General features: G+C 33.7%; 23 protein-coding genes, 2 long non-coding RNA genes and 1 pseudogene across 57 annotated transcripts; 11 read left to right on the top strand and 15 right to left on the bottom strand.

Annotated features, from left to right (window-relative positions):
• Positions 1 to 10121: 10121 nt before the first annotated feature.
• On the top strand, positions 10122 to 13461 carry LOC141720092 (disease resistance protein Roq1-like; annotated as a pseudogene).
• Positions 13462 to 19419: 5958 nt separating this feature from the next.
• Positions 19420 to 21052, top strand: LOC141720093 (uncharacterized). The gene is made up of 2 exons (XM_074522449.1): positions 19420 to 20481; positions 20597 to 21052. The coding sequence occupies exons 1-2, from the start codon at positions 19420 to 19422 to the stop codon at positions 21050 to 21052; spliced, it is 1518 nt and encodes a 505-aa protein (XP_074378550.1).
• An 8273-nt stretch (positions 21053 to 29325) lies between these two features.
• LOC141721649 (uncharacterized) lies at positions 29326 to 42057 on the top strand. Of its 3 annotated transcripts, none has more exons than XM_074524648.1 (11): positions 29326 to 29646; positions 30379 to 30541; positions 31046 to 31246; positions 31344 to 31466; positions 32527 to 32564; positions 32637 to 32766; positions 33864 to 39317; positions 39624 to 39752; positions 39909 to 40004; positions 40092 to 40234; positions 41468 to 42057. In XM_074524648.1, exons 2-11 carry the CDS (start codon positions 30464 to 30466, stop codon positions 41742 to 41744), a joined length of 6669 nt encoding a protein of 2222 aa, XP_074380749.1. In that variant the 5' UTR covers positions 29326 to 29646; positions 30379 to 30463; the 3' UTR covers positions 41745 to 42057. The 3 variants fall into 3 exon arrangements, with proteins under 3 accessions (XP_074380749.1, XP_074380750.1, XP_074380751.1); XM_074524649.1 differs by lacking the exon at positions 29326 to 29646 and adding an exon at positions 29837 to 30060; XM_074524650.1 differs by lacking the exons at positions 29326 to 29646; positions 32527 to 32564 and having other exon boundaries at positions 30384 to 30541.
• A 1138-nt stretch (positions 42058 to 43195) lies between these two features.
• LOC141721650 (uncharacterized) lies at positions 43196 to 48562 on the top strand. Its single transcript, XM_074524651.1, has 10 exons — positions 43196 to 43426; positions 43723 to 44012; positions 44342 to 44480; positions 44867 to 44988; positions 45082 to 45285; positions 45851 to 45910; positions 46372 to 46510; positions 46627 to 46745; positions 47187 to 47411; positions 48250 to 48562. The coding sequence occupies exons 1-10, from the start codon at positions 43234 to 43236 to the stop codon at positions 48442 to 48444; spliced, it is 1686 nt and encodes a 561-aa protein (XP_074380752.1). The 5' UTR covers positions 43196 to 43233; the 3' UTR covers positions 48445 to 48562.
• A 54-nt stretch (positions 48563 to 48616) lies between these two features.
• Positions 48617 to 50341, bottom strand: LOC141721651 (non-specific lipid transfer protein-like 1). The gene is made up of 3 exons (XM_074524652.1): positions 49862 to 50341; positions 49594 to 49632; positions 48617 to 48980 (listed from the first exon to the last, which is right to left on the bottom strand). Exons 1-3 carry the CDS (start codon positions 50247 to 50249, stop codon positions 48814 to 48816), a joined length of 594 nt encoding a protein of 197 aa, XP_074380753.1. The 5' UTR covers positions 50250 to 50341; the 3' UTR covers positions 48617 to 48813.
• Positions 50342 to 59034: 8693 nt separating this feature from the next.
• On the bottom strand, positions 59035 to 63811 carry LOC141721652 (disease resistance protein RPV1-like). Its single transcript, XM_074524653.1, has 5 exons — positions 63254 to 63811; positions 61398 to 62493; positions 61037 to 61315; positions 59806 to 60942; positions 59035 to 59675 (listed from the first exon to the last, which is right to left on the bottom strand). The coding sequence occupies exons 1-5, from the start codon at positions 63754 to 63756 to the stop codon at positions 59214 to 59216; spliced, it is 3477 nt and encodes a 1158-aa protein (XP_074380754.1). The 5' UTR covers positions 63757 to 63811; the 3' UTR covers positions 59035 to 59213.
• Positions 63812 to 66136: 2325 nt separating this feature from the next.
• LOC141720094 (uncharacterized) lies at positions 66137 to 77669 on the bottom strand. Its single transcript, XM_074522450.1, has 10 exons — positions 77127 to 77669; positions 75475 to 76567; positions 74881 to 75165; positions 73372 to 74769; positions 72661 to 73140; positions 71211 to 71623; positions 69944 to 71045; positions 69326 to 69604; positions 67679 to 69094; positions 66137 to 67480 (listed from the first exon to the last, which is right to left on the bottom strand). The coding sequence occupies exons 1-10, from the start codon at positions 77636 to 77638 to the stop codon at positions 67031 to 67033; spliced, it is 7428 nt and encodes a 2475-aa protein (XP_074378551.1). The 5' UTR covers positions 77639 to 77669; the 3' UTR covers positions 66137 to 67030.
• Positions 77670 to 81164: 3495 nt separating this feature from the next.
• Positions 81165 to 90255, bottom strand: LOC141721653 (cellulose synthase A catalytic subunit 3 [UDP-forming]-like). Its single transcript, XM_074524654.1, has 15 exons — positions 90185 to 90255; positions 89984 to 90047; positions 88915 to 89110; positions 88562 to 88782; positions 88364 to 88478; positions 86907 to 87102; positions 86366 to 86632; positions 85930 to 86275; positions 85712 to 85849; positions 85204 to 85329; positions 84913 to 85125; positions 84445 to 84709; positions 83376 to 83578; positions 82629 to 82979; positions 81165 to 82055 (listed from the first exon to the last, which is right to left on the bottom strand). Exons 2-15 carry the CDS (start codon positions 90011 to 90013, stop codon positions 81471 to 81473), a joined length of 3252 nt encoding a protein of 1083 aa, XP_074380755.1. The 5' UTR covers positions 90014 to 90047; positions 90185 to 90255; the 3' UTR covers positions 81165 to 81470.
• Positions 82925 to 85332, top strand: LOC141721655 (uncharacterized). Its single transcript, XR_012574807.1, has 3 exons — positions 82925 to 83055; positions 85067 to 85154; positions 85240 to 85332. It is a non-coding gene; the product is annotated as an uncharacterized LOC141721655 (long non-coding RNA).
• A 2818-nt stretch (positions 90256 to 93073) lies between the features above and the next one.
• On the top strand, positions 93074 to 102721 carry LOC141721657 (uncharacterized). 4 transcript variants are annotated; one of them, XR_012574810.1, is made up of 7 exons: positions 93074 to 93284; positions 99513 to 99697; positions 100053 to 100173; positions 101063 to 101363; positions 101514 to 101719; positions 101908 to 101993; positions 102528 to 102721. It is a non-coding gene; the product is annotated as an uncharacterized LOC141721657 (long non-coding RNA). The 4 variants fall into 4 exon arrangements; XR_012574811.1 differs by having other exon boundaries at positions 99781 to 100173; positions 101063 to 101719; XR_012574809.1 differs by having other exon boundaries at positions 100053 to 100189; positions 101063 to 101719.
• LOC141721656 (disease resistance protein Roq1-like) lies at positions 96234 to 101683 on the bottom strand. Of its 2 annotated transcripts, XM_074524655.1 has the most exons (5): positions 101163 to 101683; positions 99164 to 100259; positions 98451 to 98729; positions 96839 to 98206; positions 96234 to 96757 (listed from the first exon to the last, which is right to left on the bottom strand). In XM_074524655.1, the coding sequence occupies exons 1-5, from the start codon at positions 101681 to 101683 to the stop codon at positions 96269 to 96271; spliced, it is 3753 nt and encodes a 1250-aa protein (XP_074380756.1). In that variant the 3' UTR covers positions 96234 to 96268. The 2 variants fall into 2 exon arrangements, with proteins under 2 accessions (XP_074380756.1, XP_074380757.1); XM_074524656.1 differs by lacking the exon at positions 98451 to 98729.
• A 2117-nt stretch (positions 102722 to 104838) lies between the features above and the next one.
• Positions 104839 to 108424, top strand: LOC141721658 (2,3-bisphosphoglycerate-dependent phosphoglycerate mutase 1-like). 2 transcript variants are annotated; one of them, XM_074524659.1, is made up of 8 exons: positions 104839 to 105205; positions 105980 to 106257; positions 106500 to 106723; positions 106961 to 107079; positions 107161 to 107317; positions 107434 to 107535; positions 107621 to 107740; positions 108131 to 108424. In XM_074524659.1, exons 2-8 carry the CDS (start codon positions 105987 to 105989, stop codon positions 108173 to 108175), a joined length of 1038 nt encoding a protein of 345 aa, XP_074380760.1. In that variant the 5' UTR covers positions 104839 to 105205; positions 105980 to 105986; the 3' UTR covers positions 108176 to 108424. The 2 variants fall into 2 exon arrangements, with proteins under 2 accessions (XP_074380760.1, XP_074380759.1); XM_074524658.1 differs by having other exon boundaries at positions 104839 to 105146.
• A 470-nt stretch (positions 108425 to 108894) lies between these two features.
• On the bottom strand, positions 108895 to 112496 carry LOC141721659 (uncharacterized). 6 transcript variants are annotated; one of them, XM_074524663.1, is made up of 6 exons: positions 112295 to 112493; positions 111379 to 111471; positions 111092 to 111268; positions 110675 to 110773; positions 110166 to 110408; positions 108895 to 109584 (listed from the first exon to the last, which is right to left on the bottom strand). In XM_074524663.1, exons 2-6 carry the CDS (start codon positions 111451 to 111453, stop codon positions 109180 to 109182), a joined length of 999 nt encoding a protein of 332 aa, XP_074380764.1. In that variant the 5' UTR covers positions 111454 to 111471; positions 112295 to 112493; the 3' UTR covers positions 108895 to 109179. The 6 variants fall into 6 exon arrangements, with proteins under 6 accessions (XP_074380764.1, XP_074380763.1, XP_074380762.1 ...); XM_074524662.1 differs by having other exon boundaries at positions 111379 to 111496; positions 112295 to 112492; XM_074524661.1 differs by having other exon boundaries at positions 111379 to 111573; positions 112295 to 112492.
• A 1739-nt stretch (positions 112497 to 114235) lies between these two features.
• On the top strand, positions 114236 to 117225 carry LOC141721661 (uncharacterized). 2 transcript variants are annotated; one of them, XM_074524668.1, is made up of 4 exons: positions 114236 to 114617; positions 115462 to 116048; positions 116136 to 116222; positions 116928 to 117225. In XM_074524668.1, exons 1-4 carry the CDS (start codon positions 114366 to 114368, stop codon positions 117199 to 117201), a joined length of 1200 nt encoding a protein of 399 aa, XP_074380769.1. In that variant the 5' UTR covers positions 114236 to 114365; the 3' UTR covers positions 117202 to 117225. The 2 variants fall into 2 exon arrangements, with proteins under 2 accessions (XP_074380769.1, XP_074380770.1); XM_074524669.1 differs by having other exon boundaries at positions 116136 to 116238; positions 116928 to 117150.
• Positions 117226 to 117523: 298 nt separating this feature from the next.
• Positions 117524 to 123141, bottom strand: LOC141721660 (putative beta-D-xylosidase 7). Its single transcript, XM_074524667.1, has 6 exons — positions 122713 to 123141; positions 121517 to 121822; positions 120543 to 120712; positions 119956 to 120053; positions 118556 to 119320; positions 117524 to 118406 (listed from the first exon to the last, which is right to left on the bottom strand). Exons 1-6 carry the CDS (start codon positions 123109 to 123111, stop codon positions 117814 to 117816), a joined length of 2331 nt encoding a protein of 776 aa, XP_074380768.1. The 5' UTR covers positions 123112 to 123141; the 3' UTR covers positions 117524 to 117813.
• A 7971-nt stretch (positions 123142 to 131112) lies between these two features.
• LOC141721662 (putative WD repeat-containing protein C2A9.03) lies at positions 131113 to 138093 on the top strand. Of its 7 annotated transcripts, none has more exons than XM_074524670.1 (9): positions 131113 to 131453; positions 132272 to 132439; positions 133109 to 133195; positions 136322 to 136456; positions 136540 to 136650; positions 136745 to 136836; positions 136933 to 137038; positions 137136 to 137222; positions 137306 to 138093. In XM_074524670.1, the coding sequence occupies exons 1-9, from the start codon at positions 131301 to 131303 to the stop codon at positions 137717 to 137719; spliced, it is 1353 nt and encodes a 450-aa protein (XP_074380771.1). In that variant the 5' UTR covers positions 131113 to 131300; the 3' UTR covers positions 137720 to 138093. The 7 variants fall into 7 exon arrangements, with proteins under 7 accessions (XP_074380771.1, XP_074380778.1, XP_074380772.1 ...); XM_074524677.1 differs by lacking the exon at positions 131113 to 131453 and adding an exon at positions 134822 to 134871 and having other exon boundaries at positions 132378 to 132439; positions 133109 to 134365; positions 134966 to 136456; XM_074524671.1 differs by lacking the exon at positions 131113 to 131453 and adding an exon at positions 134226 to 134365 and having other exon boundaries at positions 132378 to 132439; positions 133109 to 133951.
• Positions 138094 to 138765: 672 nt separating this feature from the next.
• Positions 138766 to 149243, bottom strand: LOC141721663 (uncharacterized). The gene is made up of 13 exons (XM_074524678.1): positions 148913 to 149243; positions 146953 to 147026; positions 146622 to 146705; positions 145690 to 145770; positions 144966 to 145046; positions 142561 to 142653; positions 141714 to 141893; positions 141510 to 141577; positions 141344 to 141395; positions 140435 to 140488; positions 140258 to 140350; positions 139686 to 139752; positions 138766 to 139142 (listed from the first exon to the last, which is right to left on the bottom strand). The coding sequence occupies exons 1-13, from the start codon at positions 149052 to 149054 to the stop codon at positions 139051 to 139053; spliced, it is 1161 nt and encodes a 386-aa protein (XP_074380779.1). The 5' UTR covers positions 149055 to 149243; the 3' UTR covers positions 138766 to 139050.
• A 9904-nt stretch (positions 149244 to 159147) lies between these two features.
• On the top strand, positions 159148 to 161967 carry LOC141717314 (putative trehalose-phosphate phosphatase D). The gene is made up of 11 exons (XM_074519398.1): positions 159148 to 159554; positions 159700 to 159840; positions 159946 to 160017; positions 160150 to 160242; positions 160555 to 160611; positions 160733 to 160834; positions 160925 to 161002; positions 161132 to 161201; positions 161329 to 161399; positions 161498 to 161590; positions 161703 to 161967. Exons 1-11 carry the CDS (start codon positions 159255 to 159257, stop codon positions 161754 to 161756), a joined length of 1131 nt encoding a protein of 376 aa, XP_074375499.1. The 5' UTR covers positions 159148 to 159254; the 3' UTR covers positions 161757 to 161967.
• Positions 161968 to 163482: 1515 nt separating this feature from the next.
• LOC141721665 (TMV resistance protein N-like) lies at positions 163483 to 227506 on the bottom strand. Of its 11 annotated transcripts, none has more exons than XM_074524685.1 (7): positions 186749 to 186883; positions 184883 to 185547; positions 183525 to 184611; positions 183106 to 183384; positions 180046 to 181188; positions 179611 to 179972; positions 178913 to 179070 (listed from the first exon to the last, which is right to left on the bottom strand). In XM_074524685.1, exons 1-7 carry the CDS (start codon positions 186767 to 186769, stop codon positions 179055 to 179057), a joined length of 3573 nt encoding a protein of 1190 aa, XP_074380786.1. In that variant the 5' UTR covers positions 186770 to 186883; the 3' UTR covers positions 178913 to 179054. The 11 variants fall into 11 exon arrangements, with proteins under 11 accessions (XP_074380784.1, XP_074380785.1, XP_074380788.1 ...); XM_074524681.1 differs by lacking the exons at positions 178913 to 179070; positions 179611 to 179972; positions 180046 to 181188; ... (2 more) ...; positions 184883 to 185547; positions 186749 to 186883 and adding exons at positions 221626 to 222107; positions 222181 to 222603; positions 222677 to 223813; ... (2 more) ...; positions 225866 to 226606; positions 227403 to 227506; XM_074524683.1 differs by lacking the exons at positions 178913 to 179070; positions 179611 to 179972; positions 180046 to 181188; ... (2 more) ...; positions 184883 to 185547; positions 186749 to 186883 and adding exons at positions 163483 to 163969; positions 165055 to 165387; positions 165461 to 166744; ... (1 more) ...; positions 224542 to 225628; positions 225866 to 226646.
• Positions 186615 to 191538, bottom strand: LOC141721669 (disease resistance protein Roq1-like). Of its 3 annotated transcripts, none has more exons than XR_012574813.1 (5): positions 190809 to 191538; positions 189482 to 190568; positions 188720 to 188989; positions 187452 to 188419; positions 186615 to 187037 (listed from the first exon to the last, which is right to left on the bottom strand). XR_012574813.1 is itself a non-coding variant. In XM_074524694.1 (5 exons), exons 1-5 carry the CDS (start codon positions 191435 to 191437, stop codon positions 187006 to 187008), a joined length of 2523 nt encoding a protein of 840 aa, XP_074380795.1. In that variant the 5' UTR covers positions 191438 to 191534; the 3' UTR covers positions 186615 to 187005. The 3 variants fall into 3 exon arrangements, 2 of the variants coding, with proteins under 2 accessions (XP_074380795.1, XP_074380794.1); XM_074524694.1 differs by having other exon boundaries at positions 187915 to 188419; positions 190809 to 191534; XM_074524693.1 differs by having other exon boundaries at positions 186615 to 188419.
• LOC141721671 (disease resistance protein RUN1-like) lies at positions 199656 to 201624 on the bottom strand. Of its 2 annotated transcripts, XM_074524697.1 has the most exons (3): positions 201539 to 201624; positions 200338 to 201427; positions 199656 to 200181 (listed from the first exon to the last, which is right to left on the bottom strand). In XM_074524697.1, exons 1-3 carry the CDS (start codon positions 201583 to 201585, stop codon positions 199996 to 199998), a joined length of 1323 nt encoding a protein of 440 aa, XP_074380798.1. In that variant the 5' UTR covers positions 201586 to 201624; the 3' UTR covers positions 199656 to 199995. The 2 variants fall into 2 exon arrangements, with proteins under 2 accessions (XP_074380798.1, XP_074380797.1); XM_074524696.1 differs by lacking the exon at positions 201539 to 201624 and having other exon boundaries at positions 199732 to 200181; positions 200338 to 201532.
• On the bottom strand, positions 215764 to 217942 carry LOC141716823 (uncharacterized). The gene is made up of 3 exons (XM_074519001.1): positions 217800 to 217942; positions 217028 to 217297; positions 215764 to 216726 (listed from the first exon to the last, which is right to left on the bottom strand). Exons 1-3 carry the CDS (start codon positions 217923 to 217925, stop codon positions 215764 to 215766), a joined length of 1359 nt encoding a protein of 452 aa, XP_074375102.1. The 5' UTR covers positions 217926 to 217942.
• Positions 227507 to 227953: 447 nt separating the features above from the next.
• Positions 227954 to 229714, bottom strand: LOC141720095 (glutathione S-transferase T3-like). The gene is made up of 2 exons (XM_074522451.1): positions 229667 to 229714; positions 227954 to 228871 (listed from the first exon to the last, which is right to left on the bottom strand). Exons 1-2 carry the CDS (start codon positions 229712 to 229714, stop codon positions 227954 to 227956), a joined length of 966 nt encoding a protein of 321 aa, XP_074378552.1.
• A 4020-nt stretch (positions 229715 to 233734) lies between these two features.
• LOC141721667 (TMV resistance protein N-like) lies at positions 233735 to 245774 on the bottom strand. The gene is made up of 9 exons (XM_074524691.1): positions 245658 to 245774; positions 242975 to 243220; positions 242773 to 242898; positions 241038 to 241326; positions 239172 to 239836; positions 237814 to 238900; positions 237395 to 237673; positions 234335 to 235477; positions 233735 to 234261 (listed from the first exon to the last, which is right to left on the bottom strand). The coding sequence occupies exons 4-9, from the start codon at positions 241056 to 241058 to the stop codon at positions 233839 to 233841; spliced, it is 3618 nt and encodes a 1205-aa protein (XP_074380792.1). The 5' UTR covers positions 241059 to 241326; positions 242773 to 242898; positions 242975 to 243220; positions 245658 to 245774; the 3' UTR covers positions 233735 to 233838.
• Positions 245775 to 248872: 3098 nt separating this feature from the next.
• Positions 248873 to 250598, top strand: LOC141721674 (uncharacterized). Its single transcript, XM_074524700.1, has 2 exons — positions 248873 to 249253; positions 249502 to 250598. The coding sequence occupies exon 2, from the start codon at positions 249513 to 249515 to the stop codon at positions 250443 to 250445; it is 933 nt and encodes a 310-aa protein (XP_074380801.1). The 5' UTR covers positions 248873 to 249253; positions 249502 to 249512; the 3' UTR covers positions 250446 to 250598.
• A 414-nt stretch (positions 250599 to 251012) lies between these two features.
• On the bottom strand, positions 251013 to 259947 carry LOC141721672 (putative methyltransferase At1g78140, chloroplastic). Its single transcript, XM_074524698.1, has 8 exons — positions 259714 to 259947; positions 258568 to 258671; positions 258230 to 258370; positions 256907 to 256991; positions 256523 to 256716; positions 256303 to 256414; positions 252439 to 252546; positions 251013 to 251532 (listed from the first exon to the last, which is right to left on the bottom strand). The coding sequence occupies exons 1-8, from the start codon at positions 259849 to 259851 to the stop codon at positions 251392 to 251394; spliced, it is 1023 nt and encodes a 340-aa protein (XP_074380799.1). The 5' UTR covers positions 259852 to 259947; the 3' UTR covers positions 251013 to 251391.
• Between the last annotated feature and the right edge of the window lie 1672 nt (positions 259948 to 261619).

The following is a 261619-nucleotide window of genomic DNA, read 5'->3' on the forward strand; positions in this document are numbered from 1 at the left end:
ATATGATGTATATGTTATATTGCCCTGCTATTTGTCTTGTCTGAATATTAATCTGTGTTATCTTGTATGTTGTTAAAATCAGCACCTATAAATATCAGTCACTCAAACAACCTGATATCCACCAACAACCTTAGAGATTCATTATTGGTTGAAAAATTAATTGTTCGAGATTGCAAAAGCCTGCTAAAATTCCACCAATCAAATGGGAAATTGATTAATTTGAGTCACCTGAATTTGAGAGGATGCAACAATGTGAAACGATTGCCAGAGCAATTGGGTGATATCAAAGGCTTAAAAATGCTTGATGCAAGTTATACCGCAATTGATCTACTGCCAGATTCAATTGTTCACCTGAAAAAATAGTGAAGTTAAAATTGAGTGGTTGCAAGAAGCTTAGAAAATTACCTCGTGAATATGGAATGCTTGAAAATGTTTGATGGAGGTTCTAGTGCAATTGAGCAATGACCTTATTCATTTGGATGCTTGATCAATTTGGTAGAACTGTGTATTTTCGACTACAAAAACCTCAAAAGTCTTCAAAAAAACATATGCAAGTTGAAGTTTCTTCGAGTACTAGATTTGCACTACTGTTTTAAGCTGAAGCTACTGCCCGAAGAATTGGGGAAGATGCAATGCTTAGAAACTCTTAATGCATCTTTTACAGCAATTAATAGATTACCAGATTCTACGCGACAATTGAGTAGGCTACGAGTTATTAATGCATCTTTTACAGCAAAAGAAGGATTATTGGTTGTATTGGACTGCTGAGTAGGTTACAATCCCTAAAATTAAAGTCTTGTGAGAAACTTAGAAATCTGCCAAATAGCATTGGAAATCTTACATCAATTATAAGCTTAAATCTTTACCGCAAGAACTTCTGCAGAAATCTGCCATGCCCATAAATAACATGACGAAGTTAGAATTTTTGGAGTTGAGTTGTAATGTAAGATTATGGTTGCCTATGATTTAAAATTTATCTTCTTTGATAATGTTACATCTTACCGATGATGGTATGAGTCCCCCCATAATAATGCCATTTAGCCTTTCTAAGCTTTCCAGCCCAGAAGATCTTATGTTGGAACTACCCTTGAATCTAACTTCATTAAGGCTAAATAACCATACAAGACTTGAAAACTACCCGATTTAACTAGCTTCAAAAGCTTTAGTCTGTGAAACATATGATCCTATTAGGACCTTCCTCTAACACCTTAAGATTTTAGATGAGATGGTTACTCAACAGAGTCCCCTCCTTCTCTCCGTCCCTCTCTCTGGCACACTATTACAGTAATACCGATCTTTCCATATTTTTGTCCCTTAATTACGAGTTTTGTATACTTTTGTCTCTTAATTATTTTTTTTTGACTAATATTGGCTTATAGCCTTACAAATGAGTATCTGTTCTCAACAATTCTCGGGGTGAGCCAGGATCGAACCCAGGATCTGGGACGACAGAGGATAAGCCCTTTACCACTTGAGCTATCCAACCGTGCTCTTGTCTCTTAATTATTAGTTTTGTACACTTTAACCCTTTAATAAATAATATAGTTTATCATATTAATTAGTTCATATAATAAATTAATTTATATATTTATCATATTCTAAAATTTTATTTTATAAGTAGTAATTTATATTTCTAATATGATTAATTGAAAGTAAAATAAATATAATAATTATTTATAAAAAAAATTAAGAAAACGGTTAAAATATACAAATCTCATAGTTGAAGGGTTAAAATGTACTCCCTCTGTCCCTCCCATTTGTTTACACTTTCCTTTTTTGGATGTCCCTTCCAATTATTTACATTTCAAAACTTTCCAAAAATGGTAAGGTTTTTATAATTTTTAAAATAACTACATCCACTATTTCTCTCCACTATACCCACTTTATACATATAATATTAATCGGTCCCACTACTTTACTCACTTTTTTAACTTTTTTCCACTATTTTATCATTTTTTTAAACTCCGCGCCCCACCCAAATGTAAACATTTGGGAGGGACAGAGGGGGTATTTTTTTTGTTCAGGTGTTTATGTGTATATTGTGTAATACTTTAAGAATTAAGTTATAATTAAGCCTATTTTTAGAGTTATTTCAAAATGTTATGGGGGTTTTCTTGCTTCTTGCTCTAAATATGGATTTGTATCAAGTCTTTGGGGGATCAGTTATAGTACACAATAGGATTGATCTAAATTATATGTGTTTGATTTTGTTTAGTGTATTCTTTCCTTCCGGATATTAATTCTCGTACTTAATTAGGTGCCTTCAAACTTCCGATTAAACTTAAGTAGCTCTCAATATCTGTAAGCTATCTTTCAATTTTCTTGCACTCGCTGTTATATTGGTGTACTATTTCTATATATCTATTGGTGGTAGTAGAGTTTGGCAGCCTGATAGTCCCGCATTTCAAATGTACAGTAAAACCTCTGTAAATTAATACTCGATTAATTAATAATCTCTCTAAATTAATAATTTTGTCCGATCCCGACTTGGACCAGTTCAAAAAATGATCAATTTCGATAAGATAATAAGATAATAATTTTTTTGAAAACCCTGTATAAAAATATGGTTCCAATAAAATTATAAATTAATAATTTCCTTATATTCATAAAAATATAGCTATTACATCTTTGTAAAATATGATTCAATTGTAGTTTGTTTTTTCATATAATTTAAATCAACATGAAGCTCATCCCTAATATACATTGAATATTTTCTATGTAAAATACAATGAATTAAATTAATTCATGTACTTTGAATTTTCTTAATATACATTGAATATTTTCTATGTAAAATACAATGAATTTAACTTATACACTACATGGATTTTGAATCTAATATATTGTACATTACATTGACTTTCTAAATTCATATACATTGAATTAATTGAATTAAGTATAAAATATAAATTATACAATTCATTTTATTTAAATTTATGTGAATAAAAATTTAATCAAAAGTTAATTTTGTTTGCTACCGAAAATTCTCTATAAATTAATAATTATTAATTTATCGATTAATTAATATCTCTCTAAATTAATAGAATTCTCCGGTCCCAACTATATTAATTTATAGAGGTTTTACTGTAATTACCACTGTCACGAGCATGTTGATAGAGTACTTGCGATCTAAAGAGCATGCTATGATAGGTCTGTCAATGGATCGTATCAGCCGTGATTCATATCCTGGTTCATTTAATTTTACCTGATTCGGATTCAGATTAGATTTTAGTTAGATTTTTCATAACCCGGTCTATATCTGGATCTGTTAGGATCAAGGAATTTCGGATCGGTGCTCCGATCCACTTAAATTTTAAAAAAAAACTGAAATGCCAATACAATTATTTAAAATACGTTTAATATTTTATAAAATTTAAAAGCAAACAAAACACTTATATAAGTTACTCATCATCCGATTCTGACTCAGCAACAACTAGTTTTCTCTTTTTAGATTCTGGAAGTTGAGAACCAACACAAAGATTTAATGTGAAAATGACAAAAATGATGAGAGTGTGTGTGTGATGATTTTGATGACTAGATTTGTCCTCAAGCTATAATGGACATAGTTTGACTGATACAAATTATTTTTAAGAGAAGTCCACAAGAACCCGCAACCCTTTTATTTAGACGTAATTTAAAAAAAACCCGATTTTTAATAAATTTCTTTATAAAACAAATACAAATAGAATTTTTAATTAATTATAACTCTAAATTGATAATCCTTAGTCGTTAGTCCTTACAATACGACAACCCCAAATAATTCTTACATGCTCAGTACATTGCGGCAAGACTTATGTTCATGTACTGGAACAAAGAGACGAGACATAAGAAAGATATCAAACTCGTATTATTCTTATAAACGTGACAGAGAAGCATACTTATGAATGATAAACTTCGTTTATATGGTTTGCCCAATTAGGTAGTTAATACACACTCCGCCTAAACACTAATAAGAGTATATGGTACGTTCCAATTAAGAATTAAAACAAAACTTAATATATGCTTCACATAATTTTTATAAAATTTATTGTAATATATATAATATATATATGTAAAATAAATAGTCGGATCGGATCGTTGATGGATCGGATCGACTTAAATCAATATCCATTACTTATCGGATCAAATTTTTTGCGGATCAGATTTTTTTCAATAATCCATATCCGCTCCATTAACCTTCGGATCAGACCGAATTTTCGATTCATTGACAACCCACCATTCAACACCATTCATTATAGAAACACGAGGAATCGGAGAGGCTCATATTTTGAAGGCCAAAACTCTCTGTTCCATATGGACGAGGCTGTTAATTGAACTATCCTCCAAACAATTTTAAAAAAGAAAGTTCCAAAGATTTACATAACCAAATGGGGAAAAATCTACAGCGTTTCTGCTTGAACTAAATGAGCACAAATTTAATATCTGAGATGATATCATAAGAGAATGAGGTTCGAGTGGTTAACCAGTGTAAACTTCTAGATCAAATAGTGAAATACAGATAAATCAATGAACAAGAAATACTAAGCAATGATTCAATAATAATTCATTCTCATCTGAATGAGTGGACTTCATACAACTATATAGAGTAGTGCATTTGGAAAATGCCTTAAGGCCAAAACACTAGTAACAAACTAAAGAGTCCAAACATAAAACATAAATGTAAAGCAACATAATTGATATAGAAGGTAATAATGATAAACTGGGTGGTCGATGCAGCTAGCATTGAGATGGCAACATGTGTAAATTGAGGTGGCTGCTGACATGGAACATATACATCATTACTCCCCTGCAAGCTGAGCAGCTGATATAGAGGTTGCTCCAAGCTTGTGTAGCCGATGATAGTGTTGCTTGACTGATAAAGGTTTGGTTCAGAGGTCTGCAACCTGCTTAGTGGATGGTACATATGAAGTAGTCATAATGCATGTCCCGAGTTTCTCTCAAATGAGGTGACAATCGACTTCGACGTGCTTAATTAGTCCTTTCATGTAGAACGGGGTTAGCAGTTATCGACAATGCAGCCAGGTTATCACATTTCAGCACAGTAGGTGGCAGATTAATCAAGCCCATGTCTCTAAGGAGAGCATGTAGCCAAGACACTTCGCACACAGTGAGGGCCATTGCCCTATATTCGGCTTCAGTCGTGGATCGAGCAACAACATTCTGTTTTTTGGCTTTCCAGCTAATTGGATAATTCCCAAGGAAAATGCAAAACATGAGGTTGAGCGACTAGTAACAATGTAGTTTTCCCAATCACTGTCGTTGTATGCATTAAGAGAAGCTGCAGAAGATGTTGCTAGCATAATACCCTGACCAGGATTAGATACTAGGTACCTCAAGAGACGTTTTGCAGTCTGTATATAAATGTTTGTTGGCTGATGCATATATTGGCTAAGGACATGAATTGGAAAAGTTATATACGGCCTCGTGACAATCAAATAGATGAGTTTTATAATAAGACACTGATAAGGGTGAGGGCTTGGAAGTAGAGTACCTTTGGTTAGAGTGAGTTTTAGGTATGTGTCCATGGGCACTTTCAAGGGTGCAACATTGGATAATCCATATTGTTGAATCATGTCCACTTCTTTTCCAAGATGAAAAAACCAGTTGGAGAACGTGAGATTTCCAATCCCAGAAAGTAGTTGACTGGACCTAAGTCATTCATGTGAAACTACTGAGATGACATTTCTTTGATATCTTTAATTTCAGTAGCGAAATTACCACTTACAAGTATATCGTCAACATAAACAAGGATGAGAGTAATGATATTTTCCGTGTGTTTAACAAATAGGCTATAGTCAGTTTGAGATTGAACATATCCCAAGCCCAACAAAACAGATGATAATTTACTAAACCATTGGCGTGAGGCTTGCTTAAGCCCGTAGAGAGACTTCAACCGAAGACAGACAAAGGATGTGACAACAACTCCAATTGAATCAGCTTTAGTTCTTGAACCAAGACCGGTATAACCAAAAGGAAATTTTATGTAAACCTGCTCATTGAGATCGCCATTTAAGAAGGCATTACTTACATCCATTTGCATCGATTGCCATCCCTGAATTGTCGTAACTGCTAACAAGGCTCGAAGGGTGATAAGTTTGGCAACAGGAGCGAAGGTCTCAGAGTAGTCGATCCCATACACTTGTTTGCATCCAAGAATAACAAGCCTCGATTTATATCTTTCGATGGAACCATTAGGGTTGTATTTTTTTTTTCACCCGATAGCCTTTTTTGTACAAGGAAAAGTGGTAATCAGCTAAGTGTTATTATCCTCAAAGGCCTCTAGTTCTTGGTTCATGGCTTGTATCCAGTGAGGGTGTTGGAGAGTTTGAGTAAAGGATGTTGGATCAGGTTGAGTTGTGAGGGTAGCCAAAAAGCAGTGGAAAGTTGGTGGTATATTGCAATCCACTACAGTAACGACATTGACATAAGTAGGGTTCGTGACATAGTCATCAAGCCACAATGGTGGTTTATATGGTCGAATGGACTTTCTCACAGGTGGCGGGGAAGTCAATTGTCGAATGGAGGATCGTCAGGGGTTGTTGGGGAGGCTTCTGGAGATGTGATAACCTTGAAGAGTTCATCATCATATACAGAGGATTGTGGGAGATGAATAAGTGTAGGGTGCATGTAATGTGTGTGGTTTGAGGTGTTGTATTGAAATATATTTTTTGTAAATGTCACATCTCATGAGACAAATTCATGCCTGGTTGTTAAATCTAGGAGTTTAGGGGCCCTCTTTGGCTTAAACTTGTCACTTGTATGTTCAGGATTGGAGGCAAAGGCTAAACAACCAAAAAATTTGAGTGCATCATAATCAGGTTCTTTATGAAATAAGACTGCATAAGGAGAGTGATTACACAGGACAGGAGTAGGCAGCCTATTCAGCAAATATACTGCAGTCATGACACAATATCCCCATAGATATAGAGGTAATCTCGTTTGAAATCTGAGGCACCTTGCAATTTTAAGTATACACTTGTGACGCCTTTCAGCCCTGGCGTTTTGTCGTGGCCTTGCTACACATGAAGTTTGATGGAGTGTTCCCTTAACTACATAAAGTGCTTTGCAATTCACATCTGAGAATTTGGGTGCGTTGTCTGTCATGAGATGCAGAATTTTCTTGTTAAAATGGGTCTCCACATAGTTGTAGAACATCTTCAAGGTTGCTAGATAGTCTGATTTTTTAACCATGAGAAAAATCCAAGTGAAACGAGTGTAGTTATCAACTACAATAAAAAAGTATTTGTATTTTCCTCTTGTGTGCACCCGATAAGGTCCCCATGTGTCAATGTGTACAAGTTCAAATGGCACAGCAGCATGGATGGTACTGAGATCATAGGGTAGCTTTGAGAATTTTGATATTGGGCAGGTGATATATACTTGAGAGGTAGGTTAAACTTTGGATTATAGGATGGATATGTGTTTGAGTTTAGATATAGGAGCATGTCCCAATCTGTGATGCCATAGGGAATAAAGAACATTTGAGGTTGTACTGGAATTGGCAGAGGCATGAGGTTTTAGGGAGTTATTAGACATATCTTTGATGTAGTAGATGCCATTGTATAGGTGCCCAATAGCTTTGACTTCTTTGGTGCAACAATCCAGGATTTTACAAGAGTTAGGTCTGAAATTGACAATACAATTGTTGTCTTTTGACAACTTATGAATATATAGCAGGTTGTGTTTAAATTATGGGACGTACAAAAATTTATGCAGAACCAGGCCATTCGAGAGTTTGACATCCCCAGTGTGAGTTATCTTTGTCGTATCACCAGTTGGTAACTTGATAATAAGTTCAGTTTTAGCAGGTTGAACATTCATCAAATTATCAAGACTTGATGTCATATATATGGTCACTTGTTCTGAAGTCTAAAATTTAGGTGTCCTTATCTACATTCAACCTATTACAAGGTATCATTCCCGAGAAACGATTTTCTAGTTCATCCTCAGTTTCATAACCTTTAACTTGGGACGTACCTTCACTTGGCAGTAACTTTAGTAATTGTTGTAGTAGTTGTGTTGTAAAAATAATTTCACTTTTATCAGCTTGTGAATTAACTTGGGCATTGTTGGCCATTTTGTGATGATCAGCTCTATAATTTGACCATCGATTTGGTGTAGATGACTTTCTCAAAATAGACTTATGAGCCTTTGGGTGCCACTTGGGGTAACCTACTATAGTCCAACATCTCTCACTGTTGTGCCCCTTCCCCCCACATGCAGCGCAATTTGTGTGCCTATTTTCTGTATTGGTTTTACTAAACATGGTCGACAACTCAAATTCGTTGTGGTGTAGGACATCAGTTTGGGTTTCTTCTTGCTAGACAACAACAAATGCCATTTCCGCACTAGGTACGGGAATCTGCATTAAAAGTTGACAACGAACAGTAGAGTAACACTCATCTAAACCATTTAAAAATTGAAACAATTTTAACTCGGCCTTTTGGGTTTCAATAACGGTTAAAAGAGGGGTAACATCAATGACTATAGTGGTCACAGTGGGCAAGGTATTCATAAAGTCAAGCTCTTCCCATAAGCTACCGAGGGTAGTAAAATAATCATTAATTTTTAGCTTATTTTGTTTAAGCCCCAAAAGGTCTTTACTGAACTTATACTTTCTAGACCCATTGCTTAACATAAAACGCTTTTCAAGCTGAAGCCATATATCATGAGCAGTATTAATGAACAAAATAGACTGCCTTATATTATCATAGACGTTACTGTGAAGCCACGAAATTACCAGGTCATTGCACGTATCTCATTGTGTAGCCTGTGTTGCATCATCTGTGTTTCTTTTGACTGTACCATTCAAGAACCCCAGTTTTTTTTGGATGATAGCTGAATTTCAAAGGATTTCTTCCAGGACCTATAGTCACCAGCTCCTTGCAACTTTGTCACACTAATTGAGAGTGGACCATCAGACGGGTGTAAAAACAAAGGGTTTTACATATTTGCAAAGGTAAGACGTCCTCCAGTTGCCATGATACAGAGATGTTTCAAAGAAAAAGACTTGTCTCTTTGTGAATCTGGAAGGGTCAAATCAAGGATTGAGGAGAATGAAATAAAAGAAGAGTGCTTTGATGTGATGAGTGTAAAGGGATGAAACAAAATTTGCAGTGCTAGCTCTGATACCATGTAAACTTCTAGATCAAATAGTGAAATGTAGATAAAACAATGAACAAGAAATACTAAGCAATGCTTCAATAATAATTCATTCTCATCCGAATGAGTGGACTTTATACAGCTATAAGGAGTAGTACATTTGGAATATGCCTTAAGACCAAAATACTAATAATAAACTAGAGAGTCTAAACATAAAACATAAATGCAAAGCAACAAAATTGATACAAAAGGTAATAACAATAAACTGGATGGTCCATGCAGCTAGCATTGAGATGACAACAGGTGTAAATTGAGGTGGCAGCTAACATGGAACATATAATCATTAACGAGTCACATATAGAGCTGGCAATTCGTTCGTTTCGTGTACTTTCGTGTCGTGTACTTTCGTGTTTCGTGTTATGAATACCTAACCCAAACCCAAACCGTTAAGGATTCGTTTCGTTTCGTGTTTGTGTACCTTCATTTCGTGTACATTTCGTGTAATTAAAAATTAATAATAAAAATAAAGATAAATAAAATATATATTTAAATATTAAATTTTTACTAGTCGGGTCTTAAGTCAATAAATTATAAAGACTCGAGTGCAGTCAATCTTATGAAATAGAAATTTAAATCTATTTTGTATCTATTTTCTGTAAATATTATATGTAAAACATTATTATAAGATATATGTATTCATATAATTTTGATAAATTTATTTAAATATGTATTTATTTCGTATATTTTCGTTTCGTGTCGTGTACACCGACAATAAATTTATCCGTGTACTTTCGTGTTCGTGTACCAAAAATGTTAAACCAAACCCGTTATTTCGTGACAAATAGGCGAGCAGCCGTTGACGTTTGTCCATGACTCAACACATTAGGCACCGGTGACATTACACAAGGAACTTTTTTATTTTTTTATATAAAAACACGCGGGTCTCATTTTATTACGAGGATAATTATCATTTATAAAATATTTGAAAAAAAATTGTGACCATATTCGGGCCAATCACATTTGCCGGAAAATAAAGTAGCAGAAAGAAAAAGTTGACTTTGCAGACCACCGGGAACTAGCAAGTTCTCTGCCCAGCTTACAAACATTCGTTGAGTTTTGCTAAAAAAGCAATATCCTTCTTCCATGGATACCACAAATAATCAATCATCTGGCTCCTATTGGTCACGAGAAGTAATTCTAATCTGGGCTCTGCTAATATTCACCCTACTCGCCATACTCAAAATCATTCGTTCAGTTTCCTCTAAGAATTTGCCTGCTCCTCATTGTTCTTCCTCTTCTTCATCGTCTCCATGTAGCAGCTGGGATGTGTTCTTGAGCTTTCATGGTGAAGACACTCGCAGAAACTTCACTTCACATCTTTACTCTGCGTTAGTTCAAGCTGGATTTCATATCTTTAACGATGATCCTGCACTTAAAAAGGGTGAAGAAATTTCATCTGGATTATTTGATGCAATCAGAAGTTCGAAGATGTTTGTCGTTATTCTCTCAGAGAACTATGCTCGTTCGCCATGGTGCCTTGATGAGCTCGTAGAGATCGTTCGATGCAATAAAACAGTAAACCGGGTTGTTCCTGTTTTTTATTATGTTGAACCATCAGATATACGTTACCAGAAAGGGAGCTTTGGGAAGGCTCTTGAGTATCACAAGATGCGTTACTCTGTTAATATGATAGCCAAGTGGAAATCTGCTCTTAAGGATATTGCGGGGATATCAGGATACCATCTCAAAAAAGACGCGAATGAGTAAGTTTGTAAAACCTTAAGGTGTTAGAGAAAGGCCTAGATATGATCGTATATTTAACACTCCCCCTCACTTGAAGTCCATTGATAGGATCGTATATTTAACACTCCCCTCACTCGAAGTCCATTGATAGGATCGTATATTTAACACTCTCCCTCACTCGAAGTCCATTTATGGGTCGAAGAGTGGAACACCGGTGCCCATCTTTGGGGCATTAATTGCCTGTAGTATCCACAATAAATTGTGAGAAGGTTGAGGATGACTGGGAATCGAACCTTAGTCCTCCCGCCAACTTATACGAAGTTAAGATAATGGATGCAGTTTAAAACTTTCTGCCTATTGGAATCAGAACATATTATCTGATTTTTATTTTTTTTCTGAAATCTTCTGTATAATGTTTCTACACTTAGAGATACAATAGGTTTATAGCTTACTTGATTGAATTAGAATTCTGTATGTTTACTTGGTCAAGATATATTGTCCAAGCAGGAAAGAATCTGACATTGTCCGAGAAATTGTGAAAAATGTGGAACAACAAGCATCTACAGAAGTATTACACCTTGAGGAACATCTAGTTGGAATGGATTTTTCTGTTGAGGAGATATTTAAAAAGCTAAACATCGAGGCAAATTATGTCGGTGTCACTGGGATCTGCGGGATGGGAGGAATTGGGAAAACTACAACCGCTAAAGCTTTCTACAACAATTATTCCCAAAAATTTGGTATCAGCTGCTTTATTGAGAATGAGAAACAAACTTCACCAGCAGGAGGTAGTCCTCTACTTTGTTTACTTGAGCAGATGTTGATTGAACTTCTCAGGATAAAGAATTACAAGGTCCCTGATGTTAAAAGTGGAATTAGACAATTAAAGAGAATCCTTGGTCCTAAGAAAGCTCTCATTGTTCTTGATGATTTGCAACAAGCAAGTAATCTGGAATTTCTTGTAATGCTTTACAGCTTTTTATCTGCTGGAAGTAGGATTATGATTACGACAAGAGATGTAAACCTTCTAAATCAATTAAAAGTAGAGATATCAGAAGTAGATATATACATGGTGAAGGAATTGGGACAAAAAGAATCATTAGAACTTTTTAGCTATCATGCCTTCAGAAAAACTTCCCCGCCTGAAAATTTCTCAGAGCTCTCAGCAAAGTTTGTAGATTATGTTGGAGGTCTTCCATTGGCTCTTAAGGTTTTCTGTGCGAGGTAGAACTCATGTGGCATTCTGGGAAGCTCAGCTTGAAAAAGTTCGAGTAAATCCAGAGATAAATAAAATCCTAAGAATGAGCTACGATGGATTGGGTGATAAGACGGAGAAGGCAATTTTTCTAGATATTGTATTTTTCTTCATTGGAAAGGATAAGGATGAGGCTGCTCATGTATTCGAATCTTGTGATTTCTATCCAGATGCTGGAATACCAATTCTAGTGGAAAGATGTCTACTAAGAATTGACGAGGATAACAAATTTCAGATGCATAATCTTATCCAAGAAATGGGAAGGCAAATTATTCTTAAAGAATCCAAACATGGGAAGTGCAGACGTTTGCACTTGTGCCAAGAAAATGCATGCAAGGTTCTGCAAAATATAGAGGTAATCATACAGCAAAATGCTTAACTTCATCTTTTTGAGAAAGAAATGCATTTTTTCCTATTAGCGACTGAATATTAATTTAGTTTCCCTTATAACTATTTTTCTGTTGGCTTTGTCTTATTATTTTCGCAATTTCTAACGTTCACTCAGGGAAAGGATAAAATTGAAGGTCTCATCTTAGACCTATCAATATCGCAGGAAAAGCGAATAAGTGCCAGAATATTTGAAAGGCTGCCCAACTTGAGGTTACTTCACATAATTGATGCACAGAACTTCAGTGGAAATTTTAAAAATTCATTTCACGAGCTAAGGTGCATTCGCTGGCATAATTATCCATGGGCGTGTTTACCTTTGGATTTTAGTCCAACAAAACTTGTCTTCCTTGACATGCCATTCAGCCAATTCAAGACATTGTGGAAGGGTCTCATGGTATAAAACACAAATCAAGGAATACTCTCTCTTGTCTGCTATTTACCAGTTTTTTGCCAACATTAAAATACATATAAAAATTTAGCCCTACTTATATTTCAGACTACAACTTATTTGTTTTAATTTATAGAATTGTATAAAAATGTTGTTCTGCGCTAATTTTTTTTAATGTGCCAACTTTTGCTTGAAACAGCCTATCACACACCTGGCTAATTTGAGAAGTTTGAATCTGGCCTATTGCCGCAATTTGAAAGAATTGCCGGAGCAATTGGGAGATATACATGGCTTAAAGATGATTGATGCAAGTTACACTGCAATCGAGAACTTGCCGGATTCAATTGCTCACCTGAAAGGATTGGTTGAGTTAAAAGTGATCAGTTGTAAGAAGCTTAGAAAGTTACCTGCACGATTTGGAAATATGAGATGCTTAAGGACATTCGATGCAAGTCATACGGCAATAGAGAATCTGCCGGATTCAATTGTCCATGCGAAGCAATTGGTTCGCTTAAGATTGTACGATAAAGACATTGTTATATATATATATATTGAATATATAACTACTTCACAAAAACATTGTTAATTCTTAAATCACATAAGCATATGAGAATTAACAATTAAATTAGGAGAAGGGTTTGAGAAAACAAACAGAGATTGGATTTAATCTCGAGTCCAGAAAACTGTCTCCTTAAAGCAGTTTCGCCCCGCACCATCCGTGTTTAGCGACCTGCTTCCCAGGATAAAACGAGATACTAGTATAATCGATAAATCGAATATACTCTCAGCGAACTTGAACTGAGCCCGAGAACTATCACCGGAATATTGGAAAAATTTAATACTAAAGAGACCGAGAATGAAAGAGATGACTCTTATTTCCTCGACTTAATAAAACTGGTGCCCTAAGACTCTATTTATAAAGAGAGGCTTGAAAGGACTTGTTTTTCTTTTCGATGTGGTACATGGTATTTATAAGAAAAACTAAGGAATAGGTTTGTGCTACTCTCGATGTGGTACAAAACCACTTTTCATATTAAAAGGTAAAACTTTGGAACATCAGTTCTCATTCACCTTTTACTCATTTTGAGCGTGTTAATATGCGTTGGAATCCCCTCGAAGAGAAGAATACGTTCCAATAAATACACACCACTAACACATAATGTGTCTCACTCATATAGAGTCTCAAAATGATTCACAACTTAGTCTAAAATACTAAGTTTGTCCAACAATCCCCCACAAATGAGATTGATGGTCCAGTAGCACGCACCACATAGACACCACATAGACAGACAGATGCGGAGCTTGACTTGGTGATAGTTCCGGCGGTCGGATATAGCATACGATAGGTAGAGAATGCTCCTTGAACCTTCGCTCGAATAAGTATATCGACTTTACTGGTAGACAGTATGACGCGATGTCCTTGAACTGTTCGACCGTTTGTGTAAACGATGACATACTCATCACTATATCTTTCCTGATTCATTCAGTTCTCATGATTATGTCCATTTTGGCCCTGGAACATCGTCCTGGTTCTGCAAGAGTTTCTAAAGAATTGTGCCTCGCAATTCTCCTTTGAAGCGGCCATACTTCTCTCTTACATAGGTGATCTTTATCTTATAGAGTAACCCGCGTTTACTTAACCGAATATTATGTATTCAAACTTGAAATCCCTGTATTCGTCAAAGATCATTAAAAGCATAAAGCTTAGCCTCGTACCTTACGGGTCTCACTGTTTCATCATCATAGAAATAGGCCAGGGGTTACCCCCACAGTGATTTGGTCATCATGATTTAGTTGTCCCATTGAACCAAGTTCTTGGGATCTCCAGTCAGCAAGGTTGGGTGTCCACCATGACGCCGTTAAGCAATAGGCAAGGCCCATTCCTCTCAATGATTTGACAACTATCTCTCGGTCTAACTAGATTCCCTTGACTTAAACAGATTCGCTCAGTTTAACCATCTGGTTAGTGGATCCAAACATTATCATTTAACTTTACATAGTCAATCATGATAATTCTCGTTGAGAATGGTTGTTTAATGGTATTATGTCCTCATCATAGATGTGAGACATACCATTTCATACACAATAATGTGATCTCCCAATTTGCATATTGATTACACGATATATGCATATTGAAGACACATTTTCCTTGTCATTTAGGAATATCCTTACAAAGTGGCTACTCGGCCTTTTAACTGCATTTATTTTATGCACCAGACTCGTATTCCATCATGAATCGAGCTAAGTTTAGGATTTCCATGACACGACTGCTAAGTATGAAATGTATTCTCGAATGACTTTTAAGTTCTTAAAGTCAAATATCTAATTTACATACTATATTCACATAGTACAATTAGATATCTTTCGTATTGAAGTCCAAGCTCACGAGCACATATCATACACCTTAAATCTCATTGCAATCACTTCCAAGTGACCAATTTCCATTGTACTCGTGCATCTACCCAGTTTACCAACTGTGTAGCCTATGTCTAATTTTGTACAATTTTAAAAAGTACAACAGACTTGCAATCCTTCTTGAGAGATCCTTGTTCATCTACGCTTGGATATATATAAATCCATTCCAGCTATGACAACTTTAGCTTCGTTGACCTCTTCAAAATTCACATCACCAACATGTGACATGTATCATCTAAAACTTTTAAAGTCACGAAGATTGTAATCTTCAAATCAAAACTTTTCAATCTCATCAAGATTTTCAGAGATGATCCTCTTGTCATTACTTCTCGTAATGATCAGATCACTCACATGCAATCAATTATGACTTGCATATCATGTGTAAATAACACATGCACACTTGTCAATTCTCTGATTTTGAATCAGTTTGACATCTCATATTGACATATTTCATATTTATGAAATAACTTTACTAGTTATTACTTAAGGCTTCACTTGTTATTGATATTACCAGCTTTTAGCGTCCCAAAAAACCAGCAATTTTAGTTTGCATCATTACCGAGTTTAAGCGTCCTTAAACTGGCAATCCTTATTCACATAACAACCAATATTGAGCGTCCTCAAAATGGCAACCATGTCATTTATTTGAAGCCATTGCTTATCATAGCAATATCAAATTTAATATGCCATTATTTCGTGTCAATGTTGTTTCACTCAACATGATCACCGAAAATACAGATTTTCTACTCTTGCTTTATCTAGAGCAACCCTCGGGTTCATGTAAATAGATATTTCTCCAAATATCTATTTAGAAAGACCATCTCAATGTTCATTGATGCACTTTTAAATTTCACTATACGATAATTTTAGTATCATCTTAATGAACCTTATTCTCAAAACTCGAGAATATTTCATAAATTATATAAGGTCATCACTTTCGACTGTAATATTTTTTTGTATCAGTCTGACCTTATACTTCCTTCAGACCCAGATATATTTTCCCAATTTAAAAATTCATCTGGGTCCTAATGCTTCTATCTCGTAAGAAGATCTATATATTTTTTTTTAAACAAGATTCTGTCAAACAGAACCACTCTCTCTATTTCTTAACATCCTTTCCCCCACAAAGGACATAGAGAGAACATGCACAATCCATTTTCTAGTACACGTGCTAGAAAATCTTGATTTATTGACTCTCAGTAATAGTCAAATTTTCTCTTGATATATTCACTTATCAAGAAATTATACGTGAAGCGCATTGCTTCTATTAAATTTACGAGTTCACCTTCAAGCAAATTATCAAGACATTCGGGACTAGCAATTATCCAAGTCTTTTGCTCTCTGCAGGTTCATCCTCACATTCATCCAATAACTCGTAAGTTCATTTAGATGACTTTTAATTACAGATCTACTAGGATCTACTAGCTTATCGCATAAGCATTCCTAAACTCTGTAATAGTATTCTTACGAATCTCAAAAATTAGATTCATATATCGGATATTATTAGACTCAACCATTGTCTATGTATCCATCCAAAATATCTCAATTGATTTTGGATCTCATGCTACCAACAGAGGTATTGGTATCAAGTTTCGAGATACCCCCACATTTCAATTATTTTCAAGAATGTTTCATTACATTCCGCTATTCATAGAAAATTCAATAATTTTCTATTTTAGATACCCCCACAATTTTAATATTTTACAGAATGTCAGAAAATATTCCAAAACTAATAGGAAATTTAATTATTTCCTTCTGTGGTATCATGTTTAAGGAACGATTAGCCCTTCGTAACTAATATCCTCAAATTCAGTGATAGTCTGAGCTGATCACAATCGTTTTGCATCTCTCTCAAAGCGCAACTCAAGCCTGCATCTACTCCATTTATATAATGCGAGTAAGGTGCAACGACCTCATGAATATTCACGTTGCAAACAGAATTTGCCCGGTGATTATTCATCATCAAATTTATTCACAACCATCTTAATTATCTGTATTAAGTTGGATTTACCCTTGAGTTTATAGAGCACACATCTCTCTATTTAGCTTCAATATTGACTCGACTACGAGTACGAGTGACAAATGTTTTACTATCAAACTAGACAGTAAACACGTATCGTGTCACTACCTCTCATCTGAGCAGGTTTTACGTTATTCATTAAAACCTATAAGATTTTAATATCATGTTAAAAGAACTTCCCGTAGTTCTTATCATTAAAAATTCAATTACCGAATTTCTCGAAAATATTTACATGGTTCACACGAACCTACATTTATGGCTCACCTACTGGTACAACCAGAAAAGGCCCAAGGAAGAACATAAATCTTCAATAAACCCACATTCAGTGATCCTTGATCAACTGATGCGTTAGGGTTAACAACTTTTCGGATTCTCTCCGAAGTTCAGCATAAATACTGATATCAATATTCGCCGTATTAAGTATCACATGGATCACTATAATAGGCTCGTGTGTCACTGCCGCAGCAGACCGACACCAACACGTGAAATTACTATTTAACTGGAGGAAAAATCCAACCAGAAAAATATAATTTATGTGCCGACCCATAACCTGTACTCCAGGCCCATTAGGTTTTTTAATGTGGAGAATCCTGAGCAATTGTAAATCTGGTTCACTTCAGCTGCCCACCTCGTCACATTATTTAACAACAAACATGTTACTGCATTCTATCCAGTATTACAAGTTTGTGATATAACTCCATTATTAAAGATTAAACAATAATAATTGATGCCTTATCATCACTCAACAATGATTAAAAAATTAATCACCAAATAATCAAGTTCCATCATGAAGAGTCACATTTATGTAGCCATATCATTTAATTGCATAGCAATATCATGTTATGAACTTGCAAACATGCATGTAAACTATAGCATATATGATTCTTGTATCAGTGTACTAATAATTCCAAAATCAATTCAGAATTAAGAAATCAATCACCATGTTAACAAAACATAATAAGCTATCCATTAATAGCAAAAACATGGACGAATTATAAATTTGGATTTAATCTACCAATTTATAATGATCAACCCGAAAGAGATGTCACCAAATATGTCCACTTGAATATAAGTTGATCATAAATCAATAACCATTAAAGCATCAATAGCCTTATAAGAAACCAATTATCCAACAACTTTGTGCTTACTTTTGCCTCGTACCTGTTATGCTTAAACAAAGCACCACTTAAAATCAAATTTATATTAATTTCAAGCACATGGCAACAAGTGATCAAAGAAATTAACGCACTAAATTTAATTTAATTAATGAGGCAAATAATGGCCACTCATATACCCATAAATAAATCCAATTTAAACAATCAAATTGACTTTTGCGTCTACTCACAAGAAAGTATGAAAATTGAAGATAACTGCTTTAAGATTGTTATCAATCTTGTACGATAAAGACATTGTTATATATATATATATTGAATATATAACTACTTCACAAAAACATTGTTAATTCTTAAATCACATAAGCATATGAGAATTAACAATTAAATTAGGAGAAGGGTTTGAGAAAACAAACAGAGATTGGATTTAATCTCGAGTCCAGAAAACTGTCTCCTTAAAGCAGTTTCGCCCCGCACCATCCGTGTTTAGCGACCTGCTTCCCAGGATAAAACGAGATACTAGTATAATCGATAGATCGAATATACTCTCAGCGAACTTGAACTGAGCCCGAGAACTATCACCGGAATATTGGAAAAATTTAATACTAAAGAGACCGAGAATGAAAGAGATGACTCTTATTTCCTCGACTTAATAAAACTGGTGCCCTAAGACTCTATTTATAAAGAGAGGCTTGAAAGGACTTGTTTTTCTTTTCGATGTGGTACATGGTATTTATAAGAAAAACTAAGGAATAGGTTTGTGCTACTCTCGATGTGGTACAAAACCACTTTTCATATTAAAAGGTAAAACTTTGGAACATCAGTTCTCATTCACCTTTTACTCATTTTGAGCGTGTTAATATGCGTTGGAATCCCCTCGAAGAGAAGAATACGTTCCAATAAATACACACCACTAACACATAATGTGTCTCACTCATATAGAGTCTCAAAATGATTCACAACTTAGTCTAAAATACTAAGTTTGTCCAACAGAAATATGAGATGCTTAAGGACATTCGATGCAAGTCATACGGCAATAGAGAATCTGCCGGATTCAATTGTCCATGCGAAGCAATTGGTTCGCTTAAGATTGTACAGTTGCAAGAAGCTTGTAAAGTTACCTATGCATTTTGGGTACGTGGAAGGCTTAAGGACGTTTATTGCACGTTCTACTGCAATCGAAGAACTGCCACACTCATTTTCAGGCCTGGTTAATTTGGTTGAGCTAGATTTGATGTATAGCAGAAACCTTAGGAATCTTCCAAATAACATATGGATGCTGAAGTCGCTTAAAGTTCTAAATCTGGCTTTCTGTTCGAAGCTTGAGCAATTGCCTGAGCAATTGGGGATGATGCAATGCTTAGAAGAGCTTAGAGCATCTGATACAACAATTGAAGGATTACCAGATTCTATTGGACTATTGAGTAGGTTAAAAGTGTTGGATTTGCGTTCCTGCAAGAATCTTAAATATCTGCCCAATAGCATGAGGAACCTTACATCACTTGTGACCTTCATCATTCACCACAAAGATATTATCAGAAATGGGTCTGAGTTACTAAAAAATATGAACAGGTTGGAATGTTTGGCTCTGAGATGTGATATAAGATTATGTCTTCCTGTCATACTGAATATCTCTTCTTTGAAACAATTGATTCTTACTGATGAAGGCAAAAGTTTCTCTTCTACAAAACCTCTTTGTAACTTAAGTCTGTCTAAGCTTCCCAACCTACATTATCTTCAACTGGAAAACTGTACAGGTCTTGGGGCCTCCTTTCCAGACCTTCCTCCAAATCTAACACACTTAACCCTACATAACCACGCGTTACTGCAACAAATGCCCAATTTATCGATGAAACAGTTGACCAGTTTGTGTATAGAGAGCTGCATCAGCCTCCAATCACTTCCGCCACTTCCTCCTCATCTTTTGTCTCTTAGAGTTCATAATTGCACAAGCCTGCAAGATCTACCAGATTTATTAATGATCAAGAAATTGATTTATTTAAGTATTACTGAGTGCAACAATCTGAAAGTGATTAGTTTAGAACAGGGCTCTCTTCAGGTCTCTCTCTCTCTCCCTCTCTCTCCCTCTCTCTCTCTCCCTCTCTCCCCCTCTCTCTCCCTCTCTCTCCCCCTTCTCTCTCTCAAAATGACAATACATACTTAATTTTTTACAGGTAGGAAAAGACAACTTTCCTTCATTTAGAGCTACACTACCAAACATGGAAATTGCGGGATGGTTCAGCCACAAAAGAACAGGGCGTGCAGTGTCTTTAGATATTCCACCGAACTCGGGAGATAACTTCTTAGGTGTTGCACTCTGGGTTGTTTACAAATGCAAAACCACTGTTCCTTTGTCCTACATTAGAGCTGTTATCATCAATGAAACAGAAGGCACTAAAAAAAATCATGACATCCTCATACATACCGATACAGTGAGTGTACAGTCCAATGTAGAATGCATAAGGGGAGATAGAATCTCATTAAGAAGCGGAAATAGACTTCATGTTTCATTCCAGAAGTCATTATATTCCAGTAAAGGATATTTAAAAGTTCCGACCGGGGTAGTAGAGGTAGAGATGTGCGGGGCTCATGTGATACAAAATTCACGAGTCCAACTTAAGTTTCATTGATGGGATTCTTTGGTAAGCCAACGAATCCCCGTATCACCACGAACTCCCGTATCGGATACTCGGATTCTTGAAGATACTTAATTACTCATAATATCTCACCTGAATTTTTTCTTTTACAAAATTTGAACAACAAAACTAAATGATTTGACATAAATTGTTGTGATTTTGATGCTTACATCATATATCTGTATCAATTTGTACAAAATTATTAGTTTTTTGCTACTAGATTGTATCATTCTTACCATCAAATATTTATTTATAATATTATTATGTTTGACGTATCCCGCCGCACCCGAATCCCCATAATTTTGAATTTACCGAATTTCTGTATCCTCTTACTACGCACCCCCGAACCCGCACCCGCACCCGCACTCATGCTTCTTAGTTGACAACTATTCTGGTTCAAGTCAATGTGATGTCTGTCATTGTTTAGAATGAGGTATTAACCTTCATGTGACCATCCTCTCTGATGTATACAGACCCCTTGGCCTGGTTTATCATTTTATTCCAAACTTGACTTGCATCTGGTGTATATTGTTGTCTACACAGTACATTTATTCATTTTGCCATTTGTTGTAACTTTTCATATTCAGATTGTTGGAATCTTACTTTTATATTGTATAACATTATGTGTGTGTGATCCTTAGAATATGATGATGTTATGTGATGTGGTTTGCAGTATAAAGAGGTTCTTGGCAAGGGGGCTTTCAAAAAGGTGTATCCTTTATTTTTTATTTTCATATTTTAGGTAGTTTTGAGTATCAATTCTACTTTCAGGCATTCTTTACTGTTCTGGTAAAAAGTGTTGTAGAAAGGGGTGAATTCAGAGTCCTTACTGAGGGTACTGAGGGTGTGCGAGTGGTGCCAACTTTGATGAACACATTTTTCCAAATACAAATATATAAATATGTATATTAAAGTAGAAAAAGAATGTTTAGTTAAAAAATATAACTTTTTAAAATTTGTAAATGAAAAATAATTGAAAATTTTTAATATATACATTATTATGTCATTCAAATAATGATTCAAAATTCAAATATATTATTCATCTTAAATATATCCATTTTTAATGTATAGATTATATAAAACAAGTATATTTAATATAAAAATAAATAAATAATAGGTTGAACAAATCTAAATTACAAGTTTATGTATAAGTTTTTATTTGACTATTTATTTTTATCAATATTACATCTTACTTATTTATAAAATAATATATCATAGGTCACATGTATAACTTATTTTTTTAAGATAAATATTTAATTTCTAAAATATAGCATAACATATAAAAATTTAAATGTATAATTGTTTTATAGTTAATTTTGATTATGTCATAAAATTATTTTTTGTACTTTAATTATTATATTTTGTTTATAAATTTTAGTTTTTTATTATTTTATATAACAAATTAAAAAATTAAGTAGAGCATTTTTTTTTAGATTTTGAATAGGGCACATAAAGTTTCAGGCAGGGCCCGTGTGAATTAGGCTGGTTTTGAAATGTAGGATGTAATGTTACTTTGATCTTTGATTTCCTTTATGGCCCGTTTGAGATACCGGAATTCATTTGAAATTCTGGATTTGATCAAATAATCTGTTTGGTAATTTTGATTTGGATTTTATTTGAAATATAAGATAATCAAATATTAGTATAAAAATGAGAATTTGAAATGACAACTCAAATCCTGTCATTTGAAATTTCTCATTTAAAATGAAATGTAAATTTTCATACGCCCTTTACAGAGTTTTGGGAAATTTAGATGTAGAGCATTTGATGAATTAGAAGGGATTGAAGTAGCTTGGAATGAAGTTAAGGTTGCAGATTTGTTAAAGAATTCGGTAGACGTGGAACGTCTATATTCAAAAGTTCATTTGATTAAAACGCTTAAGCATAAGAATATTATCAAGTTTAATGGCATTAGTATCTGCAATTTTCCCACACTCTCCTTTTTTGCCCCTTTTTTAGAATTACAAAATTACAAACCTTTTGCCTTAAAATAATATATAATTTAAAATAATTACTATTTTTTAGTAGTTTAAGAGCAACTACAATAGTATTCTTATGTGTTTCTTAAAAATAATATAAATTAATAAGATCCTAATTGTTTAAGACATTGGGCCTGTTTGGCACGCTACTTATAAGCCACTTATGGCTTATAAGCCCTTAACAGCTTATCGACGAGTGTTTGTCGACCCAACTTATAAGCTAAATTTACAACTTATAAGCTGATAAGTTGAAAGTTGGCAGTGACGTACTTTTTTTCAACTTTTTTTCATTTTTTCACTTTTTTCTAAAGTTTTGATTTTAAAATATAAATTTTTAAATATTTTCTAATTTAAGATTCATGAACAAAGATAATTATATTTAATAATTATTTGTTTTAATTCATTTAAGTAAAAAAAATTCTGACTTATAAGTAATTTATCCAAACACTTATAGAACTTATAAGTATTTATCAACTTATCACTTATTTCGCACTTAATCATTTTAAGTCATAAGTTACTTATTTTAAGATTTCCCAAACGGACACATTATAAGGTAGCTCACTCCAACAACAATCCTTATTTTGGTTCCTTACTATTATTATAATATTAAATTCAAATTACATTCATATTTTTTAAAGAAGAGAGAGAAAGGAGTGTAAAAAAAGAAGGGAAATGAATATTTAATTAACAAAAGTAAAATAGGGAATGTTTAGAGAAAGTCCAACAGCTCCCTTATATGAGCTCTTAAATTCAATTATAAGGATTTTGACAAAAAAAACACTCCAACAGTGTCTTAGTACTTCATTATATTAGTAAGACATGAGCTTAATTCTTTATCTTTAAGGAACTTCTAGTGATCCCTTAAAACATTTTTAGCAATAAAAAGTTCATTTCGCTCTTTTTTTTACATTTCTCTCTCTCTCTCTTTGTTCCACTTTTGGTCCATATTTTTTCAAATTTATTTAATATAATAATGATAAGGAAGGAAGATAAGGATCATTATTGGAGTTGAAATTCAAAATTATGTCTTAAATCACTAAAAGTTAATATTTTATAATATTTATAAGAACCCACTAGAACACTGTTTGACTTCTCTTAGACATCTCTTGTTTTAAGAAAACAAATAAGGATATTAACTTTTTAGAGAACTACTAGGATGCTGTTGGAGTTCCAATTTTGATTAAATTCTTATAATTTTAGATAAAGATCCTTGTAAACTGTTGGTAGAGCTGTAAAACGGATAATTCGGATACAGATCTGCCTATATCCGGATCCGAATTCGAAAATTCGTATCCGTATCCGGAAATATTTAAAGAATAATATATGAATCTGGATCCGACGGATACTATCCGGATACGGATAATATCCGAATCCAATCCGATTTTCAGTCAGATTTTTTATTTTTATATTAAAAATTCAAAAAAATGGAAAAAATAGTGAAAATTAAAATTTCATTTTAAAAAATTAAAATAAGAGTTAAAGCAATTTAATCCTATTTTAATTAAAAATTTATTTTTATTTATCTTTTCAATATATTTGTTATCTTTAAATTGTTAAACTCAAATAATTTTTTTATATATATCATTATTGTTTTTACAATTATATAAAATTTGTATAAACATAATATTTAAATATAAACATACACACACTCAAAAGTTAATATAATAAAATTTAAATTATATAAATATTTCAATATAATATATTTTTTCGAATACGGATAATATTCGCTTTATTTCGGATATGAATGCGGATTTTTCGACGAATATCGAATTTTTTGAATTTTTTGACAATCCTAGCTACAGGAGTTGCTCTAAGGGTAAGAAAAAAAAATTAGTAAAGTTAATTTTAATAAAATTATTATTTTTCTTGAGTCAGAACCTGTAAATTAAATGCGGTTTAACTTGGTTAATCTAGGGCTGTAGCTTACAAGGAGTTGAAGGACGTGAGGGTAAGGAATTTCAGGAGCTGAAGTCTGGGCTTACTGAGAAAGAAAGTTCCTGTCCAGATTAATACGCATCTCGATGTAGTGACGACCCGGGCTGACAACGCTGAGAAGGAAGCCGACGAGCTGAGGACTGAAGTTTGTTCCCTTAAAAGAGAAGCTAGCTGATTAGAAGCCTGAAGCAGGTGTTATTGAAGCTTTCAAAAAATTTGAAGAGTACGATAAAGCTATTGCTAATGTCGGAGCTCCCGAGATTGCCCGTTGCTGGACGAGTAATTGAACCAATTAAACCTTGCATTCCTGTCACTAAAAATAAAAAGCTTACACTTCATTTAAGTTCAGTTTGACTTTAACGAAGATCCGTTAAATATTTTTTTTTATCAGCTCTGCGTCACTTGCCACGTAAGCAATGATGTGCGAACTAGAGATGCACAAAAATTGGATCGGGCCGGATTCGAGCCGGGCTTTATAAAATCCAAATTTTTTGAACGGGTCGGATCGTTTTTTTTTAAATTGGGTCGGGTTGGGCCGGGAAGGATTTCGTTAAAAATAACTAGGTTCGTTTAGGCCAACAGATTGGGCTGGGCCGCGAGATTTTTTTAAATAATTTTAATATTAATTTTTTTAATTTTTTTAGTAATAATATATGATTTTCGTATTTTTTTATTTTATTTGTAAGTTTAAACTTTTATTTATATGTACGCACTCTTGATTAGAATTTAGAACAAATTATTCATATTATATCTTAGAATAATTTAGAAATTCAAATTTAAATCTCGGTAATTCGATCTTAATATTAATAAAAGGTGCTCATATATAAGTAAAAATTATGTAGCTATCAATTTACTAAAAAGTTTATTAGAAATTTAGGGTTTTTATTTAAAATTATATTCAATTATAAAATAAATTTGGACAAGGCATAATTTTTCAAATGGTCAATTCAATTTTTTTAAAAAAATAAAATCCGGGCTTTTAACGGGTCCGATCGGGCCAGGCCGTGCTTTTATCCGGATCGAGTCGTATTTTGTCCGGATCGGGCCTAAATTCGATTCGGGTTTAAATCCGGACTTTTACCGAATCGGGCAGGACTGAATTTTTATGAAAAATATGTGGTTTGTTAAGGCCCGCGAGTTGGATTTGACCGGGCTGGACTTTTTTCGGATCAGATTTTTACCGGATTTTTTTCTAATTAGATTGAACGGGCTTTTCAGATTCAGATTTTTTGTGTATATCTAGTGTGAACTAAAAGGCTAAAAAAAAATCATTAAACTTATGTCCGACTTGCAAATAGGTTATCCAACTCGAAAAACTTACAATTTAGTTATTCGGCATAAAAAATATATTTCATAATCATTTAACAAAGTTAAAAATAAACTATAATTTATATATAAAATCATAGTCTTAATTTTAATTTAATAATACTAAATCAAATTTTATAAAAAAAATAATATTTTTTTAGAGTTTATCTTTTATTAAAACAAATTAAAAAAATAGATAAAATAATAATGATAAAATTATTATTAATTTTTAATAATTTATAGTGATTAATCGGATAATTAAAAAAATTATTTCCGAGTAGATAACCTACAATTTATTTCTACCCATAAAATAACGTAAATTTTACTTTTTTCTTTCTCAAGTGCAATTATTGCGTAGTTGATAACTTGCAATTTAATTCCAGCCACAAAATTCATGTATATGATCTTAATTCTCTTAACAATTTTACCGCCGTAAATTATTATTAGTAAAATTTATCTTTTAATTATTTATGTCAAATATATTATTATTCTCATAATATTAATTAATAATATTATCTTATAACTGAAACAAGTTATTAATTGAAAAAAATATAATAAACAGATAATTTAATAACTTGATTACAAATTTTTTGAGTTAAATGACCCATTTACAAGTGGGATCTATGTTGATAATATTTTAACTCTCGATGAGTCATATCAACATTACATATCATTTTTACGTTTTCTAGCGGCGGATTAATCCGACTGAAAGTTTTAATTAGTTTAGTCATTTAATTATAATTATTTTAAATTTAATAACCCACTTGTAAATTGAGCTTGAGATAAGTGACATTTACGTCATTTAATCCTATGTTAAAGTAATAACATCAACTTCTTTTTAATAAAATTGTGATATTTGGAATATTTCGTCCAAATTATAAAATTTGGTGTCTTTTCTCAATAATTTTGTATTATCTTCTTTTAATTAAAATCAAGGACTGAGAAAGAAGATCAGCAGAAAACAAAATTCATGATTAAATATTTTGAATTTTTCCCGTACACCAATAATAACAATGTAAATTATGTAATTAAAGGAAGGAAAAACAATTAATTATTAGTAAAATTTATCTGTTAATTATTTATGTCAAATATATTATTATTCTCATAATATTAATTAATAATATTATCTTATAACTGAAACAAGTTATTAATTGAAAAAATATAATAAACAAATAATTTAATAACTTGATTACAAATTTTTTGAGTTAAATGACCCATTTACGAGTTGGATCTATGTGGGATAATATTTTAGCTCTTGACAAGTCATATCAGCATTACATACCATTTTTACGTTTTCTAGCGGCAGTAATCCGACTGTAAATTTTAATTAGTTTAGTCATTTAATTACAATTAGTTTAAATTTAATAACCCACTTGTAAATTGAGCTTGAGATAAGTGACCTTTACGTCATTTAATCCCATGTTAAAGTAATAACATCAACTGTCTTTTAATAAAATTGTGATATTTACCGAGCGTAAGAAAGTAACTTAGGCGCCGCCTCCCTCCTCTCTCCCCTCTCCTAGGATTTGTTTATTTTCAAGTAAATCGAGAAAATCGGTGAAAAACCCCAATCTCTTCATTTTTTTTTATTCCCGTTGATCTATTTTCAATAAAACCCATTTTTTTTGGGTATTTGTGTGTCTCTCCTCTTGGAGTGTGTGTTTGTCTCTACTTTTGGAGTGTTTGTTATGTTTTTGCTTAGTCGGGTTAATCTGGTATTGGATCGATTGAGGATGAAGTTGCTGATATTTTTGGTGATCTGCAAAACTTGTATCGAATCTGGGATGGTGGTGATTATTGCAAGAGCTCACCTTTCACAACCAAAGATTGTTATCTTTTATGGCTTTACACTTTCAGCATGTCTATAGCTGTTATCCGGCATGTAGATAACTGGGGTGCCTTCGGCATGTCTATAGCTGGTGTTCGGCATGTGGATAGCTGGGGTGCCGCTTCCCCAATTTTATTTTATGCGATTGTTGTTTCTGAACATTGAGCTAACCATAATTTTTACGTGATATAGTCATTTGTGATGTTATTTTCAGAAATGTCGGTGCAATTTGGATCGCTTGGGATGTTTTTGATTTCGTTTTTAGCTTCATGAATTTTTAAATTCTATGTGTTAAACGATCAGGAAACAAATCATCTAATTGATTTTAGTATGTTATTTGTTTTATCATCTGGTTGTATCGACAGTTGGGGGTTTGTTCCGGCTGTATTATATTCAATTTAATGAAAATTTTCTCTATTTGTAAAAAAAAATTGTGATATTTGGAACATTTCGTCCAAATTATAAAATTTGGTGCCTTTTCTCAATAATTTTGAATAATCTTCTTTTAATTAAAATCAAGGACCGAGAAACAAGATCAGCAGAAAACAAAAGAAAAAATGACCAAAATACCTCTTTTTAGATGTCCTTTTGCCCAAAATACCCATTCTGGAAAAAGGTGCCTAAAATACCCACTAGATACTCCACCGATACTGGAGTATCAGGATAATACGCCAATTTCAATGGAGTATCAGGATGATACTCCTTTATCAGTAGAGTATCATGGCAGATACTCCTCTGTCAGTGGAGTATCAGTCCGGATACTCCTTTACCAGTGGAGTATCAGTCTTGATACTCCTTTCCCAGTGGAGTATCACTTTTAATTTTTTTAATAAAATATTTTTAAAAAATAAAATTAAAATTTTAAAATTTTAGATGATACTCCACTGGCAAAGGAGTATATGGGTGGATACTCCATTGACAAAGGAGTATATGGGTGGATACTCCACTGACAAAGGAGTATCATCCTGATACTCCCATGTCACTGGAGTATCCACCGGATACTCCACTGAAAATGGAGTATATGATGGGTATTTTGGACAGCTTAAAATTTTGGTGAGTATTTTGGGCGATTATTATTTAAAAATGGTTATTTTGGTTTTTCACCCAAAACAAAATTTATGATTAAATATTTTGAATTTTTCCCGTACACAAATAATAACAATGTAATTAAAGGAAGGAAAAACAATTAATTAAGCGGACAATACAAAACAATCACAGGATTTGGCGGCATGTCTCATCTTTCTCACCTAAGCACACACACACAATCACTTTCCCACTCGATCTGTGCCAGTAGAGTAACAGTGTGTATGCATATTAATTTCAAACCAAACCCCTAATTAATCTCTTAATCTTACTCCCTTTCTACGCTACACCTTCTCTCTCTCTCTCTCTCTCTCTCTCTCTCTCTCTCTCTCTCTCTCTCTCTCTATTTCTCTCTCACACACATTTCCCCCCAATTCTGGTCTCTCTCTCTCTCTCTCTCTCTCTCTCTCTCTCTCTCTCTCTCTCTCTCTCTCTCCCTCTCTCAGATCCACAATTAGGTAAGTGATTACTCCACATCTCCCTTCATTACACGCACACATTGTATATAGCTCAGTACTGTTTGCATCTGATTTTAATTGAGACCTCTCTTCACTTGGTCTTACATTGTAAAATAATTGCCTACCTTATTATATACTAATATTTATGTTTATTTAATTTTGACGTTTTAAACAAGCAAAAAAAACAATAAACAGAAAACACTACTTTAGTGTCTCAACGTTTTGGTCTCCTTTTACTTTTGGGGACTACATTCCCCTCTAGTTTTGAGTTTCAGATTCGCATTTTTCGATTTATTCTCATTTTTCGATTGTTACTTTTCGATTGCTTTAGTGTTGTATTACTACTTTAGGGATTGGAATTCTTGCGTTTTGTTCGGGTTTTGTTTCTGATCTGATAGCTTAATTTCAGTAAAGGTATGTTATGCAACGAATTTGGGTTGAATGTCCGTATTTCTCGCAACACTAATGTTGCTGAGTTTTCGTATTTGATTCGCTCTTCTGTTACTACTGATGAAGTATATGCAAATATTTGGGGGTGTATTTTTTGCGTTATTTAATCAAATCTGAATTAGTTTACACAATGTGCTCTGGTTTAGAAATTGCTTTGGTTGCGGTTGTTTAAGATTACAATTAAGAATGCTAGTTTCTACTTTTACTCATTATCTCTGAGTTTGCTGAGCTGTTTGGATCGTGATGAAGGAACCATGTTAATTCTAAGTTTTAATGTTGAAGATCGGATTGCTGAGTTTTATGTATGGGCTAGGACGTAACGGAAGCTTAAAGACTACCAGCCAATGTTAGATTTGGTTCTGCAGTAATGTCGAGGATCAGCAAGTGGAAGCCGGAGACGACGAAAGTAAAAGTGGTCTTTAGGCTACAATTTAATGCTACACATGTATGTTTGCTCTTCCTAATGCTAAGTTTGGCTCCTCCATGAACATGTTAATGCTGACACATGTATATTATATGTTAAAAAACATATACTTCATGAAAATTTGTAATGTAGTTAAAAAAGATCTACAAATGAGGTCTTCATACTGATAATTATATCTGCTTTCATTTTGATGCATAAACGTATACCAAACCAAGATATATCATAAATGCTTAAGAATATTGGAAGACCTTGAGACTGGTATACTGAGAAATTTAGGTAAAGATTGCAATCGAGCATTTCAAACTGAAAACGTTGATATCCACCCATGTAAATTGACTATATATATTGCTTCTGACTCTGTCACATTTGGATAAAAAAATGTAATACACAAAGCGGACAATATGAATGTAGCATGATATGAGTGTGCATACGTGTAATCCTTCGTATGTGTGTTATTGAGCATATACACACTCATGAAGTGATTTATTTTCTTGATGTTTATATTAAGAAGTCTGTGCTTTGCAGATTCCATTAAGTGGATGGGATAAGTTGTTCATATCTTTTGTTCCCACTGAATCGGGGAAGACATCTGCGAAGACGAGCAAAGCAAATGTGAGAAATGGAGCATGCAAATGGGGAGATCCAATCTATGAAACTACAAGGCTTATTCAGGACACAAAAACCAAAAAATATGATGAGAAGCTTTACAAACTTATTGTCTCCATGGTGCAGTGACTCTGTACTTTTTTTTGTTTGTTATGATTATATTGATGAATCCTAAGTACTCGAGGCTAGTTATTCATCATAAGTAGTTTGACCTCAGGGTTCATCACGGGCTAGCATCTTTGGCGAGGCTACTATCAACCTTGCTGATTATGCAGATGCATCAAAACCTTCTTCTGTTGCAATGCCTCTTAATGGATGCAACTCTGGAGCCATATTGCATGTGAGTGACAAGTTTTGATGGGTAATTCTGGATTAGTTAATTTCTTAGCAATTATAAGCAAAGCAGGCTCTCTTGTCATACTATTAAGTTACAACTCTATTCAGATTGCTACTTTAAGTTGCATTGTACTTGTTTATCAGAAAATATGTCAATGCAACATGTGCAATAGCGATTTGCAGGAAAATAATTAAGAGATTTATTGTTAGTGCCCCAACAGCTTTCTGGTCAAGTCTGCATGTGTCTACCATTTGATACATACAAAAGTATATGTATTTAGGTGGTAATTAACTGGAATCATTCAGACACAGATAAGCTATGCGTGCGCACATACATAAATGTCAACGTAAAAAGGGCCCTTTCATGTAGCTGATGTAAATAACCAATTCAGCTAACTAGGCCAGTTTATAGGCTGCTTTAGGTAATCCAATTTTCAAATTCATAGAACATATTAGAGATGTGTGTATTAGATTCTGTAGAGCTTCATTATATGCCGAGTTATACCTTTTAGTTTTTTAATAAAAGAGAAAGAATAAAGTTACAACCAAGATTCTTATAATCAGTTCAGTTTATGCTATATAACCGTCCGCAGTTTTCAGTAAGCTTTTCAGCCAATTGATTCGTCATCTAGTTTTGGAATGGTTTAAAACCCAATTCCGTTTCTATGTTCACAATGTTATTTTAAATCTTGATTTTAGTCTCTATAGTAAGAATAGAATGTCCCACGAAAATTGCAACCTACCTAAGGTTATATGTGGCTCCAAGACCTCAGATTGCATGCTGTTATTTGTTTTTGTTAATTTTATTCATTTAATCACTATTTTTGTTTATTATTATTGTTAATAATACTTGGGTTGGGTTTGAGTTATAGAATTGCTCTCATTATATACACCTGAAAATATACTTAACCGACATGGAAGAAGTTCTTTTCAAATATAGTATGTTGATTTACTTTAAAATTGGGTTCATCCTTTTTGAATGGCTAGTTATAGTAATTTACCAATTTCTTAGTGATGAACTAGTGTTCGTAGTTCCTTAGTTGATTATCACTATTTGGTGCCAGGTAACAGTCCAGCTGCTAACATCAAAAACTGGGTTCAGGTATTACATGGTTATTTTAAGCTGCATACTTTACTCATGACAGGAATTAAATTAATAGTTATTTGCTGGCAGAGAATTTGAGCAGCAGAGGGAACACCGCGAGAGGGGTTTGCAGATGGGATCTGACTCAAATATGATTGATGATTCTGGTGCTAATAGTGTATCGTCTTTAGATGCAACTACCAGTGATCAGATGGACAAGGTTTGATTATTTATTTCTGTGTGTAATTTCTTTTCATTTGTAATTAAACAGTAAGCAGAATTTTAAAAACATGTAATGCAAAATTACAGGTTGATGACTTTGTTTTCCTGAACAACATCGAAATTCCAGAGTTTAGGAGTAACTGCTGAATTGCTCTGTATATACTGAATGCTAAGATAAATAAATTTAATGAATGCCTTTAATATTTGTATGTACTCTGACAAAAGTGATTATCACAACTGCGCGTAATCTGATTGACCTGGATCTCATGTAGTTGTGGTGCTGGACTGAGTATAGTACTACACAGCTTAGTAGCTTACAATGGAACACTTGTCCAGAATTTCTAGAATAATAATTTGCGAATTTCTTTAGTCAAGTATTAACACAGCGTTTAAAATTTAAGCATGTCCAACTACAATTTTTTGAAAATGTGTGTGTGTGTGTATACATTATATTTGCGATATGATTTGTTCATCTATTCTTGTACTTCCTGTATATAGATAAATGTACGCAGATGATCACACAAATTCGTCCATTTGACTTTTCACGCATTTATGGCAAACAAAAACATGCAGACATAAATTTTATTCTGAATTAAGATTTAATTTTTTACTAATTAAATAGAATTATACAAACAATGATTTCAGAGCCATGTCTTTGATTCGCCTAAAATGCTCGAAAAAAGTTAATAGACAAGTAATAAGAACAGAGGTAGTAAGAATAATCGTAAAGCATGGAATACAAGCATATAGGACATCTGTAGAAGAACTGAGCTATGTATTTTATTCTGGATGTTGAAATGCAGCACATTTTCTGATGTCTATGTACTTCAAATATACGTCTCTAATGACTCTAAAGATTCACAACTCTTTAGACATTTTCATCTTTGCTGCAGTTGCACTTCTGACAGATATCTGTAGAGTGCAGCTGAGAATACGTGCCAGCTGAGAAATATACAATCTTCAGTGACCAAATGTGCCTCAGCATTGTTATAGTTTTTGTTCAATGTTTTTGATTGAATTTGCTCATATTATATACCCTCATTCACTGATGCTCAGTATAATTCTTCATTCTTTCTTTGGCTTTATTTGTATCAGGCACATACAAAAGCGAAAGCCAGACCACAATCTATCGAGTTTCCGTCACATGGACAAGGTTTACGTGAAGAATCTGCAGACTCTGGTGCTGGTTATGATGGCTCATCCAATACTTCAGAAAGTTTTTATGCTGAAAAGAATGATTGCTCAAGCACACATGAAATTGATAGTCTTAAGAGTACTGTATCTGGTGATATAAATGGACTTCCCCATTATCAAAGCCCTAAGAAGGAGAAAGGTGATACATCTGATCATCAATTTCTAGCCCAAGGTAGGAGTGATTGGGTCCAAAGATGGGGTTCTGACTATTCCATGGACCACGGCTTAGCAATTGCATACGAGGAGAACAGTAAGCTTAGAGGGAGTTTGGAGGTGGCTGAATCTTCTGTTCAAGAGCTTAAGATGGAAGTAAGCTCTTTGCGGTGTTATGCTGATGCATTGGGTAAAGAAACACAAAAGTTTGCTTCTAATCTTGTGGCTGAGATTGCTTCTGGTGAAGAGCTGGCAAAAGAGGTTATTCTGCTGAAATCAGAGTGTTCAAAATTTAAAAATGACGTGGAACGACTTAAAAGCCAGAATTTGACCTCTTCATTTGCTAGTAAGGAATCAAGTCAATGTGAGCAGCAGGATCATATTTTGCAAGATAAGCAGGTCAAATGGGTAAAGGGACTTTCAGTTTTGGAGGATAAGATGAAAGACGTCCAAAGAAAAGCATACCTTGGTTTTGATGAAAGGGATTTTAGCTTCCTTCACTCAGATTTGCAGGAGCTTTTTATTATTTTACAGGATATCAGACATGGTACAGGAGCTGTATCTTCAGTATCATCAAATCATGCTGCTATTGATAATTTTGGAACAATGAATTTACATAATAATAAACAGTTCGTATCAGGAACTGGGTTTGATGTTGAGCTGTATCATCCAGAAAATGTGCTTCAATATGTAAGTTTACCCAACCTAGTATCTCAAGACTCTGAATCACGAGTTGCTACTGATGCAATAGAACTTAAAGTTTTGGAGCTTGTACGGGAGTTGGACGAGTCCAAAATTGAAAAAGAAAGTCTTGCAAGAAAAATGGACCAGATGGAGTGCTACTACGAATCTCTTGTCCAGGAGCTTGAGGAAAATCAAAAGCAACTTTTAGGAGAATTACAGAACCTTAGAGGTGAGCATTCGATCTGTATGTACACTATTTCAACTAATAATGCTGAAATGGAGTCAATGCAGAAAGACATGACCGAAAAGATCATTAAATTTTCCGAGGAAAGACAGGAGCTGGATTCTCTTAATAACGAACTTCAAAGAAGGGTTGTAGCATCAGAAGCCGCACTTAAAAGAACACGCTTGAATTACTCAATAGCAGTGGATCAACTGCAGAAGGACCTTGAACTGCTTTCCTTCCAGGTTTTGTCAATGTTTGAAACTAATGAGAACCTCATGAAGCAAGCTTTCTGTGAAACATCACAGCAATGCTTTGATGGATACACAGATATATTGCAGAATGTTGAGGAATCTGGTGTAGCCAAACTCTCGAAGTGTATAAATCAAAGTCCTAGATTAGAGAAACAATTCCTGGGTGGTGATATTCTTGTAGGGGACATGAAAAAATCATTGATTTTGCAAGAAGACATTTACCAAAAGGTTGAAGAAGAGCGCTGTGAAATACATTCGACAAATGTATACCTGGATATCTTCTCAAAAACTCTTAAAGAAACGTTGTTTGAAGCCATTAGTAAAATAAGGTTAATGAAGGAGGAAATGGATGGAATTGCACAGAAATTAGAAGTTAGAATTGAGTCTGAAGATATTTTGATGGGAAAGTTGCAAATGGCAATGGATGAAATTCATGCACTGAACAACTACAAAGCTATCAGCATTTCCAAAAGTAGTGACATGCTTCTACGAAGTCAAATTACAGAAGCGAAGTTAGAGAGTCTTTCGATGGAAAATTGTCATCTCAGAGAGCAGATTATGGAGTGTGAATTACTGATAAAGGAATATAAAAGTTATCAGAGTAAATATGTGACTTGTTCGGCTGAAAAATCAGAGCTTGAAAATTTATTAAAACAGGAAGCAACTGAAAATGAAAAGCTTCGAAGTGAGGTATCCTCCTTGAACTTACAGTTGAAAACTCTCAATGATAGATATAGTGAGTCTGTTGTTTTGAAGAAAAATCTAAAAAGTAATATCATGTCTCTGCAAGATAAGTTGGCTAGTTTGTTGGCATCCTCTGAGCTGCAATCAAGTGGACAATCGCTGTCTTGTGATCTTTCTTTTCAGGATTCTGAGTTGAAAGACTTTTATGACATCATCATGAAATTGGAAGTGACCCAGCTTAATGCATGTAAAAGGATAATTCAACTCACAGAAGAAAAGAAAGATCTGCAGGATGAAAGGCAAATGGCTAACATGTCTGTAAACAATGTCAGATCAGAAATTATTGGCATGAAACAGAAGTTCAAGCATGACATAGAGGACATAGAGGCTAAACTAGATGTGTCTAACACACTGGTCGGAAAGCTTCAGGTGAAATTTGAATCTGTTGCTAGCAAATTTCATTCCAGTGCGGAGGCTGAACAAAATAATGCTCAGCAAAATGAAGAGCTTTTTGCAGATCTTGCTCATGTTGAACTTCAGTTGCAAGAACTTGCTTTTAAACACCAAGAATTTAGTCAAGAAATCTTGGGTTTGGGAAGTACTGCTGAGGAACTTGAAAGGTGTAAGATGATTGTTGCGGAGTTAACACGGGAAAATCAAGAACTTGAAATTTTGTTACAGGCTAAAATTGAGGAATCTTTTAAGCTTGCATCTGATCTTGATAGTGCAAAAGACAGTCTAAGATGTGTGCAGGATGATTTGCACGCTGAAAAAGGCATCAGACACAAGCTAGAAGGTACAGTTGCAGAATATGATATTTGCAAGATGACCATAGCCGGGATAGTACAGGAGAGGACTGATCTTACAGATTTGTTAGAAAAGAAGACCAAAGAATCTGTCGATCTCGCTTCTGACCTTGATAATGTAAAGCAAAGTTACAAATTTCTGCAAGATGATTTTCTTGTTCATGAAGGCGTAAAAGACAAACTGGAAAGTACAATTGGAGATCTTGAGAGGAGCAAGATGACAATTGGTGAATTGAAACAGGAGAAGCAAGATCTTACAATGTTGTTAGAAAGTACGTCCAAGGAATCTGTTAAGCTTAAATGTGATCTTAATAGCCTGAAAGAAAGTTTGAAATCTCTGGAAGACGATTTGATTGTTGAAAAGGGTTTCAGAGACAAGCTGGAAGGTACAGTTGCTGATCTTGAGAGGAGTAAGATAACTATTGACGAGTTATTACAAGAGAAGCAAGATCTCACAGTTCTGTTAGATAGTAAAACTAGGGAGTCACTCAACCTTGCAGCTGATCTTGACATTATGAAAAAAAGTTTAAGATGTTTGCAAGATGAATTGCAGGTTGAAAAAGGCTTCCGGGACAAACTAGAAGATACAGTCACAGAAATTGAAAGAAGCAAAGCAATCATTGATGAGTTAATGCAAGACAAGAAGGGCCTTGTGATGTTGCTGGAGGCTGAAACTGAGAAATCTGCTAAGCAATCATCTGAGCTTAATAGTTTGAATGAAGTAGTGAGTTGTTTGAAAAATGAACTGAATGTTGAAAAGGGCTTCCGGGATGAATTAGAGGTTGCGGTTTTCGAACTTAAAAGTAGCAAGACGACCATTTCGGAGCTGAAACAGGAGAAGCAAGATCTTAAATTGTCTTTAGAGGAAAAGATTGAGGACTCTGTGAAGCTTGAATCTTATGTTGCTAGGGTGAAAGAAAGTTTAAAGTGTCTGCAGGACAATTTGCTTGTTGAAACAGGTCTGAAGGAGAAACTGGAGTGTACAGTTGTGGAAATTACTTCTCAATTAGATGAGGCACAGGACAAGTTGCGTTGCTTTGAGAGTCTGGATGCCAAAATGGTAAACTTGCGGCAATTGCCTTCTAACCTTGATATCAAAAGGTCCCAAAATAATCTTTCAGTGCAGCATAAGGATTTTCAAGAGGAGTCTTCTCATCCTACAGGCCTGAGTTGTCAGTTAGCAGAAATTCATGAGCATGTATTAGCGGCAGAAGTTACACTCACTTTCGTCAAAACCCAGTATGAAAGCCTGATTGAGGACCTTGTGCTGCAACTTGAACAGTCCAAGGGGCAGCATGTAGAGCTTCAAAAAACAAATTTTGATATAGAGTCACAGTTAAAGCATAGTCTTACAAGTGAAACTCATCTAAGTAATGAAAATGCAGAGTTGATGGCATCTGTCCACTGCCTAAGATCTGAGTTAGAAGCATCTGTTACTGAAAACCGGGTCCTGTCGGAGTCTATTAGTGTTTTAATGCCTCAGCTTGAGGAATTCAAAAGAAAGTCGGTTACTTTGGAGGCTGAACTTAATCAGGATGCAAGAGTGCACAAAGAACTCAAAGACAAGCTGCAGACAGCTGAGGAGGAGATTTGTGAATTGATATTCTGTAATGCTGAAAAAGAAATTGAAATGATTGTTTTCAGAGAGATATTAGATGAACAGAAAGGTCACATAGCCCTGATGGAAAAATCTAATATTGAATCCTTCAAGTTGCAGAATCAGATTGATGACATTACCAGAAAGCTGTCTGAACAGATCCTTAGAACAGAAGAATTCAAAAACTTGTCTGTTCATTTGAAGGAGCTTAAAGACAAAGCTGAAGCTGAATGTCTCTTGGCTCGTGAGAAAAAAGGACCTGAAGGGCCATCTTTTGCTGTACAAGAGTCCCTGCGTATTGCTTTCATTAAAGAACAATATGAAACCAAGCTTCAAGAGCTAAGGCAGCAGATTTCAATTTCTAAAAAGCACGGGGAGGAGATGCTATGGAAATTACAAGATGTTGTTAATGAACTTGAAGACAGGAAGAAAACTGAAGCCTCTCACTTGAAGAGAAACGAAGAGCTGTCAATTAAGGTCTTGGAGTTGGAGGCCCAATTACAATCAGTATTCTCTGATAAGCGTGAAAAAACTAATGCTTATGATAGAATACAGACTGAATTGGACTGTGCAATATTAAGCCTTGAATGCTGCAAGGAAGAAAAAGAAAAACTTGAATTATCTTTGCGTGAATGTGTGGAGGAGAAATCTATAATAACAGCTGAACTTGCATTGAGAAAAGAACATCTGGAGAATTCTGTAAGTTCCATTGATATCCAAGACGAAGTTGCTGTGGACACAATCAAGAGCATATCTAGCAATGTAAGTAATGGTAAGTCAAGCTCTGTATCATCCACTACTGATGTTTCAAATGGAGATTCATCTTTAAAGCTTTCCTCTGAGTACTTTGACCGCAATAGCCACATGGATAGTGAACAAATTCTTGATACAAGCTTGGTTCAAGTTAAGAAAGCTAAAAATTCAGTTTCACCTAATAATGGGCAAGCCATCCAGGTAATAACCTTTTGATTGCCGTTTTCTGAGTGTTTAAAGTGATATTTGATGATATAATAATTTGGAACTGGTTAATATGTTTAGTGTTAACTATTATGCATGTGATTTGTGAATAAACAATTTATACTGTGTTTATCACTTAAAATGCTAGGATACCGAAACCATATTGCTGTGAATCAAAATTACTGCAGAATACTGCAGTGAGAAATATTTATCTTAGTTCATCCCTGAATTTGGTTCTTCCTTTCTACATGCATTGCAACTTCTCTGTCTACAGATTTTTTTATACATTTTACAACACTGCAGGTTCTAGAATCCAAAGGTCTTCTTTCAGAAGAAGGAAAGTTGTCACCCAGTATATCCAAGGATATTGCTGTTAATCAGAATTTCCGAGCTGAAACTTTGAAGTCTAGCATAGACCACCTTCACGAAGAGGTACTTATCTTGCATTATGAGGGGAAGGAGGCAACTGGTTAATTTCCTTTAAAGTATATATTAGTTTAATGCATGTGCAAAAATGAGATACAAGCTGTTGTTGGATAACGTGTGACATTTCAGGAGTCCACTACATTAATCAATGTTTTCTTGCAGTTAGAGAGGATGAAGAATGAAAACTCCCATATTTCACAGGCTAATCATGACCCATACGTTCAAGATTTACAAAGTGAACTCATGCATTTACACAAGGTATTTTGTGCCAAAACTCTTTTTATAATGTTGTACCGCATAAGTCTAGAATCTCTACTTTATATTTCTCACAACTTTTGGTCATAGGCAAATCAAGATCTGGAAAGCATGTTTCCTTGGTTTCATAATTGTTTGGAAAGCGGTAATGCTCTAGAACGGGTACTTGCCTTAGAAATTGAGCTCGCAGAGGCACTAAGGGCAAAGAAGACATCAAGCTTGCATATCCAGAGGTAGGTCGACCACTCTTCCTCACAAACTTGATCTTTGTTCTTGCAATACTCATGTGTATGCTGCCACATTTCATATGTTTGTTTTAGAGTTATTTGCAAAATGCATCCCCTGATTTGGCCAAAATGCGTTTTTTACCTATTCTTTATATAACTGCACTTTGCATCCCCTAATTATTTTTAGCGCGACAAATTGCACCCTTTTCGTTAAATTTGTTAAAATTCTCAGGGGTATTTTAGGAAATTAAAATATTTAACTATAATTATATTATTATTTAAGCTTTTTGACCCTCTAAATGATACTTTTCAAAAAAATTTAAAGAACGGAAGTTGTAGAGAACGAAAAAATCTTTTCAAAATAATAACATTAAAAAATTATCAAAAATTTTACAAAGCCAAAATTAAATTAAATCTATACTTAATGAATTTATTAAAAAGAATTATAAAAAAGAATATTTCAGTTTTGAACCTTTTTATTTCAGGAAGATCTTTTCATTCCCTACAACTTTCATTCTTTAATTTTTTTTCAGAATGTATCGTTTAGAGGGTTAAAAACCTTAATTAAAGATTTAAAAATAATTAAATATTTTAATTTCCTAAAATACCCCTGAGAATTTTAACAAAATTAACGAAAAGGGTGCAATTTGTCGCGCCAAAAATAGTTAGGGGATGCAAAGTGTAGTTATATAAAGTATAGGTAAAAAACGAATTTGGGCCAAATCATGGGGATGCATTTTGCAAATAACTCTTTGTTTTACAGCAACTTATAATATTTTGAATGACTAGAAACTTAACATTACGGGGGAATGGAACAGTATAAATCACTTCTGTAGTTTGATCGATTTGTGTTGGTTTTGTGCATTCATGCTTTTTGAGCTAGTCATTAGCCTTTCATAAGCTCAGTGGTGTAAACTGAATTTGGAGGTTCAACAAAGATAAAAGAACTTGGTATGGCAGAATATTATTTTCATGGAATTTGAGTTTGAATTTGACCTTCCACAGAAATTTTAAGCATCTGTTACTATTTAGCAAACTCTGGTAACTTTCCGTTCAAATTTATACTATTTGGAGCTCATGTACGAAGTGCTTGTTGTACTCAATCACCCCAAAAATTAATCAAACTATAGAGTGATAGACTAAGCTATTTAGCAAACTCCCAAGTTCTGCATAGAAATCTTTGTTATTGATTCCAACTGCTTGTAAAATTTAATGGTTTTTTTTCTGCCTGGCTTTTAGTTCATTCCTCAAGCAACACAGTGATGAAGAAGCGGTCCTTAAAAGCTTTAAAGACATTAACGAACTGATCAAGGAGATGCTGGAACTCAAGGCCAAGTATGCAAGTGTAGAGACGGAACTGAAAGAGATGCATGACCGTTACTCTGACCTAAGCCTTCAATTTGCTGAGGTAGAAGGCGAGAGACAAAAACTCACCATGACACTGAGAAATATTCGCACACCCAAGAAACCTGGCTACTTGAATCGCTCATCCTCCGACACCCTCTGGGACCAATAAGTCCGCTTCACAACCTCATCGGTCTGTTTCTTCTGTTACATAGTGTTAATGCTCTCCCTCCTAGATGTATATTATCTCTGTAAATCAACATCACTTCATCTGCTGGTAATCTCCTGATAAACCAGTCTTGAAGCTCTGACGCGAGACACCATAGACCAAGACAGTATTCCTATCTTTCTGGCCGGAATGTTGTATCCTTCCGGACATGTACTTTTGTAGATTCCGATATCTTTAATTTATCTTTTTCCCTACTCAAAATTCAGATGTATAGATACTGTTTATTATTATTATTATTATATTATATGTTTATCAATTGTGTCCTCGTTGCTCCTCGATCTTTTTTTTTAATTATTATTGTAGTGAACCCGTAGCCGCTACTTTTGGGTCCGCAACCTCACGGGCTCACGCAATAATTTGCAAATCATGTGAACCAATATAAACAACACTTAAGCGACATGCTTTAGTTCAGGAGGTATAAGAGCATATGCACCGGGGAGATCAAAACTTTGATTCATGAAATGAATCAATGGAGTTTAACATAATCTTTATGCATCGGGAGTAAATCGACTCCATCAATTCATCAAGCTCTCCTTTGATTTTTGATGGAGTCATCAACGGACTTCAATTACTATTTACACCAAAACTAACCTATTTTTAGTAGTATTTTAAGATTTTGTCTATCTCTTTCTTCCATTCTCTCTTCTGAAAATCCTTTTTTAAGTCCAGCAAATAGTAATTCATGAATTGATTGAGCCATATGGCTGCATAAAATTTAAGTTAAAAAGTTGATTTATTATGAACAGTAATTGACTCCATCAATTTTATCAATGAATTGATTAATCAAAACTTTTCATGGGTGTATATGCTCTAAAAGCAGTCACAATGGTGGCCATTTCACTGCCTCATTTCACTGCCTCGGTCCACTTAAATGACATGGGTAAATGATATGGGCAACACTTTTATCATTGTATTGAACGAGGGAAAAGAGGTTGTGATCGGGGTGGTGGCCTTACCCACTTGACATGCTTTTTCATTTTTTATTAACTGAATTAACAAGTCAGTAAAACAGTGTTACTTTATCGGTTCTATTTTTCACTTTATCACCATCGGATTAACCGGGCCATTTGCTTTTCATACCCATTTCAACTCACGTGACATAGAGGTGGTTGGGAGAAAAAATGGAAAACGTTCTAACCATTGTGGATGCTCTAATCATAAATTCTCCACCCATTCGAACCTCGTTGCTCTTACATTTTACAAAATAATGAGTAGGCTTGTTTTTTTCAAATAAAAGATTAAAAAGCCGGAATATCCAATTTATAAATACAGACTCTTTTTTTTTGCAAATTGAAATATAGTCATTTAATAATAAATCCTTTTTTATTGGTTTGTATATTTTTGAGCTTCAACCCATGGTTATATAATTTTTCGTAAACCCAGCCGTTGTTTATTTGATCAAGAAAGAAAGAAACATACTCACAATTAATCAATGGTTCTTGTTGTTGTTTCTCCAACACTTCGTTCACTACTATCAAATTTATACTCCCTTTCTTCAAGAACAAGACCATGTTTATTACACTCAAGAACAACAATCTCTCTCCTCTTCTCTCTCTACACTAAACCCACCCATTTCTCCCCTCTTCATCTCTCTCCTAAACCCCCCAGTCTCTTCTGCTCAAAAGGTCTCTCTCTCTCTCTCTCTCTCTCTCTCTCTCTCTCTCTCTCTCTCTCTCTCTCTCTCTCTCTCTCTCCCTCTCTCTCTCTCTCTCTCTCGCTCTCTCCCTCTCTCTCTCTCTCTCTCCCTCTCTCCCTCCCTCTCCCTCTCTCCCTCCCTCTCTCTCTCTCCCTCCCTCTCTCTCCCTCGCGCTCTCTCTCTCTCTCTCTCCCTCGCGCTCTCTCTCTCTCTCTCTCTCTCTCTCTCCCTCTCCCTCTCTTTATCTCTCTGTATATATTTTAATAAAGTTTGCTGCTTTTTCAGCTGCAGAGAGAACAGTGGTGCTGAACCATGATGCAAGAGTGACTATAAATTCAGACCCAGTTGCAGATTCAAGTGCTACTATTGCTGCTATTGTTACTTCAATTGGTGGACCACCTGGGGCTGTGGGGATTGTCAGATTATCGGGTCCTACTGCGGTTGCAATTGTTTCGAAAGTGTTTAGTCCTGGAGTTAGGAAGAAGAAGAGGAGAGATGATTATAATTGGAAACCCACTAGCCATTTTGTTGAATATGGTCTTGTTTTCGACTCCGATGATAATGTTGTTGATGAGGTACATTTTGCTTCATTCTTTTTTTTTTTGCTATTATGGGAAACTCACCAGCCATTTTGTTGAATATGTGCATATGTTTTTGTGTTGGATCCTGATGATATGTTGTTGATGAGGTACATTTGGGCCATTCATATGTTTGTAATTGTGCATATTTATTGTAGTTCCTGTTAATTGGGAACAATTTGAGAGCATACTTTTAGTTTTTATACTAATATTGTGTATTTGTTAATTAATTGTGTAATTGGGACTTGAAATGCTAAAAGAATGCCGTGAAACTGTAAAATTAGTATTTTTTTTAATTAATGGTGGGGAATTTCATGTTTTATAAGGTTTTGGCTGTACCCATGTTGGCCCCTAGATCATATACACGAGAAGATATAGTTGAGCTTCAGTGTCATGGCAGTGAGGTATGTCTGCAGCGTGTACTGAGAGTATGCCTAGAAGCTGGAGCAAGGCTTGCAGAGCCAGGTTACTTCCTATGATTTTCTGAAATTTATTAATCTTGGTGTGAAGTTGTATGGATTTATAAAATTTTAATGTCGTTGCTAAAATCAGCAGTTTTCTTCTGAAATCAAGGTGCAGTTTTCATTGTCCATGCGTCTATTTTTAGGTTGTCTTTTGAATGAATCATCTCTCGTAGATGGTCGTATTGACTATTGAGTCTTGATCAATTCCGCATCTTTCAGGAGCTACTGTTTGCCAAATTTCACAAAGATTAACACTTTTTTATGTATGATTACTGATATGACGCAGAAGACTGGTTAACATTAGGTTTCATGTACATGGACATGAATTGTGTGGTTACTGTAGTAGAGAAATGTATGTTTAACTCATTTTTTTTTCTTTGTCACCAGGTGAGTTCACCCTCCGTGCTTTCCTAAATGGTCGTTTAGATCTTTCCCAAGCTGAAAATGTGGGAGCACTTATATCGGCCAAGTCTGTGGCTGCTGTAGATGCTGCATTGGCGGGAATCCAGGCATGAGATGTTTAACATTCAAAATTATCATTCATCTGTTATACTAAAGTTCGATAGGCATATGGTGAATTTCCCGAAATATTCTCTATGCAGGGTGGTTTCTCTTCTTTGGTAAAATCACTGAGAATTCAGTGCATTGAGTTACTTACTGAGATTGAAGCTCGTTTAGATTTTGAGGATGAAATGCCACCGCTAGATGTGGATCTAGCTATGAATAAGATACGTGCAATGTCTGATAATGTGAAGGATGCACTTGAAACTGCTAATTATGACAAACTTCTGCAGTCTGGATTGCAGGTATTATTTAGATCAGAATGGATAGCAATTCATTTATTAAGTGAACTCTCCCTTGCTTTAAGTTGTTGATCTAGAAATTTGCTTTCCAGTATCCTTTGTTGCCATGCTAATGATGTATAATTGGCTATACTACTTTAACAGCACTACCATAAACCCTACAACCTATACTGCTGATGCATCTGTTCCATACAAGTAGTTTCAATCTTGTTAATTTGCTTACTTATTTCAGATATGTTTTTGTTTCGAGGAATATCAGTACAAAACTAGTAGAATGATTTACAAGCACAAATCAGGCTTGCATACAATCATAAACAAATCCAAGCAGAAATCAGACTATATTACCTCTTGAATATGTATTAGAAATACATTTTATCGAAAAATATACCGAGCATATGATTTTCCGATATGAGCCGGATGAAGAGGTACAGAGGTGCTGCTGTGATGATTCATTTTATTAGTTCTTTACCTTTTAACAGCATACCGCCATAATCATTTCCTTCTTCTAGGTATGCAAATACCTTATGGTAAATATATAATACCCTCATCCCTATTTATACTCCGGCAGATAGCAATCATTGGCAGGCCTAATGTTGGGAAATCTAGCCTTCTCAATGCATGGAGCAAGGTATGTTCCATATAGTTTTGTCACTTAAGTTCATATTTTGCTTTACATATAATCAGTAACTGTTGAACTTTCAAGGGAATCTCACATGTCTAATTTGTAAAATTGGTGGAGTGAGCCCTACAAAATTTACTAAATGTTCTAGAGCAATAACTATATAATTCTACTCCAGAAAATTAACTTTGTCATTTTACAATATTTTCTCCTAATACTTATCTTTATGCAAAGAGAACCTACATATTATCCTTATAATCTGTTGTACACTGATATACTGCTCTAGTGCTCTTCATAATATATTCTCCCTCTCCTTTTTAATATAATAAGATTTCAACTGTAGGACTTCTGCTCTCAACTGAGAAACTTCTCTTGCTATTACTAAGTCTTCATTTTCTCCTGTATCGTGTCCTCCACTTATTTTTCACTTTTTCTCTTATTGCATGTCATATTTACTCTTTAGTATGCAGACTGAGAGGGCAATAGTGACAAACGTTGCTGGAACCACAAGGGATATTTTAGAAGCTGATATTAATGTTCATGGTATACCTGTCACCCTCCTTGACACTGCTGGTATAAGGGAAACCGAGGATGTTGTAGAAAAAATTGGTAAGCCTTGTTTTATGGAATATCTTTATGGAAATAATTTATTGAAGCAGATACTGTGGTTTCTGTATTTCTGACCACTTTGTTCCCTGATAGTATATTGATCTTTGTTGTCACAGGAGTAGAGAGATCTAGAGCAGCTGCTATGAGTGCTGATGTGGTTATAATGGCAATAAATGCACTTGAGGGCTGGACTTCCGAAGACAAAGAACTTCTTGATAGAATTAATTGCAATAAGGTTCTGTCTTATCTATCTTTTTATCTCCCCTTAATTCATTGATTTATCAGTATTAGTCAAGACTTTTTATAAATTGGAATACTCGTAGTTCTGATTTTAGCACATATGTGAATTCTCAATATTGCTGCTTTTTGTTTGATAAAATTTGTGCGAATTGATTATGGACATCTATTCTAGAATGGTAGAAATGTAGGTAAGACATGGTGGGAGGGAAGTAAATATCTTCATGTAGGAGTACTTGGTTAGTTTTATGCTCTGTGATATTTTTTGCTTATTGCTAAGTTGGAAACTTTAGTTTCTTAAGAGACTTGGCTGGAGAGGGAAGTGTATATCATACAAATTGCTTCAATATACAACAGTTAATGTCACATAACTTGTTTAGGTTAATACCATCATTTTTTTCTCTAAGGCCTTTATAATTTTGGCTGTTCGTATCTACAGAGTGCATATGAATCTGCTTCTCCAGTGATCCTTGTAATCAATAAAATTGACTGTGTTCCAAATGCTTGCTCCAAATGGGTCAACAACAGTGACTACACGTTTGCAAAGTGCATTTTTACTTGTGCTGTCACTGGTCAAGGCATACAGGATCTCGAGGCGGCAATACTAGAAATTATTGGTCTTGACAGGATTCCTAGAGGGGGGCGCAAGTGGGCTGTGAACCAGGTCAACTTTTTTTTGTTGTATCTACCTTGCATATCACATTAGCTTCTATTCTATTGTTGATACTAGCGAAAATTGACTTGGAAAGATTATATAAATACGCTATGCCAAAACTCATTGATGAGAAAACAAACTTTGGGTTCAAATAAAGTTGCATACAGTTAGATGTGTAGTATTATATGCTTAGGTAGTGATCCTTAGATATCCGTCTAACTTGCACCAACCTGTCAGAGATCCCTTACATAACATACGACCTAATACATGAACCTATAACTTTACTAATCTCACTATATATGGTTCAAAAGATTATAACTTTACATTTTAACATCTCTAACTATATTTAATCCCTTAAATAATCGCATGAAACAACTTTTGGACACTTTTCAATTTAATATAGGATACTATATTACCATCTCTTACAGACGTGAAGCCCGATGTGGTTGTTTGTCTGTTGATTGTAAGATGAAAAAACAATATTTTGTTCTAGTCACAGTTTATTCTTACGGTACTTTCAATAATATATCTGTATGCGTAGTTAAACAATAATCATCATTGTAGTTTTTAAGCAGCTTGCAATAACTATTAAAGCCGAAAGAACTGAATTTTCAAAACTTCAAATTGTTAATTTTTGGTGTTTTTATTTTGTCGAGAAGAGCCACTGTTTGTTGTCCTTGTCTATTTATGTCATTTTTTCCCAGAGATAGTGCATAAGCTGAGCTAGTTACTCACCCTAATGCCTAATGTCATCATGATATCTTTATCTCAAATGTCGTTTACTTCAGTTAATTAAGATTTAATATGGATTTCTGAGGCCTTTAGTTTTGTTTTGATGAAATATCAGAGGCATTGTGAGCAACTTCTTCGGACCAAGGATGCCCTTATTAGGTTAATGTCAACAATCGAGGATGAAATGCCTTTAGACTTTTGGACAATTGATCTGAGGGATGCTGCTATGGCTCTTGCTCAAATTAGTGGAGAGGACATATCTGAAGAAGTTTTATCTAGCATCTTCAGCAAATTTTGTATCGGTAAATAGTCGAGTTGAGAGGACATACAATATAGATAGCCAAAGAACAGAATTTAGATTGCCAAAGATGTTTATGGTCACATTTTGTGTTGCTAATTTTTTGATTTATAGCAAAGTGATTGCTTTCCGGTCACTTCTCTAAGATATTTTCACTTGAATATCATCAATTACACAAACTGAGGGGAACAAAGGACATACAATTTATTCCTACTTAAAAGATTTGCAATGTACTTGCATACTACCACAGCAGACTAAAGTACCATTACAGATTCATCCTACAATACTACCAAATGATAAAAACCAGAGGAAAAAAGAGCAGTAATTCGCTACAGACCGAATAAACCCCTCCACACGACTTAAAAACGCGTAACGCTATGATCACAGAGATTCATAGAGTACGAAAATGAAACAACTTATCAGCGTGGAAAGAACTGCAATCGAAGTTGATGAAGAAGACGAAGCTTTTGATGGAGCTGGTGCAGGTGCTGATTCTGGAGATTTTGACTTTTTAGGTGTTTGGACTTGATGTTTTGGTGTCGGATTAGCTTCAATTCAAAAATGAAAATAGTAATAATAAGGCCAAGACTGCATTATGTATCAAATCTGAAAGTAAATCTACACATATCAATTACTACTATATTACTAAACTAAACACATCTAGTCATTCAGTAACCTTGAATTTCAAGAGCTCATAGTCGAAATCAGTCTAGGGAGCTCTGTTATGTATACAAGCAACATTTTATACTTTTTTTTCACACGAGATTTGAAAATTTCGGGCCTTATTACTAAACTAAACACATCTAGTCATTTAGTGATCTTAAATTTCAAGAGCTCATAGTCGAAACCAGAGTCTAAGGAGCTCTGTTATACATACAAACAACATTTTATATTTTTTTCACATGAGATTTGAAAATTTCGGACCTTATTACTAAACTAAACACATCTAGTCATTTAGTGACCTTGAATTTTAAGTGCTCATAGTCGAAATCAGTCTAGTGAGCTCTGTTATACATACAAACAACATTTTATACATTTTTTCATATGAAATTTGAAAATTTCTCGGGCAGTGTAAGACGTAGGTGCAAGACTCATTCGCCTATAACCAGGGTCACCCCTATTGTGCGTGTGTGTGTTGGTCATGATATCTAGTACCAGTACCTGGAGCTGGAGAAGGTTGATGAGAGTCATTGGAATCGACTGCAATCACGAAAAAATTAAGAATTATTACCATTTATCAAACCAACACAGACACACAGTAATTTTTAGTGTGTGTTCGTGTGCATAAACAGTTGACAAATTTGTGTGCGTGTCATGTGTTGGTGTAGTGGTACGAGCTCTTGGCTTCCCTAAGGGATGTCACCAGTTCCAAAGGTGTGCGTGTGTTGTAATTATAAAAAGAATAATCGATAAATTTACAATAACTCACTATCACATTTCGGAAGATCATACGAAACACCACAAGCATTTGCCAAACTCTTAGCCCTTGTAATATTCAAACTCACACCCAAATCAGCAGTGCTCTTCAGAGCTGCACAAATGCAAGTTTTGTTCTTGTTCACAATCTTCTTAAATCCAGAACAGCACATAGACTCAGGCTTCATTTCCTTGGCTCCGTTCGCCAAATACGGCGCACAGTCCATCATCTGATACACCATAGCACCGCAGTCGGATCCAGAAGGACTCGAATGCGGTGCCGGGATCGGAGACTGACGTGGAGATGGCTCTGGAGACTTGAGTTTCTCACCACATTCCACTGTTGCTACCAAGTTCCACGTACAAAGCATGCATGCAATTAGCCACATGACCTTTGTCATATTTGTTTGTGCAAAACAAAGTTTCAAGTGAAGAGATTGAGTTGGTTTGATGAAATGAGAGATTGAAAATGAGAATGTTGGCTTAAACTTGTATTAATAAAGTATAAGATTTGAAAAGCTGTTAGATTATCTCCTGTTTTAACTAAACAAGATGAATTAACGTTAAACCCTATCCAGTTTGTTACGGTTGAAAAAGTTGAAAGTTGCAGATTAGAAAAGGTCTTCCCTAAAATTAGGCATTCAAATTTTTTTTTATGAGAGAAATAATCATTTTTTGAGTTGCTGATACAAGTAACTATTAAATTGGTGGAGTCTTTCTCAAACGGAGTAGTTATTTTTAAAAAATAGGGTTTATCATTTAAAAGATTTGATAAATAAAAAGCAGACAAACCCAACCATATTGAAATAAGGACAAATATCGAACTGATCATCCATTTCATACAAATATATCAAATAGATCATTATTTTTCAGTTTGACTTAATTTTGTTATTAATTTGAAAATTTGTATCAAGTTAGTTATTAAAAAGTTAAAATATTGTATCGATTTAGTCATTGACAAATGATTTCTTTGATACAAATTTTAAAATAATGATCAAATTGAGTCAAACTGGAAAATAATGACATACTTGATGTATTTGAATAAAACGAGTGATCGATTTGATATTTTTCTCGGTTGACAAACTAATTGCTGCATACGCATTTAAAGGATTCGTATTCAACCTTCTAAAATTTACAAAGAATACGCATGTTTAACATGCGTATTCACAAAAAAAACATGCGTAATCAAAAAAAATAAAATGTGAATACGCATATTGAACATGCGTATTCTTTGTTAAATTTTTAAAAACTAATATGCATCCCCATATGCGTATTTGGTGAATATTTTGGACATAATATCTCGCTAATAAATATTTTGGACAAATTTTCCCAAATATTGGATATTTTATTTTTCCATCTGGTGGATAACTTATATAAAGTGTGGACAATATATGTTTCTACACTATTAAAGATATTAGGCAACTCTAGACAAAAAAAAAGATACTAGGCAACTTATCCAGTTTATATAAAGTGTGGACAATATATGTTCATTGTGAATGATGTCTTAAAATGGGAATAAGTTTTTAATATATTTTTGTATCGAAAACTTATTCTCATTTTCATTAATTGAGTTGTAATCCTATGATCCCGACGACTCTTAATTCTCAAGTTTACTTTTCATTTTACATATTAATGACATTACATAAATGATAGAAATGACTGATAGTGAATTTACTGCTAAAATTTTGTCAATAGACATCGGTATTTAAATATCGGACATCAATTAGTTTTAAAATGATGTTACCGTATATATCAGACATCAATTGATAAAATAATCATTGTCGATAATTATTTTTAAAAAATGAGAAAAGTGTATCAAATTTTGGCTATAACACACCGCTCATCGGAGCTCTTCTCTAATTCTTAATGTCCAAAGAATGAATTTAATTTAGAGATATAAGGTTGTATATACACAAATCTTTGGCCTTTTGCATATGTTAAACTACATGACCATGGATTCAAAAGTGTGACCCAGAAACAAAAGAAAGCCCAAGAACTTAAATCTGCTACTTGTTAAATATTCACTGCATACGGACTGAGATCAATCTACGAAACGGGATGAGTTAAATGATAATTTGGAGATAAATTTTAATTATTTAATAATATTTAACATGTTAATCTTATTTATAAATTAAGGCCCCATTTGTTAACAGGTGAACGAGTGATTATAAATTGAACCATTCTTTTTTCCTCTGTTCAGATTATTTGATAAAAATTTCATGCATGTGGATGACTGGATTTCTTCTCAACAAATGAGTGAGTTTCTAAATTTCCACTGGACCAGTCAAATTATATTTATGTGACATTCTTTCAATTCTCATGTAGTAATTTAAATTCTATCATTTTACTTAATATTATTCATCTTTTATTAAAAAACAATCTTCTTGTCCTCTTAGTAGTATGCAAACACATGTAGTGAATTTTGTGATTAAAAAAGTTTGTAAATTTATAAATTTCATGTTTTGTATTTAGAAAATAAAAATTTAATTTAAATTACTTATGAATGAATCAACAATAATTAAATGTATAATTATTTGAATTAAAATAGAAAAATACGTAGACTTTCTTTGAAGCTTATATATATTGGGGATGTCAATACATGAAGTACTTTTTATATAGAGATGAACTATTATTTAAAAATATAAATACATAATTTATTTCATTTTTCATCATATATAGTTATAAATTTTAATTACCAAATTAATGATAAATTGCACAATTTTTTATTTAAAAATTATTGTAATTTGATGAAATTGTTTAAAATGGTTTTGTAGTAAAATCACAGTTATCCAAAATTATTGCACAATAGAATCAAATTTAAAATCATTTTTTTTTCAAATTTAAATTGTTAAATTTTTTATTATATTTAAATATATAATTATCATTCTACGTTAGCAATAAATTTGATGAAATTTTATAATATAATCAAGGTATAAAAAGGGTTCTTTCTTGAATATATATATATATATATATATTTAAAAAAATATTTTCATTTTTAATATGTTGTATTATCTTAAAATTATTAGTGATTGTACTTATTTACGGTCTAGTTTTTAAAGTTGCCTAATTATTACAAAATGATAAAATTTTAACTTATCAAAAAAATATTTTAATTATATATATATATTTTAATTTAAACAACTTTCAACAAAAAGAATTATCGAATATTATCAACCACCCAATCACAAACAGGTTAATATTATCGTTCAGAAATTTAAATAATTTTATCAAACAATCTTATTCATTACTGTTCAGATTATTACTCATTCAAAAATTTTAATTATTCAGAAAATTCTGTTCAGATTTAACAAATGAACCCTAAGTTTATACTATCAAAACTAATTCATAAAAATTAATCGGAGAGGAGAGTCAAGCCGAGCTGAATATTCACTAAACGAGTTCGAGTAGTCTAATAAACAGGTTGAGCCAAGCCGCTCATTAAAGTCAAACGAGTCTAAATCTGACAAACACGACTCGTTTAATTAATAAGTCGAGTTTACTCCCGACCCAAAAGAGTCAAGTTTAAATTAGTCAAGTCGGGTGTTCTTGTAAGCTCAACAATTAGAAATATAAAAAAATATAAAAAAACTAATATTTAAATAAAAAATAAAATTTAGTAATTATTTATTTAAAATTATAAACGGGCTCGGGTTCAAACTTGAGTGAAGTTGAGTTATTAAATTTCGAATTTAGTCTAGTTCAACAAATACTCAAATAACTAAGCTCATGTCAATTAACTAAACAAGCCCCAACTTATGTCAAGACTTATAAAAGCTCGGCTCGCGAGAGCCACATTTAGCTTAGTTAAACGAGCTCGAACTCGCGAGACTCGAATTACAAACTCTTATAGAGAGTAAACAAAGATTTGAAAATCAATAATATATCGGGTGAAAAATCAAAATACCCATCATTTGAATAAAAATGTCCAAAATGGTGATTGACAGGATGTTCCGTCCAGAATACCTAATAAATACGCATTTGGAAGATGCGTGTACAAAATTTTCAAAATTAACAAAGAATACGAATTCTAAAAATGCATATTCAAATTCGGCAGTTAGTTAACACGCATTCCCAGAATGCGTATTCCTTTAAACAAAATAAAGTAATGTGTATTCTCAGGATACGTGTTCTTTGTTTTTTATAAAAGTTGAATACGCACGTGTACAATGCGTATTGAGTGGTTTTTTTGGGCGAAATGTACCGTCAATCAACATTTTAGACAGTTAAAATTGGAAAGTATTTTGGGCATTTTTTCGATATATCCATGTATAAATTAAATATACTAACAAGTTGACAGAACAAATGAATCCAAGAAATCTTTCGACTCAGCAACACGCTATACCTCAATTTCTTACTCACTTAAATAATTGCTGTATATTTTAATATATTCTTTTTAAATATATTCTTCAACCAATTATTTGCCTACTCGTCACAAGAAATAGACACCAAAAGCCCACTTGCCAACCTGTTTTTTATTTTAAGCAATGATGATGCTTTTTTAACGCATTTCGTTTTCCTTATGTTTACACCAACTTCACTTAATGTCATTTTTGTTCATTAAACTAATCTTTGATTAGTGCTTCAAAGATTGAGATTAAGTGACTTATAATCAAGTACAGCTCCATCTCCTTAAATAATGTTTCCTTATGTTTCCTAATCTACAGCACCAAGCATGGCACAAGTTGTTTGATACTCCCTCCGTCCCTAAAAACGTATCTCTTCGTGTCGAACACGTTTGCCCATGCACAGTTTTGATTGTTAATATCTTTAATTTCGTATTAGTATTAAATATAAAAACTTTATTATATTAAAGTACTCATAAATACGAATTCAACAAAATAACTCATGACTATTTTTGATCTTATAGATTAGACATAAATTAGTAATCAATCGCTTACCATAAACAGTACAAAAGATCAATATAGAAAATACGTCTCGGGACAGAGGGAGTAGGAGTTAGAGTGTGTTATAATCATAAATTTAAGACATGTTGATATGCTAATCACAACTTTGAGTATGTAGTAATTGGATTGTAGTTCACAGTTAATCATGTTTTAAGGAGCAAGATTGTTTAACTTTACCCCTCCATTGAGGTGTGATTAGCCTAGTTGTAAAAATCGGTAATCGGTATTAATCAGTTTAGGTACCGATTAGGGATTAATCGGCAAATCGGAGATTAATCGAAACAAAAATCAGATATATTTAAATATTTTAATAATATTTAATATATTTACTCTATTTATTATCAAATGTATAATTTATAAATATTAATTAGATTTCAAAAACTAAATCAGCCAAATAATTTTTAAGAATTAATCAGGGATTTTTCAAAAAATCGGAAATTTTTAGAAAAGTGATGCTCAATAATAAGGGTGTATGAAACCAAGAAAGACCGAATTCGGGGACGAATCTAAGCTAAAGTCGCAGTTATTTTTTCGAATCTTCATTTTTAATCGAAAAATAGATTTTTTTAATTATTTCTCGATTAATATCAAAATACTAAAAATAATTTATCTGATCTCAGCTATTTTAATTATTTTTTGCTATTTTGAAATTCTGGTTCCGCCCCTACTTCACGAGAAAAAATCTTGTGGTTGCCTTTATATAATTAATTCCCACATGCATGGTTGGTTAAAAACAACATCAATACAATGCAAGTTGAGAAAAAGCACAACCACACAACACCCTTTGATGCATCCACATCTATAACAAATGCCCTCCAATACTTGCTCAAAAACAGGTCCCCGGAATAATAACACTTGCAGAATCAATTTTAGCCTTTTCCGTTCCGTTCCGGTCCCGACTGACCCGAAAAAATTAATACAAATTTTACCCGAAAAAATCAGTACAAATTTTACTTTAACACTCGGATAATCAAAATCAATCAAGAAAAATATAATTTAAGATATTCTGACCCCATATCATCTTAAATCTTAGTTCCGTCACCGCAACAAAATATAGGAAGATCGCATATATTCATATATTTAACTTCAACAAGAACACACAAGATATAATACATCTTTGACATGCATGCACTTCATCTCTTCCTTTAGTTAAAGATTACATAACGGCGGTGGCAACAGCCTCGGTTATTTCCGATCCGGTGGCTATTGATACCGGGATCGATGCAGCCGCAGCAGCAGCAGCTTCGTGATTCTGTGATGCTAATAGCTTTTCTTTTCTCTCGTCTTGAATTATTTGTTGCTGCCGACACTCCGAACTACAAAACCCACTGTCTCCCCTGAGCAGTGGCGGAATCAGGAATTAGCTTCATCAGACTACACGAAATTAGTGAACTAATCTCGAACAATAAGTAAAAATCTTGCATGAATAGGTTTAATCAGACTACTTGAAATTAGTGAACTAATCTCGAAAGATAAGTGAAAATCTTGCACGATATGTTTAATCAGACTGCGCGAAATTAGTGAAATAATCTCGAAAAATAAGTAAAAATCTTGTTATAAAACATTTCACTCCGGCCTCTTTCGAAATCTTGATTCTGGCCAGTGCCGAGAATCAATTAGCAAAAATTTGAACGTAATTTCAATTAGTTTAATTTTGATAAGATCAGGCTGATCAGCCTTCTTTTCACAATAAAATGTTTAATTTGTACTTCTTCGTCTATTTTATTAAAGAAATTTACAAAAAATACCATTTTTTATGAAAAAATTTCCCAAAATACAGGCACGGATTGCCGAGGTTGAAACAATTGCATCTGTGGTTTCTTTATGAGATTAATCCATATTTTTGCAAGTATTTTCTGTAACTGGGGTATTTATGCAAAAATTCCTTTTATCGCAACCACTTCCCTTATCGCAACCACTTCCCTGGTTGCGATCCTAACAAACTCTTCAACGGTGTTTCGAAAACTATGAAGAAACAAGATATAAAAAGTACCTATACATGAAGATGTCGCGGCCCGGAGCCAAACGGACCTTGCAAAGAGAGCAAGATCGCAAAAAATGAGCAGAGTCAGTAAAATCGACGGAGTTTCGACGATGGTTTCGAGCTGCAGGCAGCGGAGGAGGAGCTGCAGTGAAGCTGAGATCAAGCGTAAACTCCGTCATGCTTGTTGTCCTTTTCATCGGTGGACGACGTTGCCTCTTCCCCAGCATCATCTTTCTTCTTGTATTATTTTCAATGTTATGCTGTGAAAAGATGTTGCAGAGGGGAGTGAAATGTTAGGAATGATGTTGTAACTTATAAGGGCCAGGGCCAAAAAGTAAGGAGTGAATCTGCACCGTTGGTTATTGGTTTCAGTGGAAATCTTAAGTCACCATTTCTTTAGTGTGTTGGATTGGTTTGTGTCATCTCCACTTATTGTAGTTTGTTTGAGACCTTTTGGTGGGCCCTCTTTCCAACATTTTGTTTTGGGCTCATCATGGCATTTGTCTCTTCGCTGATAATAAGCGCGATAAAGAGAAAATAGTACGTTAGAGTCATCGTAAGATTCGAATCCTCGACATCTTGTGAAGTGAGCGGAGGTACCAATACTATTGCATTAAGAGGTGTTAGTTCTCATTTATTTTCATGTAAAAACTACTCCCTTAGTGTTTACATTTGTGAGAAAGTGTCCGACACGCATTTTAAGGTGCATAAAAAGTATAGTTATGTAACTTATTTTTTAAATTTTTTTTTTTCCGAATAAAAGTTAAATATTTTAATTTTTATTCAGAAAAACAAAATTGTAAAAAAAAATTACAGAACTATACGTAATATGCACCTTAAAATACGTGTCGAACACTCTCTAAAAAATGTAAACAATTGAAAGGTACGGAGGGAGTACTTGTTAGCTCTGTTATAGAATTCGGCCGATTTTTCAAAAATCGCCGATAAATCGCTCAAAAATCGATCAAATATATTTATCTGATTCGACCGATTTCCGATAAATCGCCGATAAATCATCCGATTTTTAAAAAATCGTTCGATAAATCGTAAATCAGTACCTCAACCGAATTATTCCGATTTCCAAAATCTGTAACGGTGCTTATTAGTTCTTAATAAAGCAAAATAGATAAGTACGATGAAACAAAATAGTACATTAACCCTCAACATCTTGTAAAAAGAGCGGTAGATATTGGTTCTCGTTTATCTTTGTATAGAAAAAATAACTGTGAGTTCTTAATAAGCACGATGAGTATGTTGAAACAATTACGAACTATGATTCTTAAACGAATGAACACCGGACCAAATTAGTTAACCAATCAACAATGACAGGAATGCATTCTCCAATCTTTTTGTCTGGTAAGTTTTCCGCACTATCTAACGATATGAAAGGACGAAAAAGGGTGAGTGGTAAAGATTAAAGAGTGATGATTCCACATTTCCATTATTGCTTAATAGTCCAGGAGATTAACAGTTACAGCTCTTTCTGAAAATCATTATTTACTGCTCTGCAGCTCAAGCTCTTCCTTTATTTACTACCCTGCTGAGCATTGACTCATTGCTGAAGCTCTTTCAACTAGCGTCGAACTTACTAGCTGGAAATCTAACCATTATCGAAGACTCTCAACGAGGAAAACCTTATCACAGCGAAGAAATGACCAGAATTTTCCTTGTGGGAAATCTTCTCCACAAGGAACTTTTTCACCTTCACTAGAATAAGAGTATAATAGGCTTTGAATTGAAACCTTAACTCTATCTCCGCTTTTTTCTGATCTCGATCTTCTGCATACTATCTTGGACTGTGCTTCTCCTACTATGTGATAAGGTTCATAGATGCCATAGTGCAATTGTTTTAAGCTGGATAAATGAAGTAGCTGTTCCAGTGTAGAGTGATTGTATACTTTCAAGAATACAACTGTTTAAGATTCAGAGGTAGTTTGAGAAAGGAGAGCTTGAAACTTGTACAGTTCCTTAATGTATGATCTCGTAGGTTGAACAGCTCAGAAAGGCTAAGAGTTTAGGTTGAGGATAACCTATTGCCAACATCAGTATAAAATGTAAACTAACCAAAGAAGATAAGTTCAAAATAATGGGCTTGCATTATGCTGCATTTCAGGTTTAAATCTTCCAACATTAAGAGAGGGAGAGAGAGGGGGGGCGAGAGAGAGAGAGAGAGAGAGAGGGAGAGAGGGAGAGAGAGAGAGAGGGAGAGAGAGGGAGAGAGAGACAGAGAGAGGGAGAGAGAGAGGGAGGGGGGGAGAGAGAGAGAGAGAGAGAGAGAGAGAGAGAGAGAGAAAGAGAGCAATTCTTTAAAAAGTGTGCAAATCCAAGTAGAACATAAACATACATAAGGATCAAAACATATGAACTTAGCAAAAGAAGGATCAAAACCTATGGGTTCAATTAATAAGTCAAAAATGAGTAGATAACATCATTAGATTAACCGAGTGAGAAATCAGTAGGTATAAAGGGATTTCAAGTTACAAGCATGTCTTTTGTATAAGATGAGCTCCACACCTCTCTACCTTCACTTCTCCAGAAGCAAATGCTACAGGATCTTCATGTGAATATGGATATAGTGAGCTTTGAAACATAACCTCAATTGTGTCACCTTTTTTCGCTAAAATCTTATTTACCGTTGTGCATACTATGCTGGACTGTATCACATCTTTTGTCCGCGCATGTACAAATATATCGCAATCCACTGTCAAGCCTTCTGCCTTATTTGTAATAGCAACTGTTATGTATGAATCATCAACAATGTCTATGCATGTATAAACAACCCAGAGCGCCAAACCTAAAAATTTATCTTCCAGTACTGGTGGGAAATCAAATGAGACTGCAGACCCTCTGCTTTTATAGTCGAACCATTCAGCAATCTCCCTGTTTGGTAGTGTGGCTTTAAATGGACAAGACATGAATTGCCCTCCTATGAGTCCTTTCTGCAACATAAAAAAATGTGTGGGTGGGAGAGGGAGAGGGAGAGAGAGAGGGAGAGAGAGAGAGAGAGAGAGAGAGAGAGAGAGGGAGAGGGAGGAAGAGAGAGAGAGAGAGAGAGAGAGAGAGAGAGACCTGAAGGAACATCTGATTCAAATCAACTGATATTAGATTACTGCACATAACGAATCTTAAAATTTCCAATTCCTTCAACATTGACAGATCTGGTTGATTTTTTAGGCCTGTGCATTCACAAACTTCAAGTGATCTAAGACAAGGAGGAAGTAGCGGAAGTGATTGAAGGTTGATGCATCTCGACAATGTCAAATACTTCAACTGTTGCAAGCTCACCAAATTTGGTAGCTGTTCTAGTGAAGCGTTGTTACATACTACTAATATTCGTAAATTTGTAGGAAGTTCGGGGAAGGAGGATCCAAGACTTGCACAATTATCCAATAATAAATCCTGTAGGTTGGAAAGCGTTGAAAGGCTTAGCAGTTTGGTTAGGGAGAGACTCCCGCCCTCATCAGTAAGATGTAACCGTTTCAAAGAAGACAAGCCTGCAATTACAGGCATCCATAACCTCACATTACATCTCAAACCTAAACCTTCCAACTTCATATCTTTTACCGTATCAGGCAGATTATGGATGTCGTTTTGGAAAAGATAAATTTGTTTAAGTGAAGTAAGATTCCAGATGCTTTTGGGCACATATTTAAGCTTTTTGCAGGAACCTACGTTCAAATCCTGTAACACGCTTAGTTGTCCAATGGAATCAGGTAATTCTTCAATCGCAGAAAAAGATGCATCAAGAACTTTTAAGCATTGCATGTCGCCTAACTGGTCAGACAGTCTCTTCAGCTTGGAACAGTACTGCAGATTCAGGTATTCAAGCGAGTTCAGATTCCATGTGCTGCCATTTGGAAGACTTGTAAGGTTTTTGCAACAATACAAAGTCAGATTCACCAAATTAGACAGACTTATAAACGAATCAGGCAGTAGTTCAATTGCACTATAACTTGCATCAAATTCTCTCAGGCCTTCCATATTTCCAAAATTCTCAGGTAACTTCCTAAGCTTTTTACATTGGTACAAGTCCAATTTAACCAATTTCTTAAGGTGAGCAATTGAATCTGGCAGTTCTTCTATTGCAGTATAACTTGCATCAAGTATCTTTAAGCGTTTCAGTTCACCCATTTGCTCTGGAAATCGTTTAAAATTGCAGCAATGTTTCAAATCCAAGCAGCCTAAATTTGTCAGTTGCTTGATAGGCTATTTCAAACAGCTAAAAATGAGAAGCATAAATGATGAATGTCCATTTCAACTCATAAGTAACTCATAAGTAATTTCAGTTGGGATCTATTACCTTAATACTCTTCCACAATTTCTTGAGCTTGCTGAATGGCAAATGAAGGGAGACAAGCTTCTGTGGTCCGAAACTAGAAGGCAAACGTGTCCACGGACAATTAATCCAACGGAAGCACCTTAATTCACAAAATGAATTATTGAAACTTCCCTTGATGTCAGAAGCATTAACAATTTCAAGCAACCTCAAACTAGGCATCTTTTTAAATATTTTAGCTCTCACTTCTCTTTCGTTGGACGTACTAAGGTCTAAGATGAGACCTTCAATGTTATCTTTTCCCTGAGTAGACATACAGAAAAACAGTTACTTATCTAAGCAGTTCAACAATTTACAACTTCATTTTTAGTTTTGTGTTAAAAACCTCTAGATTTTGCAAATCCTCCCATGCATCACCTCGGCATAACAAATGTCTGTTTTTTGCAAGTTCCCTTCCCATATCCTGGATAAGGCTATGCATCCGAAACTTATTATCTTCATCAATTGTTAGTAGACATCTTTCAGCTAGAATTGGTATACCGATGTCTGGAAAGAATTTGCAAGATTTAAATACAGGAACAGCCTCATCTTTCTTTCTTCCGACAAAGAAGAATGCAATATCAAGAAAGAGTGCCTTATATGTCTCATCATCTAATTCTTCATAACTCAGTTTTAGGATTTCATGTATCCCACTCTCTGGAATTTTCCGAACTTTTTTAAGTTTAGCCTTCCAGAACGACATGTCAGTCGACTTAGTCCTGCCACGTAATGATGAACCCAACACCTTAAGAGCTAATGGAAGGCCTTTAGCATAGGCTACAAAGCCTACTGAGAGCTCTCTAAAACTTTCTGGCAACATTTGTTTTCCAAAAGCATAGTAGCTAAAGAGCTTTAGAGAATCAAGTTGCCCCAATTCCTTCACCATGTATACATCTACTTCAGCCATATCTATTTTCAGTTGATTTAGCAGGTTTGCATCTCTTGTCGTAATAATAATTCTACTTCCAACAGAAAATGAGTTGCTTAACCTTACTAGCAGTTCCCAGTAACTTGATTGGTCCAAATCATCCAAAACAATCAGAGCTTTCCTAGAAGAAAGAATTTGTTTCAATTGTCTTATTCCACTTTCAACACTTAGGACTACATAATCTTTCCTTCTCACCAGCTCCATCGAAAGTTGCTTGAGTATCAGAAGCAGGGGACTAAGTCCTTGTGAATTTTGTTTTATATCTTCAATAAAACAACTGACATCAAATTTCTTATAGTATTTATTGTAAAAAGCTTTAGCTGTTGTAGTTTTTCCAATTCCGCCCATCCCACAAATCCCAATAGCACGTACATCATTCGACTCCAGCCTTAGTTTTTCATATATCTCTTCCATAGCAGAATCTATCCCAAATAATTCATCAAGGTGTAACAAGTTCTTAGATGCATGTCTTGACACATTCTCAAGAATTTCTTGAATAGTGTCTGATTCATTTCTGATGTCCATCAAAAAGAAAGATTTATAAATATAGAAAGCCAAAGCAATTAATTGCCTTACTATATGCATTAAACTTGATAATAATATACGAAAGTATAAGAAACTAAAGAAACTCATAAGTAGCATGAACCAACAAAGAAGAAGAGTAACCACAATTTGTCAGATTAAAAACTAATATTTTCTTTTATTCCAGTATGCAGAGAGTTTCAAGTTCTAGAGTTTGTTGGTTATTTTTAAGGTATATAGATAAGCAAATGGAAAGGCAAAGCATAAGAAGACATGTGAGAGAAAAACCAATCAACTGATATATGGGTTTTTTTCGGACATTAAAGTTTTATTCTCTAAACGTCCTGATTCAACTTAGGTCTTTCGGTTAGATGATAAACTTTCTAAAGAAACTCGTGAAAAAGTTATTCTTGTAAAGAAAAGAGAACAAGGCCTTTATGAAAGTTTACAAAATAAAACTGAAAAAAAACATATTTGTCCTAACATAATTAGCAAACAATCAGTTTCTGACATTTATTTTTTCATCGATTGTTGACCCCAAATCAGACTCCAATAATATTAATTCCAACAGAGTTCTGTATTGAGTTGTAAATTGTAATACAGTAATGGAATTACTTATTAGTTAACAAACACTACTAGAAATAGTGCCTACGACATCACCCCTTTAACATCGGTTGGAAATTTCACTGATGTTAAAAGTAAATTTAACATGGAACATCCAAGTAGGGATCTTAATGTAGTAAGGATCTTACTCATTTGTATCTTTTCTGAGATGGTATCCGGAGATCCCAGCGATTGTGGCAAGAGCAGATTTCCACTTGTCTATCATATCATCTGAGTAGCGTTTCTTATGATAATCAAGAGCGTCTCGAAAACTCCCTGTCTGGTGCCGCAAATCTGATGGATCAGTATAGTAAAATACAGGAATGACCTGATTTTTTGTAGTCTGGCAATCAAGGATCTCTACGAGCTCAGTAAGGCACCATGACGAACGAGCATAGTTCTCAGAGATAACCACAACGAACTTCTTTGAACTTTTGATTGCATTACGTAGTCCTAATGAAATTTGCTCACCTTTTCGTAGTGCAGGATCATCTCTGAAGGTTTGAACTCCTGCTTGATCCAGAGCATAATAAAGATTGGCAATGAAGTTTCCGCGAGTGTCCTTGCCATAAAAGCTCAAGAACACATCCCAAGCAAGCGGAGACGAAGAAGAAGAATGTGTAGCTAACTGAGAACTAGTTGTAGTAGCCATGAAACGAGAGAGAGAGAGAGAGAGGGAGGGAGAGAGATGAATATGGACACTGATAAAGTAGGTCAGAAACTCATAATGTAAATGACTTCTCTTCTTTTAGGTGTGGAATTTATACTAGTGGGTAGGGCTGTTCACCAACCGAGCCGAGTCGAGTTTTGATCGAACAGAGCCGAGCTTTAATTTTTTTTCTGACGAACCGAGCCGAGCCGAGCTTTCTTATCGAACAAAAATCGTGTTCGAGCTCGAGCTCGTTAACTAACGAGCCGAACACGAGCTTGTTCGCGAACATAAACGAGCCGAGCCGAGCCAGAAAAAATTCCGGTCAACCGATGTTTGACTGTGAAAATAACTTATCAAATAAATTTATTTTTTTTTGAAAATTTGGTTATATCACTAAAATATATATATATCTTGACATCCATACGGTTGGATCGAGGAAAAATATTTTTAAAAAAATCGAAACACCAATTAATGACTAAACACTAGTTAGTGGTAATAGTCAAACTACTACTTGACTGTTAAAATAACAAACCAAATAAAATTATTTTGGTCTGAAAATTTGGTTATATCATTAAAATATATTTATTTTGACATCCATACGGTTGGATCAATTAAAAATAATTTTAAACAAGTCGAGATACTAATACAGGACTAAACACTAGTTACTAGTACTAGTCAAACTAATTTTTGACTGTTAAAATAGCAAACCAAATAAAATTATTTTGATCTGTAACTTTGGTTATATCAATAAAATGTATGTATTATGACATCCATACGGTTGGATCAATATAAAATATTTTTAAAATAATCAAAACAACAAATCAGGACTAACCACTAGTTAACGGTAATAGTCAAACTAATACTTGACTGTTAATATAACAAACCAAATAAAATTATTTTGATCTGAAAATTTGGTTATATCATTAAAATATATTTATTTTGACATCCATACGGTTGGATCGATTAGAAATAATTTTAAATAAATCGAGACACCAATACAAGACTAAACATTAGTTACCAAGACTAGTCAAACTAATGTTTGACTATTAAAATAGCAAACCAAATAAAATTATTTTGATCTAAAACTTTGGTTATATCAGTAAAATATATATTTTATGACATCCATACGGTTGGATCGATATAAAATATTTTTAAAATAATCGAAACAACAAATCCGGATTAAACACTAGTTAGCGTTAATAGTCAAACTAATGCTTGACCATAAAATAGAAAATCAAATAAAATTGTTTTTGATGTGAAACATTGGTTATATCATTAAAATATATATTTTATGATATCCATACGGTTGGATCGATGAAAAATATTTTAAAAAAAATCTTAACTAAAATATAATTATGAAGCTACATTTTAAAATTAGAAACTAAAATATAAAATTTCTAAATCACGTCAAAATATATCACATATGGTATGCAAAATGATCGTTGGAAGATAAAAAAAATACAGTGAAGTCGGATTTAAAAAAAAATCATACCTATATAAAAATATTTAGGATATATTCGAATTTTTTTGAATTTTAACGAACGAGTTCGAGCCGAGCCGAGCTCGAGCCGAGCTCGAGCCGAACAACCCAAAGCTCGGCTCGAGCTCGATTTGCTTAACGAACATATTTTTCTGTTCGAGCTCGAGCTCGAGTTCGTTAACGAGCCGAGCCGAACGAGCTCTTAACGAGCCGAGCTCGAGCTTGTTCACGAACAGCTCGGTTCGTGAACAACCCTACTACTGGGCCATTTGAATACTAAAGAGTTTTAGATGACATACTATGTTAGTTCCCAGCGGACCTAGCAATTTTGATATACGACACATATTCGTATTAAATTTAATGAATATTAGTATTTATATTCAAAAATTTGATACACGGATAAAAAAAATCGGAATATAATTATTGTCGGATTTAGCTTTCCGAAATAGATACACGCACGAAATGAAAATACACGTAATAAATAAATAAAAAAATTTCAAAATAATTAATATTTATAATATAATTATATATCATATTTTCATATAAAATAATAAATATGAATATTTTATTTTTATATGACTTCGTACAATTAATTTTGATGATAAACACTTTATGTTTCACTGTACTTCAAGAACATTTCCACTTGTTATAATTATTTTGTATTCTAAACATGTTATATTTTATATTATTTTTGGAATTTGGTACGTTTTATATTCGAAATTTAGTTGTATTCGGAACTTGGTACATTTTTATGACATGAAAAAATCAAATAAACCATTAATTTGGAGACGGAAGAAAATAATAGGACAATGATCCATTTTAAATTTTAATAAGTAAAGAGTGTACATTTAAGATATAACTTTTAAAATTGTCATCAAAGTAAACTCCTATCCCATTCAATGAGGTGAGCGTGAGAGGTCTATTTTTGAAATTGAAAATATAATATTACAAGATGTAACAAGTTGAAAGAGTGAACATACAAATAACAATTGTCTAAATTGGTATGAGGTCTACAACCACATTCGTAATACCGATTTCCTGTGGTGTGTGATAATCCCAATCGCCCCGGACCTTCTCCTCGCCGAGCCCCGGATTCAAACTCCGTTTGGACAGAAATGGTGGCGGCGAGCGGTGTAACTGTAGGGTGGGAACCTACAAAACAGAACCGGGGGAGGTGGCGTCCCCGCGGCACCTTCGGCGTGAGAATAAGAAAGGGTTTTAAGGAGAAAAGGGGCAAAACATGGATTATACGAGTATATCTATGATGTGTACGTGTGTGTATGTAAGTATATGTGAGGGAGAGAGTGTGTAATCTGTAAACTTCCTTCTGCCCTGCCTTTTATAGGCTCCCTACTGGGGTTTAGGGGTTTGTACCTTTTAATCTGAACCGTAGGTGTGTCTTTTGGACTGTAGGGGACGTGGACGTCTGGGATGCGTTAGGGTACTATCAGATCCAGAACGTAGCTGGCCCTTCAAGATTATAGATGAGTACTTTCTGGGCTCTTGTAATTGAGTCCCGAGCCTCTGTTATTGGGCCTGAATTATTATAGGCTATCAGTGTGCCTATATGCACACAATAAGAAGTGATGTTCTACCGACGCTGGCCAATTATAAGGCTCCTTCTCTAATCAACTAATCAACAATGAGAGATCTGCATTCTCTAATCCTTATGTCCTTGTAATTTTTCAGCACTATCTTGTGAAATGGAAGGACGTAAAAGGTTCGGGAACTTCCTCTAACACCTTAACATAAACCGATGGATCACTTGTTGGATCTCTAGCTTTCGAAGATATTTCAGACAGAGGGCATTCTTTGTATGACATGAGCCCCGCACATTTTCACCTTCACTTCTCCACAAGGAACTTTCAGACCTTCACTAGAATAACAGTATAATAGGCTTTGAATTGAAACCTTAACCCTATCTCCGCTTTTTACTGAGATTTTATCTCCTCTGATACATTCTATCTTGGACTGTACTTCACCTACTACATGATATGGCTCATAGATATCGTAGTTCTTTCTCGTGCCCTCTGTTTTGTTAGTAAATACAGCTCTAATGTGAGAATGTGATTCGGTTTTTTTGCATGTATAAACTATCCAAATCGCGATACCTAAGAAGTCATCTTCTGACATTGGTGGAATATCGAAAGAGAGTGTGCCCCCGCTGCTTTTATAGCTGAACCATTCTGCAATTTCCTGGTTTGATAGATGAGCTTTAAATGAAGAGAAGTAGTTTAGTCCTACCTGTAAAATGAAAAAAAAAGTGAAGATTTATAGTGATATGATTCTGTGTAGTTGAGAGTGTTATAACGGAAGCAAGAAAGATTATAATAAACGTAAAGAAAGAAAACAAATAGGCAGCGAGAACCCCCCAAGTCCCAGAGTTGGGGCATTTACCGATTCAAGGCATGTTCTAACAGAGAGAGAAGGAATCACACGAACCTGAAGCAAACTATCAATCATACTGACTTTTAAATTGCTGCTACATCCGATAATATCCAAATGTTTCAGGTCTTTCAAGATAGACAAATCTGGTAGATTTTGTAGGCTGGTGCAACCAAAAACATCAAGTTTCTCAAGATGTGGAGGAAGAAAAGTGAGTGATTGAAGGCTGATGCATCTCTCTAAACACAAGCTTTTCAGCTGTTTCACGCTGGATAAATCAGGTAGCTGTTTTAGGGAAGCATGCTTAAATACCTTCAACTCTTTTAGATTCCGAGGAAGTTCTGGAAAGGAGAGCCCTAAACTTGTACAGTCATTTAATGTAAGATCTTGCAGGTTGATCAGCTTAGAAAGGCTAAGCGGATTGGTTGAGGAGAACGCCTCGCCATCATCAGTAAGATGTAACCTTACCAAGGAAGACAAATTTGAAATAACAGTCTCGCATAATCTTAGATTACATTTCAGACTTAATTCTTCCGGATTCAAATTTTTCACCATATCAGGTAAATCAGTTCTAATCATGCTCACTTCATCGAGAGATAACATGGCCACTGATGTGAGATTCCCGATACTATTGGGCAGATTTTTGAGCTTCCTGCACAAACTCAAATCCAAAACTTGTAACCTACTCAGTTGTCCAATAGAATCAGGTAACTCTTCAATTGCTGTACCATATGCACTAAGCACTTCTAAGCTTTGCATTTTTCCCATTTCCTCGGGCAATTGCTCTAGCTTTGAACAGCAGTACAGATTTAACTTTTTAAGCAACTTTAGGTTCTGCATGCTATTTGGGAGACTAATAAGGTATTTGCAGTTAAACAAATCCAGTTCAACTAATTTACTCAGGCATCCGATTGAATCGGGTAGTTCTTGAATTGCAGTACAACTTGCATCAAACGCCCTTAAGCATTCCATATTCCCCAGTTGCTCAGGTAACTTTCTAAGCTTCTTGCAACTGACCAATTTTAATTCAGCCAGTTTCGTCAGGTAAACAATTGAATCTGGAAGTTGCTCAATTGCCGTATGACTTGCATTTAACATCTTTAAACCTTTCATATCACCCAACTGATCTGGAAGCTGATTCAAATTTCTGCAATTACCCAAATCTAAACATCCCAAGTTCTTCAGCTGTTTGATAGGCTCTGGCAGTCTTGCCAGGCTATGGCAATCGCGCAAATCCAAATGGCTTAATTTAAATAATTGTCCAATTGGATGAGGCAGTTCTGTCAATTGGCTACATTCAGACAAATCCAAATGACTCAAATTAGTCAAATGTACAATTGATGGGTGCACTTTTTGTAGACTTCTGCAACCACGAAAGTTTAACTTTTCAATCAATTTTAAATCTCTGAAGTCAGGGGTTGATTTCAGATTCTTTGAGTAGTTGACATTGATAATCTTCAAGCTCTTTAGAGGCTGTATTAAAGAGAACAAAAGTCAGCACAGCGAGAATGCTTGAGGTACACACCTGAATCTTACTACTATTCGATATATCAGAAAAAATTTATAATGCTCTCCATAATATAGGCCTTGCAACTTTTATTTCAATGTCAATACATTCTTGTTAGTGCTTTTTTTTCATTTAAAAAGATCAAATTTATACGAAAATATAACAGACACGAGTGAGTATTTGTGTCGGTTTCATACCATAGCATCCTTCCACAATGTCTTGAATCCGCTGCATGGCATGTTTAAGGATATGAGTTTTTGAGGACAAAAACTGGAAGGTAAATGTGTCCAGCTACAATAAGACCATCTGATGCACCTTAACTCTCGAAATGAGTTTTTCAAGTCTCCCTTGATATCACTTGCATCAATTATTTCAAGCAACCTCAAGTTGGGCAGCCTATCAAAGAAATTGGCTGTCATTTGTTTTTTTACAGACATTGTTAAGTCTATGACAAGACCTTCAATTTCTTCGATTCCCTGTTTGGATCATGGAGGAAAAGAAAGATGAGACTAAAATAAAAATCTTCTACTTAGACACTGAGAGATCCTGACATCAGACAAGCTTTGTTTGAATATTGCCTCAGTAATCGCAAAAACTGATCTTATGGCATAAATCGTTCCCAGAATAAATTGCAGCACTGATTTTATGACGAGCATTATCTTTTCCATAAAAGTTTGCATTTCAGTTTTTGATTTATAGCCTATATACAGGCCTGATTCTGTAAGAACCAGCTTCTTTATTTAGATAACTAATTAGGTTTTTATGACATGCTGCAAAAATGAAAACTGCAGTTGACTGTAAAAGTTTTCTGTTACCTTTCGATTTTGCAGAAGGTCACTTGCATTTGCAGGACACAAGTACAAATGCTTGGATTCTTCGCGCATAACTTTCTTTCCCACGTCTTGTATAAGATTATGCATCTGAAACTTATTATTATCATCAACTGTTAATAGACATCTTTCTAATAAGATAGGTATTCCTACATCTGGAAAAAAATTACAAGATTTGAATATATGAACCGCCTCATCTTTATCCTTCCCAATGAAGAAGAATACAATATCAAGGAATATTGCTTTCTCGATTTCATCTAGTTCATCGTAGCTCAGTTGAAGGATTTTCAATATCTCTTTCTCAGGAATAATTCGGACTTTTTCAAGCTTTTCTTTCCAGAATGACACTTGAGTCCTACCACGCAAAGATGAGCCCAACACCTTAAGAGCTAAAGGAAGACCTCCGGCATAAGTTACAAAGCTTACTGAGAGCTCTCTATAAAACTCAGGTGGCGTTGATCTTCCAAAGGCATGATAGCAGAAGAGCTGTAATGAATCAATTGATCCCAATTTCTTCACCATGTAAATATCTACATGAGATAAATCTATTTTTCTTTTAATAGGAAGGTTTGCATCTCTCGTTGTAATCATAATTCTACTTCCAGCTGATAACAAGCTGCAAAGCTTTGCTAAAAAAATGGAAGAGCTTGATTGGTCTAAATCATCGAGAACAATGAGAGCTTTCTTAGAACTAAGAACTTGTGTCAATTTTGTGATTCCAGTTGCAACATCATAGACCTTATACTCCTTCTTTCTGAGAAGCACGGTCAATAGTTGCTTGAGTAGAGGAAGTGCAGAAGGAGGACGATCTCCATTTGAAAACTGCTTAAGATTTTCAAGAAAGCAGCTGACATCAAACATATTGGAATACTTGTTGTAGAAAGCTTTGGCAACTGTAGTTTTCCCGATGCCCCCAATCCCACATATACCAAGGGCACGAACATCGTCTGATTGCAGGCTTAGTTTCTGATATATATCTTCAACAGCAGAATCTATTCCAAATAGATATTCTTCAAGGTACAATACCTTTTTACAAGCTTGTCGTGCCACATTCTCCACAATTTTTTGAATAGTGTCTGATTCATTCCTGTTTCAATAAAAAATACAGAACTGAAATTTGAATTGCAGAAGTAATCTTCACCAGCATTCATGTCTCCAAGAAATCAATGAGAATGCATGTTATATTTGCAAGAGATATTTCATTAATGATAACAAGAAAACAAGTAGCAATCTATGGGATAAAAGGACTTACTCATTAGCATTTTCTTTCAGATGGTATCCTGATAGCTCCGCGATCTTAGCAAGAGCAGATTTCCATTTCTCAATCATATCAACAGAGTAATACTTCTTATGTCTTTCAAGAGCTTCTCCGAAACTCCCTTTCTGGTAACGTACAGATGACGGATCAACATAGTAAAAAACAGGAACAATCTGATTCTCTGTTCTTTTGCTATTAAGGATGGCTAGGAGCTCATTAAGACACCATGAAGAATAAGCATAGTTCTTCGAGAGAACAACTAAAAACATCTTTGAATCATGAATTGCTTTAAGCAGTCCTTTTGAAATTTCTTCACCCTTCTCAAGTTCAGGATCATCCATGAAGGTTATAACTTCTGCTTGAACCAAATCTGAATAAAGACGTGCAGTAAAGTTTTCTCGAGTGTCCTTACCATAAAAGCTTAGAAAGACATCCCAACACGATGGAGACGAAGAAGAGGGAGAAGAACAAGGGGTAGTTAATTGATTACTTGTGGAAGCCATAGAAGAAGGTTAGTTAGAAAAAATGTGAGAATGATTGTATATGCAGCACTCAGAATTACTAGCAATTTCAAAAGTCAATGTTTTTCGGAAGAAAATACAAAAATTCTATGTGTTTTTTTTCTGAAAATAGTATAAGATGAAAGTTGGAAGTCAAAAGAACACAAATGACAAAACAAGTATAGCCTAAATCATCTAATATTCCACCAGCACTTGCATAAAACTTTAAACGGAAATGAAGTAGAGGAAGAACGACAACGAGCAGTTAATCGATTACTTGAGGGAAGCCATGGAAGAAGGATAGTAGGTTAAACCAATGAAGGATGCATTCTTTTGTTAATACTGAAGTTATCTGCAGATGAAGTCAATAGATGAACACTATATTTCTACAACTTGTTCTAATTTTCTACAACTTGTATATTTCTAAAACGTTGAACTTCGACACCAACATTAATCATAGTATAGAGTACACTTTGAAACGAAATCTTAATTTTGTCTCCACTTCTTATTTGTGCTGTGAAAAGAACTGTCTAAATTTCATTTCAGTGGGCATTTTAGTCCCGACTGTTTTGTGATCCTGATTCCGCTTATCTGCAGTGGAGAGGGTCAACATTATATTTGTGCTACTTGTTCCACTTCTCCATTAAAAATTCATCCAAATTTCATTGAACATGCCCTGATTAAAACTGTTCATCTTGACAAATGTATGTGACAAGAAACACACTGCAATCAGTTATAATATTATCAAAACTGAAATGAGGTCTACGTCTGACATCAATATCTTAACACATGATGATGCCTAGCTGAAACAGCAGATAAGCACAAATGAAGTACATAAATACTGTAAAGTAACTGATCCCACTAAAACCTTAAGGTATGAGAGGAAGGCCCGAACAGGATCTTATACTATTCAACAAATACAACCAAAACTACAGTTCCTAAGCTCTATCAATCAAGCTTTTCAAAACAGAGGGGAAATCAGGGGTGATGGTTGTTTTTTGTATCACATTGGCCGCACACATCTCCACCATTACTTCTTCAAAAGGAAGTTCTTTTTCGCCACTGAAACCATATAACTTCCTTGAAAATGAAACCTCGATTCTATCTCCACTTGTTATTGAGAATTTATCTATACTAATGCACTTTACTAGACAAAATACCTCTTCCCATCCGATACAAAACACAGGGATCCAATAGTACTTTGTTAGACCACTTGTTTTGTTAGTAACAACAGCTTTTATGTTAAAACGATTATAGTTTTTGGATTTGAAAAGAACCCAGATTGCAAGACCTAAGAAGCTATCTCCCAAGAGGGGTGGGATATCAAAAGAGAGTGTACGTGCACCGCTTTGGTAGCTGAACCATTCTGGCCTCTCAAAGTTTGTTAGACGATCTTTAAATAATGAGAAGAACTGTCGTTTCACCTGTGATAAATAAGATGTTGTCAAATTTATAAAGTGTGATTGTGGATCATTGAGAGAGAGAGAGAGAGCGAGAGGGGGAGAGAGGGAGAGAGAGAGAGAGAGAGAGGGGGGGGGACAGAGGGAGAGAGAGAGGGAGAGAGGGAGGGAGAGAGAGAGAGAGAGAGAGAGAGAGAGAGAGAGAGAGAGAGAGAGAGAGAGAGAGAGAGAGAGAGAGATCAAACAGAAACAAACCTGAACGAAAAACTGTTCCAGCCCATCCAATTGGCAGCTCCTACCAAAACTCAAGCCTACCAATTCCTTCAACATTGACATATCTGGTAATTCTTGTAGCCTTCTGCAATCATTAACGGTAAGTGATTGAAGATGAGGAGGAAGTAGAGGAAGTGATTCAAGGCTGACAAAATCTAATATAACCAGACTCTTCAACTGTCTCAAGCAGGATAAATCGGGAAGATGCACCAATGTTGCATGGTGCCATAGGCATAATTGTGTAAGATTAAGAGGAAGTTCTGGAAACGATGATCCAAAACTTGGACAGTAATAAAGTTCGAGAGACTGCAGCTTGTCAAGCTTGGACAGACTAAATGGTTTGGTTGAAGATATACTCCCACCTTCATCGCGAAGAAGTAACTGTTCCAGACAAGGGAAACTAAGAATTGTAGGCAACCATAATCTTATATCACAACTCAGAGTTAAACCAACCAATTTCATATTCTTCACCGTATTGGGCAAACAAATCATACAGTTGTCCGCTTGGGCAATATATAAGTGTGTAAGTGATGCAAGATTCCATACACTGTCTGGAACATATTTAAGATTCCTGCAGAAACCCAAACCCAACACTCGTAACCTACTCAGTAGGCCAACTGAAGATGGTACTTCTTCAATAGCTGAACGAGATGCATCAAGCTCTTCTAAGCATTGCATCTTCCCCAATTCCTCAGGCAACCGTTCCAGCTTCAAACAGTCTTGCAGATTTAGCACTTGAAGCATCTGGAGCTTCCATAAGCTACTCGGAAGATTTCTAAGGTTTATGCAGCAACTCAGATCCAGTATTTCCAGATTAATAAGGTGTACAAATGAATCAGGGAGTTCTTCAATTGCACTCCCACTTACATGAATTGTCCTTAAGCCTTCCATATTCCCAATCTGTTCAGGCAACTTTCTAAGCTTCTTGCAACACTCCAATTTCAAATCAATCAATTCCTTTAGCTGAGTAACAGAATCAGGTAGTTCTTCAATTGCAGTGAAACCTGCCTCGAGCAACTTTAACCGTTTCATATCACCCAATTGCTTAGGCAATCGTCTTAGATTGCTACAAAGACCCAACCATAAATAGCCCATATGATCCCATTGTATTGTTGGTTGCGGTGATCGTTTCACAAAGCTATACAAATGATCCAATATAGTAATTTGTTCAACTGATTCAGGCAACTCTTTCAACTGGAAGCAATCCTCCAAATTTAAAACATACAAACCAGATAATTTTCTAATCGACGGATGGACTTTTAGCAGATTTCCACAACCATTAAAGTATAACTCCTCAACAAATTTTGAATTTTCGAAGTTGGGTGTTTCTTTCAAGTTCACAGAGTAACTGACATCTATAACCTTCAGCCTCTTGAAAGACTATTTTAAAGAACACACAAGACACAAGTTAGCCAATCCAATTTTTTTCTAAAATGAACAGCATTTTATGTAAATATACTTCTTATACGAGTTTCACTTTCTTATTCGTACCTTCCTATCATTCCACAATAAGTTGAAACCGCTGAATTGCATTTGAAGACAGACAAGGTTTGGTGGCCGAAAACTAGAAGGTAACTGTGTCCACGTACAATGATTCCAATAAATGCATCGTAATTCTTGAAATGAATTCTTGAAACGTCCCTTAATGTTAATGCCAGGAGCGCCAAATATCTCAAGTAACCTTAATTTGGGAAAATTTTCAAATATTTGAGAATTGATATTTTTCTCTGTTGATTGAGTTAAATCTATAACAAGACCTTCAATTTCGTCTGATTTCTGTATTCAAAGAAAATTAAACATAAGAATTTAATAATTAGGATGATGACTACTTTTTTAACCAACCGACCTATGTTACTCGGACTCTTCATTTTACCTTCGAGTAGCCGTGTTGGACACTCGACACTTGGACATGGACAACCGGACTCGGACACTTATTTTAGGCAAAAAACATGTATATTTTTCAAAAACTTGTCGAGTCCGATACTTGGACACGTGTCCATGTCGGACACTTCTAGCCGAGTCCGAGTAACATCTATGAGTACACAAATTTGGGTAAACTAAACTCAGTATATGCATTTTAATTACCTCTTGATTTTGCAATTCTTCCCATGCATTTTCTCGCAAGAACAAATGCTTGCTTTTGGCAAGTTTCCTTCCCATCTCTTGTAGAAGGTCATGCATCTGAAACTTACTGCTGTCATCAATTGTTAGTAGACATCTTTCTAATAAAATTTGTATTCCAACTTCTGGATGGAAATCGCAAGATCTGAAAATCTCAACAGCATCACGCTTGTGCTTTCCCACGAAGAAGAATGCAATATCAAGAAAAATTGATTTCATTGTCTCATCACCTAACTCATTGTAACTCAGTTGAAGAATTTCCAGTATCTCGTTCTCTGGTATTCTTCGAACTTTTTCAAGTTTGGCTTTCCAGAATGACTCATCTTGAGTTCTTCCGCACAAAGATGAACCCAACACTTTGAGAGCTAATGGAATCCCTCCGGCATAAGTTACAAAGTTTACTGAGAGCTCTCTTAAACTAGGAGGAGGCGTTGATTTTCTAAAGGCATGATTACTAAAGAGTTCCAACGAATCAACTAATCCTAATTTCTTCACCATGTACATATCTACTTCTGATATATCCATTTTTAACTGATTTAGCATGTTTAGATCTCTTGTTGTAATTATAATTCTACTTCCTGCTGAAAAAAAGCTGCAAAGCCTTAATAGAAATTCTGAATAGCTTGGTTGGTCCAAATCATCCAGAACAATTAAAGCTTTCTTGGTGGAAAGAATTCGTTTCAATTTTTTAAAACCGCTCTCAGCATCAATGACCTTATAATCTTTGTTTCTGAGAAACCCATTTAGAACTTGATTAAGTAAAGGAATCAAAGGACTACTTCCAAGTGAATGTTGTTTAACATTTTCAACAAAGCAGCTAATATCAAATATGTTGTAATATTTGTTATAGAAAGTTTTAGCCGTTGTTGTTTTCCCAATTCCGCCCATCCCACATATCCCAATGGCACGAACATCATTGGATTCAATTCTTAGTTTCTGATATATCTCTTCAACAGCATAATCTATCCCAAACAGATTTTCTTCGAGGTGTAATACCCTTGTAGAGACTCGTTGTGCCACGTTTTCTACAATTTTTTTAATGGTTTCCGCTTCATTCCTGTTTTTAATAAGAAAATGCATACTATAAAATTGTAATAACAATATTGAATTGTAAGTTTATGCATATGGCTTACTTATCATTGCTCTAGAATTCATGTCCCCTAGAAACTAAAAAATTTGGATCAGATACTAATAACTATAACGAACAGAAGTAATGAGCAAAGCCAGACATTTTTATTCCAACTTGCCTCAGATTGTAGTATACGATCCAGTTGGGGCCTGGTTCTAAAACCTTTTAGAGGAAAGCCAGACGAAGACCCCAGCTGAACTGGATCTTATATTATATTCTAACACCTAGTTTTAATACTGCAACTACTGTTATATAACCCATTTGGGAAACTGGATTTCATTTGAAATTCTGTATTTCATCAAATAAGCTGTTTGAGAATTTGGATTTGGATTTCATTTGAAATTCAGTACATTCAAATATTAGTATAAACATGAGAATTTGAAACGACAACTCAAATCCTGTCATTTGAAATCCCTCATTTGAAATAAAATGCAAGTTTTAAAACGCCCTCTAAGTTAAACGTAGGCAACAAACAGAGTGAACTTACTCATTTGCATGTTTCTTCAGATGGTATCCAGATATCTCTGCAATTTGAGCCAGAGCAGATTTCCACTTGTCGATCATATCATTATCATCATAGTAACGCGTCTTATGAACTTGAAAAGCTTCTCCAAAGCTTCCTTTCTGGTGCCGTAATTCTAATGGATCAACATAGTAGAATACAGGAACAACATGGTTCTGTTGTCCCATGCATTTAAGAATCTCTACGAGCTCGTTAAGGCACCAACTTGAACGAGCATAGTTCTCCGATATAACTACCACAAACATTTTTGAACGTTGAATTGCTTCAAGTAGTCCTGATGAAATTTCTCGACCCTTTTCAAGTTGAGGATCATCCATGAAAGTTCGAATATCAGCTTGATCCAAAGCAGAGTAAAGATGTGAAATGAAGTTTCGACGAGTGTCCTTACCGTAAAAGCTCAAGAACACGTCCCAACTAGACGGAGAAGAAAAAGAAGAAGAAGAGACAGTTAATTCAAGATTACTAGTTGTAGCCATGGAATTAAAAATGATAGCTAGAAAAATTCAAGTAATGGTTTTAGTTTTAGCTTGTGAAGTTTCTTTTGATAAATATCTTATTTTTAACATTCGGAGTTAAAGGTTTGACTTTTATACTGCTGTCCGAACGACGAATTTGCCTAAATCAAACGTGTTTGACTTTTCCTTCCTTCTTTTTCATCAGTCACAAAGTACGGTTTCTTTATTTTTTAATACATGACGCACATATTTATTTAAATTTGGTTGACTACATAGCTAAAATTATTTTTTTTTAAAATTATTTTTTTATTAAAAATATGATAACAAAAATTTTATTCACAAAAAAAAAATCGGAAAAAATTATTTTAACTATATAATCAAACCTCCTAAATATGTGTGTCAGAAAGTAATACGTCATATATTAAAAAAGCAGAGGGGTAGTGGTTTGTACGTATTTATATTATGATTTTTCTGTCGTGGGCACAAATAAATGCAGAAATTTATAAATTTTGACCATTTTAATTGGTACAGTTTTTTGTGTATGCAGTGGATCCACCACTATTAAAAAGAAGGAACCAATAAAAATGAGTTAAAATTATGAATTTTCGCATTTATTGTATGAACATGAGAATATGTTAGAAAATTGGTTTAAATTTTTGAGAAACTTAAAATTTTCAGTTTGATTTATTTTTAGTCTTACATAGAAGTCAGAGATCAAATAATTCAAATTTAAACAAGTATTCTTAAAATTTAGTAGAGTAGGACGTCATATTTATGAATCTCGGAGTGAAGTACATAATGAAAATTAGAAACTCCAAAAATTACTCAATTACTCAATTTTAAAGATGTAACAAGAGGGGTCTTGCACCAAAATGCCCATCATTTTGAAAACTCTGCCCAAAATACCCATTGGCGGGATGTTCCGCCTTTTTTACCCACTGAATACGCATGTGGGGGATGCGGATTTAGTTTTTAAAATTTTAACAAAGACTACGCATGTTCAACATGCGTATTCTTTGTTAAAATTTAAAAGGCTGAATACGCATCCCTGAAATGCGTATTTCGTGGCTATTTTGGGCGGTTCATACGCATCTGGGCATTTTGGGCAGTTGAAGGTGGAAAGTGGTGTATTTTGGGCATTCTTTCTAACGGGGTATGATAAAAATTAGAAACTCCAAAAATTACTCAATTTTAAAGATGCAGCATAATAGAACCCATTTCTCAGTTTAGAAAAATGTTAGATTACCAAAAACGATTCCCAAAATCGTTCCCGAATAATGAGTTGTCAACCTGCTATTAGATATACACTCATAAATGAAATGGGTTTCTCGTGTATTAATATGAATTTCATAAATTAAAAAATGACGCGTGTAATTTTGGGAACGTTTTTGAAAAACTCTTTCGAAACCTAGCATTTCTCGTAAGTTTATAACCTCCAACAAAACACATGCATACCAAAAGAAATGATAAAACATGCAAGAACATAATCAGAGATTACATGAAAAGATGCATCAAAGATTGTAAACTTAATCCATTAAATCTGACAGAAAGCAATCCTCTAATCAACATCAATGCAAACATAACTACAATATTACCATAATAAGTAAACAAACTAGCGTTCCTCTGCATATCAGATGTTACTGAGGGACATAAGAAATTGCCAGAAGTATGCAAAGATAATCTTCAAATTCATGAACTGCTGCTGTGAGTTGTGGTGGTGCACCTGGTGTATCTTCTAAACATTCACGAATAACGGTACCAGCTGCTGAGGCCATGGCATTAGCGCTACTTAGGGGTGTAATCGAGCCGAGCCGATCCGAATACTGTCAGCTCAGGCTCGGCTCGAGCTCGATTAAAATAGTTCAGGTTTGAGCTCGAACTCGATCGAACCTTTAATTTCAAGTTCGAAACTCGGCTCGTAAAAAGTTCGGGAGGCTCGAGTTCGGCTCGAAATCTCGAATTAATTCACTGAATATTAACAAAAAATTCGAAATATGATCGGTTCGGCTCGATAAAAATAAATAATATATAACAAATATTAAATATTTACATAAAAATATATTTATAATAAAAAAATTTAAAAATAATAGAAGTTCGATAAGGCTCGCGAACCTTACGAGCCGAATAATTTGAAGCTCGAGCTCGCCTCGGTTAAAAATTCGAAAAGCTCGAGCTCGAGTTCGGCTCGATTATTTTCAAGCCGAATTCGAATTTTTTACAAACCGAGCTCAAATATCTCACGAACAGTTTGACTCGTTTACACCATTAGCGCTACTAAAGTCGTGTACACCGAAATATAACTTGCAGTTTTTAAGGCTAGACAATGCAGAATGATAATCCTCCAAGCATGCATCATACTGATACTTTGTTTTATTATTGGCTTTGTCGTGATCAAGCTTTCTGATGAGATTCAGCGATTTATAGATCTTTTGTAATGCTGCATCTGTCGCGATTTTCCCCAGGCCAGTACGATCAGCATTGACGGAGTGGTTGAGAACTTGTTGACAGAGAGTCTGGTTGGTTGCGGCTGGGGGAGCAAATAAAATTGATTAAGGCCCCGTTTGGTATTGCTGTTGCAGACAGCTGCAACCATTTTTTGCTAAATTTTAAAAACTGTTGTATGGAGAAGCGCTTTTGGTCTAAAAGCTGCTGTTAACAAAAACATGTCCCCCGTGCTTTTGGAAAAGCTGTTTTCAGCTTTTGCAGGAAGTAGCTATCAATTTAACCATCAAACCTTCTCAAAAACATTATTTTTACATATTATATTTCAAAATATACATAAATTAAAAAAATTACCTAACAAGAATATTTCTAGGGAACACCTTTCACAATCCCTGGAGAGATGGTTCACTAATAGACCGACATCTAATTTTCCTGACAGCGTACCAACACTTTTTCTGACAGCACAACAGTTTTCAACAACACTCGTAAACGGAGCCTAAGGCTTGATCAGCTGATGCAGTTGTGATTAGTGATGCAGCAGCTAGTAGTAACAGAGGTAGCAACTTGAAAGTATAAGAAAAGGCCATTTCTGTTTCTCTTTTTTTTAGAATAATTGTTTTGATTTGTTTACAGTAGCAGTAGTATCATTATATTATAATATAGTGTATCAGAGGCAAATTTTTAGGTCATTAGGACAGAGATATGTGATTTCCGATCAATCTGGGATACTTTCTGTTCTTTCCGGAGATAAATAAATTTTAAATTTTATATTTAACCTCCAATTATAAATTATTTTACCATAATTATCAATATATGTTATGCATTTCCTAATACATATTATGTAATTTACATGTCTTGGAAGTAGGAAGCTTAGCTTAGAGAGCAAAACATGGATTTTATTACATAAATCTAGTAAATTTCGGCATTGACGTAATAGAATAATTTAGAGGTATCAAATTGGTACCCAAAATGGTTATCAAATGATCAAGTACAACTCAATTAATAATAGTGGATCCTTGCATTCACATAAATTCTCTCGATTACATTCTCCCCGGTTGTCAAGTCACCATTGTCACGTCATTTGATACTAAATTTTGGTACCCAATTTGGTATCTCTAGCACTACTCGACTTTAATATATTATTAAGTTAATAGCGAATTGGAATCGTATGGAAATATGGATTTGGTTTCGTATTGACTTAATAATCGTATGGAAATAACCGACTGCGGATGTTTTTAGTACAGTGAACATTATACGATGTTCATGTCAAAAAACACAGAAGAACACGATGTTCCACTTTCCTCGTGAAAGTGCGATTTTTCAAGTTGAGAAGATTCTGAAGCCAAATGAAACAACGTACGATGACCATAAAACACATCCAACCAAACTCAGGCATGAAGGATTACGAACCTTAACAGTTAATTCCACATAACCTAGTATCTGGGCCAGTTACTCTAGTAGTAAAGGGATCAATACGTACCCATAACAGCGAAAAGATGGAAGCAAGAAGGAGTGACCAGACGACGACGATAGTTGGCATCCGGTTTTGGCGTCCCATTAGACCCTTTAGAAACGGATAAAGATGAACAATCACCCAAAAGGCAAAGAACAGTTTGCCAAAGAGAGGTCCCCATGACTGGTAACCACTGTTGACTGCATACGAAATTCCTGCAACTGAACCACCTATGTTGATTATCAGGAGGGTCATGGGTACAATCAGTAGAGTTGTCCATTTGAACATATAGAGTTCCGCAAAATCTCCATCTTCATCAGATGCCTTAGAGGTGACGGTGAAATTTGTATCAATTCCAGCAAGCACTTTCAGCAAGCCTTGGAAAACAGCAAAAAGATGGGCAGAAACACCACCGATAACCCAAAATTGTTCATTTCTCCACCATTCGTCTATTCCTACCCCGCTCCACCTCATCTCCAATATACCAGTAGCAAAGATGGAAAGAAAGAGGGATATAAACCAGATACTCGCAAGGTTACTGATCTGCAGCAGCAATTGACAATGGATAAACATGGTGGTCATAAGACTTATCTATGTAAAAAGTTTCAAAAACAAAACATAAAAGACATTTAGCCTTTCACAAAATAAGCTTTAAAATGTTTTTAGGTTAACAAAACCATGAAACGACTTAACTAAAAACATATAATAGCTTATAACCCGTGCTATGCACGGATTAATTTTAACAATTTGCAACTTATTAATAGTATAGTAAAGTTTAGATATCAAAATAAAGAATATTATATTGCACCAATGGTTCTGATTTATCTGCTTTAAAATCTAACGGTGGTTATTTACTGTACCAAACTGCCGACAACCAACCAAATATACCCTACTTTGCTTATACTAATAAGAGTATAGGATGGATGGATGCATGGATGAGCAGTTTAGGTTTTTTTCTGTTAATCAACAAAGAAGAGGACCAAAAAAATGTGCATCTGTTGGCACCAGAAATATAAAGGTGAAAACTGAAAAGAAATCATGAGCTATATATATGTTCATTAGTATAACTGATTTAACTATTGTGCTTGAAACAAGGACCAAGGTGATATAACAAACCTTTGGTATGATGAACTTTCCGGTGAGTAAACAGATAGCTGGTAATGTACAGTAAATGACAAGAGGCAGAGAAGTGATTGGATATATAGTTGTATTGATATACGCAAATCTCTCAAGCCATTTTAGCCTTCCACCATAACCATACCATATTGGGCAATGCCGACTAAAAAGAATTTCTACAGATCCCAAAGCCCATCGAAGCACTTGATTTAGACGATCTGAAAGATTAATAGGAGCAGAACCTTTGAAGGCTGGGCGATGTGGCATACAGTATATTGATCGCCAACCACGGGCATGCATCTTGAATCCAGTAAGAATATCTTCTGTGACAGAACCATAGATCCATCCAATCTGCAGATCAGGAGACAAACAAGTGAAGAATTGTCACTTGTATAATAATGCACAGCACCTTTACAACTATTGAAAGGTAATCTTAGTTGCCAGTGTATCATTCATTTGTTTGGAAGTATTTGGTTGCATATGTACTGGATTTAAATTTTAAAATAATCATGACATGAGCCATCTTCAACAGGAAACCTGAATATCTTTATATGAATTCCTTTTTAATATTAAAATAGTAAGTTCTAATTGCTACTGCATTCATCGTAAATCCTAAAAGGGTGTATAAGGAGATACACCAGACCACGGCCTTCAAAGTTCAAACTTCTTCTTTTCTTGCAAATCCAAATGAAAGCACGTATAACTAATCAAAGCTAAGCTAAGAAGATTAAGAGTAATACAGCATACCTCCTGTCCCCAATCTGACTTATCCTCGTATCCACAACTGATGACATGAATAGCTTCTTTAAGAAGTGTCTCTGGTGTTGCAGACTCAGGAACACCACCATTCTCCATGAGTGTAGATGCTACGAAAACAGTAGATTGGCCAAATCTTTTCTCAAGGCTCACTTGTGACATGAGCAATGACTTCTCATCATCAAATCCAGCACCTGAACAAATATATAAAAGTTGATGGTAAAATATTGAGGAAAATGAGTAAACAAGGAATTTTGCATACTCAAGATTTATCTTGTTGAATTTCTTGTACTCATAAATTGCATAGTACACTGGGCACCATGACAATGTACTCTGAACAAGAACATAACTGAGAAGTTGTTAGGCCGGATATCAAAATATCTTTTTGGTTGCCAACCTTCCACAACATATCAGCTAAAGAATCAGAGACCAACATCATGTTACAACCACTAAAGAAGATTCTTTTTAATGGTGTATAATATTATGGCTGCATATAGCATTCATAGCCACATCTATAGAAACTTCTTTGGAATCGGGAGATTTTTTAAAGTCATTAGAATGATTATTCGTCTCAGAAGTCAGAATATATGTTTATACTTGGGAGCTGGGACATAACCATTAACTAGTACAAGTCAGCCACCAGACCAAAAAGATACATGTATCTACCCATATTGATAAACAATGTCTATGTCTGAATAGCGAGCGAAAGCTACTCATGCAGTAAATTGCAATTCAAAACCTATTTTTATTAGTCTAACAGTATTTTTTGATAATTTATTTATCTAATAGTAACTGTAACTTAATGCATTCATCACACATAGATCATGGTTAAAGATATAAACATCGGAATCAAGCCTACTACTTATCAAGTACTGTTAAGCACTATAATTTAAAATTTACGACCACTTAATCATAAAGGATTAAACAATGCAGAAAATATAGAGAGAAAGACCATCTCTACCGCTTTACGTGTTGAAAACAGTATGCCAGTTAAAATGTCCACAAATTAGAAAGCAAATAGCACCGATTCTTCAGATTCTTCAGAATTAATTTGAATTACCTTCCATTCCTTCTTCGATGTCTTCTAAGCTGAACATAGGCACAGTGGAATCAGCGTGCTTGTTAGATTTCTTTTCTTCTGGCCCATTCTTACTTGATTTAGATTTTCTCCCTCGGGATCCACCACAAAAGGAAGAGAGAAACCCAGATTTTTTATTCTTAGGTTTAAAAGGTGGCTCATAGCCATATAATGCTGTCCTATTGAATACACATCCAGTACCCACATATACTGGTCCCTGAATGCCATCCAAACCTCTCAAATTTATCTGGTTCAGCAGAAATATGTGGCAGGTCAAAAAGTATTTTTAAAAGACAAATTAAGTATGGTTTACCCGGACAAATGAACAACAAATGGCCATAAAGGTACTAATTATCGAGACACAAAAAGTATAAGCTGCCCAACAGTTAGATATGATGTCTACATAATACATAGATAAATAGGATGAGGGAGACAAATAGAAGTGCTTACATCAAAGAAAACAGTATTTCTATTGGCATATCTATCGTTTCGATCAATACCATCGAATCTCTGAGGAAACTGAACGTAGCATACATATTTTCCGAGATTGGGATCCATCATAAAGCACATTGCTTCTCTAATAGCCTTGCTGTTGTTTATGTAGTGATCACAATCGAGGTTCAACAAGAAGGGCCCGTTAGTGAGGACTGCTGATACACGAACCTGCAAGGGGAGTCGCATTACAGTAATAGGTAACATATGCAAAATAAAACAGATGATCATATATTTCTGACAACTTACAAGTGCATTCATAGCACCAGCTTTCTTGTGATGCAGGAAGCCTGGACGCTTTTCACGAGAAACATAAACCAGGCGAGGAAGCTCATTGCCCTCGCTGTCCAGACCTCCATTTTGGCCCAAGAAAACCTGTAATTACTGAATTAAGTCAGCTCTTTATTATTTTTCTTTTTTAATATTATCAGTGTGCCACAAAAAAAACAACCAACTGCTGCCCAAATAATTCTATTTTTACTTTTGGTGTAAGTAATGTAACTACAAAGGTTTCCCCAGTGCAAATGGAAAATAAGAGATAGAAGAGAAAAAATTACTGCAAAATTAATTAAATGAATATTAACTTTGGTAGTAGACAGACAGTTATTTAGTAGAAAAGAATGTGCAATTGAAGTTGGCAAGGAAAATAGCAATCCAAGTAGTTTGTAGCAAAAAAGATCTAACAACCAGTGACTTGGAATGAAGGGGCAACAAAGGAGACTCATTTCAAATTTGAATGAAGGCTGACTATATTTACCTGAATCATTCCAGGATGATCCCTGGTATTGTTACCAGGCCATGGCGTACCATCTTGCATTATCCAACCTTCTTCGGGGACTTTCTGGCCTTTGGCAACAAGTCCATTTATACGGACTTTAAACTCCTCGTATTCTCTCTAAAGAACAAATAGATTCATAAAGAGATTGCGCAGATGTACAAAACGACGACCAAATTTTTGTAAACAAACATATCTACCTTCATTGCTCTGCGGTCTTTGACAAAAGATGTCTGAATTTTATCCTTCAGGTAATCAATCTTCTGAGAAAAATACCATTCTGGAGCACGGGGCTCAATCTTATATTTCTTGGAAAAAGGTACCCACTTCCTAGCAAACTCTGATGTTTCAGATAGAGCTTCAAAGGTCAACATTGCAGCTCCGTCATCAGAGACGTAGCATGAAACCTTGTCGACTGGATAATCAACTGCAAGAATTGATAGAACTGTATTGGCTGTAACAAGAGGAGGCTCCTTCAGAGGGTCAACTGTACTGACAAATATATCAACTGCAGCTAACTGGGATGGCTCGCCTTCTCGGTCATATCTATACATATAATTACATCATTTAAATTTCAAGTAAAAAAGGCCTGACATTATTTAGTTTATTGGAGCTAAAGGGTTTTATTAAAAGAACCTCAATGCAAGCCTGTCAAGATATGTTTCGCGGTTGATTGGGAGCCACTTAGGGAACTGATCCAATATCCATGATATAGCAAACCAGATCTCACATACCACAGATAACAGCCACAATGGATAGGCATTTTTCACAGGATTTGTTATCCGGTAATGCAAGAATGTGCAGAGCACAAGAAGTCGAACGACGATAACCATTCTGTAAGGGTTTATCCTAGATGATGGTATGGAAACTTTTCTTGAAAGAGGTTGCCTAGCTTCATCATTTCTGCATCATAATCACAACAATTCAATACCAAGGAATGGAATATAACTCCAGAAAACTTATCCACAATTGAATAAAATTCATCAGCTACAAAAATTAAAGGCAGGCCGTGTTGCTTATATGTCTGTAAAACTGAAATACAAAATGATAAACGAAGAGTTGCACTAGTTTTAAGCTAATACAATGACAAATCATAAAAAAGAACTTGTAACGACTAACTAAATAGATTGACCAATTAGATAGAAAAACTAATAGGTGATATGATTTTGGAACTAACAATAAAGATTCATCAACTGGCACATGAGTGCTGGCATCAATATCACCCCCTCTTTCGGAAGCAGCACGACTAGTAGTTGTTGGAGCAACATTTTTATCCTGCTTCATTTTCCAGCCATCGACTCTTTCTTTCCAAGCTACATTGCCTAAACCAGGGGATCCAAACTCCCTTACTGGACCTACAATCCTGATATTAGCTGCAGAAAAGTGCCTTTAAAGGGGAAGTATAGAATAATTACAAAAGAAAACTAAATATAGTAAGTTGGATTTATTGCATCGGGCTAAAATAACATAATAAATACTACTTACGCAGTTAAAAGAAAATTATACTATTGAATTGGGCTTAAATAAAATTAAAAATTGACAGAAAAATCGTTGGTCGATATTATGACATCGAGCTAAAACAAAATAATATATACTACTCATTCGGCCTAAACAAAATAATATATAAACTTGAGCTAATATAAAATTATAAACAAATTAAATATAATTACTTGAATTTGGTTGATATAACGGACTTATATAATTACAGATTTTCTTCTATATCTATAATATCCATATTATTTTATTAAAACAAAAGTAGAGATAATTCGTTAGTTTGTATAATAGCGTTGGACTAAAACAAAACAATGTCAAAACAAAATAGTATAAACTACTCACCCGAAAAAAAATATAAACTATTAAACCGATCTAAAAAAAATTAAAATCAAAAGATAATTCGTTAGCGGGTATAATGGTCCCGGAATAGAAAATAATAATATAAACTATTCATTTAGGCTTAAACAAAATTATTGTACTGAATAAGGATAAAATAATAATAAAAGAATAAAATGTACTTTGTTGGATTTGTTAAATCGAGCTAAAATAAAATATTAAATACTAATGATATAGTCAAAAAAATTATATTATTGAACTGGGTTAAAAATTAAATTTTTTAAGATAATTCGTTGGTCGATATAATAACATCGAACTAAAACAAAATTATATATACTACTCGTCCGAGCTAAAACAAAATAGTGTTCGACCCGAACTAAAATAAAATTAAAAATAAACTAACGATAATTACCGGTTTTTTCTATGCCTATAATATCCATATTGTTAATGGAATCCCATTAACCACATAATTAATTCCAAATTAAAATATTCTTATTTAAACACGTGACCTATTTACTTGGACCTGGTTAATATTTTCAGAACGGCCATGATATGAACTTATTTATTTTAAAACTTAATTTAATAGTTCTAATTGTTCAAAAAATTATTAACCTATTTTCACGTGCCTAATTATTGTAAATAGCTATTTTAATTAAAAAAATATTCGGGTATACTTATTTAAGTATAAACAAATTTAATTAATAAATTTTTTTTATAAAATAAAAATTATTTAAAACAAAAATGCATCGCACGGGTTATGGGCTAGTAATAAATAGAAAGAGATGCAAAGAAAAGAGCACTTACGTGACTGATTCACATATGATGCAGAACGGTGGTGATGAACTCTTTTTCCGCCACTTGGTCCAGGAGATGCCATGGATAGATGATCTGATGATGCTACAGACATCTCTCCTGAAACCTATGATATAAGTAACAAGAATTTTATTCGACTATTAAGTACATGTGTTTTAAGGACCTGGCTCTAGAAACTGATTATCATACCTCAGTCCCATTTGTGAGTAAAGGAATGTAGTTGTGAGAAACCTCTTTATCATAAATTGGAGCCCTAACATCTTCACCCCGTCCATAAGTGGCATGCCAGCTTAGCATGTGCTCTGCAACCTTCTGCTTTCCGCTTGCATCTTCTGAAGGGTATTGGAAGCTACTAGCAGGGTCATCAGCACTTGCATCCTTTTCTCCATCCCCTCGAATAGCAGGACATCCTAGGGAAAAAAAAAGATAAATAATAAAGTGCATCCAAGCGTAAAATCTTTGGTCTATAATCTCAGTAGGTTAATCAAGAAAATATGCCAACAGAAGCTTAATTAAAAAACACTTCTTGAGCACAAACGGACCTTTATGTTTCTTGTATCTGGTTTTGCATTGGGGACAGGACTGATTCCCTTCCTTACGCTCATACTCATAGCAAGGCCTGCAAACCGGAAATGCACATACATCGCAAGCAACAAAGATTTCACCGTCCACAGTCACGCCAACATTATCACTGCAGATCTGGCAGGTATGAGCACTTAAGCTCTTCAAGGACTTGCCCTAACAATGAAAATAAAAATAAAGTCACAATCTTAAATACTTGCACATCCGTGAACATTAAGGAAAAACAAAGAAAATTATTTCCTTAAAATTGCACCTCAGGCGAAAGTACAACATAAAATCCATCATGGAGTATACGATATAGCTCTACCCTTTCGTTTAGACTTATCTAAATCACCAAAACTATCTAACTTTCTATAGATACCAGGATTACAAAATCTATGGAACGAAAACCACATTAAAGATGTATATCACCTAATACGCATCACTATAATCTACAACACACCCCACACAAAGCACTGGAAGCCCAGAAACTTTACGAAAGATTCCCATGTCTCAGATGTGTATCACCCTCATGAATGTTGTATTTTGGCCAAAACCCTAAAACTTACCACTTCAGATCACACTAAAAAATTACCATATAAAATATTACACACACATTAAAAATCTAAACTTCATAAATTCCTATCTTCATTTCTAAACAAACCCTTAAATATCAATCACACGAATCAAACGCAAACAAAGTAAAATCATAGAACTACAAGACTATATAACTACACACACATATATAGGCACATGATCAAATAGAAACTAAAATTAAAATTTAAACTAGAAACTAATCTAAATCATTAAATCAATGGCCCCTTAAAAGCACCACACACAACTAATCTGCACCATCTCACACACAATCTCATTTTTTCCTCTCCGTTTTTAATTTGATTTTTCCCGTCAAACGGTAAGTTTTTTTTAAATCCGACTTCACTATATTTTTCTCCATCTCTCGACGACCATGATATATTTCGAAATAATTTTAAAAAAAAATATTTGGTTTCTAGTTTCTATTCTAAAATTGGTTTCTATTAGAGAACTAACCCCCGGTTCTCCTTCTGATTCTGATTCCATAGCTGCAAATTCTCAAAAACGCAACCAATTTCTGCTGAAAAAATTGCCACAACACACACGTGAGTTATCACATATGACAATACACCTCAACCAGTAGTAGTATAATATTGATGCACGTAAAATAAAATAATTACGTATGAATATGGATCAGTTAAGTTCGAGGACATGTACCTTTTGTTCATGACTTAAGCCACGCTCGCTCTCTACTTCTTTCCTTCCGGTTCTTGTTATTACACGACTGATTTTAGGGTTGCTTTAATATGATTAAGAGAAGACATGAATATATATAGGCACCGGTATTGGCCCTTTCTATCACAATTTTAGGAGAAATGGCCCAAAATTTCACAATCAAGAAGAATGGCCATTTTTATAACTTAAAGACGTATTTTTATTTTCGTTTATACAGAACGCATTTTTTATCTACGTTCATATTAATTTCAGAATATAAAATAAATTTAATAAAAAAAGTTAAAATTAAAATTTTGAAAATGCATTTAAATGATGCGTTTATGGGTAAACGCATTATGAATATGCGTTTTTTTAACCTAGAGCGCAAGAGAAAAATGAGTTTTCTTAAAAGTTTGCAGGTCCAACTTCAAAGTTCAATAAGAAAAGCAATCATGTTTGAGCTGAATTATAAACGTAAGTAAAACTTGTGTTTATTAGCGATGATAAGGGCCATTTCCTTTAACTTGTGATATTTTGGACCACTTGCTACCAAATTATGAGATTAAGAGTCATTATTCAATAGGCGGATGGTACTTGAATCAGTAATCACTTATTATTATTATTATTATTATTATTATTATTATTATTATTATTATTATTATTATTATTATTATTATTATTATTATTTACCCCTTTAAAAAGATTTCGTCCCCGGATTTGAATAATCGAATTACTAAATTAGTATTTACGTAAATAAATGTGGGTATTGCTCGAGTAGAGTAGACATTCAAAGAACTTTTTAACATTAAAAGTAACTAGCATAATAACCTGTATCTGGGCCATTTTCTAGAAATATTTCGTAATGCAGAGGGTATGATTTTTAAATTTCAGTTTGCACAAGTTTTGTTGTGTTATAGTCGGCCGGTATTATTATTATTATTATTGTTATTATTATTATTTACTCCTTAAAAAGGATTATGTCCCCGAAATCGAATAATCGAATAACTAAAATAGTATTTACGTAAAATAAATGTGGATATTGCTCGAGTAGAGTAGACATTCAAATAACTTTTCTAAAATTATAAATAAGTAACATAATAGCCTTTGCACGGGACATTTTCTATAAATATTTCGTAATGCAGAGGGTATAATTTTTAAATTTCAATTTGCGTGAGTTTTGTTTTAATAAAATGGATAATCCTCTATAATTTATTTGAATTGTACAAAAAGTATCACTCGAAGTGTATTACACTCAATGATTTTTTAGATCATTGAGTGATTGTAATCTCTGTGTTAAAGATACATCGATACTAATTTGTGTAAGTCCGATATTTGTGGGTGTAAGATAAATGAACTTATTTTATTTGAAATCGTTAATGTCTATCCAACCCTAGTAATCTCGTCTTAAAGTGTTAGTCAATGTTGTTATATTTATGGCATCGGTTTGTCAAATGAGATTTATGTATTTTAAAATATGTTAAAATGTTGGTTGTGTTGATATAGGTCTGGATTGTTTTCTATTACTGGGATTAATATAACGTTATTTAATCGTTGTCGACTTTTATTCGTTAATTATTTCTATCTTTTTCCTTATACTAATACAATAATAATATTTATATATTTTCTGCCAGAGTCTTTTATCTTATCAGATTGGTAAAAGACCACATCAAATCAATTGAATTCATAACTTCTACCGGCAAGCACACATTTTAAAAGTCTGGGTGATTCACAGATTTTGTGACGACGTGTGTAATGTCAAATCCAAAAAATAATAACTTATCTTTGGTCAAATTAGATACATATTGGTTGTTGAATTAAACTTAGAAAAATTAAACACATTTTATTGATATAAGACATTACAAATATTTTTCTTATTATCTTTGTCAAACTCATAACTTAAATTAACTAAATCTATGTAGTGAATCGGTTTACAAAGTCAATAGACAACTATTTTTCAAAAAATGGATCAAATTTCGAATTGAAAATAAGCCGGAGTATTTTAAGTATTTTTTTATAAAAAAATCGGGTGAAATTATGATTTCGAATTTAACTAAAATACGCAGTTTTTTTATAGTTGTAATACATACGTATATACATACATATATAAATATATACATATATATAATGATCAATTAAACATGGGAGTTTCTTGATTGCAATATGACTTGCATCAATCACCTTTAGCCCTTTCATATAACCCAATTGCTTTGGCAATTCTATAATCTTATTACAGTAACCCAATTGCAAATAGCCCATATTAGCCCATTCTTTCACACATTCCGACAATTGTTTGAAATTATTATCTATTGGACCATTTCAAATGGGTGCATTCTCGTAGATCCAAAACATACAAATTAGTTAAATTTATTATCGGTGGATGGACTTTTAGCAAGTTTTCACAACCGCGAAAGATTAACCGCTCAACCAATTTTGATCTTCCAAAGTCGGGAGTCATTTTCAAGTTCAGAGAGTAATTGACATCCATAATCTTCAGTCTCGTGAAAAACTTTTCAAAAAAAAAAAAAATACACAACACACAAGTTAGCAAATTTTAAGTATAAGTATATTGATACTTCCGGCCCCTTAAAATCCACCACGAGCCAACTCCACCAAAGTCGAATCATAATCCTAGATAGGTTACGGACATGCAAAATAAGCCCCATGGACCTTTGTAGGCCTCACCCTTACCCAGTAGGCCCCTCCCGACCCCAACTTATTCCTCTCAAGGCCCATATTTGAGACTATCCTCGGATCCCACAAGCATTTATATCATCCTAAAAATAAAATTTCTATTTAATTTTTATTTTAGTAATTTCTATTGTAATAGTCCCTATATATACACGGGCGTCTCATTTTATTATTAAAATTATAATTTATCCATGGTACAAGTAAAAATTTAGAAATTATTTTGGAAGACAATTAGATATTGTAGGCAGAATGGGAAAACTCCGAGCAAACAAATGTGCAGAGACACGGTAACAGTGACAAGGCCCAATTGAAGTAGCAAACATAAGTATCAGGTTTTCACTTAATACGGGCGGCCCATTACCGTTGTCGTCTCCGCTGATCTCCACCTCCGACTCTTTCACCATGATATCATCAGGTGCTTTACTACTATTCCTTTTTCAATTAAAGTTTTATTCCTCATTTTCAGTATATTTTTCTGCTCTCTCTTTTGATTGGAAGTATGTGTATGTATGTGATCATCAGAGTTATGTGTTTTTATATTTTTGGGAGTCTCTTAAACCTACGATTTGTGACTGATATGATATTGATATTGATGCTATGTGTGCATTGAAAACTTTTATCATTTGTTTAAGAGTAATTCCAGAGGTACCAAAAAAAAATTCCAAAATTTTCCCAAAAAGTGAATTGTTGATGTGTGATTGGTTGATTACTCATCAATGGACTCCACGTGCGTTAATACGAGTCCCACCATGAGTCCCACCAATTAAAAAACATGCCACGTGTATTTTGAGAGTTATTTTGGGAGTTATTTTTTACCTCTAGCATTGCTCTTTGTTTAATACATAAAGATTTTTGGTAGTGTTTTTGAATAATTTGATTATTGCTGATGTTACAATCGTCCTTGGTTAAAATTGTTAGCTAAAATATGGTTACTTAAAATTTGGTTGAACCTGTAAGCAATTATACTCCGGTGCACGGTATTAGCTATATTCATTAGCTATATTCAAAATCTCATTTTTTATTAATTTCAAATATATGTATATATATTAGAGAAAATAAAATATTAATATTTAATGAAAATAAATTTAATAATAATATTATTACATTTTTATATTTATATCAATATTTTTAACTAAACATTAAAAAATAAAATAAATAATTTTTATGATTAACCGAAAGTCTAATAACATATTTAAAAATAAATTAACAAACATTACTTACATATAAAATAAAATATATAAATAAAAACATATCTTATATTAGAATTTTTATATATAATTTAGTTAACAATAAAATAATATTTTTACACTTATATTATCTTAAATATTTTAAGTTAAGTATTGAAAAAAATAATTTAATGTAGTATGCTCATGTTATAAATAAATAACATGATTAAGAATGAGCTAAAATTAAGGTTAGTGGATAATTATAGACGATGACAAATGATCGATAGCTAAAATTATACCTAACATGACTTAGCGCTGGAGTTTACATGTTAGGACTTAGCTAATTAGACCTGGACACTTGTGCGGTCCGTGCCGGGCCGGGCCGCACACGGGTTGAACACTCGAAACATCGACCCTGAACCGGCATGTTAATGAACGAACCGGGCTCGGGCCGGGCTTGAACCGAGGAAATTAAACTCGTACTCGGTTATGCGTGTTATTCGCGGGTTTCTGTGCGGGTTACTCGCGGGCTTCTGTGCGGGTTACTCGCCGTTTCCCCTCATTTTGCAGGCTGAACTACTATTGAACTACTAATCTGCGAATATTATAAATATTTTATAATATTGTTATTTGTTAGTGCGCAAGTGGGGGCCTAACCTAGTCCCCTCCATTCTTAAAAAACAGAGGCGCCTATATAAATAAATGAATTAGGTAGTTTGGTAGTGTTGTTATGAATGAATAAAATATAAAAACATCACAACTTCACAAGTGTTTTGCTTTTATTATCTTTCTTGGTATTAGAGCTGCTTTTATTAATTTATTACTATTCATTTTTATTTACTATAACACACAAGAATAATTATTAAGACGAAAGTAAAAAAAAAATACATTTATGGATTTAGTGTGATCTTGTAATTCTTGAAATTATGGTTTTGCAGAAAAAGATTAATCTAATTTGTTCTTTTTTTGGATTTGATGTGATTTATGTATACCCTCTAGTTGATTATTGATTAGTAAATTAGTGAACTTTAAAATAATTAAAAGTGAGTATATAAGTTTTTGATTGGTTATTGGTTATTAGGCTTGCATGGATTGTGGGTTTTTTTATGTTGTCAATCGTGGAATCAGGCAAGAATTTATGGATGAGATTTTTGCACAAAGCAAGAAAGTCGCGGGCCGTGCGGTTCCTATGCGGTTCGTGCGGGCTCGGTCATGGTTTTTTGTTAATCGATTCGTAATCGGCTCGTTACTTCGACTGACTTGTGCGGTTTTGAACCGGACCGAACCGGGCCGAATAAATTCGGGTTTTAGACTGAGCCGGTCCCGGACGGGCGGTTCGAACCCGCACAAGTGGTCACCTCTAGCTATAATAGACTGACACGTAGATATTATACCTAATAGGTGATTAGGTTGGAGATGCTCTTAGCTGTTACGGTGTCTACATAGTTTTCAGAGGTTAGAGTGTTTTTTACCGTGATGCAAGTAGGCAACACGCGGATTATAGCGAAAAAATATTAATAAAAGCGGAAGGAAAACCAACTAGACATTAGCACTGCGTTCCATATATATTTTTTGAAAGAAAGGAAAAGAAAGAGAAATTTTAAATTTCTTTAACTTGTTCCCGAGTAATTTTGTAAGAAGGAAAGGAAAAGAAATTTAAAATTTTGGGAAGAAATTCCTTTAATATTTGTCACAAAAATTTTCTTACCACTTTTCAAAAGATTTAGAAAGGAAAAAAAAAACTCATTGTCCATCCTTTTCTTTTTTTTAAACTCGGGAACACAGCGTAGGTGATTCCACCAAATAAGACCATAATTCTAGGATTTCTAATAATTTAAACACCAGAACCTCGAGGTGTCGTATTAGTGTACTTTTTATGTTAATTGTCAAACTTGAATATAATAATAGTCGAACTTTAAAACAGTGAGAATGAGTGTGAGTATATGCAGCCGCAGAGCATTACCAGATATTTCGAAATTGTCAGTCAACTTCTAAACCATCTATTGAATTTGAGGGGTATGAAAGTGGGAAAAGAACACATATGACAACACAACTTTAGCTTAAACAATCTGATATTTTTACCTACAAGCATGAAACTTTGAATGATAATGAACAAGAGGAAAAACTCAACGAGCAATTAATAAATTAATTATAATATAAAGGATGGCTTAGCAAAAAAAGAAGGTAAAACATGCAGATACAACAAAGTAAAAAACATGAAAACATTTATAAATCACAAATTATTAGCTACATGTATCAGGTTGTTCAGAACAGATGGAAAATTGGGAGTGATGGGCGTTTTTTGTATCACATGAGCACCACACATCTCCAACTTAACTTCTTCATAATTAACTGCTCCTCGTCCATTATAGGTGTATAATTGCCTTTTAAATGCAATCCTAATACTATCCCCACTTCTTACCAAGTTTTCATCCCCACTTATGCATCCTACAAGAGAATAAGCTTCAGCCCCACTGTCGCAAACTACAGGGATCCCACATTCCTTTGTTATACCATTTGTTTTATTAGTAATAATAGCTCTTATGTTAAAACGGTTATTGTTTTTAGATGTAAAAAATACCCAGAGAGCAAGACCTAAGTATTCATCTCCCGGGAGTGGTGGAATATCAAAACGGAGTGTACGCCCACTGCTTTTGTAGCTGAACCATTTTGCAATCTTTGGTACATTAACTTTAAATAAAGAAAGGATGTTGCGTCTTACCTGTAACATTAAAAATAAGGTGTTTAGATTATATAATTGTGGTTGTGTGTACTGAAAAGGAGAGAAACAACAGCAACAAACCTGAAGGTAACTACCGTAATTTATTTCTACCAATTCCTTCAACGTTGACATATCTGATAGATCTTGTAGGCTTCTGCAATCATATACCGTAAGTGATTGGAGATGAGGAGGAAGTGGAGGAAGTGATTCAAGGCTGTTGCAATTGCATATATCCAGCTTCTTTAACTGTATCAGGCTGGATAAATCGGGTAGATGAACCAGGGTTCCATGCGATAGGTTTAAGTGTGTTAGACTGAGAGGAAGTTCCGGAAAAGATAGCCCTAAACTTGCACACCTGTTCAATTCGAGAAATTGTAGTTTGCAAAGCGTAGAGAGACTAAGTGGCATGGTTGAAGCTAAACTCTCACCCTCATCACGGAGAATTAACTGTCTCAATGCAGGGAAACTTAGAACTCTAGGCAGCCATAAGCTCATATTGCAGTTCAGAGTTAAACTAATCAAATTTAACTTTTCCACTGTATTGGGCAAATCAATTACACCGGTGTCTGCTCGGAGAAGATATAAGTGTTTTAGAGATGCTAGATTACCAATGCTATTCGGCACATATTCAAGATTCTCGCAACAACTCAAGTCCAATAGTTGTAACCTACTCAATTTTCCAATTGAATCTGGTACTTTTTTAATTGCCGTGTCAGATGCATACAGCTCTTCTAAGCATTGCATCTTCCCCAATACCCCAGGCAATTTCTCCAGCTTTGAACAGAAATCCAGATGCAGTACTCTAAGCAACCTGAGGTTCCATATGTCATCTGGAAGACTTCTAAGGTTTTTGCAGTATCTCAAATCCAGTCTCTCCAGATTAATCAGGCATGCAAACGAAACTGGAAGTTGTTCAATTGCACAACAACTTGCACTAAATACCTCTAAGCCTTCCATATTCCCAATTTGCTCAGGTAGCTTTCTAAGCTTCTTGCAATTGGACAGGTCTAATTCAAACAATTCCTTGAGTCCAGTAATTGAGTCTGGAAGTTCCTCAATTGCGGTGTAACTTGCATCAAGCAATTTTAACCTTTTCATAGCACCCAATTGCTCTGGCAATCGTCTTAGATTGCTACAATGACCTAACCACAAATAGGCCATATTAGTCCATTGCATAGGCTCCAGAAATCGTTTCAGACCACTATATATATGAAATTGGCCCCATATAGGTAATTGTCCAACTGGTTCGGGAAATTCTTTTAAAAGAGCGCATTCCCTTAAATCTAAAACATATAAAGCACTCAAATCTCTAATCGACGAATGGACTTTCATCAGGCTTTCACAACCACAAAAGCCTAACCGCTCAATAAGTTTTGAATCTCTAAAGTCAGGAGTCGTGTTCAAGTTCAGAGAGTATTTGACATTTAGAGTCTTCAGATTCTTAAAAGGCTGTTCAAAACAAGACATGAGAAACAAGTTAACAAATTCAAGATAATTTGAAAAGTAGCTATATTACCAGTATGGCAGTATGGCTCTTTCAAATAAACATAAAAATAAAATTATTCCATACTAACAGAGACATATTACATGTAGTATTTTCTAGTTTTGAATCATAGATTTTTAATGAAATATTAAGGAACAACATCCTATACTAATAAACTTCTTTACCAGAGTACTACTTTCTTATTCATACCATGACACCTTTCTGCAATATGTTGAAATTGCTGAATGGCATATGAAGAGAGACAAGTTTAGGTGCTCGAAAAGTAGATGGTAGCTGCGTCCAAGTACAATAACTCCAGTAAATGCACCTTAGCTCATGAAAAGAATTTTTGAAATCTCCCTCAATGTCACAAACATCAATTATCTCGAGTAACCTTAATTGGGACAGTTCTTCAAATATGTGGGAACTGATTTGTTTTTCAGTTGATTGAGTTAAATCTAGAATGAGACCTTCAATTGCATGCGATTCCTGTAGTTTGAAAATAGTTGTTTAAATTTTTCCCTGACATAGTTCAAACATAAAATTTGTGCATAGTGTACATTTTTTGTTTTGTTTATTTTAAGTTGAAACAAATTGATATCATGCTCCTTGCAAGAGGCAATACAGTGTCCACATTACTTGATTAACAGATTCTGAGGTTCTTCATAACTCGATAGGCCAATTTTCCATGTAATCGCGATGCAATGTGTTAAATAAATTGAAAAAAAACATAAAAACAATTTAGTTAGTTTTTAAATCAACTTAATAATTTGTTATTGATGAAATATTTTAGTTGATGAAGTTTCTAGTCCTGGCTATTAACTCTCCCTAATCATCTTTTTAGTTTTTAACCTACTCTTATAAGCCTGTAAATTTTAAGGCAACTATAAAATTCTACAATTCAGTATATAAGTTTTAATTACCTTTAGATTTTGTAGATCTTCCCAAGCATTTCCTCTCAAAATTAAGTGTGTGTTCTTGGCAAGTTCCATTCCCATCTCTTGTATTAGATCATGCATCTGCAACTTATCATATTCATCAACTGTTAGCAGACATTTATCCACTAAAATTGGTATTCCAACTTCTGGAAAGAAACCACAAGACTCAAATATCTGAACAGCATCATCTTTGTACTTTCCGACGAAGAAAAATGCAATATCAAGAAAAATTGCCTTCACTGTCTCATCATCCAACTCATTGTAGCTCAGTTGAAGAATTTCCTGTATCTCTTTCTCTTGAAATTCTCTAACCTTTTTAAGTTTGGCTTTCCAGAATGACTCATCTTGATTTCTACCACACAAAGATGAACCTAACACTTTGAGAGCTAATGGAAGTCCTCCAGCATACCTTACAAAGCTTTCCGAGAGCACTCGTAAATTTGCAGGTGGCTTTGGTGTTCTGAAGGCATGATAACTAAAGAGCTCCATTGAATCAACTTCTCCTAACTTCTTCATCATGTATACATCTACCTCTGTTATATCAATCCTTAATTGACTTAGCAGGTTTAAATCCCTTGTCGTAACAATAATTCTACTTCCAGCTGTAAACCAATTGCAAAGCGGTACTAAAAATTCTGAATAGCTTGATTGGTCCAAATCATCCAGAACAATGAGAGCTTTCTTAAAACGAAGAATTTGTTTCAATTGTCTAAAACCACTTTCAACGTCATCATTATCCTTATAATTCTTCTTTTTGAGAATCCGGGTCAGGACTTGGTTAAGTAAAGGAAGTAAAGGACTACCTTCTTGTGAATATTGTTTAACTTTATCAATGAAACAGCTAATACCAAATCTGTTGGAATATTTGTTGTAGAAAGCTTTGGCGGTTGTTGTTTTCCCAGTTCCGCCCATCCCACAGATCCCAATGGCCCGGACATCATTCGATTCCATCCTTAGTTTCTGATGTATATCTTCTACAGCAGAATCTACCCCAGGTAGATAGTTTTCAAGGTGCAATACCTTTTTAGATACTTGCCATGCAACATTCTCTACAATGTCTTGGATAGTTAGGGATTCGTTCCTGTTTAAGATCCAAGATACAGAATTGTATTTCAAAAGTATACATACATCTATATAAGCATGGTTGTCATGTCGGTCGACTAGTCGCGACTAGTCGACTAAGCGGCGATTAGATGTCGACTCAAAATATTGACTAGCTGAATGTCGATATTTCGGTCGCCTGGTCGACTAAGTAGTCGACTAGTCAACTAGTTGAGCTGCTCAATTTATATATTTTTTCTGCACAATTTTTTTTGCATGATGCACTTCCACATCACATCACAGTTGTATCAGACAATTGTTATCGATCAATTGTTACATATTTCACTTGATTGTAAGTACTTTTCTTTGTTGTACTAAATTGTTAGATGATTGCAAGTACTTTTTTTGTTTTTATTTGTTATCTCTTCTAGCTTTTTCATCATTCTCTCGAAGTGTCGGATTCTTAATTCCTTAGAATCTGAAATAAAACATTGTGGAAGGAGTTGGAACTTAGAATCTAGAACTTAGAAATCTAAAATACATAATATATATACATTTGTGTGTATATATATATTGTATTTTTAATTTATAATAATATATTATTTTTTTATCGACTTGTCTACGACTAGTCAACGACTAGTCGACTAGCGGGAGGTCCGTCGACTCGCCTCGACTCATCGACGTGACAACCATGTATATAAGCATTCACAACAACTAGATGCATTAAACCTAACGAACTGAGGAACAGACAAAATTTGTTGACTTAATTAATCACACTTTTTATTCCAACATGCTGATTGCAGAGTGTTTTAAGTTTTGTTACTAAATCCAATGTTATGACAGGTTTCTCGTGTAACTTGTTATGGCATCATCTTCGGTCGCATGAAAGATGACTGATGCAATTCATTATACTAATATGTGGACGTCAAAAAAGATGACATACTCATTTGCATTTCTTCTGAGATGGTATCCTGATAGCTCCGCAACTTGAGAAAGAGCAGATTTCCACTCGTCTATCAAATTAATAGAGTAACGTTTCTTGTGATAATCAAGAGCTTCTCCAAAACACCCTTTCTGCTGACGCAGGTCTGATGGATCGACGTAGTAAAACACTGGAACAACCGGATTATCTCTACTCTTGCAAGTAAGTATCTGTACTAGCTCATCAAGGCACCAACTTGAGCGAGCATAGTTCTCCGAGATAACAACCACAAACATCTTTGACTGTTTGATTGCACTGAGTAGCCCATACGAAATTTCTTCACCCTTTTCAAGTGCAAAATCATCTTTGAAGGTTGCAAATCCAGCTTCAAACAAAGCTCTGTAAAGATGTGAAGTGAAGTTTCCGCGAGTGTCCTTGCCATAAAAGCTTAGGAAAACATCCCAGTTGCTTGGTTCATACGAAGAAGAAGGGGAAGTTATTTCGAGATTGCTAGTTATTTCAAGATTACTAGTGGTAGCCATGGAATAGAGAAAGTATAGCTAGAAATCTGAGGAATGGTTAGGACTTGAGAGTAGTATTATGAGGATAGCTTTACTGTGTTTTTTTAATTTTTTGTGGAACTGAAGTCAGTCAACGTTTATTTCACCTTAACATTGTATTTCTGCTACTTGTTCTACTTAATACATTCATATAAATTAATCTTGTCTTGTTATTAATTAATCTTGTTTTTTCTTAATGACTACAGGCAGACTACCAAAGTTGAAGAAGGTAGATAAGCAGAGCAACAAATTCAACTCTCACTTAGAAAGGCCAGCTACATCAAAGAAATTGGTATGGTCATTTACGGCCTCTCCAATATTCTCTTAACTTGGCGAATTTGAGGAGAGATGATTTTTTTTCTCCAAAAGACTCTTAGTGGCTCTTAAATTCACTAAGAGTCTTTTCTCACTCCTCACTTTTAAGAGTTTTTTTCTCACTCTTAAACAAATTATATATTAATGAAAACGATTTTTTTTCTCTCTCCATTATCTTTTGACCTCTATGAATTCAACTTCCATTTAATTATAATAAATTAATTAAGAGTTCATATAAAAAGTATTATTGGATAAAAACACACATTAACTTACTAGGAGCTAATATTATATATTATATTTAGAGTAGAGATGAGCAGTCTCTCGGAGATGCTTTTAGATAATTAGATTACAGAAATCGAATTTTATAAATATAATAACATGTGTACCTCTAAGGGCGGAAACAAAAATTGGTTAAGGGGTAACCGAACTAAATTATTTTATATTTTTTCAAATTTTACACTAAAATTTCTGTGAATTTTGACCGAGACTCACTATAATCCTCTTTTGACAGGTGATGGTGAACGGGGCTCACTATAATTCCCCATTGCTTGCCTTTAACAATGATCATCCAACGATTCAATATAAAGTCGCTTAAAATACAGTTTACCGAAACAAGTATTTATTTGTAAGACGTACAAAAATACTAAACAAATTAAGGATGCCTTTGTTTCGGTGAATATATTAATGTATAATGCCAGGTTGATTGACTAAACAACACTACTTAAATATGACATTATATATATAGTGGACCCTTGCATGATTACAAATATCTCATTAATCAAGCTATAGAAATTTCTCATTGTTTATCTTGTTTTTTTTATTATAAAATTGGGCTAGTGCATGCATTTAAAAAGGACTGCAGATAGAGTACAGCCTGTTGTCAATCAAAGCCCATTCATTGGAAGGACCAAAAAGGCCCATTATGTAATGTAATGATATAAAATCAGTGAACTGTGAGTAAGGGCTTGTTGGGCCTCAAATATCTGAACTCTCAGCAAAGCCCAATTATCGAAAGGGCCAATGGCCCAATAGGCAATAAGGACTCGTTATGTAAGGATAAAAAGCAGCATTCAAAAGTTGGGAAAGTGAGAATACTTGCAATTTTGCAAATATTTGGGTATGAACGTCAAGATGTGGAAACGAGAACCTCGAATCGAAAAAAGACGAAAAAAGACCGTGTCGGTATTAAGAAAAAATATTATTTTAGAAAATTTATTATTTTATTGAAATTAAGAATACACTAGTATATAACCCGTGCGATGCACGGTTGTTTTTATTATTATATATTGTAAATTCTAATTTTAATATGTTGTTGTCAGGATTTGAACCTTATACCTCTAGAGAATACTAACTTCTTTTATAATTTTATTATATGTTGCGGGTAAGATTCGAACCTTATACCTCTTAAATAATACTAATTTTCAAGAATAAATCTAAAGGTTATTGTCGATTTGATCTGACGATTCTGTATTGAGTGATCACTGACCAATAACCAAACTTTTAATGTTCGTCTTTAATATAAATTGGGTATATTATAGTAGGGATTAGAAAAAAATTAATATTTTAGAAAGATTATTATTTTATCGATTATTATTGACCCATTTCCAAATAGTTCTTTTAGTTAATTTCCCATTTTTGTAAAATCTGAAGAATACAAACTTAAATTAGTTCTTATTTACAACCCATTTTAAATAATAACAAATTTGACATAATTTACATTCACGATGTCACTTAAACATGGTTACGGAATTCGGAAATCATAACTATTCAATGCATGTACCAATTTACGAATATATATATTCAGTGTAATGCGTTTCATACAGTTAAATCTCGATAAATGAATACGTTCGAGACCAAAAAAAATTATTCATATAACGAAATTATTTATTTATCAAGTTTAAAAATATATTATATTTATTATGTTAGAACCGGAAAAAATTATTAATCTGATCACGAAATTATTCGTTTATCGAATATTCATTTAACGATTATGTTGGAGGGTTAGGTGGATTTCGGCCGTTTGGTAGATCAGGGAAGTAAAGACTAAAGATGTTATTTGGTGAGTTTGAAGAGCTGCATTGTTTGTTGCCCGCTTCTTCAAGCATTTCATTAGTCATTAATACAAGCATATCATAAGCATATTCCATTATATGCATATTCTAATTAAAACTTTGTTACAATATTTTTAAAAATAAGTTTAATAATGTACATCTTTTCAATAAATTTCTCAAATTTCCTTTTCAGGATTTTATATTATTTTAACACAGTTACTCTAAAACATGAACTCAAGGTATTAGAGAATGACGCGCTCATCTTTGGAGCATTAATGAGTCATCTGTCATTCTGAGCTATGATACCATGTCAATGAAACAGTTACTATAAGATCTCGATGTGTCAGAGAATGACTTTTTTCGGAATATTATATTATTTTGACATTTACATAATTAAAAATTACAATTCTAGTAAAAATAAAAATTATGAGTTATACATATTTTAATATTATTTTTATTATTTTGAAGTCATTGATCTCTTCAATCCATTTCAACCGAAACTGATCCTACTTTACTCCAATAAATATATGATAAATTTCAATTATTCACTTGATTCAGAGAATACGTATTCACTTAATCACGTGAATGTTACGGGAGAGAATTTATAATTACGTCTGGTATGATTTGTAGGCTATCACATGAACTCGTAAAGTTTATCCAGTATGCAGTTACGCACCCGAAAGCTAACTGCTACCCAAAACAGGGAGCATTATAAATTGACACATGCTCAATGATATTTTAGTTGTTGACAACAAATAGTTAGAGACGCCACATTTGGTTGTCAACAACTGCGGGGGCCGAAAAAGACCAAAAACATTTGACGTTTCTCTGTTATTCCCTTTAACCCCTTTCTGTAACACTCCGATATTTTCCAAGCGTATCTTTTATACACAGTAGAGTTTATTAAGTTTGATTTTTAGGTTGCTTTGGTGGGACATCTTCTTCTCCGTCATCTTCTCTTGTTATAAACACAAAACCAAACCAAACACAAACTAAACTAAACTGAAACACCCCTTTTGTTTCCTCGGTTTCTTCGCCAACCCCATTTGTCCAAATTTACGATTTTCTTATATAAACTTGTAAGATCTCTCTCCCACATTTATATTGCTTTATCTTTTTTCTCATCCTGCTTGTTGAGGTAAATTTTTATCAAGATCATTTTTTTCTTTATATATAGTAATTGTTGGGTTTGATTTTAATTTTTTTTATGTGTGTAGAGGACTTGCTAGAACTACCCTTTTGATATTCTATTAATTTATCGTGTTTTTTTTTAATTTTTTTAGTTTTTTTTTTTTTTTGTTTCTTGGATTGTTACATTGGTGTACCTACATTTGTAATTACATTAGATAGGGCAGCTATATCTGATTTGTAGTTGTTGGTTTTGGGGTTGGTAGTTAGTGGTTGGTGCTGTTTAATTTGATTGCTATAGTTTTTAGACATTTAGTTTGATTGGGATTATGATGAATTTTATTGTTTTCTGTTTTCGTGAATTTCGGATTGTGGTTTATGTTGTGCCTGGACTAAAAAGAATAATGGTTAGGTTTGTTTTATTTACGATGATGTGGTTTAAATTTGATATGGCATGGTTGTTGCTGTTTAATTTGTGATGGCTATCTATTCGACATTTAGGTTGGTGCAATTGTGTTTGTGATAACAGTTGTGATTGTATGGTTCTGGTTTTACAAGGGTCAAGGGATAATATAATGAGATTGTTTAGAAAAAAGTTCGATTCTTTTTAAGAAATTGATCATTGAGCTGAACTGAGTTCGTAGATAGCATCCTTGGATTTTTATGAACTTTTGTTGTTACATATTTTGGTAAAAACTATGGTTTACTTATTTCTTCGTGCCTTGTTTATAAGTTGAACCATTTGCGGAATGCACTTGTCTTATTTGCTTTGGGTTTTATATAGTTTCAGAATGGCAGCAACTGCATTTCACCAGGCTTCTGGAACTCTTCCTTCACATGGTTATTTCAACAAGTCTAGCTTGCATCACGAGGGTAAGAATGCTTCCGTAAGGTTGATCACTAATGCATTTAGGGTTGATTTTGGACTTTCGAGAAGTGAAACTAATTACTCCAAGAAGAGGAACTTCAGTGTAATTGAAGCCACGTCTTCTCAGACTACTGTGGTCAACCCTGTTTCAACTCCATCAAGTAAAAACAACAATGGTTCCAGTAAGAAATCAAGTAAGATATTTCACTCTAATTTGAAGCTGATTTAAATATATCTAAGCTGTAAACAAAGATATATAGTTTCAGTTACTGGGTTCAATCAAACTTATTTTTTATTTTTATTTTACATTGCTTTACATTTTATAAACTCTTCTGATATGTAATTATCTAAAAGTCAGCTTTGCCAATTTATAATTTGGCATATGAAAAAGCTATCTTTTGGGAGATAATTAATTACATTGGTTTTCCCCTTCTAGATGAAGCTGCTTTGATCTTAATTAGGCATGGTGAATCTCTATGGAATGAGAAGAATTTGTTTACTGGTTGTGTTGATGTACCTTTGACCGAGAAGGGTGTGGAAGAGGCAATAGCAGCTGGTAAGAGAATCAGCAACATACCAGTTGATATGATCTATACATCTGCACTGATTCGTGCTCAGATGACTGCGATGCTTGCCATGACCGAACACCGACGCAAGAAGGTATCATTTTTAGCTGTTTTTCTCATTCTTCTGGGTATTCTTTAGTTTTGACAAGTATTCTTGTTTTAACTACATATATTCTGACATCTAAAAAATGGCCCATTCTTTCCGCAAGTGGTTGGGTGCCCGTAACATATCTTACTATGGAGCTAAAATTTAAATTAAAGAATATTTTTTTAAGGAGAGGTAGACATTGTTCTTACTAACTTGGATTTTATCCCTTACATTAATTTGCAGGTACCTATTATTATGCATAACGAAAGTGAACAAGCTAAAGCTTGGAGTCAGATATTTAGCGAGGAGACAAAAAAGCAATGCATTCCGGTTGTGACAGCTTGGCAACTGAATGAAAGAATGTGTGTTACTTTTTTATTCTTCTATATATCATTATTAACCGCTTGTTATTTAATTTGTGCTGACATGTATCACTTTCCTAGGTATGGAGAACTGCAGGGTCTGAATAAGCAAGAAACAGCAGATAGATATGGAAAAGAACAAGTTCATGTGTGGCGTCGTAGCTATGATACACCTCCACCAAATGGTGAGAGCTTGGAAATGTGTGCTGAGAGAGCAGTTGCTTACTTTAAGGAGCAGGTAGGCTTGATAAGTCTGTAGTATTAATTACCTGTGTACGTTCTCCTCTATTATTGTGCATAATTAAAATCCCCTGATTCGCCTTTAAATATAACCTTGAAAATCAATTTAATCAGATTGAGCCTCAACTTCAATCTGGAAAGAATGTGATGATTGCTGCACATGGGAACTCATTGAGGTCTATCATTATGTATCTTGACAAATTAACTTCCGAGGAGGTACTTTTCTTGTATTACAAAGAGCTTTTTCACCTTGTTGTTTAAATTTGCGATTTACATGATACAGAAATTCCATATATTTCAGGTTATTAGCTTGGAATTATCCACCGGGATACCTATGCTTTACATATCCAAGGAAGGAGAGTTTATCAGGAGGGGCAGTCCTGCTGCACCTACGGAGGCAGGAGTTTATGCTTATACTAAGGTATGCTACTTTGCTGATCCCTATAATCATACTTAAAGTTAAGCTAGTGAATACGTCTTCTCAATGAAAACAATCAGAAATGAATCGACTTCTAGGTTTAGTTTAAGAGAAATCATAAATAGGTTTACAAATCAAGACATCTTAATCCAATTCAGCTTTCAAGGCATCATCCTTAATTTTTCCTTGTTTACAGACTACAGTGGTCTGCATGAATTGAATATATGGTATTTACATATTCTGGGAAAACATGTATACTAAGCAGATACTTTGTGATGTAATTACGTAAACCTATAATCGGTAACCAAACCCTGTGCATCCTTCCACATCCTTATAATCAAATCTAAAAGAATTTATCATTGACAAGATTACTTTCTGTTTCCTCTATTGCAGAGTTTGGCCAAGTACAGACAGAAGCTAGATGAGATGGTATACTGATGTTGAAAGCATGGGCTGCGGGAGAATAAGTCGTTCAAACTCAGGCACCTTGTATCAATGTAGTTCTCAAACTTACAGCAAAAATATTTTACATATACTTGTATTTTAACCTAATGTGGTTTTATTAGTGCAAGGGTAATTGTACAAGAGAATTAAACTTGATAATAGAGATTGAGATAAGAACAGTGTAATATTGGACTTTCTTCAGTTTCCTTATTATTTGTCAACCATTTATGATTTTCTGTGTAATATCTTCAGAAATAAGCCATTTACATTCTTTTTGGTTGGCTAGTGCCTCACTGTCTCCATTTCTCATGTCCAACTAGTTCACAGATATAATTTTTTTCTGAAGTACAGTTACTTACAAGAAGTAACTCTGTAAATTTGTCAAATGTATAGGTAGTTAAAACCATGACTTTTACATAGCATGTTATGGTGTAGATTCTGGCTATTTGGAAAACATGTCTTTCGAATTGAAGTTTTGAAAGATGAAGACATTTCCGTGTGATTCGTTAAACCACTTTCACTAACGTTGTGCTCCCGAGTTAAAATCTGGAGAGAAAACAAGAGAACAGTGAGTTTCCTCTTCTACTCTTCTCTTACATTCTTTTCATTAACAAGAAACTTGGGAGCACTCTGGAACTGTGCAAGGGCAAATCAGTTGATGCATACATAATAGTGTGCGCGAACACACAGCTTAAGACTATGTACTTGGTTCATGAAAGAAAAATAGCAAGGGCCATATGATTTACATGAAACAGAGGATATAGTTCTGCTAATGGTGGCTCACTTATAGAATAGCTATAACTCATAGACATGGCATATGTCAAAGTAATCTCAACACCACTGTGAAAAGCACAACTGCTGATCACATATACATATATAAAGCTTTCAAAGCATAGAATGTGTCTCAACTATTGTTATTTCACAGTTCACATTTACTTGACTCTTAGAAAATTTTGAAGTTATTCAGCTGATTTCGGCTTTTCATTGCGATCTACGGGTCAGGTTGAAACTGTAATGCCTGGCAATTTAGTAGGAGGTAATTCATGCTCATCGACGGTATGAACTGACAATTCCTCTCCAGTTTCATCATTATCATCCATATCAGCATTACCTGAGGATGATTCTTCCACAACTTTATCTTCAGAGGTTTCTAGATTAGATTCCATGATCACAGGATCTGAATTGACGACATTTAGCAAGGAAGCAGATATTTTTTTATCATCTTCCTTCATTCTTTCAGCATACTTGTTAATATCAAAATCTGCATCACCTTTTCCACCAAATGCAGACTCAACAAGCTCCATATCAAATAAATCCTCCATCGCTTTCCTAGAAATGGGATCTTCTGGGTAAAAGAATTTGACTTTATTGACTGTCTTGGGCTCCAGAAAGGGTTTTGCTAGCTGTACATACAACTTGCTTTAGAAAGAAAATTATGACCAGAGGTTCAGGACTGAATAACTTGTAAAAGAGCGCAGCGATTGATCATTACTTTCTCTTAAGAGCTATCTATACAAGTTAAGAGGAGTGGGTACAATATTACTGTAGGAGCTTACATTAAGAACTAGCCTTAGAGGCATAATCAAGATTTAAAATTACTATAGGCCAAAACAACTTAAAATTATATTCAGATTCTGAAAATCAGAAAGTGAGCATGATCTGCATAACAATGTTTATCTTGTATGTGTCCTATCTAATTTTGTCACTTATTCTTTCTCTATTCCTATAAAAGGTAGTTGAAGCTCATCCCATTAGTTATAACTAGGTGGCAGTGACCAGTTTCAGGTAATTACATCAGCATGTATCGCCATGTACTATAAATCAGTTGAAAGTTAATTCTTTATGTTGAGAACTTACATCTCAGTTTGCATAACACGGTTAGTTAAACAGACTCTAAAAAGATGCCAAAATTCAAAACTTCAAAGCCAAGTTCGATTATATCTTGTACACTACCAAAAGGTAATAGGAGTTACTTAAGGAGTACCTTCCAGAATGGTTCAAAGAACTTTGGTGCATTGTATAGAATTGCGATACCAAGTCTCTCTGGATAACGTTCTTGCAGAACAATAGCCGTTTCTCTTGTGACCTTGAATGATATATGTGACATATTAAAGCCATGAAAATCAATCAGCCAGACCATTTGCCCCTGTTCCGCTGGAAGACTGGAAATAGCATTCTCCATGCAATATACTAAATATTTAATCTGTCCTTTCGTAGACTTTGTGTTCTGTAGTCATTCACAAAAGGTTATACACCATGAATAAGTTATTAGCAAGAAGTCGATATGCCTTTCCTGGTAACCATTTTTTAAGAGAGATACTTAGACTTGTAATAGAACGTTAGAACTAACGAAATTAAACTGATAAGCCAGCATTTTAATTAAGAAAATAGTCAAGTTATTGTGGAATCGTGTATAAGTGTGTTGATAGGTGTTTTAATAAGAAAACAGGTAATCTAATCCAAAAAAAAAAATCATGAAGGCAAGTAAAAAACCTGGCATCTAGGTCGCATGACAAGAACTGTTCTCCCATGCTTATCCTTGTAATTAGCTTTGTAGATCTTCCCTGTTTCTGCTTCATGAGCAATATCATCCTACAACAGAGATACAAAACCAAATTAACGACCAACATGTATTATTATATCAAACATCGTAGTTCAAGCACAGACTATCCTATTTATTTCTTCAATTTGTAGACTTGAAAAAACCATTTTCCAATCGTAGCCCTCATGTAATCTTTTCTTTCACTGTAAATTAGCATTTTTGCGCTGTCCTTAGAGGGTTTAAGGTCAGACTTCTTCCTTTATCTACCAGCAGAAATGAAAACTATATAGTCCAAAACCAAATCGTGCATATATTATTATCACTTGGATATGTAAATTAATATAAATATTTTGCAGGTAAAAAGTTACCCAGCGAATCTCATCTGGTTTGTATTCCAATCTCCATTTCAAAGATTCTTTGAGCATTTTTGTTGCCTTCTTCACATTCCAGTTCCGTGCTATTAAATATCTTGAAATTGTTTGATTAGAACAATATGTTGACAACCTATCCGGAATTGGCTCGATTAAACTTCTCACCTCATTGATCTGTAATTCACAATTAATTATTTTTGGGAACATTTATGCCTTCTCTTCTTCAATTCAATCACCAAATTTACAGATTGCCCACGTAGAATCAGAAATAGGAGATAACACACCTTCTTCTGCTGCTCTTCAGATGTCAAACTATTTTCCCGTCCACTTGATGTGGATTTCTTCAAGTCTGTAGCCATATCGTCTAAGAAGCCAACCTGCAGGTCACGATTGATATACAGACTACAGAGACTTCACAACTTTGATCTAAGTGGGAATGCAAACTGTAGAAAGAAGACAATGCGGCCATCAAGTTTTGTCTGAGGAGTATAACAAACACCGCAAAATACTTAGTGGTCGAAATCACTTGGTCTCAATTGTAATAACATTGTACTTGCTGCAAGCTTTGTGAAATTTCATCAACCAGTAAGGTGAACCGGTGAAGTCTTACTAACCAGTACTATGCAAAAGAACTCAATTCTAACCATTATTTCTTCTATACGCAGCAAAAGCATTATGTAATTATTCAAACAAAACTTTCCAATCCCCAAAAAACAATTAGAATACATCACAACAATATCAACATTGAGATTCTAATTCCCGGACTACTTAGCTTACACCCTCTAATTTTCTATTCCATTTTGTTCGATAAATTAACTTTAGGGGATTAAGTATTTGACGAAATGAGTATGAATCTTAATACTGAAGAGACTATAGTCCATGCGTTTTTAGATCAGTACTACGACAACAAAATTCAATTATAATCAGTACTTAATCTACATAGCAACAAATTTCTGTGATCATTGAAACCAAACTCTCGAAACACGAAAAACAACATTAATTCATACAGTTCAAAATCAAAATATACAGAACACACAAACACAGCTGATCATGTCTTGTTACATGATCATCTGATCAACAAGATCAACAACACAAATCAATTATAAACCATGATAATTCATTTACTTCAAACACACATACAATCAAACACTAAACATAAGCAAATAACACACTTAATGGACCAAAATCTTGCAAAACTACCTTCTCAAGTTCAGAGGCTTAGCTGATCAATGTAGAGATCTCAGAAAATGAAACAGGGTCAACCATCAAAAGGGTATCTAGAAAAAGAAAAGGATTAAAATGGGTCCTTAACAATTTGGACAATAGTAAAATAGATTTTGGCGGTTGGATTTATTCGTATTTGGTGGGCAAAGCCATGTGAGATTAAAATTGACTGACCATTTTTTTCAAATTTCAACCATTTTTGTTTGCTGTCAACATGGACTATATGAAAGTTATTTAGTTGATAGAAAAAACATAAATTACTGTACATGATATGGACATCATTTTGTGATTACCAATGCTAGTTTGTAAATGTGGTAAGTACTATCATCAAACACAAACTTGGTTTGGATTAGTTGACTAATGGATCACATGTTTTAGTTATTTTATCTTATCCAGTTTTGTAAAAATCGGGAATAGGATAATATAAGTAGACGCAGCGATTTAGGATTAATAAAAAATCGGAAATTAAATAAATATATATTTTTATATTATAATTATTTTTTAATAAATATATATATATATTTATATTATAATTTCTATAATTATTCATATTTAAATGAATATAATATTTTAATTTCAATACATAATTATATATAATCCGATAAAGAGAAAATTGTAAAAAAATAATCGAAATTTAAAAATCAAATCGGTCAAATACCTTATACGAGATTAATGCTTAGTTTGGTATTAATATTGCAAACAGTTTTAGCTGAAAAACTGTCAGAGAGCTGTTTGGTAAATTCTAAAAACTGTCGTCTACAAAAACTGTCGTCTACAAAAGCGCTTTTGGTCTAAAAGTTGTTGTTAACAAAAGTATGTCTCCCATACTTTTGAAAAAAACTGTTTTCAGCTTTTGCAGCAACTAGCTATCAGTTTCACTATCTAACCTTCTCAAAAATATTATTTTTATATATTATATCTCAAAATATGCATAAATTAAAAAAATTTACTAAACAGTCATCTAATTTTCTAACACTTTTTTTAACAACATTTTTTATTACACCACGACAGTTTTCGACGACACTTCCGAACGGAGCCTAAATCATCAATTTTTTGAAGACTAATCTTATCCTTGTACATACATACTCATAAATAAACACTCAAGTTTAACGAGGTTTTAGCTTTTAGGTACACTTTTTAACACCATTAAATGAGGGGAGATTTGATGTTAACTTCCTTAATTTCGAAATTAGAGACGATACTTCGTTATTGTTATCATAATTCACTAAAATTTATAAATATGAATTTGGAAAATGTTAGGAACCTGAATTGGTTCCCAAATTAATTTTAAAATTTTTAGTGCAACATTTTTAATTTGATTAAAAAAATGAGATATCATATAGATACAAATACTTTAAACGATAATAAATACATGTTAATTGTTGTGCTAAGTCGGTTAAATTTATAACCCTACTCTATAGTTTAGCATAACACAAAATTTTCAAACGGGTTATAATAAATTTTTAATTGCATTCGAGCAAATCCAATACATAATTATATTTAGTCCTACAACTATATTATAGAACTAAAATTATAAAATTTAACCTCAATACATATCTACATATGAATGGATAAACGTATCATAAAAAAAATTATGTTAAATTATATGAATAGTAATAGCTATTTTCCATCTTATCCTTCGTTCGTCCATAATTACATATTCATTTTATTTTTTTCTGAGTCAAATTGATTAATTTTTGATTTAATATTAAAAATTATTTGTTAATTATTTTTAAAATCTGAAAAGTTAAATTTAAAAATAGATTAAATATAATTTTTAATGAAATATTTTCAATTATTCTTTTGATTATATAGATATAAATTTTAATTAAGATTTGATAAGTTGACAAGTCAAAATCGAAATAAACATATATTTAGGGACGAATGGAGTATTCGACTTGCTCGGAGGGAGCAACCGGCCAGAACTTGACCCGTTTTTATGAAATTGGGTTGTTTTCTCGTGACCCGAATCTGTTAAAAACATTTTCAACAACAATTCAAAACCCTAGATTTTAGGGCTAATGTTACAAACTCAAAATTAACATCAATGGCACTAATAAAAATCATGCCTTTCATCATTATATTCATCCTCATCATCTACGAAGACCAAATTTCAACCCCATCTTGCAAATTAGTCCCCGGTGCAAATTCGCCGGAAAAAATCGCCGGCGAAAATGGTCAGAACTCCGGTGAGGATGACTTGAAGGTTATGATTGTTGCTAATTTGCTGTTATTGGGCTCTGAAGCTGGAAGTTTCAACTTTTTCTTTAGGGATTATTACTTGTCTAAGTTCTTCAAGGTAATGTTTTCGAGTTTTCGGCTTTGTTTTCGAGTTTTCGAGATGTGAATTTTGTATTTAAGTTTGTTTTTGCTTGAAATGTGAGGTATGTTTGATATTATATGTTGTGTTAGTTTGTTATTTGGGTTGAAATGTTGTGAAGGACTAGATTGTTGATGTTCATTTTGAGGCATTTTGCGAACTTTGAGCTATACGTGATTAAAGAATATGAATTTAAGCGGATACTGATTAAATCGAATCAACGTATTTGGTCATTTGGAACTTGAAGGTTGAATATGAGGCCAAGTTAAGTTTATTAGGTTTGTGGTCTAGGTGAGTTGAATTTTTACGATCTTTTAGGATTGAACCGAATCAGCTAAAGTCTTATTTATGGACCGAGGAGAGTCTGATGTAGTAGGTATTGATGTCTATTATAGAAGCATAATGGGATGAGATGTTCCGAAAATGATCAGGTTAAATGGACTTAAAAAGATTAGTAACCAATGGTCAAAAAGTCGTCTGCATCAGTGGAAAATTTGATTTCGGTTTCCTGATTATACCGTCATATTTTTTGGTTAAGCTGGGAGTATTGTTGATTCTTGTGATGTATATCTTACCCACCATGGAAGGTCATAGATGTCTGTCGTTATAGTTTCTATCAAAGGATTAATAGTCTTACTTGAAATAAATAACATAATAGGTTCTTCAGGTGAAACGGAGTATAGGACTGCGTTTGTAGAAGAAAATCTTAAATTCCTTGCTTATGTGATTCCCTAACCTTGTAAAAATGCGTTTCTTTTCCGAGGCTATGTTTATTTAGATTCCACATTCTGACCACATTTCATGTGTGCTAATTATGAACCAGAAATCTTTTCAACTTTTGAAGCCTGATATGCTGCTTGTATTAGGAGATGTTTCTGCTAGAGGTGCAGAATTGACAAGAAGTAATTGGTCATCTGTAATTCAGCAGTTTCACAAAATGTTAGGGCCCTTTCTTGATCTACCATATCATGTCCTTCTTGGAGATAGGGATATTGGAGGCTGCAGTGATTTAAATTCTAGATCTGTGAGTTGGATATCTAGCAATTTTCCGGGATTGGATTCTTCTGGTTGTTCTGCATTCGGTATCAGCAACACTAGCTTTGTCTCACTTAATTCTGTAGCATTATTATGTGGAGATAACAGTCTCCGTTTTGGTGTCGAGAGAACTGTTGAAATTGAAAGTACAGAACTACAAATGGAAACCGAGAAAACCGAACAACTATTGCAGGTACCCAAAGATATTACATTTAAGGATTTTAGCTGGAGGGAAAATGTCTTGTCATCGGGATCTGGTCCTGTTCTGTTACTGCACATGCCATTGCACTTGAGGCCAAATTACCGTCAAGAAAGCAACATGTATGATGAATATCCTGAATCTATGCACTGGGATGCAACAAGTACTGAGAGCAGGTAATTCAGTTTTCGGTAGTTTTAATAATTAAAATGAATAACAGCTTTGATAAAGACAAAGCTTAGACCAATAAACTTCATCTTCAGGGGCCTTTCCGGTGTAGGCCCGTACGAGTTGTGGCATACTCTTCCACCAAATGCAACTGAGTACATCTTTCAAGCTCTAAAGCCAAGGTACATCTATGACTGGGTAATCCCCTTGTTTACTAGTCATTGGTACATTTCTCTTTTTCATTTTCACAATCAGGGATTCAATACTAATTTTACTTGCACAAATTTCTAATGCGTCAATACATATTTCACTTGAACCTGACTTTTAGAACTACCAACTCTCCTGTTCATTTAAAAAAAATGCTAGGCCTTTATGTTCACCGCTTGTGAATAATGTATCCCTGGTATTGCACCGCAGAGTATCTTTACTTAATTTTATCGTCTCATGTTAGTTGCATCTTTCATTATCATCATTCACTGATAAGATTAGATGTACAATATAACAAATAAATAAAAAAGGAACATTTAGTCAAAAGCTTACCCTGTATGTTGACAAGCGCTTATAGTTTAGGCAGCTTATGCAACCTAATTCTCTCTGATCCTTGCATCTGTTTCTTCTATTTAACAGACATATAAAATGTTGGTGACCTGGTAGGGAATAAATAAATTAATTAAAGAATGAGGAATCTTTCTTTTTTGCTCATGTTATATACTTACACTCCCTCCGTCCCATTGGATTGTTAACATTGTTCAAATTATGTGAGGGAGAATTTGAACTAACAATCCAATGGGACGGAGGGAGTATAAATTAACAAAGCAGATAATAAATCGGATCAAGAGGTAAAAGTGTTTTATTTGGTATATCCTTTTCTTATCATTATCATGTAGGATCATCTTCAGTGCGCACACACATAAGTTCTGTGATCGAACTCATTATGATGGAACGCGTGAGATAACTGTTCCAGCCATGTCATGGGAGGCCATTGATGATCCTGGTTTTGTTGTTGCATCTTTTAAAAGTGATAGAAAATCGGTATCTGTAAGCCATTGTTTACTTGCTAAGGAATCTAGTGTAATATTTACTTGTACTTCTATTCTAGTCTTGACTATATTGTCTCTGTTTGTAACACACTCACCCTCTCAAACAAATTCATTAAGTTAATGACATCATTTTGGACTCCGCTAATTAATGTGCATGACAAAGCTATTATATTTTTATAAATATTTTCAAAAAACAATTATTAATCCTATAATCCAATTTCTCTTGATCACACAGTAATACTACTTACTAGCTATGAAAATATAACATAATCTTCAAGTCAAGGTACATAGTCATACTAGTTTTGCTTGGTTTACTCGAAACATTTCAAGTATTATGCAAATGCTGCAGAATATATTACCATGGTGATCTATGCCTCTGACTTCTGAGTCTGTTTTTCTGTAAAGCTATTAGTAGTACTTGCTATTGCCTATGAGCAAAGATTAAAGTGATAATTTTCACTGGAATGCATAGTCTTGTGTGCGTCCATATATTCATCAACATAAATATTACAGCATTTTACAATAAACCATGCCGTTGAAGTGGCAAACCCTGATGCAAGATCGTAATGCAAGTAGTTGGGCAAATGTAACTGGGGAGAAATGTGATTACGAAAACTGTTAGTAAAATCCGTTTCAGGTATCCTCTTATTTGAGTGGAACGTTTCTCAACAAAAATCACCACCAAAAAGAACAAGATACTGCCGTTGATCTTAAAACGTAATACTTTTACCCTTTAGTTTAGGATTATCGAGATTGGATATTCAGCATCTCCTACGACAAGATGTTGAGATCCAGCATTAATTAACATCTGACCATTTTCATCCGCTACACTTAGATGCTTGCAAGGATTAAGCGTAAACTCAACAGCTGCTTTCTGCCCTCCATCCAAAGCAACACTCTGAAATCCTACCAACTGCTTCATCGGCATTCCTTCACTGTGCTTGGCCTGTTTAACGAATAATAGAACAGGATGCTTGCCAGCCATTTCCCCGTGATTTTGAACTTCAACAGTGGCAGAGAATCTAGCTTTCTCACATGACTCTGTCCCTAATTCTGAAACCAGCATGTACTGAGCTGAACTTGAATTTGCCAGCCCTTGCTTTACTGATAATGGATTCAAATAATGTTGGCTTTCTGTAACAGAAACGATGTTGTACGAATATCTTGAGTAGCTCAGGCCAAATCCAAATGGATAAACCTTTTTGCCTGTGTAGAATCTGTAAGTGCGTCCTGGATAGCTTTTTGATGGCTGAGGCCGCATTCTCATGTCTGTCATAGGTACTTTGACGAAATCTTTTGGATACCACGTTAAAGGCAACTTTCCTCCTGCAAGACATATATATTGACATATTTACGGTGCAAATTCTCAGGCAGGTACTTTCTCTAACTTTGTAGCTTGGACAGACAAGTTCTCAGATAGTCATCTAAACTATGTATAATGCACGAGATTAACAAACAAAATGTGTGACATTTACCTGGGTTGTGGTCACCGAAGATGATTTCTGCCAGTGCAGTTCCTCCTGCTTCACCTGGGTAGCCTGCCCATAAGATGCCTCCTATCTTGGGATTGTATTTGGCAAATGAAACGTCGACCGGACCTCCACAAAGCAGCACTAGTATCACAGGCTTCTTCGCAGCCTTAGCAACACTGGTGATAAGACTCTGTTGCAACCCAGGAAGCACCAAGTCTACACGGTCGAAGTCCTCCCTCTCTTCATTTTGGTCCAAACCCATGACAAGAATCACATGATCAGCCTTAGTGGCAATATCTACTGCCTCACTGATTGATGCAGATGTACATTTGACAGCATTGCACCCCTTGTTGTAGACTGTGTTTTTCACATAACTCTGAATTGCTGCAAGCACCGTGATTGATCTGCAAGGCGGCCCTGCATAATTTCCAATAAGCGTGTTTGCAGAGTTTGCATTAGGCCCTATCACTGCTAAAGATGAGGTTCTGGTCTTTGACAGTGGAAGTAGCTTTGCCGAGTTTTTCAGCAGGACAATGCCATTTCGAGCTGCTTCAAGGGCCAGAGTCAAGTGCTCCTTTGTACATACTAAATTTGGACCAATATTTCCGTAAATCAGATTCTTGGGGTTGCCATTGAACAGCCCTAGCCTCATTCGAACAACGAAAAGGTTGCGAAGGGCTCTGTCAATCTGCGATACAGGTAATTTTTTCTTCATAACTGCTGATTTGGTGTGGTTCTGTAGGTAAGAACCACAGTTTACATCCATGCCTGTAAATTTTCATATTTGAAATCATTTAAGTGACAATTAAGCTTGAATTACATTAAGTTAAACAAGTTATAAGGTATTTCTGACTTCTAAGTAACTTATAAGTGTTCCACAACATATCCAAAGCTCATTAAAAATGACAAGTGCTGTAGACTTTAGTAGTGAGGCTCCATCTCTGTTATGGACCATGGACCAACTTTAGGTTCATAAACATTTTATATTCCATTCACATGGACACTACTTTTTGATGGTCCAGTTTTGCAGCATTTTCCTTCCTTGGACCATAACAGAATGTTATATGATTATATGAATATTGTAAGTTCAGTTTTTTATATATAATCTGCTGCCTCGCTCCCAGCCAATTGTTATCATTTATGAGAGAGTGTTCGACACGTATTTTAAGATGAATATAAAATATAGTTATATAATAAAAAATTTCTTTTTTGAATAAAAATAAAATATTTAAACTTTTATTCAGAAAAAGAATTTTTTTATTATAGAACTATACTTTCTATTTATCTTAAAATGCGTATCGGACTATCTTAGAAACGATAACAATTAGGAGGGACGGAGGGATTAATAAATAACAATTTTGATTATTGGAGGGGAAAATGATAATTGGCCAAAGAAAAGGTACCAGCTTTGAGAACATCAGCAACTGCATCTTCTGGTTCTTTAGCATATCCTTGAGCATCATGAATTATACTTACTGCATCACAGTCTGATGTTATGTACCTGCTCATTTCATTTCAACCCAGCTTCAGAAGATAAAATATAAAAAAAAAAAAACGAAAATGGACGAAATTTTCACTTTGTTTTTCTATGTACTTTAGTGTCGTGATTTCGTAAATTTTGTTACGTGTAATGTTCTTGTGTTTTTAAGATTCTCGTTCGAATCAAAATCCGTACATATAAACATACCCGCAAAAATTAGTGTCGTGGTTTCGTAAATTTTGTTTTGTGAACTATTCTCACGTTTTTAAGATTCTCGTTTGAATCAAAATCCGTGCATATAAACATACCCGCAAAAATTAGTGTCGTGGTTTCGTAAATTTTGTTTTGTGAACTATTCTCACGTTTTTAAGATTCTCGTTTGAATCAAAATCCGTATATAAAAACATAACCGCTAAAGTTAGTGTTGTGATTTTGTAAATTTTGTTCTGTGAAATGTTCTTACGTTTTGAAGGTTCTAGATCGAATCAAAATCCGTATATATAAACATACCCGTTAAAATTCCACTGGCCGCGAGCAATATTAGTGAGGAGATTATAATCAGCACAATTTGGGACACCATTAACACGATTGTAAGCACACATTATTCCACTAGCTTTGGCTTGTTGGATGCAGCTTTGAAATGGTGGTTGATATGTATCTGCCAAGTCTTGCTTTGTTACCTATATGAAATTTTCGAGAATAAAAAAATAAATACGAATATATTTGAAAACTTAACCACATTTTCAACTAGTCAATGAATAAAAGCAAATGACAAAGAGAATGGAGACACTCAACTTCACTTTACAGTACAAAGAACGCAGCTGCACAATTCTCTGTATTTTAAAGATTAAAGCTTAACCCTAATATACTGTTATTTTTTAAAAAAATTACAAAAACACTTTTTAATTTGCAAAACTACTGTTTTTCAATTTTTTTTGCAAAAATACGGTTTAGGCCACTCTAATCAACTGCATACAACCTTTGACGAGTTTCTACAATTACATGCAGCTCCATTCAGGTAGTTGTATATCTGTTTGATTTTGGTTGATTTCGTATTTTTGTAAAAAAATAATCAGAAAATAGTAAAATTGCAAAAAAAAATTTAGAAAAGTTTATATTTTTGCAAATTTCTCTAAATTTTAATTCAGAAAAAAATTGAAAAATAATAATTCTAACTATATTTTCAAAACTTATAAAAATACGCAAAAAAGGTCAAACATTTAACTAAATATACATTTACTCGTAAATTGGACCAATCTAAAGACACGGCAAAAAAACACGAAGCGCAAATATAGCATGCCTACTGACTTCATAATTAAAATACTGCTGTTAACAAAACCAAGAAGTCAATAACCATAATCACATTTTCCGCAAAACCAATCACACTTTAAAACAAAACAAAAATACAGTTGTAATTTGAACCGACTCGACTCGAACTCGACTCGATACGGAAATAACAATAAGAGAGTAGTGAGGTGACTTACAATAGCATCAAAAGCATAACGAGTGACCCCATGCCACCGATCCAAATCATAAGCAGTAAAATGCTTACAACAAGCTGATGCTTGAAGATGATCACCATCTTTTAGCTTCCCACCTCCGAAACTATCTCCTTGGATTCCTCTAACAAACGAAACTGCGTATTTACCAGTTACTAATGGATCTTCTCCGGGTGTTTCTTGTCCTCTTCCCCATCTTGGGTCTCTAAATATGTTTATGTTTGGTGCCCAGAATGTCATTCCCGTTGCTTCTCCTTCATTGTACACCGCTCTTGCCTCCGTTCCGATTGCCTAAAATGTGATAAAATCTCGATAAATAAATATTTGATAAAAGAATATTTGATAAATAAATATCCCAAATTTTTTTCCAAATCTAATGTGTTATATTAATATTTGACAACCTTCAAATACGAGATCCCGTGTGTATTTATATGCGCCCACGAATCAAAATCAGCCATGTGTCAGCCCCGTCATTTGATAAATTTTTTGGTGGAGATATTTGGAGTAACTCGCAATACTCAATCGTATAATTTCCTTGAATGACTAAATTTTTGTCGGTTCCATTATAATATAAGCACGTGTGATATCGTTTTATTCTCGAAAAATAAATAAAATTTTCGGAAATATTTATTTATTTTATAGAATAAAATAATAATAAATGAAGTAATTTTTAATTTGCGGGGCCCACGAAAGGGTATTGGCCAAGAACTAGAAAATAGGTCTTCAACCACTATATATTCTAAAGCAATGCTACTGAGTCAGCTCGGTACATTATCCGACAACACAGTACTGACTCAACTCGGACTCACTTTATTTTCATATTTCTAAACAAGGGCACTGAATACTCGAGCAACATTAAAATGCTACTGAGTCAACTCGGTACATTATCCTAAAAACAGCAGTCAACTATGACTCACTTAAATTTCATACTGTATTTCTAAAGAAGGGCACTGAATACTCAAGAAACACTCTTAAAATGCTACTGAGTCAACTCGAAGTTAAGTTTAATTTTATACTATTTCTATCACATTGGCATTGAATCAACTTGGAAACACTAGCATTAAGCCAATGTCACTGAGTCAACTCGGTGCAACCTGAACTCATCGCCAATGGCAGTGAGCCAACACGGAGACCCTAACATTATGCTAATACAACTGAGTCAACTCGGTAAAACGACTCACCTGACCAATGCGATACCACAAGTTTGCATCAAAAGAAGCAGCAGTGAGAATAACTTGAGGGAAGCTAGTGGCCCCCACAATCCCGCCAGTAAACTCAACACCTTTCCCCGCATTAGTAATCCCATGCAAAGCCTCAGACCACCACTCATAAGCAGGGATACCGAGTCGAGGTATCCCAGGAGCCGAGTTAACGAGTTGACTCACCTTCTCATCCAATGTAAGCCTTGAAACAAGGTCATTAGCTCGTTGGGTGAATGATAATGAGGTTTTACAAAACGGGTAGGACTTAGTTAGAGGATTGGACGAGTCACATGCATAAGGAGGCTGAGTTGACTCGGTTGAGATGTGAAGAGTCGTGCAGAAAGTGATAGTGAGTAAAAGAGAGAGATGGAAGCTCATTATTGGTTGGTTTAGTGAAGAAAAGTGAATTGAGAATGTTTTGAAAAGTGGAATATATAGAGGACTAGACCAACAGATTTTATCTTTGTTTTTATTTTTGCGAATATAAACAAAAATCTTATGTAGATGGAAATATATAATGCCCACATGCTTTATCTTGTGCGGAGGTGATATCCGAGTCGAATCGGCTCGGCTCGAGTTCCTGAATCGTGTATAAATTTTTACAATATTATTGCCGATCAATATATGTTAATTTTTTTAATATATATCAAGTGTTTATTATTACGAGTGTGGATTATTATTTAGAAATTACATATCAAATATAACTCATACACGTATGATATTATACACGATATTCAAACCTGTAACGGGAACATGTGTTCAACCTGCACCAACCTTTTATTAGTAATATCTAGCAATAGTACAAAGTCTAATGGGATGGTTTTGCAAACGCGGCATGTATATGATCTTGTGAAAAAATGATAAAAATAACTTCAAATATGGACCTATGGACCTGGTGAGGTTTCGGTGACAATTGAGCCGAACTCGAACTCAAATTATATATTCGAATTTTTTTAACGAATCATACTCGAGCTTCGAATTACTCTTGACTTGTAACATCTGCGAGCCCTATCACGTCTTTATTGATTTTAAATTTTATCCATTATAAACACAATTATATATAAGCATTTTTATGTATATTTAATCATATCGATTTCGAGTCGAATCCATATTTTTTTAGCTTTTGTCAGTATTTATTTAAATCAATTTGAGCTTTTCAAGCTGAACATGAATATATCATACATTTTTTAGCTGAGCTCAAAAATATCGAAATTTTTACGAATCGAGTTTCGAATTTGAAATTGAAACCTCACTCGAACCCAAATCTCACATGTGGAGCAATTTTTTTGTTGTTTATCGCTAAGCATGTTGAGAAATTTTTTGCCCTACTAATTCCACATTTGCTAAATAAAGTTATGAAATAGCAAAATTTATGAACAAAGGACCCTCCTTCCGATAGAGGCCCTAGATAATAAACACATACTACAATGACGGCTCACTTGTAAATCTAACAGTGCAAGTCTGCAATCGGCCCATTCATGCATTATTAGATTTGTCACTGAACAGTAAACAACACAAACCGGGTACAGCTTCGTTTCGTGTATTCGAGGATAAATTGGAAATCATTACTAAATTTAGTCGTATAATTTTATATTTGTGTATCGAAAAGGTCAACTAAAATCCATAATTTTTGTATCGTGTACAAAATTAATGGCTCTAACAATTACTCCCTCCGTCCCAGTTGGTTCTTAACATTTGAAATGCGGTGTTCGACACGTATTTTAAGTTTCTTATCTAATATAGTTGCATAATTTATTTTTAGGATTTTTCTTTTCTGAATAAAAATTGGAACATTTAAGTTTTATTTAAAAGAATTTTTTTTAAGCAACTATGGTAAATAAAAGTTTTAAAATATGTGTTAAATACTCTATTTTAAACTAGCTTATAATCCGTGAGATACACAGTTTTTAAAATTTACTTGTTTTATTTTTTTTAATTTTATAAATTTAGTATTGAATTTTTTAATGTACAGAACTTGTTACTAAAGTTATGATGCTTTTATTTATATTGTTATTATTTTTTTATAGTTTGTTACAATATTGTTTGAACAAATATGCAGATATTGAGATATACATATATTGAAATTAATTATTTTTTATCATGTATATTATATAGCTATATATAGTAAAATATTTAATCATATTACAGTTATATTATTGGATCATATTTTAATATTTGCGGATTAGTAGAACTATCATTTTATATTTATGATTGGTTGAACTTTTAATCATTAACTATCTAGGATCGTATTCGGAAATTGTGTCGTATCGTGTTTGAATAGTATTAGAATGATGTGATCATTTTCTATTCATGATTGTATTAATAATTTTTTTAAGGGGGTTTTAGAGGTTTTATATTTTATAATAAGATATAAAAAGAGATATTTTATTACTATTTTATTTAGTTTAGGATGCCTATTTATTTTTGGTTTAAATCTTGTGTTCTATTCAATTTAGAATATCGTAAGATATAATAAAAGTATTTTATTATTACTCTATTTAATTTAAAATGTCTACTTCTTTTTGGTTTAAAACTAATATTCTATTCAATTTAGAATACCTCGTTGATTATAGAAGGCTTTATAAGGGATTAGGAGTCATAAAGTATTTACACTTTTATTATTATATCTATTTTATAATCTAACGGTTAGGATGTTATCTTTTATGATTCAACGGTTGAGATTTGAGATTGTTTTGGTTGTACAAGATCATAACTACTAAATATTTAGATAGGATCCCCTTATGTATATTATATAATAAGGATATATCTAGGATCGAATTCGGAAATTGTGTACTATCGTGTTTGAATAGTATTATAATGATGTGATTATTTTTTATTCATGATTGTATTAATAATTTTTTTAATGGGTTTTAGAGGTTTTATATTTTCTAATAAGATATAAAAAGAGATATTTTATTACTATTCTATTTAGTCTAGGATGCCTATTTATTTTTGGTTTAAATCTTGTGTTCTATTCAATTTAGAATATCATAAGATATAATAAAATATTTTATTATTACTCTATTTAATTTAGAATGTCTACTTCTTTTTTGTTTAAATCTTATATTCTATTTAGTTTAGAATACCTCATTAATTATAGAAGGCTTTGTAAGGGATTAGGAGTCAGAAAATATTTACACTTTTATTATTATATCTATTTTATAATCTAACGGCTAGGATGTTATCTTTTATGATTCAACGGTTGAGATTTGAGATTGTTTTGGTTGTACAAGATCATAAGTACTAAATATTTACATAGGATCCCCTTATGTATATTATATAATAAAGATATAATGTTAAAAATACATTCTAACGGAAAGAATATTTATCTAATTATATGGCCTATTTTAGCTCATATGCGCATGTACCAAAGTGAACTACGATTTCATCTCTCTTTAAAAACACCTGCCGATTTTCATTTTGGGCCCTGGTCCAGATTTCGGCCCATGATGATTTCAAAAGGGCTTCATTGTTTGAAGTGCAGAACTTTGAAGGGCATCAACAATAGAGCCTGTAGCCCAAAATATCACATTATCAGGCCTGGAGCAAAGAATAAGCCCCTTAACATTTATGTTTCTCAATTACGTGGCCACATGAAATGGCCTCCAAGATATTCTCTATTTGTTATGATAATTCTCAAAGAATAAGCCCCTTAACATTTATGATAATTCTTATATCTTCTTTATAATTTGTACGGTCCTAGAGCAACTCCAAGATATTCTCTATTTGTTATCATAAGATGTAATTTAAGGAATGGAGCTAAAAAATGTGCTCCAACAGAGAGTCCTTATTTCACTAATATCTTTCTTCCATTACTTATAAATAACTAATCTACCCCTTCTTCTTAGCAAATGCTAACTTTCATTTAATAATATAATATTATAACACTTTTTTTCGCTCTCTATAATGTATTATGTAGTGTATTAAAAGTATTTTTAGTAATATAATATCAAATAAGGAATATTGTTGGAACTCAAAATCCTTATCAATGTTCTAAATTACTAAGATTTAATATTTTATATTATATATAAAGAATGAACTATCACTCTATTGGAGTTGCTCTTATAGATCATTTACGTCAAAATCTACAAAGAACATTTTTCTTGATGAATTTGTCAAAAAATTCAAACTTAAGAAAACAATTTTACTAATTTTGAATATCTTTTGTAAGCATAAATGTATCTATATAGATAAATTTTGATCGTCTAACAATTGTATTATTGAAAATTAGATATATTCGGTTGCTCGATAGATTATTCTTCTCCTTCTGTTTTTTAATATATGAAGTTTAATTTTTCGGCACATACATTTAGAAGGTTTGACCACATAACTAAAATCTTTATATATTTTTTAAAAAAATTTATATAAAAATACTATATTAAAATTTATTCACAAGGAAATTATTTGAGAAAAACAATTTTAATTATATGGTCAAATCTCTAAACATCTATGTCAAAAAAGTGAAATATTTTGCAGGATATTACGTGAGTCCGTAGGACACACCCGAAGGTAACGGCTGCGAGTTACCTCCGATATTATAAGTCAAATATTTTATACTATATTATAATAAATGAATAAAATTTCGGCAGCTCGAATTTGCTAAAAATATTTGACCCTTACTATAAATTATATTTTAATTCAAACTCTATTTAAGTCATTAAAAAGTATATTGTAAGCCAAATTATAGAATGTGACTTCTGATTTTCATTTTCTGATTGATATTAATATTGATATTGATATTGATATTGACTATCGATCTTAATTCTTAATGCACACATACCCAATTTGGACACACCCATCCGTTTTTCCCAATTAGCCTAGACCAAATCCTGTCAATTTACAAAATCGTCGATGCTCCTTAATTTTACGGATTCGCGGTGGGCCCCGCGAGCCTTAGGCATTAAATTCCAATGATTTATTAATTATGTTTGATATTTTTACTTCATTATTTTTAGCATCTATTTGGTTTTAAAATCAAATACCATTTTGAATTAAAATATTTTTTTTTTTATAATTTTCCAACTAAAGCACCCATGTTTTCAAATATACCAAGGGCGTTTTTATTTAATAAAATATTTAATAACATATGATCAATCGACTCTTTCAACTAAAATATGTTTTTTTGTTAGTTAAAACATCTCCTTTTCAAAAATATCACGGACAATTCGATTTAATAAAATAATATAATTATTAATTTTTCATTAAAATAACAAATTTGCTAATTTTTCGAAATAACACATGTAACTCTATTTAATTCCATTCCAAATCAATTTAAAAATAAAGTAATATTAAAAAGATCTTGTATCACAAAGGATAAAAACATAAAGTTTACTTAGAGCATCTCCAATGTTTGTTGGCTAAAATGATTGACTAAATAGTGTGAAATACTAATTATCTAAAATTTACTGAGTCTCTAAAAAATTTTTGTTCATTGGATTTGCCTATAATAATTAGTTATATTTTAAAAATAATATGTTATCATTATTTCAAGTTGTTATAAATGGGATATTTTATTTTGATATATTAATATATACAGGTTTGTAGAGATTACAAAAATATGGCTAAGTCAGGAGGTAACTATGTTCTTAGCTAAGGGTTTTTATATATATTTTTTTGATTAAAATATAAAAAGTTAAATGTTTGATTGTCGATTGATCGGTACTTACTAAATTTACTTAATTATCTTTATTTTATAATTATATATTATACAATGATAAAATAAACGTGTATCGTTTGGGTTATATATCTGGTCAGTGTGAGGTTTTTTCAGGGCAGGGATTAGTGTCATTAATTAATTTTAATATTAACACGTATGGGTAGTAGGTGCCCTACTGTCCAACAACCAAGATTACAAATCCTGATCCACTATATTTATTGAAAGTTAATGTAAAGTATAACGGGTTTTATAATGTGTGCCAAATGACACACAATAAGCAATAACTCGCATGAGTTTGGTGCAGTTTGATTGGTTTTCTAATTATAAATATTGATGGACCCCTACATTTATAACAACCCCATCAATAAAAATGCACCAAATTCATAAAATTTAGGGTGAAGGACAAATTTAGCCTATTTTTATATAAAATTAACAAAAATGACCAATTTTTAAAAAGTTAGCCAACTTTGGCAGATAAGATACCCAACTGTCAGTGGAATATTCACTCTTATCGTATACAAACTGCCATGGAGTGTATCGTATACAAATTGGAATACCCAACTGACAGTGGAGTATTCAATCGGCTAAACTTGACCACTTTTTTCGGAATTACTATTTTTGTTAAATATTTTTATAAATCAGCTATTTTTGTCATTTTTTCTAAAATTTAGTATTTATGCACATTAGAAAGAGTATAATTATGCACTCACCTGATATGCAACAGTAGTTCATCATTCTATCTCTATGTGATCCCTCTGGTTTGTATTTTTTTTTAATTTTTTCTTGTTCTGAATTAATATATATATATAAATTTTAGTTCAGAAATTTTTTTGAAATATGTTAAATTTAACTATAGTCTCTTGATTCTGTGTCCTCAGCCACTATAATGAATAATTTTTATTCATTATAATGAATTTAAGAGCAATGTGCATGTGGTGGGAAGCTATTTATAAGCTGAACCACTAAATTAGATATTTTCTTGATTCTGTGTCCTCAGCCACTAACAAAGCATATACAACTTAAAAGCTTGAAAGTAATGTATTTATAAAAAAAAAATAGTACCAAACCTGCACTGTTTTTACGTATTTCGAGATTTCTATAAAATGTAGTTTCATAATATTTTTTTATTTTTTTTAATAAAAATTTAAACATGAAACTTTTATTCAGAATTTCTTTTTTAAAAAAGATCGTGAAATTATATTTTAAAGTAATATTAAAAAACGTGTCAAAAAATGTATAAAATTCAATAGCACGGTGGAGCAGCAACTAGTAATATCAGTTTATTCCAACACATGTATCACATAATTATCTAAGAATATAATAATAGCAACGTATGGTCAAAATGATTAAATTAAATAATTAAAAGATAGTGATAAGTAGGCCCTACCATCCAAGTGGTCGGTACGTAAGGTAAGCTTGCCGTGAACCTCCGTAACGCCGTCAAATAAATTTTATTATTTTATCTTTCCCAACCATTTCTTTACACTTTTTTTTTTGAGGTGTCCCATCCAATTCTTTACGTTTCCCACCACTTTCCCAATTTTTTCTCCCTTTTCACACTACTTTTACTCCACTGTCTTTCTTTTATATATTAAAAATCAATGAATCCCACCACTTCACTCATTTTTCTTTCTCTTTTTCACCACTTTATACACATTTCTTAGTTTCTGTGCCCAAACCAAATGTAAAGAATTGGTCGGGACGGAGGGAGTATAATTTAAATTTTGAGTAATATCTGAGTCATAGTTTATTCCGGTTTTGTGGTCTGAGACGCCTGCATGTATCTAGAATATATCCACGTGTGAGGATAGTCTGCTGCCACGTTTTATATAACTATTTAAATATTATTAGGTGTCACTTTGATGTTTGGATTTGCATCTTTTAATGAAAAATAGGATCATCGCGGCCGATGTTACGATTACCGACTTTACTAATTAATCACCCGATTAGTTTTTTTAATATATTTTTTTTAATTAATAAAAATATCCAAATTCATGTTTTAAATAAAGTTGTATTAGTACTTTTTTATTTGAAAATAATACTATTTTTTAACATTTATTTGTGAAAATACAGTATCATGCAACTCGATTTAACTGGATACAAACCAGCGCAACTCTATATAATACTCCATCCGTCCATGAAAACGTTTCATATTTATATTGAACACGTTTGTTAATGTACACTTTTAATTGTTAATATTTTTAATTTCGTATTAATATTAAATATAAAATTTTATTGTATTAAATTATTCATAAATACGAATCCAAAAAAATCAGACATGACTATGTTTGATCTTATAAATTCGACGTAAATTAGTAGTCAATAGCTTATCATGAATACTACGAAAAGTCAAAACGAGAAGATCATTTTGGGACGGAGGGAGTATAATGCAACCTGAAAGTCAATTAAAAAAAATTAGATTGAACTAATTGCATATATGTTTGATTATAATTACATATCTATTTGATTATAGTTGCATCGTACTTTTATAAATATTTTCATAATATAGTAAAATTACAAAAAAACATAGAAAATTAAGTACTTTCATTAATTTCTCTTAAATTAATCATACATTATTTCTTAAAAAAGTTCCTAAGAATGCCACAAAAATCAGACATACTCTAGAATAGGAAGCGGGACCCACAGTTAGACGGGAAATTTAACAGAGCTGGAATCGAGGAAAGAAAAAGGAAAGATAAACAGATAACGTACAGCAGGTGATGTGGAACCCACACGGGGCCGACATCACTATAGTTGTAATGGTCTTCATCATAACCATGGCTAACGAAGCAGCCCTCTCAATTTGCACATCAATTTCCAGAGAGAACGAGAGACAGGAGAGAGATTTATATACTAGGAGAGAGAGAGATAGGAGAGAGACATACAGGAGAGAGAGAGAGAGAGGAGAGAGATGGCAGGGGAGTACGTGAACAATGAGCTGGACAACATGGTATCTAGCTACTACAACTCTGCTACTGCTGATTTTGAGTTTGATTCATCTTCAGACAGTGAAGATTCACTTGTTCATCATGATGACGATGATGACTTTTTCTCTTTTGACCAAGTACTCCTCTCTCTCTCTCTCTCTCTCCCCCTCCCTCCCTCCCCCCCCCCTCTCTCTCTCTCTCTCTCTCTCTCTCTTCTTTTTAACTGATTATTTGTATGCTAAAATGATTTGCAAGAACATGATATGATACTGTTACATACATGATATGATACTGTTACATAGAATTGTGAATTATGATTAAACTAAAAACTGACAGCTTATTCAGCCCTTATTATTGATAATCCAGTGGTTTATGTAAATTATAGCACTGCAATTGAAATTAGTGATTTGTAAATTAACATTATCGCAACTATAAATTTACGGTTTTTAGTGACTATATAAATAGGAATGATAGTTTTTTTGCTAATTAACTACACACGCATATGCAAGGGATCGAACTACTGACCTCTCGCAGGGGTACAAGAGCTCAACCACTGCACGAACACTTCGTTGGCAGGAATGATAGTTTTTTGTTCTTACAATTAGTTTGGTGATTATATGACTAAAAGTTTTACAAGTCAACCTCCTTTTTTAGGGGTTGTGTAGTTCAGGGAGAAAATGGTGTAGTATTATAACCTATAGTATAGTGACTTCTGACTATACTATAGTCTTAATTTTCGGCTTTTAGTTTAGATTTCTTCATTTGATTCTGACTTGGCTTGCTGAGTGTAGTAGCTAGGAACAAGATACTGTTTTATAACAAACTGATTTCAAAATACATGAAGTTGTGTTCTTTTGTTAATTGAAAGTAGTTTGTCTTTTTACTTGGCAAAAAAAAAGAGAGTAGTTTGTCCTTTAATAATTAGTGGTCTGATCAATATGATGGATATTTACAGAGCAAGCAAAAGACGGATACGTCTGCTATGGAAGCTAGAAATGGCAAAGATATTCAGGGGATTCCGTGGGAGAGGCTTAATTTCTCCAGAGACAATTACCGCGAAACAAGACTTAGTCAGTATAGAAATTATGAGAGCCTCTCTCTCCCTCGCGGAGAGCTTGAAAAGGTTCTACTCTATCAACATTCTATAAAGATCAATTATCTTTAAAATTGCTTATTTAGTGCATGGTTTTTCATCATTTTAGATGAGTTAGTAGAGTTTAAAGAATATGTGATTCTAGCAATGAACTTCAACTAGGGAATGCTATGTTATTACTCAAAACTAAGTGATATTCAAGTTGAAAATTGGACTTGAAAGAATGTTATAGCTGTCTATATTTACCTATTAACCAAGTTGTAAATTTCAAAAAAAGCTAATTAATTTGCTTTCAATACCGAATATTTTTTATCCCTAGAAGTATAGGGCTCTCTCTAAGTTAAATGATTTGCTTACATGTATGTTTACCTGTTCTTTTTGTGCTACATGGTTGAACCAGAATACACCTACTCCTTTTCGACTCTCAAATAAAAAATTTGAAGTTGCCAATAGCATAGTGTTATAGTAATAATTCAGAAGAAAAAGTTGCATAAATTATGGCCCCTCTCTGGAGATAACCTTGTTGCTGATCAAAATAACAGTTAATCAAGTTGTAATCTTCTTGTATAAGAAATTCCTGTGAGTATAAATTAATGAGTTATGCTAAATTTAATTTTTCTGAAGCAGGTGTTGTAGAGCTTTTGACGAAATCCACCAATAGAAATCCTAATGCTCTTATTTGTAAATCTTTTTTTACAGGACTTTAATAAAGTAGAGAAGGGCCATCATTTCTACGACTTCCAGTTCAACACAAGGCTTGTGAAGTCTACCATTGTACATTTTCAGGTAGCGTGATCTCCATAATATTCCATATAGAACTGTACTTTTGACCAAGTTGCATCATATCTTGTGTTCTCAGAGTCATATTATTTAGCAACCTCTGTCCTTAGACAACGAGGTCATTTTGTGTATACTTATATTTGTTACTTCGGAAGTTTCAATTTTGGGTTGTGCAGTTTATTAGTTCTCTCATATCATTGCATTCTTTGCTCATTATGTTCAACGATATCGAAATTAGGTTTTGCATTGAGTACAACCAAACTTAATACTACAAGTCCCACAAAATTTAGTTATTGCAGTCTTACTTTTTTACTACCTAGCGGCTGTTCCGAATGAGAGCACATTCAGTAGTCTAGTTCATCATTTTCCATATTACTTAACTAGTGCAGCAATATTTACTACTGGATTTTTGGTAATGATCATTGTAGACTTTGGTACCTGGTGCCGTTACATTTTAACACTACTTGTACTAAATATAATATTTTTTTCTACTATCTATATAGATTTTATCATGCATATTCACGTAATTAGTTTTGCAGCTGTTGTACTATTAGCCTTCTTATAGTATCTCTGATCTGATACCCGATTCCTCCTTTGGAAGTTATGGAGTATAAAAGTACCAGGTCAATCTTAAAACTTGATTTGGTATGATATGCTCCATTGATAACATACTTGTACACACTAGCTCAAGGTGGCGCATACATCCTGTTTAACTAGTTGGACAAACTCCATTTTGCTTGAGGAGAAACTTCTTCTAGGCTGGTGAGTTATATAATTAACGTAGTTCACTTTGTCAAAACTATTATCAAGATTACATCAGGCTTATTAAGTAGGATACTATTGTTCTAGCTGATGGGGCAAGGGTTTTTGCTAGCTGTATCGTTTCTTCCAGAGCTTGATGTTTCTCTTGAAGAAAGATACAGCATCAAATTTCTTCACAAGCATCAACTGCATTTAATAATTTTGTATTTGTTTGACCCGGTTCAATCAAATTAATTTGAACCGGGTTTGTATTTACTAAATCCTTTTTGTGCAGATTATTACACTTGCCACACATGATTTTTTGTTACATTTAAAGATCTTTACCTGAGAGGTACCATCTTGAATGCGTTCGAGTTGGTTTTCAACAGCTGAGCAATTTATGAGCTCCAAGTTATTGATATGAAACAAAGAAGGGTGAGGGGATTACTTGATTATAATTTATACATTTTTTAAGTGGTTAGATTTCTGATTTCCCCGCTTGATTCTTTTTAGTTGGTTAGATAGCAACTATGTAGATGTGGCTCTTGATAGAACAGACATTAAATAGAAATTGGAGAGATAACAGTCTTTAGTGAACTCTATATATAGCTCTTCTCTTTATTATTAAGAATAATCCAGTGCTAAATATATAAATGTAATATGTGGGGTGCAAAATCATCATCGTATTTGTAGGGGAGCATGTTGTTTACACATTTAAAGTAGCCTGCAAGTCAAAATTGTTTTGACAGCAAATTTACATGAGCCTAGAGCTTATTACTTCTCTCTTCCTCCCCTTTCCCCCCTCCTCATTTTTATTATTGTTTAGTATGGCTTTTAACTTAACTAATGTGGCAGGGGATATATTTATATTTGTTTCGGCCTTGTACGCAGGTGGAGTTAAGTTTGAGCAGCTGGTGTAATAGAGATGTATTGTTCATATGGTACAGTGGGGATTTGACATGAGGAGTTTGTCAGGCTCTAGAGTATTAGTTTTTTTTTTTATAAAAATAATTTAATCCCGTCAAATTATTTTAGTGGTCTAGTGCATACACATACACAATATGATTTTGGAGCAGTTTCAGTTCCATCCTACCTCATACTTACAAGGATTTATCACATGGAAGTAGCTTGGTCTTTATCAGTGCTATCATATATGCACTCTGATAATTTATTCTTTCGTGGTAAGCGATAATTTATTATACATGATACCATACGTTTAACTTCTTTAGCTCTATCTTTAAGTGTTCATTTATCATGCATTTAATTTACATACGTAAATCAAGCTGGTAAGGATTGTTGCAGCTATTAGTTGGGTGTTATAGGATGCATTTCATCACGCATTCTACGTTGTACCTAATGGTTATACGTTGTTGCTATTCTATCTGTGGGATCTTTCATCTCATTCGTATTAATGGGATCTTTCATCTCATGTCCAATCTTCACTTGGTTTATGTGATGGTTGCTTATATGATCATGGGCGTGCTTGTACATGAAATAACTTATTTCTGCCTGTTTGCTATTTTTACTTTTTCAATGTCAAGCCTCTTAATCTCTATTTGTATTCAGTTCAAATTTTTTATTTACTAGTATAGTAGAATGGTTTGATTGCATTCAATGCATGTTTTCATCATTCTTCTGTCCTTGAGTGCTTGCTGTAGTTGTACTTGTTACTTAATGAGGGTGACACGGTTTAAGTATCACAGCTGCAATATTTGCGTTTAAAGGTCATCTTCCAAGTCTTCCAAGTTAATACACCAGCTATGCTCAGCATGTGTATCCTTTGACACTTGGAAGTAGCAGACATTGTTTCTACTGGTCTATGTTAACCGGATGCAGCTAAAAGCGTCCAACACGGATACGTGCCCAAGCGTCGGACTCGGCAATATTTTGAAAATTTTACATATTTTTGAACTAAAATAGGTGTACTTTCCGTACCAATGTCCTAGTGTCGAGTCTCCAATACGGGTACTTGAGGAAAAATTGAAGAGTCGGGGTAATATAGCTACTGGAAGCATATACCTAGGGCTAGAACTGACAGTGTAGGGCTTTTTTGATTTGAACTCTGTATTAAGTGTGAGAATTCTGGGGACGTGATGTTTATGAGAGCGTCCTCTTGTAGGTATCGACTGGTGCCTCTACAAAATTGTCCCTATATGTACATGATGATGGGACATATCTTCTGATAATTAACAGAAGAAGTTTATTTGAGATTTATCCTTAACATGTCTGGAAAGCTATCAGAAATTGTATAGTAGCATCTTGACACTGCATATTAGTACTGCTTGTTTGTAAAATCAATCTGAGGTTATTGACTTGTAACTTTATATATACCGAAACAATATGTAGCTCCTGGTTTTTACCTTTTGGTTCTCTTTTTTCTTTATTTTCCAGTTGAGGAACTTGTTATGGGCAACCTCTAAGCATGATGTGTACCTTATGCAAAACTACTCAGTAATGCACTGGTCTTCACTTCTTCAGAGAGGAACGGAAGTACTCAATGTTGCTAAGCCTGTTGTACCGACTCTGGTGGGTAACATAAATAATATTTTTAATAATTTGCTTCATATCATGATGTGCTAAATACTGAGGAGCCAAGATTTCTTTCACAGACATATCCCGGTTCTCTAGGCCAGTCTCTTTCGCGAGTGCAGATTAGTACAATGGCTGTTAAAGACAATCTGCTGGTTGCTGGTGGATTTAAAGGAGAGCTTCTCTGCAAAGTAAGAATAAGGTTTTTAGATATAATTTAAAAATATTAGTCTGATACTATTCTAATACATGTAATAATTATTATCTCCTATATTTGCTTGACAGTCCTTGGACCAATCTGGAGTTGCCTTCTGCACGAAGTTAGCCACAGATGAAACTGCTATAACAAACAATGTGGATATATACCATAATACTGAGTAAGTGTTTGATTATTTGGTGGCCATAATACATTTGAGAGATTGCTGCAAGGTGTCTTATTTCAACTAATTCATCCTTTGGTGACATGCTTGCAGTGGCTCGATTAGGTTAATGACTGCCAACAACGATTCTCAAGTTAGAGTCTTCGATACTGTGAATTTTGCTTGTACTAATCATTTCACTTTCCCCTGGTCCGTAAATGTAAGAGCTTCTTTTAGATAAACATTCAATATTGCCAACCTATCATTTTCCAGTGATTTTTTTGTTCTAAAATAGTTTTTGTAATCATTTCTTGCAGAACACATCGGTTAGCCCTGATGGAAAATTATTCTCTGTTCTCGGAGACAGTGCAGAATGTTTGGTGGCCGACGCACAATCAGGGAAGGTTGGTTGCTTGAGCTGCTAGTTAAAAATCTTGTAATAAAATGCTATGGCATTGTTCGTTCTCATTCATTAATCTTTCTGCAGGTTGTTGGGACACTTAAAGGACATCTTGACTACTCCTTCACCTCAGCTTGGCATCCTGATGGAAATATTTTAGCGACCGGGAATCAAGACACCACTTGCAGGCTGTGGGACATGAGGAACCTCTCACAATCTCTATCTGTTCTCAAGGGAAGAATCGGGGCAATTAGAGCGATAAGTTTCAGCTCAGATGGCCAGTTTATGGCTACAGCAGAGGCTGCAGACTTTGTTCATATTTATGATACAAAGTCCGGTTACTCCACAGAGCAAGAGATTGATCTTTTTGGGGAGATTGCTGGAATATCGTTCAGTCCGGACACAGAAGCACTATTTATTGGCATTGCAGACCGGACCTATGGTAGCTTATTGGAGTATAACCGAAAAAGATATCGATATTACCTCGATTCTTTCATCTAGTCTGCATACTAGGGAGGGGAAAAGTCGGCTGTAGCGGAAGTTTTACGATGGTCCCGGAATGTGTAGTTACATATGAGCAGCAAGGTTCCGACCATTCCAGTATGATATGGTAGAGGTCATCTCAGTTTTTTTTCCACTGAAATCGTCCTGGGGCTTGTTTTGAACAGTTTGATCCTAATAAAAGAGAATAGTAATGTATAGCACAATGTTTATGCAAAACACTTATATGGGCACTGTTTTTTGTTATATAGTTCAGATAAGATATACAGTATATATAGAACTACAAGTATTTGTTTCTTCAGTTGTAAATATGCATTTTTGTAATGTGTATTTGAAATTATGTGTTAATATTAGAATATAGATCCGGTTGGGCATTCCTCTAATAACTGAAAATTTTAGATGAGCTGGTTACTCAACATGATATTAGAGTTTAGGTTCGACTCCCCGTCATTTCGAATATTCTCACAATTTATTATGGACAGGAAAGATAAAGTTATGTTCCCAAGATGGGTGGTCGTTATGTTCCCAAGATGCGTGGTCTTATACATCTACGAAGCTGCAACAAGCAGCTCCGTGTTTCGCACGAGTTATCGATTAGTACAAATTTACAATAGGTTTTCTTTACTCGCACCTCCAAATTTTACCCCTTTGCAAGACTAGAAGAGTCCATTGTGAGAGAAGTTTTTCACATGTTACTTTCAATGGAAACACTTTTCCTAGATTATCTTTTTTAAAAATTATATAACAATAAATTAAAAATGGGTCTATACTTAAATAAAGAGTTGCATTAACACGTTAAGTAAAACTTGCAAAGTAGGATGTATTATGTTAAGTATCTGATTCTCCACTTTCTTAATTTAAAAATAAAGCAAAAAATGGTAACCAAATATATAATAAAGTGTTTAGATTTATTTGTTTACATGTTTTTTCTCAAGTAAAATATCCTGTCTACCTCATATGATACTTATTCTCTAAAAATTATATATAAGAAAAGTTGAAATTTTAACAGTTAGGTTATGTGCACACACCATATTAGACACAAGGAATACACTGATGTACATGAATGTATTACCAATTACTGTAGGTAGGTGACAAACTTAAAACAAATATTAACTATAAGGGGACTTATTGACCCCAAAAAGGACAAGTAACAAACTGTTGAACTAAACTAAAACTAATCTAATTAAATGTTCCTTACAAAATCTGGCTTGTCCTGCATCAATGTTTCAATGGTCTATAAACTTCGACCACAATATCCCTCTTGCATGAAACCAGGATTCTCGGCGTAATCATCCCAAGTGGCAAAACTATATAAGCATGCCACGGAAAGATCAACTGAATTTACCTATTTCCATCTTTTTCTTGATTGCCTTTTGACCATGGTATATGAAAGAATCTAATATCCCAGATACAGTGAAAACACCTGCAAAAACTTTGCCAATGATAAATCTATTCTACCAGAATGGTCACTCAAGTATCATAGAAGTAATAAATATTTTAAACTTATTCTCAATTCAAAGTGTTCTTTAAATTAAAGACTTAAAAACTTAAAAAAGAAGCCAACTTTGAGTGTTCTTTAAATTAAAGACTTAAAAACTAAAAGAAGAAGCCAACTTTGTGTACACTGAGCATTTAAAGGTTCTAAACAGTTCAAAATTGTATGACTGAAACGCATCTCTATATATATTTCAAATTCTCTTGAAATCAGGATGAGTCTGCTCAAAACTTTTCTTTTTTCGGATCTGTTTAAGAAGCTCAAAACGGGAATGTAATTAACTTTGTTAGAACACATTGTAATAACACCAGAGCTTCTTTGTATGCTCAAAATTCAGATGCTTAAAAGACAGTGGTATTAAAATTTGAAAATGGATAAAAAAACATATGTGCCACATATATAAGGGTAAGAAGGTTGTTAGTATAAATTGTTTAGGACAGGGGAAGAGACAGAGCGAGGGAGAGGGCTTACCGCCAACTATAGCACAAACATTTGTCAGAAAGTGCAGAAATGAAACATTTTCCTCTGAGAAAGTCACCTGCACCCAAGATTAATAAATACATGGGTTACCTATATGATTAGGTTGTGTTTGCATACTATATTGGTAAAGAAAGAAAGAAAAAGATAGAACTAGAGATATCAGAATCTTGCTTGATTTATGACCACAGTAATTATGAACAGAAAGACTCCCACAACTTTCTGGATAATAAGTAAATTTTGAACATCAGTTGATGGTAGCACTTTGAACCGATCAAAATTACAAGTTAGCATGGAAGGGGTGGAAGTAAAGTCATAGTAGTTAAATGGCGGTCAGTTTGAACTCAAATCAACTCTAGTTAGTTTTAGTCTAGTTCTATCAAGTATACCTGGATGAATGACACTTGTGCAGGTCAGATAAACATTACAATTGGCCTGGACAAGTTTTATCCATCCACATGCACATGATTGAAACCAAACCACAATATAACTAAAGGGAATCCAATTTCAAATCAGCAAACCATAAACACTTGCATACAAGAAAAGAAATGCAACAGCAAACCTACCTTTATGGGGGAAAGATCGTAGAAAAAGAAAACACCCGGAAGTGACTGGAGGCGACCGTGATCTGCGGTCCTAAAATGCTCTGTCACTGAGAACTACACCAGAGATAGGCCAATCCTTGTGTGAATTTTTTGAACATTACAGAACATGATAGATGTAATTGACATAAACTTTCAAACCTGATTAGACTGAATGGCATTTCCTCCGGCATCTGTGTAGACAGTTGGTACCACCTGCAGAACAGATGATTAAGCTTTGTAAACATGTGCTACAATCTGAGTATAATATATTTCATACCATAGATGCCTAAAAGTGTACAACTAAATTTTTTTAGCACAATGTATAGGTCAAAAAAAATTCAATGCATCTGACGGATGAATAAAACAAGGACCGCACCATATGCTTGTAAATCATCCAATCTTAGTTAATATTATCGAGAAGTAGATAGATAAAAACTCTTGGATTTAGATTTTTTATAATTATTTGCAGCTAAAAGTGAACAAAATAATGTGAAGGGAAAAATCTTGTTCGCCACTTCATTCAGTTATTCGACAGTTATAGGGAGATCAATCATTGCATGGGTGATGCTTGCATATGGTTGAGAATTTTATTCAAGTAGCTTGCAAAACTTTAGACACACACACACACACACATATATATACAAGAAAGCAATCCGTATTCATATTCCAACAACAACATGTAACTCAAATGAATTGGAAAGAGGTATTCGTATTTTCTAATAGCGTTTCTTGTGCGCACAATAAATAACTTTATAATGAAAACGATGATGGGAATAATGTGCCTGTACATGACTTACTACTTCATAATACACAAAAGTATAAACTGCTGGAATCAGTAATTTAATCTTAAATTAGAAGTATGCAGAATCTAGAGAATAATTAGCAAAATTATTTCAAGATAATATACATAAATTATGAAAACCAATCCCCAAAGAAAGAGAAAGAAGAATTCCCCTTGCTTTGTTTCACTCCTCTCCACCACACTCGCACAAAAAAAATGCTTAGCAGGGACATAATATAAATAGTAGAAAAAAATTGAAATTCGGAGGCACTGATTAAGGCACTAACCTTGATGAAATACTGGTACATTCCACTTGGTGGTTCTTGTATCCATTGCACGCTAAGATTAAATTTAGCAAATATAAATAAGCATTTTGGCTAGCAGGTGTTGGCACAAGAATATTTGTATTAAAAATTATGTATTAGATAAAAAATGAAATATGAAGAAAAATACCCATCAAGAGGATTTAAAACACCGGGAAAGTAGTCTCCAAATGCTAATCTATTAATCTTGTGACTTATCTGCATGATGAAAAATTATACAATTTACGTACTTCTAGTACAAGGATAAAGAATGTGGACAACCTATTTATTTGCAAGTTCATCATTTATTTTTTGTATCCACAACTAAAACACCAGGCATCTAAAGATGACTTACATTGAAACTATCCATTTGAAAAACCAGCAAATCATGCACATGAACATTTGATTGTTGAAAACTTTTTCCAGGTGCAAAATGAAAATTTCCGGCCACCTTATTAACTTCCAAAAATCCATACATATTACATCCCTCACCCTCTTCGTCCTTGATCTGCTTTAGGAATCCTTCTCTTCTGCACTGATAAAAAGATTTAAAATCAGGAAAACTAAAAATATAGTCAAGTACAAAGATACAAGTATACAACAATGCAAATTATTCAGCAAGTTCCACAAAAGGATGCTAAGAGTTCCAGATCATTATGAAGTTTGAAAGAGAAGCGTGCCGTCAGCTTAAAAGGTAATCATCCAGAACAATGACAGAAAATAAATGGTCATTAATGCTTCATGATGCAACTTATCTCTTCGTAACACAAGGCTCCCACACAAGCAAAATATCCCTCCATCAGATTCATCAAAGCACTGGTTGCTCAGTCTAATTCTACGAAGTACTCATATAAGTTTGGTACAGTTAACTGATGAAGCAAACATTTATTAATGCACATAATTGCACAACTCTAGACTTCTAGTTCTGGAAAATATTTACATAACAAAAAATCAACTCAACGATCTGTCCCAATTATTTATGTGATTTATGTCATATCAACCATACCATCAAAGACTAATTAAGCAATATCACCCCATATAAAATATAACAATTCACATGAACAAAATTGTATAGGTATATAAATTCTATAGTGGACTTTACAATCATAAAGTTGCTAACTAAGTTGAGATAGAGTACCGATCAAAGTCATTGAAGTACAGTTTAACATGTCCAAATACTTGAGAGAGAACCAGCAGCATACCTGGTCAAGCAAATCTGGATTTGTGATGGCCCAACCCTTTTTTCGATATGCTTCACGGACATCTTCACAGGTGTTGCAACAATCATCATCCGACTGCAACACAGTAAAGTTTGTCTTCAAAGTGATTTTAAGTTGATAAATGAATAGTCTTTATAAGAAATCACCTCTAAATCTATATTATAACACAGATGCCAAGAGTAGCACAACAGGACATTGTCGCAAAAAATAACTTCATGGTAACTTATAAGAATCATTAGAATCAAAATTAGGAAACATTAACTTAGTTAGAGCAACTCCAATAGAGTAGTTATTTGAGGTCCTTGGGTTCAAGTTAAAATATTTTTGTACAAATTAGTGCAACAATGTCTTGGTGCTTCCTTAAAAACTTAGAAATCTCTCTTATGCCTTATTTATAAGGAACCAAAAGCCATTCCTTATCTCATTTTTATTAATAAAATATTCATTGGCCACCTTTCCTCCACTTCAAGTAGAAAGCTAGAGTTGAAAAAAATACTATAATAATACTAGGAAGCAAATATAAGGAATATTGTTGGAGTTGAGCTATAATAGAATGTCTTAAATCACGAGGATTCATTATATTAATATTATTTTTAAAAATGTGCTAGAATTCTACTGGAGTTGCTCTAAGACGAGAATTGAGACATTTTCAGTGGCCACTAAATAGTAAATTCTAAACAGTGAATTCAAATAATACATATTCCTTGTATTCAGATGAAGTTATATACTTAAATTACATGGACGAGAAAACAAACAAATGTGAAATATAGAGAAAGAGAGGAGCTAATTTTTAACTTTTTACACTAATACAATTGTTGAAGCCCTGACATAACTTCCGGCGAGTTAACAATTCCTTGATTGATATTATGTAATTCTGATTGCAGACGAAGGAATTGATGTGTATAAATTACACATCATTCATAATTAAAATTTGCAAGTAATTAGGTGTTTTATTTATGTTAAGTAAGTAGATTCTTAGGAATATTTTCTATGGTAAGAGAGACATAACAAAATTGGTTTACACTATTACATTATTTAATTGTAGTACTACTTTATTATTTGAACGTAAATTTAGATATCAATAAGAAATGGTTCTCTTTTTATAAGGAACTTGGGTTCCAAGAAATATGATACTTAAATGAACTCTTGTAATATTCATTATTGATCAACGTTGGGTATTATATATTGACGATTATTAAACAAATCTGAGAATTTATTTGTGTTTGTAGACAGGTTTTATCCCTGTTTTCTAAGCTTTTTAACCTTGCCCTATATCAGCTATTAGAAGATATAGTCTTCCATCTATGGTTTAAGATAATCAGACATATCCATACTTCTATAACAAACTATTAAGACCGAAATCAGTCGATTAGTCAATCTTCTGGGATGGGTTAAATTATTTAGAATATTGATCATTGGGTTCTTTGAGCTATATAATAACGATAATTATAATAGGATCTCAGATAGTATAATAACATATGTTTTGGCTCATCTTTCATCCTAATAAATTAACAAAAATCTGGACTTCTAAAAATAGGATATTAGATATTACATTCAATTGAGGCAAAAAGATTGCTTTTAAAAAGTAAATCATAGATTGTATCTAAAATAAGTCGGTTGAATATATAGTTGGATTAAAACAAAAAATCATTCTAATAATTAACCGTACGTAGAATTTAACTGTACCAGGATGTACCACTCAACTACACTTATTCAATAGGAGTACTTATACTTATTACTCCACCAACCAACTTTTTTTTCAAAATTAAGAAAATTTAATACATAGAACTTCAAAATAATTAATACGAAGCACACTCATATTTCTTGTATTTTAAAATGTTTCATGGCGGAGCATCAGATGCATGATGGCCCATGAAATTGTCCAAGGGAACCTGGTTAAAAGGTATTCAAAACCTATTGAAAAATTACAAGCGTTACCTGGACTTTACCGGAAGTCATCAACATAAATATGAGTCCAAGTGTCGGACTTGGTAAATCTTAATATTTTGATTAATTTTTTGCTTTAAATGAAGTGTTAAATGTCTATACCATGCCCGGATCTAAAGATCTGGACTAATATAAGTATCGCATTAATTCCTTAACTTATAGGATTCTTATTAGGATATCTAATTACATACGGCTGTACTAAAGTAAGTTGTAAGAGTTCTATTACAAGGGTTCTCATTTCTCAGGTACACTTTTATGCGAAGAGTAATATCAAAACTAAGGATACATACAACCTGGTACAAAGAGGATTCATTATTAATAGCCACAGAGTCTATTAAGAATGAAACCTCTTTGGGTATGAACATAACATAAAGTTTTGCATTAAAAAATTTAAAATACAGATAATACACTAGACAGTGGGACACGAAACAGAAGCATACTGATTCTGCACCATAACATGAACCGCAATATGTTTCATTGTGTTCCAGCCGACCACCGTGTTTTTGTAATGGCTTCTCAATCTGTGGTCAGTAAAGGAGATTATAAGTATGAAGCACAAATGTAACTACAAAACGATAAATATACATATTAGTTAGGTAACTTAAGAATAAATTTGCAGCATATAACCAAAAATATGAAAACCAAGTATTAAAACTTAAAAGCAGTTGACTGGTTTAAGATTTGATTACCAAAACGTACAGCAATGATTCTCTGTTGGTAAACATTCCCAGCACTTTAATTTAAAATGGTATGATATGGTTTTCAAAATTCTACTTCATATTTTTTATCAGTTGCAGATCTCATTTACTATTTTTTCATAACTTGAGAATTAATCAAACACAAATTATATTTGCAGTTGTTTCTAGAAAGTACTAAAAGTGAAGATAATCATAATACTATAAGTATTATCAAATTATCAATTCATAGTAAATATCATTCACAAATATAATTATTTTTTAAGATATGTATTTTCACAAATCATCAGGTTCTAAACCTAACATATGTCTCTACTTCCATTCATATGACACCTCGCTCATACAAGAACGGTGATTAGTGATATTACTTCCAATCATTTTAGTAAAATTCTTTTTATCATTAGGGACCGTACAAACTACGAATTAGTAATATAAGAATAAGGTTTATAACATCATGTCTGTCACTAACCTTAGGAGAACCAATACCATCCTCCCTTGATTCTATGACATTTCCATTGGTGTCGATCCTTTTCTTGAAGATGTGATGTCTCTGCAAATAAAAAGTAAATTTAGGGGGCACCCACGCAGCATATTACTATATTGCATATAAACTCTAGGAATACACAGTCCAACAGGGTTTAACCATTTGTATATATTTCAATTTCCAGGTTTCCTGTTTGCCATACCCTACCAAATACTCTTATATGTATGAATTGAACTAGGTGGCCAACTTTCCCAGAAATGAGAACTCAAATAAAACCATGTTGTGATACCATGTTGGATGGTCAACTCTCCCAAAAACTGAAGGTTGGGAGAAGTGCTACCTATATCGTTATACATTTGCATTTAGAAAATGAATTGTCCCCGTGCCATGTAAAAAAGAGCTGCAACTCAAGAGAACTGTTAAAATAATAATTAAAAGTTGTTTTATTTATTTTTAAATTGTTTTTTAATTATAAGTTATTGGTTATTAGGATAAGTAGATTTAGTTCCAAAGATTAGGATGAAAAGTAGAGATAGCTATTGAAATTTATCATGTGTGATGTGACTATCTCTTAGAAGTAGTTATCCCAATGTATTAACCTATAAAAAACAAGATTAGTATTCAGAATTTAACGATTGAGATAGTAAGATCTTTGTTCCTTAATTTTAATTTTTCCATTAAAAAACCAACAAGAACAAAATATTTAATCTACTATTTTGGTGTTAAACCAAAGTTAAAAGGGTAAAAGATGAAAATCACATAAGGACCATTCACCTTCAACGGACTAACAATGTAGGGAACTAAGAGAGTACTATTATATGACAAAAAATATGTCTACGCTTCCATGCTCATGCATTTGAGAGACGATGAGTACATGGAATCCAATAGCAAAAATTATCCTCTATTAGTACACATACAATGTCAAGATGCTGCTCTCCACTAATATCCATGGCATCGAGACTGAGCATAGAACAACGAAGTGCAGGAAAAGTCACATCAAACTGCAATTGAAAAAATTGGTAATTAATTAACCAACAGTTGGTGATTTGCATACTTTAATTACACAAAAAAATTGATGCGGGGAAGCATAGTATGCTAAAACTTATAAAAGTTATGTCCGCCATATCCTGGGGGCTTTTATTTTGCTAAGACGGGATGGGAGGGAGACAGGTTGATAATCTTAATCATCCTGCAGTCTAGCAAACGAGATAAATAAACAAATCGTAGAAATAAATATATGACAGTTACATTAATTTTCAGAGTCTCCCCTCTCGAAGTGTCAACAACTAGCCTTGTTTCTGTTACAGCATGAAGATACAATCCTGGAAAACAGCAAATAATATTTAAGACACTGAATACAAACATACAAGTCAAGACAAAAACAAAATACAAACATACAAGTGTTTAGAAGCAAATCAGGTATTCTCTCTACTAACAAGCTAACAGAAGAAGCACCTCTATTAACAATAATATAAAGCAAACAACGAACTGAAACAATGTACCAACAAAGGGCTGGTGCAGTGGTCGAGGTCTTGGCTTCTCTAAGAGAGGTCAAGGGTTCGACTCTTGACGTGTGCGTGACTTTAACAATAAAAAGAACAAAAAAACTGAAAAAATGCAAGCCATATAATTTCACATTAAAATGTCTTGTATCAGAATGTATGCCACTCATATAATATATGAGTATATAAGAAGTCCCAAAATTTAGCAGTAAGATACAGAATTACAATGACAAGATATTAATGTTTAATGTAGTAAACGAAACCTAGGTAACAATGTTCACTGCCCTAAAAAAAAAAGGTGTAACAATGTTCACATTGCTAGACAGACTATACATCTTTAAGATTTGTAAAACTGATTTTCATATCATGATACCTGACATCTTTTTTCTCAATATTAGACTTGTCTTGAGAAAAGCAATGACAAGATATTAATGTTTAATGTAGTAAACTAAATCTAGGTAACAATGTTCACATTGCTAGACAGACTATAGTCACTATACATCTTTAAGATTTGTAAAACTGATTTCATATCAGGATAGCTTGATCAGCTAGCATTAATTTCTATTTTCTAAAATGTGCTCCCATTCAATTCATTATTCATACAACCTCATTCTTTCTTCTATTCTCTTTCTCCTTTTCATCGTATGATTACACTAGCTAAATAGAAACTGACTTATACCCAAGCTTTGCACATATGAGTGACTTAACATGTAAGCTTTCAATTTAAGTGGAGTGGTGGGCTCCCTCCCTCCTACCCCCCAAACTTTCTTTCCTTACATATTATGCAAAAGAGATTATTATGCGATACATTATAAATTATCTTGCAATATTTGAAACATTACCTCGTGAAGCACACCTCTACGCATAGAATGTAAACCAAATAATCTAATTAACAACTTTACCTTTTAGCAAACACCGAAATTTCACCATGTGTCCGTCTGTAATTTGAAGTTTACTTCACACTAAACAAGGAGACTACTTTTATAAATCTCCATTGTACCGCGAATAGTTAAAAATTAAAAACAGGTGATCCATCAATGATCATCCTATTATGTTGCAAATAGTTTAACGAAATTAACAACAAAAACATTTAAAGACAAAGCACTCTATATAAATAGTCCTTTTACACTTCCGACAATCATAAAGACAAATGTATGAAGCATGGACCTATCGGGATTAAATAACTAGAAACAACCGAGTGATCTTTGACTACTGAACATAAAATTTCTAATATATTCACTTTCATTTCCATATTCACTTATAACCAAAAGATTTAATTAGAGCCTCCAAGTCTTATAACTACGGAAATTTTCATTTTAATTCTATTCCTTTCTGTATAATAAACATTTCCTCTCTATCCAACAGACTCATTGATTTCTTTACACACCATCAACACAAAAACATAAAATAAAAAACCAAAACTTCACATCTAAATTCAAATAATTTACCACATAACACAACTTCTTCACCACAGATCCAAGTAATCATAACAAACACAAACAAAACATCATCAATTCATAAGCACATACATTTATAGAGAGAGAGAGAGAGATAGAGAGAGGGGGGAAGAGAGAGAGAGAGAGAGAGGGAGAGAGAGAGAGAGAGAGAGAGAGAGAGAGAGAGAGAGAGAGAGAGAGAGAGGGAGAGAGAGAGAGGGAGAGAGAGAGAGAGAGAGAGAGAGAGAGAGAGAGAGAGAGAGGACAAACTGAGTTCGGAGACGAAGAGCAAGATCATGACAATGGAAGAAACGAGAGTAATTACACCACCAGAAATGGTACGGCTATAGAAATCTTCATTGACCTTCGGATACGCATCTAAATTACGAAGCTTACTCACTAAATTATCCATTATTAACAAACTAATAACTTATAACCAAACAGATTCGATCTCAAAAGCATCCAATTATAAAATTTTAAATTCTTAATTGATCGAATTTTATAAACAAGGAGAATTGGGGGAGAAACGAGCGAGAGAGAGTCGCCGGAGAAAATTAAGTGCGTCGTCGGCTTTTCTTTCGGATGTTATGTTTGATCATACCTCTTGTTATTGGGCCTTTTGGATTGGTGTATGTAAGAATTGGGCCTTTTGTATGTGTGTGTGTCTATGGGCTTTAGTAGGTTTGTGAATGTTTGGGTCGGACCTTTTGGTTTATTTCAAGGTAACTGACCTTGTAGGCCGGATTTTAGATAGTTTGGGCTCTCTTTAGAAACAAATTCAATATTTATGGTATATATTTAATTGAGGCGAACTCGAGCCGGAGTTGGGATATTCGGAGTTTTAGTCAATAATCGGTAAAATTAATTTTAACTAGAGTTAAAAATTATGGCCTCTTCTAAGTTGTTAAGTAACCAGTTGTTTTAAAATTTTAAATTGTTAGTGGAAGGTCTGAACATGAGTTCACCTCAATTGTATAATATGTTTCAATCGTTCAACAAATATAATCAATGCCAATATATATATATATATCAATAACAAATATTTAAATTAAATAAACGGGGTGAGAGCACCTGAACCCGAGTTTCTGCTTAAACCGAGTTTCAATACCATGTTAAGTAAATAGTCGATTTAAAATCCCAATATGTCGGAGAAAGGCCCAAAAATTATATACACTTTGACGAAGTTCAAATTCGAGCCCGAACTATTAACTCAAGTCAACTCAATTACACCTCTAAATTTGACATTGGACTTCCAAGTGAAGATATGATCTTGAATTTACTCTTTTCAATTATCATTTTCCCAACAAGAATCTAATGGAAACTAATTAAAATAATATGTTAGAAAAAAAATAATTGAATGATGAAGAAATGAGCAAAAAGAGAACAAAAGTAATGATACCCAACTGTTTATTGTCATTTTCCCAAAATTAGAAAAAGGTCATAAAAATTATTGGAAAATAACATGTATAATGAATAGACACAATTCGTGGGTCTATGCCACTTCTAGTGCTTCTCTTTTCTCATGTTCAACATACACTTTACAAATATTAGAGAGACTGAGAGAGTGCCCTATATTACTATTTTTTTTTATTTTTTTTTTCTATCGTAGGTAACCCGCAGCCGCTACCATTCGGGTGCGCACTGAACCAAGGTAAACCACATTTAAGTGACATGCTCTGACTCAGGAGGCATAATCATAAATTCTCCTCCCGTGGGATTCGAACCTGTGACCAAGAGGATAGTTTTCCTCTCTTTAACCAACCAGCTGAGCCAACCCTTGCGGGACCCTATATTACTATTTTGTGCAAGTATATGTAAAACAAAATGAATAAATAATATCAATATATCATAAATGTTGAATATTTGGAAAGAATTGAAAAAATTATAAAATTTGATAAAATTAGCTGAATAATAAATAATTGTTTAAGAGCAATTTTTGATCTAAAAAAGTGATTTTATAAAAAAAATAAATATAAATTAGGTTTTTTTTATAAAAATACCCATGTTGCAGAAATATTTTCAAAAATACGTTTTGGATTTGCAACATTTCAACCTCTTATACAATTTCGAGTAATCTCCTCTGTAACATTTGTAATCTTGTATATAATTTATAGTAATATCCTCTGCACCCTCATATGTAACATTGATCTTATTTTTATAAACAAGTTAAAAAAATATGAGCATTTTCTTATAAATTCCCTATAACATAATGGGACAAGAGGGGGGTGGGGGAGAAAGATGGTGGGGGAAAGTAAGTGGGAAGAGCACTGTCGTTAGTGGGCCCTAATGAATCATGGCCAGCCCAACAATGTTGTTTTGTGTTGCTCAACATGGGCCCACAAACGTCTTCTTTTTTCTCCATCTTCAAACATTTTAGGCCCATGATTCTGTTGGAGACCATTAGTTACTTGACAGTTACTACTTCAGTTGCTATTTATGAAATCATTGTTATGTCACTTATTTGTTTTGATTTTCAACTAGTTGTATGTAAGATAGAAAACAGATAAATTTTGATTATGTAACTTCAATTTTTAATTAGGGGTGCAAAAATTGTTCTCTTATTCTTATTATTTACGTCACGTATTTAAACTAGTATTTAAACTAATGAATGATTTTTATTTTCTCGCCGTCACGTAAACAAAGATAAACCGCACTTAAACGACATGTTGAGGCGTAATCATAAATTTTCATTCCGTGAGATTCGAAACTGTGACCAAGAGGATAATTATCTAGGGCCGTAAACGATCTGAGCTAATCGTTAGGCTCGACTTGGCTCGACTCGTTTAACTCGACTCGACTTGACTCGTTAAGTAATCGAGCTCGAGTTCGAACAAGAAAATATGTTCGTTTAGCTTATCGAGTCGATCCAAGTTTTACAAGTGGTCGACTTGAACTCGACTCGAGATCGACTCGACTCGTTAAACTCGACTTGAACTCGACTCGATAAGCAATATGCATAAAAAAAATCTAAATATAACATGTGTATGCTCTATTCTCTACTCGCGTATTCCTAATTGAACTGCACTTAAATTTTATTTTATTTGGGTTGCGTCTTGTTTGGACTCTAATTGTGAAAAAAGACCAAAAAAATTAAAAAAAATTAATGATCAACTCGAACTCGACTCGAAAAGTTCGTGAACAACTCGAACTCGGCTCGGTTGTTAACGAACTCGAGTTCGAACATGAAAATCTGATCGTTAAACTTTTCGAACTCGACTCGTTAAGAAAAACTCGACTCGATTCGGTTCGTTTACAACCCTATAATTATCCATTCTTTGATTAACTGAGCCAGCCCTTTTTTGGGTAACTCAACTTGTTAAATTCGAAATTCTAGGAATTATCATTTACCGTCAAGGTTCTAGGTTAGATTATTTCAGACGAACGCACAGATCTAAGTAATATTTAAGTAGGGAGTCATGCGTGTGGGATGTTGTGTTAATCCTTTTTAATTCATTTGTGCAAGCGGACCCGAAGGAAGTTATCGAAAAAAAGAAGAGTTAATTGCACTTTGCAATCCCCATCTTTCATTTAAAATCAAAACAGTATACCTATTTTGCAAAATACAGTTTGCCACCCTTAACTTTCAATATCAACTACAACATGCATCCCTTGCTGTTATAAAATTGAAATTGAGTTGTTAATATTAATAACTAAAATTTCAAATTAATTAAAATATTTATTTTAATGCATTTTTTACATGAAAAAAATTATAGCTATTTTCTATTAGTAATACTCTAAATTAATCATAATGCTAAATACTTAAAATATATTTATTAAGCAAAATATATCTTTATATATATAATCATAAAGTTTCTAAATATATCTATATTTTAAAATTTTAAAAATTATACTGAGTAATAAAATAATTGAAATTAAAATTATTTTTATAATTTGAAATTCTAAATTTTAGTTTAATTTAAAAAAATTTAAAATTATTATTTAAATATTATGCTGAATTTCAATTTTACCCTCCACAATATAAATATTTTTAACAAATGGTTAAAGGGATGCATATTGTATTTGATGTCTAAAGTTAGGGGTTGCAAACTGTATTTTTGAAAATTAAAAGTAAGTATATAGTTTTGTTATTCAATGAAAGGTAGGGGTTGCAAAATGCAATTAACTCAAAAAAGAAAGAAATGAATACTCAGGCTGAACTACTGCTAGAAAACGCGTCTATGTTTCTTATCAATTATGTAACCAGTTTTTCAAACCCTAATCAATAATGTCAAAGATTCATATTCTAAGAACAAGATCCTTTACAATGAGGCGCCTAACCCTAATTCCTTTTTTGACATTCTACACTCAACATCAGTATTAATAAAATCATAACACAGCTTTAATTTAGCCAGCGTCAACAACTTTGACTCCAGTGACATGCAATGCATTATGCATGTAATATGTATATGTATATAATATGCAAATAAGTTGTACACGAGGGTTGGCTCATTTTGAATACGTGTGTCTGATGAACTCATCTGTTTTTTCTAAGCAATGACACAGTTTTTTCATTTTTTTAGTATGTGATGCAAAAATAATTAAAAAAATGAAAGTAAATTTTTCTCATAAGGATTTGAAGAAACTTTTTACTCTTTTAAATATCTCACACACGAGCATTCGGGGAAAAAAAATATACAACTTTGAAAGGTCAGCCGGAGTTGGAGAGGGAGTTTACGACATGAATAATGACCATGATTATATAAAAAGACGAAGAAATCTTGCGCGCCTTGGACTTCCAATGTGGTCCTAAAAATTTTAAATTTCATGTGCGTAAAAGTATAAATGTAGTCAATATGTACAATAGAGTCTTGTAGATTGAATTCGATTAGGTATCATGATTATATATAATTAAGCTAAGTAGTCTTGCTCGCCTTGGGCTCCCAAATTTTTTAAATTCCATGTGATTAATAGTATAAATGTAGTAAATATATACTAGTGTTTTAGATTGATTTCGACTATAGGTACTACAAAATCTCAGACCCGCCCATGTTTACGTTGCCTTGGGGCTTCCAACACGAATCCAAAATTTTTAAATTTCATGTGCTTAAAACTATAAATGTAAGTCTTTTAGACTTATTTCGACTAGGTATTCCAAAATCTCAGACCCGCCCATGTTTACTTCTCCTTGGGGCTTCCAACATGATCCCAAAATTTTAAAATTCCATGTGCTTAAAAGTATAGTCAATATACACAAGTCTTTTAGACTTATTTCGACTAGGTACTCCAAAATCTAAAACTCGCTCATGTTTACGTCGCCTCGGGGCTTCCAACATGATCCCAAAATTTTTAAATTCCACGTGCTTAAAAGTATAAATGTAGTCAATATATACGAGTCTTTTACACTGATTTCGACTAGGTACTCAAAAATCTGAGACCCGCCCATGTTTACGTCGCCTTGGGGCTTCCAACATGGTCCCAAAAATTTTAAATTCCATGTGCTTAAAAATATAAACGTAGTCAAATACAAGTCTTTTAGACTGATTTCGACTAGGTACTCCAAAATCTCGGATCCGCCTACGTTTACGCCAACAATTTGTACAGCCACTTAAAAGCTGACTGTATGCAACGTGGAAAGACAAAGGTGCTGGACAAACAAACAAGAGCTGAAGAGTACTGATGTTTCTTCATTTATACCAAACCACAACTTGTTTTCTTTAGGGTTAAGTTGCAAGGGGCGGTGCAGATACGTCTTTTGCAATAATGCGAAGGGCATGAGTTGTGTGTGTGTGTGTTCATCACATGTTTAGGTTAAGTTCTTTATTACAAGACTGTGACTAAGTTTCGCAATACTTTGATGATTAATATACGTGTAAACACGCAGATTACCAGAGAAATTAGGGCCAAGTAGGGCGATGAATATGAAGAAAAATGGCTGCATTGTGCATGCATGTTTAATGAGCTGTCACACAATATATTTTGATATTTGTGACATGTCACTGCAATGCTTTCTTTGTTTTGTTACCTCGACGTCAGGATTTTGATTTTTGGAAAGAAATATTCGTTTTTTCTGAAAAAGTATATCGATATCGTAATGTATATACACAATTATATACACTATTGTAATAAAATATTACGGTCTCGATTCGGGCTAGTTATAATTAAGAATAACCTCTATATTGTAATATTTTACACTTTTTTCAGGTCCATCCTTTATTAATTTTCTTCTATATAAGTATAAAAATGCAAAAATTATATATATATATATATATAGGTATGTACATATTTATATACACATACGGATATCTGTATATACAATAAATATATATCAAATAATATATAATGTCCTTACATTATTTAGTTTGCGCGTCCACGATCACTAATCAGCTTGATCACCTTTTTATTAATTTGTTTAAAATTCATGCATTTGATATTATGTTACATAATTATTTTAAAAAGTTATGATCTTTTAAATTCATATACTCAAGATATATAAAAATTATTTTTTAATTAATTTTTAAAATTCAAAATTTATATGTCAACTTCTACTAAAGAATAACCTCTTTATTATAATATTTTTTCTCGGTCCCAACGATATTTCTGTATAGAGACTTGACTGTATTATTCAACATTTAGATATATGTCGACCACAAAAATTATTCGCGTATATGAAAACAACACAACACCCGTTTCACAATGAAAATGAAAAAACTCAACAATATAATCACACTAATTACAATATTTAGGTTTATATTTGTTGAGGTATCGCCAATTATGTTGGTGAAATTACAAACAGTCCCATGATCTCAGATATGAGTATGATTGTGTGTTGATGAATGAATTCATAGGTAATTAAACATACTTCCGTCCCTTTCAATTGTTTACATTTCTGACAAAGACACGTATCTTAAGGTGTATAAAAAATATAGTTATGTAACTTATTTTTACAATTTTCCTTTTTCGAATAAAAGTTGAATGTTTTAATTTTTATTCAGAAAAACAAAATTATAAAAAAAAATTACAGAACTATACTTTATATGCACCTTAAAATACATGTCAGACAATCTCTAAAAAATATAAATAATTGAAAGTAACGTAAATAGCAAAGTCTTTAAACCATACATGCAAGTCAAGTCTAAACTAGGGGACCTAGCAATAAACAAAGAGTCTAGACTATGGAATGAAAAGGTTTAGAACCTTCTTTGAATTACAAGTATGAACAATTGAAAGTGAACGTACTTGATCATTTAAATAATCCACGCATTGACGAGTGCCGGAAAATTAAAAAAAAAGTAGGAGGAACATAAATAATCAGCACACAGAAGTAGTGTAGAAACCGTGTGTCCGTGTTACCGGGGCGGATCTAGCAAGGGACAATGAGAAATAAATTTTCTAAATTAAATTTTATATTTTTCATCATTATATTTTAAAATAAATATATGAAAATCACTTCATAAAATTTATAAAATATTAAAACATTTTCCAAAATTTTACTCGATATTCCCAAAAAAATATTTTTGAATCCGCCCCTGCGTGTCAGTGTACATGTCTAGATAGATCTTGAATCTTTGCAGTTTTCATTACAGTTTTATACTTCCTCCGTTTTAACCAATTCTTTATTTTTGGTTTGAGCACATAGTTAAGAAATATGTATAAAATAGTGAAAAATAGAAGGAAAAGTGGGTGAAGTGGTGTGACCTACTGATTTTAATGTATAAAAGGGAGATAGTGGAGTAAAAATAGCGTGAAAATGGAGGAAAAGTGGCAAAGTGGTGGTACCCATTGACTATTTTTGATAAGTTTTGAAATGTAAATAATTAGACGAGACATCACAAAAAAAAACTATAAAGAAATGTGTGGGACAAAGGGAGGAAGTACTCCCTCCGTCCCATTGATTTCGATACGTTTATTATTTACACGCATTTCAAGTCTTTTATAAAATACAGTTTCGTAATATTTTTTTAATTTTTTTTTTTGAATAAAAATTTAAATATAAAACTTTTAGACAGATTTTTTTTTTACAAAAAATATAATGGAATTATACTTTAAAGGAGTATTAAAAAGCATACAAAAAAGTGATGCAGAGAATTTAATGTAATAGAGGGAAGAGTGATTATAGCGATCCTCTCCTCATATTTTACTGTTTAAAGAGAATCGAACTCTTAATCTCTTACAACGATTTAATTTAATTTATGGACTAATGGCCTATTAATATCCTCATATAATTGGCTACTTAATTATCCTAGACAGAAATTGTACAGAGACTCACTTTGTCACATCTATTCTCTCAAAAACATCTAAACTATTACCTTTTTTTTTTCTTTTTGTGATGGACAACACTTTATTATAAGTTAGGAAAAGTGACCGACTTTGTTCTTTAAATCACACAAAAAAACAAACAAAACATGTAAAAAAATTGAACTTTTCCAGCCAATATTCTCTTAATTGTGCATTCTAATTTCGGGAAGACAGCTTGAGCACATTGGTTTTCAAATTATTATGAGTCATTCTATGTGCAAGTACATGTATTGTGGGAGAATACAAGTAATCAACAAAATAAGAGGAATTCAATTTAAGTCGTGACTAAATTTTTATTTCTAGTTAAATACGCTCACACAACTCGTCTTGTATTTGACAAGATCCAAATTTCCGACATCGAATCTTGTCTTAAATAAGATTTGAACTCTCGATATTCCGTAAAGAAAACACCAGAGATACCACTATCTAAAAATGTTGGGTGTCTGTCGAGAAGTTAAGAAATCAGGCGAATCATGATGTATAGGTAGTCATGTTTCGGTCTAATTATTTGAATTTCAGAGTTTAACTAAAGTCCCGCCTAAATTGATTTAAGTCGTGACTAATTTTTACTTCGAGTTAAATACGCTCACACAACTCGTCTTGTATTTGACAAAATTCGAACTCTCGACATCCTATCTTATCTTAAATTAAATTCGAATTCTCGATATCCCGTAAAGGAAGCGCCAGAAATATCACTTTATCAATAGATGTTGAGTGTCTGTCGAGAAATTAAGAAAACAAGAATATCGTGATGTATAAGTAAGTAGTCATGTTTCGGTCTAATTATTTGAATTTCAGAGTCCACTTAAATTCCCGACTAAATTTTAAAAATCATTAAATTTTTGTTAAAAACTTTGTCAAAAAGTTAAGAAAACACGAATAACATAACGCACAACCGATCACGTTTCGGTTTTTATTCCGAATTATTTGAAATCCTGATTCCGCCGTAACACAATAATGTTTCTCCGTTTATATTCTCCTGTCCAACTTCTTCAAAATTCAGCCAAACATTAGCTCCAAACCAGCTCTTGCACACAGACACACATCTACATTGTTTATACCATTACATGACTACCTAATTAAGGAAACAAAACACTTTCTGCGAAACCGTGACATTTGAGACACAAAAATTAATAAAATAATATATAGCATCTGGTACACTTATTAGTTTGGGCAGGCTTTTGTAGCGACTCATGTTCTAAGGTCAGTCTTAGAATATTCATCTTCAAATACTAACCTGGTTTTTCAATTGTATATGATCTACCACATAATTGTATTGGGTAAAAAAGAAAGAAAGAAACAAGTAATGGACATTATTAAACTTAAAAAGTTGCCAAGAAAATACAGGGAAAAGGTAGGGAAGTTACCTTAAAATTGACTCATGACTACTAGCTTGTTATTGTTTTCACTAATTTGTTTTATGGTAGGGAACCCGCAGTCGTTACCGTTCGGATACGTAATGGGTAAACCTCATGTGCTCATCTAATAGCCTGCAAATCACGTGAACAAAGATGAACCGTACATAAACGACAGACTCTGGTTTAATCATAAATTCTCCTCCCGTGGTATTCGAAACTGTGACCAATATGATAATTATTCCCTCTTTTACCAACTGAGCCAACTCTTGTGGGCTGTTTCCACTAAATTTTCCAACGGTAATCGTATTTTACGTTGAATTTCAAAAAAGTTAATAATTTTTTAAGGTAGTAAATTATTGATCAGTTTTTATCTCCGCTTATTGAAAGAACAACTAACAATGATAAAATACAGGTATATTAAAGTACAAAGTAGCGTTCGCACTTTATACTGAATTTCAATAAAATTATCACGTTCATAAATTGTTAATCAATTTTTATTTCCGGTTCATAAAAGATAGTCACATTTTTGAAATGTTAAAACGAAAATTGGGATTTTATCTTACGAAAAAGTTAGTGAGAGTCGTTTTTTTAAAAGCGGGGAACTAAAACTAAACATTAATTAACGAAAATTTGGATTTTTTATTAAAATTTGATCAAAAAATACGATTACTCCTTTGTAATTTACTCTTTTTATTATTTTCATTTTATGAAACTCGATTACATAAATTTATACAAAATAAACGGTGCAATAAATTTAAATACTAACGCACTCGTGCCTGCACCGAAACTGTCAAATCGAAATAAAACGAATCCATAACCCAGCAATCTCTTTCAACTTTCTAAGGTTACAAAACTATCATCCCCTTTCCCTGCATTACTTTTCATTTTCCTCGCCTATATAGTTCCCACACTTCTACATTTCATTTCACCTATCTGTTTCCTCTGTTTTCACTTGTCTATTTTCTCTCTCGTTTCCTCTGTTTCTCTCTTGTTCATTTTCTCTACCTGTCTTCAGAAACATGACTAACCAGAGTGTCGTAGTTTCGGATTGCGCATCGGGGATTAATGTCGTTGCTATGACAGTGGCATTAGCCAATTCTTCTCTTTTTGCGCCTGTCGCTGCTGCGTTACCTAAACCGTCTTTCGGAGGAGGAGGTGGCTACATTACCATGTCGAGAACTAATTCATTGAAAAACATCGAAATTAATAACGGAGAGCGAGCTAAGAGAGTTCATGCATGGGTTGAGTCCATGAGAGCTTCGTCTCCTACCCGAAAATCGTCTTTATCGCAATCTGCCGATGACTATAAAACCTGGACTGTAAGCTTCCAACTCTGTCTTCTATGTTTATTTTATCACTTATAAGTCACTTATTCATTTTAATTCATAAGTTACTTATTTTAAGATTTCCCAAACGGGCACTATATTATGGCCTTAACTCGAAGTATCGGTCTTCGTAATGCAGCTTCAACATCCTTCAGCTTTAGCAATGTTTGAGGAGATCACAGAAGCTTCAAAAGGGAAGCAGATTGTGGTTTTTCTTGATTATGATGGTACACTTTCACCAATAGTTGAAGACCCTGAAAAAGCCTTCATGACAACTGAAGTATGTCGTAAAACCCTAAATTCGTCTAATTTTCTCGTTAATTTACAGCAGTATTACCTCTGACAAATTTACAATGTGTTAACTGTTATATGTTCTCTGTATTAGATGAGGGAAGCCGTGAGGGATGTAGCTAAGTACTTTCCTACAGCCATTGTCAGCGGAAGATGTCGTGCTAAGGTACATTTTCAACTATATGTTAAGTAACCAGTCCGTCTAAAACCTTAAGGTGTTAGAGGAAGACCTAACCGGATCTATATTCTAACACTATAGATGACTATTGTAGCCTAGACTCTAATGTTTAACTTGCAGGTGCATAATTTTGTAAAACTATCAGAGCTTTTCTATGCTGGAAGTCATGGCATGGACATCAAGGGACCTGCCAACAGCGACAACCATAAAAATGTAAGCAACATTTTTTCATTTCCCCATCCTAAACAATGTGTGTCAGGGTGATCACGAGATTTACAGCCTTAACCACACTCTAACAGCAAATTAGTAGGGCTTTCGAGTTTCAGATTTAATTTTTTTTACAATACTCCTAATAGTAGATCAAAGTAGGGTACGTGAGGGTTCTTAAAGAATATAAGATCATGTTCGGGCCTTCCTCTACTACCTTAAGGTTTTAGACGGACTGGTTTCTTAACAAGGGTGAGATGCACACAGACCTTAACCATATTCGCATTCCTAATATGCAACTCTGCAAATTAAATACAGGGAAATCAAGGGATTCTGTTTCAACCTGCCAAAGAATTTGTGCCAATGATGAACAATGTAAGTTCTTTCAGCCTTGCAGCTCTGCAGCTCACAACAGACACAATGTCTGATTTCTGTTATTTTTCTTCTTTCTGTTAAAGGCATTGTCTAAAAGTTCCCTGTTACTTTTTTCGGTTAGGTATACAAAATTTTGCTTGAAAGAACAAAAATTATCCCTGGAGCCAAGGTGGAAAATAACAAGTTTTGCCTATCTGTACATTTCCGACGTGTCGATGAAAAGGTAACATTTTTCCTAAATATATTTAAATTTCTGATAATTATTCTAATTTTCAGCAACATACTAATTGAAGTTTATATGTCCTTGAACCAGTTATGGGTTGATTTAGCAGAAAAAGTTAAGTCAGTACTAAAAGAGTACCCAAAGCTGAGATTAACTCAAGGGAGAAAGGTAATCTATTAGTACTTATTAACTTAATTATGTTCATTAATAGTAAATTGAGTGTTTCTTGGTAAAGCTTGTACAATGCATCATGTCATTTTATATTTATTAATCTTTTCATTTAAATTTATGAACCAGGTTTTGGAGATTCGTCCAACTATCAAATGGGACAAGGGAAAAGCCCTTGAATTTTTGTTAGAATCACTAGGTAATGCTTTTTTCCGGATTCAAATGAACTACAAAGACGGTTCAGACAGAGATAACAATCGAACATATGACCTATAATACACAGACGATTCTCCGCCACTATTAACATCATGAATGTAATGTTGCAGGATATGGAAATTCAGATGATGTATTGCCAGTTTACATAGGAGATGACAGAACTGATGAAGATGCCTTTAAGGTATCACTTAAGCTACAATCTACTAATCAAAAGTAGTTCAAGTCATTGTTTGGTAATAGAATACTTAAATAATACTATGTTTTATACTATTAAAATAGGTATTACATAAAAGAGGACAAGGATTAGGAATTCTGGTGTCCAAATTTCCCAAGGAAACAGCTGCTTCTTATTCTTTGGAGGAACCATTACAGGTAATTACATTGTATGTTCATAGTTTCATATTAAATCTCTCGGGTGAGCGAGAATCGAGCCTATACTCCTTAACACTCACTTCAGTAATCTCATTGCTCTTTCCTTGTGTAGGTTATGCAATTCTTGCAGAGACTTGTGGAATGGAAAAGATCAATGGCAACATAACATCAGAGGAAATAGTAGGCTTACTATTTATAGATAAATAGGGAATGAAATTTTTGATTAAAACTCCCCTGAAAATAATTATTTAGGGGCTTGGATTGTAACTCTTAATTTCTTGCTTGATAAATTAACTTTTGTAAAACAAATCATGTCAGTAAAAAATTATTGACAGTGATTGAAATTATGAATATAATAAGATTCTACCATTTTCTCTCTTTGTGTTTAAGTTACAGTACCAATATCAAAACAGAAACCCGCTACGGGTGTCCTAGTTGGTTGAAACTATGACTTTAGGTGATTACCACCCCAAGGTCACATGTTCAATTCCCCCGAGAGACACACGGAAGTAAGTGGGCTGCTATGCTCGGTGGATACGAGTGTGCTAGCAGTCCTCCGGGTTAGTCTGAGTTGCGTGAAAGCTGGTCTGGACACCGCGGATTATCAGAAAAAAGATCAAAAGAGAAACTTTAAAAGTTGTATAACTTTGTAACAACCATACATCCACTATATTACACTTTAAAAACTAATAATGCAAGGCATTGTATGTAAGAGGTGTAAAGATATAACAAACAGTCAGAAACACTAGTACCACTCGTGGGACATTATGTTACAAACAAAAGTTCTTTCAACCTTTGATTCATCAATTAATAAATCGAAAGATCAAACGTACTCGATATATCATGTCTTGTCCCGTAACAAAAGTTAGTTAGTACGTAAATTTTATTTCTACTCCACTCATAAAAATATCTTGAATGAGATTGATATATATTAAGCTCATCGGAATATAGAAACTGAGACGACAAGAGATAAAGATGTTACGGCGACAGAGCCCGAAAGGTATTGGAGCCTTGATGAGTGGAGACAAAGTCATTGCTCTTCAGAAGAGTAGTAGTTATAATTGGGCACTTAGATTTGTGAGAACCCACCTTTAAAAAAAATAAGGAATCTTGAAAATAATGGTTTCTATAATGGATACAAAAACAAGTCCTCTTTTTTCTTTAGAAATATTACTATTTATATGAAACTAACTTTTCATGTAAAAGTTGAGGAAAAATAGTTGGACTCCACTTTCAAAAGTCTGTGTGCTTTCTGAAGACAAATTTAAATATGTTTATAGATTGATTCTCTTATTATATTGAAGTTCATTTTGTTGCTTTGTAATTTTAATTAGTTTTTTTATTAGCTTGATTGATAGTTTTGGTAAAATGATAAGAAAATATAAACATGGTACCTAATTATTGGTCAGCTATCTGGATGCTTCTATGCCATCAAAATAAAGACTGCTATTCTTTGTAGTTGTAAGTTGTATAAACATGAATTTCCACGAGATTCAAAGCCATTATTGGTGCCTTCAACTGAAATTATTCAAGTCCAATTATTAGTGGAACAGTTTATAGGTTCCACTCAAGTGACTCCAAGCCAATTATATACACAATAATAGAGAAATAAATTTTAGGCCGCGGTTATTATCAACGATAAATATGCTGCAACAATCATCTGTTGCGGAACTTAGCTCTTTATGTTATGGATAATTCTATATTGTTAATCTTAATGATGCACTCATGACAACATGATCTTAGTGAATCTTCATTACATGCATATTTCTGCATTTTTGAGATTATGATGTTACTGAAGGATAAAGTATGTGATATGAAAATGTATGTTCAGATATTCAGATATATATTAACACATTGTTTGTTTGAACTGGTCAGATTCTGTAAGATTGCAACAAGAATTTGGTGACATGCAGTGATGCTTGCAAATATTATTTTTTCGTAGAGAACCTGCAACTGCTATCTTTCAGGTGCGCACCAGGTAAACCCCACGGGCTGACGCAATAGCCTGCAAACCACGTGAACCAAGGTAAACCGTTTTTAAAGTCTTCAAATCAACAAGTATGAATTTCTATGTCTCCAAATTTTGTTTCTCTTCTGGTACCAGAGCTAAAATCCGCTGCGCTAGCACATTCATAACTAAAATCATACAAAAATTGTGTCAAACTTATACACAGACTTTACATTCACTATCATTTCATCTGGATTTGATATTCATAACTAGCTTTAATCTATCTGTAATCAAGGAAAAATCATTGATCATTTAGATAACGCAATGGCAACTCGTAAGGACAATGTTAAAACAATCAATAGAGATCATACTTCACTCTGTAGTAATCTTGGAATCGAGTCATGGCCTCTACTTGCATCCCTCCTTTCATCCTGGTTAGATATAAGTTGCAACAGATCAGCCTTTAATCAAATAAATGATATTAACCCCCCGTTCGAATTAGCTTAAATAAGTAAATTAGCTTAAACAAATCATGTGAGCTCCTGGGGCCTTTGAATTGCTGGGATTTTCCTTCAGCAATCTTTTTATGTCCAAAACAAAAGAGAAGCATTTCCTTCTTTATCAAGAACTATGATTGATAGATGATTTTCGTTTTTAGACTTTAATGTGATAACATAATCCGGATACTGATAACCAATAACCAAATAGATTAAATGTTAATCAGCAGCTTATATGCTTAGTTCCTCGTAAGTTCAAAAGAGGTTCGGAAATTGATCAAATATACAATTGGAATAAAATATTACATAGTATATATTAATATTTTCAAAGATGCCCCTTCATTTTCTATTTAGCTAATCTATATTATATTATAATAGCCGGAATATAGATAATCTGGTTCAACGGTTTGGTTCAACGATAATTCCCTAATTTTGATTATTGGGCCTGTTTGGCTACTAGCTTATAAACTACTTATCGCTTATAAACTCGTAACAACTTATTGATGAGTGTTTGTCGACCCAACTTATAAGTTGAATTTACAACTTATAAGCTGATAAGTGGAAAGTTGGCATTAACGTATTTTTTTCCAATTTATTTTCATTTTTTCACTTTTTTCTAAAGTTTTGATTTTAAGAATATAAATTTTTAAATATTTTCTAATTTAAGATTCATGAACTAAGATAATTGTATTTAATAATTATTTAATTTAATTCATTTAAGTAAAAAAACTTCTGACTTATAAGTAAATTTATCCAAACACTTATAGAACTTATAAGTATTTATCAACTTATCACTTATTTCGCACTTAATCATTTTAAGTCATAAGTTACTTATCTTAAAATTTCCCAAACGGGCACATTACAAAAATAGATAAATAGTGTTATATATCTAATAAACTACTAAATATTAAACTACTACTAAATATAGTATACTTATCCTACAAAACTACGAATACAACTTATTCTATTATTAAAATATATAAATAACCATACGAATACAATAAGCTTGAAAAAGAAACCTTGATTCTCTCTCCACTTTTCACTGAGAGGTTCCCTCCTGTAATGCATTTGACCGTTGACTGTGCTTCACCGACTACGGGTTGTACATCAAAAAGATATTTCTCTGTTATACCCTCCGTTTCATTCCTAATAACAGCTGTCATGTAGGGTGAGTCCCACCAGTTCTCTGTACTACAGGCTTTGCATGTGTACACAACCCAGAGTGCAAGACCTAAGAAGTTCGATTCAAAGCTTGGCGGGACAAGAAAAGAGACTGTATGCCCACTGCTTTTATAGTTGAACCATTCTGCTACCTCCGTGTTTGGTAGATCAGCTTTAAATGGTCGTTTACCCTGTAACATAAAATCAAAATGTAAGTATATTGAAGTGTGATTGTGTGTCATTGTGAGACCAACAGCAACAAACCTGAAGGAAACTCTGTTCCAAACTTCTTGATTTCAGCTTGTTGCACCCGCGAAAACTCAGATATTCCAATTCCTTCAACATTGACAGATCCGGTACATCTTGTAGGCTTGGGCATTCTTCAACTGAAAGTGATCCAAGATGAGAAGGAAGGAACGAAATTGATTGGAGGTCGATGCATCTCTTTATATTCAAGTGTCGCAACTTTCCTGAGCTCGATAAATCAGGTAGTTGTTCTAGTGATGTGTGATTATATATGTTCAACTCTTCTAAATTCAAAGGAAGCTCCGGAAGGGAGGACCCAAGACTTGTACAGTTATTCAATGTAAGATCTTCTAGGTTTATAAGCTTAGAAAGGCTGAATGGTTTTGCCGAAGAGAGATTCGGTCCCTCATCAGTAAGTGTTAAGCGTGTCAAAGAAGAGAAACATAGAATCATAGGCAGGCATAATCTTACATTACAACTCAGCTTCAGATTCCATAACTTGTTCATATCTTTTACTGAATCAGGCGAACTGATTTCATCTGTCTCCCCTTGATTAAGACTTAAATCTTCAACTGTGGTAAGATTCCAGATACTTTCAGGCACAAATTTAAGCTTCTTGCAATCTTCAAAATACAACGATTTTAATCTACCCAGCAGTCCAATAGAATCTGGCAGTTGTTCAATTGCTGTGTCAGATGCAGACAGGTATTCTAAACATTGCATCTTCCCCAATTGCTCAGGCAATTGCTCCAGGTTTGAACAGGAGCTCAGATAGAGTTGTTTAAGCAACTTGAGCTTACATATACTATTTGGAAGATTTCTAAGCTTTTTGCAATCGGACAAATACAGTACAACCAAATTGACGAGGCCCCCAAACGAATCTGGAAGTTGTTCAATTGCAGAATTAGCTGCCCCAAAAAACTCTAGGCCTTCCATATTCCCAATATCTTCAGGTAACTTTCTTAGCTTCTGGCATCGGTATAAATTCAATTTAATCAACCCCTTTAATTGAGTAATTGAATCTGGAAGTTGTTCAATTGCAGATTCACCTGCCCAAAAATCCTCTAAGCTTTGCATATTCCCAATATCTTGAGGTAACTTTCTTAGCTTCTCGCATCCGTTCAAATCCAATGTAATCAACCCCTTTAATTGAGTAATTGAATCAGGCAGTTTCTCAATTGCGGTCCAACGTGCATCAATCTTCTTCAAGGCCTTCATATCACCCAACGAATCAGGTAATCGTTTTAAATCAAAGCATTTGCTCATATTCAAATAAGTCAGATAATTCATCTGTTTGATGGGCTGTTTCACACAACTAAAAAGTCAATAAAGCCCAACTATACATTTCTACTTTGTAAATTTAATAACTCTGAGAATATGTAAATTAAAAATTATAATAGAAGGCCAAGTAATTAAAAATAAAATTACCTAAAATAGTTATAGTCCTTTTTAATAGAATTTTAATAGTTAATTATTTTGCAAAGTAAATAACTCATCTGTTGATACAAACAAGTCAAATAATTCATCTGTTTGATAGATTGTTCAAACAATTAAGTCATTAGCAAATATTCAAAATATATTAGTATTATCAATACATTTACGATACCAAATTTTCAATTAATTTTCTTTTCAATTTTTTTAACATACAAATTGGGTTAAATTGTTTTCCATGATAAAGTGTTTGAAAAACATATTTTTAGATATTTGAATTTCTTTTTCTATTTTTTTAATAAAATCTTTAATTAGAATCTTTCTTCTAAATAGAAAAAATAATTAACTAAAACAACTAAAAAATTACAAATGATAAATGAAAATAGAAATATATTAATTAGGAGAGAAAGTACCGTTGGCCCCTTCCACAAAATCTTGAATTTGCTTGAAGGCATATCGAAGGAGACAAGTTTAGGTGGACAAAATGTAGAAGGTATATACGTCCACGGACAAGAATGCCATGTAATGCACCTCAAATTAGGAAATAAATTTTTAAAATTTCCTTCAATATCGGGTTCACCTATTATTTGAAAAAGCCTCAGTTTGGGCATTTTTTCAGCAGTTGCTTGTCCATATCCGGAAGTCCTAAAATCTAAAATGAGACCTTCAATATCACTTTTATCCTGATTTTTTCGATGGAGAAAAAAAAAATTAAGTAAGACAATATAAAAGTTAAGAAATAAACGCTAAACGATTCAAATCTTTTTCTTATTTGTTTGAGCGATTATGACACACACCTTTCCGTCAATCATTCAATTTAGACATTGTTAAATCTAACATGTAACACTTAATTAAGGTTTTTCTTAGGAAAATCACATATGTCACGATCACATAGATTATAAATCTAACATGAGATTTTTGGAAACCATCATGTAAGAAATTATAAACCAGTGTTAAAAAGGATGGACTTTTAGTTTACCAAAGTTAATAACTCATTGCATTTTATTGTCACGTGATAATTAAGACTAAACATAACAGTGTTTGCATTTTGATTACCTCCAGATTTTGAAAATCATCCCATACATTTCCTCCCAAAATCAAGCGTGTCTGCCTTCCAAGTTTTCTTCCCATGTCTTGAATAAGATTATGCATCTGGAAGTTATTATATCTATCAATGGTCATTAGACATCTGTCCACTAGAACTGGTATGCCAACATCCGGATGGAAATCACAAGATTTGAATATCTGAACAGCCTCATCTTTGTCCTTTCCAACAAAGAAAAATGCAATATCAAGGAAGATTGTCTTCTCCGTCTCATCTTCTAATTCATCGTAGCTCAATCTAAGGATTTCATGTATATCTTTTTCTGGGATTTCTTTAACTTTCTCAAGTTTAGCTTTCCAAAACTCACAAGTCCTGCCAAGTAAAGACGAACCCAAAATCTTGAGAGCTAATGGAAGACCCTCAGCATACGTTACAAAGCTCAGGGAGAGCTCCTTGAAATTTTCCGGTGGCACTGGTCTACGGAAAGCATGATAGCTAAAGAGCTTTAATGAATCAATCGTGCCCAGTGTCTTCACCATGTACATATCTACTTTTGATGTATCCGCTTCAATTTTACTAAGCAAGTTTGTATCTCTTGTTGTAATGATAACTCTACTTCCGGCCGAGAACAAGTCACCAAGGCTTGCTAGCAATTCTGAATAGTTTGATTGGTCCAAATCATCCAGAATGACGAGAGCTTTCTTAGAATAAAGAATTTGCTTCAATTTGCTTATTCTACTTTCAACATCAAAAACCTTACAATCCTTCTTTGCAAGGAGATCGATCAAGAGTTGCTTGAGTAAAGGGAGTAAAGAACTACCGCCTTGTGAATAATGTCTAACATTTTCATTAAAGCAGCTAACATCAAATATGTGAGAATACTTGTTGTAGAAAGCTTTGGCAATTGTAGTTTTCCCAATTCCTCCCATACCACAAATACCAATGACACGTACATCATTATGATCCATGCTTAGTTTTTGATATATCTGTTCAACAGCAGAATCTATCCCAAACAGATACTTTTCCTGGTGTGATACTGTTGTATAGGCCCTTGTTGCCACATTCCTCACAATATCTTGAATGGTGTCAGATTCATTCCTGTTTTTTATTCACAGAATTTTAATTCTATCAGATTCTTTTCTTAAAATTAGAAAGAAAAAATCCAGTACAGGACTTTAATTAGTTTCTTAGTCTCTGGTAAAATGCCTTATTATCTATTTACCTAATGATCAAATACTTATTATCTTCGAAATTTCTGAAGTAGTTAGGTACTTGGATTGTAACTTGTTGACAACAAAAAGAATACTGTTTTAAAATTAAAATAATGAAGGGACGTACTTGTTTGCTTCTTTCCTGAGATGGTGTCCTGATAGCGCAGCAATTTCAGAAAGAGCTGATTTCCACTTTTCAATCATAGCAACGGAATGACGCCTCTTATGGCCATCAAGAGCTTCCCGAAAACTCCCTTTCTGGTAGCGAACATCTGTTGGATCAACATAGAAAAATACAGGAATCACCTGAAATTCTGTTGTCTTGCATTTAAGGATCTGTACGAGCTCATTAAGGCACCATGTCGAACGAGCATAGTTCTCCGAGAGAACAATGATGAAAATTTTGGAATGTTTAATCGCTTCAAGTAGTCCAGAAGAAATTTCTTGTCCCTTGTCAAGAGCAGGATCATCTCTAAAGGTAAGAATTCCTTGTTGATCCAAAGCAGAGTAAAGATGTGAAGTAAAGCCGTTGCGAGTGTCCTTTCCGTAAAAGCTCAAGAACACGTCCCACTTAGGCGGAGCTGAAGAAGAAGAGGAGGAACACGAAGAAGGGTCAGTTGGTAGGACATTACTAGTAATATCTTCGGAAGAATGCAGGTGCTTTTTCCTGGAAGCGAAAACGATAAGAAAGATGATGGCAAGTATGGGGAGTAGAGGCAGAGCCCAAACAAAAACAACTTGTTTAGAGGTATCCATGGGAAAATTTGCAGGGAAAATAATGAATATGAACTCAACTTAACAGGTATGCTTGAATAATCTTGAGGGAAGAGTGTTGATTTTAAAGAGTTGATAGACAAGAGTAAATTACATTGCATCTTCCATTCAATACCTGCACGCGTTTCTGAGTCCTGTCCATTTTTCAGACTTTTCTACCATGTGTAGTGTCCGAGTAAATTTTATGTGGAAGAGAATTGAGAGAAGAAAATGGTAGGGTATGTACTATTATTGCAGAGAGACACTAATAAGTCTTATTGGTCCATCACACTGAAATAGATATTTATGTTATATTATTGCATGTATTAAATATTAAATGATAAATTCAAGGAAAATCCGAATGTCCTATAACCTTGCCCATTTTAACATTTTTCAGTGACAAGAAATTTCCTGTAGTTTTTCAGTGACAACTTGCATCAATTATTAATGCTGTAGCTATGCTAAGCTTTAGTTTTTGAAGAGCTGAGAACGGGGTCAGACAAGAGTAGTTATTTTTAATTTTTTTTCCCATGTTTACATGCAAAATAAAATCTTTAAGGCTCAATACACTAAACAACGAGTACTATAAGAAGTTGTTAGTTTGGCAATCCGAAAATCATATGCCAGGTCAAGATATTTAAAACTAATACAAATTGCAACCAAAGCAAACAAAACCTGTTTCCACTGCACTCAGTAGTGCAATAGAATCTAGTAATTCTTCAATTTCTGTAAACAATGCATTAAAACTCTTCTAAACATTGCCCTTCCCGGTTTATAGGGGAGAGGCTTCAGCCCGCGACAACATCGCATATTCAACCAATTTCAGCTTCTGCATGCTAATATTGAATCCGGAAGTTGCTCAATAGCCGTACAACTTGCATCAATTACTAACGGTGTAGCACTGCTAAGCGTTAGTTTTTGAAGAGCTGAGAACGGGGGTTAGACAAGAGAAGTTATTTTGTATTCTTTTCCCCTGTTTACATGCAAAATAAAATCTTTAAGGCTCAATACACTAAACAAGGAGTACTATAATATAGGAATAAGAAGTTGTTAGTTGGGAAATCCGAAAATCATATGCCAGGTCAAGATATTTAAAACTAATACAAATTGCAACCAAAGCAAACAAAACATGTGAACCACGTCTCGGAAGCATGGCATGAGGATGAGAAGCAGCGGAAAGGGTAACTGTTGTAATATTATTTGTGATAAAACATAGGTAAATATGAAACGTGGAGAAGCAATATTATTCAGAACTATGTGCAGTAACTTATACCGCATACAAGACCTACTTGATAAGCAAATCTACCAAAAAAATAGCAAACGATATCTTCCCTAAAAAATAGCAAATAAACCAATCTGGAATAAAAAACTATCCTATTGAAACACTGCAGTTTCAGTGTTCAACTAAAACACGGCAGCATTTAAGTCATAAAAATCAACACTCCTCCTTGACTTTATTGCTGCAGATCCCAAACTTCTGTCTTAGATATTCAAATCTTGCTTTAGGAAGTGGCTTTGTTAGAAAATCAGCAAGCTGACTCTCCGTCCTGCAATAAATCAGCTTTACTTCTCCTTGCTTTTGCACCTCTCTAAGAAAATATAACTTTATCTTAAAATGCTTTGTCTTCCCATGAAACACTGGATCATTAGCAATTGCAATTGCAGCTTGATTATCAACAAGAATCAGTGTGCTATCTTCCTGTTCCATATGCAAATCAGTCATAAGTTTCCTGAGCCAAAGAGCTTGATTTGCTGCTGAAACAGCTGCTACATATTCGGCCTCAGCGGTTGATTGTGCGATGATTTCTTGCTTCCTTGAACACCATGAAAAAACTCCTGAAACAGTATCCAGACGTGCTTCTCATGTCATCAACACTACCAGCCCAGTCACTGTCAGAATAGCCATAAAGACTAAAATTTCCATTAAGGCAAAAATTGTTCACACGTTGAAACTTCACACCATAATCTATCGTGCCTTTGACATATCTGAGAACTCTTTTCGCCGCTTGAAAATGAATTGTACTAGCACAGTGCATAAATCTTGACAGCAAACTTACCGAATACAAAATATCGGGCCTGGTTGCAGTTAAATACAGAAAACATCCAATTAAGCTCCTGTACATTTTTTCATCAACCTTTTCAGCTCCATCTTCTTTACACAATTTTTCTTTTTGATTCACTGGAGTAGAAGTTGGCTTGCAATCCTCCATCTTGAACTTTCTGAGAATTTCCTTTGCATATTGTTCTTGACATATAAATGTTTCACCATGATTTTGATGCACCTGCATACCAAGGAAAAATGTCATTTTTCCAAGATCAGTCATTTCAAAAATAGCTTTCATTCCTTCTTTAAACTCCTCAATCGTCTCCTTTGAACTTCCCGTTATTAGTAGATCATAAACGTACAATGAGACAACAAGCACTTCATCACCAGTCTTTTTTACATATAAGGTGAACTCACTTAGACTCTTTTCGAAGCCCAAGCTCTTCAAGTGCGCATCAATTCTGCTATACCAAGACCTCGGAGCTTGCTTTAAGCCATACAAGGCCTTTTTTAAGCGATAGACTTTTTCTTCTTGTCCTTGAACTACAAAACTTTCAGGCTGCTCTACAAATATTTCCTCTTCCAAGTAACCATTTAAAAAAGCTGATTTGACATCCATTTGATGTACAATCCAACCCTTTTGTGCCGAAAGAGCTAGTAGCATCCGTATTGTATCCATCCTAGCAACCGGAACAAAAGTGTCTGAAAAGTCTACCCCAAACTTTTGAGCATAACCTTTGACAACAAGTCTCGCTTTGCGTTTGTTAACTGAACCATCAGAATTAAGCTTGGTTCTATACACCCATTTGACTCCTATGGCATTCTTATCTTTGGGTTTTTCCACTAACTCCCATGTCTCTCTCTTTTCAATCATATCCAGCTTCTCCTTCATTGCAACTAACCATTTTGAATCAGTGGCAGCTTCTTTATAATTTGCAGGTTCCATGATAGCAGTATTACATTTTTCATAAATATCTGAGAGTGGTCTAGTTCCTCTAACCGGATGGTCATCAACATCATCATCAATCTCCTCCTGGAACTCAACGGGGTTCTCTTTTTTGCTCCAATTTTCAGTCTCAAAGAAGTGGACATCTCTACTGACAATAATTTTATTGCTTTGCGGCAAGTAAACTCGATAAGCTTTTGATTTTAAACTGTAGCCTACAAAAATTCCCGGCTTTGCCTTTCTATCAAGTTTATCTCTCATAACATGAGGAATGTAACAGAAGCACAAACATCCAAAAACTTTTAAGTTCAACATCTTCGATTTAAAGCCATACCAAGCCTCGAATGGAGTTTGTTCAGAAAGAGCTTTACACGGCAAACGGTTAAGCAAAAAAACAGCAGTATGAGATGCCTCTGCCCATAGTTTTTTTGGAAGATTTTTCTCGTGAAGCAAGCATCTCGTCATCTCCATTATTGTTCTATTTTTACGCTCCACAACCCCATTTTGCTGTGGGGTGTAAGGAGTTGTTAATTGATGCTCTATGCCTGCATCATCACAAATTTTGCTGAACTCTTTTGATGTATATTCCGTTCCATTATCCGATCGTAATATCTGCAATTTTCTGCCACTTTGGGTTTCAACCCAAGTTTTGAACTTATGAAAGATGTCAGCGACTTCGGTTTTAGATTTCATAAAATAAATCTAGCACATTCTTGTATAATCATCAATGAAAGCAATATAGTACTTACTTCCTTTTAGAGATGGTGTTTTCAGCGGTCCTCCCAAGTCCGTATGCACTAGTTGTAGCTTATCTGATGCTCTCCAAGACATTCCTTTAGGAAAAGGCAACCTAGTTTATTTCCCGTATTGACACGTAGCACATTAAGCTAACTCCTTCTCTAATTTAGGAAGCCCTCGTACCAGATTATTTTCTTTCAAATAAAGCAAACCATTATGATGGAAATGCCCCATCCTTTTATGCCATATCATTGTATCGTTTTCAACCTTGTGCATAGCAAGTTGTTCTTCATCAAATAAATTCAAGGCAAAGCTTTTACCTTTCATCTGAACCCTGAATAATTCTTTATCAAGTGAATCTTTAATCAAGCAAACTTTGTCTTCAAATAGAACCTTATATCCTTTCTCTACTAATTGACCAACACTCAATAAATTTTGATCAATTTCTGGGACATAAAGAACATCTGAAATTAGTCTCAAACCTGAACATCCTTTAATTGCTACGGTTCCTTTTCCTTTTACTGCGATTTTCACTCCATTGCCGATTCTGACTTTAGTGGTGTAGTTTGTATCAAGATCTCTGAATAAATCTTGATCATAGGTCATATGGTTTGTGCAACCACTGTCAATCAACCAACTCTCTTCTGAGCTTGAATTAGCAATACAAGATACTGCAAACAGGTCTTCCTCATTAACTTGTTCAATGGCAGCCTTTGCTTTCACTTGTTGTTGTGAAGACCTGCAAATTTTCTCCACATATCCTAATTGTCCGCATTTATTGCATTTTATATCTGGCCTCCATCAATAATATTTTTGAGTATGATTTGTTTTCTTAGAATGAGGACATGGTGGTAAATCTTGAGAGAGTTTGTTACCATTGTTAGTGCTGCCGCTGGTTGAGTTTCTTGTTTTGAAATTCTTTGTATACTTCTTGTTTTTGCCACCAAAATTATTCTGCATTTTGGCTAACAAAGCTCCTTCTACAGAGCCTTCTTGCCTCATAAGTCGTCTTAGTTCCTGATCCTGTAAAGCATTCAACAATGCCGTCAAGGTGATATTTGTTAAATCTTGTGAGTTTTCAAGCGAACTAATTGTTGCTTCAAATTTTTCTGGAACAGTAACAAGAATTTTTTGAATGATTCTTGAATCATGGAATTCAGTTCCAAGAAGCTTCACTTTATTTGCAATGTTGATCATCCTATCTGCATAATTTTGAATGGTCTCTGTCTCCTTCATTTTTTGTAAATCGAATTCTCGAATCAGGTTAATTGCTTGCATCCCCTTAATCTTCTCACTGCCCTCATATTCTTTCTTCAAAAAATCCCAAATCTCTTTCGCAGTCTTTAATGTCATTATTCTATTAAAAATAACAGAGGAAACAACAGTAAACAAAACTGACCGGGACTTTGATTTTCTCAGCCTAATCTCTTTCTGAGATTTGATTTGAGCCATAGTTGGATTTTCTGGTAATTCGGGAATTTCATACACATTTTCTACAGCTTCCCATAGATCATTGGCTTCGAGATAAGCTTCCATCCTCACAGCCCACATTTGATAATTAGATCCATCAAATAGTGGAGGTGATATGTTATTAGCAAAAGAATCCATTGCTAGATTGTGTTTTTTGTTTTCTGAACTCACAGATCCTTTTAAATCTGATTAAGCGCTGATACCAGTTTGTTGTAATATTATTTGTGATAAAAACATAGGTAAATATGAAACGTGGAGAAGCAATATTATTCAGAACTATGTGCAGTAACTTATACCGCATACAAGACCTACTTGATAAGCAAATCTACCAAAAAAATAGCAAACGATATCTTCCCTAAAAAATAGCAAATAAACTAATCTGGAATGAAAAACTATCCTATTGAAACACTGCAGTTTCAGTGTTCAACTAAAACACGGCAGCATTTAAGTCATAAAAATCAACAGAAACTGATATGAATTGCTACCAAATAATCATTTTAATTGTTCTCTATACTAAATCACTGAATTTGAGAAACAAAGTAATTTGGCCAAGAGATTCAGAGAAACTGTTGTAAATTACATAGTTGAGTAGAAAGGGAAGTAATCTGATATGGAGATGAGGAGTGCTGAAGGTAAATTTATCCATGCCTTATTTCTATTTCTGTTCATATGTACATTGGAATTCAACATTTGATTCTTCTTATCTATATCTTTAAAAATCTAGTTCTGTGAAATGCCAGCCAATTGTTAACGCATCCAAATCATGAGACGCCTATGAACTTTACACAGGATGACTATGAGATCAGCTAGCCAAACAACTTTTTCTAATGAGATATATTATCATATGTCTAACATCATTAATATTTTGCTTGAATGCATAAACCATTGTTAACAAGGTATCAGAAAGATACTGTGTTGTAACTAAAGTGTTTCACATTAAACAAATAAATTAGCATATACAAAAAATGAGAAAAGAAACCAAGGCATTACCTCAATCCGGAAACTTGTAGAGCCATGGCATTAGTTAGTTATTGGCTAAAAAAGGAGAAATTATTATAAGGGAGTGGAGGCTGTTTTCAGAATTATATGAGCCCACAGGTTAACACCTTAACTTCTCCACTTTTCACTGAGATTGTACCCCCCTCACATTCTACCCTCGAATGTACTTCACCGACTACATTCATACTTGCATAGATGCGGTAGCTCTTTAGATGGTATCGTGTGATTTTAACAAGAACAGATTTCCACTGATCCACCGTATGCACAGAGTGATAGTTCCTGACTTCTTGTGACCTTCGTCAGCTTCTCTAAACACCGTTTCTGGCACCTTATGCGTGATGGATCAACTTGGTAAAAAACAGGAACAATCTGATTTTTTGTTCTGTTGCAACTATGAACCTCCAACAGCTCAAACAAGAACCGTGAAAAACGAACATAATCCTCTGAGTCCTGATAAAATTTCTTGGCCCTTTTCTAAGTGCAAGATCATCTCTGTATTCTACTCCTCAAAGTTCCATTCAAGTCTGGCATATTTGAGAATATACTGCCATTGACCAGTTCATTGAAACTGACCAAATATTAAACCTAATTATATTGACCAATATTTGTAAGAAACCCAGAAAAGTGTTCAGTTGAGTATAAGTCTATGTTTTTTTGAATATAAAAACAAATGGCCAAGTTGAAAGAGAAAGCTTGAACGGTGAAATTAAACTACTCAAGCTTATGTTCTTCTGAATATGTTTAAAGCTATATAATTCAGACCACAAACACAATTCTTGTGCAGTAAAAAGGTGGATGTCTCCAACAAAAGGCACCATTAAGAAACAACTTATGAATGCGATAATAATTATAAAAAATGTAAAATAGAAGTTTGAAAAGATACAGCAAGGAGGTACCACAACATCAAGCGCCTAGCTGTGTTCTATAGAGTAGTAACTTTCAACAACTAATCTTGGAAATTTTCTCTGGAGAAATTCATCAATCACTTAACGTAATTGATCAAAAACTTGCATAGAAACGTTTCATCAATATTGAGAAGGGACTAAAAAACGCGGGAACGTCTTGTCTACAGTTAACCGGAAAAAGCACAAAATAAATAGTACAAAACCATAAGCGAATAGACTAAATATTAATCAGCAACTTATAAGGTTAGTCTCTTGTAAGTTCAAAGAGGCAAAGAAATTGATCAAATATACATTTAGAATAAATTATTACATAATGTATATTATTAATCATTTCAAATATGCCCCTTAATTTTCTATTTGGCTTTATATATTTAATACAGTGGATGAAAATCAAATAAATTGAAATTTATGTACAAAATTGAGTAATCGGTAATTGTTTTTAATGAACTGAAGTTGGGGTCTATCTTCCATCACATGAACCCCGCACATGTTGACCTTCGCTTCTCCGATAGGAATTTCTTCATAAGGAAAATACAATAAGCTTGAAAAAGAAACCTTGATTATATCTCCACTTTTCACTAAGAGGTTCCGTATGCATTTGACCGTTGACTGTGCTTCACCGACTAGGGGTTGTACATATAAAGAATATTTCTCTGTTATACCCTCCGTTTCATTCCTAATAACAGCTGTCATGTAGGGTGAGTCCCACCAGTTCTCTGTACTACAGGCTTTGCATGTGTACACAACCCAGAGTGCAAGACCTAAGAAGTTCGATCCAATAACAAAAGAGACTGTATGCCAACTGCTTTTATAGTTGAACCATTCTGCAACCTCCGTGTTTGGTAGATGAGCTTTAAACGGTCGTTTACCCAGTAACATAAAATCAAAATGTAAGTATATAGAAGTGTGATTGTGTGACATTGTGAGACCAACAGCAGCAAACCTGAAGGAAACTCTGTTCCAAACTTATTGATTTCAGATTGTTGCACCCGGTAAAACTCAATCGTTCCAATTCCTTCAACATCGACAGATCTGGTACATCTCGTAGGCTTGTGCATTCTTCAATGACAAGGGATTCAAGATGAGAAGGGAGTAACGAGATTGATTGAAGGTTGATGCATCCCTGTATATTCAAGTGTCGCAACTTTCCTAAGCTCGATAAATCAGGTAGTTGTTCTAGTGATGTGTGATTATATATGTTCAACTCTTCTAGATTCAAAGGAAGCCCCGGAAGGGAGGACCCAAGACTTGTACAGTTATACAATGAAAGATATTCTAGGTTGAAAAGCTTAGAAAAGCTGAATGGTTTTGCCGAAGAGAGAATCTGTCCCTCGTCAGTAAGTGTTAAGCTTTGCAAAGAAGAGAAACATAGAATCATAGGCAGGCATAATCTTACATTACAACGCAGGTACAACTCACTTAACTTGTTCATATCTTTTGCTGAATCATGCAAACTGATTTCAGCTGTCTCCCCTGGGTGAAGACTTAAATCTTCAACTGAGGTAAGATTCCAGATACTTTCAGGCACAAATTTAAGCTTCTTGCAATCTCTAAAATCCAACCATTTTAACCGACCCAGCAGTCCAATAGAATCTGGCACTTGTTCAATTGCTGTGTCAGATGCATATAGCGTTTCTAAACATTGCATCTTCCCCAATTGCTCAGGCAATTGCTCCAGGTTTGAACACTGGTCCAGATCTAGTCGTTTAAGCAACTTGAGCTTACATATACTATTTGGAAGATTTCTAAGCTTTTTGCAATCGGACAAATACAGTACAACCAAATTGACGAGGCCCCCAAACGAATCTGGCAGTTGTTCAATTGCAGAATCACCTGCCTCAAAATACTCTAAGCCTTGCATGTTCCCAATATCTTGAGGTAACTTTCTAAGCTTCTTGCATCTGTTTAATACTAATCTAATCAATCCCTTTAATTGAGTAATTGAATCTGGCAGTTTCTCAATTGCGGTCCAACTTGCATCAATTTTCATCAAGGCCTTCATATCACCCAACGACTCAGGTAATCGTTTTAAACCACGGCAGTTCCTCAGATTCAAACAAGTCAGATAATTCATCTGTTTGATGGGCTGTTTCACACAACTAAAAAGTCAATAAAGCCCAAATATAAATTTCTACTTTGTAAATTAAATAACTCTTGGAGTATTTAGATTAAAAATTATAATAGAAGACCAAGTAATTAAAAATAAAATTAGCTAAAATAGTTATAGTCCTTTTGAATAGAATTTTAATAGTTAATTATTTTGTAAAGTAAATAACTCATCTGTTTGATACAAACAAGTCAGATAATTCATCTGTTTGATGGACTGTTCAAACAATTAAGTCATTAGCAAATATTCAAAATATATTAGTATTATCAATACATTTACGATACCAAATTTTCAATTAATTTCCTTTTCAATTTTTTTAACATACAAATTGGGTTAAATTGTTTTCCATGATAAAGTGTTTGAAAAACATATTTTTAGATATTTGAATTTCTTTTTCTATTTTTTTTAATAAAATCTTTAATTAGAATCTTTCTTCTAAATAGAAAAAAAAATTAACTAAAACAACTAAAAAATTACAAATGATAAATGAAAATAGAAATATATTAGGAGAGAAAGTACCGTTGGCCCCTTCCACAAAATCTTGAATTTGCTTGAAGGCATATCGAAGGAGACAAGTTTAGGTGGACAAAATGTAAAAGGTATATGCGTCCACGGACAAGAATGCCATGTAATTCACCGACTACGGGTTGTACATCAAAAAGATATTTCTCTGTTATACCATCCGTGTCATTCCTAATAACAGCTCTCAAGTTTGCCCACTTCTGTTTCTGTTTGCTGGGTTTGCATGTATACACAACCCAGAGTGCAAGACCTGAGAAGTTTGGCGGGACAAGAAAAGAGACTGTATGCCCACTGCTTTTATAGTTGAACCATTCTGCTACCTCTGTGTTTGGTAGATCAGCTTTAAATGGTCGTTTAACCTGTAACATAAAATCAAAATGTAAGTATATACAAGTGTGATTGTGTGTCATTGTGAGACCAACAGCAACAAACCTCAAGGAAACTCTGTTCCAAACTTCTTGATTTCAGATTGTTGCACCCGCGAAAACTCAATCGTTCCAATTCCTTCAACATTGACAGATCTGGTACATCTCGTAGGCTTGTGCATTTTTCAATGATAAGTAATATAAGATGAGAAGGGAGTAACGAAATTGATTGAAGGTTGATGCATCCCTTTATATTCAAGTGTACACACTTTCCTAAGCTCGATAAATCAGGTAGTTGTTCTAGTGACGTGTGATTATATATGTTCAAATTTCTTAAATTCAAAGGAAGTTCCGGAAGGGAGGACCCAAGACTTGTACAGTTATTCAGTGTAAGAGATCGTAGGTTGAAAAGCTTAGAAAGGCTGAATGGTATTGCCGAAGAGAGAACCGGTCCGTCGTCAGTAAGAGTTAACATTTGCAAAGAAGGGAAACATAAAATCATAGGCAGGCATAATCTTACATTACAAGTCAGGTTCAGATTCCATAACTTGTTCATATCTTTTACTGAATCAGGCAAACTGATTTCATCTGTCTCCCCTGGGTGAAGACTTAAATCTTCAACTGAGGTAAGATTCCAGATACTTGCAGGCACAAATTTAAGCTTCTTGCAATCTGTAAAATACAACCTTTTTAACTTACCCAGCAGTTCAATAGAATCTGGCAGTTGTTCAATTGCTGTGTTAGCTGCAGACAGGTATTCTAAAGATTGCATCTTCCCCAATTGCTCAGGCAATTGCTCCAGGTTTGAACAACAGCTCAAATATAGTCCCTTAAGCAACTTGAGCTTACATATACTATTTGGAAGATTTCTAAGCTTTTTGCAATAGGCCAAATCCAGTTCAACCAAATTGACGAGGCCCCCAAACGAATCTGGCAGTTGTTCAATTGCAGTTAAACGTGCATCAAAATACTCTAAGCCTTGCATATTCCCAATATCTTGAGGTAACTTTCTTAGCTTCTTGCATTTGTAAAATTTCAATGTAATCAACCCCTTTAATTTAGTAATTGAATCAGGCAGTTTCTCAATTGCGGTCCAACTTGCATCAATCTTCTTCAAGGCCTTCATATCACCCAACGAATCAGGTAATCGTTTTAAATCAGAGCATTTGCTCAGATTCAAACAAGTGAGATAATTCATCTGTTTGATGGGCTGTTTCACACAACTAAAAAGTCAATAAAGCCCAACTATAGATTTCTACTTTGTAAATTAAATAACTCTTGGAGTATTTAAATTAAAAATTATAATAAAAGGCCAAGTAATTAAAGCTAAAAATTACCTAAAATAGTTATTTTATTTTATTAATTGAAATTGTCCATGTTATTTTTGTAAAAGAAGGGGGCTTAGTTAGGTTAAATAGAAAAGGTAATTTATTTTAGTCATAAAAGATAATTAATTATTATTTTATTATTTTATTTTATTAAATATACTTGCCCGTAATATTTTCGAGAAAGAAAGTGTTTTAGTTGCAATAAATATAAAAAGTAACGTGTTTTTGTTAAAAAAGATAAATAATTTTTTAGTTGAAAGGGTAACAGATTAAATATTAGTAATAACTAATAATGATATTATTAATAAATAACTGAAAATCAAATTTTTAATATATATATATATATATTGATATAATAAAATTGATGGTATAAAATAATATAAGTAAATAAGTATAGATAGTGTTATAAATATAATTTTAAAATCTTAGTACACCAGACTTTGTCTCTCTGACTAACATGGCAACTTGGCCCATATTCGCATGTACCATTATACATACTCCCTCCATCTCATATTATGTGTCATGACTAGTCAACAGTCAAATTATTTAAATTTTGACTGCAAATTACGCTTAATATATATAATTAGATAATTTTTAAAATTAGTATCATTAAAAAATATATTTAATTCTCTTTCAAATGTATTTCTAGTTTTTTAAAAATAATACATAAAATTGTCGTAATTATCGATCAAAACTTGGTCAATTTGATCACATATTAGTCAACACAAGACACATAATATGAGATGGAGGGAGTATTATACATCTGTAAACTCGAAGAAGTCTGCAGGATTAAGGATTTTAATCGGGTTCAAAGGATGCTCCTCTTTTTTATCACCAGATTTTGTAATATTAAATAGGGAAAATTAATTCTAACGTCCTTAAATATAAATCCCTGAACTATAAATATAAATTTATAAGTAATTCAACTTTTGAGTTTTTCTCATCGGAGTCCTTCCGTTAAAATCATATTGACGCCGTTCCGAAAAACATTCTTGAAGGTCCGAAGAATCAAAGACAATTTTGAAAATTATTCCAGTTTTCAAACTTAAAGCTTGAGCAACCAAATCGCTCGTTTTTCAATACTCTATCCATCAATAACGTCAAAATCACTGAAAAATAATCTAATTAAAACCCTAGTTCCATTCAAAAATTAAAAGTTTTCCAAACAGAATTTTGATGGTTTAGATGGGTAGAGGATTGAAAAATGAGCGTTTTGGTTACTCAAACTTCGAATTTGGACATCAAAATCACCTTCAAAGTTGCCTTTGATTATCTGAAACTTTAAAAATATTCTTAAAAAATTTGTCACGTTACTGAAAAACTAACGGTATTACTTAGATTTTAACGGAAGGACCGCGATAGGAAAAAATCAAAAGTTGAATTACTTGTGAATTTACATTTATAGTTCAGGGACCTAGAAAAAAAATGCCTATAGTTCAGGGATGTTAGAATTAATTATCCCTATTAAATATTAATCCAAAATTATAAGAATTTTTAAGTAAGGGTAGTTTGGTAAAATCATCGTGTGCCAAAAAAGAGGTACGGACGACCAAACTTTCAATATTTCGTCTATTATATAATTGTATAGATTTTTTGTACATTAAATTGTCTATGAAATGTATATGATATACTAATTAATTTTTCGTAGTTTTCTTTATTAAACTTCAACAAATACTTTAAAAAAAAAATTAGAAGAGTTTAATTGAAATAGTGATGTATAAATATATATATTTTGTAAATATATTAAAGACCAGGAAAGAAATATAGAATACAGAATACTAACTGTTGTATTTACCTACCTTTGGTCCTTTCCATAATCTTTTGAATTTACCACCTGACATGTCAAAGGAGACGAGATCTTCTGGACAAAAGGTAGAAGACAAATACTTCCACGGACAATAATGCCACCTAATGCATCTTAATTTGGGAAGTAAATTTTCAAAACTTCCTGTAATATCATTTGCATCAATTATTTGAAGTAATCTCAAGTTGTGCATCCTTTGGAATATTACTGTACTCATTTGCTTGTTTGTGGAAGTTGTCAAGTCTAGTATAAGGCCTTCAACATTATTTTTTCCCTGATAAGTTCATCAATAATGAATGAAATATATAAAAACTGTGATCATGAAATATATCATAAATATTAAGAAAAGTTCCTGATAATGAATGTGAGTTGTTCATTTTAGCGTTTAATAGTATTTTCATTTGAATTGATTACCTCTGGATTTTGCAAGCTCTTCCAGGCATTTCCTCTCAAGAACAAGCGTGTAGTCTTCCCAAGTTCCCTTCCCATGTCTTGGATAAGATTATGCATCTGTAACGTATTATCTTCATCAATTGTCACTAGACATCTGTCCACTAGATTTTGAATTCCAACACCAGGAAAGAAATCACAAGATTTGAAAACATCAGTAGCCTCATCTTTGTCCTTTCCGACAAAGAAAGCAATATCGAGGAAAATTTTCTTCTGCGTCTCATCCTCTAATTCATCGTAGCTCAGTTGAAGGATTTTCTGTATATCATTCTCCGGGATTGCTTTAACTTTTTCAAGCTTTTCTTTCCAGAATGACTCATCCGTCCTACCCAGTAAAGATGACCCCAACACCTTAAGAGCTAATGGAAGACCACCGGCATGAGTTACAAAGTTTAGGGAGAGCTCCTTGAAACTTTCAGGCGGCACTGATTTTCTAAAAGCGTGATAGCTGAAAAGCTCCAAGGACTCAATTTCTCCTAGTGTCTTCACCATGTATGTATCAACTTCTGATATATCTGCTTTTAATTTATTTAGCAGATTTGCATCTCTTGTCGTGATGATAATTTTACTTCCAGCTGGAAACAAGTTGCCTATGCTCGCAAGCAATTCTGAATAGTTTGCACAGTCCAAATCATCCAGAACGATGAGAGCTCTCTTAGAATGAAGAATGTGTGTCAGTTTTCTAATTCCACTTTCAACATCAGGAATCTTATAATCCTTTTTTCGGAGAAGATCAATCAATAGTTGCTGAAGTAATTGAAGTAGAGAACTACCACCTTGTGAATGTTGTTTAACATTTACGCTAAAGCAGCTAATATCGAATTTGTTACAGTATCTGTTGTAGAAAGCTTTAGCAATTGTAGTCTTCCCAATTCCGCCCATCCCACAGATACCAATGGCACGTACAGCATCAGACTCCATGCTTAGTAATTGATATATTTCTTCGACAGCAGAATCTATCCCAAATAGATTTTTCTCTTGGTGTAACACAGTTGTAGATGCTCGTGATGCCACATCCCCTACAATTTTTTGAATGATTTCTGATTCTTTCCTGTTTTGAACAAAATTTAAAATTGTAACTTTTCTCTGTCACACGTTTGTAATAAATGCAAGAAGGAAACACAAATTCATTGAAGTAGGATTCCCTCCCCCCTCAAAACAGAGAGCTTAGTTTCTTATGATTAACTTGATATTAGAATATTCGCTTCCTAATTGTATAAAAACAATCATGATTAGGTAGATGGACTTATAATGACATTAGTAACCCCTGGACAACGAAGAAAAAAAATACTATTTCAATATTTAAAAATAAAGGGACATACTCATTCGCTTCTTTCCTGAGACGGTGTCCTGATAGTGCAGCAATTTCAGAAAGAGCTGATGTCCACTTCTCGATCATATCAACGGAATGACGCTTTCTATGGCCATTAAGAGCTTCCCTGAAACTCCCCTTCTGGTGTCGAACATCTGATGGATCAACATAGTAAAATACAGGAATCACCTGAATTTGTGTTGTCTTGCATTTAAGGATCTGTACGAGCTCATTAAGGCACCATGGCGAACGAGCATAGTTCTCCGAGAGAACAACGATGAAAATCTTCGATTGTTTAATTGCTTCAAGTAGTGCAGAAGAAATTTCTTGTCCCTTGTCAAGAGCAGGATCATCTCTGAAGGTAAGAATTCCTTGTTGATCCAAAGCAGAGTAAAGATGTGAAGTAAAGCCTCTGCGAGTGTCCTTTCCGTAAAAGCTCAAGAACACGTCCCACTTAGGCGGAGCTGAAGAAGAAGAGGAGGAACACGAAGAAGGGTCGGTTGGTTGGACATTACTAGTAATATCTTCGGAAGAATGCAGGTGCTTTTTCCTGGAAACGAAAACGAGACGTAAATGAACAATCCAGAGCGCAACACCTAAAAATCTATCTTCCAAGTCTGCAACCTCCCTGTTTGGAAGATTGGCTGTAAATGAAGAGAAGTTGTCTCGTCCTACCTGTAACATAAAAAGTGTTAATAGACTGATTAAAGATTGATTTTCTGTCATTGAGAGCGAAAAAAGGAGAGAGGCCAACACCAACCTGTAGGCTGTAGGGAACTTTGTTTCAAACTAAAAAAATTCAGATTGCGGTACTTAAGGAGGTTATTTCTTTCAACATCGACAGATCTGGTAGATTATGCAGGCTTGTGCATTTATGAGCTTCAAGTGATTGTAAACGAGGAGGAAGTGGCGGAAGTGATCGCAAGCTGATGTATTTCTCCATATACAATTTCTTCAATTATTTTAATCTGGATATATCGGGTAACTGTTGTAGTATTCAATGCGTACACAAATTTAGGACAGTAAGATTTGGAGGAAGTTCAGGAAAGGATCTGAGATTCGTACAATTTTCCAATGTAGGATATTGTAGTTCAAAAAGCTTAGAAAGGCTACACGATTTCATTGAGAGGCGAAACCCTGTCCCTCATCTCTAAGAGTCAACCTTTTTAAAGAAGAGAAACTGAGAATCACAGGGAGCCATATTCTTATATTACATCACAGACTCAAATATTCCAACTCTATATATTTGATCGTGATATGCAAGGGATGTAAGACTCCATATGCTATCCGGAAAATGTTTAAGCTTTTTTTAGTATAGATATGTTTATCGATTACTTATTAATAAGGTATAAGATGAAGCTCAGACCAAACGGGGAAATAATTAATTTTGCACACTGATTTTTGGTTCTTGAAGTGACAGCAGAGGCGGATCTAGGGGTTCAAAGGGGTCCTTCGCCTCCCCTAAATTCCTGATATATTTCAGATAGTATACATTCAATCTGTATTAGTAGTGTAGCTCAATCAGGAGAGCAACTAAACTTCAAACATAAGCAGAAAAGTCCGAATATTGAATATCTACCAAGTCTACAATGTATTTGTGGGCTGCTATTTGAAATCTTCCAAGTCCTGATGACATGTAGAGATACAAAGAACAAATGAATCTCTACATGTAAAGCTCCAAGAACCTCAAAGTACTCAACTAGTCTGCCTCTAATCGCCACTTTTTGAATCTTAAATGAGCAGGTACTGAAGGTATCATTTTATTAAGGAGAATTACATCCATGAACCGTAAATTCCACATCTTTGTTTTACTGGAAATATGACAAAAGATGGTGACTATTATCAAACAATGATTTAAACAAATAACACAGCTTACAGGCTCAATTTCTTGCTTCATTTTCTCTTTCAGCTTGAACTATAGAGCTACCACTTGATGGAATCTCACCAAGAAACTCTGATCTTAACTGCATCAGGAGCCTGCCCAGATAATTCATGCCTTCGCCTTCTCGGCCTCCTCCCCAGAAGAGATCATGAGGTGAAGCTTCTACTAGAACAGATCCCGATGTTGATAGCAGTATAGAATTTAAGTGCGGGTAAATCGAGAATTTATATTTCAAGGCCTTGTACATAATATCAACCTTCACATCTTCCCAGTCCGGTCTTACCTGCAGTACAAAAACAATAAAGATAGTTATATAGTAGATTAAAGTATATTCAACAACAGCACCTCATGTATTCTCAATTATCTTGATGGGATGATTATGTAATGAAAACATTGACGGCGTTTAGAAACAAGCTTTCTAAACTGTGTACATAAATGAATGATAAAGATTAGATGACAGATTTGTGGAACATATAACAAAAGCTGCAGCACTATATTGATATGTTGTCATTAGCTAGACGGCTAAAGGATGACTATTTCAAGCAACAAATAGTGGAGGATCTAATGTCTTGGTCACAAGACTTCAAAAAAAGAAATTGACTTGGTCACAAGTGCATCAGAAGCACCAAGGTCATATCAGTGCCACATGAGGCTGTTAAGTGGATGAAATAAAATAGGTCGTTAACCAAACACTAACCACAGATGAATAGGAAGTCCAAATTCTTGTCGAAAGATAACAGTCTGCATTTGTTATGTAAAACTTGTACCAGAAGGCCTCTAAGCTTTGGTACATTGGTATCATAAAGGAAGTTCCGGAAGGGAGGACCCCAGACTTGTACAGTTATTCAGTGTAAGAGATCGTAGGTTGAAAAGCTTAGAAAGGCTGAATGGTTTGGCCGAAGAGAGAATCGGTCCCTGATCAGTAAGAGTTAACCTTTCCAAAGAAGAGAAACATAAAATCATAGGCACGCATAATCTTACATTACAACGCAGTTTCAACTCTCTTAAATTGTTCATATTTTTTACTGAATCAGGTAAACTGATTTTACCCGTCTCCCCTGGGTTAAGAGTTAAATCTTCAACTGAGGTAAGATTCCAGATACTTTCAGGCACAAATTTAAGCTTCTTGCAATCTGTAAAATACAACGATTTTAACCTACCAAGCAGTCCAATAGAATCTGGCACTTGTTCAATTGCTGTGTAAGATGCATGCACCGTTTCTAAAGATTGCATGTTCCCCAATTGCTCAGGCAATTGCTCCAGGTTTGAAGAGGAGCTCAGATCTAGTACTTCAAGCAACTTGAGCTTACAGATACTATTTGGAAGATTTCTAAGCTTTTTGCAATAGGCCAAATACAGTTCAACCAAATTGACGAGGCCCCCAAACGAATCTGGCAGTTGTTCAATTGCAGAAAGACTTGCATCAAATATCTCTAAGCCTTCCATATTTCCAAAATCTTCAGGTAACTTTCTTAGCTTCTTGCAATTGTACAAATTTAAGTCAACCAATCCCTTCAACTGAGTAATTGAATCTGGCAGTTTTTCAATTGCGGTCCCACTTGCATCAATGTTCTTCAAGGCCTTCATATCACCCAACGACTCAGGTAATCGTTTTAAATTACGGCAGTTCCTCAGATCCAAACAAGTCAGATAATTCATCATGGGCTGTTCAAACAATTAAGTTAGCAACAAATATTCAAAATATATTAGTATTATCAATACATTTACGAAACAAGTTTTTCAATATCATTTCTTTTCATTTTTTTACATACAAATTGGGTTAAATTGTTTTTCATGATAAAGTGTTCGAGAAAACATATTTTTAGATATTTGAATTTCTTTTTCTATTTTTTAATAAAATATTTAATTAGAATCTTTCTTCTAAATAGAAAAAATAATTAACTAAAACAACTAAAAAATTACAAATAATAAATGAAAATAGAAATATATTAGGAGGGAATGTACCGTTGACCCCTTCCACAAAATCTTGAATTTACTTGAAGGCATATCAAAGAAGACCAGCTTAGGTGGACAAAATGTTGAAGGTATATGCGTCCACGGACAAGAATGCCATGTAATGCACCTCAAATTAGGAAATAAATTTTTAAAATTTCCTTTAATATCGGGTTCACCTATTATTTGAAGAAGCCTCAGTTTGGGCATTCTTTCAGCACTTGCTTGTCCATATCCGGAAGTCCTGAAATCTAAAATGAGACCTTCAATATCACTTTTTTCCTGATTTTGTCAATGGAGAAAAAAAAAACTTAAGTAAGACGATATAAAAGTTAAGAAATAAACGCTAAACGACCCAAATCTTTTTCTTATTTGTTTGAGCGATTATGACACACAAACCTTTCCGTCAATCATTCAATTTAGACATTGTTAAATCTAACATGTAACACTTTTTTGTCATAATCTAACATGTAACACTTAAGTTTTTTCTTAGGAAAATCACATATGTCACGATCACATAGATAATAAATCTAACATGAGATTTTTGGAAACCATCATGTAAAGGTTCACCAGTCTCTGTCTTGCACCCAGGGTATTAATTGAGAACAAAGGCATTGCATACAAAAAAGGAGATCACACTACTTTTTCTGTAATTACATAATTATAGATCCTAAGATACCAAGATAAGTTAACCCAACTCATTGCATTTTATTGCCAATTGTTATGTCATGTGATAATTAAGACTAAACATAACAGAGTTTGCATTTTAATTACCTCCAGATTTTGCAAATCATCCCATACATTTCCTCGCAAAATCAAGCGTGTCCGCCTTCCAAGTTTTCTTCCCATGTCTTGAATAAGATTATGCATCTGGAACTTATTATCTGTATCAATGGTCATTAGACATCTGTCCACTAGAACTGGTATGCCAACATCCGGATGGAAATCACAAGAATTGAATATCTGAACAGCCTCATCTTTGTTCTTTCCAACAAAGAAGAATGCAATATCAAGGAAGATTGTCTTCTCCGTCTCATCTTCTAATTCATCGTAGCTCAATCTAAGGATTTTATGTATGTCATTTTCTGGGATTTCTTTAACTTTTTCAAGTTTAGCTTTCCAAAACTCACAAGTCCTGCCGAGTAAAGACGAACCCAAAACCTTGAGAGCTAATGGAAGACCCCCGGCATAAGTTACAAAGCTCAGGGAGAGCTCCTTGAAATTTTCTGGTGGCACTGGTTTACGGAAAGCATGATAGCTAAAGAGCTCTAATGAATCAATCTGATCTAGTGGCGGCACCATGTACATATCTACTTTTGATGTATCCGCTTCAATTTTATTAAGCAAGTTTGTATCTCTTGTTGTAATGATAACTCTACTTCCAGCCGAAAACAAGTCACCTAGGCTTGCTAGCAATTCTGAATAGTTTGATTGGTCCAAATCATCCAGAATGACGAGAGCTTTCTTAAAATAAAGAATTTGCTTCAATTTGCTTATTCTACTTTCAACATCAAAAACCTTACAATCATTCTTTGCAAGGAGGTCGATCAAGAGTTGCTTGAGTAAAGGGAGTAAAGAACTACCGCCTTGTGAATAATGTCTAACATTTTCATTAAAGCAGCTAACATCAAATATGTGAGAATACTTGTCGTAGAAAGCTTTGGCAATTGTAGTTTTCCCAATTCCTCCCATACCACAAATACCAAGGACACGTACATCATTATGATCCATGTTTAGTTTTTTATATATCTGTTCAACAGCAGAATCTATCCCAAACAGATACTTTTCCTGGTGTGATACTGTTGTATAGGCCCTTGTTGCCACATTCCTCACAATATCTTGAATGGTGTCAGATTCATTCCTGTTTTTTATTCACAGAATTTTAATTCTATCAGATTCTTTTCTTAAAATTAGAAAGAAAAAATCCAGTACAGGACTTTAATTAGTTTCTTAGTCTCTGGTAAAATGCCTTGTTATCTATTTACCTAATGATCAAATACTTATTATCTTCGAAATTTCTGAAGTAGTTAGGTACTTGGATTGTAACTTGTTGACAACAAAAAGAATACTGTTTTAAAATTAAAATAATGAAGGGACGTACTTGTTTGCTTCTTTCCTGAGATGGTGTCCTGATAGCGCAGCAATTTCAGAAAGAGCTGATTTCCACTTTTCAATCATAGCAACAGAATGACGCCTCTTATGGCCATCAAGAGCTTCCCGAAAACTCCCTTTCTGGTAGCGAACATCTGTTGGATCAACATAGAAAAATACAGGAATCACCTGAAATTCTGTTGTCTTGCATTTAAGAATCTGTACAAGCTCATTAAGGCACCATGGCGAACGAGCATAATTCTCCGAGAGAACAATGATGAAAATCTTGGAATGTTTAATTGCTTCAAGCAGTCCAGATGAAATCTCTTGTCCCTTGTCAAGAGCAGGATCATCTCTAAAAGTAAGAATTCCTTGTTGATCCAAAGCAGAGTAAAGATGTGAAGTAAAGCCGTTGCGAGTGTCCTTTCCGTAAAAGCTCAAGAACACGTCCCACGTAGGCGGAGCTGAAGAAGAAGAGGAGGAACACGAAGAAGGGTCGGTTGGTTGGACATTACTAGTAATATCTTCGGAAGAATGCAGGTGCTTTTTCCTGGAAACGAAAACGATACGGATGATGATGGCAAGTATAGCAAGTAGAGGCAGAGCCCAAACTAAAACAACTAGTATTGAGGCATCCATAGGAAATTTACAGGGAAGATAACGAGTATGAACTCAACTTTTAAAGAGTTAATATGAGTAATTACATTGCATCTTCCATTCATTTTTCTGACTTTTCCTCATTTGAGACTTTTGTACCATGTCAATAATAAGACTTTTCCTCATTTGAGTTACAATTATTGCAGATAGACACTAATAAGTCTTGTTGGTGATAATTTAGAACACAATTATGTTGAATAGACAGATGAACAAGCCTCATAACAAAACAATTTACTTGAAAAAGATAAAATAATATTAATAACTGAAAAAGAAAATAAAAATGTTAAAAGAAATTGATAACCTGATGGTACAAAGGATCTGCTCTCTTCTCTACCTGCCATACCTGATGGTATGAAGGATCTGCTACTTCATGAAAAGAGAAAGTGACCCGCTAAAGAAAAGTGAGTCCGACCCGTTAAATCCAAAACTGACCCATCTACATAATTCACTCAAACAGTTCTTTTTAAACGGCGCAATTTGGATAATGGCATCGGTTCAGGGTTGCATTGTTTCGGATCTGGTCCAGTTTTGGATTATGATATATTTGAAAATTATTCGGGTCGAATCGGATAGATTCGGTTAGGGTCTAATTCGGATAAAATTTGAATTAATATCAGAAAAAATTTGGTTTGGATTAAATTCGGGTAAGATATTTTTGATTCATAATTTATTTATTTTTTCAATTTTTGAGACTTCAATATTTTTCTATTAAATGTAATACTTTTAATAGAATATAGTGTACTTTTAACAATGGTTGGATTCATATTTATGAGTACTTTAATATAATGAAATTTTTATATTTAATACTATTACCAAATTAAAGATTAACAATCAAAAGTGTGTATTGACAAACGTGTCAAATATAAATAGAAATGTTTTTAGGGACGGAGGGAGTACATATCTTTACTGTTTCGTTATAGGCCCGATCGCTATGTGGCATTATTCAGTGAATTTTTTTATGACCCTCTGAAGTGGAGGCCAAGTATACCGTTTGTTGAGCAGCTCTTGGTATTCAAGGAGCTGATTGATGAAGGGAAGGTAACACTGTTTAAATTTGCATCCGGTTATATATTTCTACCATAATGTTTTTGCAAGTTCATTGTATTATATAGCAAGCACTACAGTGTAGATTTATAGGAGAAACAAGTTAAACATTAAAATCTTACAAAACAAAGGAGCAAATATTGACTTAAATTATATGATTTCCTAAATATTTTTGATGAAGATCGAAGAATCGAGAAAATAAATATATTGTTATGATATTATTGCATGACTCTTAACTTTCTAGATGTCCTTTGACCTTTCACCTTTACCCCATTAATTGACACAAACTCTTGGCTTTTCACTTCAAGTAACCTATGTTTTAGAAGCCACATTATCTTGTGACATCAATAAACATTAAATCTTAAGTTCTTTCTTACTCTCTCTACTTTTATATTATATAACACGTTATTAGCACGAAAACTAAGAAGATCTGTCATCAACCGGGTGTGACAAAAAGAGAAGTTGGTTTAGCAGATTACAAGAGTTTCTTTATAACACAAGTACAAGGTGATCATTACTTCTGGTCTCTGCATAAGGTACCATTACTTACCATCTTTTGTAACACCATAGACTACTGATATATTATGCAGGTTTGTAATTTTATTTGTGAATTAGAATGATTGATTAACGAAAATGTACTTGTCATAATATATTATTATTCCATGTTATTTTATTTTGTGGCAATATAATATATTAGTATATATTCTTTTGTACTGGTGTATATTAAGGATGTGGAGCACAAGTAATCAAATTATTTTAAAAGCAGTATCTTTCTATATTCTTAATGATAACATAATTTAGTACTCTTAATTACTTTGATCTCTTAAAAAAAGGGAGAATAGATATATTATAGCCTTGTTACTCATGAGTTTTAAAGTCACCATGAAAATTTGAGGACACATGTAATATGTCTTCTTGATGTAATTTCCGGTTAATGACAAGTGGAGGTTGTTCCTTGCTATAAGGACATAAACCTCTGTATTTGGATCTAAGACATTTTCTTAGTGAAATCCATGTAGAAATAAGAGTAAGAATACTTATTTGTATAAGAGTTGTTTTAGTTTTAGCTGAGAAGCATAGTGTGAAATTTCTGCAATGTTCAGGGGCTGAGGTTGGAAGCTTAGGACCTGATGGTATGCTGAAAACGTTTCTGCAATGTTCAGGGCCTGAGGTTGGAAGCTCAGGACCTGATGGTATGCTGAAAACGTTTCTGCAATGTTCAGGGCCTGAGGCTAGGTGTTCAGGTCCTGAGGTGCTGAAAAATTTTGGTTTGTTCAGGGCCTGAACTGGAAGCCAATTGTTAAAACTATATAAACATGTTTTGTATAAATAAGTATATTATATATTAATATTTGAGCGAGGATTGCTTGTTTTCTTTGATCGTATTATGTGCAAGGTATATTTGCTAATTTTCTAGACTTATACATGTTTATTGGATAATTAATAGAATTTTATTATTTATTAGGGATAATGTCCAATCTTACAAAACTAGAGTTTACCGCACTTGATGTTACCGGAAAAAATTACTTGACATGGATTTTGGATGCGGAAATCCACCTCAATGCTATGGGCCTCAGTGACACAATAAAGGAAGGAAATAAGGCCTCCGAACAAGATAAAGCAAAGGCCATGATATTTCTCCGCCATCATCTTGATGAAGGATTGAAAACATAATATTTGGTTATTAAAAATCTAACAACCCTTTGGAAAAATCTGAAAGAAAGATATGATCACCAGAAAACTATCATACTTCCTAAGGCTCGCTATGATTGGCTACACTTGAGGTTGCAAGATTTTAAAAGTGTAAGCGAGTATAACTCTGCAATGTTTAAGATTACTTCTCAGTTGAAATTATGTGGTGAAAATATATCTGATAATGATATGTTGGAAAAGACCTACTCCACTTTCCATGCCAATAATATGCTCCTACAGCAGCAATATCGTGAACGAGGATTCACAAAATATTTTGAGCTTATATCTGTATTACTTCTTGCTGAGCAAAATAATGAACTTTTGATGAAAAATCATCAAGCTCGTCCAACTGATTCGACACCATTCCCTGAAGTGAATGTTGTGACTAGTAATGAATTTGGACGAAATAATCAATTTGGGCGTGGACATGGACGTGGGCGTGGATATGGTTTTGGACGTGGGCGTGGATATGATTTTGGACGTGGGCGTGCCTGTGGATGTGGACGTGGTTTTGGACGTGGTCGAGGTCATGATCACCAAAAATTCTCAAATTTTAAGAAAACTCACCACCAGAAGTGGTCAAAAAATGAGGAAAAGTCCAAAGGAAGTACAATGGATAAAAAGGTTGAAAGCACTTGTCATCGTTGTGGGATGAAAGGCCATTGGAGTCGTACCTCCAAACACCTTGTTAATCTTTATCAAGCTTCTTTGAAAGGCGTGGAGACTAATTTTACTGAACAACGTGATCCTTTGGGCATTGCCCATTTTGAAGCACACCTTGGAGGAGGAAATCAAATTGATACATTCAACTCCACTCATATGGAAGTAGCTGATTTTTTTGGAGATGGAAATGTGGAGATGGTCATACTTGGTGATGATAACACTGATAATAATTAGAATATTAAGGCCTTGTCTTGTTAAGCTTTTATGTATTTATTTGAATTCTAAGCATTATGTTTGAACTTTTATTATCATTATATGTTTCTTATCTTATCATCAATGAAATGTTTGAGATATTACATTCCTAATTTTCATATTATTTTTGTGAAGAAATATGGCCAGCAGCCTCACTTCATGTGTTATAAAAGATGACGAGTCACTTTGTTTAGCGGATAGTGCAACAACACACACAATATTGAAAAATTGAAAATATTTTTTGCATCTAATACTAGCTAAAGTTGATGTTAACACCATATCTGTTGCATCAGATCTTATTGAGGGCTCCGAAAGAGCAAACATAGTGTTACCTAATGGTACACAATTAACTATCGATGATGCAATATTTTCTTCCAGATCAAAAAGAAATGTTTTAAGTTTTAAAGATATACGTAAAAATGGTTATCACATTGAAACAACAAATGAAATGATGAAGAATATTTATATATTACATCAGTTGTTTCAGGGGTAAATAAATTAATGGAAAAGCTCCCCTCATATAAATCTGGATTGTATTACACCTTTATAAATCCAGTTGAGTCACATATGGTGATAAACAAGAAATTATCGGACCCGACTAAGTTCATTACATCGCATGATCGTTTAGGCCATCCGGGTTCAACAATGATGCGAAGAATCTGTAACCTACTCAGCATTCCTACAGAGTCTGGTACTTCTTCAATTGCTGTAGAAGATGCATCTTCCCCAACTGCTCAGGCAATCGCTCCAGCTTTGAACTGCCACTCAGTCGTAGAATTTTTAGCAACTTCAGCTTCCATATGCTATTTGAAAGACTCATAAGGTTTTGGCAATTAGACAACTGCAGATCAACCAAATTAAACAGGTGACCAAACGAATCAGGCAGTTGTTCAATTGCACTACTGCTTGCATCAAACGACCTTAAGCCTTCCATTTCACCAAACTGCTCAGGTAACTTTCTCAGCTTCTTGCAATTGATCAATTTTAACTCAACCAATTACAATAGGTGGGCAACTGAATCTGTCAGTTGCTCAATTGCAGTATAACTTGCATCAAGCACTTTTAAGCCTTTTAAATTACCCAATTGCTCTGGAAATCTTTTAAGGCTGTGGCAACCACGAAGATCCAAATCGCCCAATTTAGTTAATTGTGCAACTGTCTCCGGTAATTCTCTCAAATGGCCACACTCATTTAAATCCAAATGACACAACTGACTCAACTGTTCAATTGATGGGTGAACTTTTAGCAAGTTCCTACAACCACGAAACAGTAACTTCTCAACTAATTTTGAATCTCTAAAGTTATGGGTTAAAATGTTTATACTTGTCTCAAAGATACATAGTTGTGTTATTAAATGATAAATTTTTTAAAAAAATATCATATCATATCATATGATAATTAAAGGTGATTGACATAAGGTTAAGATATGAACCAAAGTTTAAAATGATAGACTTGGAAAAAGGTTTACCAGCCATTGTCTTGATGGACTTGGTGACACAAGCTCTGGTGATGCTTGTAATAATGGTCAACAAAGATATTCTAATATTGCGCACGGGAAGAAAATCACATTACTGTATTTAATAATAGATCTTAAGATACCATGATCAATTTATTAACTCAAACCATTGCATTTTATTGCAAGCAAGGTTATCACGGAGCCAAGTCGACCTTCGACGCCCGAGTACCTTCGTGAAGACTAGTCGACAAGTCGCCCAATTAGTCATAAAAAGTCAACAAAGTGTTCATTATACATATAATTACTAGATTTTATATATCATATAACTGAGCACGTTAGTTTTATAATTTAAATAAAAAATAACAGAATAATAAGTTCAAAACAAGCATGGTACACCACACTTATGGTTATGAAGGCCCCAAGTCGGGTTACGAAACTCTTGGGCGACCTTCACGTCAACTAGTCGACGACAAATCGGGCTTCGAGATTCCCGGCACCGGGATACCTTTGCGTCGACTAGTCGGCAACTACTCGTCTTCGTGATAACAATGATTGCAAGTGTTATGTCAAGTAATAATCTAGACGAACTATAATAGTAGTATTTGCATTTTGATTACCTCTGCATTTTGCAAATCCTTCCAAGCATTTCCTCGCAAGAACAAGCGTGTGGTCTTCCCAAGCTCCCTTCCCATGTCTGTGATAAGATTATGCATCTGAAACCTATTACATTCGTCAATTGTCAGTAAACATCTGTCCACTAGATTTGGTATTCCAACCCTGGGAAAGAAATCACAGGATTTGAATACATCAGTAGCCTCGTCTTTGTCCTTTCCGATGAAGAAGAATGCAATATCGAGAAAAATTGCCTTCTGCGTCTCATCTTCTAATCCATCGTAGCTCAGTTGAAGGATTATCTGTATATCATTCTCCGGAATTGCTCTGACTTTTTCAAGCTTGTCTTTCCAGAACGACTCATGACTCCTACCGAGCAAAGATGAACCCAACACTTTAAGTGCTAATGGAAGACCGCCAGCATGAGTTACAAAGCTTAGAGAGAGCTCCGTGAAACTTTCAGGGGGCACTGGTTTTCTAAATGCATGGTAGCTAAAGAGTTCCAATGACTCAATATGTCCTAGGGTCTTCACCATGTAGGGATCAAATTCTGATATATCCGCTTTTAATTTATTCAGCAGATTTGCATCTCTTGTCGTAATAATAATTTTACTTCCAGATGAAAAGAAATTGCCAAGGCTTGCTAGCAATTCTGAATAGTTTGATTGGTCCAAATCATCCAGAACAATGAGAGCTTTCTTAGAATGAAGAATTTGTTTCAATTTTCTTATTTTACTTTCAAAATCGATAACCTTGTAACTGTTCTTTCTGAGAAGATCAACTAAGAGTTGCTCAAGTGGGAAGTAGAGGACTAACTCCATGTGAGTACTGTTCAACATTTTCACAGAAGCAGCTGATTTTAAATTTGTTGACATTTTCAAGTTGTGATCCTGCTGCAAACGCCCGTTTTGCCACATTCCCCACAATTTTTTGAATGATGTCTGCTTCATCCCTGTCATAGTTCAGAACTAGGATTTTATCAGTTTAAATAAACATTATGTCCTATCATCCACCCTCCAGGAAACTGAAGAGGACAGGAATCTCATTCACATGCTTGAATAAACAATTGTAATCAACCATAAGCAACAAATAAAATGTAAGGAGAAAACACAATTTCATTGAATTAGGGAAAAGAAAGTCCAGCCTTTTATTTTCGTGGTGAAAATGTTTATTATCAATGTACTTGATGCATATAATAAAATTCTAACGATCTTAAAAAAAAATTTGAGTAGCTACATAGATATCAATGACATAGTAAATAATGCAACAGAAATCACCATTTCAAAAATTAAAATAAAGAGACATACTCATTTGCTTCTTTTCTCAGATGGTGTCCTGTAAGCTTAGCAATTTCAGAAAGAGAGGACTTCCACTTCACAATCATTTCAGAGGAACAACGCTTTTTATGGCAATCAAGAGCTTTCCCAAAACTCCCTTTCTGGTGCCGAACATCTGATGGATCGACATAGTAAAAAACAGGAACAACCTGATTTATTGTTCTATCACACTTAAGGATCTCCGCAAGCTCGTCAAGACACCATCGGGAACGAGCATAGTTCTCCGAGAGAACAACGATAAACATATTTGAATTTCTAATTGCGTCAAGTAGAGTGGGTGAAATTTCTTGGCCCTTTTCAAGTGCATGATCATCTTTGAAGGTTCGAATACCAGCTTGATTTAAAGCAGAGTAAAGATGTGAAGTAAAGTTATTGCGAGTATCCTTGCCATGAAAGCTAAGGAAGACATCCCATGTAAGTGGAGATGAAGAAGAGGTTGAAGAACAATAAGGGTCAGCTGACTGGAGATTACTAGTGGTATCCTTGGAAGATGGACGGTGCTTCTTAATGGAAACGTTACGGATGATGATGGCAAGTATAGTGAGCACTAGCACAGCCAAAGTTAAAACTACTTGTTTTGAAATTTCCATGAATAAAGGATAGTGCTTCTTAAGACAATATGATCGGATGATGTTGAGAATGAACTAAACCTTACTAACTAATGAAAATTTATAGTCAACTTCTACCACATTTTAGAACTGCAACTGCACTACATGAAGGTGTATGTGTCTTTTTAGTAAAAAATCTGCAAGTTGAATGATAAAACAAACACAAATGACAAAACATATAAGCTCATGAAGGTGGCTATGATTTAGTATGGAGTGAAGTTAAGCAGGTTAGGTGATTTTAGACTCGACTTCTACCCCACTTCAAAATATTAATATAAGCTGCCAATTAGAATTTGAAAGCAAACACAAGTGACAAACTATAATGACCTTGATAATCTTTGGCACTAGCATTAATTATTCATATAGGCTGTGCTCAAAGCCAGCATTCATAATAAAATATTCATTGCGTTAAATCTATTAAAATTACATAGGACATAACAGGTACTCCCTCCGTCCCTAAAAACGTTTCCTATTTGTATTTGACACGTTTGTCAATGCACACTTTTGATTGTTAATATCTTTTGATTGTTTCGTTTATTATATAATAATATAGATAGTATAGATTTTTTGTACATTAAATTGTCTATAAAATGTATATGATATACTAATTAATTTTTAGTAGTTTTCTTTTTAAAACTTCAACAAGAAATTATTTTTTTAAAAAAATAAGAAGAGTTTAATTGAAATAGTGATGTATAACTATATATATTTTGTAAATATATTAAAGACCATGAAAGAAATGTATAATACTAACCGTTGTATTTACCTCCCTTTACCTTTGGTCCTTTCCATAATCTTTTAAATTTACCACCTGGCATGTCAAAGGAGACGAGATCTTCTGGACAAAAAGTAGAAGGCAAACACGTCCTGTAAATTTTAATTATCATGCCACCTAATGCATCTTAATTTGGGAAGTAAATTTTCAAAACTTCCTGTAATATCATTTGCATCAATTATTTGAAGTAATCTCAAGTTGTGCATCCTTTGGAATATTACTGTACTCATTTGCTTGTTTGTGGAAGTTGTCAAGTCTAGTATAAGGCCTTCAACATTATTTTTTCCCTGGTAATTTCATCAATAATAAAATTTATAAAAACTGTGATCATAAAACATATCATAAATCTTATGAAAAGTATCTGGTAATTAATGTGGGTTGTTCATTTTAGCATTTATAAAAACCGGATACAAAAGAATAGTATTTTCATTTGAATTGATTACCTCTGGATTTTGCAAGCTCTTCCAAGCATTTCCTCTCAGGAACAAACGTGTAGTCTTCCCAAGTTCCTTTCCCATGTCTTGTATAAGATTATGCATCTGAAACCTATTACTTTCGTCAATTGTCACTAGACATCTATCCACTAGATTTTGGATTCCAACACCAGGAAAGAAATCACAAGATTTGAAAATATCAGTAGCCTCATCTTTGTCCTTTCCGACAAAGAAGAAAGCAATATCGAGGAAAATTTTCTTCTGCGTCTCATCCTCTAATTCATCATAGCTCAGTTGAAGGATTTTCTGTATATCATTCTCCGGGATTGCTTTTACTTTTGCAAGCTTGTCTTTCCAGAATGACACATCAGTCCTACCCAGTAAAGATGACCCCAACACCTTAAGAGCTAATGGAAGACCACCGGCATGAGTTACAAAGTTTAGGGAGAGCTCTGCGAAACTTTCAGGCGGCACTAGCTTTCTAAAAGCGTGATAGCTGAAAAGCTCCAAGGACTCAGTTTCTCCTAGTGTCTTCACCATGTATGTATCAACTTCTGATATATCTGCTTTTAATTTATTTAGCAGATTTGCATCTCTTGTCGTGATGATAATTTTACTTCCAGCTGGAAACAAGTTGCCTATGCTCGCAAGCAATTCTGAATAGTTTGCACAGTCCAAATCATCCAGAACGATGAGAGCTCTCTTAGAATGAATAACGTGTGTCAATTTTCTAATTCCACTTTCAACATCAGGAATCTTATAATCCTTTTTTCGGAGAAGATCAATCAATAGTTGCTGAAGTAATTGAAGTAGAGAACTACCACCTTGTGAATGTTGTTTAACATTTACGCTAAAGCAGCTAATATCGAATTTGTTACGGTATCTGTTGTAGAAAGCTTTAGCAATTGTAGTCTTCCCAATTCCGCCCATCCCACAGATACCAATGGCACGTACAGCATCAGACTCCATGCTTAGTAATTGATATATTTCTTCGACAGCAGAATCTATCCCAAATAGATTTTTCTCTTGGTGTAACACAGTTGTAGATGCTCGTGATGCCACATCCCCTACAATTTTTTGAATGGTTTCTGATTCTTTCCTGTTTTGAACAAAATTTAAAATTGTAACTTTTCTCTGTCGCACGTTTGTAATAAAAGCAACTTGTTTAGAGGTATCCATCGGAAAATTTGCAGGGAAAATAATGAAATACCTGCACGCGTTTCTGAGTCCTGTCCATTTTTCAGACTTTTCTACCATGTGTAGTGTCCGAGTAAATTTTATGTGGAAGAGAATTGAGAGAAGAAAATGGTAGGGTCTGTACTATTATTGCAGAGAGACACTAATAAGTCTTATTGGTCCAGCACACTGAAATAGATATTTATGTTATATTATTACATGTATTAAATATTAAATGATAAATAATGAAATTTAGTGAGTTGGAATATCATTTTGTATTCCAACTCCAACAACCATCATGTACTTATCTCTTAATGTACCTCAAAATCTATGTTCTTTCAAACTGTTTGTTTGATTTTTGTTTAATAGGAACTGATTCTCGCATATTAAATAAAGATCGTTATTTTAAAGATTGGGATTTTATTTTTTCTTTTTTCTTTCTTTTTTTTCGAAGATATTTTTCGTGAATGGGACAATTTTACTTTTCGTGAATATTTTTTGCTGAAAGCAAAATGTGCTATCAACAAAAAAATGTTCGTGAAAAGAGAAAAAATATTGCGTTAGCAAAAAAAATGAAGTCCTACATTACTCTAGACCAAAAAATGAGCATGGTAAGGACTTAAGTTCACATCTTAGTAAATTCCAACTTCATATTCTACATCAAACTGATTAATTACAACATAATAAAGATAAAATTATTATGCAAGATTCACACATCCAACAATTCGAAACGCACTCAGTAGTGCAACAGAATCTAGTAATTCTTCGATTTCTGTAGACGATGCATTAAAGCTCTTCTAAACATTGCCCTTCCCAGTTTATGGGGAAGAGGCTTCAGGTCGCGACAGCATCGCATATTCAACCAACTTCAACCTCTGCATGCTACGTGGATGAGATTTAAGGTTTTTGCAGTTCTTCAAATTCAGATCAACCAAATTAAACAAGTCTTCGAATGATTCAAGTAGTTGTTCAATTCCTCTACGACATGCATCAAATATCCTCTAGGATTCTATATAAGAAGTATAAGAGTAATGTTGGAATAAAAAAGAACTCTAAATATTATATCATTTAGTTATTTTATGACAAACACAACCTATTTTTGTCTCGAACCCTTTTACCTTTGTCCTATCTCTAAGTTGTATCCATTAAATCCAAAAAAAGACCAATATAATCAACTTAAATATTTTATAGAAATTATCAAAAATACTAAAAATTTTAAGTATTTTTACGATTTTACCATATTCTGAAAAAAAATTTACAAGAATGTTGAATCAACCAAAATCAAGTAAACATGCAATAAGTTAAATCGAGTTTTTTTCATTGCATTTCAGGTTGTACTATGTTGTAGAAACTCGTTGAATGTTGTTGAAAATCGTATTTTTGCAAAAGAAAATCTAAAAATAGTATTTTTGCAAATAAAAAGGTACTTTTACATTTTTTTATAGAAAATGACAGTATTTTTATAAAAATATATTTTAGTACTTGCTCAATATTTTATTGACAAAACTCAAAAAGTAATTTACTCTATAATCATCATTTTGTATTTCAATTTCAACAATGATCATGTGCTTATTTCACATTATTAAAACATAATAAATTGGAAAGCTGGTGGACAATAAAGAAGGAAAGAGAAAATAAGTCAAAAAAGGAGGTGGAATGAATTTTTTGATGATAAAAATAATAAATAGCTTAAAACTCGCGTGGCAAGGATTTTTTTTTTATATTATATAGGAGTAACTTTTAAAAAAATTTAATTTGAATTAAAATCTTAATTTTACTCAATTAAATTTTTAAAAAAATATAATTTAATAATAAATATATTAATACCCATATATGTATGTTCATGATTTTTTTAATAATAGATATTTGAAAAAAAAAATAATGACGCTTATTGAACGATATAGGTTTATTGATATTTATATACCTTTTTACAAAAAAATAATTATATTTTAATTAAAAAGTAAATTTTTATTTTGGATCAATGATATATATATATAATGCTTATTTAAAATTAAAAATGGCTCTCTACAACAACGGCTCTTTGGGTGCAAGCAACGGGAGGAAAATTCAAACCAACCAAACTCAAAAGGATGGATCTATGGTGGGTAGGAAGGTTCCCAGGAGGAGGCAGCTGGCAAGTATAGGAGTGATATTGGGGAGTAGATGCTTAAAGAATTTGTTTGGGCTTACAAGGATTTGTTGGACAAGAAGACTAGTACCAATTTCTTCAGAGGGGACAAGCAAGTTGTGACGGAGGCTCTTAACCAAATTCACGGGAGAAGTTTAAAGGCTAGGGGTGGCTTGAGCTGGAAAGAGAAGGGAAAGTTGTAGAGGCTTTGAAGGAGGAGAAGAGAACAGAGAATAGCAAGACCTATGCTCAAACATTGAAGAAGGAGGATTGCATTGAAAACAATAAGGAGGATAGTGAAGAGCGGGAGTGGAAAGTGGTCCAGAAAAGAAGAAATAAGAGTAAGGTTTCATTATCTTCAAGCTTTACGATTTTTCCTAGGAAGAGAGACAAAAATGGTAAAAGATTTGGTTTTGTCAAAACTACTTCTGAATTGGAGGCAGGAACAATAATTCCAAATGCAAAGGAAAAAAAGGAGCTTAGGTTCGCAGATTAAAATGAGTCTTAATGGGAAGCAAAGGTTTGGAGGCTGAAACTCAAGATTTGGTAATATGAATAACTCTACTACTTCTGAATTGGAGGCAGGAACAATAATTCCAAATGCAAAGGAAAAAAAGGAGCTTAGGTTCGCAGATAAAAATGAGTCTTAATGGGAAGCAAAGGTTTGGAGGCCGAAACTCAAGATTTGGTAATATGAATAACTCTAAGGTCTCTTTGGATAGGCATAAGGATTTGGGGGTAGAGCAAAGCAACAGTAAAAAAAAGGCCGGTGGAAATTAAGGGTAATAGCAGTAATAAGCATGAGGGGATAAGTAAGGACTTGGGTACAGAGATGTTTGAATATATTGAAGCTGTGGTAGATAAAGATATTGAGGAAGGCTTGTTTGATACTAAAGTCTGAAAGAGATATGTCCTAAGTCCAATCATGTATGAGGATTTAGGAATAACTTTTATGTAATCTGTTTTGATTTCATTGATATTAATAAAAGACTTGTTTTGTTTTTATTGCGGGTAGAGCTGGCCACTTGTGCGGTCCGTGCGTGCCGGGCCGGGTCGCACACGGGTTGAACACTCGGAAACATAACACTGAACCGGCCTGTTAATGAGCGAACCGGGCTCGGGCCGGGCTCGAGTTAAAGAAACTGAAGTCGTGATCGTCCAGGCGAATAACCGCGTACGAAACCCGCGGGCTTGTGCGGTTTACCGGGCTCGGGCTGCGTGCTCTGTACCGCTAGACTTCTTTTCCATTCTGCTACTTGATAATATATTATAAGTATTAATATATTTTTAGTCAGGAGACACAGTCACACATGACATGAGTGTAGTGTTAGTGTAGGCTGTACATTGAAAATAATTAATTACCAATATTTGTGTTTTTTAATTTTTCTTTAATTTTTCTGCTATCCCGCTGTTCTGCATAGCAAATAATTCGGACTTTGTGTTTTTAAAATTTTCTGTTAAATAATATATTTCATATTTCATAATTACTTCAATTGTTTTTATTTGGTAAAATAATAATTTTATTATTTTAATTTTTTGGATTGAAAGAAGACGGCACCTCATATAAATTTTATGAATTTAAAAATATTACAAATATTATAAATGAATAAAAACAGAGATTATGTATATGAATTACAGAGAGAAACAAAACAACTAAACAAATGTGCACTCTACTAAACAAAACAACCCGCGGGCTCGGGCGGGCTGTGCGAGTTGCCTGGTCCGTGCGGCTCGTGCGGGCTTGGCTTCGTGCGGGCTCGTGCGGGCTCGAGCGGTCCCGGGTTATTAAAATGAATTTCGTACTCGGTTCGTACAGTTTAGCGAGTTGGGCGGGTTTAAACCGGCCCGGTTCGGTCCGAATTTTCTCCGGTTTCGATACGAGCCGGTCCCGAATGAGCGGTTCGAACCCGCCCATTTGGCCGGCTCTAATTGCGGGCGATACCTATTTAAATGTTTAAATAAGATATATCACAGTTTAGAGTAAAACTTTTTATGGATTGTGATGAGATCATAATAATGAGACCTAAAAGATGATAACTCTAAACTTAAATAGTTCCTGGTCGTAGGATTACTAACTGGTAATTAATAATCCGCAAAGATCGGTACATACTATGTTTGCTTCATTATGAAGGATGTCTGTTCTCATAGACATTTGTGTGGTGACACTATAGCTAGTATGTAGGTGCTTATTATAGAATAAGTTCACTGAACATGACTCACACAGCTGAACAACTGATGAAGTTCACTCACGTGTCAGCAGTTGTTCACATAGTGATAGTTGTACAAGTATCCTTAGACTGGAGGTCATCATAGTCATCTTGTGTACACTGAACTATGCTTTGGTTTAGTTCTTAGTCTCAAGGGACAATTATAAGGGCTCTACTGGGTATAGAAATTTGTACACGAAGATAGTGTATGATCAATAAAGGATCTACCCCTTCCAGTGTAGGAAGAGAATGTTCAATGTTGATCCACTTATGTTAGTTCAAGAATCTCTGGACAGAGTGAATGAAATTAGAAAGAAGTTTCTAATTTACATTAAATAGAACTAAGCATAGTGATTGGGAAAGCAAGTGATTAAATAAGATAGGCTTGACACAAGTTCCATGCCTTGTATTTAATCGTGACATTGCAGGATAGAAGGAATTAATTGTACGGTAACTACTCACTGAATAGGTTCTTGGTATTCTAAGTAGTGAATTCGTATTATCCGGATAGTCGCGATATGCTGAGAAGTATCCCTCACGATGTAGAATAAATATGATTAATTAATTAATCATATTTAATGAATTAGATAATTTATATAAATAATGATAAAATAGTTTTATTATTATTTATTTCTACTACCAGCTTAATATTGAACCTACAGGGTCACACCATAAAAGAGAATGATTTAATGGTGGAGAAATTAATTAATAATGGCTGATAATTATTTATTTATGAAATAAATAATTAATTGGTAAATTTAATAATTGATTAAATAAGATTTAATTGATTATAAATTAATTAAGAAAAAGTTCTTAATATTATTAATTAAGAATTTAATTTTTGGAAATTAAATCAAGTGAGAGAATTATTTCTAAAGTGTTTAGAAAAAGGATTAATAATTAAAAGGTGTTTTAATTATTAGTGAGAATAATAAAGGGTTAATAATAATAATATTTTATGGGAAAATTTTCAGCTGAAAATTTTGCCTATAAATATACTATTATAGACCCTATTTTTTGCCTCAACCAAAAAGATTTACAAAACTCTAATTCTCTCCATCTCCTCCTCCTTCATTACATCGTTTTCTTGGTGGATATCGGTGGAGTGCTTCACACTTGAGGAGCAGTTGCTAAGGATCTTCGCTCGTGGTTCTTGGATCGCTATTAAAGACCTCCATCTTTCCATTAATGTAAAGCTTCTTAAGGTAAACATACTGAACTACGAATTAAATATTATTTTTCGCATGGATCCTGCGGAGGGTTTTGGTTTTTTTTAAGATTTAAGTTTACGTTTTCTCTGCGTTTATGTGCTAAAAACCCTTCAATGGCATCAGAGCTACTTGCGAAAAGTTTTTAATTCGTTTATGTGTTTAACTGTTTTCGATATATGAGCATGTACGTGATTCGCCATAATTTGATGTTGATATAATATGCTTATATATGTATGGTTTTGAATATATGATATTCATGTGAGTTGTATAATCATAAGATGATTATGTAATCTGTATATATACTGATATATACATGATTAATGTTTGTTCTAATTATGAGAATCATATTAGATACGGATTCTGAATTGGCTGCTGCAGATTTGCTGAAATCTGGGTCTGGTGTCCGATTTACGCAAACGAATACCCTATTCCATAGGTAAACGAGCGTCTGAACAAAACAGATAGCTAAAGCTATCAACGACTCGTCTATAAGGCGTTTGACGTCGTTTACTGCCCGTAAACAGTGATTCTTGTTTTTCTGATTTGATTCTGATTTTTGTCATATTTTTTTTATGATTAGATCATGGATAATATGATATGTTAAGATCAGATTATGTGTTTTAACATGCTTTTATGTGTTGTATGAACATGGTGGATGGTTATGGCCTTTCGACCTTAGTGTAATGGTTTTGGTTTTGGTTTTAAATACGACTTGCATGTCGTCAATCTTTGTAATCATAAATCTCGAATGTAACTCGAGTTATTCTTGTAAGTTCATTAGATTAGTTTTACTTTCAATCTATGTAATGTAATTGAAGACTCAAGAAGGCTATCCAATGGAGGTGATACAAAGAAGAAGACGAGGCATACAAGAAGTCTAAACAAAGAAGAAGACTTATGTAATAACTAGTTGTATTTATTTCCATCACCATATTAGATTGACCTTGAACTTTATCAGGAGCTTGATAAAGATCACATAGGATGGGGCCATAACCAAACACATTTACTTTATTGCACTTTACATTTACTTGTTTATTTAATTTTATATATGAGATATATGCCTATGTTTACCATACGATGATAGATTTAGGTGAACTTAAATCAATATAAGGCGTGCTCTAGAAAATCTAGAATAGGAATCGTTTCTTGCCTTAACAATAATATTATGAACACAATCATGAGATTCTTGTGTTTATGAAACACGTAATTAAATATGAATTTTTAATATTGAGAGAAAGGATGATTCTGTCAAAAGCAGATTTCTGCCAAACCATCTGAAATCACTGAATCTCAAGATCTAAGGAAGCAAAGTGAACAACAACAGAAGAAGTCTCAAAGATACAAGGAATTGGCCAACAAAACCAAAAGAAAGTTGAACTTTGTTGAAATTTGTATTGGAGGATCAATTTCCCAAGGAATCCACTCCAACTACAACTCAAGCATCAAAACCCTCAGTGGTATTTAAAGACATCAAGGTGGTGGACCCTTACAGGAACATTCATGATGAACCTATTGTTCCAAAGGATGAACCAATAGACTGGGAAAGTCTACCAATTCCTGACTTCCATTTGCCAATCCTTGCCAAGCCAAAGAGAACAAAGTCAAGGGCAGTCAAGAAAGTGAATATGTCACCTCTCAAATCCAAGTCTCTAATCAAAGCTCAATCAAAAGTCAACAAAGGAGATTACATGTACATCTGTGACATCAAGGAATTCTCAGATCTAAACCTCTATCTAGATGAACTGGAAGAAGTTAGAGGGATTGATGCTTACAGGAATCTACCTGAAATGTTAGTGTTCAAGTACTAGGGAGGAAAAGAGATACAATGGCCACTTCACATGATCCTTCCAGAAAGCCAATCTGTGCTGATTAAGGTTTATTCATCATTCAAGAAGAACTTTGGATTCAATGTTACAGCCAGGAGACTTGTTCTTAAGAAGATTGAAGAATTGAGGAGTATTAGAGTCAAAGATGCACTCCCAAAGACTCTATATATTCCTTATACAGGGAGTAGAGTGCATCTAAGGCCCTACTGGCTGATGGAGTTCATGGATGACAAAGGAGTTAGAAGATTTTTCAGATCAGAAGACCAATTGAGCATCTCTAGCAATGAGACTCTTTTGGAAATGCAAGAAATGCTAAATCTCTCAGAATCTGATGAACTGGAATTCCACAGACAACTCCAAAATCAGATAGAAGAAAACAACCAAAAGCTTGGAAAGAGATCCAGATCTTCAAGAAAATAGATTATTTTGCTCAGGCTAGAGGAGCACCTTGAAAATGACTGTGAGCAAAACTTTGTACATTTTGTCATTTGAAGCACTTTACAGTTTTATCTACTTTCTTTTAAAGTTGTATTTTTAGGGTGTTTTGTTATCATCAAGTGTCTCTTAATTTATGCCTTCAATTCTAGTAGACATAAATTGGGGGAGATTGTTGTGGATATGTTATGAACTTGATGGTTTCCTTAACAAAACACCTAAGTAGATTTAACTTAGTGAAAATGTAGCACTCGACGGATAAGGAATATAGTCCCGACGGATAACTCAGGATAGTCCCGACGGATAACTCAGTATAGTCCCGACGGATGATAAATTATAGTCCCGACAGATGACAATTCATTATCCATCGAGTGAGTAGCTTATGTAATAATAAGTCATGTAGCACATTCCTGTATACACCTTTGTATATATTCTGTAGTAGCATATAAGTCATGTTGACTTTAATTAGATATGCAAAATAGGTTGATTAATTGTACATAAGTGATGTCTTGTAATTCTGCATAAATGAAATGAAGTCAAGTGCCAAATAGCTACTCGACGGATGATCAACAAAGCTACTCGACGGATGATCAACAAGACAACTCGACGGATGATCGTGTACTCAACGGATAATCAATTCAAATATCCGTTGATAGTGACAACACAGTCACATGCGTCGAGTGTATGCAAAAGGAATGTGGAAGCCTATTCAACTGGGTTTTTGAGAACAAAGAAGCATTACCATTTCCATGCTACGATGAAGATAGTCAAAGATGCTGGAATAGAGTAATGAAGCAGCAGAGTATTAGACTTGATAGGTTTTGTTTTATTATTTTGTCTTATTACTTTATAATCTTGATGATATATAAACCAAGCAATAGCAAATTAAACAACAAGAAGACTAGGAAAATATTTCTCAAAGAAACATTTGTAAGCTACATCCTTAGCATTTCTCTGTTATTTTAGTTGTTCTTATTTGTAAGTAGCTGTGAGCTTTTGTTGCTACACAGAGTTCTCTTGATATAATATATATCTCTGGTGGATACATTCAAATCCACCAGAAAGTTTTTAAAAACCTGTGTTTTTAATTACTTGTGTTTTGATTTTATTAACTTTTTATTCCGCATTGTGCTAATCAAACACTTTTATATAATTAAGGTAGAACAATTTTTAATTGAGAAAAAAGGTTTCAAGAATTCCATTCAACCCCCTTCTATAATTCTTGTTGCATTGTTTGGGACTAACAATTGGTATCAGAGCAAGCTCTTGAAGGATAAAGAGTTTTAAGATCACAACAAACAGCAAGATGAACAAGAAGGATGTTGGAGTCAAGATCCCTTTCCTAGATAAAGATAATTACCATCCCTGGAAGGTAAAAATGCATCTTCATCTACTTTCTCAGGATGAGGCCTATGTGGATCAGCTGCAACTGGAAATGAAGGTACCAATGAGAGCTGCAACTGGAAATGAAGGATCATTTCCCAAGCCAAGGCATGAATGGTCAGATCCTGACATTGAACAAGTAGGAAAGGACAAGAAGGCCATGATTATTCTGTTTAATGGAGTTGATGGTGATATGTTTGATAATATCATCAACTGTAAAACAGCCAAGAAAGTTTGGGATACAATACAGATTATCTGTGATGGCACTGAACAAGTTAGAGAAAACAAGATGCAGTTACTAATTCAGCAATATGAGCATTTCCACTTTGAAGAAGGTGAAACTCTCACTGATATTTTTAGTAGATTTTAAAAGCTACTAAATGCTCTAAAGCTGCATGGAAGAGTCTATCAAACCAAGGATTCAAACCTCAAATTTCTGAGATCCCTTCCAAAAGAATGGAAACCAATGACAGTCTCCTTAAGAAATTCTCAAGAATACAAGGAGTTTACATTAGAGAGACTGTATGGTATTCTAAAGACTTATGAGCTTGAAATAGAGCAAGATGAAAGAATGGAGAAAGGGAGAAAGAAAGGAGGTTCCATTGCACTAGTTGCTGAGTGGGAGAAAGAGAAGGAGATGAAGATGGAAGCTGTTGAGTCAACTTCAAAGGTCTGTGAAAACAAGGGCAAGGGGCTGGTAGCAGAAAATGAAGATTCTTTGAGCCAAGATGATATGGATGACATTGATGAACACCTAGCATTCCTTTCTAGAAGATTTTCCAAGCTCAAGTTCAAGAAGATCTTTGGAGCAGCTAAGCCAAATAAAAATATGGTGGATAAATCAAAATTCAAATGTTTTAAATGTGGCTTAGCAGGGCATTTTGCAAGTGAGTGTAGAAAGTCTGATTCCATCAAGAAAAAGTTTGAGCCTGTGGATTATAAACAGAAGTATTTTGAGTTTCTCAAACAAAAGGAAAGGGCTTTCATCACTCAAGAGAATGACTGGGCAGCTGATGGTTTAGATGAAGATGAGGATGTCAGCTATGTCAATCTAGCCCTAATGGCCAAATCTGATGAGACAGAAACATGTTCTTCAAGTAATCAGGTAATTACAACAAACCTAGCACATTTATCTAAAGCTGTGTGTAATGATGCAATAAATGACATGTCTACTGAATTATATCATTTGCGTGTTACACTTAAGTCACTCACTAAAGAAAATGCTATGCTTAAAGAAAACAATTTGTTTTTAAGTGAGAGAAATAATGTGTTAGAGTCTCAGTTCATTGAATTTGAAAAATTAAGAATTAAGTGTAAGATTGCCAAGGAGGAATTAACTGAGTCCTTGAAGAAAGAAGAAATTTTGAAGAAGCAGCTTGATCGTGAACAAGAAGTGATTAAGGCATGGAAATCATCTAGAGATGTCCATGCACAAATCACCAAAGTTCAAGGAATTGAGTCTTTCTGTGATGAAGCCTGGAAGAGAAGCAAAGAGAAACTAGAATCCAATTTGGTTGAGGGATTGCTGACATATGTAGACTCGACGGATGATGAGGGTCATCCGTCGGATAACAAAAACGGTTATCCGTCGATTGACATAAATCCTCATCCGTCGATTGTGAGCAAACCTGTGAGCAAAGCCAAACTTGCCAAGTTAAATGTTAAATATGGATCAGTTTCCAAGAATTTTGTTCCAGGAGAAACCAGTCAAGTGAAGAAGGAGAAAAAGTTTAATGTTGGTCATATGACAGTCAAGCAGTTGAATGATAGACTGGAGAAAATTGAGGTTAAAACAGATGCTAAAAGGAAAAATAATAGAAATGGTAAAGTAGGAATTAACAAGCATAAGAACTACACACCTGATAAATATGCTCCCAAAATAATCTGTGTCAAGTGTGGTAGTTTAAATCACCTGTCTGTTAATTGTAAATCTGCCATGCCTACTTCCATATCTGTGCCACCTTATTTTCCCAACATGAATGCCATGCCTTCTATGCCTATGAATTCTATGCCTATGAATGCTATGTCTGTACAGAATATGAATGCACAATTTGCTAATATGCCATTTCCACCTAATTCTTATTATGCTGCATTTAGTATGCCACAAATGTCATTTAGCATGCCTTACTGGAATAACATGTTTACTAATAGCATGTCATTCCCTGTTAACCAAAATGTGCATGATAATTCTGGTGTAATAAATGGTTTCAAAGGTCCAACTCAAATGACTAAGGATGAATCTGATATTCCCAAGTCAAATGAGATCAAACCTAAGAAACAGAAAAAGAAAGCTAACAAGGCAGGTCCCAAGGAAACTTGGGTACCAAAATCAACTTGATTTGATTTTGATGTGTGCAGGAAAATAGAAAGAATCTATGGTACTTGGATAGTGGCTGTTCAAGATACATGACTGGTGATTCTACTCTGCTCACAGAGTTCAAGGAGAGAGCTGGCCCAAGTATTACTTTTGGAGATGACAGAAAGGGTTATACTGTGGGATATGGCTTGATTTCAAAAGAAAATGTCATCATTGAGGAGGTTGCATTAGTGGATGGTCTTAAGCACAATTTGTTAAGCATCAGCCAGCTGTGTGACAAAGGAAATTCAGTAACCTTCAATTCTAAAGCCTGTGTTGTGACAAACAAAAGAAGCAACAAAGTGGTTCTCACTGGAGTGAGAAAAGGAAATGTGTACCTAGCTGACTTCAACTCATCAAATGCAGAATCTGTTACCTGTCTTCTCAGCAAGGCAAGTCAGGATGAAAGTTGGTTATGGAACAAGAAGCTATCCCATCTATACTTCAAGACCATGAATGAACTTGTAAAGAAAGAACTGGTTAAAGGTATTCCTCAAGTGGAGTTTTCTAAGGATGGATTGTGTGATGCCTGCCAAAAGGGAAAGCAGATCAAAGCATCATTCAGAAAGAAGCTTGATTCATCAATTGAAGAACCTTTGCAACTGCTACACATGGACTTGTTTGGACCAGTCAATATATTGTCAATCTCAATGAAAAGATTTTGCCTAGTGATTGTAGATGAATTCTCAAAGTTACCTTGGACATATTTCCTAAAGTCTAAAGATGAGGCTAGTGAAATCATTATCAATCACATAAAGCAAGTCAATAATCATCCTGATTTCAAAGTTAGAAGAATCGGGAGTGACAATGGAACTGAGTTCAAGAATTTTACTATGAAAGCATTCTCTGAAGAAAATGGGATTATGCAGGAGTTTTCAGCAGCAAGAACCCCACAACAAAATGGAGTGGTGGAAAGAAAGAATATATCACTTATTGAAGATGCAAGGACAATGCTTGAAGAGTCAAAGTTACCAACATATTTCTGGGCTGAAGCTGTAAATACTGCATGCTACACTCAGAATATTTCTCTGGTTAATCAAGCAAAATGCATGACTCCCTATCAACTGTTCAAGAACAAGAAGCCAACTCTAAATTTTCTTCATGTCTTTGGCTGCAAATGTTATATCTTGAGAAATCAAACTGATCAGAATGGGAAGTTTGATGCTAAAGTAGATGAAGGAATTTTCGTTGGATATGCTGTTGGTAAAGCATATAGAGTCTACAATCTAAGAATCAACATTGTTGTGGAATCAATACATGTTGTGTTTGATGATAAAAAGATTGAAGGACTACAAGATGGAGATTACCATGAGAGCCTTAAATTTGACAATGTGAAGATGGTTAGTGATGACAGTGATGATAAAGTGATCAAGAGACAGTTTCAAAGGATAATGCAGAAAAATCTACTACCAATGAAGCTGTTAACTCAACATCCGTCGAGTTACAAAATGCCTCATCCGTCGATAGATAACCTGCATCATCTGTCGAGAGACAATCAGCCTCATCCGTCGGTACTCAAAATTCACCATCCGTTGGGTTATCAAGAAGAGCTGAAAGTCAGAATAGATCAATTTCAGAAAATCCCTCTCTTTCAAATCATAGATTCACAAACTCAGGGGGAGTTTCTAACAATCAAAACTCAATCACACATCAAGACAACAATGAGGGCTCTTCATCTAGAGCTAATCTAACTCAACAAAGGAAATGGACAAAGGATCACCCCTTTGAGCTTATCATTGGTGATGTATCTTCTAGAGTTCAAACAAGGAGAGCAACTCAAGAAGAATGTCTATACAGTAGCTTTCTTTCTAAGGAAGAACCAAAGAAGGTAGAAGAAGCTTTGTTAGATCCTGATTGGATTTTAGCTATACAGGAGGAGCTAAACCAATTTGAAAGGAATAAGGTATGGAAGCTAGTACCCAAGCCTAAGGGAAAGAAACCTATAGACACCAAATGGGTATTCAGAAACAAGATGGATGAAAATGGCATAGTAGTCAGGATCAAAGCTAGATTGATTGCTAAGGGCTATTGTCAACAAGAAGGAATAAATTTTGATGAAACCTTTGCTCCTGTTGCAAGACTTGAAGCCATCAGAATTTTCTTAGCCTATGTAGCCCATGCCAATTTCAAGGTCTATCAAATGGATGTCAAGAGTGCATTTCTAAATGGAGATTTGGAGGAGGAAGTCTATGTCAGTCAGCCTCCTGGTTTTGAAGATCCAAATTTCCCAGATTATGTTTACTATCTTTTGAAAGCACTCTATGGACTGAAGCAAGCACCTAGAGCCTGGTATGACACTTTATCAAGGTTTCTCTTGGAAAATAACTTTACAAGAGGTATTGTAGATAAAACTTTATTCTTTAGAAATGTTAATAGTTCTAGTATACTTGTTCAAATTTATGTAAATGACATTATTTTTGGCTCTACAGATGAAAAACTTTGCAAAAAGTTTGCCAAATTGATGCAAAGTAAGTATGAAATGAGCATGATGGGAGAACTAACTTACTTTCTTGGTTTGCAAGTTAAGCAAGTTAGTTATGGAATATTCATTAGTCAAACTAAATACATTTATGATCTTTTAAAGAAGTTTGATCTAATGGATTGCACATCTGCAAAAACTCCCATGGCCACTGCAACTAAGCTTGAATTAAACACTACTTAAAAGTCTGTGGATATTTCAAGTTATAGGGGCATGGTTGGCTCACTTCTGTACTTAACAGCTAGTAGGCCAGATATAATGTTTGCTACATGTCTTTAAATCAGGAAGTTGTTCTAGTGAAGTGTGATTATATATGTCCAACACTTCTAGATTCAAAGGAAGTTCCGGAAGGGAGGACCCAAGCCTTGTATAGTTCTTCAATGCAAGATGGAATAGGTTGAAAAGCTTAGAAAGGCTGAATGGTTTTGCCGAAGACAGAATCGGTCCCTCATCAGTAAGAGTTAAACTTTTCAAAGAAGAGAAACATAGAATCATAGGCAGGAATAATCTTACATTACAACTCAGGTCCAGACTCCATAACTTGTTCATATCTTTTACTGAAGCATGTAAACTAATTTTACACTTCTCCCCTGGGTGAAGACTTAAATATTCAACTGAGGTAAGATTCCAAATACTTATAGGCACAAATTTAAGATTCTTGCAATCTCTAAAATCCAACCATTTTAAACTACCCAGCAGTCCAATAGAATCTGGCACTTGTTCAATTGCTGTGTAAGCTGCATTCAGCCTTTCTAAACATTGCATCTTCCCCAGTTGCTCAGGCAATTGCTCCAGGTTTGAACAGCCACCCAGATGTAGTAGTTTCAGCAACTTGAGCTTACATATACTATTTGGAAGATTTCTAAGCTTTTTGCAATCGGACAAATACAGATGAACCAAATTGACGAGGCCCCCAAACGAAACTGGCAGTTGTTCAATTGCAGAATCACCTGCATCAAAATACTCTAAGCCTTCCATATTCCCAATATCTTGAGGTAACTTTCTTAGCTTCTTGCATCTGTTTAAATCCAATGTAATCAACCCCTTTAATTTAGTAATTGAATCTGGCAGTTTCTCAATTACAGTCCAACTTGCATCAATCTTCTTCAAGGCCTTCATATCACCCAACGACTCAGGTAATCGTTTTAAATTACGGCAGTTCCTCAGATCCAAACAAGTCAGATAATTCATCATGGGCTGTTCAAACAATTAAGTTAGCAACAAATATTCAAAATATATTAGTATTATCAATACATTTACGAAACAAGTTTTTCAATATCATTTCTTTTCATTTTTTTAACATACAAATTGGGTTAAATTGTTTTTCATGATAAAGTGTTCGAGAAAACATATTTTTAGATATTTGAATTTCTTTTTCTATTTTTTAATAAAATATTTAATTAGAATCTTTCTTCTAAATAGAAAAAATAATTAACTAAAACAACTAAAAAATTACAAATAATAAATGAAAATAGAAATATATTAGGAGGGAATGTACCGTTGACCCCTTCCACAAAATCTTGAATTTACTTGAAGGCATATCAAAGAAGACCAGCTTAGGTGGACAAAATGTAGAAGGTATATGCGTCCACAGACAAGAATGCCATGTAATGCACCTCAAATTAGGAAATAAATTTTTAAAATTTCCTTTAATATCGGGTTCACCTATTATTTGAAGAAGCCTCAGTTTGGGCATTCTTTCAGCACTTGCTTGTCCATATCCGGAAGTCCTGAAATCTAAAATGAGACCTTCAATATCACTTTTTTCCTGATTTTGTCAATGGAGAAAAAAAAACTTAAGTAAGACTATATAAAAGTTAAGAAATAAACGCTAAACGACCCAAATCTTTTTCTTATTTGTTTGAGCGATTATGACACACACATTTCCGTCAATCATTCAATTTAGACATTGTTAAATCAAACATGTAACACTTTTTTGTCATAATCTAACATGTAACACTTAATTAAGTTTTTTCTTAGGAAAATCACATTTGTCACGATCACATAGATAATAAATCTCACATGAGATTTTTGGAAACTATCGTGTAAGAAATTATAAACCAAAGTTATAAAAGGATGGACTATTGGACTTAATTAAGGTTTTGGACACAAGATCATGTGATTAATCGAGAACAAAGGCATTGCGCACAAAAAAGGAGATCTTAAGAAACCAAGATAAGTTCATTAACACAACTCATTGCATTTTATTGCGAAGTGTTATGTGATGTGATAGTTAAGACTAAACATAACAGAGTTTGCATTTTGATTACCTCTAGATTTTGCAAATCATCCCATACATTTCCTCGCAAAATCAAGCGTGTCTGCCTTCCAAGTTTTCTTCCCATGTCTTGAATAAGATTATACATTCGGAACTTATTATCTGTACCAATGGTCATTAGACATCTGTCCACTAGAACAGGTATACCAACATCCGGATGGAAATCACAAGATTTGAATATCTGAACAGCCTCATTTTTGTCCTTTCCAATGCACTATCAAGATTTATGGCAAGTAAAATTGTCATAAATCTCGCAAGGCAATAAGTTTGATTTATGGCAAGGAAATATTTTAAACCGTTGTTTGATTTTTGTTTAATGGGAGCTGATCCCGACAATCGAGTATTAAATAAGAATCATTATTTTAAGGGTTAAGATTTTTTTTCTTTTTTCTTTCTGACATATATTTTCCGCGGATGAGATATTTTGCTTTCCGCGGATATTTTCTGCCGAAAGCAAAATATCCTATCCGCAAAAAGGAAAAAAACCTTTAAATCTTGACCCTTAAAATATAGATCCGACGTTGGACATGGAACAGGACCCTTATTTAACTACCTGCAATATTTAGCAGCTCATTGAGTTAGCAAGAGAAAAAATGGAAGTCCTATATTTAGCTGCTCATTGGGTTAGCATGAGAGAAAATGGAAGTCCTACGTTACTCAAGGACTTAAGTACACAGATTAGTACATTTCAACTTTATATTGTACATCAAACTGATTAATTACAACATAATGAAGATAAAATTATTATGCAAGATTCACACATCCAACAATTCAAAACCCACTCAGTAGTGCAATAAAATCTAGTAATTCTTCGATTTCTGTAGACGATGCATTAAAACTCTTCTAAACATTGCCCTTCCCAGTTTATGGGGGAGAGGCTTCAGCCCGCGACAGCATCGCATATTCAACCAATTTCAACTTCTGCATGCTACGTGCATGAGATTTAAGGTTTTTGCATCTTCAGATTCAGCTCAACCAAATTAAACAAGTCTCCGAGTGATTCAGGTGATTCTTCAATTCTAAAACAATTTGCATCAAATATACTCAAGGATTCTATATTCCTAATGTGCTCAGGTAACCTTCTAAGTTTCTTACAACCCAACAAGTTCAACTCTTCTAATTCCCTCAGGAGGTAACCGTTCAAGTTTTTAATGTACAAAAATTCCAAGCTACTCAAAATTAATTGTATCTGTCACTCAGATGAGCTCGAATATCAGAAACAAAGTAATTTAGCCAAAATAAAACTGTTAAAAAGATTGAAAAAGAGGGCGGGATTGTCCTACCTGTATCACAAAATAAAACTGTTAAAAGATTTTTTTACTACTTCAATTTGTAACTACTTGTTTTTTGATTTCCATGGACAAAGGTTAATGCTTCTTAACAGAATTTGCTCCGATGAAGGCGAGTATGAACTGAAATTTACTAGTTCTTGTAATTATAAACTCAACTTCTACCACATTTTAGAACTGCACTAGCTAACTTATAACGTTGGCATTCAGTAAATTATAACCAAACTTCATGGAGGTGCCTATGATTTAATAAAAAATGATGTTAACTCGTTTATTTGATTTTAGAGTCAACTTGTATAACATTTTATAACTGCAGTCATTAAGGTTTATGCACAAATGACAAAATACATACATATAGGCTCTGCTCAAGGCCAGCGTTATACGCAATATAGACATCACATTAACATCAGATAGTTATATTGAAAGAATAAGAATACAAAAATGACAAAGCAACCTAATTATAATTGTAAAATGAGACTAAATCATGCCGGATCATTACCCAATCAACTTGTCAAAAATATTATTGAACACTATTAAACTTCAACAAAGTTAGTTTAGTGTACATTTAAGTCTACGTTCTTTGAATATTAATTTCAATGTACATATGAAAAAACTAACTGGGGCGTGTTCATGGTGTGCATACTACAGTAAACTAAACAAAAGCAAGATGCTATAAGAAGAAAAAGTTCAGTAAAACCAGTTCTAACGATCTCCCAATATGAATTCTCTCAGAATATATATAACTAATCCGAGATAGGCCTTGTTTTAAATTATGAAAGTATTAAGCATGAGAGCTTTCCGTGCTAGTTCTTAGAAAAACATCAACCACCTCTTATACAGGGTTTTAAGTTTTTAATGTACAAAAATTCCAAGCTACTCAAATTAATTGTATCTGTCACTCAGATGAGCTCGAATATCAGAAACAAAGTAATTTGGCCAAAAGATTTAGAGAAACTGTTGAAAATTACATAGTTAACTAGAAAGAGGAACAATCTGATACGGGGGATGAGACCATGACATTGAGCTTAAAGCACAACATATGATGAGATGAGAGGCGCCAAAGGTAAAATTAAATTTATCCACGACTTGTTCATATTTTTATTCATATCTTTAACAATCTAGTTTTGTGAGATGCCAACCAATTGTTAAAGCATCCAGATCCCCAGACGCCTATAAATTTATATAGGATGACTATGAAATCAACTGCCCAAACAACTTTTTTTGATGAGATATATTATCATATGTCTAACATCATTAATAATTTTTTGGCTTGAATGCATATACTATAGTTACATGGTATCATAAAAATACTGTGCGTCAAGTTCTAACTAACGTGTTTCACATAAAACAGATAAATTAGCATATATGATACACGAGAAAAGAAACTAAAGGCATTACCTTAGTCCGGATACTTGTAGCGCCATGGCAATTATATATAATAAGGTTAACACCTTTACTTCAGCTGGAACTTCTTCAATACATATAAGCCTAAGAAGACATCCCGGATATGATCAGTTATCTGATTACTTGTGGTAACCATAGAAGAAAAATACTCAAAAACTGAAGAATGGTGGTGAGCATGGGCAGATTTTTACAAGTTTTACTCATCAACGTTCCATTAAGTGTGGCATATTTGAGAATATATATACTGATATTGACCAGTTTACTGAAACTGACATAAATATAAAACTAATCCTATTGACCATAATTTGTAAGAAAACCAGAAAAGAGTTCAGTTGAGTACAAGTCTATGTTTTTTAAATGAATAAAACAAATAGCCAAGTTGAAAGAGAAAACTAACAAAATTTGGCAAACCATATATACAATGATAATTACACAAAATTCAACATAGAAGTTTACCGCTTGGTGTGTTTTATGAAGTATTAATTTTCAAACAACTAATCTTTGAAGTTTTCTCTGGAGAAATTCATCAAACACTTAGCATAATTGATCAGAAGGTTGTATAGAAGCATTTTATCAGTATTGAAAAGGGATTAAAAGAACGAGGAAACGATGATATATAAATCTACAATTACCCCGAAAGCACAAAAGAAATGAACAGATTAATGAATAGCTTACTCTTGAACTTATACATTTTGCATAAAATATTGTCATAAATAATATATTCAGCTACACTGAAAAGTTGAGGGTCTATTTTAAAGAACATGAACCCCGCACATCTTGACCTTCACTTCTCCATTAGCAACTTCCTTGCCATCGTTATATAGTGAGCTTGAAAAAGAAACATTAATTCTGTCTCCACTTTTCATTGAGAGCTTGTCTCCTGTCATACATTCTACCCTCGACTGTGCTTTCCCGGCTACATTATGTACAAGGAAAGGAAAAAGTCCTTTCCGCGGATATTTATAGAGGAAGGTAAAAAAAAAAAAAAATCAATCCGGGCCCTTGAAATAAAGATTGTGTTAGATAAAGTTTATTTAACACATGATTGTTAGGGATTAAAACCCACCAAATAATAATCAACCAAGTGCTATTTAGAGAGGCGAGATTGTTAATTGCTTCCGTAAAGAAAAGAAAACAGAGCAATTCTTTAATTGCAGAGTACACTTACTAAAGTAAAGTACAATTCTTTGCTAGCAATTCTTTACTGGTATTACATGAACCCCACACATCGTGACCTTCGCTTCTCCAACTGCAACTTTAAGTTTATAATCAGAATACAGTAGGCTTGGAATAGAAACCTTAATTGTGTCTCCACTTTTCATTGTGAGATTGTGTATGCGTTGTATCCTTGACTGTGCTTCACCGGCTACACTATGTACAAAGATGGTACAATTCTCCGTTATGCCCTGCGTGTCATTCCTAATAACAGCTCTCATGCATTTATCCCACTTCTGTTTCTGTTTGCTGGGTTTGAATGTATACACAACCCAGAGTGCAAGACCTGAGAAGTTTGGCGGGACAAGAAAAGAGACTGTATGCCCACTGCTTTTATAGTTGAACCATTCTGCTAGCTCCCTGTTTGGTAATCCAGCTCCAAACAGTCCAACCTGTAACACAAAATCAAACTGTAAGTATATTGAAGTGTGATTGTGTGTCATTGTGAGACCAACAGCAGCAAACCTGAAGGAAACTCTGTTCCAAACTTCTTGATTTCAGATTGTTGCACCCGGTAAAACTCAATCGTTCCAATTTCTTCAACATTGACAGATCTGGTACATCTCGTAGGCTTGGGCATTCTTCAACTGAAAGTGATTCAAGATGAGAAGGAAGTAACGAGATTGATTGAAGGTTGATGCATCCGGTTATATCCAAGTCTCGCAACTTTGTTAAGCACGATAAATCAGGTAGTTGTTCTAGTGAAGTCTGATTATATATATTCAACTTTTCGAGATTTAAAGGAAGTTCCGGAAGGGAGGACCCAAGACTTGTACAGTTATTCAACGTAAGAGATCGTAGGGTGAAAAGCTTAGAAAGGCTGAATGGTTTTGCCAAAGAGAGAATCTGTCCCTCCGTGTTTGGTAGATGAGCTTCAAATCGTCCAACCTGTAACATAAAATCAAAATGTTAATATATAGAAGTGTGATTCTGTGTCATTGTGAGACCAACAACAACAAACCTGAAGGGAACTTGGTTCAAAACTTATTGGTTTCAAATTGTTGCACCGGGTAAAACTCAATTCTACCACTTCCTTCAACATTGACAAATCCGGTACATCTTGTAGGCTTGTACATTCTTCGACGGAAAGCACGCGAAGATGAGAAGGGAGTAACGAGATTGATTGAAGGTTGATGCATCCCTTTATTTTCAAGTGTCGCAACTTTCCTAAGCTCGATAAATCAGGTAGTTGTTCTAGTGAAGTGTGATTATATATGATCAACTCTTCTAGATTCAAAGGAAGTTCCGGAAGGGAGGACCCAAGACTTGTACAGTTATGCAATATAAGATATCGTAGGTTTATAAGCTTAGAAAGGCTGAATGGTTTTGCAGAAGAGAGAATCTGTCCCTCATCAATAAGAGTTAAGCTTTCCAAAGAAGAGAAACATAGAATCATAGGCAGGAATAATCTTACATTACACCTCAGGTCCAGACTCCATAACTTGTTCATATCTTTTACTGAAGCAGGTAAACTAATTTTACCCGTCTCCCCTGGGTGAAGAGTTAAATCTTTAATTGAGGTAAGATTCCAGACACTTTCAGGCACAAATTTAAGCTTCTTGCAATCTGTAAAAAACAACTTTTTTAACCTACCAAGCAGTCCAATAGAATCTGGCACTTGTTCAATTGCTGTGTCAGCTGCAGACAGGTATTCTAAACATTGCATCTTCCCCAACTGCTCAGGCAATTGCTCCAGGTTTGAACAGCCACCTAGATATAGTTGTTTAAGCAACTTGAGCTTACATATACTATTTGGAAGATTTCTAAGCTTTTTGCAACGGGACAAATACAGATGAACCAAATTGACTAGTCCCCCAAACGAATCTGGCAGTTGTTCAATTGCAGATTCACGTGCAATAAATTTCACCAAGCCTTCCATATTCCCAATATCTTGAGGCAACTTTCTTAACTTCTTGCATCCGTTTAAATTCAATATAATCAACCCCTTTAATTGAGTAATTGAATCGGGAAGTTTCTCAATTGCAGTATGACTTGCATTAATCTTCTTCAAGGCCTTCATATTACCCAACGACTCAGGTAATCGTTTTAAACCACGGCATTCCCCCAGATTCAAACAAGTCAAATAATTCATCATGGGCTGTTCAAACAATTAAGTTAGCAACAAATATTCAAAATATATAAGTATTATCAATACATTTACCATACAAATTTTTCAATTAATTTCCTTTTCAAATTTTAAATATACAAATTGGGTTAAATTGTTTTCCATGATAAAGTGTTTGAAAAACAAATTTTTAGATATTTGAATTTCTTTTTCTATTTTTTTTAATAAAATCTTTAATTAGAATCTTTCTTCTAAATAGAAAAAATAATTAACTAAAACAACTAAAAAAATTACAAATAAATGAAATAGAAATAGAAATATATTAGGAGAGAAAGTACCTTCGGCCCCTTCCACAAAGTCTTGAATTTGCTTGAAGGCATATCAAAGGAGACAAGTTTAGGTGGACAAAATGTAGAAGGTATATGCGTCCACAGACAAGAGTGCCATCTAATGCACCTTAAATGAGGAAATAAATTTTTAAAATTTCCTTTAATATCAGGTTCACCTATTATTTGAAGAAGCCTCAATTTGGGCATTCTTTCGGCAGTTGCTTGTCCATATGTCGAAGTCCTGAAATCTAAGATGAGACCTTCAATATCACTTTTTTCCTGATTTTGTCAATGGAGAAAAAAAATAAGTAAGACAATATAAAAATTAAGAAATTAAGGCTAAATCTGTAACATAAAATCAAAATGTTATTGCTAAGTGTTATGTCACGTGATAATTAAGACTAAACATAACAGAGTTTGCATTTTGATTACCTCCAGATTTTGAAAATCATCCCATACATTTCCTCCCAAAATCAAGCGTGTACGCCTTCCAAGTTTTCTTCCCATGTCTTGAATAAGATTATGCATCTGGAACTTATTCTCTCTATCAATGGTCATTAGACATCTTTCCACTAGAATTTGTATGCCAACATCCGGATGGAAATCACAAGATTTGAATATCTGAACAGCCTCATCTTTGTCCTTTCCAACAAAAAAGAATGCAATATCAAGGAAGATTGTCTTCTCTGTCTCATCTTCTAATTCATCGTAGCTCAATCTAAGGATTTCATGTATATCTTTTTCTGGGATTTCTTTAACTTTCTTAAGTTTAGCTTTCCAAAACTCACAAGTCCTGCCGAGTAAAGACGAACCCAAAACCTTGAGAGCTAATGGAAGACCCCCAGCATAAGTTACAAAGCTCAGGGAGAGCTCCTTGAAATTTTCCGGTGGCACTGGTCTACGGAAAGCATGATAGCTAAAGAGCTTTAATGAATCAATCGTGCCCAGTGTCTTCACCATGTACATATCTACTTTTGATGTATCCGCTTCAATTTTACTAAGCAAGTTTGTATCTCTTGTTGTAATGATAACTCTACTTCCGGCCAAGAACAAGTCACCAAGGCTTGCTAGCAATTCTGAATAGTTTGATTGGTCCAAATCATCCAGAATGACGAGAGCTTTCTTAGAATAAAGAATTTGCTTCAATTTGCTTATTCTACTTTCAACATCAAAAACCTTACAATCATTCTTTGTAAGGAGGTCGATCAAGAGTTGCTTGAGTAACGGGAGTAAAGAACTACCGCCTTGTGAATAATGTCTAACATTTTCATTAAAGCAGCTAACATCAAATTTGTGAGAATACTTGTCGTAGAAAGCTTTGGCAATTGTAGTTTTCCCAATTCCTCCCATACCACAAATACCAAGGACACGTACATCATTACGATCCATGCTTAGTTTTTTATATATCTGTTCAACAGCAGAATCTATCCCGAACAGATACTTTTCCTGGTGTGATACTTTTGTAGAGGCCCTTGTTGCCACATTCCTCACAATATCTTGAATGGTGTCGGATTCATTCCTGTTTTTTATTCACAGAATTTTAAGTCTATCAGATTCTTTTCTTAAAATCAGAAAACAAAATCCAGTATGGCGCTTCGGTTTCTTAGTCTCTAGTAAAATGCTTATTATCTATTTACCTAATGAAATAATCAAATCCTTATTATCTATAAAATTTCTGAAGTAGATAGATACATAGATTATATAACATGTTGACAAAAAAAATAACAATTTTTAAAATTAAAATAAAGGGACGTACTTGTTTGCTTCTTTCTTGAGATGGTGTCCTGATAGTGCAGCAATTTCAGAAAGAGCTGATGTCCACTTCTCGATCATATCAACGGAATGACGCTTTTTATGGCCATCAAGAGCTTCCATGAAACTCCCTTTCTGGTGTCGAACATCTGATGGATCAACATAGTAAAATACAGGAATCACCTGAATTTCTGTTGTCTTGCATTTAAGGATCTGTACGAGCTCATTAAGGCACCATGTCGAACGAGCATAGTTCTCCGAGAGAACAACGATGAAAATCTTCGATTGTTTAATTGCTTCAAGTAGTGCAGAAGAAATTTCTTGTCCCTTGTCAAGAGCAGGATCATCTCTAAAAGTAAGAATTCCTTCTTGATCCAAAGCAGAGTACAGATGTGAGGTAAAGTTGTTGCGAGTGTCCTTTCCGTAAAAGCTCAAGAACACGTCCCACTTAGGCGGAGCTGAAGAAGAAGAGGGATAACAATTAGGGGCAGCTGATTGGAGATTACTAGTGGTATATTTGGAAGGACAATGCTTCTTAATGGAACCAGTACGGATGATGACGGCAAGTATGGAGAGTATAGTGAGTATGGGCAGAGCCCAGATTAAAACTACTTGGTTTGAAGGATAAAGGCTGGTTTGATTATTTGAGGTATCCATGGACTTATTAGCAGAATTTGCTGGGATGATTAGTAGAGTTTAAGCTGAACTTTACTAGTTCATCTTTAAGTCAACTTCAAGTCTTCTCCTACATATTAGAAAATAATATGAAAATATTTTATTTTAGCTGCCATGTTTGAATGAGAAAACAAAACAAAACATACACTGTGACTAATCTTATACGCTGGCATTAGAATATACCCTTCCCCCTGCATTTCTAATCTACTAAGCATAAAACTCTTGAAATTTGCACATCTCAAAAATGCCTATCTACGTTAATTTTAATATAAATCATCCCTTTACTCAAACATGTCACACTACTAATCTGTAATCACCTATACAATTCACCATTTTTTATTTTGACTAGATCTAGAACGACGATTTAGAATTCCGCGTCATGATCTTGTTTGACCTAAAATTGTTTAAAATTTAATGATATTAACCTTGAAGAAATAAAATTTCCATAATCTCGAATTCGGTTAATTATTCCCTTCTAGTGTCATTATTGGATTTTGTCTCTCTCCCTCTCCCTCTCTCTCTATCTCTCTCTCACTCTCCCTCTCAAATTATGTCTCTCTCTCATCTCTCTCTCTCCCCCCTCCCTCTCCCTCTCAAATTATCTCTCTCTCCCTCTCTCTCTCACTCTCACTCTCAAATTATCTCTCTCTCCCTCTCAAATTATCTCACTCTCCCTCTCAAATTATCTCTCTCTCTCTCTCACACACATACATTAGAGGAACAAGCAATAGATCTGTACTGCAGTTCTAATCGACAACAAAATATAACAAATATAACAACATGCATTATGCACAAATTGACATCATATCAAACACCTTATACACACACAAGTTTGCAAGTTAAAACTAAGCTAAATAGAATAATACCTTGTGATTTTCCCAAGTGTCGGTTGAGAACACATCATGCTGCAGAAATTCTTATTTATAGGTGACGTCTGGTAGTCGTATGCATTTCATTTTTATTACTTTTAATTTTACTTTAAATTACCTTGCATTCTACTCCCAAAGAAGTTAATTTAAGAGCATGTCCGGCGGCGGTGTCACTTCCCCCTTCCCACTTACACATTATTGGCACCTCACACCCAAATGGTTTTTTAAAAAAAGTGACCCCATTCATCCAATGCTACAAGCCCGCTTCTCATATTCTGTAGGACCCATTATATTATTATTATAATATATATTTAATATAATGAATTTAACTTAAATTTTAAAATTAATTTATTAGTAAAATTATTTTAATAATATATTTTTATTTAAACTTAATTTAATTTAATGTTTTAATTTTAAAAATATTAAACAAATAAATAAAGACAGATACTAGCTTTCAACGACTAGATTACAAACGAATGAAGACAAACGCTAATTTCTTGCTAAAATCTTCTCAAGCATTTTTGAATGAGCCCTCCGCTGAGCATCAGTCATTTTGGTAGTATCAGCCCAAATGACTTGTAAATCCATCTCACTTTGCTTCGCTTCGCCTCAATCTCCTTCTGTCGAGTCTCAAGTTCTAGTTGTCTACTCTGATTCAATTCTTGCATCAGGTTCAACTTTCTACATGCATTACCTCGTAATTCTTCATACTCTCCATCTGCTTCTACTGTTCTTGCCTTCCCTTTTCCCCTCCTTTTAGCCGCTTTTGTACCTTGAGGACGAACCGGAGATTCAACAACATTTTCATTTGTTGGTGTATCGTTATTTCCCGATGATGAGTAATTTCCAGAATGGCTTAATTTAGTTCGTTTTGAACTTTCAGTAGTTGAAGGAGTTCTCCACTTGGGCTGACTACGAAGCTCAAACCAGTGTCTATCAAAATTAGACTTCTTGCTATATGTAGTTAAATGAAGTTCATGAGCTTTATCAGATATAGTTTTCAAGTTTGAACCGCTGCCCACTAGCTTCATTGCCTTTTCATAACATGCTCCAAATTTTTTAGCACCGTCGTTTATCCGGCTCCACCTTTTTTTCATAGCTATGACTCCTCTCTTGATAACACCAGGATTATCTTCTTCATAATATTGATGAATTCGTTCCAAAAATGCTTCAGCTTTTTGATCAGTACCGACCAATGGATCAATTGACACATTCAACCATGCACTTATTAATAGGTTATCTTCAACCCACTTCCACTGACCAGTAATTTCTCGAACATCTTCAGTTTCTTCACAATCATCATTTAGATTAATAAAATTTGGGTTACTAAAAGCCGGCACTTGCGAACGTGGAGAATTTTGACTATCAGTGGGTGTTTGTTGAGTTTCAAATTGTGAATTTGAAAATGGAGGAAATGGAAATTGGTACGGAGAATTTTGAGGACATGAAAATGGAATTTGAGAAATCTGTGAATATGGAAATTGGTATTGAGAATTCGAATTTTGAGAATTCGAATTATAATTTTGTGGGTTTGGAAAATAGGAATTTGGATATGAATATGAAAATGGAAATTGAGGATTTGAATTTTGAGAGTTTGAAGGTGGAGGATTGTTGAAATTATTTGGATTCATCTTTTGCTAGGAAAAATATATTTTTTAAGAATGTGGAGATGATGAATAAGGTATGAGAATTGAGTATTTATAAAAAAAATTACCGTTAGAAATATATACGTTAGAAATATATACGTTAGAAATATATACGTTAGAAATATTAATGTTAAGTTAGAAAGTAAAGCTAAACACAAAAAAAAAACAAAAAAGCAGACTATGTATGCAAGTGGTGTGGGTCAATACAGATTAAAAAAAAGTAATCAAATGGGACAGTCCCACCAAATAGGGACCGCCCATTTCACTTTAACACAATACAATGTAAAGAGAGTCCCATTTCATATTCTTTTGCCATTTTGAGTGGCCGGAGGAAAGAGCTGGGACTGTGTTGCCCATGCTCTAAGAGCATCAGTAATGGAAGAGCCCATTTTTTAATTTTTAATGTTTTGTGTCAGAAAAGTGAGTCAACTAAGCAAAATGTGGACTTGGACTGAATTGCTCCAACAGTGAACTTGACATTCAATTATTATGGGTCCACTTAATAATATTAAATCACTTTTTCAGCACATTCTTCTAGAATTCATGTTAGCAAAACATTAAGAAAAATAATAAAATATAATAAAGAAACAGAAGTGCAGGAGTTGGGGGCCTAACCAGTTTTTCAGCTTTTGCTGCAACGCTAAATTGGCTGGACAGTTCCATTTCACATTTTCCAACGCAGGAGTTGGGCCTGTGCTCTAAGGATACCTAAGAAGTGGGGACACTTGAGTCCCATGTCTATTCAGTGTGACACTTATATATTGAATACACATATTTTCCATGAAAATAAAGAAATTATAGTCAAAATCTATTTTAACAAATTAGGTTGACGAAATTAAGTTTGCATGTATATTATGTTTCTACACAATCTATATATGTCAAATATAAAAAGTAAAACAATAAAAGAAACACACACAAAGAATAAGCCAAGTGTTATTTATAGACGGAGTTAATAGTAAACAATTGGCAAAATTGACAGCAAATCCTGAAATACACTTATGGAAAGAAAGCTTGAAGGGTGAAATTAAACTACTCAAACATAGTCAAGTTTATATTTTTTTGATATATAGGTATATAATTTGGGGATCAGAAACACAATTCATAATCAGTAAAAAGGTGGTAGTTTCATACAAAAGACATTGTCAAGAAAAAAATTATGAATGCGGCGATTATTATACAAAATGCAACATAGAAGTTTGAAAAGATACGGCGGATGGTACCACAACAACAAACGCTTAACTGTCTTTAATCGAATAGTAAGTTTCATACAATTAATATACAAAAATTGCAAGTACTTGTATTTCCATATTTTGCAAATTTGGAGGATCAAATCAAAAAGTTGAGTGTCACTCCTCTCCTCTGGTTTTTTAGAAATTAAAATTTTAAACACCCGTTTTTATTAAAATTTTAAACAACTATATTTTTCTTACAATTTAAACAATACAATTTTATATCCGCAATCAGGTAATGGATGGCCATAAAAAGCTGAAGTCCTCATCGAAGAACATCAAGATCTTCCTCATCTGTTGGTGTTCCTAATAACTGTGAAATCTATATTTGTTCATGTCCTGATAGTTGGAGTCCTCACCGAAGAACATCAGGATCTTTTTCATCTGTTGATATTTTCAGTTGTCTTGCCACCCGCCTTTACAACTGTGAAATCCGTTATTTTTTTTAAAACAAACAGGTACTTTTGATGCTGAAAAATCAAAGAAGAAGCAACTGCCAAGAAATTAAAGCAGAATCAATTGATCAATCACTGTTAAAATATTAACATCAGAATTGTTTGTCAAGCAACTAATTGACACAGTAAAGCCTAATTAACGCTCATAACATGTTTCAATAAGAAAATGTGACTGCATTTTCCCTCAAATAAAACATAAGATATAATACTGAATAATTTTGACATGTACGAAAACAAAATATATGCTAATGTAAAACTCCTGAATTTGATAATATTTGCCGAAGAACCGGGTTCCAATGAAGATAAATAGTTGTTTGTAACCTACACGAAAAATAATAACAGATAAAAATGGCTAGAATAATAAGGAACATATTAAAAGCTCGAGAATGTAATAATTAGTTTCAGTTACCTTCAAGGTGTTGGTACAACAATTGGCTGCAAATGACTTCACGGACTGGTCCAAAATTTTAATTATTAACAATGAAAAGTAGTAATGTTGATACCTGATTATGTATCAAAATGTTTAAAATATTTACAAAATCGAGGTGTATCAAAATACTGTACAATAGTATATTCAAAAAAGAATAGTTAAACACATGCATACTTTTGAATCGTTTAAAAGAATAAAGTGATTAATGGTTGAACAAAAGCAAACATTGATAGTCATCCACAAACGAAAGCGACCATGGATAATCATCTGCAAAAATATGATTTAAAATTGTGAAGTAACCAAATATAAAAATAAATGAAGTAACCAAGAAACTCATGCAGCATGCATAACAATCCTTACTACTTGCTTCCAAAAGTAACAATCCTCCTTACCTAGGCCTATTTGGCCAAAAGATTTTAAAGAAACGGTTGTAAATTACATAGGTAACCAGAAAGGGGAGCAATGGATGAGACCATGACAACATATGATGAGATGAGAGGCGCCAAAAGCTAAAATTAAATTTATCCACAAGTTTTTCATATTTTTGTTCATATCTTTAACAATCTAGTTTTGTGAGATGCCAACCAATTGTTAAAGCATCCAAATCCCCACACGCCTATAAACTTTACATAGGATGACTATGAAATCAACTGCCCAAACAACTTTTTTTTGATGAGATACATTATCATATATCCAACATCATTAATAATATTTTTGGCTTAAATGCATAAAATAGAGTTACAAGGTATCATAAAAATACTGTTTGTCAAGTTCTAACTAATGTGTTTCACATAAAACAGATAAATTAGCATATATGATACACGAGAAAAGAAACTAAGGCATTATATATAATAAGGTTAACACCTTTACTTCACCGGCAAGAACTTCTTCATAACATACAAGCCTAAGAAGACATCCCGGATATAATTAGTTATCTATTACTTATGGTAACCATAGAAATTTTTAATATTTTTAAAATTTAAGAGTATATCCTAATTTAACAATTTTTAATTTTAGGGTTCAATGATTCTCTTTTGGGGTTTTAAAAATATTAGAAAATTGAATAAAAGGCACCTCTAATTTAACAATTTTTAACATTTTAGGGTTTATCAACCCCCTTTTGAATTTTAGAAATACTAGCTTTACAACCCGTGCGATACACGGGTCTTCATTAATATTTTTATATTATTTAAAATTATAATAAATTCCTTTTTGAATTATTACTTTATTAGTATATTTATTTACAAATAATAATATAAATATTTGTTGTTGCCCGCATTCGAACCTGAATCCTGCATAATGTATAAATAATAACATAAATATTTGTTGTTGGTGGGAATCGAACCTGGGAGCTTTAGTATTGTATAGAGAATAATATAAATATTTGTTGTTGGAGGAATTCGAACCTGGGAGATTGAGTAGTGTATATTCTTTTAGTATTTGAATCTAATGGTGCTGATCACTTGATTAAAAAGATCTGACGGTCATAAATGGTGATAACCAAACTAACCAAAAAAATGCATACCAAATTATATCACATTCCAGTTATTATAGTATAGTATAGATTTGTTGTTGGCCGCATTCGAACCTGAATCTTGCATAGTGTATAAATAATAATATAAATATTTGTTGTTGGTGGGATTCGAACCTGGGAGATTTAGTATTGTATAAAGAATAATATAAATATTTGTTGTTGGCGGGATTCAAACTGGGAGTTTGAGTAGTGTATATTCTTTTAGTATTTAAATTTGATCACTTGATTAAAAAGATCTCACGGTCATAAATGGGGATAACCAAACTAACCAAAAAAAGCATATCAAATTATAACTCATTCCGGTTATTATAGTACAGTATGAATTAAAAAAATAATTAATAAAACATACATCGATTTAGGGTAGCTCTAAACCTTAAAACCTAAGGGTTTAGGGTGTAGGAACAAAAAATGTAAACTCTAAATTAAATAATTTTAAAAATTAAGTGTTTAACCTAATTTAACAATTTTTAATATTTTGGGGTTTACCAGTCCCCTTTTGGGATATAGAAATAATTTAAGATATCTTTTTATTATTATTTGAGTGTTTAACAATATTTTATTTGGTTTAAAAAATATTTTTTTAATGCGTAAAATGCTAGGTGAAGTAGTGTTTTGAGGTTAAAACGTTACATAAAGTTACACATTTACAAAATAAGAAAATAAAAAATTAAACCAAAAAAAGGCGTATCAAATTATATCATATTTCGGTTATTATAGTACAATATAGATTAAAAAAATAATTAATAAAACATATATCGATTTAGGGTAGCCCTAAACGCTTAAAACCTAACTTAATCTAGGGTTTATGGTCTAGGAACAAAAAATGTAAACTCTAAATTAAATAATTTTAAAAATTAAGTGTATAACCTAATTTAACAATATTTTTAAAAAATATTTTTTTTAATGCGTAAAATGCTAGGTGAAGTAGTGTTTTGAGGTTAAAACGTTACATAAAGTTACACGTTTACAAAATAAGAAAATAAAAAATTAAAAATAAAAAGAAGGCAAAGCGTGGCGTAGTGTAGCGTTCATGTGTTAAAAAAAATAAAATAAAAAATAAACGGTACAAAGTACACTTACAGAGGCGAGCAATTCTTTAATTGCAGAGTACACTTACTAAAGTAAAGTACAATTCTTTGCTAGCAATTCTTTACTGGTATAACATGAATCCCACACATCTTCACCTTCATTTCTCCAACTGGAACTTTAAGTTTAGAATCAGAATACAGTAGGCCTGGAATAGAAATCTTAATTCTGTCTCCACTTTTCATTGTGAGATTGTGTATGCGTTGTATCCTTGACTGTGCTTCACCGGCTACACTATGTACAAAGAAGATGGGATAATTCTCCGTTATGCCCTCCGTGTCATTCCTAATAACAGCTCTCATGTATTTCCACTTCTGTTTCTGTTTGCATGTATACACAACCCAGAGTGCAAGACCTAAGAAGTTCGATTCAAAGCTTGGCGGGACAAGAAAAGAGACTGTATGCCCACTGCTTTTATAGTTGAACCATTCTGCTACCTCCGTGTTTGGTAGATCAGCTTTAAATGGTCGTTTACCCTGTAACATAAAATCAAAATGCAAGTATATTGAAGTGTGATTGTGTGTCATTGTGAGACCAACAGCAACAAACCTCAAGGAAACTCTGTTCCAAACTTATTGACTTCAGATTGTTGCACCCGATAAAACTCAATCGTTCCAATTCCTTCAAAATTGACAGATCTGCTACATCTTGTAGGCTTGTGCATTCTTCAATGATAAGTCTATTAAGATGAGAAGGAAGTAACGAGATTGATTGAAGGTTGATGCATCCCTCTATTTTCAAGTCTCGCAACTTTCCTAAGCTCGATAAATCAGGTAGTTGCTCTAGTGAAGTGTGATTATTTATGTTCAAATCTCTTAAATTCAAAGGAAGTTCCGGAAGGGAGGACCCAAGACTTGTAAAGTTATTCAATGTAAGATATCGTAGGATGAAAAGCTTAGAAAGGCTGAATGGTATTGCCGAAGAGAGAACCGGTCCGTCGTCAGTAAGAGTTAACATTTGCAAAGAAGGGAAACATAAAATCATAGGCAGGCATAATCTTACATTACAAGTCAGGTTCAGATTCCATAACTTGTTCATATCTTTTACTGAATCAGGCAAACTGATTTCATCTGTCTCCCCTGGGTGAAGACTTAAATCTTCAACTGAGGTAAGATTCCAGATACTTGCAGGCACAAATTTAAGCTTCTTGCAATCTGTAAAATACAACCTTTTTAACTTACCCAGCAGTTCAATAGAATCTGGCAGTTGTTCAATTGCTGTGTTAGCTGCAGACAGGTATTCTAAAGATTGCATCTTCCCCAATTGCTCAGGCAATTGCTCCAGGTTTGAACAACAGCTCAAATATAGTCCCTTAAGCAACTTGAGCTTACATATACTATTTGGAAGATTTCTAAGCTTTTTGCAATAGGCCAAATCCAGTTCAACCAAATTGACGAGGCCCCCAAACGAATCTGGCAGTTGTTCAATTGCAGTTAAACGTGCATCAAAATACTCTAAGCCTTGCATATTCCCAATATCTTGAGGTAACTTTCTTAGCTTCTTGCATTTGTAAAATTTCAATGTAATCAACCCCTTTAATTTAGTAATTGAATCAGGCAGTTTCTCAATTGCGGTCCAACTTGCATCAATCTTCTTCAAGGCCTTCATATCACCCAACGAATCAGGTAATCGTTTTAAATCAGAGCATTTGCTCAGATTCAAACAAGTGAGATAATTCATCTGTTTGATGGGCTGTTTCACACAACTAAAAAGTCAATAAAGCCCAACTATAGATTTCTACTTTGTAAATTAAATAACTCTTGGAGTATTTAAATTAAAAATTATAATAAAAGGCCAAGTAATTAAAGCTAAAAATTACCTAAAATAGTTATTTTATTTTATTAATTGAAATTGTCCATGTTATTTTTGTAAAAGAAGGGGGCTTAGTTAGGTTAAATAGAAAAGGTAATTTATTTTAGTCATAAAAGATAATTAATTATTATTTTATTATTTTATTTTATTAAATATACTTGCCCGTAATATTTTCGAGAAAGAAAGTGTTTTAGTTGCAATAAATATAAAAAGTAACGTGTTTTTGTTAAAAAAGATAAATAATTTTTTAGTTGAAAGGGTAACAGATTAAATATTAGTAATAACTAATAATGATATTATTAATAAATAACTGAAAATCAAATTTTTAATATATATATATATATATTGATATAATAAAATTGATGGTATAAAATAATATAAGTAAATAAGTATAGATAGTGTTATAAATATAATTTTAAAATCTTAGTACACCAGACTTTGTCTCTCTGACTAACATGGCAACTTGGCCCATATTCGCATGTACCATTATACATACTCCCTCCATCTCATATTATGTGTCATGACTAGTCAACAGTCAAATTATTTAAATTTTGACTGCAAATTACGCTTAATATATATAATTAGATAATTTTTAAAATTAGTATCATTAAAAAATATATTTAATTCTCTTTCAAATGTATTTCTAGTTTTTTAAAAATAATACATAAAATTGTCGTAATTATCGATCAAAACTTGGTCAATTTGATCACATATTAGTCAACACAAGACACATAATATGAGATGGAGGGAGTATTATACATCTGTAAACTCGAAGAAGTCTGCAGGATTAAGGATTTTAATCGGGTTCAAAGGATGCTCCTCTTTTTTATCACCAGATTTTGTAATATTAAATAGGGAAAATTAATTCTAACGTCCTTAAATATAAATCCCTGAACTATAAATATAAATTTATAAGTAATTCAACTTTTGAGTTTTTCTCATCGGAGTCCTTCCGTTAAAATCATATTGACGCCGTTCCGAAAAACATTCTTGAAGGTCCGAAGAATCAAAGACAATTTTGAAAATTATTCCAGTTTTCAAACTTAAAGCTTGAGCAACCAAATCGCTCGTTTTTCAATACTCTATCCATCAATAACGTCAAAATCACTGAAAAATAATCTAATTAAAACCCTAGTTCCATTCAAAAATTAAAAGTTTTCCAAACAGAATTTTGATGGTTTAGATGGGTAGAGGATTGAAAAATGAGCGTTTTGGTTACTCAAACTTCGAATTTGGACATCAAAATCACCTTCAAAGTTGCCTTTGATTATCTGAAACTTTAAAAATATTCTTAAAAAATTTGTCACGTTACTGAAAAACTAACGGTATTACTTAGATTTTAACGGAAGGACCGCGATAGGAAAAAATCAAAAGTTGAATTACTTGTGAATTTACATTTATAGTTCAGGGACCTAGAAAAAAAATGCCTATAGTTCAGGGATGTTAGAATTAATTATCCCTATTAAATATTAATCCAAAATTATAAGAATTTTTAAGTAAGGGTAGTTTGGTAAAATCATCGTGTGCCAAAAAAGAGGTACGGACGACCAAACTTTCAATATTTCGTCTATTATATAATTGTATAGATTTTTTGTACATTAAATTGTCTATGAAATGTATATGATATACTAATTAATTTTTCGTAGTTTTCTTTATTAAACTTCAACAAATACTTTAAAAAAAAAATTAGAAGAGTTTAATTGAAATAGTGATGTATAAATATATATATTTTGTAAATATATTAAAGACCAGGAAAGAAATATAGAATACAGAATACTAACTGTTGTATTTACCTACCTTTGGTCCTTTCCATAATCTTTTGAATTTACCACCTGACATGTCAAAGGAGACGAGATCTTCTGGACAAAAGGTAGAAGACAAATACTTCCACGGACAATAATGCCACCTAATGCATCTTAATTTGGGAAGTAAATTTTCAAAACTTCCTGTAATATCATTTGCATCAATTATTTGAAGTAATCTCAAGTTGTGCATCCTTTGGAATATTACTGTACTCATTTGCTTGTTTGTGGAAGTTGTCAAGTCTAGTATAAGGCCTTCAACATTATTTTTTCCCTGATAAGTTCATCAATAATGAATGAAATATATAAAAACTGTGATCATGAAATATATCATAAATATTAAGAAAAGTTCCTGATAATGAATGTGAGTTGTTCATTTTAGCGTTTAATAGTATTTTCATTTGAATTGATTACCTCTGGATTTTGCAAGCTCTTCCAGGCATTTCCTCTCAAGAACAAGCGTGTAGTCTTCCCAAGTTCCCTTCCCATGTCTTGGATAAGATTATGCATCTGTAACGTATTATCTTCATCAATTGTCACTAGACATCTGTCCACTAGATTTTGAATTCCAACACCAGGAAAGAAATCACAAGATTTGAAAACATCAGTAGCCTCATCTTTGTCCTTTCCGACAAAGAAAGCAATATCGAGGAAAATTTTCTTCTGCGTCTCATCCTCTAATTCATCGTAGCTCAGTTGAAGGATTTTCTGTATATCATTCTCCGGGATTGCTTTAACTTTTTCAAGCTTTTCTTTCCAGAATGACTCATCCGTCCTACCCAGTAAAGATGACCCCAACACCTTAAGAGCTAATGGAAGACCACCGGCATGAGTTACAAAGTTTAGGGAGAGCTCCTTGAAACTTTCAGGCGGCACTGATTTTCTAAAAGCGTGATAGCTGAAAAGCTCCAAGGACTCAATTTCTCCTAGTGTCTTCACCATGTATGTATCAACTTCTGATATATCTGCTTTTAATTTATTTAGCAGATTTGCATCTCTTGTCGTGATGATAATTTTACTTCCAGCTGGAAACAAGTTGCCTATGCTCGCAAGCAATTCTGAATAGTTTGCACAGTCCAAATCATCCAGAACGATGAGAGCTCTCTTAGAATGAAGAATGTGTGTCAGTTTTCTAATTCCACTTTCAACATCAGGAATCTTATAATCCTTTTTTCGGAGAAGATCAATCAATAGTTGCTGAAGTAATTGAAGTAGAGAACTACCACCTTGTGAATGTTGTTTAACATTTACGCTAAAGCAGCTAATATCGAATTTGTTACAGTATCTGTTGTAGAAAGCTTTAGCAATTGTAGTCTTCCCAATTCCGCCCATCCCACAGATACCAATGGCACGTACAGCATCAGACTCCATGCTTAGTAATTGATATATTTCTTCGACAGCAGAATCTATCCCAAATAGATTTTTCTCTTGGTGTAACACAGTTGTAGATGCTCGTGATGCCACATCCCCTACAATTTTTTGAATGATTTCTGATTCTTTCCTGTTTTGAACAAAATTTAAAATTGTAACTTTTCTCTGTCACACGTTTGTAATAAATGCAAGAAGGAAACACAAATTCATTGAAGTAGGATTCCCTCCCCCCTCAAAACAGAGAGCTTAGTTTCTTATGATTAACTTGATATTAGAATATTCGCTTCCTAATTGTATAAAAACAATCATGATTAGGTAGATGGACTTATAATGACATTAGTAACCCCTGGACAACGAAGAAAAAAAATACTATTTCAATATTTAAAAATAAAGGGACATACTCATTCGCTTCTTTCCTGAGACGGTGTCCTGATAGTGCAGCAATTTCAGAAAGAGCTGATGTCCACTTCTCGATCATATCAACGGAATGACGCTTTCTATGGCCATTAAGAGCTTCCCTGAAACTCCCCTTCTGGTGTCGAACATCTGATGGATCAACATAGTAAAATACAGGAATCACCTGAATTTGTGTTGTCTTGCATTTAAGGATCTGTACGAGCTCATTAAGGCACCATGGCGAACGAGCATAGTTCTCCGAGAGAACAACGATGAAAATCTTCGATTGTTTAATTGCTTCAAGTAGTGCAGAAGAAATTTCTTGTCCCTTGTCAAGAGCAGGATCATCTCTGAAGGTAAGAATTCCTTGTTGATCCAAAGCAGAGTAAAGATGTGAAGTAAAGCCTCTGCGAGTGTCCTTTCCGTAAAAGCTCAAGAACACGTCCCACTTAGGCGGAGCTGAAGAAGAAGAGGAGGAACACGAAGAAGGGTCGGTTGGTTGGACATTACTAGTAATATCTTCGGAAGAATGCAGGTGCTTTTTCCTGGAAACGAAAACGAGACGTAAATGAACAATCCAGAGCGCAACACCTAAAAATCTATCTTCCAAGTCTGCAACCTCCCTGTTTGGAAGATTGGCTGTAAATGAAGAGAAGTTGTCTCGTCCTACCTGTAACATAAAAAGTGTTAATAGACTGATTAAAGATTGATTTTCTGTCATTGAGAGCGAAAAAAGGAGAGAGGCCAACACCAACCTGTAGGCTGTAGGGAACTTTGTTTCAAACTAAAAAAATTCAGATTGCGGTACTTAAGGAGGTTATTTCTTTCAACATCGACAGATCTGGTAGATTATGCAGGCTTGTGCATTTATGAGCTTCAAGTGATTGTAAACGAGGAGGAAGTGGCGGAAGTGATCGCAAGCTGATGTATTTCTCCATATACAATTTCTTCAATTATTTTAATCTGGATATATCGGGTAACTGTTGTAGTATTCAATGCGTACACAAATTTAGGACAGTAAGATTTGGAGGAAGTTCAGGAAAGGATCTGAGATTCGTACAATTTTCCAATGTAGGATATTGTAGTTCAAAAAGCTTAGAAAGGCTACACGATTTCATTGAGAGGCGAAACCCTGTCCCTCATCTCTAAGAGTCAACCTTTTTAAAGAAGAGAAACTGAGAATCACAGGGAGCCATATTCTTATATTACATCACAGACTCAAATATTCCAACTCTATATATTTGATCGTGATATGCAAGGGATGTAAGACTCCATATGCTATCCGGAAAATGTTTAAGCTTTTTGTAGTATAGATATGTTTATCGATTACTTATTAATAAGGTATAAGATGAAGCTCAGACCAAACGGGGAAATAATTAATTTTGCACACTGATTTTTGGTTCTTGAAGTGACAGCAGAGGCGGATCTAGGGGTTCAAAGGGGTCCTTCGCCTCCCCTAAATTCCTGATATATTTCAGATAGTATACATTCAATCTGTATTAGTAGTGTAGCTCAATCAGGAGAGCAACTAAACTTCAAACATAAGCAGAAAAGTCCGAATATTGAATATCTACCAAGTCTACAATGTATTTGTGGGCTGCTATTTGAAATCTTCCAAGTCCTGATGACATGTAGAGATACAAAGAACAAATGAATCTCTACATGTAAAGCTCCAAGAACCTCAAAGTACTCAACTAGTCTGCCTCTAATCGCCACTTTTTGAATCTTAAATGAGCAGGTACTGAAGGTATCATTTTATTAAGGAGAATTACATCCATGAACCGTAAATTCCACATCTTTGTTTTACTGGAAATATGACAAAAGATGGTGACTATTATCAAACAATGATTTAAACAAATAACACAGCTTACAGGCTCAATTTCTTGCTTCATTTTCTCTTTCAGCTTGAACTATAGAGCTACCACTTGATGGAATCTCACCAAGAAACTCTGATCTTAACTGCATCAGGAGCCTGCCCAGATAATTCATGCCTTCGCCTTCTCGGCCTCCTCCCCAGAAGAGATCATGAGGTGAAGCTTCTACTAGAACAGATCCCGATGTTGATAGCAGTATAGAATTTAAGTGCGGGTAAATCGAGAATTTATATTTCAAGGCCTTGTACATAATATCAACCTTCACATCTTCCCAGTCCGGTCTTACCTGCAGTACAAAAACAATAAAGATAGTTATATAGTAGATTAAAGTATATTCAACAACAGCACCTCATGTATTCTCAATTATCTTGATGGGATGATTATGTAATGAAAACATTGACGGCGTTTAGAAACAAGCTTTCTAAACTGTGTACATAAATGAATAATAAAGATTAGATGACAGATTTGTGGAACATATAACAAAAGCTGCAGCACTATATTGATATGTTGTCATTAGCTAGACGGCTAAAGGATGACTATTTCAAGCAACAAATAGTGGAGGATCTAATGTCTTGGTCACAAGACTTCAAAAAAAGAAATTGACTTGGTCACAAGTGCATCAGAAGCACCAAGGTCATATCAGTGCCACATGAGGCTGTTAAGTGGATGAAATAAAAATAGGTCGTTAACCAAACACTAACCACAGATGAATAGGAAGTCCAAATTCTTGTCGAAAGATAACAGTCTGCATTTGTTATGTAAAACTTGTACCAGAAGGCCTCTAAACTTTGGTACATTGGTATCATGCATACAGGTAATGTAATCCTACATTCTTTCTTATGCAAAAACATACTTATTGCCTATGTTACCCGGACTCGGGTATGGGTGTCGGAACACGGGTTCGTATCCAAGTGTCGGACTCGGAAATATTCTGAAAAATTTACATGTTTTTGGCCTAAAATAAGTGTCCAAGTGTCCATACCCATGTCCGAGTGTCGAGTGTCCGACACAGGTACTCGAAGCAAAATGAAGAGTCTGGGTAACTAAGCTTATTGCATGTGTTTTAGACAATCTAAATATCTAAATCAAAATATATGGTTGAGAGAACCATATCCAAGAAGTTGTCACTAAGCAAACCGACCAAACTTAAAATAGTTAAGAAGACACAATAAGCTAGCTAAAACATAGGACACTAGGGTAATTTTAATAGGACATGCAATAAGAGATAATCAAAGTTTTTTGATACATAAAGAGTTAAGCTTCTCAGGATTAGTTTAATGCCATAAAATATGCTGTTTGATGTTTGAGCGCCTTAAGTACAAGAGGATAAATACAACTTCTTTGAAATACAGGGGTAAAAGGATTTGAAACAAAAGAGCGATATGCATTGTAACAAAAGTCAGAATAACAAATTGCAGATTATTATAAGCTCATATTCAGTTCATCTCCATGGAACCATTAAAGGTTAGAAATACTCTACAAAGAGATATTGTGGCCATACTGACTACTAACTCCTGTCTTCTGTTCTAGCCAATTGCAAAAGTATATAAGCATTGATCAATCACTCAACGAGAGTCAAATTATATTGAACAAAGAAACCATTCATGAAATTCTTTCTGGTATAACATCAACAGGCAGGTCATATAAGACTGCTGCTCTAATATTAGACTTGTTAAAAAAGGAAAGACAATCTCTACGTTCATCCGCGTACTGTTGTTGACAAAAGACATACCAGATCAGGCCGCTGCCTTTGTAATTTTCTTCCTTTTCGTGCTGCTTCCTCTGGACTTTTTGCATGCACTATGTCTTCAATATATTTTCCTACTTCAGGATCATTCATCCCCATAAACTTGTGTGCCTATATTTGAGATTTAACATATTAAATAAATTACCAGGATGGATTTGACATGAAAAATTATTTTCCAGAACATAACCTGATAATAGTGTTCTACACTTGACCAAGTAATGTAATCACCATTATCATCAGGAACATTAATCGGATGGTGAGAGAAGTTAGAAAAGGCACCATAGGGATCCCATGCTTTATAAAAAAATATAACACTTGGATCGTAAAGGGAAATGGATGGATCAATTGCAGAAGTTTCATCCATCGATGGAACTGAAGGAGTCAGGTCAGGAACAGGCTGAAGAAATCCACTGATAAGCATATCAGGACCAATCTGGATCATGTATAATTTAAAATTAGCTTTAATAGAACTTGGAAACTGAGAAATACAATGAGTATGAAAGGTTAGCCTGGTGGAATATCAAATGCTCAATTCAACTGGAGCATATATTTATTACTACTCCCAGTTTGTTGTAATAAATAAAACAAGTGCTGGTCATGGGTTCAAACCCTCATTTCCCCGTTCCATTTTAGAAAAACAAGAAAAGTTCTTCTGAATGTACCCTCAGTCCTATTATCCGTCTTTGTTTGCGTTTTACTGTATCCCCCAACATTATGTCTGCATTTGTTTTGATATTTCAACAGCAACATTCAGAAGGGGATAACAAATATATCCCCTTCTAAAATTATGGTGTTTTACTTGTTTTGAATTGTAGCAGCAAAAGGAAGAGGATAGATAACAAATGTATGTATGTATATTTGAGAAGGGGATAGTCCGTGTGTGCGTGAAGCAGATGATACATACAATTGGGTACCATGTTTCCTTATTACAACCCACCCCACTCCATGCTGCTGCAATTTTCAAGAGCCCCTCTCTTCACCCTCGTTCCTTTTTGCATTTAACGGTTATGATTTGTTGGCTCCTAACCCTTTACATTATGCTATTTCTTTACCGGTATAGTGCAAGTCCAGTTTACTAGCTATTCAAACTCTTTTATAGTAGTTGCTAATTATATTCTTTAGTATCACTTGATCATTGACCAACATTTCTAGCACTCTAGCTAGATTTTATCATACAACATTTCTAGCACTCTAGCTACATTTTTTCCCCTCAGCCAATGATACAAGGCTTTAATCTAACAAAAGATTAGAGCCTTATTAGTTTATATGTATGTCATTGTCACTGTGAAATAAATGTGATTATCAATGTTTTCTGAGCATGGTATCTTCTGCCTTATTAGTTTTACGTTACAGCGATCATAGCAAACTCCAAATTCATTTCTTAAATAAAAAGCATCGTATCCTTGTGGGATGCATAATTAATTAACATTTCTTACATTGATGTTTTATTATTGCAACATTATTGAACTATGTTTCTTTAGTTTATATTTAATGATCATGCAATATTTTTAGTTTATTTAAATGTATGCAAATTTATATAATGTTTCTGCCAAAATATGTTTATTTATTCTTTTCCACGAAACCCAATTAATTATGATCCGAATATAATTTAAAAGAATGCAATTTAAAATTACTTTTTTAATTATAATTAATCCTATCCCTAATTTTTTTGCCTAACAAACAATGGATACAATGGATAGCACTATTTAAAGGATTATAATTCTTTTGATATGTTTAGAAACAAACATGGGATTGGACTATTTTTAAAAATTATAATCCTTGGAAAAATAAGGAGGGGATTATAGTGAAAGGATTATAATCCCCGGAGGGTGAAGTGGCAAAATACCCTCTTTTTAGATTTAAATGGTGAGAATACCAATATTTGATAAGGCTGGCGGAAAATACCGGATGTAATACGCATCAGGCGTTTGGGTATCCATTTATACGCATGGTAAGTTTGGGTAACCATTCAATAAGCAAATTTAAGTTGGGTACTGTTATCTAATACGCATTTATGATGGAGGTATTGCAAAATACGCATGTGCAACTAGGGTATTGTGTTATAATAATACTATGAGATACCAAAATAAAGAATGTGTATCTGTCAAGACCGACTTGCAAAAATACATCACCCACTGACACAGCAACATCAGGTACAAACTCACGCCTATATACATACAATACATACATCTATACCTCTAATCCAAACTTGTTTTCACCTAAGAGATTCACCCGTCAATCATACAATCAACTAGATTAAGGCATTTATGCCATCGTATGCGTACAAGAGAAGAGCTGATGTATATGTGTGTGTAAATAAGAGGTTGAAGAATAAGAGAAGGAGATTGTGGCGCTGATTGCATTACGCATTATCCATTCGGGTAAACGAATGGGTAAAATTCGCCATGTTCTTTAAATATGGGTATTCTGCTTAATATAACAATAAAAAAACCGGTATATTTAGCATTTTTTCGTCCCCGGATTATCCGGGGATTATAATCCTTTACTTGGTAGTTTGTTTCTTATTCATCCTTTTATCTTAAATTTTAACAAAAATGATTTCATCTAATTTTCTATACGAGCATAATTTATAGTGTGTTTCGAATGCGTAAGTTTCAAATTCGAGCACTAGGGAACCTAATCAATCTTCTTCACTCCAATCACACAAATTCTCACGGGACTTTCATCAAACACTTCACTGGCTTTAACCAAAACCTAACTTAAAACCAAAAAACTGTAAAAAAACATACAAAACTTCAATTCAACCATTAACATATTCGCGTGTGTGTATATAAAATTAAAATCGCGTGTGTGCGTGATCGAGTGTGTGTATATATGTAAGTGTGAGTGTGTGTGAAAGAAGAACAAACCTCGAATCAAGCATTTGCGAAAGAAGAAGAATTTACTGTGTTACAAACTTTTTTAACTTTCATAAATAGCTGGTACTACCCCGTTAATTAGAATAATGGACCAAAATGTCATTTTTGAGTGTTAAATGGTCTAAAATGTCACTTTTGAAAATAATGACCCAAAATATTACTTCATAACGGTACTTCGTCTTCCATTTTATTTTTTTAATGCAAAACGGTACTTAGTGTGCCGTTTTGGTACTTTATTTTTTTTAAAATTTTTTTATAATGTGCAAAACGGAGGTTGAAGTATCGTTTTTGCTCAAAATAGTACATATAGCGTTTTGTACCAAAACGGTACCGGTACTTTATCTACCGTTTTGTGCAAAAAAAAATTTAAAATGCCAAAACGTTACACGAAGTTCCGTTTTAGGTGTTTTGCATAAACGGTACACGATGCACCGTTTTAAAGTGACATTTAGGGCCATTTTTAATCCCCAAGTAACATTTAGGGCCACCACCGTGTTAATTATGCCTTCGACTTTTTTATATACATGTTTACGAGTCTTGACCACTTAAAAATAAATAATTTTTCTTTTTTGAAAAATATGGAACTGATATTTTTATACAAAAAATATGAAATATAAATTTTTCTTTGTTGCTGATGGGTCGAGTAGAAACAAGTTTCCGCAATTATTTATTGCAGAAGCAACCAAAATCAAACAGATACGAAATTAGTTTAGTGTAGTTGTATTTAATTGCAGAAACTCGTCAGAGTTTACACGTAATTGACACTAGTTGTCAAAAACCGTATTTTTGTAAAAGAAAATTGAAATATAGTATTTTTGCAAATTAAAAATTATTTTTGCAAATTTTTTTAAAAAATAACAGTATATTGTAAAAATATTTTTAAACTTGAATATTTTTGAAAAAAGCCGTTAGATAATTTTGTGCACACTTGTGCAGAAATCGAAAATGAAATGTTATATTCATAACAATTTTATTTTTAGGGTAAAAAAGTGTGAATTTATCAAAGTATCTTTATCTTAATTTTTTTTCAATAACTAGTTATTGTGAATTTTCACTCTTTTTTTACTCCGTGAACAAAAAAAATTGTTCCATAAATAATATTTTCCAACTACAAATTGTTCTTTTTTTATTTTTTTAACTTTTTAAATCTCTTATTGTAGTTTCAAACATCTCCTTTTCGTCTAATTAATTTTCCTATAGTCAGTGAAAGTGGTTTATTTTAAAAATACACTCTGTTTAAGTATTAATAACAGAGACAATTTTATATTTTCACTCTTGTTTTTTCTCCGCAAACAAAATAAATTGTTCCGTAAATAACATTTTCCAACTACAAATTGTTCATTTTTTATTTTTTTTACTTTTTAAATCTCTTATCGTAGTTTCAAAAATCTCCTTCTCTTCTAATCATTTTTTCTAAAGTAAGTGAAAGTGATTTATTTAAAAAATACACTCAATTTAAGTATTAATAATTTCACAACATTTCAATTGTAATGTCGCTACTAATTATATTTTGTAAATTAATTATAAACTAGCATAAATCCCGTGCGATGCACGGGTTTCCATTAATATTTTAAATTTTTATTTATCAAGTTATATTATATTTTTAAAATATTTATATAAATATATAATGATTATAAATTTTTTAAAAATATAATAGAATCACATGTGGTCGTAATTTAGTAGAATAAATAGACTATTTCTAGTAGTTTAACAATTTAGTAGTTTAGCAGATATGTAACACTATTATTTATAATTTTTAATAATATGATAAGTTGTATTCGTAGTTTAGTAGGATAAGTATACTATATTTAATAGTAGTTTATTAGATATATAACACTATTTATCTATTTTTGTAATAATCAAAATTAGAGAATTATCGTTGAACCAAACCGTCAAAATCGTTAAACCAAATTATCTCTATTCCGGCTATTATAATATAGTAATAGTATAGATTAGTTTGTACATCATAATTCAAACTTGACATGGTCAAAGACGATGAGGCGTAATTCAATGGTACAGGATGAAAAGGACATGTGATAATTACAATATGTTTCAATACAGAATCTTATTATTTCATGTTATATAAATCCAAATAAAAATCATTTAAAAAACGAAAATAATATGATCACCAACCCCTATCTTCCAAATACCGGCCCCACAAAAGCAGAATTTAGGAGAAAGTAGGTTTAATTTTTAAGACACTTTCTTATTATTATCATCTTTAATCCAATATTTTAATTTCGATAACTACAATTTTTAGAAAAATTATAATTAGGTATCACAGGTTAGCAACTTTCTGCTTTCCGAATATTATAATCCAGTAGATTTTCGGAAGTCGGATTTCACGTAAATTCTCGAATTCCACGGAGGAGAATTTATGATTATGACTCCAGAGTCACAGATTCGAATCTCACGGAGGAGAATTTATGATCATGATTACTGAATAAAATTATGTCGTTTATATGCGGTTTAGCTAGGTTCACGTGTTTTGTAGAATATTGCGTGAACCCGTAAAATTTACCCGGTGTACGAAAAAACTCCATTAATAATGGATGCAAAAATCGGTTTTCACATATAATTCTCGTATGCAAATTTTGGAAATGGATATAATATACATTTGACTTTTGTACGTAATTTAATGTGTCTTGACCGTATATCACTGTTAATTATTTTTCAAATTTTATTTTTGTAAATAAAATTCTAGGATTAAAGTTTTATTCACAAAAATAAAATTAAAAAATAATTAAAGAAACTATACGATCAAGTCGCCTTAAAATACAAATACGCCTAAAATTTAAAGAAGACAACTAATTTGGGATGAAGAGAGCAGTAGACGTAGACGTAAACCAATGAAAAATATTACTCCCTCCGCACCTTATTACTTTTTTAGTTTCATATGTCAGGACTGTTCATAATATGAGATAAATTATTAATTTACGCCTAATTTGTAAGAGTAGATATAGTCATGAGTGATTTTGTTTGATTTATATTTATGAGGTGAACTTTTTATATTTTATATTATTACGAAATTAAAAATATTAACTATCAAAAATGTGTTGGCAAACGTGATAAAGACAAACGGGAAAAATATTAAGAGACCGGGTGTAGTATTTAAAATTTATGTACACCTCATTATTATTGCAGAGATACATGGAATATATTATAATTATGGTAAGTCTGGTTTCTTCTCTTCCCACCGCACACTTCAATATTCTTTTTCATTTTTTCAGCCTTTAACATTTACATCATTTTCTTCCTTTCACATTCATACTGATCAAAACTTGGTTGCCAACCATCTCTCTCTCCATCTCTCTCTCTTTCTCTCTCACTCTTATAGTTGCCACCAACTGGCTACATTTTCTTGATCTAGCTCTCCCTACCTCTCTCTTTCAGTGGAGATCTAAAACAAAATCCTTTAGCTTAGCCTTGTTTTCTCTTTTCTATGAGAAAGTGTTGAACTTGGCTTATTACATACCCCTGGTTTCTCATATGCATATGCCAAAACTCATCAAACCATTCATTTTCTCTCCATTCTGCAAACATCTTTGTTAGGAGCTTCAACACATCAAAAGGATAGCCAGCTGCAGGTATGCACCTCTCTCTCTCTCTCTCTCTCTCTCTCTCTCTCTCTCTCTCTCCCTCTCTCTCCCTCCCACACACACATATTGATCTTTAGTTCTAAGGGAAGCTAATATAGCCATATAGCTAGGTAACCTTATGTTTGTATGATATAACATACAACTATACAAGATCTAGTTTCTGTCTCTGCAAGGTTAGCTTTCTTGTAGTTTCTTGACTTTTTAGTTTTGAGAATTAGTTCATTTTAACATATTAGGTATAAAAGCAATGGATTCTGCAAACAGTGGAAGTATGCAATCTTCAAGTGGAGGAGATGAAGAGTATGATTCTTCTTCACACCCTCATGATAGTAATTATCTTCTTAATCCTCAAACAAACACATTAAACCATTTAGCTAATACCAATCAACCCACTTTTTTATACTCTAATGACACTTACAACAATAACAACAATATTCTCCATCCATTTTCACACTCACCCTCTACTTCAAGTCTATACACTAGTAATACTAATAATAATAACATTCAAGACTTTTGGTCTACAAACCCTCAAAATGACCAAACTATCCAAACATCATACACACCCTCACAACAACAACAACAACCATCAAACCTATCTATTAATCTAGACCATCCACTTTCAAATTCCTTGCCACAACTTGATCATCACCAATCAAGTGTTTCCAAGAATCCAAAAAAGAGAACTAGGGCTTCTAGAAGAGCACCTACCACAGTTCTCACAACAGACACCTCAAACTTCAGACAAATGGTTCAAGAATTCACTGGCATTCCTGCACCTCCTTTCTCCACTGCCACGTCAGCATTCTCGCGTCGTCTCGATCTTTTCGGTGCTGCTGCTAGAGGAGAGTCCTTGATCTACCCTTTGCGCCCCTCACCTCAAAAAGTAGCTAATATTCAGCCTCTGTACAATACTTCAATGGCTAATATTACTACTACTAGCAACATTGTTAGTACTACTAGTACACCAAATAGCTACCAACAATCACAACAGAATGTGCTCAACATGCAAGGAAATTCAATGCTTAATTATCAATCTATGCTGCAATCTCAGCATCAGGAGGCTAATGCAGGGCAAGAAAGTTCCAGAAATGTGTCTGTTGTCGATGATGATGTCGAACATTTTCGATCTTTTAGTGCACCAAATGTTCAGCTTGATCAAGGTGACAAAGGATCATATTGATGGTACTTCAGACAGACCAGTTTCATAATGGATTTGTTGTTATAATTACTGTTTTTTAATTATTTTTTATTATGCTTGAAGCAACTAAACATTGATTAGTTGAGATATGATCATGAGGATATATAATGATTCATAATGGTAATGGTTGTATTATTTAAGAGTGGTTAGTGAGTCTTAATCACCGCTCTATTAGGTTGTCAAGTTTTAAAATCATATATAATATTTGATTGTTAAGTTATTTCAAAAGAAATTTTACGGTCCTCGTAAGAATTCTCGAAAACGTTCGCAAATGCTACAAAAATATTAAAATATTATCAAGCTATTGATTATTTTCTAAAATGACGACTCGTTATTTTTGGGATCCTTTTCGAGATAATAGCCCTGTGTTATTGCATGCAATTAGTTTTGCAAAATGAATTTTACAATACATTTTGTTCATGAGTACATCTTTAGCACGAAATGAGCCTTCAAATGTGTTGATTTTTACAGGCCCCAAATGTCATTAATTGCATGGATTACAAGTAAAACGTTATAATTATAATATATTAGTGTTAAAAACAACTAATAGCAAGATAAAATTTGTTAGTAGTAATTTAGAGTGAGTCTTTAATGGCGGTGAAGCTGAACTTTTATGGGCCAGCCCAGCCCAGTTTAGAAGTGAGTCTTTAATGGTGGACAAAAGAATAAAAGATTGTGGGCTTTCACAATTTCACTGGTGTTCAACCACTGAAAGACCAGCCCAACTTGGGCTGCCACAAAATATACAGCAACTATATACAAGCTCTAAGTTCTTGAATTTACAAAAATGTACAGTGTGCTTTGAAGCTCTAAGTTCTTGACTTGGGCTTTTAGCAGAGATATATAAAAAATGACTATCCAAAATCACTTCAGCTATGCAAAGATCTTCAAAGCTAAATGCTACAAACCTTCATGACTAAGAACCAGATTAGCTAGGCTTTCTAGCAGAAATCATCACAAAACGCCTGTTGCGAACAACGGTGATATCAAGCAGCCCGCAAGTTGCGCAGAGATCTTTGAGTTCACCCTCGGATAGAAATATGTGGCTGCCTGAGATTTCTCCAATGATCTGCAGTGAAACTTTTTCTCACTATTTCGGACTCACAAGAAAACCTTGATGAATAACAAGACATAACTTGGAAGTATGGAACCTAGTTCCACACGGCATTTATGAAGGAACTAACAACTGAAATGGTACGTTATCAGGTAAACTCAATTTCAGCAGTTGGCAAGACTTGGCAGTTGACACTAATATCACAATTGCACTCGCAGGTTCAATAGAGTTTTGGGCTAGGAAGCTAAAATTGTAAATGATTTACCATATAAGAATAAATGAATAGATCAAGATTTTAGACTTCAATGATGTTTCTTGTTCTCAAAGTCACTCATTGACCCTTAGAGTGTCTCTAACGTGGGGTGTCAACTGGCATGTGGCATGGTATTCTTTGTTGGCCAGCTATTGGAGTTGCAAGGGTGCTAACTTTTTGACATACTTTCAACAAGGGTGCTAAGTTCTTTTGTAGGACCAAATGTGACTAAAAATTGTAAACTTAAACCCTACTAAAATAATACACATAAATTTTATTCATGAGAGAAAAGATTATAAACTAATATATACAGTGATTTGGCAAAGTTGGCACGCTCGAAGAGTGTCAACCCTTAGAAATGCTCTAAGATGTTTTAGAATAGTTGAGCTGATATAAATCAAACAATTTTCATATTCAAGATAGTTTGTAAACTGTTTCTCAGAATTTCTATGCAAATATCCTGATGTTCTAGATATCGAATTTCTAAAAGGAAACAAAGAAATTAAGTATTCACATAATCCATTCATATTCATCGGTTACTAATTATTATTTGATGATTTGTTATGAAAAAAAAGTGACAAGTAGTTCTTACATATGTAGAAGTTATTCGGAAAAGATAATTCCGCTGAATACAAACATGCTCAAAATTTCAAAAATAAATAAATTACCTGACGTACAGACCCCAACAAAGGTATCAATGAGTAGAGGCCATCAAGTATGTAAGTAGTTGCAACAAACACTCCCCCAGGACGTAGAACTCGGCTTATTTCAGCTACCTGAAAGAGGTAGCTATCAGACTACTGAGAACAGGTAGCATAAAATAGATGAGGTAATTGATCATTACAACCAGTAGTTATTACTTTACTTAACATGGGGGGGGGGACAAAAGACAAGGTCATAAACACAAAGATCACAACCACTGTACAATTCTACGAGATGAAAAGAAAAAGTATCACGTCAAATTTTTGTGCGCCAGGACAGAGCAAGAGCCTTCAGTGCACCCCTTTTGGGGCTGTATCCATCTCAAAGTTCCTGTGATTATACACTTTTCCAGCAGTTGCAGTCTGATGGTTTGTTTCCTATCAGTTGCAGAATGCTCAGCAACTTATGATGCCCTCTTATGAGTGCCTCCTCTAGTAGATTCAGTTCCTAGATATCGCTCTCAAAGTACATAAATTCATTTCTAAATATCTCTATTTAGATATATGAAACTTTTCTTGGACACTTCAGTCTTCACACTGAGAGCAGACTCAGTTTTGTTTGTTCACTTGTGTTTAAAGTAGATAAAAATAACAGATGTGTGTATTACTTGTAAAAAAATCAAAATGAAGATGGGCGGCCTGCTAGAAAAACTTTAAGACTTGGTTTTGTATTACAAAAATAACGAATTTGAAAGGATCAGGATATCCAGAATAGGCAGAAGAAAATCCTGGCCATTTTGTGTCCGCTACTGCTCAAGCCTAAGGTAAGAAAAATAAAATAATTTTCCAAATTAGAACAAATCGATGGACATTCCTGTTTTACCGATCAGTTACCAAAAAGTTAACCATCACAGAGGTGACAAAAAACAGGGGTTTTGCGGAGCTTCCAGAACTACATTTCGATTGAACTATAGGTGACATGCATTTTGCACCCAAAGAGATACTTATGTATAAATATGTATATATTAAGAGACGGATTTGCGAGGAAATGCAATATGACAAACAACAAAGTTTTTGGATGCCTGATAATACAGGTACGTAAGTCCTAAAATTATTACAGAAAAACACAAGTAACTATTTAGATTAAAACGGATCAAGATTTCAGCTGAAGGTCACAGTAACTGATTTAGTATTTTTGTAAGACCTGTGTTTGGGTTAACTCATCTACTGCCAACTTAAAAGTATCAAATAAGTACCACATTAGGACCTGGCCCGAATATTAAAATAATATCATATTATTATTTGCATAAAATTGAACATCATAATATGTGCAAAACACAGATCAAAATATAATAAATAAATGTTGTCAAATTATTTAGTTAAAAAAATCAAAGTCACATGTAATTCTGAAATTCCACCGTATACCTTTAGATCTATAGCTGTGCACTTAGTTATTTTGTTTGTTATATAAATCTAACATGTTGGTTTTTTTCAATACAGTTATTTAAAAGTAAATCGACGCTCTAACAAATACAAATTAGAGTGAAAACAAGGTCTACAGAGTAGAAGTCAATTCTTATTAGTTGAAATTTAATTATATCTATACTAATATATTAAATACAAAACAATGAAAGTTTGATTGGTAGTTGGTCTGTTCACCGTAATTATAGCAATATTTAAAATTAAAACACCCTCATAAATAGATTAATATTTACAATAGAATTATAATATGTATAATGAACTCGTTTAAACAAAATAATATATAATATTCACCCGGGCCAATTATACAATTGACCCAATCTGAAATAAAAAATAAAAACAGACTACTTACAATCAGTTGGATATGCAGTCTCGGACTAAAACAAAATAAGAAAGACTAATAAAAATTTGAAAGGAAATTCATTTGATCGATATAGTGTCATCAGACTAAAATAAAATAATAAACGGGCTAAAAAAATAAATATTTAAAAGAAAAATCGTTTAGCTCATTTAATGTCACGAGGCTAAAACAAAATTAAATATATTATCCATTCGATCTATGAGAAAAAATATTTACCTATTTACCCCGGGCTAAAATAAAATTAAACAAAAAATTAAATATAATTAGTTAGATTTCGTTGATATACCGGGCCTGAGGCTAAAGCCAAGATTTATTACATCATGCTAAAACAACATAATAAATATTACCGATCAAGCTAAAAAAATATTTACTGAACGGGCTGAAACAAAAATAAAATTTGAAATGTAATAAGTTGGTCGATATAATGTCATCACGCTAAAACAAAATATATTATGTATTCGGTTTAAAACAAAATAATATTCACCCAAAGCTAATATATAATTTAAAATAAATAAAATATAATACGGGCCTGAGGCTAAAACAAAATAATGTATAGTATTGTTCTACGCTAAAATTAAACAAATTAATATAATTAGTTGGATGTGGTCGGTATAAGATCATTCGTATATTATTAATGTGAGCTAAATTTTATCTTTTAATTAAAACATAATTATATTTCATAAACACACCAATAAATTTCATTAAAACTATATCTTTTAATTAGTCTTATTTTTTTAAAAATTAAAAATATCACTAAATTATAAACGTGTATATTTAAAATATAATCAAATCATATTATTAATAATTTCTAATAAATAAATTTCAGAGCTTAAAATTTTCACTTAAAATTAAATTCAAAAATTATATAATATTAAAAACAATAGTTATATAATTTTTTAGTGAGTACCAAGATTTGGTGCCTTTGTGTTCTAATATAACATGGTTTCGACTATTAGCATATATAGTTGATAAACCGTGCTTCGCACCTTTGCACATGCCCGACTTTAAGATATCGAATTAATATTTATAGAGAATTGAACTCATAACCGTACAAAACACGAATCGAAATTGATATATTAGTTCTAATATTAAATTGGTACTTGCAAAGAATAATTATGTAGTTAAAAGGAATCGAATCAGTTATGAATTTATATAGTATATTTTTAGTGTGCACTATTTTACTTGTTATAGAAATCTAACATTTAGTTTTTTTAATAAACGAATTGTATAATTATCTTAAAAACCAAATATTTGTTACTTTATATAATTTAATTTTAATTAATATTATTTGATAATTATCATATAATTAGCTTTTTCAATATAGTTTATTTAATATTCCTTCATTATTGATAAAAATAATTTTTCAAATTAAAAGTAAAGAGATGATATTATACTTAATTTAATATTACTTAATATAATCTAAATACAACCCATAAATTTGTTACCGTTAAAAAATATTTTTTAACTTAAAATTAAATAAACATTGTGATGGACGGTGACAAATACAATCGTTAATTTAATGATCTCCAGCTTTAAAGTTAATAAACGTCGCTAAAGTCATTTACTATTACTTAATTATTTCTAAAATAATATTTTCCAGTTTAATAATAAATTGAGGCTTGGATGGATAATAACTAATAGGAAATAAAGTTTACAAAGAATAGAAGTCATGTTAGTAGTTTAATTAGTAGTTAGTAGTTTTTCAAAATAAAAGTAAATATACTTTATTTTACTTAGTTTAGCGTAACTTAATAAAATCTTAAAAAAAATCATAAATTCGCTTAAAATATATTTTTCTATTTTATAAAGTTTATAGAGGACAATAAAACATGGTTTCGCTTATTATTAATAAAGAGTATAGACATGTATTTCTAAGCCACCTCTAACACATGTGTATACTTTGTGTGAATTAACGCATGAACCATTCCTTAGTAATGATGCCTTTATTAGTTCCATTACTTATCAAGAAATAATTGCTTATGAATTACACCTTAGTTAATAGTAGCACACATAAAAGCCAAATAAAAGAACAAAACTCTTTCAATTCTTACGGCTGCAGAAGGTGATGGCCAACAATGCAAAGCAGCCCCAGCATGCACAGCATCAATAGAACTTGTGGCAAATGGAAGTCTGGAGATATCAGCTCTAACCAGTATCAAGTTTCTACAAAAAGAAAAATTGGACCTATTAAGATTAAATTCATGCAGAAATAATATTCACTTTGAAGTATGTACCAACACCAATAAAAACTAGATTCAAATTGGTGTGTACTCTGTTGGGAAGTTTTCCTCCTCTTTAATGAATTTAAAACACTCTTGTAACATGTTCTCTGAGAAATCCAAAGCAACAACACGGGAAAATAGGCCACTTTTGGCAAAAAGCCGTGAAAACATCCCACTGCCACAACTAGCATCAATTATGTTTCCACCTAGGACTGGCTTAAGATAATCTATCATCATCTCAAACTGCAGTAAACAATAATACTTAATTAGAAGCCTGCCATTGTCAATAAATTAAAGCGTAGTAACAACTCTTGCTGTGTGCGGTTTTAAATAACAATTTTGATTTAAGCAGGATCAAAGAAATACAGTTGCCTTGAATCAGTTTAATTTACTCTTTCACGGTGTTCCTCCCCGGTTAAAAATTTGCAATTACCTCTTTTTCGGCTCCTGGAAAACCACCCAGCACAGAAAACGTTTGCCGCCAGCCCCGCTCATACAGAAAAGACACAACAGGGGTTCTAGTAAAAACATGTGAAGACAGTCAGATACAAGAGGAATGCAGTAAACATATCATACCAATATCTTATTGTTTTGAAGAAACCCAATTGACACACAAGAGCAATAGTCCGTGTGACAGTCAAATAATCAAAATGTCAATGAAGGGGCAATTTGAATTTAGAAACTAATTAGGCAGTGAATCAGTCATTAGTATCATTAGGATCACTTACTAGTTACTAGCATCCCAAAACATGTTCTTACTCCTTTAATTATGGTTAAGAAGGGTGAAGGCACCATGAGGGTGTTTGTTTGATGGTTAATGTGCCCGGTTAACGGGAATCGGAACCTTAAACCTAAGTGATGGTGTTTGGATTACTAATTTAGCGGCGGGGAATGGGAACTCCATTCCCTCTTGGTGGGTAAATCAAACCTACCATATCCCTTGGGTTTCCATTTCATTCCCATTCCCATTCCCATTAACCCCCATTCCCATACCCTCCATTTCCATTCCCGATTCCCTTTCCCATGATGCATCCAAACGCCTCCCATGTTTGTCATGATAAAGCTTGAACAGGTATGAACTCAGAACCCGTTCAGGAACCTTCAGAGATAACATGAACCGTATGTCCAAAATATGCATGACACAATATTTGGGCATATGAAATTCAATAAAACAAAATATTCAAGAACAAGACTATATTCCGACAAGTACTCTTGCACTTGATGCAAAAAAAATAAAAAAAATAAATAAATAAATAAATAAATGCACCACTGTCCCCATTATATACAATTTCTGAAACATGTCCATACATATCAAGCATTGGTGTGTTCTGGGATCATGTTTAAGCAGTTAAACCTGCTCAAACTCACTTCCAAAAGAATGAAGCAATCAAGTGCTAGTGTGTGACCAAGAATCACAAATTACTTCCTTGGTTACTATGTAACTTATCTCAAAATAATTAATCTATCAAAATTTTAATTTTTTACCCCGCAAATACTCTTGTATGGTTACATGAAATTAGGTAAAGGTTTATGATATTCGCTTATTAATCGTCTTAAAGTACTTATTATTCCTAACATAAATTCAAATTCCAGTAGGAAACAAAATCACTAATCAAAATATTAATATTTTTTAAAGGATCATATATTATGCTCTTACCAAAAAAAATATTTATCTAATCGAAGTACATATGGTGTTTTATTAATTTGTTCCAACTTTTTAGGCATTGAAAAGCAAATACTTAAAAAAAGTATTTACCTGAAAATTTCTGTTGAAGCTGGCATTGATTCATCATACGCATTTGATCCACTAGCTACGGTTAGGTTAAGATGTGTTTCATTTCCAAAGTATTCCTTCCGACAGGTGCAACAGTGAAAACTAGACTGTGCTGAAGTGTTCCTGTAGCAGATAATTAAATTAAAGGACCGAGCATAGAAATCCTATATTAGCATGAAACTGATATAACACGAGATCGAAATAGAAGAAGTTGAAGAAATACTAGAGTATCTGTTACATATATATAAATGCAAAGCATGTAGAAAATTGTTGCAGTAAAGAAAAAAAAACATGTTCTAACTCTAGAAGAGATAACTTACACAGATAATTGTGTCGCGCCAATCGAATTAAATGGCTCATAACATATGGGACAAGCTAATAAGCTTTTGTTCGCGGTGACTTTTTCATCATTCGATATGAGATCCTGTTCATAGTATAATATCAAAAGAACAATTAAAATATAAACAATAAACGGACAAATTAAATATAAATAATAATATATACAGCAACAGATAGCAAACACTGACAATACTAGATTTTATAATTCGATAAAAGGACTTATAATTTCAGATACTAAAAACGGACAAACTAAAAACACATAATATAAACAGCAACAGATAGCAAACACTGATAATACGAGATTTTATAACTCGATAAAAGGACTTATAATTTCTGATACTAAAAACGAACAAACTAAAAATATATAAGGGTTAAATATCAAACCGGGCACTGAAGTGAAGACGATATATCAATTCGTTTACTGATCTGAACGGATATCATTTTGATCACTAAATTCATATAAACATCAAATAGATACCTCCAAAAATGCGACGAGAGAGTAAATATTATATTTTGTTAAGTTATACACATTACTCTTCAACACTAGTATAATCAAATGAGTTATGAATTCTAGTATTTCAGATAAAATTTTTATGTTTTAAAACTTTTATTTACTATTTATTTTTAATTAAGTAAGAAAAAATAATTGTAAAATTTAAAATAAATAGTAAATAATTTTTTTAAAATCTAGATATATTATCTAAAATACTAGAATTCACAATATTTCATTTGATTGTAGTTGCATTGAAGACAAATGTATAGAACTCAACTAAATATTATATTTATTTTTTCATCACATATTATATTTATCTATTTGATATTTAAGTTATCACATATTTGTATTACTATACGCTTCAATCATTTCATGAACCTTCGCAATTTAGCGGAACAAAATGTGCCAGCTAATTATTAAGCTAGAAGATCCTTCATTACATTTAATAATGTTTCGATATTTTTATTCGACTAACAATTTATCGTATTATCATTTCTTAGAGTAAATAACAAACTTAGGCTACCAAACGTTCACGTCGTAACAGATAATATTAATTTATCGAGGATTAATTTACCATAACAACAAATTTAAAGCACAAAAAATAATTATCTAATGAATTTATACGAGAGCTTACTGATTCAGTTACAGTTATTGAAGCTCGCGCAAAGACTCGGGCGAAAGATTGAGTTGACCAGGGCTTGAGAAGAGTGCGAGTCGAGTTAAGACCGATTCGACTCGGTGCTAACACGAAATGGCAGCTTAAGCTTGCCATTAATTGCTAATGATGGACGAAAATTGGACTGAAGATGTATGAATTTGTGTGTGTAATGGGAGTGAAAAGTCTCTCTGTTTTGATATGAATTGACGTGTGTTTTTGTATGCCACGAGACACCGTTTAAATTTAAACAAATTGTCAAATAAATTGATTGTACACTAATTGGACCATACTAAAAACCCCAAATTTTTAAACCAAAAAATTCCTCAAATTTGATGTATTGAATATTTGCCGATCTTCTCAATAATAATATGAGACCCGTATATATTTATATGCTCCCACAAATCAAAATCAGTTATGTATCACCAACGTCATTTGGTAAATTTTTGGGGAAAGATATTTGGGGTACCTAACAATACTCATAGAAATCGTTTTGTTCAGAAGACGGTATGGGTTTGTAATAAGGAATCGGTTTAGGCTGGTATGGGGTTGAGGAATCATTCATCATATCATGTGTTTGGTTCAGTACTGTAATGAAATTTTTTAATTTAAATATTTTTGATTCATTGATTGAATCAAATTTTTATATATTATATATATCAAAATTTAAGTTGTTATACAACTTACAAACAAAAAAAAATAAATATAAGTGATTAAAAAATTAAAAAATCTAATGTTAATGTTAATTTATAATTTTTAAAAACAAACAAAATAAAATATTACTATTTTGTATTAATTAAAAATAAGCACAACTTATCTAAAATTAAACATGATAATTAAGATATATCTTTTTAAGATTGTATTTAACTTTATAAGTAATGAAATAATGAAATTTATTTTGATATCTCATAGCTCTCTCTCAAACGACCTCCCCTAGGATATCAAATATGATTACAGATGGGTCTGAGGAATGGGTATGAGATTTTAAAAATAGTCAACCAAATACTGGGTATAGGTTTCAAATGAACGAAACTCATACCTGATACCAGAATTAGCCGAATCAAACGACCACGTAGTAATTTCGATTTTTTGTTTAAAAACATAGTACTTTCGTTTTTTTGTTTAAAAAATCCGAAAAATTATTATTTATAGTTGAGTAAAATTCCAATACATAGTTAATTCATCTTATAGTTATAGTATAGAATTGAAATTAAAAAAATATACTGCAGTACATAACTGGTTACATACCTGGTCTTATAAATGGATGATATTATATTTAGTACTAAAATATTTATAATTATTATATAGTTACCCTTACCGTGCTACATCATTAAATAATTACAAATTAAATGTATATTGATTTGTTTTATGACTTATTTAGCGTTGCCGGGAAGCGAGAAGTTAGTTGGGATCAAGAAATTTTTCAAATTGTTAATATTGAATCTGATTTGGGGCAAAATATTAATAGAGATGAAGTGGGAGCAATACTGCACAAGATGAAAAAAGACAAGACCGTTGATATGGATGAGATACTGGTTGAAGTGTGGTATTGTTCGGGAGACGCTGATATAAGTTGGTTGACAAATCTCTTTAATAAGATGTTTTGGATGGCCAAGATGCCAAGTGAGATGTGGTGTAATACCGCTATATAAAAATAAAGGGGATACTCAAAATTGCAGTAACTACTGTGATATTAAGTTACTTAGTCTTACCATGAAATTCTGGACGTGTTATTGAGTCCAAAATTTCTAGGGTTGTCAATATCTCGGCAAATCAATTTAATTTCATGTTCGGTCGATCAACACTTGAGGTTATACATCTTATTCGATGTCTGATGAAAAAAATATAGAAAGACCTTCATATGTTGTTTATTGATCTTGAAAAT

Source organism: Apium graveolens, chromosome 4 (genome assembly GCF_009905375.1).
Source record: "Apium graveolens cultivar Ventura chromosome 4, ASM990537v1, whole genome shotgun sequence".
Classification (NCBI taxonomy): domain Eukaryota; kingdom Viridiplantae; phylum Streptophyta; class Magnoliopsida; order Apiales; family Apiaceae; genus Apium; species Apium graveolens.

Bases quoted from the DNA above. Each gene is read 5' to 3' on its own strand.
- LOC141720094 (XM_074522450.1), bottom strand. From the start codon at position 77,638: ATGGCTACAACTAGTAATCTTGAATTAACTGTCTCTTCTTCTTCTTTT. The intron at 76,568-77,126 runs GTAAGTTCACTC...TATTAAAAACAG, and splicing joins CTGAAGAAACATGCAAATGA to GAATGAAGCGGAAACCATTA. The intron at 74,770-74,880 runs GTACGAATAAGA...TCTTTAAAATAG, and splicing joins TATTGTGGAATGATAGGAAG to TCTTTCAAGAGGCTGAAGGT.
- LOC141721671 (XM_074524696.1), bottom strand. From the start codon at position 201,507: ATGGATACCTCTAAACAAGTTGCTTTTATTACAAACGTGCGACAGAGA. The intron at 200,182-200,337 runs GTAATCAATTCA...TGAAATTACCAG, and splicing joins AGAGCTTGCAAAATCCAGAG to GGAAAAAATAATGTTGAAGG.
- LOC141721651 (XM_074524652.1), bottom strand. From the start codon at position 50,249: ATGACAAAGGTCATGTGGCTAATTGCATGCATGCTTTGTACGTGGAAC. The intron at 49,633-49,861 runs GTGAGTTATTGT...TCGTGATTGCAG, and splicing joins TGATCTTCCGAAATGTGATA to TCGATTCCAATGACTCTCAT. The intron at 48,981-49,593 runs GTACTGGTACTA...TTTGAATTGAAG, and splicing joins TCAACCTTCTCCAGCTCCAG to CTAATCCGACACCAAAACAT.
- LOC141721661 (XM_074524668.1), top strand. From the start codon at position 114,366: ATGGCACTAATAAAAATCATGCCTTTCATCATTATATTCATCCTCATC. The intron at 114,618-115,461 runs GTAATGTTTTCG...ATTATGAACCAG, and splicing joins ACTTGTCTAAGTTCTTCAAG to AAATCTTTTCAACTTTTGAA. The intron at 116,223-116,927 runs GTACATCTATGA...ATTATCATGTAG, and splicing joins TTTCAAGCTCTAAAGCCAAG to GATCATCTTCAGTGCGCACA.
- LOC141721662 (XM_074524670.1), top strand. From the start codon at position 131,301: ATGGCAGGGGAGTACGTGAACAATGAGCTGGACAACATGGTATCTAGC. The intron at 133,196-136,321 runs GTAGCGTGATCT...TTTATTTTCCAG, and splicing joins CTACCATTGTACATTTTCAG to TTGAGGAACTTGTTATGGGC. The intron at 136,837-136,932 runs GTAAGTGTTTGA...ACATGCTTGCAG, and splicing joins GATATATACCATAATACTGA to TGGCTCGATTAGGTTAATGA.
- LOC141721653 (XM_074524654.1), bottom strand. From the start codon at position 90,013: ATGGAATCAGAATCAGAAGGAGAACCGGGG. The intron at 89,111-89,983 runs GTTAGTTCTCTA...TTTCATTGTTAG, and splicing joins AATCAGAAGGAGAACCGGGG to GGCAAGTCCTTGAAGAGCTT. The intron at 82,980-83,375 runs GTATGCTGTATT...CCTGATCTGCAG, and splicing joins AGTCAGATTGGGGACAGGAG to ATTGGATGGATCTATGGTTC.
- LOC141721649 (XM_074524648.1), top strand. From the start codon at position 30,464: ATGTCGAGGATCAGCAAGTGGAAGCCGGAGACGACGAAAGTAAAAGTG. The intron at 30,542-31,045 runs GTATGTTTGCTC...TGTGCTTTGCAG, and splicing joins TACAATTTAATGCTACACAT to ATTCCATTAAGTGGATGGGA. The intron at 40,235-41,467 runs GTAGGTCGACCA...CCTGGCTTTTAG, and splicing joins TCAAGCTTGCATATCCAGAG to TTCATTCCTCAAGCAACACA.
- LOC141721674 (XM_074524700.1), top strand. From the start codon at position 249,513: ATGGATTCTGCAAACAGTGGAAGTATGCAATCTTCAAGTGGAGGAGAT.
- LOC141720095 (XM_074522451.1), bottom strand. From the start codon at position 229,714: ATGGAACTGTCCAGCCAATTTAGCGTTGCAGCAAAAGCTGAAAAACTG. The intron at 228,872-229,666 runs GTTAGGCCCCCA...CCATATTCACAG, and splicing joins CAGCAAAAGCTGAAAAACTG to ATTTCTCAAATTCCATTTTC.
- LOC141721656 (XM_074524655.1), bottom strand. From the start codon at position 101,683: ATGGCTACCACTAGTAATCTTGAAATAACTAGCAATCTCGAAATAACT. The intron at 98,207-98,450 runs GTATGAATAAGA...TGTTTTGAACAG, and splicing joins TATTGCAGAAAGGTGTCATG to CCTTTTAAGAATCTGAAGAC. The intron at 96,758-96,838 runs GTTTGTTGCTGT...TTAATGTTACAG, and splicing joins ATTACGGTAGTTACCTTCAG to GTAAGACGCAACATCCTTTC.
- LOC141717314 (XM_074519398.1), top strand. From the start codon at position 159,255: ATGACTAACCAGAGTGTCGTAGTTTCGGATTGCGCATCGGGGATTAAT. The intron at 160,612-160,732 runs GTAAGTTCTTTC...TTTTTCGGTTAG, and splicing joins TTGTGCCAATGATGAACAAT to GTATACAAAATTTTGCTTGA. The intron at 161,003-161,131 runs GTAATCTATTAG...TTTATGAACCAG, and splicing joins GATTAACTCAAGGGAGAAAG to GTTTTGGAGATTCGTCCAAC.
- LOC141721660 (XM_074524667.1), bottom strand. From the start codon at position 123,111: ATGAGCTTCCATCTCTCTCTTTTACTCACTATCACTTTCTGCACGACT. The intron at 121,823-122,712 runs GTGAGTCGTTTT...ATCACATTTTAG, and splicing joins TGTGGTATCGCATTGGTCAG to GCAATCGGAACGGAGGCAAG. The intron at 120,713-121,516 runs GTAAGTCACCTC...AATTTCATATAG, and splicing joins GTTATGCTTTTGATGCTATT to GTAACAAAGCAAGACTTGGC.
- LOC141720093 (XM_074522449.1), top strand. From the start codon at position 19,420: ATGAGATGCTTAAGGACATTCGATGCAAGTCATACGGCAATAGAGAAT. The intron at 20,482-20,596 runs GTCTCTCTCTCT...AATTTTTTACAG, and splicing joins TAGAACAGGGCTCTCTTCAG to GTAGGAAAAGACAACTTTCC.
- LOC141721669 (XM_074524693.1), bottom strand. From the start codon at position 191,437: ATGGATGCCTCAATACTAGTTGTTTTAGTTTGGGCTCTGCCTCTACTT. The intron at 188,990-189,481 runs GTAATTAAAATG...TGACAAAATCAG, and splicing joins ATGATTTGCAAAATCTGGAG to GAAAAAAGTGATATTGAAGG. The intron at 188,420-188,719 runs GTACATTCCCTC...TTGTTTGAACAG, and splicing joins TTTTGTGGAAGGGGTCAACG to CCCATGATGAATTATCTGAC.
- LOC141721665 (XM_074524681.1), bottom strand. From the start codon at position 226,518: ATGGATACCTCAAATAATCAAACCAGCCTTTATCCTTCAAACCAAGTA. The intron at 224,389-224,541 runs GTAATCAAAATG...TGACAAAATCAG, and splicing joins ATGATTTTCAAAATCTGGAG to GAAAAAAGTGATATTGAAGG. The intron at 222,604-222,676 runs GTTTGTTGTTGT...TTTATGTTACAG, and splicing joins TTGAACCAAGTTCCCTTCAG to GTTGGACGATTTGAAGCTCA.
- LOC141721650 (XM_074524651.1), top strand. From the start codon at position 43,234: ATGGTTCTTGTTGTTGTTTCTCCAACACTTCGTTCACTACTATCAAAT. The intron at 44,013-44,341 runs GTACATTTTGCT...ATGTTTTATAAG, and splicing joins ATGATAATGTTGTTGATGAG to GTTTTGGCTGTACCCATGTT. The intron at 44,989-45,081 runs GCATGAGATGTT...TTCTCTATGCAG, and splicing joins CTGCATTGGCGGGAATCCAG to GGTGGTTTCTCTTCTTTGGT.
- LOC141721659 (XM_074524663.1), bottom strand. From the start codon at position 111,453: ATGGCTACAGACTTGAAGAAATCCACATCAAGTGGACGGGAAAATAGT. The intron at 110,409-110,674 runs GTTTTTTACTTG...GAATGACTACAG, and splicing joins TCATGCGACCTAGATGCCAG to AACACAAAGTCTACGAAAGG. The intron at 109,585-110,165 runs GTACTCCTTAAG...TTGTATGTACAG, and splicing joins TCTTTGAACCATTCTGGAAG to CTAGCAAAACCCTTTCTGGA.
- LOC141721667 (XM_074524691.1), bottom strand. From the start codon at position 241,058: ATGAAGCAAGAAATTGAGCCT. The intron at 238,901-239,171 runs GTATGTCCCTTT...TGTTCAAAACAG, and splicing joins CTCAGGAAAGAAGCGAATGA to GAAAGAATCAGAAATCATTC. The intron at 235,478-237,394 runs GTAGGTAAATAC...TGTGTGAAACAG, and splicing joins GATTATGGAAAGGACCAAAG to CCCATCAAACAGATGAATTA.
- LOC141721658 (XM_074524659.1), top strand. From the start codon at position 105,987: ATGGCAGCAACTGCATTTCACCAGGCTTCTGGAACTCTTCCTTCACAT. The intron at 106,258-106,499 runs GTAAGATATTTC...TTCCCCTTCTAG, and splicing joins TGGTTCCAGTAAGAAATCAA to ATGAAGCTGCTTTGATCTTA. The intron at 107,318-107,433 runs GTAGGCTTGATA...CAATTTAATCAG, and splicing joins TTGCTTACTTTAAGGAGCAG to ATTGAGCCTCAACTTCAATC.
- LOC141721663 (XM_074524678.1), bottom strand. From the start codon at position 149,054: ATGGATAATTTAGTGAGTAAGCTTCGTAATTTAGATGCGTATCCGAAG. The intron at 146,706-146,952 runs GTAACTGTCATA...TTTCAATTGCAG, and splicing joins GGGAGACTCTGAAAATTAAT to TTTGATGTGACTTTTCCTGC. The intron at 145,047-145,689 runs GTTAGTGACAGA...TACTGACCACAG, and splicing joins ATGGTATTGGTTCTCCTAAG to ATTGAGAAGCCATTACAAAA.
- LOC141721672 (XM_074524698.1), bottom strand. From the start codon at position 259,851: ATGGCAAGCTTAAGCTGCCATTTCGTGTTAGCACCGAGTCGAATCGGT. The intron at 258,371-258,567 runs GTAAGTTATCTC...TATCTGCTACAG, and splicing joins GGCGCGACACAATTATCTGT to GAACACTTCAGCACAGTCTA. The intron at 256,415-256,522 runs GTACACACCAAT...TTCTTTTTGTAG, and splicing joins GAGGAAAACTTCCCAACAGA to AAACTTGATACTGGTTAGAG.
- LOC141721652 (XM_074524653.1), bottom strand. From the start codon at position 63,756: ATGGCTACTACAACTAGTTCTCAGTTAGCTACACATTCTTCTTCTTCG. The intron at 62,494-63,253 runs GTAAGATCCTTA...GATGGACATCAG, and splicing joins CTCAGAAAAGATACAAATGA to AAATGAATCAGACACTATTC. The intron at 61,316-61,397 runs GTTTTTAACACA...ATGTCTACTCAG, and splicing joins AGGATTTGCAAAATCTAGAG to GGAAAAGATAACATTGAAGG.
- LOC141716823 (XM_074519001.1), bottom strand. From the start codon at position 217,925: ATGACCATTGGTACAGATAATAAGTTCCGAATGTATAATCTTATTCAA. The intron at 217,298-217,799 runs GTAATCAAAATG...TGACAAAATCAG, and splicing joins ATGATTTGCAAAATCTAGAG to GAAAAAAGTGATATTGAAGG. The intron at 216,727-217,027 runs GTACATTCCCTC...TTGTTTGAACAG, and splicing joins TTTTGTGGAAGGGGTCAACG to CCCATGATGAATTATCTGAC.